The sequence below is a fragment of the Corapipo altera genome, unplaced genomic scaffold (genome assembly GCF_003945725.1).
Source record: "Corapipo altera isolate COAL_440 unplaced genomic scaffold, ASM394572v1 73, whole genome shotgun sequence".
NCBI classification, from domain to species: Eukaryota; Metazoa; Chordata; class Aves; order Passeriformes; family Pipridae; genus Corapipo; species Corapipo altera.
In genome coordinates this window covers 474,342-762,699 of record NW_020884957.1, presented here as the reverse complement: position 1 = coordinate 762,699, position 288,358 = coordinate 474,342, and the positions used below count along the sequence as shown (strand labels likewise).

Below are 288,358 nucleotides of genomic sequence, written 5' to 3'. Positions count from 1 at the left end.
TTCAACTTTTTGGACAGAAGGTCCATAAACAGAAAGGGAACAGGAGGGAATGCACCCCAAAACATCTCTAATCCAACTGTGGTGGATCCAGTGCAATGCAATGGGAATAAACCAGAGGAAATGACGAAGGTTGCACAGTCTCACTAAATAGCAAACACAGCAATCCATGCTGCTGGATAGGAAGTGTACTGGGCAACATATCTGGTCTGAATTTATAGAGCATTTAGAGAATTAACGTCCTTCTTCTTAGGCAGTGAAAATCTGTCCTGCTTGCAACTGCATCAGAAGCCTGTGTGAAATTCAGCAGACATGCCGCAAAACTAATGAAGTATGCAATTGTGTTTTCTGTACTGGATAGAGCTGCGTTAACATTGATACGATGGGCAGCTCTACAATTATTTCATTATTTAAAAAGTCTGAAGAAAAACAGCAATGTAGTTTTGTGTTCTTTTATCCGCACTCCTGTCTGCAATGATGGTGGAGTCAGGCACCAGTCTCCTGCTTAAATCTAGTGTCTCAGCCCTGTCCACCCCCACATTGCTGTTCCCTAATGTGTATTTGTGACAAACTTGGAACAACATCTGACCTTTGAGGCCTCAATCCACTTCCCTGCTGCCTGCCAACAAATTCTGGCTAACACTTAAAGAAGATATCCCACCACTGACCTGGCACCATGAGTTATCAGCCTACAGTGAGGCCCCTGCAGTTTAGTAAAACAGTGCCCCAAATACCCCAGGACTCCTAACCCTGCACAGTCACACCCCATGTTTGTCTGAACAGTGCAACTGAGCTTTATTATTGCATCATTATTAATTTGAAGTATGTGTGCTCTTTTGCCTTGAAAAAGAAAAGAAAAAATCTGAATTCAAACAGTCAGAAAAGGGCAAGGGAATATAAAAAATCAGGCATAACAGCCAAGAGCTTTCTGTAAGCACTTCATTATTTCAGATGAGTTGGTGGAGGCAAAGTAACTGGCCTTACCAGTTATCTTAGGACTTCCTACAACTACACCTAGAGACATATTTTTCATATTCAGGATGGCTGTCCCTGCTACAAGCCTTTCTGAAGATGTTGCTAAAAGTTTGGCAATTGTATATCTTTAGATATTTATAAAGTTCTTGTAAAATTTAGAAGCTCTCACAAGAAAACAACCTGGTGTTGTTAACAAATTACAGAAAGACTGGGTGCTTAAGTAGATATCACTGCTTATAAGCTGTGTCACTGCAAGATTTGGAAAAAAACATTCAGGTATAGGAAAGAGGAAACTTAGGTCATTTTCCTACAGAAATCTCAAGGCTGGTAAGAGTTTCAGAAGGTCACCTGGAAAAGGTAGGGACTATGTAAACTGTTCCAGGCTGGTGTTTGTCTGATCCATTTGCAGAGACTTTTGCAATGAAGACAATTTCTCCAGTATTTCCATATGCTTGCTATGAGAAACTTTTTCCTAATATCAAGCTTGACCTTGTTGCACCTGACCAGATTTTGTTCTACCCTGTGTGTACATGAAGTGCTCACACATATGAGCACGGGTATCATACCTCCCCCCTCAGTCTTCCTGTCTCTGAGATGAAAGAAACCGCTTCATTATGCCCTTCCATGAGAGAAATGTTGTTAGGAACCCTGATCATCCTCACGAGTGGTCTTAGACTTTCTCTCCTTAATCTGCAAGTGTCTCTAAGTGCAGCACCCAGAACTGGGCACAATATCTGAGTTAAGACCTTATCAGAACGTGACCATCCCATGCAGTGCTGAGGGCTACTTCACAGGCAGCCACTGCTTCATTTCTCCCTTGGATTGTGAGCTTTGCCTTTTAGGCAGCAGCTCTATATTGTTGATTTATGTTCAGCTTTTGACCCATCTATAGGCTCTGCATACAGGCACAGGCAGCTGTATTCTCTTGCCCGTTTCTGTTGCTGTTGCCTTGGTGGAAGTAATAAATAGACTGCTGTAGATTTATAGTCAGTTAGCAGATGACTCAAAATTGCACGGACTTTGCTTTTATTTCTTCTCTACTTTATCAACAGACTCAAACTCCATGGGGTGTTTAAATTCCACAAACTTTTCTTTCTGTCTTGGACTTCAGAAAAGTGCAGGTCAGGCAGTGGGGGTTCTTTGTACAGGACAGTGCTTATCCCTATTTGTGTTCATACTCAAAAATACCAGTATGCATTCCCTCAGGAATATACAGTTTATACATAAATACCTCTTTCTTATTTGGAAATACTCATTGATTTTGGATTTCATGAGGATTTCAGCTACTCAAGACCAAATGGGAATCTCAGTTATGAAGATAATCGGCCACACCAAGCAATGCACAGTAGAAGGAGACTCAAGACTAGAAAAAAAAGTTCTGTCCCATACTAAGTGACTTTAGATTTACACATCTGAACCTTAAATTCCCAAACCCAGCAACTGACACAGCAAAGGCGTTGGGACAGTGTTTCTAGGAAGTTATTGACAATTATTCAGTGGGTAGGAGCAAGAATGGAAGAAATGGTTTTTAAGAAGCTCAAAAAACCTCTCAGAGTAAAAAACTACTAAAAAAGTAAAGAAAAAAAAGGAAAAGAAAATTAAACAATATTAATATATCCGCAAAAGTGATACTATAAAAAACATAAGGCCTGTTTTTTAATTTATTCTTTGAATAATTAAGATAATATTTCTTGAAATATATAAACAGGGAAAAAAATGAACTGTTCACAATATTCTACAGTCTTTGAGAACAGGAAAAAGTAAAAATATTCTTCAGCTGGAAGAGCAAAGCTGCAACAATCTTTACCAAAATACAAAATAGGTACTTTAAAATTACAGTGGTTGTTCACTGCCAATTTTAAAGTTACAGAAAAAAGATTTCTTGAATATTTTAATATTAAACTTTTTCACTATGGTAAACCTGTAAAAAGCAAGATATTAACGGGATTCCTTATAGAAAAAAGAAAAAAGTTAGTTGTTAGAAGTCACTTTTCTTTTTTCAAAGTATGTAATTCAGAAACTTGCCTAAAGTCAAATTTAAGAAGTAGAAAAACTTACGGAGCAGCTCAATTTTACCCACTTGCCAGTTTAATTTCTTATTGATGAGTACTATAGTAAAAAAACTAGCCATAAAATGCACCTCTAAAAAAGCCAAATAAAATTAGAATTTATTTTAACTAACGCTAGTGTCACATTTAATCACCTCCATTAGCCTCAACACCCATGAGGTTTGTGACATGCAAGCAAGCACAGCTTAGGCTGGCCCTGCAAGAGCAGTTGCTGACACTCGCCATCCATGCAGGTTGAGTTACTCATGAAGTCATTCTCATACCATTAAAATATTACTCTGCTATGAGCTGTAGTAATGCAGGACTTGCTACACAAAAAGGTAAACCATTCATATAGTGGACTTGGGCAGAAAACAGAGCAGGAAGAGCATTGAACTTCAGCTGGAGTCACTCCTCTTCAGGAGCTGGTGACTCCAACCAAACCCTGCAAAGAGGGAATCCATCGTGCCCAGAAGAAAGCAGAGCATGGTGAGACAAAAAGACAGGGTTGCAGTGAGGTCATGGCTACAGGGAAAACCCACCGGCTGTCAGTGCAGCAGAGAAAGCAGACCATGGTGAGTGACAGTAACTCAGCAAATCTGAGTAAGAATAGGCATGTGCTGCAACAGCTGCAGGGCTGAGAACAGTCAGAAGGGAAAAGGTACTTGGTCTTGTGGAAGGGATGCAATTTGATATCACTGAAGGAAGAATGGGCCATTTACTTGCATTTTGATGAAGCTAAACTTCACTCTTCAGTGATGTCTTCTTGAATTATTTTAGACCTAGCTGCCTGCTCTCCACTTTCAGTCTTTTCTTATTGCTCACTTTTTTTCACAGAAGTAAATGGTGAAGAGCATATGAACAGAAGAGAAGGAAAAAGGCAGAACCAAGGATGCATTAACCAAGTGAGAAGTGCCTGTTTGCTTTTATTATTTTAAACAAGCTTGTCAAAAAATACATACCCCCAAAATACCCACATTAATGTAAATGATTTACAGGAAGCCTCTAACTACTAGACCAACAGCCCACAGAAATAAATAGTCATTACAAAAGAATGTTCCAGTATTCCTTGCACAGCTATTATTATTATTCTAACATCAAGCAAGAAAAGGATTGACTTTTTTATTCAAGGAAATTGGCTATTATTTTTTTTCCTGAGAAAACTGTTTTGCTGAAGGTATCAAATCCTTTCATTGATTGGAAATTACCTCAGTATTATCTTTCTTAAAAGCTTATGATTTAAAACCACTCTGGACAACTGGCCTAGCAAAAGGCTGTGTCTGCGCTTACCATTTAGTTCAACATTAGCTTCTCTAATTATGGAAAGCAGGTTTCACGGACAAAATCAAGTTATGTCAGTAAGTGTACTCCAAGCGTTAGGTGAAGAGGATCTCAGGGTAGAACTAGCTCAGCCAAACTTTAATCTTCATTCATCTTAGTGCCACAGAATTAAATACAACCACATATATCATCAGAAACCTTCCCCTCTATTAAAAACTAGACATCAGACATTGATTCATTGGGTTACAGCAACTCAATGATGGAAGTGTCAGCAATACATCTCAGAAAGGGAGCCAAAAGCATAAGAAATAGCTCAGTTTACAGGGTGTTGCTGTTAGAAATCTAAGAATTTATGTAAATCAACCCCAGACATCACTGTGTGGGGAGAAAGAGGAACTTGAACATCACCATGCAAAATGATGTGGTCCTACCACATACTCAAGCTTGTTCAGTTTACTGTAATACCCAATCTGCCAATATTAATTTCTTAATGAAAAACTTACATCTGGGAAACTACATCACCATCAAAGCGACAAAACCCACATCCTACTTAAATTTCATTCACTTGAATGACATATCGATGGAAAATCACTGTAAAAGGAACCAGAGATACAACAGAAGCAGACAAGAAAAAAGCACTGTGTTTATTAAAACTAAAAGCATGGGGTTTTTTCAAAGAAACCAGGCCAGTATCTTTATTCAATATACTCAGTTAAAAACAAAACAAAACAAAACCAAAACCAAAAACCAACCAACCAACCAACCACCAAAAACAACTCACCAAAAAACCACCAAAAACCCACATTGAACAAAATCTCCCCAGAAATCCCCACATAACAGAATCACTGATGGTTTTTGTTGAAAATAGAAATCACATTTCTATTGAATACCTCTGATAAAGAAACAGGTCGTTCTGTTGTAGGATTGAAGGAGTTAAATTCTAGATATCCTAAATACTCCCACCTTTCCCTGCAGCTGAAGCTGTCTGCACATAATTTGAGACAGTTGAATAAAAGGAAAAGAATACTGTTTACATAACACGTTAAACTATGAGTATGAAAAGAATGTATGTGAAAATCCTACATATTTTCTGTTTGCCTTTAATTAGAGATGGATTCCTGATCTTGATTATCTAAAGCAGAAAATCAAGACCAGTCCCTGAAACCAGTCTTCCCTTTGTGGGCCTCCTCTTGATTTATGTAGGGCTTTAAACAACACAAAAAAAACCCCCAGAGCTGGGGTTACTGTTCTTTCATATTAGTTGCTTTTTTGGGTCTGTAGATGGGCTTGTGTTTTAGGATATTTATTTCTTGTTACACCTTACACTGCAAGAAAATAGAGAGCTGCAAAACCCCACTACTGAATGTGATACACTTTCAAAATCATATTTTCCTGAGAATTTTATTTTCACTAATAGTCCTCCCATTTTAAGATGCTCCTCCTGACAACCCCTCTTGGGTTTGGATACTACTATATCACTTTTAAGCAAGTCAAATGTGGTGCAGAGTATTTTGTGATAACTGCTCTTGACTCATTCAAGAGTATGAGCGGGAGTAACTATGACTCTCTTAGTAGTAAGAGGGCTCTATGTTACTGACTGGGCGCATGCTACAGAGGTCGCACCTCCACGCGGTCCCTCCGGATGCCCGTAAAGGGTAACAAAGACGACCTCTGCCCCAGATTGGAGGGTTGGCGTCCGTCTCCCTCTGCCTGTCGCTGGCCTCACCAACCAGTGGCAGTATAAAAACCGGTGAAACCCACTTTTGTGGTGACAGCTTGCTGTTGCCCAGCCCCTGCCCACGGGGTAACTAGTTGGGCAAGGCCGGCAGTTATACTTGAGGGGGTATGCTGTCGGCTTCTTTTTCCCTCTACCGGACGGTGTAAGCCCTATCGCGCGAGCTGACCGAACGCACGATAGTACCAGGTCAAAGGTGGTCTTTGAAGATCACGACCGCCTTCAGATGTGGTAGGCACACCATGCCGATCGGGGGCGTCCCTGAATCTGGTAGCGGTGTGCCTCCCTCCAGGCCCTGACCCACGGGGTGGTTAGCTGGGTAAAAGTCGGCAGACGCTCCGGGGCGTAGCCCTGCCTGACTTACGTGACTCCTCTACCGGCGGGTACCGCCTGATAACAGCAGCCGGGGGCATGTCTCGGGTTGTCCTCTGCATCTGCTGCAGATCGAGGCTACTTGGTTTCAACCCAGGCCACCTGGATCTTGTGGAGAAGTATGGCAATTCCAGATTCATGTCTCTGGTACTGGCGGTACCCAAGACACAGTGGGAACTCGTGATGATTATAAAAACTCATGGCGCGGTCACGGGTGGAAGGTGCTCGGTGGATGGGCCACCGTCACTTAACCCGGAAAAGGGACACACATCGTGTGTGTTCGTATAAATAGCATCCACATACCTTGAGTGGATCATTTGACATAATAAGGTTTCAGTGCCTTTGCCACAGGAAATGAGGCAATGCAATGTTATAGTGGTAAAAGCTACATTTTTAGGTGTGGCACACAAAAATATGGCGAAGTCAAACTTGTGAAGTAGTTGCTTGTGTGGTTCACAGCTGAGAGGGGGAGAGATAGGAGGAGGGTAAAACAAGGAAGGGAAAATTATGATGCTAAGAATAGATGGCACTAACACAGTGAATCACACATTTTAGCTGCATATTCTCTTCTTGCATGTACAGGGAAATATTTGAGGCCTACAGCTCCCCCCTAGAACTTCAAAAGATTTAGAGTCCTCTTTCTGCCCCATGGCTACATAGAGGAAGACAGCGAGGCTGAAACCACTCTCTGTTACTGTCACTCTCTTAGGTAAAGCAACCATTGTCCCTACCCTTAGGAGTGGGGAGAGACTGGCTGATCTCAGATGAGCTGAGGTACAAAACTTCATTGCCATGCAGCTCACTGAAGGGACTGATGCACAGAAAATGTTGACTCAATGGCAGAGGTAACAGGATGTGTCCAAAGCAGGAAACTCAGACCGAGATGGAGCAGGTGCCTGTTTCTGTGCACAGCAGGGACTACATTGCCATGAGGGACACAACAGTCCAACAAGTTGCTAAATTAGATGTATGTGCTGGGTTACAAAGCTGTTATACAAAATATCGAAATCTCAATTGTTTTCCAAAATGAGTGAAAATAACAGGCCAGTAAGATGAAATGAGTATACCCTGGTCAAGCTCTCATTAGCCAAACAGGGAAAACTGGAAAACTCATTTTTGCATTTTTGTTTTCTCCTAAAGCCATAGGCTAACACATCACTGTACAGCACCATCAGTTTCTGAAATTATCATGAGATCAGCCATTATATCTCATCTTTGTTTTACAACTTTTTCATCTGTTTCCCATTTCTCAGCTATTTTACACGGCACTTTTAACAGAAACCTGACCACCGTATCTGTAGTACTATACTATACAACTATCCTGGAGGATAGTGACAGCTCATCAACAAGAGCATGTGAGGAACACAAGTCTTAGCAGACTGACAGAACCTTCGTTATGGCAGATTTCACTCTACACAGCAAGAGCACATGCACAGACATGCTATATGAGAGGTCTGTACCAATGCCAGCAGAGTACACAACTTTCCTTGACTCAGCTGGCCACAGGACCCATATTTGCTGTTCTGAGGGGTCACTATGGGTGGTTTCTTCTGGAGCTCTACACACATCTAGAGCCCAACACTCAAATGCAGTCACTGCACCCCTAAAACTTTTATGAAGTTGTTCCCTTAATTTAATTTCAAAGACCTGTAGGATGAATTACTTAGCCAGTAAATAAACAACCAAATAATTTCGCATACAGATAACCTTTAATAATTTTTTTTTTAATTTGAAAGTTACTTGCAGTTCAAATTGCTTTTATTAAAACTGTATTTCTGTAGATCTTTAACACTGTAACACCAGATTCTCCTTCAATTACCTTTAATGAGGTAACTAGCACCATTAATCACGGCTGGGTAACTTCAATGACCTTGTATAGGCAAGTAACTGAATGATTATAATGTCTGTCACTTCCTGACATTCATACTACCTAGTTACTTTACAATATGGCTGTGTGAAAACGTCTGTGTATGATTAACATTGGTGCATGGGTCCTCAGGGATGGAAGAACAATGTTTACAAAATGACTGATAAAAAAAAAAATTATTTGGAAAGTTGTACTGGGCAAGGGAAAAATAACAAAAGCACATTGAAAAAGGGAAGGTCCCAGTCTTCTTTCGAACTAAAGTTACTATAAACATTATGAAATCTAGGTGTGAAAGCAGTAGACTATACCTTACTCCTCTGATGGGCTGACAGAAGCACACCACATAGCAGAAGGAACAGGACAGTGAAGAAACACTACAGAACTTCATCTCAACTTGTATCACCCTGCAAACACTCAAGGCGAGGTTGGATTGTGCTCCGAGCAACCTGATCTAGCTGAAGATACCCATGCTCATTGCAGCAGGGTTGGACTAGATGTGCTTTAGAAGTCCCTTCCAACCCAAAATAATCTATGATTCTATGATTCTACTGCAGGTCTCAAGGACACAACATGATCTAAGTGATGGACAGATCTGAGTCTTCTAATTGTATTGTAGGTGTTTCCTTTCATGAAAAGAAAAAAAAAATCTCTAAGAAATGCCAATGTCATAGATCCTTATTAAGGCAAAGTTTAAATTACCAAGTGGTGTTTTGCATTCTTGAGGCATTTGTGAGACGAATGGTCTCAAAACTCAAACCACCTTTTTTTGAGTGATTCTTGTAATGCACATACTTGCTTATTTGCTTTTGAAATCACACTGAAATGAACTGCATTCATTGTGCTGTAACAAATGCCAGTAAAAGCTAGATCCTCTAAATTGTATATTCTTAGGGACGTGTTGCTCCATAACATTCTGTTTTCCCTTCCCCAACACTAAACTCCCAAATTCATTTCACTGCTAACAATCTCCACACTGAAATAACCTCATGCAGTACTACTGGCATTGTATAGCCAGTAAAGAGGATCTCAAGAGGCAACATAGAGATCTATCTTTTGATGCACATAGGAGCTGGACATAAAGGTTCCCCCTGAAGAAAGGTATGGTAGACACATAAAAACTTTATACCAAGCTCAGAACAGGTCCAAAGTGTTCAACTTCATCTTTGCATCACCCAGTGCAGGCAGATTTTATATTCCTTTTGTTGCTGGCTCAGATAAGCAGGATGGCAGATAATGGAGAAAAGAAATATGGGTCCACATCATTGCTGTGGTACCTTACTTTCGTTTTTCAAATCCCAAAATTGTGTTTTTACCTTAGACCAGTGTTCCAGATGACAGTAGGGGTTACTAGGAAACACTGTCTCAGTCAGTGGCAAAATCTTTTCTGATGATGAAAAAAAATGTTTAAATCTTGTCTAGAAGAGAAACACTTTTCTATGATTTACTTTGGAGCAAGAGCACTGGTGATCAAAAGGAACATTAAGAGAAATTCTCATCAGAGACTGTTTGGGATCATCTAACTTTTGTTTTTCCTCTAATTACTGAGGAAAAATAGATTATTTTAGTAAGATTTTGTCATGCTGTTTGAAGTAACAGTATGTTGTTAAGATCCCTAACAGTGCAGCAGAGTACACCAAAATCAATACCACACTTTTGTTCAGGGGAGTCTGGTGTGTATTTACATTGCTGTGGATCTAGATGCTGTAAAAGCCTGCTTACCGTAATAACAGCGGAGTTAGCACTCTGATATAGATCTTGGCACTTCACCATTGGGCCCTCGCATATATTCACATTCTTGTGCAACATTCCTTCAAAGGAAGTTTGTCTCTTGATGGAATAATTTTTTTCCTGTAAATAGGAAAGAGAAGAACCTATCTGTTGGTAAGGTTCTTGTAGCCTCCTCACTGACTCTAAAAAACTTCAAAATATTTTCAGCTTGGAAACTGAAAAAAATCCCTTCTCTCTTTGCAGGATGATAGGTCAGAGTTAAGTCAACCGCGTTGAGAAAGTTCTGAGAATATCTACAAGGTAGACAGGGGAGGCAGGGGGATAATTTCTGGATTCTAGGTAGTGACCCTAACGTAGGAGTTGGCCTGACACATAGACTTGTATGCACTGAGGTGCTTATGGTCAGTGCCAAAATCAAAATGGGTGTGAAATACAACACAAACACAGAGATTAGGGACAGTACAAGCAACCAGAACATCATATTAGAAAATTACAAGTCCACATAATTCACTGGGAATATATACAGCGGAGTAGCTGCTTGAGAGGACCTCCAACCATCTGATTGAAGGAAAAAGGTTTTCTCAAATCCTGAATAAGTTTTGAACTAAATTTAAATTTTCTTTATATGAGGGAAAAATATTTCTATTTCATACTGTTCAGCTGCTATTTACAGTTGAGCATCTGACTCTATATAAAATAAACTAGTTGATTATTACCAGAGAAAACCAATGAGCACTCCTGTGAAGATACTCTCAGCTATGAGAAAAATAGGGCTAGATATATTATTAATGATATGTATTTTCATAGGATGAGACAATCTAACAGGCTTGGAAAGTGAAAATAAAGGTCAGGAATCTGACTCAAGCATGCACTGATGACCTGCTGGCAACATACAGAACATGCTGCTTTAATGAATTCCACTGCTGGAACAAAAACTTGGTACAACCAAACAACTGTGTTTGTTTAGCACAGTTGCAGGCTTTTTTTGTAAACTATTAAATGGTGTGAGAGAAAAAGAGGTCAAAGCACACTGTACAGAAATGTCACTTTCATTGGACAAATCCATTCAAATAATTATGTTGTCTGATTGATCTAGCCCTGAATGTGTGAAGGTATTACCTAAGTATATTTTCTATGGGTTTCCTTACATTTTAATTGGCCCTGGAACTCAGGTTTTTTGTAGGATAAAATGTTAAATATGCTGTCATAATTTCCCTTGCATAAAAATCCTTAAACATCAGGAAAACCTTTTCAATAGCCTTGTTTAACCCACTAGTGATGCAAGAGTTATGCAGAGACCTAGCAAATCAGTGTTTAAAAATGGACAGTGTGTTATGCAGTACACCACAGCCTGAGATTCTGGACATGTCATAAACCCGTTCCAGGGTTACTCAGAATTATTGTCACTTGGGTCATGCTGATCTAACTTTGAGATGCACATAATGGCCAGAGCTTGTCTCATGGTGCAATGATAAACCCCACATACACAAGGCGTCTGACATGCTTGTGTTCAATGGCCTGATTAGCTAAGATTTCCCACTGTTGCTACCACTATCCAAAATTAAACATGAAGACTATGTAAACAGGTTCGTACTTAACAGTCATGATCAAACTACTGCATAAAGCAAAAGATTTACATGCACTAGAACTGTCATAGTGATTGGTAGTAGATAGACAGAACAAATCTGATAAACACAGAAACCTGTATTCTCTCAGTTGATTGAGTGATTTGTCATTAAAAAAGCTGATGTCACAGGTGAAAAGTAAAGAACCTGAGTTGTTTTCATAGTCACTTTGAATACTGGGAATGCATTTCCAAAATAGGACGTTTCTCATCTTCAACATGAAAAACAGCCAAATAAAGATAAGGCCATGATGATCGTAATCAGCTATGAGTTTTGGATAGCCAACAATTTTTATTGTATCAAAAGAGAACCTGTTTCAGACATTCTCAGTTCTTGACATACAGATACAGCCATATTGGTCTGCAGGTGCTAAAGCTTGTTTTCATGATAAACATGTTAGAAAGTAATTTCAGCCAGTTCGGCAATTAGAGACCTCTCTTTCATAAGAGATAAATCTAAACCAGCACAACACAGATGATACATATTCTGTATAAAGTACCAGAGAAACACTATGCTCTAGAAAGCATAATGAACTCCCTCCTTTGCTTCCTATTTTAATCATTATGAACTACTACTGTTACAGGTCAAGGAGTCTAGGGAAATTGCTAGTAGCAATTACAGTGCCAATATGCTGGAAATAATGAGAACTTCCAATGATTTGTTAACCTACGATAATAGTATCAGCACACATGGACAGCTGTCAGCAGAAATTCAAGTTGGCATGTTGTTATCTACTGGCTGCTGTATGATAGGGCTGACCTTATGATGCTGGACCCAACAACCTCGACTCATCTCACTACTTCAGAGTTTTCTCACCTCCTATGTTTTCCACCAGTTTTATTTCCTAGTTGCATAACCAAAGCTAAGTTTATCACATGGAGCCTGCCACTGTGGTTCATTTGCTTCTTAAAGGGTTATCTTATGATACTTATTGAAGTAGCTTATGCTAAAGAAGATTTTTAGGCCTATTAAAAGAGCAAAGAATATTAGGTCTGTACAGCCATATGGGAATTTTGATCTTGGCTGATGACTGAGTGTCAAGGTACATGAGAGAGGTAAAAAAAGGAGGAGAGTGCAAAAATAGGGCAGAAAGACAAAGGAAGAAGCAATTGTAAAGGTAGAAAAATTAGGAATTAGATGAGAAAGTAGCAAAAAAAAACTACTGTAAAAGCTTAATTGCTTCTCAAATGTAAGTTTCCTCAGATTCTGAAGAAAATATGAATACTATCTGCAATTACATGGAAAAGCTGAGATCCATGCTACAGGCAGCTTCTCGCAGTCCTGTGCCCTGGGGAGAGTGACTGCTTTTTCTCAGAAGCAGAAAGAAGCAGTGTCTACCCCAAAGAAAAGGGTGACATCAAATATTGAAAAAGGGACCAAAATCAAGAAATGTATCCTGAGACTACCTCAGAAAAACCTTATAGTAACCCAGCAATTAAGGAAGTTACAACAGCACTTGAGATGGAGCTCTGAGGGGGTCAGTGCCCATTAATGGGACCGGACACTTATCAATGGCTGATGGCTGCTGCACTCATCAAAACAGCTGAAGATTTCTGTGAGCATGAGGAGGCATTCCCTCTTCAGCAGTCCATTGAAAATGTACACAACTGTTGCCAACATCCCATGTACCATGAAACTCCTCATCTCTAAGCAAAAAAAGAACTGGATGAACATGCTAAGCAAAAGAAGGAAGAAGGCTGATGGGCAGGACGCTCCAGTACCTATGGTCAGAAGGGGGATCCATAGGCATCCCAATGGACTCAGCATCACCTATGTGTGCAGCAGAGAACTTGGATTTGCTTGGGCAAGCTGGTTTCTCCAGAGCAGCCTTTTCCTTAGGATAGACAGCAGAAGTACTTACTAACAGACAGGCCAATCCTATGGGAAAACCGAAGATGAAGCTAAGTATTACATTTTTCAGGTAGAGAATTAACACAAATGAGTTAACAAAAGCCTGGTTTTTAACTGGGGAAGAGAAGAAATATATTTTTCTATCCTTTTATAACTGTGAGGACAACCAGAAAATGCTTCCAAAATTGATACCATACGTGCAGATTAAAACCAGGCTGCAAGCCAAATCCTCCTCTTCAGTTTCACTGACGGAGCCCAGCAGACTGCCACAGAGCTACACTGGAGCAGCAGGGGAAAGAATTTGACCCTTTGAGTGCTGCATCAGAAGCAGCTAAATTCTTACTGTATTTGGTGGCCTCAATATTAAAAGTTACAAATGGCTTTGTGCTCAGAAACATATAGCTTTTCTGTTTGAATAGTTATGTGCTGATGTCCTCCTGCCCTGCTCTCTCTGAAATGGCATTCTCTCTCCTCTGAGGCAGCGTAACTGGCATTCCTACTATTGCCCCTCTCCAGCTGTGGATATATTGGACAGTATTGGTCCCTGAGGAAGGAAGTTCCTCCATTCTCTAATCATTCTCCCAACATAGATAATCTGTTAAAATAGCAAATGACATTTTTTAAGTTGGCCTATCATTTAACTTCTTCATTATTCCATTGGTCCAGTCTCATACCTATATACTCAAGTAAAAAATATGCTCCTAGTCATTTTCAAAGTCAGGCAATTCATATGCTGGGGTTTATCTCATGATCACAACTGGTTAAGATTTATTTTTATGGAACAGAGACTACATATTGTATATATGAACAAGAATGTAGACTCCAAAAAGATGAATATACAGTACTTTGTGGTAAAGCTAAACCTGGAAATGCAAACCTTAAGTTAGCAATGCCTATTTACACCATGAAATTCTGGATTCTCTCAGTAAGGACTGAAGACTAGAATGTCTTACTCAAATGATATATATAAGAAGTATCCTGAGAGGAAAAAAAAGAAACACAGCATGAAATTTTTTTTCTACCAGATGTATTATGATCTGCACTCAAATACCCTGTAACTGTTAAACCTTCTAAAGTAAAGCAATGAAAAGTTTTCTTATTTATAAAGAAGCTTACACTGAGAGCAACCTTCATATACAAAATTGATTTGTCCCTTAATGCACTAGGATACAGACTTAATTCAGGACATCTGTCCAAGCAGTTTAGGGAAAAGCAGAGATGCCACTTGCCCAGAATCCAAACCAGCTTATGTTGAATTCAGTTTTCAGGTGACTGCTTTAAGAAAATGGAAAAGTGAGCAACAAGAGCAGGAAAGAGCACTTTGGTGCTCAGTTTTCTAATGCTATGTCTCTGCTGCAGCTATGAAACCTTCCTTTAGTTCCTTCTCCCACCTCAGAGCTCCCTACCTTCCAGCCCTTTGCTTCAGCCGTAGCCTATGTTTCTACATGATCCCTTCCACAGGCCTGACTCCCCATGTGCTCTCTGAGTGTACTGAGTTTGCACAGCAAGGTTTTGGTAGCAGGAGGGCTGTTGGGTGGTTTCTGTGAGAAGCTGCCAGAAGCTTCCTGTATGTCCAACAGAGCCAATGTCAACCGTCTTCAAGACCGAGCTGCCACTGGCCAAGGCTGAGACCATCAGCTACCTTGGTAGCACCTCTGGGATGATGTATTTAAGGAGTCAAAAAACCCCACTGCACAACAGCAGCCAGAGAGGAGAGTGAGACTATGTGAGAGGAACAGCCCTGCAGACACCAATATTGGCAAAAAAGGAGGAGGAGGTGCTCCAGGTACCCAAGCAAAGATTCCCCTGCAGCCTGTGGTGCAGCCCATGGTGAGGCAGCTGTCCCCTTGCAGCCCATAGAGGTCCATGGCAGAGCAGAGATCCACCTGCAGCCCATGGAGGACCCCATGCCAGAAGGAGGCTGTGACCATGTGGGAAGCCTGTGCTGGAGTAGACTTCTGGCAGGACCTGTGGCCTTATGGAGAGAGGACCCCACATTGGAGCAGGTTTGCTGGCAGGACTTGTGACCCTGTGTGGGACCCATGGTGGAGCAGTCTGTTCCTGAAGGACTGCACCCCATGGAAGGGACTCATGCTGTTTGTGCAGTTCGTGAAGAGTTGTAGTCTGTGGGAAGGACCCATGTAAGAGAAGTTCATGGAGGACTGTCTCCCATGAGAGGGACCACACACAAGAGCAGGAAAAGATTGTGAGCGTCCTGCTTCTGAGGAGGGGGTGGCACAGACAACAAGTGATAAACTAACTGCAGCCCCCATTCCCTGTGCCCTTGTGCTGCTGGGGCAGAGGAGGAATTGGAAATCAGGAGTGCATTTGAGCCCAGAAAGAAGGGAGAGGTGAGGGGAAGGTGTTTTATGATTTGGGTTTATTTCTCATCATACTCTAATTTGACTGGTAATAAATTAAACTAATATCCCCAAGTCAAGTCTGTTTTGCCCGTGACAATAACTGGAGAAAGATCTCTCCCTGCCCTTATCTTGACACATGAGCCTTTCCTCATATTTTCTCTCTCCTGTCCAGTTGAGGAGAGGAGTAATAGAGTGGCTTTGGTAGGCACCTGGTGTCTAGCCAAGGTCAGCCCACCACATTGAACCAGACCTGGTCCCTTCTCCAGCACCAGGAAACTCTTTGCAGTCCAGCACTGTCAGCATTTGAGGCAGTGCTGCTTGGATGCTTACCAGGAGCAGAGGAAAAATTTGCCATTTGTCACACAGCTTCCCAGAGTCACCTAGTCCAAAAAGGCAACACAGAAAAACTCCAGCATCCACCAAGAGCAAGTAGTCAATTTTCTCTAAAGCTCAAGCCTGGTATATGGTTTTCCAGAGATGGCAGATCCCACCTGAAAAAAAATAAACCACAAAACCAAACTCACCATAATTTTATTGTACTGCAATGTTTATTCTTCATATGTTCTGTTTTAAGATATGATTAAAGTTTTGGCTAGTCCTGATTTTTCTTTTTTTGCCAGGGGCAAAACTACATGTAACATGTCAAAGATGAAACTCAAGCAAACACCAATGATTCTAATGCCTGATCTGCTTAATATGGTACAGGGGATACAAGAGATAGGACATTCTAGTAAAAGTGCATCATCAATAACTTTTAGAATGAATGGTGATATTCATAGTGTTGAGGGAAGCAGTATGCATGGGGCATCTTAAGCAGTCAAGCACTGCTATTGGCACTGCAGCTGATTAGCATTTTTGCTGGTATCTGTTCCCTTAAAGTTCCAGGAGCCTCCTGTCACATGGCAGGCCACTACAAGATGAAGTAGTCTATCTCTAGAGTATTTCTGTACAAGATAAGGTAATACAATCTCATTAGATCCCAATATAGCCAAAATAGTTTTATGAATTTAGTTTTAGCGTGGGTTTCCAAAAAAAGTCATATAGAGAGCATCAATTAAGATGACAGCAAGGCAAAAGGAAGCTTTTGAAGGGTGTATACACAAATATTATTTGTGTATACACAAATAAGGCTCGAATGAAGTGACAGCAATTCTTACAATTGATGATTTACCATTAGCATCTGGTGACCAAGACTTCCACAGAAGGTACTGAAAATATTCAGGTCTTAGAGTACCTTCACAGTCTCTCCTTTTTTTCCTAGTGGTTATACTTCAGCCTCCTTATCAAGTGCTCTTCCATCCTCAGAGAAAAGGCCTGAGCCTGAGCATTGTGCCCCGTTATAGACACTGCAGTTACAGAGTTTTGTTCACTGGTTGGAGGAGTCCAGAGAAAGGCAAAAAGGTCAATCAAACAGTTAGAAAATAGGACCTATGAGGAAAGATCAAGAGCATGAGATTGTTTAGACAGGGAAGAGAGAGACATAACCATTTTCGAAATGTAATGGGTAAATTTAATCAGGACAGGCAGCAATCTTGGATGCTTACATATGATTAAAATGCAAAAAAGGGATTGAAACAGTGAGAAGTGACTTGTCCAAAGCCAAGAACAAAGTTCATAATCAATCCCATACTTTCGCCTGCAACCATTATTTCCTTTATATAGTTATAGGTGACAGGCTCTTTTCTGAATGGAAGATACTGCATGACTTGTCATTTTATACCAAAACAAAGTTTCTGCTGTGGAAGTCTTATCTGAGACTGTTTTATCTTTATCCTTATTAGTTGTTTTCTTATGGGCATCCAGCTAGCTATATAATCTCATTTATTTCCCAAACAAGGGGACCCCTGGTGGTCTAGGGGTTAGGATGCAGCGCTCTCACCGATGCGGCCCGGGTTAAATTCCTGGTCAGGGAAACTCCCCCGGGCAGATGGAGCTCGTCAGCCCTGTAAGGCCATCCATCTAAGAGAAGGTCACTCTAAACAAACCTGCATCCTGAGGACCTCACTGCCACTGTCCAAGCTCTCTCAGCCCCGGCAGATGAACCTTAGGATTAAAGGGTGGGCTCAGCTCAGCGCACACTGTGTCTCACCTAAAAAATCCACTGCGCAGGCTCAAAGGGTAAAGACCCTTCCCAAATCTTCATTCATGAAGACAGGAAATACATTTCCCAAACAAACAACAGTATGAAGAACAGCCAGACAACCTACTTGCGAAAGACCAGGTAGGCAAGGGATAAATATAACAGCCTAACAGTCAGGTTTACCGTAATTTGGTGACAATCATCCTTACAGTTTTCATTTCCTAGGACAAATGAACAATGCTCATAAATCAAGTGGTGCATCTAATGCAAATGGCACTTTGTTCACTGTAGTTTTGTATCAAGTCTGAGCTGATAGTATTGCAGTGCAGAACTACAAAATAAGTTTATGGGAATCTTCACAATATTGATGGTTGCTCTATACTTTTTGAAAGGAAGCTGTCCATATGCCTTGTACCTCCTCCCCAGACACAAATTTGTATTTGCAAGTTTGAGACTGGGCAGTGAGGATGCCTGCAAGCCTGTTCAATTTACTACCAGCTTGGAATCTGCTACAACTTAAGTGAACTCCAGTAACAGTATATTTGAAGAATCATCTCAAATTCTAGAGCCATGGGATGACAGATGCCTGCCTTGTCAAAGCACAGTCCCACTCACAGGCACATCACAGATGCAGCACTTCCTGCCTTCTCTTACTACTCTGGAAATACTCACTGCTCTGTTTGCAGGAATGGCCCTTGGAACAGTTCAGCCACCAGAGCAATACTATGAGCAAAACACTACTATTCAGCTACATCTGGTTTCTACAATGGGTAGTGATTGTTTAAATTAAATCAGCATGCTGAGGATGTGCCAGCTGGCCAAAGTAAAACAAGGTTAGCATTCTGTTAAGCAAAGAAAGAAGAAGAAAGATAGATATTAAATGAAGTACATTTGACCCTCAGTCTGAAGCCTCCCAAATGAAATTAGTTGTTTAGAGGAACATCTCAGAAAGAGAAGGTGCAAAGACCTGAAACTCCAAATTTTCTTGTTGCCCATATGGCCACCTATTGATCTCAAGATGTGGCAGATAATCTGACTGTAGTTAATGCATTCTAAATTACATTGGCTATTTAGGAGGCAAGTTGCTTTTAGTTAGGTGCCAAAAAACACCAAATCTATAGGGAGTTAGGATGCTCAAGCATTTTGAGAAGATACTCAGAAAGGAGAATCATATTATAAACTAGGCAGGACTCCCCATTTTTGTATTTTTTTTCATTTTAGGAACCAAACTCTTATATGAGTTGAAGCAAAAGACTGTGATTTACTAAAATGTTGTTCAGAACATCATTTCTCCAAGTGATCTCTTGCTAGGCACTATGTGTAACAGATCAAAATGCAAATTAATGCATAATAATCACAGTTTTTGTTGGCTTTCTGGAAATTTTCTTAGACTCCACATGATTAGTGTAAGTTAATGATATATGCAGTTACTTTTTTAGTATAAACAAACACCACTGTAGATGGAACATCTTTTAATAGATGAAGCTGCCAATCAGCAGTTTCTCAATTTTTGTTTTGGTAGAGAATAACCTCCTCTTTGGCACTGGGAACAGTATGTAAGTGAAAACCATTATTTCATGTCTTGAAACTTTGCATCTGTCTCTGACAATAACTATATTTCCTTGATCTGCATGCAAAACCATTATCAGTTTGATATTTGATGTCTTTAAACAAATATCAAATTGTAGGCAAAGGTGAGAGTTAGAATGGCCTCTGGTTTTGCGGGTATGTGCATTCCGAATCTTTTAATGCTTTCATGGAATTCACAAAATAGAGAGGTCATCTTTGTTCCAGTACAAAGATTTTTGACAAAAGACTTGAATTCTCAAAATTTGCACACTGGGATGAGAGCTCACTCCTTATGTAGGACACTTAAGGGATCCAACTCCAACACATTGAATCTACTTCAGGCACAGAGACTTTAAAAGAAGCCATCTTTAAGGTCAAACCTACTAATCAGAAAGGACTTGCATATAGCAGCAGGTAACAATGAGATGTGCATGAAACTCAGGTGGAGAAACAAAAATGTATCACAGGAATATCTGAGAGTTTTCTCAGGGATATCGAACCCTGGGGCAAATCTGCCAGCCATCTCACTTCAGTGTGTGCACAGAATGCCACATGCTACAGAGATTAGTACTCTGTCAAAGGTATAACAAAGAATGAATAGAAAAAAGACCAGAAAATTTTGCATTATTTTTTCCTAGTAAGAGTCACATATTAGACAATGTAAATATCTCAAAGTTCAAGTTCTGTAGAAACAAAACAAAGTAACTCCCCCTCCCCATAACATCATATTTTGTTTTTTCTTTCCAAAAATTCTGATATAAACACTTTTTTCATCAAGTAAGCAACAAGCCAACCAAGCACTGGAAAAGTTTTGAACCATGACAGTGTACTGATGTCAGCCGGAAAGCAGAATTCATAATGAATTAATAAAGAAAGAGGGAGAGGAGATATTGTCAGTTGGTTTTAATCATTTACAATGAAGCAAAAGGGGGTAAAAACCATCAAGAGAATAGGAACTCTAGATTTTTTCATTTGATACTGCAAGTAGTGTAGATGCGTTCTATAGGTCTATGCGCTCTGCGCTCTATAGGTCTGAAGCTCAGGAAGATTTAGCATCCAAAATGTAAGTGTACCAGGAATTCTCTGGGAAACACAGCACTCTTAAAACCAGGCCATTTCTCTTCTTTCACTGTCCACAGACATTCACCTCCTGTAATATCCTAAAGATGAATAGCTGAGATTGACATATCCCATGCTCTATCTGCTTTTTTTTTTTTTTTTTTCTGTGTTGTGGAAGCCACTTTTGAGGGATAGAAAGTTAAATGTGGGTCCAGATTAAATTTAATCGATCTTAGCATTAATCTCAAATTTAACACAATCACTTGTCATGAAAAAAACAAAACAAAACAAAACTCTAATACTGGGTCCCAATTAAAATAACTTTTCTGGCTTGAATGCCAACATTAGAGATGAGAGACCAAACTAATACGCTTTGCTTGGCTGATTATCTAAGTCTTTCCATTGGCACCTTCTCAAACTTACGGCAGTGAAGGAAGGCAGGGGCAGCAACTGTATTGTGGGGTTTGCTGTCAGGATGGGAGACAACAAAGCAGCATGCAGTGCAATGAAAAAGGTTGAATGTGGTTGAGAATCACTGGTGTGTAACTTGTCCTGACTGAAATGTTTCATAAACATACTTAACTCAAGAAATATTTTGTAATTTCCTCCAATACGCCCCCCACTCTGCACACACACGTCTCTCATTATGGACTTAACGTGCAGTACAAGCGTCTCTCTTTCACTTGTGTGGTGAGAGGGTTTTGACATGTAAAATCTTTGGACACTATTGCAAAGTTACATGTGTGTGTGTCCCTCCTGCCAGCAACAAGATATGGTTTACATTTAAAGAAGTTTTTAAAAGAATACTGGCTTGACCCTCCTCTGAGGAAGGAGGAAATCCCTGAAGTATAACTGTAATGACAATTTACTTCTTTTTTTTCTGCTGAAGAGAAACGTTAAAGCCACCTCGTTGCCATTTTGGACAAGGAGCAAGGCCCAGTGTCACTTCAGAGGATCTGTAGCCATGACATTTTCCTGTAGTGGGCCCTATTACCTGCCTCCCTCAGCCAATCAACCATCAATCCACCCGTCTTTCTAAAAACAGCAACAACTTCCCTGCTACTCTGCTCGATTTGTTATTTCAGCTTTTTAGAAAGTGTGGATAACACAGAGAGCTAAATACATTCCATCAGGAATCTCCCTTAAAGGTGATTCTTCAGCAGCTGCTTTTGTTTCTCGGCTCCCAGGAAACTCATAAGAAGCCTTTTCCGTGCTAGACCTTGCAGAAAATCTTCTCTCCCTCTCCCTCTCCTCCCCTCCTCTCCCCTCCTCTCCTGTCCCTTCTCTTATTTAGGTTTCTCTGCCCTCTGCTATTTGGGCAAACTGAGGAAGTGCAATGCAAATGGTTAATTTTCATTTTAGGCCTCAGCCAACAAGCTTATACATATATTTTACAACTTGCAGGTTTTCCCAATGAGAATAAGCTGATGTAAATAACATTTTCTGCAGTCATCTGGGTCCTCTAGAGCAGTGTTCTTGACTGCTCAGTCTGAGAAAAGAGGGAAAATGTCTCCACAGCAGAATAGAGAGAGGGATGATATTCACAGATCTGTGTCTTTGACCAGAGCTACAAAAGAAAACAGGAGAGAAAGTGGGCAGGGGGGATACATAATGTGCATGACTCCAGGCAGCAGGATGCTGGGCAGTAGAAACAATGAGAAGAGAACATTTACATTTTCTGGTGCTAGGAAAAGTAAGGAATTTCAGTCAAGCCAAGTGCTGAGAAAGCCCATTCACAATGCAGTAGCAAGGAGGATTGAAGAAATTTGGATAATGGAGTGGGAGGAAACAAAGCTATAGTGAAGTTTGGCAGAGAGCTGAGCACTCAGCTGTTTTTCCCAGGAAAGTGATGCAGTCATATTGCATGTGATTCTTGCACAACTGCCCTCATTATGGGTCTCTAAGAGCATGGTACCTGCTTGGGGCAACTATCCCAAAACATCCAATATCTGGAGCTGTAGAGTCATGGTACCAACCCCAGCCCGTTCCAATATGCAGAGCTGGACCTCCTGCCACCCTTGCTCCTCTTCTCCTGCCTGAGCTTCTCCACCATTCCTTCCCCCAGTGCCTCTCCTTCCCATTTGTAATGAAATCTTCTCAACCTCTTTTACAAAGGCTAGTAGAGGAGGTGATGGTGAATGGATCTGTGGCTCCTCATTTGCAAGGAAAAGCACCACAAGCATAAAAATGTCAGGGAAGAGGCAGGAATGTGGGGGCAAGTGATGCCACATCTGCTGGTCTCAGCTCCATTGGCTTAATCCCTGATGTCCTGAGCAGAAGCAACAGAATGGGGCTGTGCAGGTGTGCACAGACACAGAAGCTCTCACTTTTTGTGCATTAAAAAAGGACAAGGAGAGAGACTAGTAAACTCCACATTTTCTCTGGCACTTTGTGAATCCCAGGGCTGGCAAAAATGAGTGCTTTTGACTTATAAGCAGAAAAAAGTAGAACACCATCCCAGATTAATTACTGCTAAATAGGAGAGGGGAAGGAAGGAGGAGGGAGGGAAAAGGAGAGAGGTAAGGGGAGAGGGAGAATACATAACAGTGGCAAGCTCTTTCTTCCTGGGTAAATTTATGCCAATCAGAATACTTTCTGCACCTCCAGAGCTTTTGAGGTGGTCAACCAGAGTTGCTGTTTTCATCTTAAGATGCCTATCTATAGTGAATGCTAGAAGTTATGTTTTACAGCACTGTTGCTGAAGATAGCATTTAATTTTCTAGCTTTTTTAATTTATTTACCCCTATAAGAGAATCGTGCACCCTGTACACAGATCACAATCTGATACTTCATAAGTAGATCTACAATTTCAAGTGAATATGACACACTGTTCTGTACCTCACCTTAGGTCAACATGAAGGGGGAATCAACAAGACCATGTTACAGAAAGGTTCAGAAATCAGGACTATTTCTTCTCCCTCAACACCCTCTGTATTACTTAAATTTAAAACCTTCTAAAGAAGGGGAGGTTTAGCATCTTTTTGGAGTAACTATTCCCAGCTTGGTAACAGTAGATACCAAAATAGTTTTCCTCCATCATCTCTTCTTCCCTACATCACTTTCATCCCTCAAAAAAAGAATGTCAGATCTTGCCTAATTTCTGAGAAAGTATTATATGGATATATAATGTGGCTAGAAACTGACACTTTGAAACCCAGGTTGAAGACTTGGAAGATCTATCATATATTGCCAGATAAGTAAACTGAATCAGTCACCTCAGAAAGCCTACAGAGTTTATGGCAACTCTAACATACTACAGTGAATTTCCAAACAAGAAACCTGAATCCACATCACTCACAAGCTGAGAATGAGAAAAAACCCTTTAGAAATTGACACATATCTGGATTATTTCTTATATTCTTAATAATAAGATATTATTTCTTAATAATATTCTTAATAATATTATTTCTTAATAATATCTTATTATTAAACAAGCATAAAGCAAACTAAGTCTGCCTTCAGGTCCAGCTGACACCCAAGTGAAAATGCTGGCAGGAGAGTCTGTCATGACATCCAGGTAACCCAGCTCCAAATTCCAGTGCTGCCTGGGCTAGTTTTTGGGATTCATTTTGTTTCTAAAAAAGTTATTTTCTTTACTGAGACTCCTACTTTAGAGGTCAGTGTGATCCCTCTCGTCACAGCCTTTCCCAAGACTGGGAGGAGAGGAAGCAATAGCATGACAATGTAGGAAATAAATGCAGCTGCACTCTCAACTCCATGCATCTCATAAAGGGGACAGCTAAGTGTTGCTGGCTGCTTCTGCCTCTTTCAGTAATCAGAGGAAGGAGAAGGAGGGCAACACCAAGGAGGAAGGCTCTAGGGCTGGCAGCAGGAGCATGGACAGAAGTGTCTTGGGAATGGTATATGCTTGCTCTGCACATGGCAGTGGCTGTGCTGCTCAGACCCCAGGATGACAATTCTCCCCCTCTGCCACTGCAAAATAAAATTACTGTCTGATTCCTCTTCTGTCTGATTTATACACAGGTAACATTATAGCTGTCAGACTCCATCACAAAGAATGAGATCCTGACAGATAAGAACATTTCCCCATGTCCCTTTCCAAGAGTGCAGCTGCCAATCAGTGGAACTCCAAGCCTCCCAGCTTCATCATTAGTAATACTGGAGGCACTACCAAAATCTTAGGCAATATGTTTTGGATAAATTTCAATCATCTCTGCTGCTGACTCATTGCTTATTGCTCCGCTTCTACCGTGGTCTCTCTCCCACCCACTTGAACACACACAGCCCTGACATATGGCCTGAGTTATACCTTCCTTTCAATGCAAGATTTAAATCATCTCACCTGCCCAGCAGCCCGTCATGGATCAGATACTAGAATGAATCACCTGCTGGGGACTAAGATCACACTTGAGCATGCCAGTTTATGCCACAGGGATGGCAGGGCCAAGCAGGCTGAAGATCTGTGGTAAGCACAAAAAGAAGACAGAAATTAAATGATGACTTTATCCACTGCCCCAGCAGATTCAAACTGCTTGAAAGGGACACCTAGCTTTGTTCCCCCACCTTTTATGGTGGTTTTTGTTGCTTTTTTTTTTTAGTTCAAAAGATTTCTTTTCAAAGATTTGCAATCAAAATAAAGTAGTGGCCAGGCTGTTCCTTTTGTAAATGGACATCACAGAAGATTAGCCTTGATAAAGAGGAAGTGAACAGTTATTTAGGCCACACTAATACCTTTTCCTCTCTTTTCTCTCCTTTTACTCATCTCTTCTCTGGTAAAGGAGGCAGAAAGAAGAAGATGCAGGTACCAAATTGCAGAACTGGGACATAAGCGGAACACCAGCACAGGGACAAAAGAATGTTTTGGGCAGGAAAGAAAGGAAAAAATCTATGACCTTCCGTTGAATGAGGTGATGTTGTTGATCTTTGTAGAAATACATTGCAGAAGCACAAATGAGGATTGCTTTCAACCATTGATGGGGCTACATTTGTTACTGTGGGACACCAAGCACATATGTGTTCTCTCTAATATTCCTAAACAATTAATTGAGAAGAAGACAGAGTACCAAATTCAGTGAAATTGTTTAGAAGTAAATTAGGGTTAAAATACCTCAGTGCTGCTGCTTGCCTTGTATGAGGATTCTTAGGCATTTAAATAATCATATGTACAGGTCCAGTTGCTTGTTCCAGTGTTGTGTGCAGTGATCACATGGAACACTGACATTCACCTTCTCATCCCAGCCACCACAGTACCAACAGCACAACACATGTTGAACACAGCAGACAAACAAGGAAATGTTTCCTAGGTTATCAACTCACTCAGCAGAAATTCATAAACTATTCCAATATTGGGTTTTTTTCCTTATGTAGGAAACAGGAATCTGTCTTAGGATGGTTGAGACTTCTCAGAAATAGTTCATCTGGGCTGGGTTATTAGATATAAGCATCCTATGGGAAGTCTCAGAGTGGAGCTCAGACGGTCGCTGCTGGTGGCTCCTAACGAAGCAAACAAAGTATTTGACAATAGAAACCTATTCTAGAAGCTGGTGGCTCCTAATAGTGGCATAACCTCCTGCAGGCAGACTTCTGCTTCTTCCTGATTTCCTCTTGGAGGTCACAACCTCCAGGCAGGGTAACTGATGTTGATGAGGTTGCATTCATCTGATATTTGAGAGGGTTGATCCTTAAGAGTAGGTCCCAGCATAAGACTTGGAAGATTCTATTAAAAAAAAAAAGGGACTCTTCAGAAGTAATCTAGAATTGCAGAGATTTAAAGGGATCAATAAATTCATCCCACATTCAGAAAAAAATAATTTAAAAATTACTTTAGTTCAAGTTATTTAATTTTTCTTACTCAGCTTTTGTTTCTGTGGCTGAGGGAGGCAAACAGAGCAATCAGAAGCATAGGCACAAGCTAGAACAGTATGCAAAATCTCAAGGAACAAAGCATCCCTCTAGAAAGCCACTACTGGGCACAAAGAATAATTGCTTAAAAGTGGAACAGTCTGGTTCCCTATTTGAGGTGATCAGTCATAGACATTTTAGACATGCATTGAGTTTTAAGGAAACTAACATATTGACCAGAAAAATGAGGGTTGCTGGCTTTACCAATGGCTCTAATATCCTGCAAACTTTGTTTACTTGCAACCTGTGTTTTATGTCACCAGGCTTCCTATAAGCCTTGTGGATGTAATACAGTCCAAAATCTACTTTAAGGCTTTAAGATTTGCTACACCAGACTCAGATTCGGTCAGCTATTTATAAATTCTGAAATGTTTGTGGCTAGTCTCATTTCAACAGCCACTTAATTAGGCTTGTTCAGTTTTTTATAGAGCTTAGTGATCCAGGCTCCTAAGACCCCTTTTGAGAAGACTGGAATAGTCTCATGTGTGCAAAGATAAGAAGATGGCAGTCCAATCAAGTGACTCAAGTATTATGTAAACAGATAACTGTTTGGACTCATTTTCAAGAGTCTCTGTCCCTTATCCTTAGCAATATACAAATTAAAGCAAAACACTTACAATGCTCTTGCATTTGTCTCAGACTAAATAGATTTCAGTCATTGCTATACCGGGAATGAAACTAAACATTAAACAAGTTAATCTTCATCTAAATGGGTTGTAAAGCAGCTTTTCGCCATAAAAAATGTAAGCTACTTAAGAAACAATGTGTTCAGGTTAATACCATGTCTACATGTCCATGTACTTCTCCCACCACAATCTATACATTTGTTTGTGGCTTTATAAGACTTGTCAATGATATATTAAATATGTAATTAGAGCAAAATATCATCACATGTCATCATTTCTGTAATGTAAATTCTTATGTGTGGCAACAGGAAATTCTGCTTACAGTTTGAGGGTACCAGTGAATCCAGTTATCTCTGAATCACAGCCACCTTCTCTGGCCTTAAAAATTGACTGAGAGATCGAGTGTGCTTGATATCATATAACAAAGAGAAGATTTCATGACAGGGTAACTAGACAGATGTGACATAAAAATAGCTATTTTATGCTCTTGAGGAATAAAGCAAGACAGCTTGGCTCAGCTAGAGTTTATCAGCTCCTCAGGATGGAAAAGATGTCTCCAAGAGGGACACAACAAATGGGATGATTTCGTATTTGTGATCTCCACCTGTCCTGCATTAAGTCACCATAGTAACTCGACTTCTTTTGCTCCAGGGATTGCCTACAAAAAACCAGATGGAAACCCTGGCCTAAAGATCGTGCTGCCATCTGGGAGCATACTGTGGGGCAGCAGTCTGCTACTTCAATTATATTGGTTTTTTTTTAAAAAAGATGCTGCTGCTCATTAAACAGATCAAATCCCTCCTGTTTATCCATAATGTAGGCTACTTACATGGCTAAGACTAGTCCAGACCTGGAATGTAAGTTAATGCTGCCCTAATTTTCTGCTGACTTAAGGTTGTCTTACCTCCCACTATCCTGAGAGCGCCAATACTTTTTACTGTCCTCAGTCCCTCAGCTGCACAGCTCCCAACTGTAAACAGGCTGTAAGAACCCAGCTGGCTCAGCAGAACTGAGATCCAGGAATTGCTGTCTACTGTGCAAAAGCCAAAAATAGCTTTGGGGAACACAGCAGAAATGACCAGAGTGGCTGTCAGACTGTACCACTAGTCTATTGCACTACTGAAATCCAGAGATCCCAGTGAGGGAATGCTTCTAAGAAAAACTAAGGGGGGGAAAAATAATCCCATGTTTGTAGGCACACATGCCTTCAGGGTTTTTTTTCCAGACTGAAAGAAAATCTGCTGTTTTGATTTCTGAATGTCAGGTACTGAAGTAACAACAGAGCATGCTGGTGCCAACACAATGCTCTTTTCATGCACTCACTAGCAGCACCCTTCTGTGCAACTTTCTTTTTTTATGTAACCTGTGCAAGAGTTGCGGTTCAAATAGTCTGAGGAAAAGTGTGATATTAGATAAGGTGTGGTTATATCCTTTTACAAACAACTAAAGGCCATAAGCACTAATAATTCAATAGACACCTAAAGTTTTCTTTCTTGACTCGGTAGTGCAGTTGATTCATCTCACAGAGAGTTTGTTTTGCCTTACACTAACTCTATGACCTACTTCAAATGGGTTTTTGTTTTGGTACAGGTTTTACAGACACATAAAACCTCACCAAATCAATCCTGCCCATTCTTAATTAAAACAACAACAGCAACAAAAAAACCCAAACCAAAACAAAATAAACTTATTTAGGGCTGCCTGTAATCCTCCCAGAGGCAGAACTTTCACTGCGCCTCTACTGCCTGTCAGTGTTTGCATCTCATTCTAGAACTAGTTTAAGACACAACAGCACCATCTATCGAGACGAGCCTCTGTTAAATCCTAGCATGCCTTACCAAGTGTGTTAGATAAAAGGTATAATTACCATGTTGTTAGAGACAACTGGGAAACTTATTTTATCTTGCCATGAAAACTGTTTAACTTTATCTATGATTGTTGCTTTTGGCCTGTTCAATCTAGGGAAGAGAAGACTGAGAGGGAATCTCATCAATATATACAAATATCTCAAAGGTGCGTGTCAAGAGGATGGTGCCAGGCTCTTTTCACTGGTGCTTACCAACAGGATGAGGAGCAATAGACATAAACTAAAACACAACAATTTTTACCTCAACATGAGAAAGGACTTCTTTACATTGAGGGTGGCAGAGCACCGGAATAGGCTGCTCAGGGAGGTCGTGGAGTCTCCCTCTCTGGAGATATTTAAATCACACTTGGATACGCTCCTGTGTAACCTGCTCTAGGTGACCCTGCCTTGTCAGGGGGGTTGGACTAGATGATCTCCAGAGGTCCCTTCCAACCCTAAAAATGTAATGTAAGACAATCTCCTACTGAGATATACAAGCGTTTAAGCAAGTTTTCCACATAACTAAATAATTAAGAAACTTCCCTTTTTTTTTTTTTCTGGGAAAGTGTTGGTTTGAACCAGCTTCTTTGTTGACTATATTCAGGTGTCTCAGAAGTAGCAATCAGATGGCATTTACCCTTAGATAATGTATTAGCTTAATATTTTAAAGCATTTTTCATCACCATTTTATGACTTACAAAGCAATTTCTCTCTGACTTGTATCAAATAATCAGCCACAACTGTGGCAAGATGATCTTTCAGTATTCTTTTTTTAAAATCTCATATATATTATTTCTAGGCATCCAGATTAATATGACTTGACATTGCCTTTGAGTCAGTGCCTAAAAATGCACTGCCTGGCTGGCTGCCCAGATGATTTGCTTAAATCTGCTTTTAAGAAACATTGAAGACATTGAGATTCTGTCTCACTTAAACAAATAAATACAGTCTGCTTTGTAGAAAGCAGATACTGTGTACTTCCTCTTCCTCTTTTTGTTCCTGTTTAATAGGGCCTGGAGACTGATTAAAGGGGGAAACAAATAAAGAAAAAAGCTCTGTAAGAGGTTTTCAAGGAGAAAAAGCTAGATTAATGTCTACAGCAGGTTCCATGGAACTTCACCATCTGTGTTCATTGCTTTCCTGTGAATTGACACACATTAGGCTACCATATTAAACTGATACATACTGATATATGATGTTCAGAGACACCCTTTTTAATGAAACAACTGAAAATACATGAGCAAAAAGAGAACCTGGACCAAGAAAGTAATCCCAGCTATTTTTCCATTTCCAGATGCGTTGGGCCTTGGATATGGTCAGCTGCAAATATGATTCTGCATTTTAACATTCAATCTCACCTTACTATCTCACTTTCCTGCCTCCTACTTCGGTATTTTAGCTTTTGAATCTGAATTTTAAGAATTGATCAATGTTAATCAAGTAGCACAATATAGGTAGAATGACACTTAACATCTCTGTAGTTTCACATATAGCCCTGATTGCAGGGACAGCCAACAGTGCCCTGGGCTGTGTCAACAGGGCATAGAGCCAGAACATGGAAGGGAGGGATTCTATCTTTCCACTCAGAACTTGTGAGATTCCATTTTCAATTATCTGTCTAATTTTGGACCCCTGATACAGGATGGACATCAATGAACTGAAGTGAGTTCAGTATTTGGGGGCTAGAACATTGTCCTCTGAGGAGGACAGGGGCTTTTTCAGCCTGGAGAACAGGAGGGACCTCATAATGTTTTTCCAGTATGTACAAGGAGGTCATTGAGAAGATGTCAAGTTCTTCCCAGTGATGCACAGTGAGAGGATGGAAAGCAGTGAGCATAAACTGAAACACGAGAGCTCTGAACTGCATATGGCAACGCTGAAGGAGTGGGACAGATTACTTATAAAGGTTGTGAAGATAACAATCTCACTGCTTTAGAGCAGTAAGTTACTGTCCCTGTATGCACCTTCCTTCTTTCCTTAACTCAGGTAGTCCACAGATTGCCATCAGTGCGTCTTCACTCTTCAGCTTTACTATATAGCAAATATGAGCACTGACACTTTATAGCTATCCATATGCTTACCTATGACAGTTTTAAGCTTTGTGAACACATCAAGTTTAAGCTCTAACAATCTTAATCACAACAGGAAAACAAATTCGCTCTGTACTTCATTCAACACTATCGCACCTACTGACAGAAACGACAGCAATGCCACTTAGCTGTTTTACACACCTGGAATTTTCCTGCAAGTTTTCTTAAGGATGGAAATTAAAATATTATTAAAGACTTTTATTAATCAGATGAAGGTTTGGGTTGACAATACAAAAAAGCCCTCTAAAACGCTGTATTGTCATCAGTGTAAAATGAAAACATTATACTTCGCTGATGTTTCAGAAAAACCTTCCCAAATCTGAGGTGTAGCTGAGAGAAAAAAATCCTATCAGGCATCCAAACAGGTTGTGGAGGGTTGCTCTTGAGAGCAGGGAATACCTATTTGTCCTCCATTTGTGCAGAGCTTAACACAACACACTCCTCATCCATGACAAGGTCTCTCAAGCACTGCGGCAACATAAATCCAAGAGTAGGCATCATAGACTTACTCTAGTGTGCATTACAAATAATGGAATGTGTCCCTTGGCAATAAAACCTGTGTCAGATAACCATCAGACCATGTATGTATATAATTATGCATACAAAACTGGATCCAAGTTGAATAGCTGCTTTAAAAATATCCTTCAAGGCCACATTTTTAAAGTTCTTCAGTTTCACATGGTAAAGGCACATAAGAAAGAATAAGCTTTGCAACTGTATGGTTATCCAAGTCATTCCTACATACAACTGGGGTTTTTTTCCTAGCAGCATCTTGTCTGCACTATGGGCTCATCAAGGCACTAAAAGATAACCATCAGGAAGGTGAACATGAACATTGTATGCAGGAGTGGGTTGAAGACCCTTTCAAAGTTTGGCTCAAGAAATTTTGACAAATCCCTTCGTGTATGCTGGTTAATGTTAAGGTATGTTTTCCATTCCTGAAGGATCCTGCCAAATCTAAGGGAAGGGAGAAGGGGGGGGGAGATATAAAGTTCTTATTGTTCCTGCTAAGTTTCCTTCTTTGTTTTTTTCATTTTATCATTTACAAGGAGTATTGTTTTACTTCAAAACTATTATACAATAGGGAAGAGAACTTCGACCCTTAATTTAAAAAGTGAACTTTATCCAAGTTTTGTGCATATGAACGGTTCCTGTAACTTTAGTGTAACTTATTACAGGTGTAAATTGAGACATGATAAGACATTTTGTTAACTCAGATGTGTGTAATAATTGTCTTTGATTTTTTTTTTAAATCACTTCTGCAAAGCGTTTGCCACACTCACTCAAGCATACTGGAAGAGAGGTGCCAGCATTACTCAGACATTTATTCTGTTTGGATCGTAGTTATTATTATTACTATTTCTTCTTCTCCTTCCTTCCTGTGTGCTTGGCATTCTGCACAGGAAAAGGAGGGGGAAGAAAAAAATGTAGAAACAGCAGTATCTTTGTGGTGGGCGAGCAATGGAAGTAATGGAAACAGCAAGAGAAAGAAGTAGTCTGGTCTGAGAGCAGGCATTTTTTTCTACCTTTTTTTATTATTATTATGTTAGTAAAAAGAAACATGCCTTTGTTTTTTCTAAAAAGGATGAGAGTTAATCCATTTGACATATGTGAGGCTCATGGTTAGGAGCTGAAAGGGAACTGGAGGAAGTTCTGACATTGGAGTTAGGGCTATGGAAAAGGACAATACCTGAGTCTGAACAATGGGACAACAATGCCAAAATGAACTGGCAGGAGGAAAGAGGCAAGAAGGTGGAAGCACAGGCAAAAGCATCAATGTTATAATGGAGTGAAGGAAAGGGCAAAACAAATACAAAAGATTCAGCAGAGCCACAAAGTCAGGTTATGCAGTTATAAGATACTTCTGTCCGAGTGGCAGGATCAGTGCTCTGTCTCTACAACACCAAAAATAAGACACCTCAATGTAGATCACTAGATTCCACAAGATACAAACCAGGTACTGGAAAGAAATTGTCTTGTTTGTAATCACACATCATTACATTTGAATAAACATAATGGTCAGCAAAAATTAATGCTAGTGAGACAAGTATAAAATTGCATCTCTCACACATCCAAGGTCACAAAACAGAAAATGACAAAAAGCAATCTACAAAGATATTTGCTGAGGGAAAATAAAGAACACATTCTTCCCAAGGAGAGAAAAAAAACCCAAAACAATTGTAGGGATCAACTTCTCATTTAATCTTCTTTGACTTTCACTATGAAGTACATTTACTTTTACTTCACTCAGATACTGATTTTTTTTACTGTAGCAGCTGGATTGGACACGGACCAACTGGAGGACTAGAAAGGTTCCTTGCCTCGAGCAACCAGCAATGTAGGACATGAATTTTAGCACGCAGTTTTTCTCAGACTTCAAAACAAGGGCATGAGTGTAGTGGAGTGAAATCAACCTCTGCTACTAGATTACACCTATTTAACTGTTTGAGAGAGGCTATTAAGTTGTGTGAGACATGGCAGACAAAATTACCAACCCTGTACCAAGGACTTCACATGTCGACTTCACCTCAAGCAGAGGAGGTTGGAAATACATTGTTTTGAAAGTTTTTGTTGCCTTCAGCATTGTATGCAGATTTTTATTTTTGAAACTAAGCGTTTTCTATCAGCTGTACATCTGAGTTTACTAAGGCCGTGTGGGTGGGGAGCAGATGGTAGCTATTACAGTTCACAATGCAGGGTAGAAGTCTTGTGAGGCTTTAGATAGACTTCCAATCATGAATCCTGCACTGATGCACACAGGCTGGACCTGCAGGAACTACACTAAGTTGATCTCAAGCTAGGAGGAGTTTGTTTGTTCAGATACATTTATATTGTGCCAGGACTGAGGTGACTATGACCTCAACCACTTAATGTAAAAGTCGTATACAGAAGTATACAAATGCCCAAAACCAGAAAAAGAATCTAAATAATTGTGGCAGTAAATCTGCAGTATATGAGAAAACTGTGGTTTAAACATGTTTCAAAATGGCTTTTTGTAGTCTCTTTGCTAACTCAGCTTTCTTCTTCCCAAGACCCCCCACAACAAGTGTTATCCCATGCAGGAATGTCCTGGGAAGATGTCCTGAGGTGTTCTCATTGGCCCCTTTTAACCCCTTCCTATTGGTTGTTAACCCCTTCCTGCGACCTGTAATTGATTACTCTGTGAGTCCTCCTAACCCTATAAATGTAACCCCCCCCCAACAATAAACTCTCTCTTGCCTCCTCTCCACACCGGTGTACTGTCTCTGTGCCTGCCATGGAGCCACGTGGGTGGAGAGAGGGGAGAGCACCTCTCCCCTCCAGGCTCAGGACCTGAAGAAACCCCTGGCCTGGAGTCCCCCCCCCCATCCACTTAAGCCGTCGGAAATGGTTCCTCAGATGGAAATGGAACTAGAACTGGGCCACCCCACGCCATGGGGGGAAAGAGATCTCAACCACTTAATGTAAAAGTCGTATACAGAAGTATACAAATGCCCAAAAACAGAAAAAGAAACTAAATAATTTTGTAGAAATTATTCTTCACCTGTTATATTTTGTCCCAAAAAAATATGTGCACACATTCTCTTCAGCTCCTCAAAGACACAGGCTGAATGCAGCTGATCAGTCCACCAACCAACTACATCTCTGAGCCTTGCAGCGGGAGAAAACATGGCACATTGCTCAGGAGCCAACCAGTGTGCTTCCCCTGACTGCAGCTCCCTACCACAGCCAGCTGGAGGAAGGGAGCTGCTCCCACATCACAGTCATGCCTGCACAGCTGGGCAGCCTCAGCTCAGTTTGCATGGGGCTTTCATCGCTCAAAGTTCAGAAGATGGGAGGGTGGTGAGGAAAACATAGTTGTCACAATGATTTAAGTGCAAAATGCCAAATTAAATTATGGAAATATAGCCCTGTGAAACCAGTTATTTGCTTCACAGAACTTTAGCAGTTATCAGCTATCTTCTTTCTTAAATCTGTAATAATTAAATATGACATGGGAATCATACACATATAACACATATTAAAAAAAATAAATTCCTGTTTATGTCTCTTTTCCCCTTGCAGACCACAATTTATACTGATGGTTTCTTCACAGTTGTGCCTGCTCCAGAGTTTGCCCAAAGTGTTCTCTAAAATTAACACCGTTATTCAAAAAAATAAAATGTTTGAAACATTTCCATGTTCATTAGGCTTCTTCCAGATATTGCTTGACAGTATGAAGGACAGAATTAAGATGTCTAGGTACTCCTACTAAATTAAAACAAAACCGCATTTGAGCTAATCTACTCTGCCAGAAACATACCTTGGGATCACAATTAACATTTACATTCTCTATTTGTAAACAAAAAGCTCTTTGTCCTTCACAGGTTAGTTGTTACCATGGTTTCCAGTTTTCAACTATTTTCTTAGAAAAGGCAAAGAATTACACAGCATGCTAAAAATGTAAACAAATATCATTTTAAACCAGTGAGAAACAATGTGGTTGGCCTGATGCAACACAGATAACACTGACATTGGTACTTCTGCATTTCTGCATACGAATGTAGGTCACAAGGTAAGACTGAGAATTAGTGCCCATGGCTATTCAAGTGGCATAGCTTACTCCTTAGCTGTTATATTTAGGCCAAATGTTTCATTTTCTTGACAGAATACCCCCTGAAGAGAGAAAAGGATCTGTGGAGTTCACATCCGAGGAGAACCTGGGCCTTATACAGAACTTAAAAAAAGTTAATTATTTACAATATTTTACCAAATACAGACAGGAACTTGTGGTGAGGAGGGGCAATTTCTCCTGGGGCTGCAGGGCTATCCGTGCCAGAGCCCTCGTCCCACTCTGCCCTTGGGGCTCGCAGGGGTGTTTCTCACCCGGTTCCCCTCCCTCAGCCCTGGCTGCCGGGCAGCGTTTTGCCCTCCCTTGCCCAGGCTTTCCCCAGGGCTGTCGCCCTCCCACCCATGGCTGAGGGGCTCAGCCGTGCCCTGCACTGGGGCCACTGGAGCCGCTGGAACCAGCAGTGTCTGCCTCCATCCAGAGGCCGTCCCAGCACTCCCGGGGGCTGCTCTCTCCCAACACACCAAAGGCTGGCCATGACACTGGCACACTTGCTCATATGAAGTCACTTCACTGCAGGAGTCGCTGTCCTCAAAAATCCTCCATTCCAAACTGGACATGGTCCTGCCGAGCCTTGCTGGCGCTGCTTTGAGCAGCAGGTTGGGCTCTTTGATGTAGTTGGTCCCTCCCAACCTCAACTATTTTGCAATTCTGTGGCAAATGCCGTTTGTCTTTAAAGTTTGTACTCCTCCATCACTGCTGTTAAAAGCTGCAATACAACTGTAACAATGTAAAACCATGTCTCCTGAGTCTGGGATGAAATACTAAACTGGAAGCTTTGTATTTTACCAGCCGAGCACCACCATTGCAGGACTTTAAATCTGAAGGCTATGTGCTTAATCTGGATGCTTGTGGATACACAGATGCCTTTCCTCTCTAAAAACAGTCTATGGCATTTTGGATGGGGGTGTGGGAAATAAATAAGGTGGTTTTATTATAAGCAGGGATTTCCATGGTTACCTCATGTTGAGATATCTGGAGGTCATTTTGTTTGAAGGACTGAGGAGCCAATTTGTGGTCGAGGACTGGTGGACTGCTTGTGGTTCTGCTTGAAGTTGCTTATTGCTGTTGCTTGAAGTCGCTTATTGCTGTTGCTTGAAGTTGCATATTGCTGCTGCCTACCTGCTGCTACATACAGTTCTGCTTGGGGTTGCCTATTGCTGCTCATTGTTGTCTACTGCTGCTTATAGTTCTGCCTGCTTACTGCTACTTACTGTTCTGTTTGCTTACTGTTACAGTGGGAAGGCGAGCAGGGAAGAATGTAAGGTGGTGAGACCAGCCTGGGCTCACTGCCAAGGAACCATGCGGCCGGGAGTAGGGAAACAACCTGACAGACAGATGAGGACAACCAATGGACTGCACCAGAAAGCAAAGATCGCCTTTTGAGGAAGAAAAGGGCGAGGGCTGGCATGGGAGGAGTGAGGGAGTGGTTATGCTAATAGAAGGGTCTTAAAAGGACTCGTCCCTCCCATTCAGATGTGCTCGAACTGAGTCACGAGTTCGGTTAACCCAGCGCACTGTTAATAAAGTTCTTTGTTTCACTTTATTTGGCTGTCACCGAAATTTTAATTAGAGATATTTCTCACAGAGGGAGGGGAGAGGAGGGAGAGGAAATGGGCACTATGAGAAGACTAACTAGTTTTAAGTGGGAAAGTGTCCAGATACTTAGTACAAAGCAATGCATTAACCCTGCAAAGCTATTTATGCATACAAGTCAATCACAAATTGAAAAAATGAGCAACAGAAAAGATTATCATATTTGTCTTATAATCATGACATTAATTTAACTCCAGTCCCAGGTTCAAAATACACTGTTATTTTGGGTTGGTAGCTCACATTTCATCAACAGTTTTTCCCCAAAAGGATACTAGTAGGGCTTTAAATTTATCATTACAATTTTGAAAGATACCAAAAGCTTGGCAACAGCAGTACAGCCCTCATTCAGCATTTAGGATAACCTGGAAAAGGCAGTCTTTTTCCAGTTTTTGTCTTAAGCTATTGCTCTAACCAACCTTACCTCATCAGTTTAACTGATTTTTTCCTTTCTCTGAATGATTTTACAAAACTATTTGTACAGCAAGCATCCTGTATGTGAAGCAATTCACCCAAGAAGAAAGAAAAATTAAGCATGCTCTAGAAATCTAGCATCTTAAGTTACTCATTTCCAGTTTGCCAGGAGCACCATAAAGGCTGCTGCAACAGGAAGAAGGCAGAAGGGAAATAAGTGAGCAAACAGCAGCAAACAGCACAGATCAGCTTTTGGATCAAGATTAACCTTCATCTTAGAACATGACGAGATCTGAAAACACTCTCAGGAAATTATCATGGTTTCTAATTCAAGTAGAATGAACAGAAATAATGAAGCATTCTGAAATCTCCATTTTGCTAGTCCTAAATTACAGTAGATTAGGGGGAAACTTGAAAAGCTTCAAAGCTAAGGGAGCAAGTTTTTCCCATTGAACAGCATATGACTTTTCAATGTGGGGAAAAAATTTGCTTGAGGCAAACATCAGAAAAAAATAGTTTTTTAAGAGCCCTAAAATAAATGGAAACCTGAAAGTTATCTTTTCTTGAGTCCAAAATTCAATAGTGAAGGAGACTGGAGAGCACTGTGTTAATTTTAAGCCTAAGAAATTTCTGTTTTAAGGAACACATAATAGTCACAGCTGAGGAAAAACCTCTCTGCAGCTGCATGCTCATTTATCCATTAGCTTTCAGACTACTGTTTCAGATTAGTGTCTCAAAATTTCATATTGTAACTCTGTAACTATGTATTTTACAAGGTCAAAGCCTCTACCAGTCTGAGAAACTATTATTTAGTGTCCAAATGTGAACACACATGCCACTAGAAAAAGGATCTATAAAAGTGGTTATGGTCCATTTACTTTTTAAATGTTCATTTGAAGAAGTACCTATACCATGAATGTAATAAAAATTGCATATAATTTTAAAATAGACATCACCTAGAAAAATGACTTACAGATTGCAGGACATTAGTGAAAATATATGATACCATATGGAGAATATTTATGGACTATATTCACAGGAATGGTAGTGTAGGAGAGAAGCAATCATAGTGAATTATTTTCCCTTTCACAGGTACAGATAACGAAATAATGAAGCTTGATTCCATTTACAGACTGACAAGTGTTAACTTTTATGAGATGCTGTTGTTTCCACTGTTAAAGGAAACTGAAAGTTCACTTTGAACAGAAATGTCATTTTTTAAAATAAAATGGCACACAGCAAGCAATTTTGGTACCTTAGTTGTAAGATGCAAGTTAGCTTTCCTATATAATGGAACAGACATTATGAAGAAAAATAAATCATACTTCAATAATATAACCGTGGTTCAGCTTTGAGAAGTAATTAACTAAGTTAAGGGGCTAACATGAATCTCATTGATAGGGTTATGTAGTGAGTGTTTTCTTCTCAAACACCAGCAGTGCAAATTCATCTCAGGACCAGAGGATCATATTTGGTTCCTTTCAGACCTCATAACTGCATCATCAAAACCACAATTGTTTCCCAAATTCTGAAGTATTGTTTAAAATAGTGTGTGCTTAAATTCATTTTATATGTATACTTTTGCACCAAAAGTTTACCACAAAACTTTTAAATGTAGAAGTACCCATTAGGGCAGTCCATATATCCCATCATTTTGCTCAGTATCCAGTTCCCAGACATTTTAGAGATTAGAGGGAAGAAGCAGAAGGGCGTATTGCAAACATGCACAAAGAAAGCATTTCCCAAGCATACTGTTATTCACAAGGAAATCTTCTTGTTCTAATTCTTAATATGTACATTTGTACTGTGGTAACACTGAATATCTTCTAAGAATAAAATCCAAGACAATCTCTGGAGGCACACTGTCTTCTAAACTAAAAATTTGCTGGGCTGAATGTAGCCCATTCTACCCAGGTTCAGATAGCAGGATGAATGCCAGAGAGGAAAAGAAAAGGTGAAGAGACTCAGTAATCACAAGTGGTGAGATTAAAGAAATGCCTTTGAAGAAAGATGGAGAAAATTTGGAAGAATGCTTGAAGAGGTAAATAGTGAAAATTACCAAGAAGAGTCTCAATTCCTTTACCTAGAGGCTAAGTGCGTATGTCAACAGACACCAATCGATGGCAATACAGGCATTGTATGGGACATAGGGAGAAAATATTTTAGAAATGGATGACACTTCTCAAAATGAATTTAAATCTTCCTAGTGATTAGAATTGAAATTAAAATTCTTTAAAAGCCTATTAGGGCTTAAGACTTCCCTCAGAAAATATACTCATCAGCAGACATAACTGAAAAAGGCATGTGAAACACTGGCGGGTGAGGGCTCCAAATTGCCTGTGTGAAGTGTTGGCTTTACAGGACACGTAGGCAGTCACAAGCCACCTGCTGATGTGATTTGACAAGACACGGGTTGTTGACAGGTGAGTGAAGAAACAGATTTGAACTGATTCAGCTTGTGAGGAAGGGTAGAGAGGCCATGCAGCCTTATACTCACACCATGAATCAATTAAAATACTGGGTACGTCATAGTGTCTGCTCAGAGAATAAATGAGGCCAGGATGAACACATATGTTCTCCTGCATGAGCTCTCATGGCCAGTGGTACGCAAACAAACCAGGCTGGCAACTCCTAGGTGTAAATCAAAAATCTGTAATCATGTTTGAGAATAAAAGGAGCAAGTGCTCAACAGTGTAAAATGGTCCTGACCTTCCCATAGTAACAAACCCCTCATCTCTATTGCAAGTACTAGCAAAACAAAACAAGGGCTCAGAACAAGAACAAGTTATCTTTTCCTCAGGTTCTCCTCTAAAGGCAGTGTCTAAATACTAACCTTTTATATTACAAATGTACCAACAACCCAGTAACACAGCAGGATATCAGAGTTAGCTTTCTGCAGTCAATTTATGAGATATAGTTTGCGACTTCTGTTGCATAAAATGCTTATGCCAAAAAATCCAAAAGAATCCAGAGGAAGTAAAGAAAGGCAAATAAAAGCTTTTTCAGACTTTTTACCATATTGCTGTACACATCTTGCACTTATTTACATTAGCTCACACTAAATATTCTGGTCATACAATTCAATTAGTAAATCACAATTCAAGAAAGCTATCTGCTCTGTGACAATTTAAATATTTAAAGCAACCAGCCTCCATAGACATAAACATCAAAAGCTATGTAAATATATGGGGAACCTAAAACGTGAAAAATTGCAGACAAAGCTTATTTATCAAAGCAAAGAAACTCTCAAGTATCCTCAAGCTGTAACCCGAGCAAAAGTGTATCTTGGAGACTGTTCACATAATTCCACTCCATATCTCCTTCCTTGCTTCCCCAAAACACTGGGGATGATGGGAAAGATGATATCATACATTTTGCTTGTTGAAGAGTCCCATAGGCAGCTAAAATGTACGTGGTAGTTTTTTTTAACTATTGTTAAAGCCACAACAACACATTCCAAAACAGTCCCGACCACTTTTCCAACTGGAAAAGATTCTTCTTACTCTGAGGTCATTTAAAAAGGATTTTTGTCTTCCCTTAGCACTCTGTGCAATCAAGCCAACATAAGAAGCCTAAACAGTAAGTTTTCATCTACCGACACAGGGACATGAGAGAAAATGGACATTTAACACTAATAGCAGATAATAGGGCTGTTATATAAAATTCAATAAGCTCAGCAGGGAGTTTTTCATGTACGGTTCCTTCAAACCACTAATTAGTAGAAGAACCGTGCAGAATGTGCATGCCCCCTGTGTTCTTTCTTTTACTGGAAGGAAGCAACAGAGTTGATTTCTCTTTTAATATACTGAGATCAGCATCATTTAAGACAAGCACCAAAACCCATTTGTTGACAACCTCCTGAACCCCTGTGCTCGTTCTTGTGCCTGTCTTTGATGTTTGTGGAGAACTGCAGAACACAGAATAAAGAAAATCATAATGATCTTGCCAGTATCTGAGTACCTCTGAATAATTTTTATGGATTCTCAGAAGACATTCAAGTGGGAAACCTATGCTTTTTATACCCTTCCATGAGCCAGTCAATCCTGATGGCTGAGGGGCTGCATGGAGCACAGCTGAAGTCAGTATGCCCTGCAAAGAGCAGTAGCTGCACTTTCATGCAACAGTATTGAACCCATGTTGTATTTTTTATAGCTATGTCATGAGATACAAGATGCCATTCAACAGTACTGTAGAAATGTAATAAAATCCCATTTCAGCTATGTTAAGCATTTCTTTCCTCAGAAGTTACTGCTGGCATGCTGCTGATACCCCCAATTGCACCTTGGACAGGCTCATCAGAAGTGACCATCAACCTTCTCTTAGCTTCAACAAACCTGATAAACCTACCCAGCCATCAGGTTTACTGCTTCTCAGATAGCACAGATGGATACTAGAAAAAAAAATAAATTCTATTTATTTTCAAATGTAAAAGTTCAACCATCACATGACAAGAAACTACATATAAAAATTGAAAGAAAATTGAAAGAAAACAACTTGTAAACCAATACTATTAAATATTTGATTCCTTTGAAGCTCTCAAATTCACTTAATTCTATCTCCTCTTTCCCAAATTTTCCCTTTCCAAATATCACTATGAATATTTATGATTCAATAATTTTGTTTTGTTTTGGTTTTTTTTATTTTGATAATGTAATTTTGATTGAGTTTATCAGCCAAAAGTGACTATCATGGTCTATCAGCCCACTGCAAATACTGCATAAGGCACTACAAGATGAACGCTAAGCAGAGAACATAGACCCTTTCACTCTCATTACCTATGTTAAAGAAAGACAAAAAGCCTAGATATATATTAAACAACAGAACATATTAAATTGGAAGGTATTTTCCCTAAAAAAGTAAGCATCATGTTGTTAACCCATACTTACTTTTTTCAGAAGTGCCTGTCCTTCCCTCCATCCCTTAAGACAGTATGGGATAGGAATATGTTAATACACATAATATTGACTATGTGTTTTGGTGCAGACAAGGAATTAACTCTTGATCTAAATATAGTGGATTTAGTTCAATCAAAACTGATCTCAGAAAGAAACAATCAAATATTCAACAAAAGCAGGAAACCTATCATTGAAGTCAAGTATGTACTATGTCCTCAGCCCATAGCTACTTATTTGGTCTTCAGTGTATCTTATAGTCAGTCTAGCTTTTCACTTTTGAATATCAAATTATTTATAACAGGACAGTGGCAGAAGACTGCCTTCAAGGTAGATAATAGTCTTCTATTTGAAACTTTTCTCAATTTTCCCTTCTTCCTTCAGATACTGACCACATTCCCAGAAGATACCAAACAATATTAGCCTCTAGTCACATTTATAAGGTTTGTAAGAAGTTGAAAGAGATCTGTCAAAGTATATTAAAAATGCAATGTTTCCAAAAAGCCCCAAGTGAGTAACAGGAAGCAAGGCATTAACAACCTACTGAACTTTTAACTCTTAACATGTCATTTTTCCTGGACTATTAGACTCCAAAAAAATCAGAAGCAAAAGGAAAGGATGGGATTAGGCATAAATCTAAGTCTAGTGTAGACTATTATCTGTGATGTGCATTTTGTAACTTGACTAATTTTTTGTGAGCTTTCAGAGCAATGAAGGTCTATGGACATCCCAAATCAGAACTACAGCTTTGCGAAATTTCATGGCAGGGTTATAGTACAGCATGGGAATCTCAGATCCTCAGCAGTGAAATGGAGGAGAAAAAAATTGTTCCTGACAGCTAGGACATAAAGACATGCCAATTCCAGCCAGCTGCTGTGGAGAACAAAACATCCCTTTTGTGATTAACCAATTCTGTGTGGCTTTTGCCAGAATCTTGGACATGCATCTCCTCAAATCTCTGTTTTCCAGCCAATCCCAGCAAGTCCCAGGCAAACAACCCAATGGAAAATTCCATGTTCTTACCCAGTTAGTTGGTAGTGTTCTGCTACCTTGAAATATCCCACATTTCACACTGACCTGTAACACCTGTCTTCGAAGGTATCTGCACTACTGCTGTTGATGGCAGATCTTCATTAGTTTTAGACACACCACATCCTGGTGCTTTTAAAGATATGTATTCAACATCAAGAGTGCCACCTAAAAGTGAATTCAGGAACTAGGAAATTCCAACAGAAACCTAATTCTGAGCAGAGGCAGCAGAGCAGACAAAGGTAGCATTTATTTTGTTTGTATTCATGGGAAGGGACTAGACAAACTATTTTTGCCATGACTTTACAAAAAATGCACTGGCTGTTCAAACAATGAACAAGGAAGCACACTTAGAATCCTTCCATTTAATCATACAAATCAAAGCCGACCAGGCACTTACTGACAAGGATTTCAAATTTAAGTAAGCAGTAAAAGTCATGCTTCCTTACTCATCACAGGCCCTGAAAAGGACTAATGCTCTGTGTTTCATGTAACTGTATTTCCTTAGGCCAAGAAAAGCACCAGAGCAGTATCTTAACTGTGCATATCAAGAGTCATCTGAACAAGGGTTATAAAGGATAACCTGGCTGGAAAATCAGTCCTCTTGTCAAGATATACACAGCTGCGTAACAGCAATTATTAATATAATTTAAAGATTTTTATGTGTAACTCCTTCACGTGGTAACAAAGAAATAGATCCTATAGACTACGGTACACAAAAATTCACTTTTAATTTCTTTTTGAAGGGACTATAATGGAGCACATTCTGCATTAGAGAAAGACAGAGATGATGAAGAGTTAAGCAAGTGGCTATGACCACTGGATGTGAAGCAAGAGAACAAAAGAAGTGAAAGAAGAAGAGTAGGGAGATAAACAGAAACAGGAATTGGAAGAGTAGTTTGAAGAAACAAACAAACATACATATGCAATTAGAACTGCATTAAAAAAAGTGAAAAAAAATGCTTTGAACTTAAGTAATGTAAATCCGTCTCTTATTCTGTTTGGGGTTTTATCCTCCTTTCATGGGTTATTCAAAAGCTGTGAGTAAGTAAAGGAACTGGTAGTTGCAGCCACAATAGCAAATGGTTTTTTGAGATTTTCGGTATCTCTATCTCTTATTCTGCTCTACCAAAGCCGGCCTCAAATGATTTGTCTGAAGTGCAATTATCCTGTAAAATATTTTGATATGGACAAAAATCTATAAAAGAAACTACCTGCTTAGTTTCCAAGTTGCAGAATAGGCTTTCCTTATGTTCTTCAACTCTTCTTTACATAGAAATTGTAAACCCCTGATATGTTATCCAAAACCTTACCAGACATGCAGGTGTTTCAAATACGGCCAGGTGGGAGACAAGATACATGACACTTAGTATGCTATATTTGAAAAGTTTGGTTTAGAAAGTGGAGTAGCATTTAAACATTTTTAAGATGTTGACAACTAGGACCTGAACCTGTCAGTTTTTCCACTACAGCAAAGTTTCATACAGTGAGACATACAACTTGTCCCTGTCCTAGACTTAGATCCCCACTGGTACATTCCATGCTTTATCCTGTGTTTATCAGGACTGTTGGACTGCCTACGGAGAATTCCAATTTTCAAGTCTTTAGAAAATATAAATAAAAGTTCTGCTATATTTAGCATGCATACTTAAGTAGGTAAACAATAAAATCAGTACATTAGAGCTTTTATCACTTCTGTTCTGGCTGTGTCTGCTGTTACACTGTTTTACTAAAACAATGAATGTTGAGCAGTATTGCAAGACATACAAAATAATAAGAAAAATAAATATTAATTAGAAAAACATGCACTGTTGCATCTAGGTTATAATAACATTTTACAATTTCTTTCACTTACTAAAAATAACTCCCCCAAAAGATCAAAGCAACATTAACAAATGTTTCTTAATTTAACTTGAAACTACAAGATAAAACTAAAATTTCTAAATTAGTTACTAGCAGTGTACATAAAGAAACTTTTCAATCTAAAAATGCTTCTTTCTCAAAAACTGAAAGGACTCAGGTGTTCCCAAATGTTACCATATAATGAACTTTATGTTCCAGACACAAGAGAAAAACAAATGTCAGTAATGCATAAATCAGACTAACAGAAGCTTGATTCCAGCACAAATGTAGTCAAAACTCCAGCTCTAAAATCAGACTTAGTGTTATCAGTTTGGATGTTAAACTAAAATGAAGTGGTTTTGGTTTTTTTAAAGAGAAAGAAACATTAAATTTAGGCTTAGAATAATTCTTGAGCCTAAGAGAAATTACAGGAATAAGCAGTTCAGATCTCTTACAGCCAAAGCAGAACCCTACTTCTAATATAGACTGCTAATGAACGTTGGCAATCAGCATGCTTATATGACAAGGTAAAGCAGTGGGAATGTTTTGAACACAGCTTGTCTACTAAGGGCACAAGTGTGTGTTTTAATTAATGTAGCATCACTTCGCCACTATTAGAAGTATCTGTCCTAGGACCAGTTGGCAACTGATGGAAATTCAGACCCTACCAGCAGTTATACAATTTGTTCATGTTTTATTTCCACAAGAAAGTAAACCTGCAGTTGAATGTTGTTCCAAGTTTAACACTGTTAGTCATTTTATAGACAAATTTAAAAAACATTAACATCTCTTTAAAAAAAATATATTCTCCCTGGAATTTTTTCCCTTTGAAACGATATGTCTACATTTCTGCAGTATATATATATAGGCATATGCAAAAATATTTTCATTTGGCAAAGTGGTTGAAAAATTGATCTTAATTAGCTTTTTCCTATGTTTTTCTACACATATATATGTAGGTATGTATGGTACTGCATTGCATTACATCCACTGACTGTGTTTTCTACAGGATGCTCACCAGACCAGCCATGAGTGAACAGTATTCCTTTACAGAGCAGTTATTCAACATTTTGCCTCTTTCTTACTGTTTAATGTACTGCCTTGGGCATATATACTGCAGAGCATGATTATTGAATTTTTTTTCTATAACAGGGCAGAATACTGCTACTAGAACAATAGAAGCAGAACTAGAACTAATACTATTACTAGAACACAAGTGGCTCATGAAAATCAGTTTGTATCCATACCCTGCAACAGAATTATCCTCACCTTCCAGAGGAAAAGACAAGGTACAACCATATCAACACCGTAAGCACCAGCTAACTCTCAGTGCTCTTATTCTCATTGTACTTCATATAGTATAGTAATTCAAAGTCTAGTGCGCTATTTTGTGGACATATGAAACATTACCACTTACATTTTGTAAGTCTCCACTCTTGATTCAGTTGCAAAGTTCATAGTACTCTTGAAGGTCTTATATCTTAACCAAATTGGGATTTTTTTACCCTCCCTAGATGAGCAGTAGAATACTTAATATGAAGGTAGCCTCCTATTTCTTCAAAGTATGAAGCTGCTAAACTTTAGCAGCTGTATGAAGCTGCTAAACTTTAAGAAAGGAGAAGGTATAATCTCCTTTATTCTTTGACATTGTTTAGTCTTCATCTTAGGTGTTTTAGCTCATTTCCCCACCCCCAGATCCACTTGAGACAGATATCCAAAATGGAAAATTTCAGTTCAAATTGTTTAAGATTAGCAAAAAATGCTCATAAAAGAGAAAAAATTTACGATGGGAAATACTGAGCACTATGTTATCACCTAAGCTAATGGCATGTCTATAACATAACCTTTCAAATATTCAAAGTTACATATGTAAATGTTTTAACAAGCTTGCCAATGAATTACATACCTTTTTCATGGTTTTGATAAGCAGAGTACACAGCTGCCAGAAGGCTGGAAAATAACCTGAAAAAAAGGAGTTTCCTGCCAAATTGTTTCAGCTGTACTGATGAGATCCAGTTTTGGGTGATGGGCTGGGGATTCTCACTATCTCATCTTAGGCCATTTGAGTGCAACACCACAACCTTTTTAGATCATTGCAGATTTGTAGCCTCTTTTTCTATTACCATACAACAGAATTTCTAGCTAAATGAATTCAGTAACTACAAACTCTGAATGTACCGGCTTATAGAAGAGCCCATTCTGATGGGGATGATACTCATATGAAACAGAAAACCACCTAATTTAAACCACATTTTAACTGTTCAGCATTTCTTCACCAAAATATTCATTACTCTCCATGTGTGTATGTGTATGTGCATATAAAAAAACCAGTCGTTGGCCCAATTCCTGTAGCTGAGCTCCCTAAACATACATATGGGTGGGCATGGCAGACAAGGGGGTGACTTTGCAGTGAAAGGTAAAAGAATCAATTCCAGGACAATTTACAATTACTGTAGGTATTACCTGGTGTTTACCTGTAACCAAAGGCTGGTACTACACATCTACTTGAAAGGGAGTAAGTTTAAATGTTTTATAGCAGCAGTAAATTAATGGTTAGTAAAATCATCTTTAAGAGGTGTACATAAAATAGCAGGTGCTTTCCAGATAAAGAAAAATTGTCCAAATTTAGTGAGTTTCCAACTGAGTGATATTTGCTTTAGTCTTTCATAGCATGATTGGGAATATACATATAATATCTCCAAACAAATAACACATATTTCTGTGAAAGTTATATTTCTGGATATGAGGCAAAGTATACGCTAGAAAAGTGTGCCAGTATAGTCAGTTCTAAGATCTAAAATAGAGGAAGATGAGGGCCTGAACATTAACTATACTATCATCAAGTCTCTGAAGCAATTGAATCCCAGAGCAGAAAAACAGTCATGCCTCTCATGCCTTGGAAAGAAATTCATAGCAAAAAAAGCATGGGGCAAGGGAAGTCAAAGGATTGCTCAGCCTGTTTCACATTTTTAATGGACTCCTTTACATGCAAAATCTCTTATAACCCCAAGTCATCTGCTCACATATGCCATATGTTCACACATCCAAAACCATTTCTGTGCCAAAGACTTGCAACAACGTCTTACAAAAATGATGAAGGGGATAGGGCACCCACCATCAGATGAAGGCCTTGAGCCCAGTGTGCTCAAAGTAGGGAACTTCAACACCTGTTTTCACAAAAAGAAAGCTCAGACCGCCAGGTCGTAGATAAAATTTCATATGTGGTCTTGTGACTGTTCCACCATACATTAGAAAATCCAAGATACTCAGAATCAGGGTGCCTGGAAGAGAGAGGGAGCCTGAATATGAAAACACAATGTTGGATTTAGGCTGGGGACATAGTCAGGAGGAAGCATCATTCAGACATCTTTGTAGAGAGTGGACAACACCACTGTTTTGTGCTTACCCAGAGGAGTTTGCACCCTGTCCACACCCAATCTTCTTTTGGGATGTAGGTGTTTTTAAAGGTTGAGACAAAAGCCGCTGCTGCTCTTGGATGGGACTTTTGTTGCATGCATCCCATTGTGTTAAGCTGAGAACGCAACACTGTCTATCTGCCAAGTGCAGGCTCATCATGATGGCCTGTTGCCAAGGATGAGCTGTTACAGAATCACAAGAGGGCTTTAACAAGAATGAAATAATAAAAAAAGAAGACAGATGGAAACTTAGCAATCTTAATCTTTACATTGCTGGGGTAGTAGCCTCTCAAAACACAGACATAAGCAGGTATGTCACTCCCAATCTGTTTTCTTTTGGAGGTAGCTGGATTTAGTGAGACCTGCTGCAGGCTTGAAAGACTCTTCTCACCCTGTCTGTGAAGCTGCTTTATGCAGCTACTGAAATAATCAGGGTTCATTTCATCAAGCAAGTTTAGACTATTTTTAAAAGCGTACTCGTATTTCAGTGCAGGAGCACAAAACAATTAAATGGAGCTTCATGATAAAGAAAAGCAATTTGCAACTTTAAATCTAGACTGACGACTAATATCTATAATATAAGGCATTCTAAAATCATTAAAAAACATCGTAATGCATTAAAGCTTTTCTTTGAGATGTGGCAAGCCACTGTACCTAAGATGTCATATGCCAAATTCTGTTGAAGGAAATAAAATCCATTATTTCACATCTTTGTTACAGAAAACTGTATTTTGGGTATAGTACAAGGCAACAGACCCCCCACCCCTCAGGCCTATGGAAGAAGCATGAAACCCTACCTTTAGACTTCATTACCAATGAATTATCTTTCCAGGGGATACAGATATAGATAAGTCACCAGTACCAGACTTAATATTCAAAACCATAAGAGTGAACACAAAAACATTTGGTATTGGTGACATAGCCCCTACCCTCAGAGTCACACAATGAGGCATCACCAGAGAGCAGTGAGTCTTCTTACCTCCCATAATGTAGCTGCATCAGGTTGTAGGTATCTTAACCTACTGGCATGCATTAACTATCAGGAAACTTTAAAAAATATTAATAATGCCTTCTGTCAAATGTCATTTAATCAAAACTGGGGCCTTCCTCATGAGCACACTGGTCCCCGGTAACTGCCAAGCAGGGAGCTTTCTGCAGGGTGTCACATACTGAGGATATCTAATGCAAAAAGGTGGAATTGTGGACCTGAATCATTTACAATGGCTAAGCTGAGCCTTTTTATGGAGTAGGGGATGTAAGCACACATAAAACAAAGTCCATATGTTTAAACTAAAAAATCCCTTCCATTCTTCATTTTACAATCAGGTTGTATTTTACAGCCTTATTTAGATTTATGAATAGTCAATTCTATATTTATAACTATTGTAAAAACTGAGCAGCTTATTGTTTTTGTAAACCTAACCTCTAATCTAAGCCAAGAAAAATAAAACTGAAAGCTTTCTAAAAAAGGAACATTTTTCTTACAGTGACAGAAAAGATAGAAAAATAAATGTCTAAAATGAAATGGGCTTTCCTGGTCAAGGGAAAGTACTGTCATGCGAAGAGAAAACATGGTTCTTAGTCAAGTTTGCCACCTGACCTTCTGTGAGGCTTCTAAGCCCTCAGGTCCTTCCTTCTACTTAGCCTGTTCTAATAACCACAGGGCACAAGAAATTATGCTGACTTCCTTCCCTCTGTGTCTTTATGGGAAAGATAATTTATCACTAGTAGCTATGACAAAGTCAAGAACTTACACCCTTGGAAAACAGTCTGTTCTGTAGCTGACCTGAAAGGCTTGGAAAAAGGGAAAGTGGATACTCTTGGTAATGCAAGTGCTAGACTGAACAGAAGGCTTGACTGAAAGATAAAAAACCACTCAATACACGTACAGTTCATTTAGTACAGCACATACCTCTTGTTCAAGACAGGAAGAAAATTCTCTTCCATGAGCTAGTACAGTGACACCATCACAATAGACACCTCCTATATTTAAATTGACAAAAGCTACATCAACTATCCTCTCTAGTATTCCAAAAGTTAAGAAAAAAAATAGGAATCTGGAAGGTATGTCAGTTCTGCAATTAATATAGGATACTGTTATGCTGGAAAAAGCACTAGAAACTTGTCATATAGATCATAAATTTACTGCTCTGAAGCCTACTCAGAATCCTTCGAAAGTCATGAGAAAAAACAGCAGAGAAGTCTGGTATAGACAGCAATTATTTGCAGCACCGCAAGGATGGAAAAGTTCCCTGAAAAGGCAGCACAACAGTTTTTCAGTAAAATTCAGCTACCAAAACTTAATATATACTAGGTAAACTGAAACTACAATGTTAAATATCTGAACCTCAGGAAAGGAATTTATAAACTTTTCTAAATCCCTGAAATTCAAAACTTAGCTTCAAAGATTTCCAAGAGCTCTGTCCATTTAGACTATCTCTCTCTACTAAAACCATACATCATATGTTCTAAACACCGCTGTTGCATTGCAATGAAAGTACAGGACACTAGTGGCTTGGAAGGACATCACGACATCTCAGTCATTCTACTTTTCCCAGGAGAAATGAGGCTTGCCTCCATTATGATCATACCACTTCCTATATCCCAGTGCTAATAACAGCACGAAAAAAAAAAAAAGGCATCAAAGCAGTGGGTACAGGCAAAAGAGAAGGGAAGGGAAAAGCAAGGAAGAAATTAAAATGCTGTAATATTTGAACTACTGGTGACCATTTTAGTCGGGGAGAGCAATAATGCAACATCCCTTTCTTCTAAAATTCATACTCTACTTACAGGTTCTCCTCAGTGTGTGGGCTGAAGAAAATGGTTAGGAAAATACAAAGAAGGTTGCAATGCACACACTACTCCCAGAACTTTTTAAAACCCAAATCTAACTAAATTTGGAACTGCAGGTCATCAGTCTAGACCTTTCCAAGGGTCAGAAGTCACTCAGGCTTTTTCTTTACAACTGTATTAGTTTCCTTAACAGCAACAGAGAAGGATTTACAACATGCAGAGGCCTCATAACTACAGTATCCAGACAACTCACCAGGGTGTTTCTGTCTCCCACTGTAGTTCATGTCAGAACCCTGCAATATCCCTAGCTGCAAACTGTAATAGTGATGGATGAGTTATGCAGCTGATACAGAAAATCAGAGTGCAGTTTGTGTTACTTCATCGTTCCTCAGATATTTAGCATAGCTTTCCCTCCCTTCCAATTCACAGAAAGGCAGATGGATATGTTTTCTTTGCTTTGATGTAAGAAAAGGACTGTCAGCTGTTTGCCTTTATTTAATAGTTGTTTCAAGAGCTTTTCAACAAAGAGAGAAACAAAAAAAGACAAAAAAGCAAAAGGAAACAATCTCTCCAAAAAGCGAACCACTGCAATATTTCCAAGCCAGAAGACACAATCTGATCAGGTCACTTATGATGGCATGGATTTCACTCTTGCCAGTGGGTCTTTTGACATATAGGTCAATGTTTCAGTAATGAGGTGACTGATAAAAGTATTTTTGTATCAAAAGTTTGGACACTAACCTCTCAACACCAGTAGGTTTTCTTGTGTTTTCGCTATGTAAGGAAGATCACTTCGTTGCTTCTTCTGGCATTACTAAATGTGGTTTTGGAATGAGGAATGCAAAATGGACATTTTTTTAATCAGAAACATACTCAGTAGCTGCATTACTGTTTGGTATTTTTAAGCAGTCTGCTTAGTGACAAAGAAATAACGCATCATTTACCCATCTGCATTGGACCTCAGTGGAGCTCTGGTGTGAGTGTTGTCCCATACTGCAGAAAGCAATATGAAGCAGGAGTGGAAATGCCAGAGGCCTCATATCTTTAGTAAGCCAAGTCCCCAGTGGATTAAGACCTATTCTTCTCCTTAAAGGATGAATGTACATATAAATCCCAATGTTTCCATAAAACATTTATAGTTTGAAATCAGCAGAGCAAACATAGGCCAATTGCAGGGATTTTATTGTGTTTGCCTTCTGTAGAAATGTGAAATCTCAATAATTTTTCTTTTACAAGAGCTTTTGCAACATGCACGTGTGCCTTGCTGAATTAGCAGTAGTACTGTCTGGAAAACATATGTAATTAAATTGACGTAGGGAAAGAAGAAAGACAGACCATTGTCTATTTTTTCTAAAAAAATTAATATCAATATATCCAAGAAATAGGAGCTAATGGATGCAGCTCTTATTAAACCATAGGCACAGAAAAAGGAGTGTCCTCCCATGTTGTGCTGCCAGAGCAGGACAGGGGGCAGTGTGAAAACATTTGAGAGGAAGTCCATGAAAAGCTAGTGGAATTACTTGGTGGGGGCTGAGCGAGGAACACTGGAGTCTGGAGGAGGCCACTGGAAGTTCTCCGCTGCAAGGCCAGCTCCTGGTGGGGCCATGTCCGAAGCCCATTTGATGGATGGAAATCGTGCTTCAAGCTTAGGGAACAGATGCAAGCCCCTCAGGAGATGAGAAGAACCACCAACCTCTGGATGTGCCTGGGGTTATCAGTCCTTTTCAGCTGGATAGCTGCAGCAAGACCAAGGGAATGCTTTCTTGAATGTTCTTTCTTGAATACTCTTTCTTGAGGAGCACTGCAGAGCTTGCTGTTCTTCTCTGTGGAGCCATGAGCAGCAGCCATAAGAAATGGGGTACAGAAAGATTGCCAGGGGTCTTAGTGCTTTGTAGCACCCACTGTTTTCCCACTGTGCATGGGAAGGATTCTTGCCCCCAGCATTGATCAGGCCAGGGGCATTTGGCAACTCTCAGAAGACCTTGAGATGGCTTCAGGTTGAGGGCTTGGCCATCTCCTGGGAGGCATGATCAACAGGCTGTGGGATGAGAAGTCAGGTCTTCCTCACACACTTAGGGAATAGCTGATTGTCACCCCTGGGGTCAGGAAGGAATTTTCCCCTGAGGCACATTGACACTAGACTCTGGGGGTTTTTTTGCCTTCTTCTGCAGCACGACCACTTATCAGGGCTCCTCTGGTCCATTTTGGCTACATTACTGCCCGTACCACAATGACAGGCTCTTCTGCCTTACAGCTACAGGGATGGAGGCTTTTTTTTCCCCATGGTGGACTAGCAAGTGTCTCCAGGATTTTTTCGCCATCCTCTGCAGCACTGAGCATGGCCCCTTGACAGGGCTCATTGGGACCATTTTGACTAAGTGCTTGCTGCTCATGCTCCATGAAGGAGGCCCTCCTGGCCCATATCAGGGGAGAAGAAGATTTCTAGACTTCTAGGGTGACTCCCGGGGCTTGCTGCTTCTCCACTGTGACACTGAACACAGAGAAGGTGCACTATGTTATGCCTAGAATTCTGCATGAAGAGCTATGATCCAGGTTTGAAGGCTCCATCCAGGAAAACATCTCTCTGCAGTGTGGGTCCCAGACCCATCCAGGAGATGGATCACATTTTTCTTGCAAGAAATAGAATAAATAGCCATAGGGTAGGCATTTAAAATTACACTTAGAAACCTCCATTCTTTAGTGGACATGGGGGGGAACATAGTTATGAAAGATGAGGAAAAGGCTGAGGTATTTAACACCTTCTTTACCTCAGTCTTCAACGGTAGGACAGGTCTCTCTGAGGACAGCTGGCTTCTGGAGCATGTAGATAGGAATATGAAGCTGAATAGTCCCCCCGTAATCAAGGAGGAAACAATCAGCAACCTGCTGAACCACTTGGATCCTCACAAGTCCATGCAATCAGATGGGATCCACCCAAGGGTGATGAGGGAGCTGGCGGAAGAGCTCGCCAAGCCGCTCTCCATCATTTACCAACAGTCCTGGCTCACTGGGGAGGTCCCAGATGATTGGAAGTTGGCAAATGTCACACCAATCCACAAAAAGGGCCGGAAGGAGAACTCAGAAAACTACAGGCCTGTCAGTCTGACCTCAGTGCCTGGCAAGGTTATGGAGCAGATCATCCTGGGTGCAATTACACAGCACCAACAGGATGGACAAGGGATCAGACCCAGCCAGCACGGGTTTAGGAAGGGCAGGTTCTGTCTGACCAATCTGATCTCCTTCTACGACCAGGTGACCCGCCTGGTGGATGAGCGGAAGGCTGTAGATGTGTCCATCTGGACTTCAGCAAAGCTTTTGACACTGTCTCCCATAATATACTCCTGAAAAAACTGGCAGCCCATGGCTTGCACAGGGGCACTCTGTGCTGGGTTAGGAACTGGCTTGAGGGCCGGGCCCAGAGAGTGGTGGTGAACGGAGCTGCATCCAGCTGGCAGCCGGTCACCAGTGCTGTCCCCCAGGGATCAGTGTTGGGCCCAGTTCTGTTTAATATCTTTATCGATGATTTAGATGAGGGGATTGAGTCCATCATCAGCAAATTCGCAGACGACACCAAGTTGGGAGGGAGTGTAGACCTGCTGGAAGGCAGGAGGGCTCTGCAGAGGGACCTGGATAGCCTGGAGAGTTGGACTGGTTCCAACGGGATGAGGTTCAACAAGGCCAAGTGCCGGGTCCTGCACTTTGGCCACAACAACCCCCTGCAGCGCTACAGGCTGGGGACAGAGTGGCTGAAGAGCAGCCAGACAGAGAGGAACTAGGGAGTTTGGATTGACAGGAAGCTGAACATGAGCCAGCAGTGTGCCCAGGTGGCCAAGAAGGCCAATGGCATCCTGGCCTGGATCAGGAACAGTGTGGCCAGCAGGACCAGGGAAGTGATTCTACCCCTGCACTCAGTGCTGGTGAGGCCTCACCTGGAGTACTGTGTCCAGTTCTGGGCCCCTCAGTTCAGGAAGGATATTGAGGTGCTGGAGCAGGTCCAGAGAAGACCAACAAGGCTGGTGAAGGGACTTGAACACAAGTCCTATGAGGAGAGGCTGAGGGAGCTGGAGTTGTTTAGCCTTGAGAAGAGAAGGCTCAGGGGAGACCTCATCGGTCTCTACAACTACCTGAGAGGAGGTTGTAGCCAGGTGGGGGTTGGTCTCTTCTCCCAGGCAATCAGCAGTAGGACAAGAGGACATGGCCTTAAGCTGCGCCAGGGGAGGTTTAGGTTAGATATTAGAAAGAAATTCTTTACAGAGAGGGTAATCAGCCATTGGAATGGGCTGCCCAGGGAAGTGGTGGATTCTCCGTCCCTGGAGGTTTTTAAGATGAGGCTGGACGTGGCACTTAGTGCCATGGTTTAGCAACTGTGGTGGTAGTGGATCAAGGGTTGGACTTGATGATCTCAGAGGTCCTTTCCAACCCGTCTGATTCTATGATTCTATGATATTCTTCATGTCATAAATATGGAAACAAAAAGAGTTGTCTTCTATTCAAGATTGAATTTCACATTAAAGAAAAAAATCCTCTACAAAGAAACTTCTCTTTTTGAGCAATATGACATTTTATGTATTTTTAGCTTGTATATTTTTACAGAAGCATATAGAGTGATTAGTGGTCTAAAGTTTGGATCAGCAGATTGATGAGAAGAGGGCAAAACATCCTTCAGCCATATCACCTCTTTCTTCAACTTTGAATTTATATTTAAAATTCTCCAAACTCTGTATCTTCTGTATTTATCCAAACAGAAAAAAATGTTGAGGCCAGAAAGTTCAGAAAAGAAGAAAGAATTATTTCTTGGACAAACATTTTTTCCCCCCTCCCACTGGGATTGTTATCATGGTATACCTCTTGTCAATTGCTACTCTGAAGACACATCAAGGGCTGAAATGGTATTCTGAGAAAAAAAGGAGGAATGAGGTACATTCTTATAAACACATTCCAGGTTTTCTAGTATATATGTGCAATATGTTCATGTTATCTGAGAATTAATCATAAAACAATTTATCAACATATCTGTTCATCTGTTTTCTCCCAAATATACAGCCCACTTAATTTTCTTAAGCTTGAAAGAACAAAACATTTAGCATTTAAGTGTAAAGGAAGCTAAGTGTTCCAACTGAAATGCAATATAAGTTAGCTGTAATTTCTGAAAGCGACAGTAATTTGAACAAAAAGAAGGAAGCTACTCAAATCTCTAAAGAAAAACCATGCATTTCAGCTGATTGCAGGGAAAATTTAAACTAACTTCCCAAGAAAACTGTTTTATTTTATTGCACAGGTGAAACAAAACCTAGATCTTTTGTTAGGAAAGGATGAACAACAGTATTGAAAGTTGTGTTGGCTGAGATTTAATCACTACAGACGGACAATAAAAGAATAGTTACATAAAGTGGTTCTACAGAAACATGGGAAAGGGAAATTTACTGAAAAAAAGTTTCCTTTCTTCGTATTTTCTTTGCTTAACTGGAGGCCACTGAACATCCTTCTCTGAGCATTATGAGATGTATATTTCTAGAAACTTTAAAGCCAGACTTACTGTCCTTCTCGTTTTGCCAGTCAGCATCCCAGGTGCATTGGTCTGTTTTCTATGCAGAGTTTTTCCTCTCCTGCCTTTTTTGTGTACTTCATTGCTCTTCCAAATGCTTACTGCAGCTTTTACCAGAACTTCTCTGTGACATCAGGACCCACCAGCCACAAGAATGGGGTACCCACCTGCTGACAGGTTCTGTGGATTCCCTGCAGAAGCTTCAAGGAAAGGAAAGAGAGCAGCACTTTGTTTTCATTTCCTCTTCAGTGGAACACGAGATGTGGGCCCAGCTCTCCTTGTTCTTTTTCACCACAGACAAATGTAGTACCATGTTCGTACATTTCTTTACGCCAAGCACCATGACCAGGAAATCGGCACTGCTGGCCACTGCTGAGGCTTTTACTGGTGGTCAGACATTGAACATGACAACTGTTCACTAACTCAGCCCAGTCCTCCTGTCCCTCCACAGAGCGACTTGGACTTTCTCCCTTTGCTCACAAGCGCACCACTGAGAGTCCTGTTCCATACCACGTTTCCCATCCCTCCCTTTCACATGGTCCATCTTGCCAGGCAGCTGTGGGCAACAGCTGCAGATGTGCTTCCCAGCTGTAGCACATGCACGTCCCACTGACAGACCTTCACCCTGATCTACCAAAGGAAGTGGGATGAAGACATTAGTGGTGTTTGTGGATTTGTGTGTGCTGAGTGTGTCTGCCTGTGCTGATCTGTGCAGTCAGGCATGTGCACATGCATATATGAGTGCCATATGGGTGTCTGTGTGTGTGTGTGTGTGTGTACCTATTGGGAACACACACTAAGCCTCACTACTGACAGGATGTGGCAGCCTGGAGCTGCAGCAGCCTCCCCTCTATCAAGCTGCCACATTCAGACTCCCCAAAACAGTCCCCTCTTGTTTGCTTTTCAGAAAGCATCAAAAGCCTTTCCTGGGTTTCTTCCTTTTGGGAATTTGTATATGACCAATAGCAACAGTGCTCTGCAGAGTAGCTCTTACTGACTTGTCCTGATGGGTTTCACAGCAGGACTCTGGGACAGCACTAGGAATGGCCTTGACAGAGTGTGTCACCTTCTCTGAAGGGAAGTCCCACGTTTCCGTTATTCCTCTGTGCTCTTCTGTGTGTGAGGATGAGCTTTGTTTCACAAAACCTAACAATGATATCTACAATACCACAATACCTTCTGGTCCCTGAAGACATTTTATCCATGAGTCCAGCACCTCCAAGTTCTTTGAAGTGTTGCAGAATTTCTTGAATTCTCTCATGCTTAGAGGATCATATATGGCAGTCTTTGCATCCTGCATTTCAAAAGATTAAATTTGACCCTTTATTATACAAGAAAAGTTTTCGTTGCTTGTTTTCTTACTATTTGGGTTTTGACTGATGCCAGAACAAGTTTTTAGTTAAAGTGGTGATCAGCACAGCCAAAGAATCCTGATGCCGAACAACAATGTCTGCTTAGAGCCTCAGTTCTCTGGGTAGATGGTTTGTGGAGAGAAAAAAAAAGTCTGGTACATGGTCAAACAGGGCCTTTAGTTTCTGTGAGCTAACTGCAGGGACTTGGGGCATATGTGAAGGGTTTCTAGTTTTTGGGAGTTTTAGCAGAGATGGATGGATTAACTCTTGATTGCTACTTCAGAAATGTATATTTTTGTCTATTGCCAGACAAGAATAGAATTATTTGAACAGAAATTGTTTGAAAAAGAAAGAAACATATCATGAAGTAAAAGACTGCATTTTATTTAAAGTAATATTTCCTTCTGTTGTTTAGTTTTGTCTAAATCTTAAATGACAGTGAGAAAAAATAAACAAGAATATATATTCTCCAGTACATTTTGTGCACTTTTGAGACTTTTTAAACTGTTCTGCTCTCTAAAAATAAAAAAAATAAATCACACACAGCAAGGAAAACTTCTAAAACTTTTAATTAAAATTTATTTTGAAAGTAAATCTGTAAAAATACCACAAATTTTTGACACACGTATTGGTTAGAATATTCTCCTTGCCCCAAATTCATGCAGGTTAGGAATCAGTCTCAATTTTAAATGGCTTCAGAAAATCATTATGTTGCTTTTACAGAAGCAATGTATGCTTCTGAACATCAGCAGTTTGACATTTATCTTGTATATGTCAGGCCCATGTTCTATGCTCCATAGGGTAAAGCACCCCCCTTTTATAGCTCCATTCTATTCAGTGTATATCCTATCTATAGGATAGGTCATCCAGAGTCTCCAGACAAAAGTCAGTGAGTGCTGGAATCCGCTCAGCTGAACCCCTTCACTTTAGGTAGACAGTGGGACTGGGCAAGGCCTCCTAGGCTTGTCCCATCTGGATCACCAGAAAAGTGCTGCCCTAAAACCAGGACTTGTTACCCTGTGTGCAGTAAATGGGTTATGGTTTCTTTCATATTTGTGCATAGATGGGTGCTAGTTGGTAAATCCACAAAGCCAGAACCCCAAGCAGAGAAGACAATCATTATTTACAAGCTGTTAATCTAATATATTCCACCTATCTAATAAACATTCAATGTTTGCTGCTCTACTACTGGTTACTTATAAAAAGGCTGATTGTGCAAAATATTATGTAATTCATTATCAGTTACAATGCATTATCAGGGGTCTTTCATTTGAGTCAGAGGTCCTTTGGTGGTCATGATCTTCCCCTGCCAGAATAATGTTTTACCCAGTTGGAACTGATTTCAACACAGTTGCTGAGTTAGTTTACTTAGCTTTTCTTATCTCAGGTATTTTTACCAAACATCCTTGTGGTCTGTACGTTCTGCATTCTTTGTGTCCAACTGACAGTAGCACTCTTCTTCCTAAGCTTTGTTAACCTCCCTCTGGGTCTGGCATCTTTGAAGCATATCAAGCCCTAAACCTTAACAAGCCAATTCTACTGACAAGCAATTTATCTTAGGATAATCAATGTTGCTCCTCAAATCCTGTCCCCAGACCTCTGCTACTGCTTTGCCCCAAGCAGGACTCTGCCTGTACCACTCCTGGCTCCTGCAAACTCTGGGCTCAGATCTCAGCCTCTTGCTGTGAGCAGGAGCCAGTCACCACAGCCCATCTGATGGGAACTTGTGGCTCCTACTGCCAGGGCTGCAGTTAAGAAGAAGATGGGATCACATCCAGGCTGTCTTCAGCCTCACCATCCCTAATCTGGCCGTGAACCTCGGCAGCCATACCTTCCAGAGGGGGAAGGTCCTTAAGACCCGTCAGGCTGAGTTATAATGAGCACTACACTTTTAGACTAACAAGAACAGAAGTCAGAGTACCTGGCTAATGAACAGGACAATGTTTGAGACATCCAGCTCATATAATATATAATATATTATTATTTTAGGACAAAAAATAATGGGTATAAATTGAAAGAGGGGAAGTTTAGATTAGATATTAGGAAGAAATTTTTTTCTCTGAGGGTGGTTAGACACTGGAACAGGTTGCCCTGGGTGTTTGTGGATGCCCCAACCTTGGCAGTGTTCAAAGCCAGGTAGGATAAAGCCTTGAGCAACTTGATCTAGAGAGAAGTGTCCCTGCCAATGGCAGGAAGTGTTGGGATTGAATGATCTTTATGGTCAGTTCCAACCCCTTACGATTCTATGATTCAACCTCCAAATCCCTGCCAGCCTCCTGTGATCTAAAGATGGACAGCTAAGCAGCATTGTAACCCTGATTAAAGTCAGGCTAGTGCCTCACAGGCCTCTTTTTATAAACCTTCCTTTAAAATACAACAAACGGACCCTGCTATTGAAAAACCTCTCACTTTCGCTACAGCAGCAGGATCTTACAGAAAGTCCTGTTCATTTCTCCATATCAGCTAATAAAATTTTGAAGAAGTTGTTTTCCTCTCTCATAGTACTAAACCCAGCTCCTTCCAGGTTAATATTTTCTTTAAGGCACAGTTAAAGAAACTTTTTCTAGGAACAAAGTAAAACATGGCAAGGCTAAGGCTGAATAATGCAGTCACCACTGTTATCACTTATCACTTCATCCATTGATTACTTACTCAGAGGCTGCATCTCTGGGATGTAATGATTTTCCATGCTAGCTCCAGCACATGAGATGGTATGTTGGACTGACATGAAACAGAGAAAGTATACTTTCCTACTCAAGTGTTTCAACATGGCAGTTAGATTTGCCAAATCCAGTGTCTCTTTCTTGAATGAACCTATAGCATAAGGTGAAGACGAGTGTGCTTCTTCGAATATTCTGCATGCTAATCTTTGTGGTAATAGTGACCAAGTTGGCAACTTCATAATCTCTGAGCCTTCAATAGAACAAGACACCTCTTAAAAACAAACAAACAAACAACAAAACAATAAACAATCCAAATCCTCAATTAAGCCTATGATTGCCATTCAAAGATCAGAAGCACCTCCTTGACAAACAGCTTAACAATGAATAAACTTGTCTCTCCACTGTGTCTTCAAGTATGAACTCCTAGACTTAAGGACAGAAGCCACTGTCTTCAAATTCAGAATCCTACACAACCTAGGATTCTTCCCACAACTACAGGACTTTTAAAATTGCCACAGATGTTATGGATTTATTTGGTCAGTGTCAGAATTTTCAGTCCTGATTTTGAGTATTTTGAGTTAGCAAAGAAAATTCCTTTGTGCAAGCTATTTCAAAGCATCAAAGACCAGCTCCAGAAAAGATTAATGAAATTTTAAAAGGGCCAACTGCAAAGATGGTATTATTATCATTACAAAGTATTCTGCTATGGATGATTCTAAAACTCATGTGCTTTAATACAGGTCGAATATAAATCAACAACCCCTCTATTTATCCTCTCAAGGAAGTAAAATGAAGTGTATGTTTCATTCTAGTACTTTACCCACCCTTTATCCTAGTTTAGAAAACAAGTGATAAAATGCTTCTGATACTGGAGCAGTCACAAAAATAAACCTCCCATAGCCAGTTTCTGCAGAGCAATACTGGCATCCAGTGGCCAATTAAGTAAATCCTTAGTGGCTGCAATCTGCAGAGATTGCTTGTCTTTACATATGACATGAGAAGACATATCTACAGTCTCAAATCAAACACAGTAGGACCATTCAGTTTCTCATAACTGCATATTGACTCCATTCATTGATGATCAAAGCAAGCTGTCAACAAGTTCAAAGAAAATCATTAAGTCGAGCCATATATTTTGTGCATTTGGTACAATCACAGGAGAACATTTCTAATCTTTTGAACACCAGAGGGGTTAGTTTGTGCTTTGGGGCCTTTCTGGTTTTATATCTTCACCTTTATCACTCCATCCAACAGTGACTCTTTCAACAGTTGTGATGACTAGCATTACACTTTCAATACTTTTTGTAGCCTCTAACTGAAACAAAGTTCAGATGCATCCCAACAGCATTGTATGGTGTGGTACCTACACCACCTCAATTAGCAATCATGAGACTGTAAGAAGCAACAGTTCTAGTTGTTCTAGTTGTGTGATTTAAGTACTCCATATTTAGAAACACAAATTAGCCAAGCATCAACTGTTTCCTGAGGGAACACCATGGAAACAGAGAGGCTCAGTGACCAGACATCCCTTGTCAACTCTCCCTATAAGCTGCCCAGTCAAAACTGGTGCTCTACAAAGCCAAGTTGAGTGCGTACAGATTCATCAGCTGAATAACAGGTCTGTATGTGAGCAACTACCCTCATCAGGTCATAACTAATCTTTAGATATGAAACAATACAACTGACTTTGGTCCCACCAGACCTCAGGTTGCTTTCTAGGATGGCAACTTTAACTTCCCTGCCATGAGAGCATGAAGGAATGCAACACAAGGATAATCCAAGTGGAGCTGGGCCTTAGCTAAAGCTGATGATCCCAGATGGCCCAGCCCCCCCAAAACCAGGGAGATGGCATTATCCCATTCTAGTGCTCTGAGAGCACTATTAGGTGCTGTTCAGTGTTGGTACCCACACTGACCTTCTAGCTAACTCTGCATTCAACCTGTGAGACAACTCAGCATCCGCTGGACTGAGAGGCCATCGCCTTTGGCTTGTTCTGCAGACCTCAGAAAAGATGCAACCAGGCCCACCAGCCCCCTGCCAACATGTACACTTCTGTACCACAACACCTGTGCTTTTCCTTACTGGGGGATTTTTCAGCATCACAGAATCTTCAGCAACAAAGAGTCAATGACAATTTTTAAAAAAAGCTTGACTGTATTAAATAAGTATCAAATTCAGAAGTAAACACAGACAGGCCAACTATTATGGGGCTACATAAGGAGTCAAACACAAGGAAAAATTCTTGACAAACTCTAGGCTAGGGCATGTCCAGTGAGCACAAATTTCTGTATTTAACAAATTTCTGTATTTAACAAAGGTGACAGAAATGCCTACAGAGCATCGGGATGGCAAGCTACGCCTCCATTACATGGACAGCCTCCCGTGGCAGCCCCCACCTGTCAGCTCTATAGAAGTTTTTTGAAACAAAAACCTGCAAAAGCTGAAAAATATTCATTTTCTGTTTTTTTAAAACTAGGAGAAATTCACTTTTCCCCCGTGTCCCACCAAAACTTAAAGATAGACACCCAACACAGAAAGAGTTTCAAAATATGTTAAGGGAATATTGATACAAGAAGTTTTGCAATGTTTTTTCACATACAATTGCTATATAGAGCACAGTGCATACAAGGACATATTTACTTTTCTGACCAGTCAGAATTATGTATATCTCTACAAAAGATGTAAGCACAAAAACACTGGTGACAGCAAAATTAAGTATCCTTAGTGAATTCAATAGAATTGTAGAACCATATAGAGTATTGCGAGTTGAAAGGCACCTATAGGGATTATGGTAGTCCAACCCCCTGCTCCTCACCAGACTGCCTAAAAATAAACCATATGACTAATAGCACTGTCCATCATACTTAACGATACCAAAGCAAGTCAAGAGGACCCACAAGAGAAGCCATGCTTTCTCAAACACAAGAGTGGGAGCTCAGCCAACAAGGCTGATTAGTTTCTCAAAGAGCAGAGAACATGTATGTCACAGGAGTCAAACAGTCCAGTAACTGAAGTATTCCTGACATGTCTGAAAGCAAAATACAAATGCCTTAAGCCTTCCCTAGGCTTAAGGCAAATAAAAATATTAGAAATATATTCTATACCTAATGGTTAGACAAGTGGCTTTGACTCTTAGAGTCTTAGGCCAGCTCCTCATGTCTTTGAATAGATATTTAATATAGCTCTGTGTTATTTGTATTGACTGCCTGACCCACAACTTCTACTGTTAATTAAGCACAGGAAACACAACACCAGAAGAACAATAAACAGAGGCAGAAGATTGTATGCATTGCTGTTACCTGTGTTAAAAAGGAATAGAGGCACAGGCTCAGTTAGTTTTTCTAACGGCAGTGACAAGTACCATGCCAGATCCCACTACGAATGCGCAGCCAGTTGGCTCTATTCAAGATAAGTACAGTTCCTGCTTTTTGCCCTCGTCCTGAAGAGTATAAGCACGTCGTTACATACTTAATCCTTACAGAGAGCCTTCCCAGTATCTGCTTTGGAAGCAGCAGTTTTGTAGCTTTGCTTCTCTGTAAATTTTGCTTTTGGCACAAAATACCTAGGTCCCATGCTGTAACATGATATATGCCTTGGCTAAACGATCTTATTATTTGTCAATAAACCATGCACAGCTCCTGCCGACCTGAATTTACAAGCAGACTGACATCAGATTTTCAAGTCATTATAATGTCACGGTATGTTGATTCAATCTCTTCCATGCCACATCTTTAGCTTATCTTTTCTCACAGAAGTTAGAAATTGAAGAGATGGACCGGATCCCTTGTCGCAGTTCAGGATAGAATCATTCCCCACATTCACATATTCAAGGACAGGTTATTTTGGTTGTTCCTTAAAAAAACAACCAAACAAAACAAACTGAATATTTTAAGCTGATTAGGAAAATGCCTATAAACTTGCTATTTGTCCTAAATCAGTGCATCTTCTTGACAAATACCAGCATAACGGCCAGCTAGCGTAATTCAGCCACTTCCTTTCAGAGGAAGGACTTTAGTAAGCCACAGTGACGTAGTCTGCAATAACAAGTTGCTTGTGTTTTTCCTTGTTGTGTTGGATGCCTCACATTTTCCTAGTATCTTGCAGAACCAAATCCATCTGGAAGCCTTTCCAGTTCTCAAATTTCAATGTGAACATGATATGGCATCCTCTGTCATAAAATCAACTTGAGTAAAATTCAATTAGACATTAATAAGTAATGGTTAACCATGCAAGCATGGTTCAAGCATCATTTCCAAAATAACTAGTTTAAAACTTAACATTACAACATCTACAGAGTTATGTCTCTTTGTACATGTTCTGAATCAAAAGGCAAAGAGAAATATAGCTAGCATATCCTACTGAAATTTTATGGAATATCAAATTGCATCAGACACCCTTCTAAGCGAAACCAAGCTAAATCACACTAACACATTGGGATTGTGTTGCTCATACTGCAGCTGAAAAGCTCCACATTTCCCAGACAAGACAGGGCATGACATTTTCCCAATGCACATTCTCCAAAAACCACCCAGAACACCTCTGTTTTGTCACTCAAGACATGCAGAGGAACACAGAGAAGTGTCTTACACATACTTTGTCTGCACACTTGCAATTGCAAAGGACTAAAACAGCATTTAAGTGCTCAGTCATTTATTTAAACACTCCCTTGCAACTACTGAAACATTTATAAACATAATAAAAATAATAAAAAACCCAACCAACCAAAAACCTCATCAGCATGAAATGTTTTTCTTATTTTTGTTTACAAGCATACCCACAAAGTGTATGCTTGTAAATACCCATGATGCCAGAGTTACGCTTTTCTGCTTTAACATTTTCACCCAGAAACCCCTTCAGAGTCTCCTTTTCCACTTCTGCCAGGCATCTTCTCCTGATAGAAATGGCAACCCAGTTGCTCCATCTGTTGCTGCCCTTTAGCAGCGTAATAGCGGCAGAAGCTGACACAAATTTCTACAAAGAGGACCATAAAACCTTTGTATTGATGTAATTATAGAGACTCAAAGAAAGGTCATGGTGACTGGAGGAGATTCCCAATACTGTAAAAGTCAAATGTTGTTCTCATCTTAGAGAAGGGTATCAAAAGATTCTTGAGAGCCACAGGCCAGTCAATCAAACTTCAGTCGATGACAGGGCTATTGAACAAAATCCAACTGGCAGTCATGTAGCAGGGACATCCCTCAAAGAATGATGACATGGTCAATAACACTTGATGTCATTGCTAAAAACCAGGATGGAGGCAGAGTGCACTCTCAGCATTCTCAGTAGGTATATCATACCAAATTGGAAGCAACCAATACATTGGAGAAGGCTGCTACTCACAGGAGCCTGTACAAGCTTGAAAAATGAGCTGGCAAGGAAGTTTGAGAAGTTTAACAAACACAAGTGTCAAGCCCTGCACATGGGATGGAATAACCCCACACAACAGTACAGGTCAGGGGCTGATAAGCCAGAAAGTATCTATGCAGAGAAAATCTAGGTGTGTTGATAGACAGCAAGTTAAAAATGGTCAGCAGTGTGCCCTTCCTTGCAGCAAAGAAAAGCAACTATATACCATAATGGCTAATGGAATAATTTCTTCCCTTTAATTTGCTATTTGCAAGAGCACACGTAAAATAGTGTGTCCAGTTTTGTGGTAGAAAAAAAACCCAAATCAAAATACAAAAAACTAAGAACTTGCACATCCAGTTACAAAGAATTTATACTGATACTCTGTTCATTTCTCCTTTTCAGATTTCATTTTCTTACTTTATCATATTTTAAGACATTAATCAAAGGGAAAGGAAATGCTTTCTGTTTCCTAAAGTATACAAAAAATGAGGGGGAAAAATAAGCTTTATTTTCCCTGAAGTCTCATGCCTGCCATGGTAGTTGAGGATGTCTCAAGCACCTGTGATGAATTAGGAGCTTCCATTCCCCAGATACATCAGCACAGAGCTGTTACAAGTGTAGATAAAATAAAATATATGTTTAAAATCTGATAAATTTATGAAGTGATAAATAAATCTTTCCATTCTGTTTCCATTCCAATATATACAGGGCTGTGTATATTACCCTCTGTTTTCCAGCTATGCTTCTACAGTTGCATTTTACCACAGGAAAATCATTCCTTATACAGGAACATTCAAATAAGATAGTTTGAGCTTTTACCCCATACAAGGATTGGTAGCTTTGAGGCTTTTTTCTTCATGTCACTGCTTTTAGTTGGTCTAGTGTTTTACCTTTTCTAAAGTGTATTTTTCAATAATCATTGACAGCCCAACTCATCTCAGTTTTGCAGAAGGAAGCCATTTGTTTGTTTAACTATTTATGATGAAAGTGAATGGCAATAAGTCCTTTAAAAATAAAAATATGAAGGACTGAAAAACCCTTTTTAACAAAACAATAGAATTTCAGTTTCCCCTCCACACTTGCCTCAATAATTTTAAAGCAACTGCACTAGAGAACAATCAATAAACAACTTTTTAATTAGCTTCTCATGTTACTGTCTTTTACTCTATCCAAGAACATTGTCCAATATTCACAATAAAGATATACAGTAAATACAGAGCTTGCTATATCTTTCTGCCCAGTCTCCCAGTTTGTGAAATGAACACTATGGAGTTGTATTAGGTTCTTGGGTTTCTTTCAGCCTCCTTGCTCAAATCACGTGAGCTGGTTTGGTGATACAGATGTTAAAACTCTGGGAATAATTTCATCAGTTCTACACTGAAACGTCAAACTTCTTTAACAGAAAAGAGGGAGGAAGTGCGGAGAGGAAAATAAACATTCCTGTGCTGGCCTCCATCTTCTCCTCTTTTCTGCTCAATGATCTCTATCCCAACAGATGAATGGATTCAGTCAAGCACAGTAACTATTCTCTCTGGATGCCATAACTAGCAATTTTGGTTCCTTGTGCTTTTCCAAAAAATGTGAATTAACATTTTAATTTCATGCAAGTCAGGTGACAGAATATGATCTCACTCCTAAAAGGTATGTTCCAATTTCTGTCACTGCACTATCATAAACACTCTGAGCAAATTGCTATCGAAACAATCACACCTCTGAGCTGCTAAGTCAGAACCTCTTCATATATCCTCCAAAATGACACAACAGATAAAAACTGAATCTTATTACTGTGAGCAACTTCTCTGTTACAGAATAAAAGATGAGAAACTTAAAAGCAAGCCTGAAATACATAGCAACATTACATCACATCCCTAAATGCTTATTTAAGGCCTACTATTTAAGTGATATCCTACTTGCAGGATCCTTCTTTTCTTTTTCATCTTCAGTAAAGATTTTGTGATAGTCCAAATCCACTAACACTTTTACAAAGCCACAAACATCTATTCTTAACTGTGAGCTCATTGATGAAAGGAAGCTGTGACAGTGGGCAGGATACTACTGCCCTGTTCTTGTCCTTCCATGGACTTTCCCTAAAGAGTCCTGACAGTTCTGTGGCTCCAGGAATTGAAATCACAGTAACAAACATGATTGCTGTAGGTAGTACTTGCAGTTCAAATTTTATGGTCTACAATCCTGACACATTCATCTTTCCGGTACAAACGGTAAGTTTGAAGTAGTTCCTTCCTTCAGGAATTCTCAAACCAGCAATTTTCATTATATTCCAAAAGCTTTGCACCAGTTTACTTAAACTGATAGTGCTGTCTAAGCTTTATAGTTACAGAACATGCAAGCAAAAATAAATGGTCTGCCTGAGACAAGCCGCTTCCTTTATGAAAGGTCACTGTTACTATGGCTCTTTGCTTCATCTGTGTTGCAATTCAACCCAAGACTGAGAGACCGAAATAAGAAAAGATGGCAAAGACCATTAGCTCACAGGTAAAGGCAGGTTCACTCTTTACTTGCTGTCATTACAGGAGGAATTTGCCCGTGTTGCACAAAAATAAGAGCAGCTCAACATTCTGTCTGTACCATTCCACAAGTCATGGCACTTTGAGCAAACCATGTTTTGTTCTGCCTTTCACATTATTAGACCAAACCAGGAACCCATATGCAACACCCACATTATTGAACTGAACAGCTTTCAAAATGCCACCAGGATGTACAGCAGCAAAAGAAATCAGACTACTTGCTTTCAGTGTAGAGCGCCACCACCTCCCACAAGAGAATTTTACGTCTTTGGAGTATGGTCTCCTTTTAAGATCATAATAAATATCACAGTCAAGTCTAGCTATGTAAAGCATACCCAACCATATAAATTATGAAGCACCAAAGCACAGTTTCCCTTTAAATAAATGACCTCAACTTGTGACTGGGACTGTAATTAATTTTTTCTCTTCCAACAGTTTGAAAAATGTATCCAGTGTCAGGCTCCCTCTGTATAGCCTCAAATATAATTAGTGGAGCTCTTACTTTGATTAAACTATTTCCTAAGCCTTTTTTAATAATATTTACCACACCCTGCCATCTACTTGGCATTGCGAAAAGGAGCTTTACACAGACTCTACACCGAGGTCTCCCCTCTTTCAGACCAGCAGTCAGAGTCAGATGCATGCCTTTCTAAACTCACAATCATATCCCATACTCAAGAAGGGAAAGAAAAAAAGCTTTTCAACATAAGACTTGCAATTTTTTCCGTATGCTGGCTCCAGAAAGAGCTTGCAAATAATTCAACACATTTGATAGGGGCATAGTTTTTGCTTAAGAAGGCTCTGCCAGTAAGGTGCTGCCATATTCTGCTCTATTACACAGCATTACTTGTACTCTATCAACCCTCACCTCAGGAAGTCTTCCATCATCCCCATATCACCATGGGCCAATCAGAGCTCAAATCAGTCCGACAGTTTAATTACCGAGGTAGCCTCATCTCCTCAGATGGTAAGATTGACAGAGAGATAGACAACAGGTTAGCAAAGGCATAGAGTGCTTTTGGAAAACTCCATAAAAGAGTATGGCATAATAAGCACTTGAAGAAAAGCACCAAGATCAGTGTTTACAGAGCCACAGTGCTGTCTACTCTCTTATATGGTTCCGAATCATGGGTCATCTACCACCACCACCTGCATCTCCTAGAACGGTCATATTGATCAACATAACTGGTCTACTCTGGCCTCAAATCGGGAGGCCTCCATCTATAATGGGAGACCTCCATTATAGATGGAGACACCATCTATAACGCTGCTGCTTCCTTTGAGAACACATGGAGGATCACTCTTGAGGAGAAAAGACAACGCAGAAAGAATCGTGTCTTGCGGAATATACCACCTAAGGAGTCTTTCTGCTGTGCCTTTTGCAATCGGACATGTCTATCTCATATTTGCCTCATTAGCCACCAGTGTGCTTGTAACAAATGTGGATAGATCCTTTCCCAAATCTTCGTTCGCGAAGACTAGCCATGATCATGATGATGACTTGTACTCATCTATTGTGTCACCTCAGGGAAAGCCTGTACTCATAGAACCAGAGCTGAGGTCTCTTTCAGGGCCGTTGTTTGATTTTTTTTTTAAAAAAAATCAGCTACAACTTTATAAATTAACTAAACTAACAACTACTAAAGCAGCTACTTGCCACTCAGTGACTAATTTAGTATGCTGTCCCTAAAGCAGCTCAGGACTGGTAAGTCAGCAATTATTATGGGTTCAGTAGGCAAGATTACACATTTCTGTTCACAGAGAAGTAGTTAAATAATAGCTTTTCAGTAATGAAAAGCTATCAAGATCTCAAAAGCCTGCTTTTTAATTAATTAAACTATAATAGGGAAAATAAGAAGTTTCTTGTTCATTGTTTCGTGACCGTGACAAGAGGACTTTCTGTGCTGCTGCTCATTAGTCCTGAAGCATCTTCCGCAGCTGCCTCACAGGCTAAGAAATACTTCTTGAAAGCCTTCATCTGGGGAGGTGTCCTGCCAGACATCCTATCAGCAGAGGCTCTTCCTGCAGCAATTCAAGAGCCCTAGAGGTAGGACCCATTTGAGGATAATTAAAAGCAGGAACCTCTCCATTGTTCTATCTATATTTCTTCTCTAGTTATGTTTTTAAGGTTAATTTACCCTAGGTGGTAACCCACCTCCTACTGTCCTCCCACAACTTACACTTATGTCATAGCACTAACACAACTCCATTTGCAGCAGTATTGACTTTAATTCCTACTTAAAAGAAAATACATTTTCTTAAAGACAATACTGATAAAATGGACTGAAATGGACCTATTTGCCACCACAGTTCCCACATTTGGAAATACACTGCAGCATATAGAGAGTTACCTTCTACCTGGAAATCTCAGGTTTCAATGCGGGCTACCTACTGTGGTGGTTTGACCCACCACAAAAATTGAAAATCCAATTTTCAGGCTTCCCCCACCCCTTCCCACAATTTTATCTCAACACCAAAGAGAAACTTTCAGGCAAGAGGCTTCTATAGGGGAAAGGGAAAGTATATATACATTTATTCAACACAATAAATACTGTGCGAGCTAAAAGCAACTATATATATAATATTATGCGCTTCTATCAGTCCTTTTAAGCTTCTCCTTCAATTCAGTCCAGGAAAAGCCCTTCAGGGCTGATAGGTATGCAGTCTCTCTCTCCCCCACCAACCTCCAGCTGTTTGCTGAAGTATTTTTTTCCTCACAGAGTCCAAGAAGAGAGCTCTGAATCCTTTGTCCTTGGTTCCGTGCCATCTCTGCTGTGTGATTCTCTCTCTCTCATACCTCAGTTCTGTGCTGCTGTAGTTTAGTCAGCTTATCATACATATGCGTCCTGGAATCTTCATTCCTCCTCCGAGTTTTTGGTTGCCCTCCATTTAAATCACTGCAAGGACATCCTCCGGGCCTTTCTCTTGGTCTGTCTCCAGTTTTGCCTGGGGTTATCTCCCTGGCACCGGGCTGCATTCACCCCATCCACTTTGGCTCTGCTCCAATGCCGAGCCTCCCCTCCCTTTACAGTGAGAGGGAAAAAAAAGAAGCCCCGATCCGCAGTCTAGCTGCAAAAGGGGGTGGGGGGAAAGAGGGCTTGGCTGCAAGGCCTACCTCTCTCTCTCCCGCTTACCTTATGTTGTGAGTCTCTTTCCTCACAACAAACACACTCACTCCAATGCTGCCTTCAACCCTGGCTTAGGCAGAGTTGTGGGCCGCAGGGCCCCCCTTCCTCCTGGAGGGGAAAGAAAGGGGCCCTGCCACCCCTGGCCTTCTTTCACACACACACACACACACACAGTATCAGACACAACAGCAACCAGACAGACTGACTGCCAACAACTTCCGCCGGTTGTGTATATATGATTTTTCACCAGGAGCGAACAAGATGAGCAGTGATTGGCCCTCCAGGGAAAACTGTCCTGACACCCAATCACCTCTAGGACCCCTGGCTTCCAGGGGGGGCAATCTCAAACCATGACACCTACATTGTCTTACAGTACAAGTTTTACTGCTATTGCACCTGAGCCAGCACAACTATGCTAAGATATGATGTCAAACGTTGTACTCAGAGAGCTTCAACCCCTCTAATCCCATTAGTTCTTCATTCTCTACTGATGGAAGTCCAATGGGGAGTGCAAGTATGAAGAGAAAGTGGGCAAAGTTGCAAACAATCACTATCCTCAAGCTTTACAAATCATAACAGACCAAGATAAATAATCTTTTCTATATCATCTCCTTGCAGCTGGCCAGCTGCTCCACAGCTGATTTTTTTATTTCTCAGAACAGGTGGAACGTCTTGTTGATGGAATTGTTATAGCAGGTTGACTGGTCCACTTGGTATTGCAAGTCAACAAATTAGGAACTTTTGTTTAATTCATATCCCATTTGGTTGCTTAACAAGAGACTCCTCTAATTCAGCATTATGGCAGTGATAAGAACAGGTCACTGACTATCTGGCTATCTTGCCAAGCCCTCAAACCAACACCCTTGATACAGCAAAAATTACTTCAGAAATTCAAATAAGATACAAAAATTTGTCCTGAGAGCAGAAATTCAGTTTAGACCATCTAACAAACTTTAATCCAGGAAGTTTATTTCTATGAATATTTTTTTTTGCCTTTAAACACAAGGTTTTCAGAAATAGGTACGATGACAGCCCTATGACTCATCAAATATAGTACTGTTTTAAAAAATTAGGAAATATTGCCCTCCTAAGAGCTGAAAATACGGTAAAATTTACTAAAAGACCAAAGCAAATGTGATTCCCAAAGTACACGAGCATTTCAGATTCTTCTATTGGAAAAGTTGACATAGTATATAGGAGTATAGTAAATACAAAATGTGTATGAGGAACATTTAGATACTATAAAAGTAGCATATCAACATGTGAACAAAGAAATACAGAAAGGAGGAGAATCACATTTAAGGAGACAAAGCTAAATTTCAGACATGTTTAGGCATTGTCTGTTGGGATGTCTCAAGTACCCACAGAACGCTGCAATGGAACTAGGAGATTTAATTAGCTCTCTAGTTCTAAAGAAATAGAAAAAGTATAGAAATTACAATACTGGAAGAAACATAAGTTACAGATAGATTTTTCAACTCTGAGGTTTCCATTTCAAACTTCACTCAGTTCAGTCACTAAGCACTGCAGAAGAAGATGTCCTGAATCCATTCTTTAGGTTTGTGTCCATCCAAGGCACTTATTACAGTATTAATCCCACTCAGATATGTGCTTATTAATCAGACGGCCTAGGTAAACAGCACCTGATCAGATACAGTGTTTGAACCACCCACAGCGAGCCTTCCACAGGAGACTTGCTCACAAAAAAATGATATAAGCAGAACAAAAGCTTCTTTGGAAGAAAAGCAAAGAGCTGAACAAGACATCAGTCTTACCACACCAATATCGAGCTTATGTTACATTAGCAAGACTAGCATGAAGGCAAAGCAGAGGAAAAAAATTGAACATTTCTACATGATAGGAAAACACTTGTCTAACATCAAATACAGCAAAAGCAAGTTCATCAGCCAATTTCAGTTGTCAATAATATAAAACTATACTGTGTGGTCCAAAACCACAAACAGAGAATGAAAAAAATCCAGGGAACTGGAGTTTGTTTTGTTTTGTTTTTTTTTTCAAGAAAAATTACCTTTCCCTAAAGGTTTTGTGTAAGAGTTGCACTTCCCAAACTCCCTCTACAGTCAGAAATCAGATTATATATTTAGAAACATATATACACTTGAATAATTAAAAAGTATCATATCACCATGGAAGAGATTTTGCTAGTCATACAGGGCTGAGATTATTAGGGCAATTAATTACATGATACTCTTGACAGCAAAGAGATAAGACCCCAAACTGCTAACCCATACATTTATTGTGTAGAGTCATTTGTCAACATCAGAACACACCCCATGTGCAATACAACTCTACAAGTAAAATTATTTTAGAACAATTAATTGACTGATATGTTTGATGGTGCTTTAGTCTGAACAAGAGCCTTAGCTCCTTATTTGTCCTTAGATTCTGTTTTGTTATCTCAAAAATATTTTCTCATGATCAAATTTACTCTTTAATGCCCATGTTTTTGTTTTTTTTAAGTAATTCCTTGGACAGCAGTAGTCTTTAATCATTGGCAAGGAAAAAAAAAATTGTTAACTATGTTCAGAGGTATGCATCTGCAGCATAAAACAATCTATGAATTATGGCCAGGAACCCTTGGCAGCAAAACTGCTGAGACTATTAATTATAACTTTTGTTTTCATTGGCAGAAGCTACTAAAAAGTTAAAATATGTGGTGCACTTTGATATCAGGGGGAGCACAGGGAATGATGCCAACTTCAACTCAGCCCAATCTAAAATAATGTTTCAGAAGAAAGAAAAGCACTTATCCACAGATAATGCAGGGGCTCTATTTAGTTTAAGATTGATCATTTAAAAATTCACTAGTATTACAAATTTAGGCTAGCAAAACTGGAAGGTTAATATTGATTTCCATCAGTTCTGCTTTCAACTTTTATTATTTTTCAAGGTTAAAGCACTTCTAGATTTTCAGCCAAAAGTATCAAAACGCAGTAGTTTCAAGAAGACTGCTTCTACTTTTCTACTGCATAATTTTTGAGAAATGCTGGAGGCCAGAGAAGACAATTAATGTCACTTGTACATAAAAAATACCTATTTTTAAAACGTAATTTCTTAGCTATTGCCATCTATCATTAACATAACAGGGATGTGTGCTGTAATAGAGAAAGACTGAAAACAGAGACTTCAATAATGCACATGACACCAGGCACGCATTCAGCTACCTTCTGCAAGAAGTGCTTGTGTACGATATTACACACACTGGCTACTGGATAAATGCCAGTAAAACTAAGAAAAGGTGTGTGTGAGCTGGAAGAGTGGGAGGGAAATGGAAAAGAAGGTGAGATCTCCAACAGGGACAAAGAAACCATCCTGTCAGCTGCAAAAACCCATGCTAGCCCCTCGTATAAGTTTTTTTTCCAGGGATAGTTTGATTTAAAGCACTGGCCTTGCTAAAAAAAAAATTCTTTTACCGTCCAAACTTTCTCTTTTTAGACCATTTTTACCATTTTACTCATTAGAGGTCTTTAAAAAACATATGATATCCTGACCCCAACCGCTATGACTGTCATCATTTTCTTCATCAAAAAACCAAGAAAGCATTGGCTTCACTAATTTGCCTCCTGTTAAGTTTGAAGCCAACAAATATAGAACCTATGTTGCAGAAAAAAAGCACATCTTTCCACATTTCACTTTTGGAATGTCAAATGTCAGTTCAAAATTCAACCAGTACCATAAATTTTAGAAATTGCAGGCCAATTTTCTCCATCTGCACTGTGCTTAGGGGCCATGAGCAACATTAAGAGAATCAAAAGCATAACTGAAGCTGATGTACTGAACAGACACTTGAGACATTAGTGTTCATGCATTAAGCCCAGAAAAGGCTGCTCCAACAAAATGTCTAAGTATGGCACATAAAGCTTATTCTAGAAAATCAGGAAAATCCTGTCTGAAAGACAGGCATCCAGTCTTGAATGAGCAGTTCTGTTGGTACAAAAGTCACCAGTACCCTTTCATCACTTTTTCCAAAGGTTAATTTCTTCCACTGTTAAAAGAGTCTTTTCAGTCTGCAGTAGTATGGCTTTATTTTCCAGTCGCTGCAACGTATCGTATCTTTTCCTACTATGTACATATACTTTGTTTTTAACTAGTAAGTCACCCTTAATTGCTTTTAGGAGCAAAAGCAACTGAAGCTCCTCAGGACTTCCACAGAATCGCCATGTCTGTTTAGACTGACTCCACAGCACAGTAGGATGCAGCATCCCACTAGGCATTGTACAAGTCATCAAAGAACATCATGTAATCGCTTGTTCTCCATTCCCTTCAGGGGCTTTTAGTAGATCCTCAGCATTCACCAGCTAATGATTTTCAGGATCAGACTAATTTCCTCCTCTCTAAAGATCTAGCAAAGTCTTGTTAAAGGTCACTGCCAGCCATTTTGCTGCTTTGAATACAGCTGGTTATAAGCTGGTAATTACTTGGTGTGCTCTACTTAGGAAGACTCAGGAGGTTCAGAGGTTGTTTCCTAAATCCAGGAGCTGTATATGAGAATTTTATTGTCCAATTCTCTTGGTCAAGGGAAGTTTTCAGACTGCTAGGGAAGGGGGTATTTGGGAGAAGGGAAGCAGAAGGTGGGACTTCCCCAGAGGAGCCTGTGGTTCAATTAAAAAGCAAGGAATACATGAGGGCCATCTGAGAGTTAGCAAGAAACTTCCACGGGCCTGGTCAGGGTTATGAAAAGTTTACTGTAGCTCAGAAAGCCACAGCATTGCTACCCCAAAACCAACAAGCAGAGTCTAAGCAAGGAGTTATGTGGTTATGCTCACAGCACTACCTCATTGCACTAATGTGTTGGGTTTTTGCTAGTTTTTTTGGGGGGGGTAGGTTGAGGTATTTGGGGCAGGGGGTGGGAATTCTTTCTCCCCAGTGAAGAGGACATCACATACTTGGCAAGAACTTCAGCATAGCACCCATTATCCCCCTTTCTCCTGCTTCTGCAAAGACACTTCCACACCACATTGGAGAAAGAATAGCTGAAAACGGTACAAGAACAGAATCTGCAAATGGCATCACTCAAACTCGTCTGCAAACACAGTTTTTAAGCTAACCACTGCTGTCATAGCAGTTTTTCTCTTATTTTCCAGGATAAATGGGAAAGACTTAAAGAGAACAAGAAGAATTGAGAAAATTGTACAGTCCAAGGGAAGAGTTTCCTATATCCACACTTTCATCCCAAGATTCAATAGTAATGCTCTGATTGAGCAAAAAATTGCTGTATTTAGTTGCATGTACAGTACTGGAACACCTCAGAGAGAGTATATTGAGAAAACTGCACTTGCTAAGGGCAGAGTATACTACAGAAATACATACTACAAGTACAAAAAAAATTAAAATGCTATTTTATCTAAAAGCATATATTCAAACATTTATCCTATACCTTTTAGAGCATTCCTTGAGGAAGGTGCAAGGACAACTGCAAATATGCTTGATCTTCTCCAATCTGGTGAAAAAAACTAGTACTTCGGAATAGTCGTAGGTGGTAGATTAAGAGATGAGGCAGAAATACCAAAATCCAATCTGAAATTGGGTGGGAATTGTGGGGGTCTTAAGGGGGGAGAGGGGGAGATGTCTGTGCATGCACTTCTTGGTACTCTCTAGGACAAGACAGTAAACATCTGCTGGCTACCGTAAGACATCCAATCTTAAAGATGATTCTTTAAGAGTCTACTTCTTGGGAGGAATGCTGCATTTACGATGTAGATACAGGTAGAGTTTCACAGGTTCTTCTGAGCCTTGTAGCACATACAAAAAACCCCACTTATCAATAATTTGGTCCTTTTTCTGCTTTCATATGCAACACTGACATTTAGTGCCAGTAGCTACAGATGAACAACATGGAAGCTTTGAACAACCAGGAATAAACCAGCTATTCTTAAATGAGAAAATAATTAAGTCAATTATAAAGTGTTCATCCATTTGACCAAGGATGTAGTGCACTTGCACTAAGAGTTGAAAATCCACTTAGCCAAGGCAATCCTTCACACATTTTTGTTCTGACTTCAAATTTTTGACACTGCAGCTTTAAAGAGAGGCCTTGACAAAGAAACCATGCAGCAAAACTGGCTTAAGTGGGGATTTATGTGGTGATGAGACCACACTTGCTGGTTTTCCTTGAGTGGTTGACAATAATTCTCCTCCCTCTCTGGGTTTGGCACTCATGGGGTCCCTGTGGTGGGTCCAAAGAAATGGTCTCACACTGAGACCTCTAGTAGTTTACAATGAAAAAACGTCTTCATCCTGGAGACTGTCCAAAGATAACTGCATAGCCAGTAATATTTTATTTCCTTTATTCACTCTTGGAACTTCTGCATTAGACTTTGGCAAGGTGACATCATATTTAATTTTGCAACATGCAGTCAAAAACTGCACTATTAAAAATTATGAACAGTTAACAGGTTATGACTCTTGCACCTTGAAGGCATCAAAATTCTTAGAAGTCATACCCCAGCATCAAACGCCAACCCGGACAACCAGACAAACACTTAGACTGAGAGTAAACAAAATGGACGTTTAATTAAAAAATGAAGTCTAGTTACACTTGTGAAATATGGACTGAACTGTGGAGAGCTGTTTGATTTTTCATTTATTGGGCATGTCCCTCATATTATGCCATTATAAATGTAAAATGCTATTTCTGTAGAAAGGATACCAAATGAACCCAAACTTGGCATAGTATCACCTGATACCATGTATTTGATTTCAACATCAAAATCAGTTACAACATAATTTCAGTGTTTGGAGGTTTTTTTAATTTAATTGCTCTAAAAAGATATGTGAGCCTAAGACATACCAGGCTTTATCAAGAAAGAAGTCATGTCCATTAGCCTTTCTGTTTAATGCAGGACTGATACTTTGCTAGACGTTAACACCTGCCTCACTAAGCACAGAAGCAACACTGCCATCTGATGGTAGTCTCTGGGCAATACAAAATTTGGCAGCTTTCCACCACTTAACGTTTCATAAGTAGCATTTCAGCGAAGAATAAAACAAACAAAACAAAACAAACAAAAAAATCCCAACAACAAACCCCCCACCCCCCAATTCAAACAGGAACCCACAACAACCCCCCACAAACCAAAACCCAAAGATGTTTGGACAGCAGTTTTACTTCAGGGAGACACTGAGGCAGACTTCAGTAGTTATCCTAGGTTTTCCTGGACATCAGAGAATTCAGATTTATTGAACACAGTAGAAGATACTTGAAAAGCATCTAAATTCTCCATCCATGAGGTTTCTCTCTCTCTCATCCCCCCTAGAAAGAAGACTAGGAAGGCCATTAAATCTGACTCTGCCTTAATCATTGCTGTTATCCACTTTAACTGCTTGCTACTTAAGTCTGTGGCCTTAAAAGCAACATCTTGAATTTCCTCTAAGTGTTCCTTCCTGGGAAAATAGTTGGCTGCACTGGTCACCATTCCCTGAGGGGGTGTTCAATAGCCTCTTTTCACAGTTCACATTACAAAAATAAATCAGCTTCCTCACTTGACTGTTCACCACCTCCAGAAAGAATCTGTTGTCATAATTACGAAGGTACAAAATGAAACAGTGAATGTTTGGATTCCTAAGCCTCTCGGTGTCTCAGTAAGCAAGTCCACCTCTAAACAAGCATTCAGGAAAACATACTGAATGGTAGATCACATTACTGAGTGATCTGGTTTATCAACTACACTCAGATATAATAATAATAGATATGCTTAAAATTAAAATCATACATATAAAATTAACTATACATATTTACCACCAATATTGATGTCCTCTAAAATAAAAGGTAAACTCCAGTTGTGGTGATTATGGAAGTTATAAAAATATGTAATGTATAATGTAAATTACAGAGTTGCCAAGTATGCATGCAAACAATGGTGAAGATTTGCTTATAGTTTGCTAAAGTTCTGTTTAAGGCAAGTAATAAATGGCAGTCATATGGCAACAACTGAGGTCTGTAATTTTAAATTACTTCATCATTACTGTAAGAAAACAGTCTTCAGTTTTACAATGCTTTTACCTCTTCACTGTTAGACCAGTAAAACTTTGGCATAATTTCTTAGCAGTCTTTCTCACATATTTTGTAGGAAAACTGGTTTAGGATATACTTGGAACCATACATGTAATACGATATGATAACAACAGAGTAACACAACTATTAACACGACAGTTTTGATTCTAGCACAAATGTGCAAAGTAAACCGTCCTTCCACCTTTCAGTTTTCAAGAGACTGCAGTTCTTACTCCTCAAGAAGCAATATTAGAGATACAAAAGAAAAATTGCTGGTTTGCATACTTTGGAAAAAATAGATTTAATTAGTAGGGCAAATTCTTATCAATCAACTAGACTTCCAAGCTCTCATTAACTTGTAAAATTCTTACCAGTTCCTTTCATTTAGAAAGTGATTCAGAATGTTTTTTATTTTTACAATGTATTTTGGTGATAGGATATGAAACTTGAGTGCAATTCCAAAGTTAAATAGGCATAAACAGGTTGGAAGTACACATCAGCAAGCTGGGAAGCAAAGAGATCTTCAAAACTCTTAGCCACAGTGGCTGTAGAAGCCAATTTATGTTGTATAATACTAAAGTTTTGTGTTACTGAAGATTTGTTTTCTTTGCGTACAAAGTACTCCAAAGGCAAGACAAACATACACAGTAATCTTAAAAGCAGAAAAGCCTGCAACTAAATAGCATAGTAAAAGCTGATGCTTTTCTCATGTTTTATTGTTTATAAAACTTACTAATTTTCCAGTCTAGCAGATCATGCAAATAACTGAAATTATTCAGAGATATTTTCACCTCAACCTCTATGGCAGAACTATAACGAATTTCAAAAAAAATTCCTTGGAAAAGTCTTCAGCATCCTGCATCAGAATCTTCTATGACTGGTTTTTCCCAGAAGAATTTATACTAGTGCTTTACTTTTCCTATCTATAGTAGTAAGCTGCTGTCCTTCAAAAGCAAGTGAGATTGAAATTAGACTGAATAGTTGATCCCATTTCTACAACAAACCTCAGCTGAGACAGACATGAAAATTACATCTTGTCCTAATAGGCATTCTGATTTCAGCTGTCAGAGATTTGAGCAGGTGTTAAGTAAACTGAAGTACGTATTTACTAGTTACTAGAGATTTTCTTTACATTTTTGCCTTTTGATTTAATGTCTGCACCTGCTAGACACATTTGTTATAATATTCCAGAAAGGAAGGTATAGAATAAACTACAAAACATTCTGCAAATATTCTCTTTGCTTGGAAGTTTTCTCTTTTTTCCAGAAAGAGTGGGGGAAAAAAACCTAATGTGAAGCAGGATGGCTTTTTGGCACTATGACTTCTATTCATTAAGAGCCAGCTCTACTTAACCAGTACCAAGTCACAAAGCAGATTCACCTATACTAACTCTGCAGGAATGAAAAGAGGGGAATTAAAGACTTTTGATCCCATTTCAATTTCTACATTGCCTTGGCAAGAGAACTCTGCTGAGTTAACACTTTTCTGCTTCACAAAAAGACATAACCAAACAGGTGTGAAATCAGAATGTCTCTATTTTAGATAACCCACAAGAAGTGTTGCTGTTGACAGCACTTCAATCCCAAATCTATGGCTGGATTCTCCTCACAACATCACAGACAGCCAGACGTGGGCAAGATGTAAATGGAAAGTACAACACAGTTAAGGACCTGAATGTGGCACCTGAGGCACATGAGACTCTGTGTTTTCATAAGGAACTATGTTATTGCTGTGGTCTACAAGTCTTATTGCCATTATTGCATTTGGCAGTGAAAGCATGTAGTTATTAGCAAAGGACAAAAACTTGTCTGGTTTTCGTTCTGAAGGCTCAGTACTCAGTGTCAGCTAGATACAAGTCTGTGTCCCAAACTGCCACATCTTTCACATCAGAGTCTCACGCATGTTTTTTGGAGCACTCCATTGAAAGGAACTGCCACTCTTTTTCCCAACCACTCCTACAAAATAGCCTGTATGCAGTCATGCAATCCGTTCCACAGTGTCTTAATCACTCTAAAGTCATCACAGCCCTGCACCAGCATACCGAGTCCTGCGTCTTGTTTGTTCCCCAATGTTGCTTACACTTGTGCAAGTGCTTCGAGTTGGTCTCTTGTGACCAGTTTTATCTTACCTGAGAGCTCTCTTCCCTCACCTTGCTCCATGTATTTGACACCCCTAACTTCTGTTCCTTTTCTGTTGGAGAGCTGTTGTCACCCCATATCTGCTTGAAAGCCCTTCACGCCATGTTGTCAAGTCCATAGGTAAAGGCAGTTTTATCTCATTTTGTCAGATGGATCCCATCTGTCATTCCTTCAAAAGGGACATAGAGTCACAAAAGCCAAAGCGCCTTGTGCAAATCCAGCCACACCGCTACTTGTTAATTTGCAAGGCATCCATTCCTACACAGCATGCGCGGAACTGGGCCCACCCTTTAATCCTAAGGTTCATCTGCTTGCAATCAGACATGTCTATCTCATATTGGCCTCATTAGCCACCAGCATGCTTGTAACAAATGTGGATAGAGCCTTTCCCAAATCTTTGTTCGCGAAGCCCAGCCATGATGATTCCTACACAAGTCTTCCCCTTCACCCATGGAACTGAGGACAACTTGAGCTGTCACATCTTCCACCTTTTCCCCGCAGAGTTTCACAGTCCCTCTTAATTAGTTCTAGGTGTCACTTGATGGTGTCATTAGTGCCCTGCAGGCAATCAGTAAAGCGTAACAATCTGAAGGTCTAATGAATTTTAGCAGGCCTCTGTAACACCCTGGACCTGGGCCCCAGCAGGCTACAAACCTCTTGTAACAGCATGTCTGAATGGCAGTCGTGTGTTTCTATCCAGTGTGAAAATGAATCTCCAGCCACTAATGCCTATTACTTCCTCTTGGTACCAGTGCTCTGCTCAGGCCCAGCTGGATCTGATATCTGCCTTAATGAAGTTTGTTCTCATGCATTGGCTATTAGGGCACAATACCCAGATCAAAGAGAAGAAAGAACCTTCTCCTGCTGCTGAGCCAGAAGCTTCCAGCCTCTCACTTCTTGGAAGTGGCTACCCACCACTCCTTCAAGTTAGTTGTGGACTGCACCCCCAGGTTCTTTTCCACTGGGCTGCTTTCCAGCCACTCTTCCCCAAGCCTGTAGTGCTGCACGGCATTGTTGTGACCCAAGTGCTGAACCCAGCACCCTTCCTACCCTCCAGCATGTCAACACTCATGTCCAACTTAGTGCCATCTGTGAACTTACTGAGGGTGCACTTGATCCCATCATCCAGGTCATTGATGAATATATTAAACAGGATTGGCCCCAGTAGTAAGCCTTAGGGAACACCACTAGTGACCAGCCAGTGGTACCACTCACCACTGCTCTCTGAGCTCAGTCATCCAGCCAGTTTTTAATCCAGCAAAGAGTGTACCTGTACAAACTGTGGGCTGTCAGCTTCTCCAGGAGAATGACAGTATTGAAGGCCTTACTGAAGTCCAGGTAGACAACATCCACAGCCTTTCTCTCATCCACTGGGCGGGTCACCTGATCATAGAAGGTTAGTCTAGCAAGACACGCCTTTCTTAAAGCCATTCTGTCTGGGCCTGATCCCCTGGTGATATGTACTATACTACGGACTGATTTACATTATCCAAATTGAGTGATATTATCACGGCTCTTTGCCCAAATGCAGAAACCTATAAGAGGCTAATAATACTTTTTTCTTCTAAATATATTCTCTAGGAAAAATTACCATGTATCTCAGTGGGAATCTTGGAGTTTGCAAGAGAGCAATTTTATACCCTTTGGATTTGATTCCTTTGCCATTGTAAGATGTGCCCACATTGATTGCTACTGCATCAATAAATTCTGCTCTACAACTACAAAGATAAATGTTTCTTTATCTATCTCTTTTTATACACACACACAGAGACACATATACACATTGTCCAAGATCATAGAATCATAGAATCAGCTGGGTTGGAAGGGACCTCAGAGATCATCAAGTCCAACCCTTGATCCACTACTGCTGCGGTTACTAGACTACGGCGCTAAGTGCCACATCCAGTTTCATCTTAAAAATCTCCAGGGACGGAGAATCCACCACTTCCCTGGGCCATTCCAATGTCTGACCACCCTCTCTGTAAAGAAATTCTTTCTAATATCTAACCTAAATCTCCCCTGGCACAACTTGAGACCATGCCCTGTTGTCTTGCTGATAGTTGCCTGGGAAAAGAGACCAACCCCCACCTGGCTACAACCTCCTTTCAGGGAGTTGTAGAGAGTGATGAGGTCTCCCCTGAGCCTCCTCTTCTCCAGGCTGAACAGCCCCAGCTCCCTCAGCCTCTCCTTTGTTTGCTTAACAAATGTTGACAAATGTCTTTCCCTTATTTCGTCTGTGTGAAAAGAAGCATCTCACAGTTCACTCATCTGATCCTAATGTCACCTCAGAGTAAAGTTCATGCCAAACAAAGAGTAATCGCAGAATAATAAGTATACACAAGCTTAGACATTAGAAATCATTTGGAACTGTAAGAAGAGCAAAGCAATAGATTCATTTGGCTGGGGAGGTTTTAGAGCCTATATCACATGGGATTTTTAGAGCTCATTTGAAAAAGATCCGTCAGGAACGTACCTGGTAATTTGTTTTGGTTTGGTGGACTGGGCAGAGGAAAACAGGATGACTGCTCAAAATCTCTGCCAGCCCTGCTTTCTAATGCCCCTGTAGAAGTCAACACTGAACACTATGATTTTTTAACAAAAATATGTCATATGTCAAGCTATTTACTACTTTAAATATGCTTCATGAACCCCCTGTGCATAGTGATTCCAAAGGTCTGAACCATATAGAGAGCACTTAAAATAGGACACAGGGGCAGCTTCTAAATTGATGTCACTAGAAAAGCAGCTCCATAACTGCCCTGGTCAACCCTTGTGGACCTTTTCCCCCCACACCCAGTAAAGGCCTGCTCATAGTCCTCAGCGCTAATTATATGCAGCCACTGAGGAGACAGATGTTGCCCATCCCTGGGAGCAGCAGAGCTTCACAGACCGTATTATTCTGCCATTTCCTTAAATGTACAGTTCTTGTAAGAGTTCAAAGGGCACCTGGGGACACAACATGCAGGTACAGGTACAGCACATTGATACAGGAGGCCAATCCCAAAGGTTTGGCATAGGCTGATACCCTCAGCACCACACAGCTCTGGAGCATGCTGCAGAGTAAGCACACATGGCTCTGGGCATTAGAGCCTCTTACACAACTGAGGAGCAAGGATTGCCTAGAGCTCCTTTTTCTCCCAGCTCTTCTGTTCTGTGCCCACGCCCATCCCTCTGCCCCACTGCATTACCCTTTAAGATGCAAAACACCCTTGGATACATAACAAGCTTTTTTCCTTCTTCTACAACAGCAGCAATGATGAGGGCAGGGCCTTAAATTCCCAAAAGCCTTCTACTGCACTAGGAAGACAGAAGCAACATAAAAGTAACACCTTAGTATGCCACAAACCCCATCAGTAGTTGCCATTCCCCAAGAGATTAATATTCCAAGAACCAGTGAACAGGAGGCTGCATGAAAGTATGCACAGAGGGACTACAAAACTGGAAAGCAGAGTAGGCCCACCTTTCTTCAGGCACCTATCATGGTATTGAGCTCTGGCTTATGCAATTTCTACATTATCAGTCTATGTGCCTGACAATTTGTCCTCAACTGTCAAGAGAGGTTCTTGACAGAGCACAGCAGAAACCCCCTTGCTCGTGCCGTTCATCAGTCAATGATCAATTTCACAGAACTGCCCAAACTTGTCCCATCACAAAAAGAGAAACTTCATATTCCAGATTTTTTTCCCTGCTCTGTAAAATCCAGTGACCTGGAATGTATAACTGGATAGCTAATAATGCCTCTTAGTGAAAACCAAAGTCTATTCCAAACACTTAAAGGGTACATGTGAGAATGAAGTAAATTCAGAATGATTTATCACAGGAAAAAAACATTAAGCTGCTTGTAAAACATAACGTGGATAAAATTTAGGCAGGCAGGCTCCAGCCTTTGCAGGAGCAGGCTCAGCCCACAGAGGCTACAGCACCAGCCGCATCTCGACAGCCTGTGCAGCGGAGGTGTCTGTCCCTCACTGCCCCAGTGAGGACCTCTGGAGGATCCACCACCACACTGCTGTCATTGCTTGGCAGCACCAAACCCCATCCTCACACAGAAAATGAATCAGTGCTGGGATCACTGTGGATCAGCCCTGAAAGCAGCAACAGGAAGCAAGGAAAGCCTGGGATGAAAGCCCACTGGACCAGCAGCAGTGAAGTCTCTCCTCCATGCTGAGAGGGAAAATCGCTCACGCTTCTTATCTGAGGAGATCTCTTGGGCACTGGCATGTGTAAACAACTGCTTCTGATAAGTTAATGCAACATACAATCATCGAACATGAAAACATGTACGTTCACGTAGAAGTATCTTCCCGAGATTTTTTCCATTTTGACCAAGATTTTAAATAAACACCCTAATCTTGTTCAGTCAAATAACTCAACAGTGACATCGGTATGAGTCTGAGCAGTATCATTGCTAGTGGGAGAGTCGTGAAACCTATGTGTATGAAAGCAAAAGCCGTGCTTTGCAGACCATGTGATACAGTCTCAGATAAGTACATTGCACAATTTCCTACTGTGCTCCCCTCAGGTTCTTCTAAAATATTTTTCCCCAAATTCAACTGACATATAAAATATAAATGGTATTAAATACACAGATTTCAAATAATATTATTATCTGAACATCCTAGTTTAATGTTATTAAATTACATAATACCGCATACTATTCAGCAGGGTAAGCCCTGTGCTGCTACACTTAGATTCTCTGTTATGAAATACCTAGGCAGCCACTCTGCTCCAGGGCTGCAACAACACATGTAAATTCACAATTTAATTTTAACAGTCTTTCAGGACAGCAGTTGCTTAAGCTCTGGTAACAGGCAACTTGCCTACCGAACTGGAAAATTCCAGTGTTGGTTGAAATGTTTCAAAACATGCTTGATATATTTTCTATGCTGATGATCAATTGTGCTTCTTGATGCTCATCACTTTAGAGTGGCAGTGGGGAGGGAAGCATTACAGTTTTGATCCATATCCCCACCACGTGTGTAAAGCCATACCATGATGGTAGTTCTGGTCTGGTCACCTCTATTTCCCTCAGTGACAGCACGATGTGCTATCCTGAGTAGGAGTCAGGCATCATTCAGGGTCCATTCCTAACACAATTCCCTCCTCTGGGACTATAAGGAAGGCTTTGTCTGTCTGTCGGCTAAGTGACTGGTCAGCACTAAACATGGTCAGTCTTCCATGCCTAAATCTTTGTTCCATCACTGAGTATAGCTTAAGGTCTGAAGCTTGATTTAGAGAAGAGGCAGAAGACGTATGGTACGAGAGCATGGACCTGCCGTTCTGCTTCTGTGGCCGGCCTGCAGAAGAAGGTGGGACTGGAAATGTGTCAGTCCAATTCACTGCCTCTATTCCCCCTAAACACAGGGTGCCTACCTTAGCTATGGCACAATAGCGGTGAGAAAGTGGAACTTGATTACCTATAACATGTTATTACCACAGCATCTGCAATAGCTTTAGTCTGTGCCAGTAGCACTCCCCCAAGTCACTCTCATGTGTAGTTCAAGAGTTAGGAAGGAACAGGGATCACTCCTGATAATAAGTCTGCACAGAGCCATCCTGTTTGGGAGGGTGAGACAGCCATTGCATGGAAGTAAGCCTCAAGTCCAGGAGCAGTATAAGGCATGTTTTTCCTAATGTTTAGCCTAAACCTCCCCAGACATAGCTTCTTACCATTCCCCAAGCTGCAGGAATTTCCCTCCCATAGGCACAGCCCAGAAATTGTGCCAGTCCTTGTTACATTTCACTGTAAGTTTTCTGCAGAAGTCAAAAAGGAAAACTGCATGGATAATAACAAAACCAGACTCAAAACACAACTGTATAAAAGCAAAGTGTCCAGCCTCCCTCAAAAGCATATCTGTGCATGTGTGTGTAAGCACAGGTGTATGCAGATTGTGTATGCTTTGGAATAAAGCTTCAACGTGCTGCCTCCACTGGAAGTGCTTGTCTGGGATAACTGCACTGTGAGAGGCAGAGGCAGGGCTATCTGTCTCGAAAATGATATCATCAGTCTTGTTGTCACTGCAAAAGCTAGGTAAGGCCACACTGGGAGATTCCTCAGAGGGTTGTCTAGACATAAGCTGTGCAGTTCTTGGAGATGCATGCAGCTGGAAAATGGAGTAGTGCAGCAATTATAGCTGGAAGACTGCTGCTTGGCAACTAAATCACAACAGAATCAGAAGGGAGAAAATTGTTTCAGTCAATCAGTGTAAAGAGGAATGCTGTGAACATGCTCTTGGTTAGTTATTTTTACCTAGCACTGATTCAGTTACTTCTACCTACTGTGAAAAAGAGAAGCATGCAAGTTTTCCTGAAGCCAAGTCTTGATATGATTTCAAATGTGGCCAGATGGCAGCAGCCAGCACACACCCAGGGCCGGGAAAGAACCTCCTCAGTTACATCAGTACTGCCACTCGCTTATGTGGATCTTCCACACTTCAGAAGGGGAAAAGGCTTTAAAATAAATAAACTAACAAGTGTGTACAAATACTTGGGCCTCAAATGAGCGAGGAACCTCACCGACCTTGCTTTGGGCCTCATGCACAACCCTTTTTGGATTTTTTGCAGGCACAGCAGCTCAGAGCTAGGCAGGAGAGGTTTCACATATGCACTCACTCCAGAAGAGCGATGTGGAAGAACACACCTGAGCTGCACAGTCCACTAACCAGCTCGTGGCTCTGGAACAGTGGCCACATGTTACTCTTGTCACATGTAAATCACTTGAAAAGACTCATGTTCCACTCGTGGCACCCAAAACATCATTTGGGATCCCCCAAGGCTTCTCATGCTTGGGACCTGCGAGACAAGGGTGCTGTTATAAACCTATCTGAAACCACTGTCTTCCACACCCAAGACAATACAGTGAATGAATTATTCATTACAATGTTACCTTCTTCTTCTTACGGGCAACCACAGAACCTGACACCCAGGGTTTTAATTAAATGGGATGTAAAGCAGGTTGTTCATTTTTTTGATTGATTGGTTGGTTTGTTTTTTAATTAAGAAACAAAATTTCTTCTTGGTTTGACTTTGGTCTGCTTCAGTTGAAAACAGCTGCAATGATAGGAGGTAGAGTGCTCGGGACTTAAATTTATCCGTGTTTCACACAGTCCTGGTAACATCTCATTGTTTATTCCTATAAGCTTAAATGAATAATGCAAACTTCTGAAACTCATTTTCTTCTGTATTTTTCAAGTTTGTTCTGAAAACCCTTCTACAGTCAACTGTATGTGAAGGCATCAATATCAAAGAGCAAATCCCACAGCACCTCATGCCTCTTCAACCACTCATCTACCCTGTGGAGCTTTCACCTGAACTCCCTGCCTCCCAAACAAAGTAAGGACAAAATTTGATGCTAGTGCCTAAAAATCTGTGGCATCCAAATAATTTCTCTGAAGTTGTGTAATCTCTTAAATATTACCTCATCTACTCAACATCATTTAGCTTCTCTTGACAGGAATAACACATTCTCATTTGACATAAAGAAGGAAAGATTCAGGTATATAAGCTGCACATCTTAGCACGGCTACAGGCACTTCTATAGGCCAAACACTTGTGGAAATGTTTAAGATGCATAAATTCTGTCACAAAAGAAAATTAAGTACCAAGGTCACTTTTGGTATGACCATGATGCCTGACTAGGAAGCAGGGATGTACCAATTCCTGTGGTGGGACCACTCCGGGTGAGCACATTGTCAGTTGTTTCAACAAAACTTCATTGGTGTGATGTAAGACGGGGAGAGCAGAGGGGCATGGACATGGTAACACTTTGCCCATGTGCAAAAGGCTGTTGCAGGCAGGATAGGGGCAATCTGTCTTTCATGTCCACTTGAAGAAACAGGAAGAGCATATGAATAGGATAGAGACACGTTAGGATAGCTGCTGCTGGAAGTCTGCTAGTGCATATTACACGGCTTGCTTCAAGAATAACTGTGCTGGCCATGGGGAGGAAAAAGGGACCGGAAAACCCCTTGAGATGAGCCCTTATGACCCTACATCCCCTACTGTGACCAAATAAAAGAGCCCCTCTCTTCAGGTGCAGCACTAGGCTAACGTGGCTACGCTGGCTTTGGCCGCTGGGCTACGTGCATCCAACTGCTGAGGGTAAACCCAAACCAGAGGGCTGGATGTTCTCACTGATTTTTGCCTTCAAAAATCTCCCACAACATTTGAAGGTACCCCACAAAATTGCCACAACCAATGTCTATGCAAAAACATTAAACCAGATCAATTTATTGCTATGATCTCTCTTTGACTTCACTTCCTTCCTCAATATTAATTCTTAAAGGAAACCAGTGACTGTGATGTTTATAAAGAGTGAACCGCACTGTGTTCCCTGGCTGGGCCACACTGAAGTTTCTAAGATGCAATCCCACAGGGACACATCCTCTTCTTTGTCTCACACTGTGCTCTCTGAAGGCAGGAGGAAGACCCATTCACCCAGTCCCTGCCCTACCCCTTCCTGTGGCTACCTTGCTCAGCCTCAGACCAGCAGCTCTGAGGAAGAGCCCCTCTCCCAGTTGCTTTCCTCCAGCAGAGCTGGAGGCTAAGGAGTACATATGCCATGGAGGAGCTCTAGGAATGTATTTGTGGGTGAAGGCAGGAGGCAACAGGGTGATGGGGAGGCACATCAACCTGTTCTGGGAAGCCAAAAGGTCTTCTCATGGCTCTGGTTATCCCCATTTTGTAGCCACTCAGTCCTATATTCCTCACATACTCACCATTCCCAGAGAAACTGTAGCAAAGCCCGCTGGTATTTCTAAAAATTGAATGGTTAGAAATGCACAAAAAATAGAATTCCTGTTTTTAAAATAAAAGCTGACTCATCTCTAATATGAAGCATGCAGCTAAGTGCCTCCAGAACACTTCACAAAGGAAGATGAGGACTTCAAAAGAATTTCACCTTCAGTGCTAGTCTAAAGTTTATATCCACACTAATCAGATCCTGTAATCCTCATTATCAATCATGGAGATCATGATTGATCATTACTGCTCCATATGACCAGTAGCAATAGTCTGGAGGTCTATATCTTTCAAAGGGAGATGCATTTGATGATTTATACCCTGACTTAAAGTTGACTGCAGTTCATAGGAACTAGCACCATTTTCATTGTTACAGATCAAGCAGTTATTGAGTAAGGATTGCAAGACTAAGCATGTGATAAATTCACTCCCCTGGGAATCAAATACCAGGCCTCATATTTAATCAAGTTATCAGAGAAACTGAGACACATGAAGATCTGTTTTAATGAATATCTGTTCAGTGACTATCTGCATCCAAAATGTAGAAATCTTAAAGAATATTTTTAACCCACTCAGTGCCTAGGATGAAATTCTTTGAGATAGAGCATTAGTCTTATAGCCTTCTGGTCTTATCATAAAAAAATCCAAACCAAACCAAAACAGAAATAGGGGGAGAATAAGCTATTTCTTATGGAGGAAAATAGATCAACATTTAAAGATATGCAACTAAAACATACCTGTAGGTATATCACTATATGAACTTTGGACAGAAAAGTATTTATTCCTTAAGTCATAAAGCAGCTACTTATTTTCTAGAGACTTAGCACATTTGCATTACAGAGATACACAGCAATGCATATACTATTGCCTTTTCATGATGTCTCTTCATCTTTTTCCACTCTCCAGACCATATTCCAGAAAAATTTACTCACTCCTTCTGCAGAGCCATCTGCCCAACTGTAAAATGGACCATTTTGTTGTTGTTTTGTGGCTTCCAGAATTTTACTTCCCTCCCTCACAAGACTTAAAGGCACCATAATCTACAATCTAACACATTTAGATTCAGTGAAACTCTATGTTACTGCACACTAAAGTAATAATGAGAAATGTAATTAAAGTCACTACTATAATAACACCTTATCGGAATGCACAATAAAGATAAACTTGCTTATTCCAGAGACAAAGGGCTTACTGCATAGGAAGCAGTTTGTTCTGATGGATTTTTTGATGTGCAACTGGTATCTTTGTTAAGTGGAGAGGTGAGGAAGGGCATGGTACATACTGTCACATTTTCTTTCAGCTGCCAAGGGCAGAACAATTAAAAATAAAGGGGGCTTCAGGATCGAAGAAATGGAAAAAGTTACACTGCCTAGTGAACAGGCTGAGGGAAAAAGTTTTTTAAAAGATCTTAATTAGTAAATATTTAGAAAGCACAGATGCTGAATAAACACCTCATTTAGCTATAGACTTCAGCAGAACAATTACTGTATGAAAAAAAGCAAAAGACTCAAAAGAAAAATAAAACTAGGTTGGTGGCGTATAAACCCACTTCAGATCTTGAACTCAGATCTGATAGCACATAGGATCCCTGCATCCTCACTTTGGATCTGTTATAAATTCAATAGAAACCAAACTTATAAGCTATAGCAGCACTGGTAAAAGTCTGTTGAGTAGTCTCTTGGAGACAGAATAACCTTCATGGTCAGGTAAGGCAGTCCATTCTCACACTTACCATTTTCTTCACTATTTCAAAAAGGTCATCACACACTTAGTAAAAATCTACTCAGCTGCCCAAGACCTACCTCCTGTCAGCAGCTACTGCTAAATATCCTTGAGGTCACCACTGAATGTGACTGCTACGGGTGCTGCTGCTTCCTCATCAGCACAGTCACTGACACAGCAATAGCTCAGGGACTGTCTAGACTGACTGTCACAGATTCCCATCACATCTCTTTGATGAACACATTTTCTCTAAGGCACAAGAATCCTTGACATCTGAATGTCTTTTGAAGACAGTTTAACATCCATTTGGAGAAATCAAAAGACTTATATTGAACACTATAAATAGTAACTCTGGTTCACAAGTAGGATTTTAGCTTTTTTTAACTCTCCTCTTCAACAGAAAGAATAGCTCAGGAGGATGGTATATATCAATACCATAATTTAAAAATACACAAGAGAAGTGATAATTCAAGGGACCAATTCCATTTTCTTTTCCTATGTGAAATTTGATCAAAACCAGGAAGTATCTGAATTTGATGCACTTGTCTTTTTAACTTCCAGCTTGTATTAAACTGGAACTTCAGACATATCTTAATGATCCCCACCCACGGTCCTCAACTACAAGACAAAAGAAGTTTTTCTTTGATCATACACAAAATTTGATCTGCAACGAGGTAACTCAGTGTTTAGAGTCAAAACACGTCTCAACAAATAAATACTGCTTGGCCAGCTGTACACACCTCAGGTCCCCCTGTAAATGGTTACTATTGCATGACTGGGGTAGAGAAGAAACAGGACTTGCTTGAATAAGACATCCCCTGAGTGCAGCACAGCATCTTAAGTGAAAGGTCACCAAAAATACACTTCCTGCATACACATGCACATGGGGATTTTTGAATGAATAAGATTTGTTAAAGGGATACTTGACTGTGGGTGGAACAAAAGCACATGATTTACACTACAATAGGATTTCTGCTAACACCAGAAAAACATTTTCAGTTCTCAGCTGTGACCTGGGCCTAACCTCATCATCTCCTTCAGTAGCTCAGATCTATTCCAATTTCTGTGCATAGGGGACATTTCAGAGTTTGTGTATTGGTATTTCAGCCCTGTAAGAAGTTTTTGCAAATCTATTTCCATATAGTATCCTCTCTTTGATGGGAGGACATGGAAGCTAAAGAAAATGGCGAAGAAATCACTGAACTTCAGCATCCTGAAAAACTTCAGTTCAAGCGTCTTGAACAGAACAAGCCCTGCAGAATGAAAGGCTTTGTAAACCCCCTGCCACAGACACACTTTCCAGTCACAAAAAAGTTTCAGGGAAATGAACCCATTGTCTGGTTTACCTTGGCTTCTGATGCCAGCTAGAAGCCAAATTCAATCAGGCATACATTTAGTAAACTTTCCCACATGGTTTTGCTCTGCATTTCCAGTACATACTCAGCTGTTGCTGTAAAAAGGATTTATTATATTTAAGAGTTCACACTCACTTAGCTGCAATAAATTATGTAAGCTAGTATTTATGCTGTTTCTTACAGAAAGCATGGCACACTTTGCATTTCTCTTTATGCTGTTTCTGTTTGCACAATCACATCCATGATAATATATTCTCCCAGGTAACCAACAATAGGACAAGGGGACATGGGCTCAAGCTCTGCCAGGGGAGGTTTAGGTTAGATGTTAGGAAGAAATTCTTTACAGAGAGGGTAATCAGGCATTGGAACGGCCTACCCAGAGAGTTGGTGGATTCACCATCCCTGGAGGTTTTTGAGAAGAGATTGGAGGTGGCCCTTAGTGCCATGATACAGTAATTGGAGTTGGATCAGGGGTTGGACTTGATGATCTTGGAGGTCTTTTCCAACCCAATCTATTCTATGATTCTATGATTCTATATGAAGAAGAGTAATGCAAACAAGTTACTTTCTCTGTCCCTTGTACACCTGATGCCACCGAATACTCCAGCTACGGCCACACAGGGATATATTCCCCCTTTACCTCTGACCAGGCACACTGCACTCCCCAGCGGCAGTAGCCGTGCAGGGAGAAACACTAGAGGGCAACAAATCCCCTTCAATAAGCTTAAGGGAGCCCGAAGGCGTGTGTAACACTTGCTTTTGCCAGCAATATTATCCTTCCTTGATTGCACGTCGTAGTTCAGATCTCATGCAAACCAAGATGCATATCATACCATGTTGGCCACGCCAGAGGAGTATATGTGTGCTCATTGAATGACAACTGCTTTCCTTCCCATCAACCCTTATCCCATTACCATTCCTTCTTCTCATTAAAGGGTCAACTACGTCTTTCAAAGATTTTCAAAATTTAATCTTTTCCATGTGGTGCACTTGTTTATCACCTTTGCAATAGTAAAGTACCCATCCATAACTGGAAATAATTGCTTTAACGGTAGAGAGGATTAAGTCTTGACAATGGAGAGGGGAGTTCGGCTGATTCCTTACAGGATTCTGCTAATACTAGTGATTAATCTTACAGATTTATTATTTTTGATAGACAAATTCACCCTTATCTCTAATATGTTCTTCCCACAAACTGTTTGACTGCTTCCCAATAATAATCCTGCACAGAACAAACGTAATAGCCTCCTGCTTATATATGAACATACTGTTTTCCAAAAACAGTGGGAAAAAAGGAGAGCACTTAAGCATGTCACTTACCTATAAATTTGCATGTGAAATTAGATAAAGAAGAAAAATAATTAGAAAAACAAGTTGTATGCAAGCCTTCCCTTTTACTGTTTGCTAAATTTGTCCAAGGTTATTAGGGAGAATAGTTTTGCCGCTTGAAAATTTTCATATCAGTTGAACAGGATAAATCACATTCTACTGGCAAGACCATCCCTTGGATGTTTGATAATTTAAGTTTAGCAGGTTCTATCAGTGCTTAAGAAGCGTAACAGTTCCCAGATGGGGCAGAGGGAGATGTAGCAGGACCTTTCAGGGTTCATAATCATAGGTAAGCATAGTAGCATCAGTTCAGAACTGCCTGAATTAAGAACCAAAGTTATAGACGAAGGAAGAAGATGTGAAGCAGAATGAACTATGCCTGGGTTTAGTACAAAAAAATCCCCCTGAAACAAATATCCTATTCTAACAAAGTACAAAGGGGTGAGCACAGGCCTGAAGTAGAAGGCTTTGAGCCTGACCAGAAGTGGAGTCTCTACTCCCTGAGAAAATACAGGTAAAATGACTTTTGAAATACAAAGCTGCGGTGACTTCTACCAACTTGAAAACAATACACAGCTGCTTGTATCAACTTGGACCAATGCTCTTCTGGCTGAGTCTTAAGATACCCTTCTGACTAACACCTTACAATGGGAAGTCAACATGCCCATGTCTTGCTATCAGACAACCACTGATATAGTGGCCCTGATCACAGAAGACTTCTGTTACCATGTCAATCACTTCATTAGTTCCAGCAGCAGAGATATTTTTCTGGGGAGATACTGCAGTTTAGAAAGTGGCTCCATATGGATATCAGAGCACTACTCTATGGCAACATTTACTTTTCCTTTAAGGCTTCAGAAAATTTGTCCATAAATTCTACAATAATGATTTCAAGATGCAAAAAGGAAGGAGAAGCAGGGAAAGGAAAACAACCATGTTCGATTACCCAATAGCACCCTTCTTGTGTCTTCCCCCTGCTAATCCAGAATACTTCTGTTTTGTCAAAGCACAGGTAGACTTGCAGTTGAGACTAATATGAGCTATGTAACTGAAGGCAGCTGTTTTCTACAGGTCCCCTTCCCTTTCTGGTGAAGTAAGATGAAGAAGGTGATGAAAAAGCAGCCTGCTGGTTCAAAGCAGTTAAGCAGCTAAGTTTGGTGAGACAAAACCAAACCCTCTGTTTCTGTGACTCATAGAATGCGGCCAAGTAACAAGTCAAGCTTTTCAAAGGCAATTGCTGATTGAATACATCAGATTTTCTAAAGTGCCTGGTGTTATTGAGGTTGGAGTCATTAAAAAGCCAAATGCCTACAATTGTGATGAGAGACAACAGATGCTCTTTAGCATGGATATTTATAGCACTCCATGGATTCTTGAAAAAAAACCAAACCAAAACAAAAACCTCAAAAACCAAAACACAAACCCACAATCAACCAACCAAAAAAGCCCTAGATCCCCATCCCCTCCAAGAAACCTCAAAACACACCCTATAGAAAAACAACAACAACCACCAACCCCCCCCCCAAAAAAACCAAACAAAAACCAAAACCAAAAAACACAAACAAAAACCAAACACCAAACCAAACCCAATCAGGTTCTCCCTGGTTTTTCCCTACCAGAAAAATATTAAATTGTGAGTACCTGTTTTGCCTATCTTCTTTTCTTCTTGGCCTCTCTGCTCACCTCCATTTCCCACCGACCTTGTCTAACTCAGAAGTACTGCCTAAAGCAATTATTTAAGAAACATGCATCTGCTAACCTTCTAAAAATCCATGGTAAAATTAACTTGGTCCAGACTCTGCTGTGAAGTTGGGTTGTTTCAATAAAATACAAAATATTAGTAGCTGTTCATTTAACATTTCCTCTTCAACAAAGTGATGGAAGCAAGCATCTCAAGTAGGATGGGGGAGCCACGCTGTGATCTCATCTGCAAAGACTGCACGTGACAGTGAGCAAAATTTTAAATCTGGTTTGTCTCCAATGTCTTATTATTTTGCCTTACAAATTCATTAAAGGTTTTTAATGGAATATTTGTGCAATATGTATTTGCCACTAAACATTATAGGAATGGATGAAATGTTGATGAGGATCTTAATATTTCTAACATAAGGTGTGCTTCATTATATAGCCAGGCTTGATACTAGTTCAGAAAAACACTTACAAGAGAAAATATATTTCTGTATTTTGGTGTGACATGCTCACGCAAAGGCAATGACAGTCTTCTTCTTGATGGGATTCAGTCCCTACACAAAGAGCAGAGAGAAGCATGGACTGTGAGGAATATGCAAAAGCAGCTACCTAGCATAAGAGCTCTGGGATGTGGACAGGCTTGATTTTTGCATAGGTCTCCTGGAGTCGGAGATCAGCCCAGGTTGTGGTGCTTATGTTCTATTTCTTGTGTACAGGTTCTGGTAATATTTACAAAAAAAAAAAAAGATAATATCATTAAGACAGTTGTGTGTCCATCCTCCCGTCTCCCCCACCCTCCAACCCTTTTTTTTTTCCTACCTTTTTTTAACTTCTCCTCTCAGGCTTATCTAAGCCCTCTCACCCTTGTGGATCTTGAATACAAAAGCTATTCTTAATTAACCTAATCTCATTATAAGCCTCAAGACAGAAGCAAAGAGAACACATCTTTGCATACAAAGCTCTTGTCCTGGCCCACCAGACTAGGAGCTGTGCATATTCTATATCCAGCTTTGTGATAAAGCTTATCCACACACACAGAGGGACAATGTCAGTGGGGGACCCCAAAAAATTCCCTGCCCAGCTACTCCCAGGCTCATCCCAGGAGCCATCAGCCCGTCTCTATAAGTTGCAGAAGAGCCTCACCCCCACTGTCCAGGTATTGACTTATCACGAAGGGTCAACAGGAGCATGTCTTCAGGAGTATCAGACACATTATGGGATGCAAGGGAAGAGCATTTTGAGATTGCACAAGACTGAGTGTGGGTTTTTGTGAGGGATGGAGGGAAGCATGGAAAAACGGATAAGGGAATCAAAAGGGCTGATCACATGTCAGCAAGTGGCTTGTCAGGATACTTGTCTGGCCCTGTCCTGCACCTGTCTAGCAGAGTCTGTCCCATCTTCCCAATAAACTCTGTTTTTATGAGGAGAGGGAACCTCTCTGTTCTGAGTGTATGTGTGTGTGTATGTGTATGTATGTGCACAGGGCTCCAGCTACCAGCAACTGGAGAGCGGGTCTGTAAGTGAGCATGCAATTGCCAGCAAATACCAAGGATGGCTTCCTTGTAGGTAGGTAGGTGAAGCACACTGGGAGCCAACAGACTGCCTATTTCCAAGAGTGAGACCACTGGAGGAGCTGGCTATGGAAGGGTCAGTGGAATCCTAGCCAGTTGCTAGGGCTTGGAGGTCGATCAGAGACCCCCATCTTGTTCTGTGTCTGTCTAATGGCAAGACCATGGGCACTTCCCTGAAACTGGGAAGACTGGGGTCCAGGGGCAGCTACCTGGTAGGCTGCATGCCTAAACCCTGCTGCTGGAAAGGTCCATGTGGTACATATGTGTTTGTACACATAATTATATAATTGTAATAATTAATGGTAATTATTTGCAGTAATTCTATAATTAATAGTAGTTAATATACATTAATGACACAACATATAATTAATATATTGATAATATATAATAAATGAGATGTGTGTGTGTATACATGTAGATTGATAGAGAGAGACATATTATTATGCATTATTGTTTCACACTAGGAGACCTTCATCTTGTTCAGCCAACGAAGAGAACAAGATGAGGCCACTGATGCCATTTGTGTGCCTGCCTGTGTTGATCCGCATGGTCAGCCAGGTACATGTGTGTTGTATATGTGCAGGTTGGTGCATGCATGTGTGTATGTGCATGCACATTCACTTGCTGAGAATACACACTCAGCCCCACCATTGGTTGGAACCAGGGGTACAGAGCTGCAGCAACCTCTCCTCTGTTGGGCTACTGGACCCAGCCCCCCCTCCTCCCCTCAACATACAGAATATATTTAGAATTCTCTATGTATTCTAGATATTCTTATAACTCTGTAAAAAAAAACCAACTAGCCATAACATCACATTCAAGAAGAGCTTCTATTCCCAGGGTCACCGACCACTTAGAAAAATTTTGGCTTTTTCAATGGCTATGCAGGACTAGACACTCTTCTCTGTACCAACACCCACTGTAGCTCATATGCCCCATGAGGCTTGCAGGAAGACAACAACTACAACGTAAGCTAATGGTATCTGTCAAAAAAAATCCATTGATATCTGAAACTTTCGAAGCAACAAACTTCAAATTGGCAACTACCCATATGGATTACTATGAAGGGTTTGGTCTCAAACACAAAGCACTGAAAAGTGAAAAAAAAAGCCATACATTTTGTTACATAGGAGAGGAAAAAGCAGAAACAATACTTTGCCCAAAAAGGTTTGGATTTTGATTAACTATATTTCAGGCAAACCAATCAGATAAGGTAAATTATTAGAGAAACACACCAACAATTCCCAGAGAGCCTAACACACCTGGATGACCACTATCAATAGCCTTATCAAGAAGGCTGATAGAAAGTACTGACCTTGCTTTCAGCCAAGTGACCAACTACTGCTTCTTTAATCAACTACAGTTCTGCCACTCACAGCAGTGCTATGCCTGGGCTTTCCAGGAAGGGTTAAGGTTCTGTACATGACCATATTTTTTCCTCACCCTTGCCAAGACAGTGAAGACAGACCTCAAAAAAAACCAACCAAAAGCAGAAAAACGTCCCATAAAGTTTTCAGACAAATTTTCACATACTACATAAATTTTTCTTCGCCATCACTGCAGGAAAAAGAATTTCCAACCTGCACACCAGGAAACTAATTAAACTCCTCAGTTCTTTACCAATAATCAAAGTAGTACAAAACAAGACACTAGCTAACCTAAAGACAGAATTAATTACTAAAATGCTTCTCAGTTAGAACTCAAGAAAGAAAAAAATATTCCCTGCTGGTAAATTCTTACTTCCTAGGTAGCACATTGTGATCATGGTAAGTAAGAAAATCCACCAGCAAGACAGGAAGGAACCTCAAACCCAGTTTTCTTTCTTCACACAATGTGGAAGAAAATAAATAGTGGCAACTCTGCTCATGCTTTGCTATTATCACCTCCTCTCCAAGTGATGTAACTAGTATATATTTTCCAAATCACATACAACCATATTGGTCACAGTCCTGATAAATTAAAATAGTTCCTAGCTTCTCAGAAATCCAATAGCAAAATTAAGATATTTGATTTCCATTTTTCCATTCAGTGACATATGGTGAGAATGTGTGCAGTGTAGCCACCTGATGTGTACCAGCCACTCATTTGCATTAAATGCTTTCTCTTTGAAGAAACCTTTTGGCCTGAACACAGAGTCCCTCATTGCCTGAGATAAACTCCTTCCTTACAAACTACAGACAGTAGACACTTTTTAAACCTCACTACTTGCCTTCTCTGGTAAGAAATATTTTTCTCCTGCCTCTTTCATCCACTGGTCAGATTTCCTCCTATCTTTCATCAGGCTCAAGAAACAGAGATTAGGGAAAACTTTCCATAGCTGCTGAAAGGCTTAAAGAGAAGCAATGGAATGGAAAATTCTGTCACAGGAGAAAAAAAAAACTCCAACAGAAAAAAACACCATTAAAACCAAAACCCACCTGACATATTGTTTTTGTAGCAAAGAGATTTGGTTCCACTACAGACACTGCCAACATTAGCTAGAGTTAGATCTCCTAGATACACCTCCAAAATTAAAAAAAAAAAAAAGCCCCAAACCCATGCTCTGATACTGCTCCAGCCCAACAGATTCTCCCCAGCTGCAGGAAAACAGTGCTAATGGGCTGATCTTGGTCTTTGTATTTTACCTGTTAAATATTAGAGTTTTACTGTGTTCCTTTGCCTGTCTGTTCTCCTCTTGCCAGTTCTCCAAGCAAACAGATTTAAAGCCTGTATGGATCAGATCTCAGAATATTAAGCTATGGGGCATTCAGAGTCAGCCCTTTTCTTCCCAGGAGAGAGAGAAAGCAGTTGCAAGTCTGTTGTCTCGGGATGAAATGCTATATAGGATGACAAAGTCAAACATCACAATCTAAACCTGTGGGAAGAATCCAGCTGAAGCAAAATTAGGTTGAAGGAATCCACTTCTTTTTCAGGAATTTAAGACTATGGTATTGATCTGTCTCAATAAGAGTCATATGCCAAGGCCAGACTGTGTTTTGATTTGAAGGATAAAACAACAGAAAAAGCAGAAGACTGGTATGCCATGGAAGGAACCGATCAGCACAGAGATCGCTGCATCTCAGGACAATGCAGCCACAGCATAGGCATGAAGTTGCCTCAGAAATACTTATTTTAAGCCTCAGGATTTGCAATAGAGACCACTAAAAATGTAGCCAATGCTTTAGGCTTGGTAAAGTTTTGAGCCACTGGAAGAGCAGGTTTTAGCTGCTCCTGGGAACAAGCCAGGAAAAATATGGTATCATACATTCCAAGAAGCATCATATGCGACTGAGCAGCTGCATTTTCCACAAGGCACAGGCAGGATGTATCCTTATCAAAAACCACAGGACCTGAGTAGATGAGGTTTAGATCTCCCACATTTGAAATTGGCACATCCTAAAGGATTTAAAGTGTCATAGGAAGTAGATCAGCTCTGGTGTGCCTAGGACTGTCTACGTTGCTTAAGATCTGTCCCTTGGGTTTCACTCCCAGAATGATTGTTTCAGTGCAAAGGCCTGCCTGCCTCATCTTCTTACCTCCTTTTTCTTGCTTAGCTGAAAATCACAATTACCTAGCCAGAAGAACATTTGTTTTGAGCCCAGAAAGACCCATTTCCTCCAAACACATCCAGAATTTCAAACAGTGCCTCTCTGTAGAGCAACACACTCACACAGATGCAGGGGTAATTTGAGTACAGCATACAGTTGATGCAGACTGATTATTTTAGGTAACTTTTCCCTTCTCCCTCATTTCATGATCCATCACAAGGGTATCATTGTGCCTCAACATGACCAGGGACAATATCTCAGGGAGCTTTTGGTTAAAAGGGAAATCAATCCATGCTGATAGAAGGACTTAGGCTCAAAGGAACCAGACCAGTCGAATTTAGCCACTAGGCTGCTACCAAAGTCACAATATTTTCATAGAAGAAAAGTGCAAAAAACTTGTGAAGAGGAATGAGGAAGAACTAGCAGACACTTTTTGCAGTCATCTTCCTTCAGTTTTGGCAGGCTCTAAGAACTGCAGAACTACCTTACCAGGAAGAGCAGGCTACTCATGTGCTGACCAGCATGATCAAGTGGAAGGTGTCTCTGCCCACTCCAAGGGTGTTGGATTTAGATCATCTTTAAGGTCCCTTCCAATGAAAACCGTTCTATGACTCTGTGATCCTTGTTCTAGTTGACTAAAGGGGCAGAGCTCTGAATTTAACATAATCTAAAACAACAGCGGAAAAACTGAGCCAGGCCTTGGGCCTGGTAACTTCTTATCTCTTTCTTGAACAGCTTAAACTAAAGTTATTTATTAAAAATAAAAAGCAACAAACAACAAACCACACCAAACCAAAACACAGGCCTGCCCCCTCCCCCCTTGCTATCACTTGCTTATTAATTCCTATGGGAAATAAAATATCAGTTTGTAGGACTAGAATTTTCCTGGTATGTGTTTGAGTCTTAAAGAGCAGGGTCTAAGCCCTCAAATCCTAGAAAGGTATCCTGAGTCTGAACGGAGATCCAGCCCAATGCCAAACCCTCCAGGGCCCATACCAAACCTAGCAAGCATGTATCAGGCAACAACAGACATACCTGCACTAGTGACAATTACATTATTTGTACACTACTCTAGTACCCTACATCAATCTTTAAAGAAATTAATCCTTAATTTCTATTAAAGATTATAGTATTGAGTCAGACTATTGGCTTGCCAAAACCTCTCCAAGAAGTCAGTCATTTCATAGCTGCAGTTTTGTATGGTCTCTAGTTTTTCAAAGATTTCACAGCCCTCAGAGGAATATCAGGGTGTTTACATTGTAGCTTAATTAAGTTAATTCCATAAATAACATGGAAGGATGCTTTTATCTTAGAATAAAAATGCTCATTTCTAAATGTTCATTACAGATAGAAAAAATGAAGTACAACACATGCCTAGGTGGCCATATCATGCATTTTCATGGCAGAAATAAGTTTTAACTTGTATTACATGTTTTGAAGCATCTGAAATGCAAAGTGCCAACAGTGTGGGACTTGTTTTGAAATTTCACATTTTTAAAAGGTTGGTTATGACAGCAAAACTTTTTACCACTAACTCTGTCATTCATTATGTGCGGTCACCACAATCATAATTGCAAGGAGTTGTTTTTCAGGACTAGTGAGCAAGCATATTTATTGGTGTATCAGAAATAGCTTATTTTTCACAGTTGTAATCAGAAGGACTCCAAATGGAAGATGAGCATTACCATGTGGGAGGCTGGGGATACAGAATAGAAACGTGAAAACCAGCATTAAATTTATTCTTTTTGTTAGCTACCATACAAACTGTTTACAAGAAAACCTCATCATCTTTCTATGTCTTTCATCACTGTCACTGAATGTTGACCTGCATGTGCCCTCTCTTTCTTTCTCCATTCAGCTCCTACGCTTCCAGCTATGTGTTAAGCTAGCCAAGTGGCAGTATCAACAAATAAAATAGAGCAGCAGGGGTATTTTTCCACAAGAAGGACACAGGTAGTACCAAGAATGTATTGGTATTTAAAACTCACATGGAATAAGGCTGTTTTTAGCCAAGCTCTCCTGAGGCATGAAGGTTGACACTAGCATAATCTAAAACATATTTAACATCACAATTATTACTAGGATTTGGTAGACAGACTGGGACTGAATTTCTGAGTCACTGTGGTGGCTCACATCATCGTCTAAGTTCTTCCAGTGCACTGGGTTCAAAACAGTTTGAAAATGATGATGCCTTCAGTGCACAGATCTCCTTTATGGCAGATGAACCGTACATTTGCTCCCACACATGTATACAGACAGGAAACTAAATATGTAATTACCCCATTTGCAAGTGTGACATATGTGCACACATCTTTGAGGACACACCCTTTCAAGCTCCATTCTGTATTCCCCCAAATTTAAGCCAGTTTCTTTCCTCCCACAGACACCCGTCCTGCTTGCCAAATAAAATTCTGGAAAAAAACAAGAAATGAGTAGCAGTGGTCATTCTGGCTGTTTATGATTCAAAATGTTTTTTGCTCAATTAGTGCTTTATGTAGGTTCAAAAAAAAAAAAGGCACCAAAAAAGATGATAACAGGAAGAGAAAAGCAAAAGTCAACCTTTTTTTCTGGAAGTCAGTTACTCAAAGAGGAAAAAAAATGCAAACCAGTATTTAAGAGGAAAAAAAATCCAGGGAAGCAGCCCATTCAGTGATGATGTTTTACTGTTACAGCTTATTTTAGGACAAGTCTGCTGGAAAGTAGCAGAGATGAATAACTTGTTTCTTAAGTTGTATGAATGGTAGATGATTAAAAATAAAAAAAAACCAAACCTAACAACAAAACCAACAAGCACCTCTTGATTATCTTCCAAGCAAGATCGTATACAGCAAGATTGAGGAATGAGAGAAACTACTTGCACACTAAAATTACAATATTACCTGCTATAGCAGCCCATCAGGCATTTTAGTTTTAAGCTACTCCAGCGACAGCCAGAGATAACAACTCATAGAAATACCAGTATCAGGCATAAAGAATAAACCAACAATTGGTGAAGTAACACTAAACTGAAACAACTGTTTTTCGACAAACCGGAAAAAAGGCAGAGGACTAAAAAAAAGGTATGAAAAAAGCTGACATTAAAGATAAACCAGTTAAGTTTTATAAGAGGATTAGTAAAATGCTAGAAAAAAAATAATTAAAAAAAAATCACAAATGTAAGAAAATGAGAATTTAGGCTCTTTTCCCCCGTCCCTAAACAGAGATCATTACAAAGAGTAACATTTTTTTTCCTACCACACCTTGGCTAATGTTGAGAGTTAAGAGACTTGTGCAGGACACCTCTGGGTGACCATCCACTCCCCTCCCCTCCCCTCTGAAGGCAGCAGCATAGCCAAGCTCTGAGTGCCCTCAGGCCAAGGTCACACAGGGCTGGCTGGAGCAGAGTCTACTGCCACCTCCTTGGCCTATGGCCTACAGATCAGGATGCCCAGGACCAACTTCTGAAGTGCCCAGCTCTTACAAACCCTGGGCCTTGGTGACACTCATGTGCTGGTTCCAGCAAGTGTAAACAGATGAAGCTGGAGTCTCTGCCCCTGCCCCGAGGCAGGAGATTATGCCCTGCCTGGCTCCCCACCATGTGCCACAAGCACCTCCAGCAAGCAGACAGGCACCAGTTATCCCCTTACATGAAACTCAGTGGCACTCAAGTGTTTTGTTTCATTTTTGTTTGGGAAGAGTGTGGTAGGACACTTCAGTTGAACAAGATAGCGGAAATATTTAAAGTATACAGTAAGAAAATTAACCCTAACTTTACCTACAGGAGAGTCATGCCGAGGCAAAATGCTACTGAGGGAAAAGTCAATCAGAGAGCCCAAGCAAGCCTACGCTAGCGTGCAAGTGAGCACAGATACTAACCTGGGAACCATTCTCAATGCAAGAGCTGTAGATTCACATAGGCAGAGATTTGAACCATGCATCGAAACACAGAGCTTCTGCCGCAGGGCATCGGCTCACATCTTGAGGTGATCCTTCTAACATCCAGCCCCAAACGCTACCTTCAGTCATGAACTGACACATGGTCTTTCAAATTATTATTATTGCTGTTGTTTTTATTACGATTATGATTATTCAGTTTATGATCCAGTATTGGGAGAGAGGCTGTAAAGTTGAAGACTGCCTTCTAGATGTAGACTGGACCACAGTGCAACATTAGACTCTCCTCCAAGATGAAGGATCCCAGGCACGAGCATACCTTTAACAAAGCAGTGACAACGCAACACTGGATTCTGACCTGTACTCTGAATATTCCTGTGATCTTTACAGATCAGATATCAAACCAACAATTTAAAGAAGCCTAAGTCCCAAATAGCTATAATCACCTGTTAGAGCATGATAACCTTCTCTCCAGCTTTTCTATCTTCATGCACACATACGTAAGTAAACACAGTGAACCTGAAGCATGTAATTAACTTGTATTCTGTGCAGCTCTATTTTTTTTTAATTTTACTGCTCATTATTCACCATGCACACATTATTACAAATGAAGCAACAACTAGACCTGTTCAAGAGGAAGTGGGTTGTGATTTGCTACCAAAAAACATCCCTCAGAGTGCTAATTGGCTCAAACAAACATTTTTTTCCTTACCCACAAAGAACCTTTTTGAAGCACATTGAGGACTGGCTGCTGCCTTGGGACCAGAACACGAGAGCCAGCCCATAGCTCCAGCCAGGCAGCAGGGCAGGCTGGTGGGTAGCCCTAGCTCTAGGCTTCAGGCATCTCCCTGGGGGTGGGCTAAGGCTAGGCTAGGCCACCAGTCCACAGGTCAGGAACTGTCCATGACCAGGCAGGGGCGTAACAGACTCTTGTGGAGCAGCTCAGGCAGGAGTAAGGCCCTGGAGTTGAACTGAAATGGAGCTCATGGGCCATAGGCAAATGGTGGCCCCAGATGAGGTTGCTTAAGGCCACTGGGGACTATTAGTACCCCCAAGGTCCCAGAGAAAGAACTGTTTGTAGAGTCAAAACAAGTCTCGTGAATAAAGGAACCATCCTCCTGCAGCCTCTTTCAGAGGTTAAAGGCACATAACATAAATGCCATTTTCAAAGCTCCTCTTGAGATTCTGGGAAAAAAGTTAGTAAGAGCCTTTTCTTCTCCCTCCTCATGTGTCCTTATTTCACAAAAAGGCCAAAGAGGTAACATCAAACTTACACTGAAGTTTCTGTAGGAGAAGTATGTAATTAAATAGGTCTCTGGATGGATCAATTTCAAACACATGGTTTTCCACTGGATGGCATGAAGACTGGACAAGCACCTGCTCTTCTTACAGTGCTCATTAGCAAACTGTCTGACCCTTAGAATTAATACCTTCATGATGAGTTTTGGGGCTTTACCACAGAGGTTACAGGAGCCTCACCCCAATTTCATCAGTCTACGTGTACATAGTAGTTACCTTTCATCAAGATACTAAACCAAATTACTGGTTCTCCTTTTTGTCTATCAAATATATATTTAGCACTATTTTTTTTCAGCTGTATGAAGTTGACCAGCCTATACTTATCTTTCCAAAGAAAAACGTCCTCCAGGCAGCTCAAAATCTGGAAGTTTATGATATGCCAGAGGAAGACAGAAATCATAGCTTCTAAGTATTATGCCACATTAGCTGTAAGGAAAAGAGAATCATTATGGCTATTTTATACAGACGAGATGGAAAGGCAGCAGCCACAGCACTTGCTACCACATGGCTATTTCAGGACTGCAGATGCTTGGCCTTACCAGCCCCAGGAACCAGCTGTAAAAAAAGGATCCCCAGGAAAGCATTTACTTCTCTTCCCAATGAGAAACCCTGTAACACAGAGACTTAGAAGCAGCAAGAAAGTTATCTGTGGTGTTCTGCAGAAAGATACTACTTCCTTTAAACTTCAAAGGACTCTGGGTTTGTACACCAGAAGCTGGAGAGTACTCTTATAGAGTCTGACATTTTAAACAGAAAGTAGTGGGGCAGATTTTCCATAAGAAAGGGTTAAAGAGCACTGACCCAGTCTAAACACAGTGCACTAAATGGCCCAGGCGATGTGATGGCTGAGGCTATAAAAAGCTGCAGCCATGTGGTAGAAGGAAAAATACTTAAAAGGTAATTTTTCTTTTCCTGCCGGCTAGAGAGGATGGGAAGGGCAGTAAAGAAATCTCCCCTAGGCTGTAAAAGACTGCACTGTTATGCAGAAAACAAAGGTATGAAGATAACTGTGAAAGCACTTGAAGCCAACTTTCTTACTGAAAGTTAGGTATTTGGTAAGTGATGGGGGTTCCAATGCTCTATTTGGAGCAGGAAAATGCGAAAGTAAGAGTGGAAGAAAGGTGATGATGTGTGTTTACTTAAACTGCCTATAAAATGGGGAAGAGAGAATGGGAGAGAAACCTCTGACAGGTTAACTAGAAGGTAATTACCACCATACACCTCTCTCCTTGAAGGATGGTGCCACCACCCTAGTTGTATTAACTCAATGATTCTTTAACCTTCTCTTTGTCCTGTGGTAACTCGTACTGAGACCAATGAAGAACTTGCCCTTCAAGGCTTCTGCATGGCACTGTTTGTGAAGCCCATTACCAAAAAATGCAACCTCTACACCAATTACTTCATTCATTGATCGCAGGAGGTAAAAAGATGTTACTTACTGGGTTTGAAAATGACAATCCAAAAGCACTATAAACTTAAAGAAAAATGGCTCACAACTGTTCTACCTGTACTGGAATTTAGGTACTTTTGAGTAATAATGCAAAACTTGGCTTTGCAAATTAAAAGTCCTCCTTCATACTCAGAACTCATGAAAAAGAGCTTTTGTTTATACGACAGAGGGTTTTTCAACTTGCTCAAAATCCCAATGAAAAATGAGTTAAGCATTTTTAAAGGGAAAAATAATAAAATACTAGCTATATATTTATGGTACTTAGGTGTGAGACCCAAATTAATTTCAACAACAATTTATTTAATCTGAACTCTCTCATCCCACATGTTACTTAAGTGCAGTGCATCCTCTCTATGACAGGGCTGAACTGTCTAATATCTCATTCCCTACTGAGAATGTGAAAACCTTCACAGGGTGCATTTGTAAAATATCTCCTTTATAAATATAACATTTCTCTGGAAACAAAAATAATCTGTCAGATTCCTTGACCATCTGATGAATCCTGAGGCACTTTTTATGTGCACTGTTTTTAACTTAGAAGATTAGTTTGCCCCTGTGTGGCTGAGCCAGCGGACTGTAGACTACAACTACTGCTGCAGCCTCTTGGGAAGAGTGCTTACAGCAGTGAGCTCAGCTTTAAAGCTAAATACCCATCATTCAGGCAATGGACAGTCTGATATTCAAAATCACAGTTATTATTAATAATATAGTATATACCTCTCTCTATATATATATACACATATACACACACGTATATCTATCTATCTATATACACACCTATATATATATATACACACACCTACATCTATCTATATATACACCTATACATATAGAATATACCTAAGGTGCTGGGTAGAAGACCAATCCTGACATAGGGATGCCCATGTATAGCAGGTTGCATAAATTTAACTTAGAACCTCACCAAAAGCTTTTATGTCTTGGTGAGCCTGACTATTGCTTGCAAGACAAACAGGCTGAATTAAAATATTTGAAGGTATTTTCTTGGCACATGAGAAACTGTGAGGTTTAAGAAGGACTTCTTAAGTGAGATTCTTTGACTATGAGGTTCTATGGCCTTCTGGTAAATAAGTTGTGTGTATATATATGTATGCATGTATATGTACACACACTCATATACATAAAGGGGTAGACAGAAAAAGCAGAAACAGCCTATCCTAGGGACACACTTGCATACCTTGTCTACTGCAAATCAGTGGGCATTGCTTGAATTACTGAAAGAACAAAACAATGATTTGTACATCTGCTGTAATGATTTGTTTTGAAGGCTGCATTCTAGCTAAAAGGGGAACTGGGGACAAAGAACAGTAGATTATATCACTTGTTACTTCTCCAGCAGGAACCAACTCACAATGCTACATACATCTGCCAACCCAATAGCAGATGCGCCAAATCATCAGTTAGGGTTATTAGAGGTTTGTCTTACCTAGGCTCTCTAATACATGCCACCTGCTTTTGGAAAGACCACCTGATAACACAAGGTTAAGGTGCAGAGGCCTCTCAGAAGACAGGGGCAGTCACTGGCTAAACCTGGACCTGCCCCAGTACTTACCACTGACAATGGCACCAAAGTGAGCAGGGAGCAATCCTTACCTGTAACATGCCTGCAGTCTCCAACGACTCTCAGCTCAGACACACTTCCTGAACAATACTTAATAACAGAGGATAGTGTTCTCTTCCACAAATTTGTCCAGTTTCCCCTTGAATGTACTTGAAACACAAGATCAATAACATCCTGTGGTAGGGTCTTCTACTGCTTAACAAGTAGTTTTGAATCTGACAACTGCCAGTTTTATTGAATATTCCCTATTTCTGCATCAGAAGGGTCACTAAGCGATCAAAAGTCACTCACATTGTCTGTGACATTTGAAGTATTACATATGAGATCTGCTTCTCTCCCTTCCAGCCTGACGAGATCTATTGAGATGGTTTCTCATACAAAAGTCATTGCATAACTCTAACCTTTTTTTCTTCAGTTTCATTATTGCTTTTGGAGGTAGACTTGGGGGAGGATTAAGTGGAAAAGAGGAGTACAGTATCATAACAATGTGTCAGATGCATGTGTCAGATATAGGTGTACTATGAATTTATGCAGTACTCCGGTGCTGTCTGTTCTGGACTCCGACCACTACAGTGTATTGAGCTGATAGTAAGACAGGTGACTACAACAAAATCATAGAATCATGGAATGGCTTGGGTTGGAAGGGACTTTAAAGCTGATATAGTTCCAACACCCCTGCCATGGTCAAGGACACTTTTCACTAGACCAGGTTGCTCAAAGCCCTGTTCAGCCTGTCCTTGTCTATATACCATTCCTCAGAAACACGCAAGGACAAACAATGCTGTATGTGCAAGGTGGGACTTGTTCCCTTCACCTACTCCTTGAACGTCATTTCATATCTGTCTACAAAGAATTTCAACAACTTTTCAGTACCACAAAGTTCTTCAACAACTATTTACAGCCTGTTTCAGTTATTACACTCTGAATACCATAGTATCTGCAGCAAACAGCTAAAAGGGTAGCTTTTTATAATACTGGTACTGGTCAACAGTCTGGGTGTCAAACTACTTACCTTCAAGTATGCTCACTCCTGGCCATATACAAGAAACCTAATTAAACAGCTCTGGTCTCCTGACCACTTCTAAATATTTAAGTGTACTGAAGGATAAGAAATGCTGTGCCCACTTCTGTTCATGCTGAAAGTTGAGAGTTTCTACACAAATAGAGCAACAAAGAGGCTTTGACTCAAAGAGTTTGTTCCCCTTTCTTTTGGAGTGACATAGACAGCACTTTGGATGCTGACTAATTTTGTTTTTCCAATCAAAACGTCCCCTCTTGTATATATCACTGAGGTATAAATAGAGCCATACAAACAGTGATTGTTAACACATTAACTACTCCAAGATGAATTTCTAAGCTGACTAGTTTATGGTTATCAGATCACTGCACATTGACTTGCCTTAGAAAGCAACAGAGACAAGAAAACTGGGTTTTTAAATATGTGTTTTTAACCAGTAATAAGGAAGATGATTAGTTTAAGATCCTAGTGAATGTATGGCCCCCCTGCAAATGCAAAGCTATCACCGTATACAGTGGAGTCCTTCTGGGACAAAACCAGCCTTGGAAAGCACTTGAAATATGTGTTGTGATAACTTAAAAATCTTCTTTAGATACACACTGTGAATTAGTGAACTGATTTAAGCTATCTAATGCTCACATAGGAAACATTCAGTTCTTGTATCTCAGTCCAGCATGGTTAGCCTTCACTGTTACGCGGTAAGCCTAAAATCTGCAGGCAGTTTTTTGACCACTAGACAGTGCTACCCCAATGACAAATGGTTTAATTTTCACACACTGATTGCTTTGAAAAGGTTTTCTTAAGCAGCTTAATAGCAGTTGTCTCATGGACACTTCTTCAGGTGTAAGACAGATGTGTATGAACATCTCTACATACACACTACAGGGAATGACCACTTCTTTACCTAATCTGTTGCAGCTAAATAACAACAAATATTAAAACAATGATGATGTCTCCTAACGTATTTTCTGAAAAGCAGAGTATCATAGAGTATCAAAGGCATCTTCATGCATACTCTGACTCTACTTTTGACTCCAGCAAGAGTGAAATTGAAGTTGAGCCCAATATTAATGCTCTGGCATGGTCCATATTAAAAGGTGTTCATAAAAATGGGGCATAATCCATTGGAAACTCAACAATCACATTGTTGTTGCATCACTTATTAGCAGTACCCTGCAGTTCTTACTCCCATGGTGTTTTTTCAGTCTACTGTTAGATTTGGTCTTGTTTCATTGCATCATTGCAGAAACAAGGCTCCAGCAGAGTTCCGTGCAGAAGATCTTGCTGAACAAATAAAACTGTTCCTTGTATGCAGAAAACAGGAGAAACCAATGCTATCTACTTGAATCAAGACAATTGTAGCTATAGGTGACTTAGGTGACGTTATTGCCTTGTGGTACTCACTAGAGATGTCTACAAACGACTGCTAAATAAATTAATGTTGTGTCCTGGGGGCTTCAAACAGCAAATTTTTCACCCCAAGGAAACAAAAGACTGTCTCAATGCATGTGGACACCATTAGGAAACACCAAGGAGCATGGGAAAAAATTTACCTCATCTTCATACCTCTTTTTTAAGAGACCAGACATAAGGGAGTCAAAGTTAGTCCCTTTGTCAGGCATAAGGCAATAACCCATAATCAAATTGAAAGCAATAGCTTTTAAATGTATAACTGCATGAGTTAAGTGGCAGCTCAGAAACCTGTGTTTATTAGAATGTAGCTGCCCTGTCAGTTTCAGATACATTGAACTGAAGCAATTTTTTAGCATCATTATTTTGGCCAACTTAGGGAAGATCTTGCAATAGAAATACTGACAGTAGTAACTGCTGTATAGGGATGACTGCCAGCCTCACAAGATGAATCATCTCTGTCTTCTCAAGAAACAGCAGCAGAGACAAAACTCAGAATTTGATTCCACAATACACATTACTTCTAATATGCAGGTCAGAGATCAACTTGCCTAAGGAAATATGGTGCAAATATGCACTCTCCTCTCTGCAACAGAACTTGTCCACATCATTTATCCTCCAAATCAAAAGACAGATAAGCGAAGTGCTGCCTTTCCCATTGCAGTCACCTTCAGAGATTTCTCCTGTCATGTCAGAGTTATGTGGGCATTTGCTTAAAGGATAAATCACTGCAGTCCATGCAAGGAGGAAGGGCAAAAGCACTGCTTCCTTATTTGCCTCAGTCTCAGCAACAAAAGACTTTATCAATTATTTATGCAGCTGCCATTACTTCTGCTCTTTATTCCCTAGATTGAAATACCTCTCTGGAACAGCAGCAATTTGTAGATTAGATAAGACTGAGCTTGAAAGTTAGCCAAGAGCCATAGGTTGACCTGAGAAGTAAATCGTTCAGACTTGGCAAGGAGGATGGAGCAAAGAATATGGCAATGACTGCCACTGGCTTTGCATCACATCATAAACGTGCTAGCCTGATCCATGTGAATAGTGACACTCACAATTAGACAACTAGCACAACAGAAGTACCTATGCAGTTTGCAGATTCATAAGTTACAAAGAAATGTGCCAGTCAGCTCCCAGTGCTAAGAATCCAGGCAATATATTTGGCTTGAGTTTGCTCTTTCATCTTCAGAAGAAATTTCTTATTTTCATAAGAAATATAATTAAAACAAAATCAGGTTTTTTTAAAACTAGTTCTACAAGCATGGCCTCATTTCCAACCTGTGTTACTTATGCAAGATTTTCTAAATTACCTCAGAAGCAAAGAAAAGGAGGAAGAGGGATTTTAGACTCATTTTAATAATACCCACATCTCTGGAAATCTCTCTCTTTGAGTCTCTGAATTTTATACTGAACCTGTTATGCTTTTAAGGCCTCAGAAACATCATTTGCCCATATTTTTAGAGGTTTTGCATGCTGTCTTTAATATAGTGAAAACATGATATTTTTAAAAAATACCCAGGAAATAATTTCTCACTCTTCCTTTCCTATTCTTTACAGTTTGAAAAATCTTGTTAATCATATAGGACCATTTTATCTCCTTTTTCCACTAAATAAGACATTAAGACAACTAAATTTAGAGCCTGAAAGTTCTGAAATGAGAGGGAAAACACCAAGAAGGCTAATTACTCTCATGACACAGACAGCTGTTGTGCAGTGGTTAATTATGGAGAAAACAGTGATGGCACCATGCCTAAGACTGAATCAAGTATTTGGCTTCAAAAGTGGGGATTTTTTACATGAAGTTCCTGAAATTTTAATATTTATGTAATATACAAGCAAGCTTTGCTTTCATGATAAACCAAAAGGATCTGTGTGGAAGTCTCACCATCTTAGAGATTTTTTTTAATGGTAACTTCTCTCCATGTTGGACAGCGGAAAAAGCACATTTTTTCTGTCTTCTGGTCCACTCTGCATCATTATACTCTACTAAGAAGTTGTTTTCCTATCAAACAGGCAACATGGAAGCATACCAGAGATGAATTGTATCTCTGCCTTAGATCCACTGCATCCTGCAAACATGCATTTTCCAATGCTAAACACTTAGATAAATTGGCCAGATAACATATATTTACTAGAAACACTCAGATGACGCACAGCTTTTTGTTGACAGAGCATTACTACTACACCCAATGATTTAGTATTTGCAGAAGACCAATTACAAGATGAGGGAAGGCCGGTTGAAACTGAAGCTGAGGTAGGAGAAGTAATAATCACACCACAGCAGCTATATTTTAAAAGGCCATCTGCAGTTTCTGGCTTACAGCTGGAGTAGATCACTCTTCCTTTCTGACTGCATGAGTATCTCTCAGGGAGAAGGAAGGAGGGGGCCAGGGAGGAGGAAGTTCTGGGTGCATAGTAGACAAAGTCTCACATTCAGTCCGTTAAATAAATATCTGACACAAACCTCATCCCCACTTCTTTGCTCTCTCTCTTCTAGAAAACTGCATATAATACTTAAATTAAAAAAAAAAAAAAAAAAAAACCGCAAGGCAATCCATTGCATTTCTGCCTCCACAAGGGGGCAGAAAAAAAATCATGGCAGATATTAGGTGGCCTGATAGAAGGTAATGAACAGATATGCAGGGCAACATGCAAAGGAAAAGAACACAGAAGAAGACAAATAAATTGGAATGCTCACTAAGTGGTCTGCATTCATATAAAATTATTTCAATCATTAATTCTACTACAAAACATTAGGCAGAAATTAAACACAGAAGGACTTTTAGCTAAGTATCAATCTGTTGCAGAGAATAAGTAAAGCCAAAACAGACATGTATTTTAAATTCGTATCTGTTGAATTGCTTTTACTTCACTCAGGTTTGGTCCAAATAGATCTGTCTTTAGCTTATATCCCAGAGATTTTTTTATATTTATTCAAATGGATCTGTCTTTAGCTTGTATCCCAGAGAGTTTTTTATAAATTTCAAGGTGTTAATATGGCTACTACTTTAAAGTTACTTTTATTATTAACATCCCATGTAACTAAAACTAGAAAAGGCCTATACTTCTCCAAAAGATTCATCTGAAGCATCAAGTACCACAGACTAAGTGTACAACTATTAGCCTTCACCCCCATATAACTTAGAGAAATATTAAAAAAACACCAAACGAAAGCAGACTCATTTCAAACACCAAAGCACAAGCACTGGACATCTTGACTTGTCACTCTTTGGTTACAGCTTAAACACTGAATTAGTCACTATCACTTCAAAATTATTTTGTTAAAGAGCTTTAATCACGATCTTGTAACCAGTAGCTTTCACTGGGACTTTACCCAGTAGCATAAGTAAAACATCAGCAAAATAGAGTCCAACCTCATTTGGTTATAGCAGCATTCAGCCTTAAGAAATAAGGAGAGAGAAAAGACAGAAATAATTCTCTTTAAACCCTCAGTAGAACAGTGGGTATTCCTGGAACTGCCAGCAAAGGTGAAGGGCTGCGACTGCAGTGCATCTATTTAGTTTCACATCGTTTGCGAGTCTGCACTTTCTTCTTGCATAGAGAAAGCAGGAGCTCATAGACTAATTTCTTGGAGTTGCAGAGCCCAAGACCAGCAAGAATAACAGCTCTGGGTTCTCAGTGTCTTGAGGAAATGCTCCATTTAATGTTGAGAATTCCTCCAGTGCCAAAGCTTGTTATACAACTGTTAGTACATCTCCCCCTCCCCAAAGAGTCAGAGCTTGTATCTATCCTACTAGAGCTCAAGAGTAGCTACTTATTTCAAGCTGCCACTTATGACAACTTTACAAGACCATGGTGACGTGAATTAGGAAGGTTCTCCCTCTTCTCTACTTTCCTGCTGGTAGTTATTTCTTCCTACAGAGAGGGAAGGGTTTGGGATGGATCGAAAATGCCCATGAAGTATTACTGCAGGCAGCACTTTGTTTAACTTTTGCACGCCCTGAGGATTACCGATGGACATTTTGCATTCCACTTTGAGGAGAGAACACTCTGTATTAATGATGTTGCTGTAAATTAACCATTGTTATGACTTCAGTGGATTTAAATTCAGGACCTATTCATCTGTGAGGACTTCGGTGCTGTGGTTTCAGCTGCCCATTAGAATAGCAGTCCCTTCAGAAAACCTTAAAAGACAGCTTTTTCTTCCCTTTTTCATTTAATTCCAGTTATTATGTGCATTGACAATAGCCTTTCTATGCTGTTTGTTTATAGAAAGTGATATTACTGCCTTTGAAAAAACAGGAGGAGGAATCTGTGGAAATAAATGTGCCATGGCAGGGGACCACTTTGGAGTAAGGCTCCTTCACACAGGACGAGCAGCTGTACAGGGAGCTCGCTAAGGGACAGAGTCCTTCACAACTGCAAACCACTGGCAGGAAGCAGCCTCTGTGTAAGGAAGTGATTAGGTATTTATATCCTCCATTGTGGCCAGTAAACAGAATTAGTGTGACTTGGACCAAGTTTTAATTATACAGGAGCTTAATGATCTAAGCTGTTGTGGGAGGAGAGCGTGGGGTAAGAAAATGAAGGGTCAACGAAGTGCATCTGTCTGTTTTCTCTCCTTCCCTCTTCAGAAATGGCATTTACAAAGCTGCTTTTCTGGGTTTTTCAAGGTGGGGTTTTTTCCTCCTTTAAGTTCAAGAAATATTAGATTCATGACTGGCAGCAGATGCTTGGTCATATTTCAAAGTACAACTCCTTACCAGTCTGTAAATCACTAGGCTTAAAACATCAGCAACCTCATTTCTCAACACACATCCTCAAACCTGCTAGGCAGGTGAGAAAATCCTCTCTGAATGGCACCTGCCCACACTTTGTGAGCTGACAAAGTTACTCTGCTGCCTTTACCAACAGCACAGTTTGACTGTCTTAGTAAAGATCCAGCAGCACTGATTCTATTACTGGCTGCTCTAATTAGAATTCTCAGGGAGAGTGGATTGGTTCCTACCTGCCTGAAAGGAAACTAATCTCCTGTATACCTAACTTCAGGAACTGTAATAGGATTGCATTTGACTCCTTATTTTTCCTAATTTCTCACAAATTAGAATAAAACCATAGCAAATTGTATTGAATATTGCTGTTTCATTCCAGATAGCAAAAAAAGCTCTGAAAAACATGCAGGTTCAGTCTGTTCATTTGAATGTTTTGATCCTTTCTGATTTTGTTTTGCATAGAGGGAACACTGCGTGAAAATACCCAACACTTATCTTGCCTAGGGATTCCCCTCAGCTCAGCTGTTGCAGCCAGCATGAGAGTGAAATAAGAACAATTGCACTATAAAACTCATGTTTTGCATTCCTAAATGCAGTTAAAGTCTCAGCTAAGGCCTTGGCTGGTCTTCCTAGGCAAACAGATGGCCTATACATGTTCAAATCTTGCAAAAGTTAATTTACAGGGATTTCATTAGCCCCTGCCATTCATTTTTAGTCTGGAAATAAGTAAAGAGAATTGGAATACATGCTAAAATAGATAAACTCAGAGACTTCCGTTTTCAATCACAAATACTGATATTTCCCTTTTTCATCATTCAAGTGCTGATTGCTACACCAGCCAACTTCAAGTGCTGATTGCTACACCAACTTTACTTCAAACTGACTCCATCACTGTCATAAACAAAAATAGGGCCATCACATTAAAAAAATAGGGACGTGGCATGCACTAATTCCACAAAAATAAAATGGTTTTATGCAAGTATTTTGCAATCCCCTGGAAAAAAAGCAAAGGTTATCAACACCATTATCCTCCTAGTGATGCTGAAAAGCACCTAACAGTCAAGGTAGTCTAAGACGTAGCTTTAATACAAAGAATCTATTTTATTTGTGAACTGAGTATTCAGATGTCTCTAAACAGAAAAGTACAGCACAAGAAATTGTGATTTACTGCCATCCTCTTCTATCAGTGGAGCTCATTATGATTCTGACTAATAAGCCTCCCTGTCAGCAGGGGTAAACCACTGCTTTGTCAGCTCAATTGCCACTCACCTGACCAGAGCACAGTCCCGCAATCAATCATCTCTGTCAGGTCAGAGGCACCATGTTAACAGATTGAGGGGGATGAGTTGTATCAATTTGCCCCATGAATGCTCAATTAAAGAAATTTCAAAATAGAACTGAATTACTGGTCACCTGTGTTTGTGCTGAGAGGACACACACTTAAGTACTTGCAAGCAGCATGCAGAGCACAGATGTGTAGGAAAGGCATTGATGCATAGCTTAGGTAAAGGTTACACAGATTTAACAGCTGCAATTACAAAGCAGCTTTTCAAGCAGTTAAGTGCTCCTCACCCTGTGCTGAGACTGCAGAACACTGCTTTATGTTTCCTACACTTCTATTGAAATCAATTTATCAAAGGTGTGATTTTCTTTTCAAAACGGCTTGCTACTAGTTTACAGCCTAAACAGTAGTATCAGCCTATATGGTTAAAGCAACCTCTGAACTGAAGTAGCATTTTTTTAGTGTAAAGAGGTTGATAAGAAAGCAAAATAAAACAGTTATACTATCAAGCAGGTAGTATTAAGTGGATTATTCTGTAGTCGCATTTAAGGGATGATGGCTGGGTTCAAGTACGAAGTGAAGAAAAATCAGGTTACCACACTTGAAATCACAGTCCCATACTTCATTGTCTGTGAGTCAGCTACCACAGAAACTCATGTCTTGTTCAGTGCAATGAAGTTTGACACAGCAAAAACCTGTTTCTCTATGCCCAAAGATAAGAAAAGATGAAATATCGAAAATTAATCAGAGAGAGAGTTTTGTTCTGCAAGAAGCTACCTACCATTTTGAGCCAAACTTCTGCAGTTTATAATTTTGAACTAGACATCTATTGCAATTAAAATGGCTTTCCTTTAGGCTATACTGTTGATAAACATAATTTGTGAATGTGCTAAGGATTGTTTGTGCGGATTCCAATTTCTTCACAAGCTAAAGCAACTGAAGGGATCATCACTTATTCACCTGGAATAAATGCTACACTGGGAAGTCATCCTTCAGTTTTTCGAGGAAAAGAAATTCTTTAGAAAACACACAATTTACAGATTACCTCCTTTCATAATGGACAGAGACGTACCTTCTTAAAGAAGAGAGAAGTTGTTATATGTATTTACACAGAAATCATACAACAAAAAGTGATGTTTCCCATTCCAAATGTCAATTATTCTCTTAATGGCACAGTAAAAATATGGTCTATAACTGATGTTCTTTACTCCCTGACAATCTCATGTAAGGCCATGCATTGGCATATCTTATATACTAAGTCTACTGTGCCTACTGATCACGTGCACCAAGAACAGGGTTTTTCATTCTTGCATGTAACACTGATAGTTCAAATCTGGAGGGCAGTGCTTCAACACAAAGCAGCCAGCAATGTGTACATCTGGGATTTACTATATTTCATTATTCCCATTCAACTTTAGTGAACAACAGTTTAAAAGGTTTCACTCACATGGAAAAAACACCAGTATGAAAGAGCTAGAGAGCTACAAAATGGATTGCTTCCTAACATGGAAAGAGTTTTTACAAACAGACAACCCCAGAGTGAGTTATTTAACTCTGCAATAGTAAGCAATGGTTGACCAATATTTCCAAACTATCAATATGGAGTCAAAATGAAGGCTTTAATTAACACATTTATAAGGTTCTAGTCCTTCATACAAATGCAAACAACATGCATTGAACTTGTATAAAAGAAAACATACTTGTGTGTTCTGTGGCTTCTGGCTAGAATACTTCTACATGTACTCACTTCACAGTCCAGCAAGTGTGACTGGAACACAGACAGCTTATTTTAAATTAAGTTGAACTAATAGTTAGGAGGGAAGGAGAAAGAACTTAGCAGAAAACAGCATTTGCCTACAAATAACTTTTTAAACATGCAAAGCTGTTCAAGAAGCTTAAAAAATAGCAAAGAGTCACTCAACTTTCAATGTTGAATAAGGAAGAAAAACCAAAGGCCATTTGAAGAGAGTTCCTCTGCCATTTTCCGGTACAATTATGCTATTTGCAATGAAGTGGAAAACTCTGTAGTACATAATGAGACAGGAGACTTAAAAAATGTGACTATGTTTTCAAAATCCCAATCAGAATTATTTTAGGCAGTATTTTTAATGCAAGAAATAGAGATTAAAAGTAGGCTAGTGTAAAGATTACAAAGGATGAGAAGTCAAAAAAATTGGTATGTTTTTCAGAATGAAGCAATTTCTCTAGTTTCAAGAGTTTTATTGTGACACTTCAAAAAAAACTATTACTGCTTTTCAGGAGAACAGATGCGAGAATATTAAGTATTTGAATTTCTTTCACAGAAACTCTTCATCAAGCTGACACTTCACTCTCCTAAACTGTTTACTCCAAACAACACACAAAAGTTACTTTATCTCTCTGGTAAGGCCACCTGACCTGCAGGGCCAGACACCTAGAGCCAACAGGAAAAATGGGCATGGCATAGATTAAAACACAAAACAGCAAAAGAGGGTAGCATGAGAAACAGGACATCGCTGCAAGCATGGCTTACTTCTGGAGAAGAAGCACCCACTCAGATCATTCCAAGCCAGTGAAACATAAAGACATAAGCTAGCATTAAACTATGCACTGTCAATGGCACTGCACATTCATCACGTTGCACAGGATTCACAGAATCAGGGAGGCTGCCCTGCCCATCAAGTGTTTACACTGCAGGTTTTTTTCCATGAAGCTGAGGGAGTTCTAGAAACTCCTAGAGTCGAGTCAGGAGGACCAAAATCACCATGAGTACTACCCATATAGTGTGAGTCTATTCATATCAGCAGAACAGTATTTTCCAGGGAAGGAGTTTCAGACAGTTAGTCATTGCCGATAGTGCGGGGTTAACAGGCTAATTACCACACTATTTCTGGACAGCAATTTTCCATCTCCTTGCAGAACCCTGTAATGAGACAGCTGGCATTATTTTTAAGGTACCCAAGGTGCAAGGAGATAGCAGTTATGTGCTGTCCCTACAAGCACAACAAATATCACAGGGGCCTTAAAAATGGTGATTAAGCAAGAACAGAGTAAAGTTCCATAAAGTTTCCTGTTCAGAGGATAAATGGCAATCTTATAATATTTTAAAGAGAGTTTCTTGATTGGCAATCTGTGTTCTCAGAATGAATCCCTGCTTTTGACAATCATGGTTTGAGAATTTCATAATATAAGGGAAAAAAATGACAAGTTGGAAAAAAAATGAACATGATATGTTAAACAACTCATTGTCAATCAGATACCAATCCAACTGTAGAGTCAACTTGATAAAAGTAACAAACCAGCAAAACTTCACAGATGAAAAAATGAATCATTGTATTTTAACACTTGGCAGCATGGAAAAGAGGCCATTTGACTTTCGTTTGGTTAAATAATCCAGACATTTGTGTAGTTTCTCCTTTATTTTAAAGGATATGAACTATCATACAAGATATACAGTGAAATACCTCACTGAATTGGATACCCAACTTCTGACAAGTTGGTAAGATTCATTTCTCTTCCCTGAGAGCTGTTCAGTGCTTCTTGCCACCATCTTTTTCCAACTCCACCAGTTCTCTGCTGAGTGCTTACTCACAAGTATCTATCAGGTTCATAACTGTACAGCATCCTAAATGTAGCATGTGAATTGAAGTATGTGTGCATCAGTCAAATACTAACATTATTTTAAACTCCTTGTCCAGCTGTTACCACACAAGGATAAGGAGGCCAGCCAGCAAAAAGATAAGAAAATGTCACATGGGCTTTCTTATAAAGCTGCAATTTTAAGAACAAAAAAATCCACAAAACTGCTTGGCTCACATCTACAGGAATGTGAACCCATTTACAGAAGGCTTTGACCTGACTCATGGAGAGCATTTATCCACCAATGAGGCCAGGTTTTTCCACTTCAGCTGCTTGCAACTCAACCAACAGCTTCTTACCAAGGGAAATAGGAGTTTCTTCCATCCCCTCTGTGACACGTTGCAGCAGCAGCTCAAGGTCACATTTAGTGTCTTAGCTTTATAGGATAAAACACTCTCCCCTTCAGTCATACCAGGATATCTTCAGATACAGGAATCCAGGTTCTTCCTTTCCTTCCTTCCACCAGCCTACTGTAAGATGGCAATTCTACTTTTTCCTCTACACACACACCTCCCTCATGAATTTTAAAAGGTTCTTAAGAAATAAGAAATATCCAAACTAAACAAGAAGTTTGATCTTTGCTCAGCTAGGGTTCTGCAAATTGTAGAAATTTGCTTTCATAAGTCATCTTCAACTCATAATGAAACACCCTGCATTTTTTTTCTACTTGTGACGTTTAAGGAGAATGTTAGCAGCATGATGAAAGGAGACTTTAATGAAAAGGCATCAAAAAGATCTCTGAAATTTAGCAATTACTTGACTATGGCAAGAAGAGGCTTTGTTAAGAATTCAGTATATTAAAATAAGAAGCATATCTTACATGTGCTGTTTTCATGTACTGGTGGTTCCATTATGGAGGAAGGGACAACCAGGATAACAAAGGAACAACGAGAATCCATTACCTTTAAACATTCTGGAGCACATTACAGGATAGCCCCAGTCTTTCAGGGCCCTGAGTGCACTAATACATCCTAAATAGCCTCAGGTGAGGCTGCTCCCACACCGTTGAGCCCAGAAGTCTATTCAAGCTCAGCCCTGGGCCTCCACTCCTTGCCTGGGTTATGACAGATGAGTGCTGTTCTCCACAGCCATGGCTGGCCATGAAAGACCCTTGACTTAGGCCCTGACCTACAGGTTGGCTTCCTGGCCTAGCCTTATTGCTACAGACCTGCTGGCTGATCACTGGACCTAATCTTAATCCTGACTTCCTGGTTTGACCTTCAATCTGCCTATGGCTTGATATTGTCTTGTGATCTGAACTCTTGGTAGGACTTCATAACCATCTACAGATCTGTCCTGCTTTTAGCTGCTTCTGGGAACTGAGGGATGGGTCAGGACTAGAGAGGCCCTGTCCTGGTAGTCCATGGATCACACCTGACTTTCATCTCCCCACCCTTTAGGGAGCAACATGATCTGTGCATAGTCTGTGTGCACAACACAGGATGATCAGTAGATGCAAAGCCTACTTTTAGAAAGGCAAGCAAAAGATGATTTCCTGCCAGAATACTCTCTTTTGGGAGAGCAAAAAAACCCCAAAGACTGAGAGTCCTTTGCCTGCACGTTTCTGTTGTTTCAATTCAAGTTCAGCATTCCCCTAGTTCATCACGTCTAATCTTTGTGTGTATTATATAGGTTTAGCTTAATTTTTTCAAGACAGCAACCATCTGAAATACTAAATAACCTGAAGCTCATGACACCCAAAATCACACTCATTCATGTTCAGTTCAACGCTCAAACCCTGGTTTAGTCCAAGACCATATTATCTATAGTGCAATAAAGGTAACTTGCTGTAACTTACATAGCATAATTTTGGCTGACCCATTCCTGGGATTAGACCTTCCTGCCCTACACCAGAATTAAAACAAATTATTTTACCAACCACTCCACTGGAAAAGAAAGTCAGTGGATGAGAATTACTAGAATTTAACCTTATTTGGAGAAGCCAAAGAAAAGTAATGTGTGCAGCTGATTTTAGATGAAGCTGTGGTACTAGCTGCTTTTCACTTCTGTTGTTGAAAAAGTGCACAAAAAACCTGGGGATAGACATTTCCCCCGCAAGTGAAGAGAAGAGAATCATGAGAATGGAAATAAATAGAACTCATATGCAGTTAACAGCTTTATCACTCTAAAGGAGAATTAGTGAACAACTTCTTTCAAAACACTGAAGGGAGAGTTTCTTCTACATCATTTCACAAAGATCATTTGTTATAACCAGAAATAAGATTTTCATAATATGTCAGATCATAAGTCACTGTCTTACTAGTACAACTAGTACAACTGCCAAAAGACCTTGACTTGTACAAAATGACCATATGGGAGTTTTATATAAGGGACATAAATCTGAAAACTATATTATTTTCCTAAAACAAGGAAAACTTATTTGTACAGTTAGAACTACAATGGATTCCAGATAAAGAAAACAATTGTAATTTTTGGAAGTACATTTCAGGTTATATTCAAGAAGGAGGACAACTTGCAGTGCAATCATGTAAAAGTAACTCAAAATAATTTTTTTAATCAGTTTACCCTTTCCTAAGGGGAGATTGTAATGCCTAACTGCTTAGGGACTTTGTAGTGGGCCTTGTTAGACAGTTTAAGAAAGTATTACTAATACTTGCATGATAGTTGGACAAATGCAATTTATTGCTCACTACAACTTTAAAACAAAGGCCCTCTTTTTATGGGAAACAAACAACAACAACAACAACAACAACAACAAAACCTAACAAAAACTATTTCTACCCAGATGAAACATGCAAACTAGATATTTTCACAACATACTTTGAACTATAGTACAAGATAAAAAACATTAATTTACAAAAAAAAAAAAAAAAGCTATATGCAGCAAAGCTACATACCAAACTATTAATTTTAAGGTAAAAATACAAAATTTCTAAAAACTTATTATGTAGATTGTTTTGTAAATAGACTGCTTTTTAGATCAATGACCTCTATTCTTTTTACCCTCAGGTTATGAAGCTTATTGCAGAAATAAAAAATATTATTTTGTACAATCTTTTCCTGCACTAATTTAAACTTGATTACACAATATGATGAAGTCACACTCGTGTTTTCCAAAAGAAGGCAGGAAAGACCTGACTACAACAGAAAGACTCTTGGGATGTAAGGGGCACAGGGGCAACATAATTACCTATCACTTAAATACTGCAAGAAAAACAGGGGTAGTGAAGAGAAAAAACAGGGGTAGTGAAGAGGAAAAACAGGGGTAGTGAAGAGGAAAAATAGGGGTAGAGAAGAGGAAAAACAGGGGTAGAGAAGAGAATGTAGAGTGAAAGAAACAAGGCTTCTGTTCACCAGTGAAGGAGAGAGCAATCTTTTGTTTCTTGTGTAATCTGTCAAGTAAGAAATGTTTGATTTGGGCAAGAACCAGCAGTAGTGCTACTGATCGGTGTCAAATCACCTTGTAGACCTAGAGTAAGCTTAGAATGAGACTTCTTGTAAACTTAAAAACAAAGGACCATATGTCTCTAAACATCAAAACACTGAGGTTCATCACACTACCAAAGGAACTTACAGTAATTAAACTGCAAGAAGCACATCTTTAGGACACACTTCTTAATCCACCTTATCTCTACTATAAACCTGGAGCTCTTGTTCAAATTCTATTTTGATCCCTGTAAGTTTTCTGCCTTCTTCTGTCTGCTATTACTTAATTCTGCTTTATCATACTACTTCTGGTACAGTATGAGAAATATCCTTTGATGTTCTTGACTTTACTCCACCATTTTCTAGATTCTAAACAGAGACAAGTTTCATCTTGTACTGTAAGGCAAATAGCCATGCTATGTAGGTAGTCATATAGCCAGCACCTCTCTTTTTTAACACTTTTCTCAGTTGCCAAAAGAATTAAGCTACATCTTCAATATTGAGTTCTTCCTTGACCTGCATACCTTTACAGTTTATATTGACTCAAAATCAATTCTATAATTTCTAAAAAGCAGGAGGAGTCTTTCTTCCTGATTTAACAGAAAAAGAAAACTATTTTTTAAAATCATAGTTGGTGCTTTCCAGCAAGATTTGAGGTCTGCTGCAATGGGAGTACAGTCACAGGGGTAAAAGGAATGCACAGTCACTGTGAAATCCAGGCAGAATACCTTTATTCTAGTCATAATCCATGCATTCAGAGCAGATTACTTAACTGTAAACCTCATATCTCCCCAAAGATATTATCTGCACTATGTACAGTGAACCTTTCATAGACATATCTAGTGATTCTACTTGTTCCCTGGAAATAAGAATGATGAGCAGTCAGAAGACGCAGTTTCAGGGAAAATCACGCTGAGGTTGAGTGATCTTGCTTCAGGCAACTGAATACTGGTGCTGGAAAAGGAATTGATGTGCCCATCTCTGACACAGCCCCCATGGGAAGTGGGACATTCTTGTAAGATAGAAATTTCAAAAGTGTTAATTCCAGACACTCACAGGACACCCTTCAGTCTGGCTTAAAATTCTCAACATACCGATCTACAAATGAATTTGTAGAGAAAGAGCCATGCTTTGAACATATCACATAGTATATATGGGCTCTTTAACATTCAGATTTTAAAGGCATCTCAGATCAGATATTCCAAGTATCAAAGAGCTTAGTTCAAGTTACCAAAGACCTTTGACTTTAATTTCTCTGTGTTTGGATCACCTTTAAAGTTACAACAATGCCCTTCACACAGCTCATACAAGTATCTATAAGAATTAATTTTCATAGAACACTGTTCAAAGTACTTGTAAGAAATGTTCACAAAGATCCTGCCAGCAGATGTTGCACACTAGGCTGTAAATGGGGTCTAGCATTATGAAGGGAATGGGAATAAGAGAACCTCCGGCAGCTATGCAACATCTTCATATGAGTCCTGAATTTCCCAAACACACCTCAACATCTTGCTGTATGCCCAAGATTCTCCTATCTGCTCGTGGCTACTGGGAGACAGAGCTATCTCCCTTTGCCCCACCATGCCAGCTCCTCACTCAGGCCTCACAGGAGCATGAGGAGAAGAGCTTGCAAAGTCTGTCAAGACACTTAGATACCTTGCAGTGTTATTTCCCATAATTTATCTGGCTACTGGAGCTTCTTTTCTCAAAGAGGGATATTTTTTTTCTTTTCTTTTCTTTTTTTCTTCTTTTTTTTTTTTTTTTTTTTGTGACTTACTGGCATTTTTCTGGGTGAAAGTGTTTTATTGTGGACATTATGTGTCAATGTACATGAACAAAATACATGATTTGGTCAATAATACAAGATAAATAAATGCAGTTTTCATTACTGTGTCAGACACAACAGTATTTAGCCACTTTGGGATTATAGCAGTCTTGGGAGGGCTGATTTTGCCTCAGAATGAAAAATAGAATGTGGTGATCTAAATAAAGATTGCATCGATGAACACAATCAAGGAACCAAACTAAAACTGTTGACAGGAATGGAAAAAGACTGCCCTACACCTCTATTCCTACCCCAATGACTTCACTTACTGTAACGTTTCAGACAGTTTGACTGCCATAAACTTTTACACACACACAGAAAAGTTATCACAGGAGTCAAAGGAAGCAAAAGTTACAAATAATGGATTACACTAGATGTTTTCACTTGGTCCTCGCAGAGGCTCAGGACTATGAAGCTTCTTTTATAGATAAATTCCTCCTTTAATCCATTTAATTGTTTTTATATAAAATACTGCATTTTCAAAAAGATTTAAACTCATGGTAGGCTGCCTTAACTTGCCCTGCCAGTGCTTTCATCAGATGGGAAATCCAGAAGAAGCAGGACCTTGTCATTTCTCCTTTACAGAGCTGGTGTACCATTAAGACTAACCAGACAGCCACTCCTCAGTATCAGACCTATGGCCAGGGTTTGCCACAGAAAGAGTTCAGTCACTGCAAACAGGCTCTGGGTGAATATCTTCTCATAGAATGAAAGTCTGGCCTGTAAAAGATAATGGGGGGGGAATTTATGTAGTGAAGCTTCAGATTCAATCATCTCAGTCTCCCCTTCAAGTAAGGAATTATTTTCCTTTTGACAGATGTCTCCAGCTTTGAGGACTCTCATCAAGTAAAAAGCTAAACATAAACCCCATTCAGGTGGAATTACAAGCAAAAACTTTTCCCAGACAGTGAACAACTTTCTCTAGTGAATATTTTGCTGCCCTTTCAGATAGAGTTAATATAAATTCTTCAGTGCAGTTGCAAATGCAACACACCAAAATTCTCAGAGTAAAAAAAAAAAAAAGTTGCATGTTTCTAAAGCACAAAGAGCCCATTGTATTATGTTTTCACAGACTTTATGTGTATTACTGTTAAAATTTTCCCTTCATACAGGAGATTCCAGTCCCACAGTCTTACCACTGCTGTTTGAACGGAAGCCCCAGTCTTACTCAGCGTGAGCTGTTTGGTTGTGTTCAGAGGAATAAATCTAACAGGATAACATTGCTCCTTGTAGATTTACTTTATATTTTCAATAAAATAACACATCTTATTTCTGATTCATTAGACAGTAAAATACAATGAAAACAGAGCTTCAGATTTAAGTACCTTTTGCTGTATTTTTAAAATTATTATTCTATTATGAAATATATCTTATCTGTCTTCCTTCCCTACCAAATACTTTTTCGTATTTATCGTTTCTACAACAAACATAGGCAAAATCAAATAATTTTTTTTTCATTATAAAGGAATATCAGATTGACAGGTTTTAAGCCTGAGGCCTTTGTTTTTAAGCCACTACAAGGGTTCTGTTCATTAAGGTATATTAGTCACATGCCTCAAATCAGCAGTGTAGGGGGGTGTCTGTAACTCTCTTCCTGCTCCATACACAAATAGGGTTTCAGTGCAGCCTAATATAAAGCAGGGAGATTATACTGTTGAGGGCTTAAGTCACTTTATACCATATAACTTAGGTTTTGATGGGAACTAGACAGATAACAATACAGAAGAAAGAAACTAGAGAACTGTAGAATTATAGACCAGTTTTGGAAGCAAATTATAAATGGTAGTACTGTCTACTGTTCAGCCTTTCTGCCGTGCCAGGTGAAATGTTAGGTTTATATGTAAGCCACCTATCCACCTGCAAGGAAACTAAGAACAGCAGCCTAAAAACCAGCCTAGAATCAATCCTACTTTTAATGTTACTCGTAAAGATGGCTATTTCATGAAATTCTGCACCCACAGGTACTCTGCTGTCTAGAAATCTTCACAGGGCCTAAGAGTAATGTCTCTGGTCAATGTTTGCAGAGCACTCAAGCACACTGTTCCCTATGTCTTGGGTAACATGAGCCTTTCAATTTGATCGAATTAGTTCTCTTACAGATGGAGACATTTATAATTTGTTATTGTTATTGTTAAAACAAGTGAGGTTTTGAAGGCAGGAAAAACTCTTACGAGTGAGGTTTCTGAAACATGACCAAGCCAAAGCCACCAAAAATAAGTCTGGCCTGTCTGCAAAACAAAACTCTTAATCTGTCCATTCCTTGTGTTGCAGCTATGCTTCTGGCAGTACAAACTCACCTTGCCACTTAATCACAAGAGGAAAAACAACCTAGACACCCTCAGGTCAGTAGTTGAACTAAGTTGTTCACCCAACAGACTGGAAAACGTAAGGAGAATAAGATTTTATTCTTATTATCTTCCTATTCAACACATACACATGGAATGTAGGGTTTAGATAAAGACTCTAGACAGCACAGATTGCACAAACATGCAGTGACTTCAGTGACAGGACTCCAGGTTTATGTCAGCAGAAGGAGAGAATGACATATGACCAGCTGACACTCTCCAGACATCCTCTGGGAGCCAGAATCTGAGACATTGCTGAGATGGCCATGCAAAACATAGTGAAAGTTCAGACTATTGTAGTTTCCTTCAAAGTTAACAGCAACCTTTCTTGTAAAACTTCTCTTTCCTCAGTAACTACTAGCTAGAATTTCATCAACTAATCAGCCTGTGTAACATAAAAGTAGTTATGTCAGGAGACTCAGAGTGGCACCTGAAAGGCACTCTAAAAACAAAGTACTGTCCCCTTTTTCTCTTACCTCAAACCCACACAAAACAACAATTATAGGGAAACCGTGATAAAGATAAAAGGAAGAGATCTTTGAGTTTTTCTCTGAAGGATCCCACATAGGATATTTACTCGGCCAGTTTATGACTATGGAGAGAGAATTCCAGATGTGTGGCTCTCAGCTAGGAAAGCCTTCCTCTCCCCTACACACCCACACATATCCACTTTATGCTACTCTTAAGCAAGCTTCAGAATGAAAAATAAGAATTGTGGGTGAAATATTTGACATGAACATACTCTCTTGGCTTACATAGGCCTCTTGATGGATTGTCTTGAGAGTAAATGTGTACCATGCAATTTTCCTTGAATAGAAGGAAATGCCAGACATTTACACAATGATCAAGTTACCACCGAACTTCGCTGCCTCTACTAAAGAGAGCTGTATATTTCATTCTTTTCTAGAAGAGGTTTGGCTATCAAACATATCACAGGTTTTGAGCTTAAGTAGACTGTATGCTAGTAACCATTAGGAACTCCACATTTATCTAGCAGATCTTATCAGATATGCTGCCTTTATTTCTTATTCCAAATGTTGGGAGCTACTGAAGTAATCATATATGAAAACTTCTTGATGGCTGTTTCATACTGGTATACCAGTGTTGACCATGAGTCTCATACAGTGTGTGGATACTAAATCATTGCCTCAGGCTTCCGCCATTTTATTTCAAGATAGAAACTTTGTTTGAACCTAAAAAATTAACCAGAACATAAGTAGAAGGACTAAATCATTACAATGTCTATATAATAGTAAGAGAAAATGAAATATCGTCATGCTATTCAAAGCTGATAAAATCTATCTGCATTCAAAGTATTAAGAGACCATGTGAGACATAAAGTTGTGCAAAGAGACATGACATGACTGCAGCAGTTTTTACTCTATTGAGCTTAACTATCTTGTGAACCCAATGGCCTTTCAGTGGAAAACACTCTGTTTATTCTTTTTGGTCCGAGAAGCCAACATTCATAGCAATTCTCAAGTCGTATGACCTTCGGGAGAATAAAGAGCTGATATTTGCACTTCATCATCATAAGTCAGGAAGGATGACTCTACTTCCCAATTACTAAATTTACCATAAATCCCAAAAAGTGACTGTGGAAAAAGAAGTTTCAGTAGCCCAGGTCTTCCCGAAAATTTATCACAACGGAAAAACAAAGTAGTTTACCCTTCTTCCACATCCACACCCCTAAGGAAAATAATATTGTACCTACTGATCACAGAACTCTGCCAGCTGCTCCAGCCTTTCTATTGTTCTAGTCTGGATTGCTTTCCTTGCTGGTTTTTAGTCTTGGAGAAAATTTGTCACTGAAAAAAAAAACCATGAAAAAATTCTTTTTAACTGATGTTCAGAGAACATATATGCTTAGGCCAATAGTAAGTTTAGGCCCATGATTATGATTTTTAAAAAAACCTTCTCAGATGCCAAGGTCAGGAAAGACTAATCTGTCCCACCTGGTCCCCTGGTTAGTCCCCTTATAGAATTTTTCTTTTATTACTATGGCAAGTTGTGGAGCAATTTGGTATGGAGCATGCATCCACATCCACAGTAGCTGAATATCATACAGAATTGATAGGATGGATAGCATTCCTAAGTATTTTTAATTTAAAATAATCCCTATTGAATGTACAACAAGAAAAAAAATCACTTCCTCTGTTAGAAAAGAATCCATTTAAAACATATGTTTTTCTTTTTCAGCTTAAATAGTCCAATACTTGAAGGTCAGTGTCTTTGGGAATTCCTGTTTCTAACCACCGTGGGACAGAAAGTGAAGCATGCATGTTTTGTGCTTGTATGTTTAATCTACCATAAGATTTCTACAAATGTATGCATCTTGTAATAGTCACATATCAATCCAGGTTCTGTCCCTAGTTACAAGGTTGAAGATTCCTGAAGCTTGACTGAAGCCACCCATCAATTCCAACTACATAAACGCTAATTATAGCCATATGTTGATGAGTGACAGATCTGTAAAGGAAGGCTTTTGTAAAAAAAAAAAAATAGTGAAGAAATAAACACTATTGAGAAAGCATTGACTTTTGCTGGAAGCTATTGACTCAGTATTTTAGTGCTGAACATCAACGGCATGTGTAGATAGCAATCATAATCAATGAAATTGACGTAGAAATGCTTTTTATTTCTTTTGAATACTGAAACTACAAAACAAAATTTGCACCTTGTTTTGGGAGAGCTGATTGTTGACCTTCATGACAGTTACCTCACTGTCTCAGGAAAAGCAAGAGGATGCAGTTGTACCACATTTTAAAATTTACTGGCAGAGAAACCAAGCTTGTCAAGATGGTATCATCAGTCACCTAGATTTTAACCCCTGCCTGTTTGTTTCTTCCCTAAGGAATGTAGTTAGGCAACAACACAAGGACTTCCTGTGTTTTAAAATGAGTATTTGCACAGTCTGATGGAAACATAATGATGGGTCTTTGCTTCTGGTAATTGTGGGTTACCCTGTCAAAGCAGTTTTGCAAGAGGTGAAGGCAGCAGGGGGTAAATGGGGAGGATGTGGCCACCCCATTCAAAAACAAAACAGTGGAAAACTGTCCACTTGACTGAGGATGCTTCCCAGAACAAACAACAAACTGCTGAGATTCACCGTAGAGCCCAGTTTATTTCCCTCATGGAACTTCTAGGTATTCAGTGTCATCCTCATCCTCTTCACAACTAATTTTTTTCCCATGGTACAGTAAGAACTTGCTGATTAAAAATAGAAATAAAAAGAAACTCCAGATTTTGAATGTAAGTGTAATAAGCTACTACAAACAGAAAGGTGTGACTGCACCCTTGATAATTAAGACGGCAAGACTCTCTTATCTCTAGATAATAATCAGGGTGAAGCATGAACCTCAAAAAGGTGATTCAGTCCCTACCTGAACTGCTTATATCTCCTTCTACCATCTGAGGAGAAGGGTAGAATAATTTTCATCTGAACACATGCCTCTCAGTTTGGAGAATGGAAATTGATCTATCATACTGACACCACAGCCAGGCCCTGTCTAGATTCTTGTCCCAATTGCTTTTGAATGTGAGTGCCAGGGATACATGAGATACTTTGGCAGAGATGCCTCCCAGAGCAATGCTGTTTCAAAAAAAAAAAAACAAAACCTCAATAATGATGAAGTTTTTTGCCTAGAATATTTAAATAATCCTGAGAGAACTCAGAACCCAACTTTCAATGATTCCTCTTATTCTGTTAGTAAGGTATTTATTAGCCTAGGTGTTTCCTGTCACCAGAATAAAGGAAAAGAAACTAAAATATACAAGACTACAAGACACCATAAAAGTTATCATCATTTGACATGACCTGCATCAATGTGATATTGTTTTGCCAAGGAATAACCTCTCAGGCTTCCACTATCAGAGCCTTTGTTGGCAGCACACATAAAATACAGATTTTGCAACTGTAAAATGGCACATCTGATTTTAGCTGCAGATAAAAGCACAACACAATTCTTCAACAATTCAGCTGATGATGATTATTAGTATAAGCTACTTTTCAGACTTCTGAAGAAAATGAAGCAATTATACTGTCTCAGTAAATTTGTACTACATCCTCCATCTAAAAAGAAGGCCTTTCTACACTTCTATGTTACTGAAAGATAAGCAATATAAGTGCAATCCTTATAATGCTATAATTCTTCTTATAATTGCTGCCATATAGTTGCATTGTTGTTAAATGTTTCAATGAATGCAGTCTATAGTATTTCAGGCAAAAAGTGAAAAATCACCACATTTCAGTGGTGGGAATTTTTCTCTAGACATTATCTATCTCATTCCTTGAGCTGACAGGGTCTCCATCTCTAGAAAGATGGCCCAAAGTGTTGTGAATATGCAGATGTTTCTAATGAAGCCCTTGCCAAGCATTTTGGCAGCTATGAAATAAATGCTCAGTGTGGGTTTTTTTGATAGAAATGGTATCTAACAGACAGATGAGCACCTTAACTTCATTTGCTGACATTGCTTCAGCCCAAATTTTTTATATAATTTCACAGAATAAGAGATAAGCACTCTGAAGAATAGAACATAAAGGAATATCACAAGCAATACATGACACAATGGTCATTCTTGTAATGATCACAGTTCAGAGGTTTCCATGCATTCATGTCTTAACTACAAGAGCAGGAGACGTTATCAAGTGAAGACAGCTGACAGACTCCTGAAAGTTGCCAGCTTGGTCAAAATCTCCAAAAAATTTAAATAGCATTTATATTGTCAGCACCAACCAATGAAGTAAAATCAAACATATAGCCTTCATATTCTTTTTCACGTTTTCATAAAATCCACCAGCTAAAGCACAAGTGATCTTCTTTTGGAGCCCTTTTCATTAGCAGCAGGATGTCATCATGGAGGCAAATTGCAAAACAAAAATGTAACTAATTAACTTTGACAGTGCATTTATTTGATGAAGTATCATCTTGCAAAGCACAGAATCAGTTACATGCAATTGCTGTCAGACTGAAGAAATCACTGTTAATCTGCTTAACGGCAAGGCTCCTTCAGCTCCCAGTCTCCCTCTGATGCAGACTCATGGGATCCCAGCAGTGGTATCCCTATGCATAAAGCACGCAGGCAGCAAATCCTTCCTTCCTGCCATAGTAAAACAGCAAATGGGTGTATTGATTAAAAAGAATTGTTCCTGCTTAGAGCATGGAAGTGTAAACAGGATGGATTAATAGTGATTTGTAAAAGATTAAAAATCTTTTACATTTAAATCTCTATTCAATTAATTAATAGTCACAAAGTATGTTCAGCAGTTAGCAAATCTCAGCTTATTTACCTTTGATAAAGTGGTATCAAGGGGAGAGCCCTGTGCTGGGGCCCCTCCCAGAGCTTTGGCTCCCCAGGCTGAGGGCCATTCTGGCAGTCCCTCACTAATGAGTGTATTTACATTTCACACTGCATCTGGAAAAACTAGTCTTTTCACTTATTCTGAGATGTGAAATAAATAAGTTACTCTTGGCAAATGCTACCTTGCAACAAGGGATCTGCCAAACTAGAATCAGGTGCTGGAAGAGGGCACAGGCAGCCTAATATCCTCTGAAAACAAGTAAGAAACCTAAAGTTCTTGCTGCACAAAGTGCAACCAGTGGATGAACACTATGACTGACCAGCTGAAGTTCCCTGCATCCAGGATGGCCTTGGGCTGAAATAAACCATCAATTCAGTACACAGTTGGTTTCACCCACCTACCCTGAATTTAGCTGCTTCAGTCCCTTCACTGTGTTTCTGAGGTTGCATTGCTCATATCTGCATTAAACCCCAGATTAGTATTGTATATTCTTCCCCAAGTCCCATATCTTTTCTCTCTGGAAGGAAGACAGGCTTGCTCTGGGAAATGGTGAGTAACAGAACCAGTGGATCCTTTCTGTTCAGTACAAAACATTTACAGACCTCACTGGGAACAAGTTTCCACTAACTCATAAGTTTTGGGGATCACTTTTGTGACTGTGAAGAAGAACCTGCATTTTCAGAAAATGGAGAGAACCCCACCTTGGGGGAGCACCTCTGTATTTTATCCCCTGGACTCCACTACCTTTAAACAAAAGGTATCGTCTGCTTTACTGCAAAAGTAGCCAAAAAATGCAGTGCTTTCTGACATTTTGCCAGAAACAACTAGATGGAAGAAAAGTTTGGAACAGCTTCAGCATTCGAAGGACAACTCTAGGTCAAATGTCCTCATGGCAGTTTTAACAGCTCATGGTGTTTCCTGCACAAGCAAACAATTTCATGGACTAGAGACACCAAACCTCTTGTTTTCACCCATATCCTGGGAAGATTACAGTCTCTGGTCCAGACAGCCACAAGAGGTCAAGCCTCCAGTGATAGCCATGGCTGCAACCAAAATTGGAAGATTACTACCAAGAACGGCTATCACAAAATTTCAAAATTTCCCATATGCTACATTAGCAAGCTGAACTAAAAAGGCATCTATCCTTCAACAAATGAAGTTTTTCCTAGACATAAGACAAATTTGATAATGAAAAGAGAAGTTCATTTTAAAATTCATTGTACCTCATTATGCTGTAAAAACAGACACAATCAAGGTAACTGCTGATCACAGCAGAATAAAACCTTTATGTTGACAAAGCAAAAGCATCCCCTGGGGGTAAAATTGCAAACATCTTCATTTATATTTTGTCATTTAAAAATTAAACAGAAACTACAGTTTATGTGTGCTATTGCTTAAATACCAGAAGTACCCAAAGAAATTCAGTTCAATACATATGTACAAATAAAAATAAAATATTGTGGGGTTTGTGTGTTTATGTCTGCATTTCAGAGATGTCCAGATGTGCATGAGGGATAATGAGATGTTAGAAAGAAATATCAAGATTTGTTCTATGAATTTTGATAGGACTGGAAGTGCCAGATCTACTGAAAAATATACAAAAAAGTTTAGTCAGGTGTCATCACTTAGGGGCATCAGTAAAGATTCTTTCATGAAGTCTGGCACCCCTGAATGACCTAACCAGTTCTGTATCCACACATGGAAGATGTTGGAATCAGATGGAGGTGTTTGGTATACATTAGTAAATATTTCTGAACTCAAAACAAAACAAAGATTTTGTAGTTAGTTAATAAAGAACTGGTTATCAGCTACAACTGATTTGCTGTTGAAAAGGAAATCTTAAACATGTTTTTTTTTTACAAAAGTGCTGCTTGATAGAATAGCAAAATAAAGATCCATTTCTGAAGAACAAGTTATTTAGTGTGGTAAGGGGGACTGTAAGAAGAAAAAACTAGGAAATATATATCAACTCGGTCTCCTTCAGGCACAGGCACACCTGCATCTCCAGGGTACCTCAGTGATAATGTGTTCTGTATATAGAGAGTTCAGGTTCAATCATTTAAAGAACTAAATTAAATTATAAAAGTTAAAGTCAAATTCTGCAATCAAGCAGCAAGTCTGTCTGAAAATTACATACACACACACAAATATCAAAACTTGATAATTGTGGATTTCCCTCACAATAGCTAAAGTAGACTCCATAGAACAATGTCATCAGCCAGAATCTAAAAGCAGATTTTGGGAACCTGATCACTATTAGCAAGTGATCAGTCCCAAACTTAATGTTGCATATAACTACTTCTCATCAGCCTACAAGCTCAGCACAAAGCTACTAGAGGGATTTTTCTGTCACATTAGTTATCAAACATAGTAAGGAACTGCCGTTCCATAGTGGTCAACATTCCTAGCCCAGTTTAGTGCTTATTTTCATGCCCAGGAGAAAAACTGAAAGCCCAGCAAAACTATACAAAAAAAGCACCAGAAGGAACAATCACTCTGCTCATCCTCATTTCCACTGATGCCATAGAACCCACCAGCAGTGGAACATGAAAACACAGTGACAGAGAAATCCCACAGCAGTGAATTCCCTTCCTCCACTCATGCAAATTCTCACACACAGAGATGACTGTAGTACAGTGACTATTAAGAGAATAATTGAAATGTTGCATACATTACATGATAAAATAAGATAAAAAGCATTATTTTTCTATACTAAAATTTGTAAGTATAAAAACTAAGATACCCCCCAGTGGGAACAAGCAGCAATTGCTGGCTCATTGGTGACATGTCTTAATTTGTCACAGACTTGAAGGCAGCACTATGATGTGTTTGCTCTCACACTACAGAAGCAATTATTTTTGCAGAAATGAATCACTTTACATTCTGAAGCTATATAAATAATTAAGATTCAACTAAATTTGTCAAAATATATAAGTATAAAACTCTACGACATTAAAGACTGGGCACTATGCAAAAAGTTTCACCTCAGGGCACATATTGGAACCTCATCACTTTGTCCAAAGGATGTCTGAACCCCCAGGAGCTCAACTCAGAGCTGGAAGATCAAATGGCAGGAACCTGAGCCTGTAAAATTTCCTCAAGGTACTTGTAACATCTCCACTACAAAGCCCTGAATTAAAAGAAATTATTTAGGCAGTTTACATGCTGTGAATCAAAGAATGCTTAAACTTAACAGGGAGATTAATCTTTAGGCACATAGCACTGATTCTAACTTTGTATTCCCAGGGCCTCATGTCAGCTAAACAATGTTCATGGGGGTTTTTTTTGTAAGCCTTTTATCTGCACTAAAAGCTCATAGAGATCCATTACACACTTGTAAAAACCTAACTTGAATTTTTCCATGGATTTTGCATTAAGTTAGTAATCAGACATAAAATACCTGATAAAAATGGGGGGAAAAGACACTTTTTTTTTTTCCATTTTATTGACCAATAAAATTTTCAGGCTGAAGGCGCAATTGTTACAAGTCATATATACATGATTAATTGTTTCCTAGGCACATGAGGCAGCCTGAGACTCTGCTGTTTGCCAGTCCATCTATTTGTCCTTGCCTGACATTCTTCAGGCTACTCAATCAGCTTCAACTAATTTTTGCCAGAGGAGAAAAAGTCTCAGAAAATCTTCCAAATTCTCCAGGGATTAGCAGTTAGGCATTTGGGAATTGTAAATGAAATTTTATTGTCCAGACATTCAAAAATGACAAATAGCTTCTTGCTTGAAAGAAAACCAGACTTTACTGAGAAAACACAAACTTGGCAAAACCTGAAAAAATAACAGCAGATGAGACTGACATCCTTCAGAGTATACTGGCAAAAGTCCTAGCTTAGTCTGCCACTGTTCACACTGAGTAGATAGAAAGGGATTTCTTTTTCTGGTGGGACCATGCTGATGAACATCAGACTCAGCAGATTTCAGGTGAATGGGAAATAAATCTGTTTCCTTAGATGGATATTTGGTTTTGAGGATTGCACTGTCTAATCCATCTGGGAAGAGAGGCCTCCATACAATTCAGGCACTAAACCTAAGTGTCTGGGACATCTGCTGCCTGTATGGATCAGCAGCAGTCCTTGCTTACTGCTGGCTGTTTGTTACAGCAATGGCTTCAGTGTCCTACAGCTCCTTCATCAAGAGACTGAGGGCAGATACCCTCCTCAGAGAATCTGTATTTCAAAACAGGTAACCTTTTACATGAAGTCTCTTCCTGTCCTTTAACAAACAAGGAAAAAACCTTCTTGCCACCATCAAAACTCTAACATTTTAAACTGCAGACTACAGTGAGCACCACAGCATCCTTCAGCAAATTTACGTCTGTTCTTCTCAGCAGGGCTGATCTTAAACAGTAAGGTACCAAGGCACTACCCACCATCAAAGCAATCCTGACTCCCTGCAGATGCTTTCACATATTCTTGGACAGATGTCCACAAATTGCTGTTTTCCCCTATATCCCCATGAGATGATGTTGCTCCCCTGCCCTGCCAAGTTTCAGACCTTTAGCCTTATCACCTACTCAGGTTCTGATTCCAGACTCTAAGAGGTAATGCTGTTATATTCAGTAAAGGAAAGAGCCTTTGGTAAAAATCAAATATTTACCCTGATGCCATGCTGTAAATTCACAGTAGAAGCAATAAAGCACAGCACAGGCTGTTCTCACCGCCGAACTCCACCCACAGAGGCCGAAGGTAAGGTTATTGGTGTCATTGCCACTAGCCCAACAAGCCCTGCTCCAAGTGCAAGACTCGCTTAGACTCCCTTGTGCTCTCCCACTACCGCTTCCAGCAAATCCTCATTCCCCTTACCCAGAGCACAGCAATTGCTCTCTGTACAGTTCTTTGGCATCTCAGGATGGGATGCATCTGGCCAGCTTGATCCAGCTGCCAAGCTGTAAGGGAGGAGCACTTGCAGCTCCTTCCATAACTACAAAGGTTTCTCAAATACACCAAGCCCACCCTGTCATATGTGGTTTCTCTATTACCTCCTCTCACCTTCTTTTTCCACCAATTCATAGCATAGCTGCTGGATGGAGGATGGAGAAAAATCTGTGTTTCACTTCCACAGGTTACAGCCCTGTTCAGTCTGCTAAAAGATGCTGAGATATTAGAAAGAACAGATAATGACCAAAATGGGACAACAGGTCTCCCCCTCATTCTTCCTCATACCTTTGGCTTTAGGGAAACTTGAACCACCCTCTTTCTGTTTAGGCCTTGGCAGCCCAAACTTGCTACTTCTGATGGGAGGAGCTCTGACTCACAGAATTTATGTCTTATTGTTGTACTTTAAATAGTGACTGCAACATGTTTTAGATGAGAGAGAGGCTGATTATTGCCATGGGATTTTACTCATCAAATCAGTTTTTGTTCCAGACTGACCCACGTCTAATGCTGTTCTTCTCAAAGTATTTATTTAATTCCAGAAGGCTTTTTTTCTAGAAAGGAAAGGAAAATATGGTCATCAACTGCTGAATACATTGGCAGGTCTGGAGCTTGTCTACATCAAATTCCTTGTGGTTTATGATCAACTGAGACAACACACTTGTTAGACAGTTTTAGTAAGAAATCCATTTGGCACACACAATTTTTACTTTCAGTAGTAACTGAGTAAATCAGTTCTGTTTTATTCCATTGTATATGACAGATCTTTTTTGCAATTTAAGATAATAACATGTTAATCTGAATTCTTATAGGCAGAAAAGAGTATATCACAGTGCTCTTTTTTTAGGCTTATCTTAGCACTATGTGTGGTTCAGCTAATAAGAATCTTGTTCCACCCACATGCAAGAAATAGTTCTTTGACTATATTCGGATACAAATGCACCTCGTTTAGATTATAAGTATAGACTTGGAGTCTGACGGAATTAAAAAACTCATTGCACTGCACCCAAAGAAATAAGAAAACAATGAAAAAGTTTGATAACATAATTAAAAACATTTAGTTTTCCATATCCTAGGAAGAATGGGAATTCTGTTAACAAAATATCCAGACGGGAAGGCAGGGGGCTTTTGAGAGAATCCTGCCTCAGATATTTCATGTTCGCATGGAAATGACAGCCAGCACTGTGCCTTGTTTCTTTTGCCTCTTCATAATACTGGTTTGAAACTAGAGAAAAAATTGACAGAAAAAATGTTGGGAGAAGGAATAATGCCAATAGTTATGTCATTCATCATCCTTCATGAAAAAGAAGATTTCTACACTCCTTTAGCAAGTTTATTGGTGCTCTCATAGCAGACTTTAAAGTAAGTGCCAGAAAGTACTTGAATATTATCTAAATCTCAAGCTCATCTTTAAATCATAGATTCATAGAATCTCAGAATCGCTTGGGTTGGAAGAAACGTTTAAAGATCATCTAGTCCAGTCCCCCTGAAATGAGCAGGGACATCTCCAACTAGATTAGGTTCCTCAGAGCCCCATCCAGCCTGACCAGGAGTGTTTCCAGGGGGAGGGTGAGGCATCCACCACCTCTCTTGGCAACCTGCTCCAGTGTTTCATCATCCTCATTGTAAAAAAATTTCTTTCTTATATCTAGTCCAAATTGACCCTCTTTTAGTTTAAAACTCTTACCCTATTGCACTTACTCCTATTGCTCTTACTCCTATTACTTTTACTCCTATTGCACTTGGTAAATACAAAATTTATCACTGAGAGATCTTCTGCTGAAATTTACACTTGAGAAATATTGGATTTAGGTATGCATATACTATAGCATTTTCAGCCATACAAGCACTAATAAATGTATGGCCAGTCTTTGTGAACGAAGATTTGGGAAAGGTCTTTACCCTTTGAGCCTGCGCAGTGGATTTTTTAGGTGAGACACAGTGTGCGCTGAGCTGAGCCCACCCTTTAATCCTGAGGTTCATCTGCCGGGGCCGAGCGAGCTTGGACAGTGGCAGTGAGGTCCTCAGGACGTAGGTTTGTTTAGAGTGACCTTCTCTTAGATGGATGGCCTTACAGGGCTGACGAGCTCCATCTGCCCGGGGGAGTTTCCCTGACCAGGAATCGAACTCGGGCCGCAGTGGTGAGAGTGCTGCATCCTAACCACTAGACCACCAGGGGTCCCCTACTAATAAGTAATACTTATGCATTTGCATATTACAGTATTTTCACAAATAGATTGATTATTCATTAGTTTACTGTAGATTCTATACAGAGGCTATTTTGTCATTTGCTGTGACAACACAGAAGCCATATATGGCAAGATATATATTTGGCAAGACATATTTAGGATGGAGTGAGCCCCTTCTAAATAAAACTGGAGAGGGTGAAGTATTGCAAGCTTATAAATGTGTACTTCTGAAGCATTTAAACAATCTAACTATGAGCTTATCACAAAAGAACATAGAATATTAGTTTAGAATGCAAATTCACCACCACTTCCTACAAGTTTTAGTTAAATGGCGTTCAACTACTTCAGTAATCTCCACAGACAACTGAAGTCTAGTATTGATTGTTTTAATGATACACAAAGCCATAAAGATTGACCTTTACAATCATTGGTGACTTTGTGTGCTATTAAATTTCATATACAGCACAGCAAGTGATATTACATGTAGGTGTTTTAGTGAGAATCAAACAGACTGCAGAAAGTCCTGGTATATCCTAATGCCTGAAGCAAATATGTCAAATGTAAATTTAAAAATGAGTTCTGAATTCCAGGCAAATCCACATAACAAGATTTTAATTTATTTTATAGAAATAAGTTCTGGAAAATATTTTAAATTATTACTTGCATTTTTTTCCAGATGTTTGAATGCCTAAGTTATAATCATTAAATAAAGTGTAATTTAGAATTAGGCAAGGTAAAAACCTACACAAAACACACAAAAGTGCCCTGCGTTTAAAAACTTAATTTCTCCCGTGCTGAGGAAATGCAATATATGTATATGTTTGCTTTGATGATGTGAAAGTTTCTCTTCCTCTGATCATGAAACAATGCTGAAGCCTCAGGCCTGGTGCTAGGACAATGCAATTCCCTCTGTAGCATGCAAGGTTCATCAGTACTGTGGTCCCTAAGGATCCCAGATGCCATGCTACAAGCGCTTGAGAGAGAAATCTTTAAACCAGGAAGCGCCTGGTCCAGCTAGCCTTCTGCAATGCAATATTTACATTAACATCACTGCAACACTGAAGAAGGAGCTGTTTGGATTAACCTGCTAAGAAATGGCACAGCATTGCCTCAGTGAGTAGGGCTGCAACTGGGCATCCCTGTGTATCCCCCGCCAACAGCTTGAGACCAGCTGCTCACACCAGCTCTCTCATTTTGGAGCTCCTGCAGAGTCATATGCCCCAGGCTGCCTCAGAAGAAGATACAGTTTTGGACTCAGAACACAAGCCCAAAGAAAAAATAACACTATTAAGGCCAGCGCCACAAGTCATGGATACAGCTGGGATTACCCCAGGCCATGAGCCCAATTGAGCCATGGAGCAGACACCATTGTGAAGATGGGGAATATGGAGCCAACACTCCTGGGTGACCTGTGGCAGAAGGCATGTTCTGAACATGCCTTCTGCTGCAGGAGACCAGAGACAGGCCTTTGATTCTCACCTGAAAAATGTCAGGCACTTCTGAGCAACACAGGTCTCCTTGTGCCACTGAAACCCAACATTATTTTTATCTTGGTCTTTTAAGCATTAATAGAAGAGTTCTTCTGTTTCATCAGCTGGGAAACAATTTTGCATGAAGGTGCCAGTGCACTTGTACCAGCCAAAGAAAGAAAGACATGGGTTTACTGCAGGGGCACCATCCCTATCATCTAACTTGACAAGCCAGCTGCGTATGGAGCAGACTGGCCTTAGGGAGGGGACATAGGTTGTAAAGACCATTTTTATTCTTCACACAGAGCTGCAGCTAAATCAGAACTGTACTAGCTGGACACTTGTCTGACTGACAACCTGATTCTATTGGCTGTTTTCTGATCTTTCAATTCAACTCTATCCATTCACAGAATAAAATGTTATATAAATATTCAGACTTCTCTTGCAGCATTTCTGTAGTCCTTCCAGTCATGAACTGCAAGAGCCTAGAAGTCATGGCCAGGCACACAGCCCAAGAACATAGTGCCCCTTAATCCTATGGCCAATGCATGAGGAGTGAGACAAAGAGAGTTCCACTAACCCTCTGAGATGAAGGCTTTCTGCACAACTCACAGTGATTGTAGTGATTCGGGCTTAGTTTACACGTGGTAAGAGAAAGTGTTGTGCATCCAGCTCTTCTTTGCCCTCTCCTTTGCAGGAAAAGAAGAGGCTGAGCATACATTTTTCCTAGAAACAGGCTTTCTGCAGAACTTGGGTCCCAGGAAAAAGGGGATCTTCAGTTGTTGGGTCATGAAAATTCCTTAAAACTGAGCTTTGTGTCTGGCCAGTCTCCTAAAAAAATGAATGCGTAGAAGATTTTTTTTATTTTTATTCCTCAGCACTAAATAGGAGAGTATTTTTCCACTTCGTACACAAGACTCACATTCTGAGCATTCCTTCAGTAACATTCAGTCATAATTTGACAACATTTTTAAATGACAATCTTATTGTTTCAATTACTGTTGTGTAAAGAGATGGAAATATGCATCAGACTCAGTTCCAGCTTAAAAGTTAAGTCTGCAAGAGGCAGCTGTTGCTAGGGGAGGAATAACTCAAGATAGAAGCAGAACATGATTGCGGAGATGTCCTTCCACTTTATCTGATAGGAATAGGTAGGAAAAGACAGTCATCATTTGCTCTTTCCCAGGCCAGGGTCATTCAGAGACCAGAATCATTGGCCATTCTTCAGGCTGGGAAATCCAGTTCATCTGTCCTCTTATGGAACAACTGGGTCACAAATTTTGTTATCTGCTAGTTTGAATTTCTTACACAATGAGTGATTCGGAATCACTAGACTATAAGAAAAAAAATTCCTTTGTAGAAGAAAAGGTTTGGAAGAGACCCAGTAGCTGCAAAAAACAGGGGTGACAGCTAAATAGCTAACTAGTGATGGAAAGCCCAAGCTTAGTAATTTAAGAAAACAAACCCAAGACCCATTTTCTCTAGCAGGTAATTAGTAGTAGCCTCGACAAGGTAAAAAGAGGCATCTTTCTGAAGCAAGGCAATACCACAGCAGGGTTCTCTCAAGATTCCCTTATGGAGTTGTGATGAGGGGCCCCCCTTAAGCTCAAGGAAGGACTGGGACTCTAACATGTTAAAGCTCATGTGTTGAGCTGCATGTTGGATTTCCAACTGTGTGAGTAAAAGTAACATGCACTACCCTGATTTGATCTGCTACTGGGAACACCTTTAGACTTTGTCCCTGTTGCTTAAGTAGCAATTACTAACGCATTTCCTTACCAGGCACATGGGAGTTTTCTAATATGTTTCGTCACTTATACACTATAACACGTTACAGCACTGTACTCTAGTCATAAGACTTCTCCAGTGAGATGGCTACATTTGAGATACTCCTGGACCAGATAATTTTTCTATAAAAAGCAGGGAGATTATGGGTAATTATTTCCTGTTGTCCTCTCTGTGTCTTTTTTACTCCATTAAACAAACAGACAGTGTTTGGTATATGAGTAAGAAATGTAGTGTAACAGAAAATATGCTAGAAAGGAAATGATTACTAATCACTGTTTTTTGCCCAATACAGCTAAAATGACCTATTTACTCAGCTCATCAGCTGAGCAAACTACTGACTTCAAGATGTGTGAAACCATCCTTGTTTTTTGGTTCCAAACACAATTTTGTTTTGGTAATGAATTCAAGGAGCAAATACAACCCGGGCTGAAAGAGAAGCACACAAGAACTAGAGTCATCCCACAAAGACATGAATGGGAGGCAGACAGACAAGCCTAAACCATTGCCTAACAGTTAATGATTTTAATATATGGAACTCAAGAAACCATCAGCTAGGTTAACATTTGCCCAGGACATTCCAGTACATGTTAGGAATTAAAATGTAAAACTACTCTTAAAATAAAACTGTACTATTGCTTTGGGCAGCAGGAAGATAAAAAGCTAGCCCGAGCTCTCAAGTGACCAATCAGACGGAAATTAATTACAGACGTAAGGGACATGATTCATTATCTGCTGGAGTTAAAAAGTATCAACTACCTTATGAACACATAACAAACCCCCAGATGGATAAACCTCTCTTATACTCCATTAAACTACTTGAGCGTCTCAGTATATCCAGGACTGAACATAATTTTTGGACAAATAATCACTATGTGTGCTTTATAGTTAGCACTTGGAGACACACATTCGGTGTTCAAACATTTTGATTCAGCTTTAAATTTTGGTGTGGCTTGTTTTTGCCAGGAACAAGAGGAGGTACTCCTCAAATATCAGCTCATCTGGAATTTTCAAATGGCAAGTTAAAATCATATCTTTACAAGTGGCTTTGGGGATTTCCTTTTACTTTTGTCTGAGTCAAGAACAGTGCAAACATTTCTTTCCCTTAAAAAAAAGAATCCCTTTAAACTGAAACAAAATAAGAACACTTTGCCAAGAAAATATTTAAAAATATGGACCTATAAAAAATATTCTTCCATAATTTCATGTACAAGTGAAATTATGGCATGGCAAGGAAGAATGGCAAGGAAGAATGACCTCACTCCCAGTAAAAAACTAGTCCTAACAGGAAGAAATTAGTTACTGGCAATACAGTTATCTGAAACCAAACATATTCTCAGGAAGACAGAATTTAATATTGAATTAATGCTTCAAAATATATCCAGCCTTGACTTAAAAAGTCACAAGACTTGCTTCAAAGAAAAAGACCCACTATGCAGATCTGCAACTTACACCTAAGTGTGCACACAGGTTATGTCTAATTTGGCAGGTAATTCAGCTCAGCACAAGCAAACAAATAAAACAAGGCAGCTGGCGTAAGGCCCCTGCAACTACAAGAGTTTCTGCTTCAGTCCAAGTTTAGTCTGGGTGGCTGGAACTTGAATGTTCCCCATCGTGCATATGGTTAGAAGCTGTCCAATGGACCAACCACTGGTGCATCTGCAGATGATTAGCTCTCCCTTAGGATGATGAAGATTTGGTGCTGTTAATCCAAAGACAGGCTTAGGCAATCACAAACCATTCCTGCTTCCTTCTTCTCAGTTTATTGTCCTCTCCTGCTTTGCCCTGCTCTGCTCCAGGACATCATGCCTGTGGCATTTTAAGTGACCAATGGGATGAATAAAGGTCTGCTCTCTTATAAGCGTTTGAGTTTGCTCTTGTGTGCTCACAACAATGGCTGTACCAGCTCAAGGACTGCTAGGTGAAACAAACTCCAGCTGTAGGAGGGAAAAAACCTCCAACACCAACTGGGGCTGACTTTGCCAAGTCACCTCAGGACTCAGGGGCTTTTCCACTCCAGCCCCACTCCACAGCCTGTCATCTGCCTCCCAGGGATTTTCAGAGCTCACCTCCTACTTACTCTCCAAATGTGTGGAATGGTACTTGGTCACGGGAACATTCTAGTACAGGAGTCTTTGGGAGAGGGAGGCTTTGCAGCACTCTTCTGCTGGCCACTGCTCCCCTGAAGATCAGATGCTTGTATACAGGTATCTGATTCATCACAGAGTTCCCACCTTTCCAAAATATTTGCCAGCTGACCTCAAAGGGGGCAAGGGAAGGTAACAACACAAACCTAAATGCTCCAGAGGAACTCAATCACAATGAAACCTTGAAACCCCCCTGCAAGTTTGAAAATGCTGAGAAACTTCTGCAAGGCATTCAGAAGGCAGCTTGCTTTCTCATCTTTCCCCCACCCTTATGAGTGGGTGTAAGGGCTGAGTAAGGTTTGTCAAAGGCCCTGATTCTGAAGGCAGCCAGTGCCCCTGCCAGCGAGGAAGTGAGGACCCTTCTGCGAGCTCCCCTGGCCCACAAGTGCATTCTCTTGCCCAGAGACCTTGGAAGATGAAGATGTTGCACTGGCAAACGTTCACCATTTATTTATTTATTTATTTCAGGTGTTTGACCAGAAGAAGAGCTATGGGTCAGACATCCTCGTTAACGCCACGTTCAGGAAACCCACCTTTCCTGCAGCCCCACGAGTGCCCCTGCCCCAAGGCCCGAAGCCCACGGCCAGAAAACGCCTTCTCCTCCCTCCGGCTGCGAAGGGCGCGCAGATGGGTGGGACCCCATGGCGCCCAGCGGGACCCAGCGGGGCAAAGGATGCGGGACAGGTGCCGTGCCTGGCCCGGCGCAGAGGGCTCAGCGCGGCCGCTCTGGCGTCAGGAGGAGCCGCTCGGTGCCGCTCTTTCCCCCGCCGGCCCGTCTGCCGACCGTGTGTCAAACCCACGTGCTCCGGCAGCCCGCGCACACGGGGAGCGGTCCCCGCGGCCGAGCCCCACCGCACCGCCTGCCCCGCTCCTCCGCCGGCCCCGCACCGCACCGCACCGCGCCGGCCCGCACGGGCACCTCCGGCGGCGGCCGCACCGCACCGCGGCCTGCGCCGTCCCCGCGGCGACGGCGGCGGGGAGGAGAAGGAGGAGGAGAAGTAGGAGGAGGGCGGTGTTTTCCTGCGCGGCGCCGCGGCCGTCGCCCCGCCGCCGGCGAGCGTCAGGCGAGGGGGGGGCCCGGCCCGGCCCTTCCCCTGGCCCCCGCGCCCCGAGGATGGCAGCGCTGCCCGCACGAGTGGCTGGCGGCGGTGTCCCTCCTCTTTTTTTTTCCGGCAGCGGCGGCGGCGGCGGCAGCGGCGGCGGATCATTGTTGTGTGGGAGGAGGGTGGCGGGGATGGACTTGATCTCTCGGGTCTCCTGCTGAGGCGGCAGCACAGCGCGCCCCGCCGCCCAGCCAGCGCCGCGCCGGGCAGGGAGGGACCGGACCGGCCCCCCGCCCGCTCCCTGGCTCTTTATTTTTAGGGGGCTCTGCTGCTCTTTTCCCTCGCCCTTATCTCTTCCCCCCCCCCCTTCTCCCCGCCCGCACACACGCACAGGGACACGCTTGCACCCTCCTCCGGTGCCCTTTCATCCTTCCCCCCCGCCGTCCTCCCGCGCCGGCTCCTGCCGCGGCAGATGCGCCGCGGGTCACCGCGCAGCTGGGACTATGGTGAAATTTCCAGCGCTCACTAACTACTGGCCCCTGATCCGGTTCCTGGTCCCTCTCGGCATCACCAACATCGCCATCGACTTCGGGGAGCAGGTAAGGCAGCGCCTCTCCCGGGAGCGACCCTCTCCCTCCCGCCCGCCCTTCCGCAGCGCCGGTCCGGCGGGGCTCGGCGCCTCCGCCGGGAAGGGAAGGGGAGCCGAACCGGGCAGAGCCGAGCCGTGCCCCGCCGTCCTGGCCTGGCTCATCGCGGCGGGCGGGGACTGCGGCCCCATCGCCGGTGGGGGCAGCGGGCGGCCGGTGCCGCCGTGCCTGCCCCGGCGGCGGCCCGAGAGCATGGACTGCCCCGCACCCCCGCGAGATGCACGGGGAAGGACGGCGGGTTTTGGGTTGTTTTGGGGATTTTTTTTTTTTCCCCCCTCGTATTTCAGGATTATATAATCTCAAATTACATAATGCATTCGCCGGGGGCTGGTTGTGGTTTATGCCCCCGCTGACACAGCCGCTCAGGTGCAGCAGCCCCTAGCGCAGTGCAGCCCGGTGGCGGCGGCGGCTGGAGCGGGGCGCGGGGAGGGCGGCCCGGCTGCCGCCGCCCGCTGCCGAAGGGCGCCGCGGACCCCCCTCGCCCCGCCGCGCTGCTGCTGCTGCCGCAGCGGTTCGGCCCCCGGCGCCGGCAGCCCCCGCCGTGGCATCGCGGGAGGAGGGCGGCATCCCGCAGGGAACCGCTCCGCACCCCCTCGGTGAGGGGGCGACTTGCTGGCGAGTCTCCGAGCAGGTGAAGCTCCGGCTGCACCCCTGCCTCCGCCGGTGTTCGGTGCGCCTCAGCCGTGCTGCAGTTCCGTAGCGGTGTTGGTGACCTAAGGCTGTGTTGGTGACCTAAGGCTGTCCCCTGTTATAGCCACCGAGAAGATACCCCTGGTACCCGAACCTATCTCCCTGACGTGCAGCCTTCCCGCTTCGTCCTCCCAGTCCCCGCTTGCAGCGTTTGCACTGAGAACATGTTCAATGCTTGACGTACCCAGTCCTCCTCTGCCCGAGCTTTCCCCGCAGGGTGCTCGTTTGCCACTGCGCTGTGGTGTGGGAAATCTCTGCACTCGTGTTTCGGTATTTATGACAGTCCAGGCCCCGATCTTGTGTTAGGCTGCACTATATAGGGCATATCACTAATTACATTTTTAGTAGGATGGTATACACTACCACTTATTCATAAGTGTTAAGCTGGGCAGCCACACTAGATATTGCATCTCAAATAGATTTATCCTTGTCCTAAGTCACTGGGTTTTACTAAGAAGCTCTTGTTTTCTAAGAAGAATAGGCACTTGCTCCCGTGTTCCTTGAGCAAAGATATCAGAAAATTTGCGGGTACTTTCAGGCATTTGTAAAGAGGAAGTGAAAAGAAAAATATTACAGTGGGGAAAAAAATAACTAACATTAATCATATGTTTGTCATGGCTGTGTCAGTTGCATTTTGATTCCTAGTCCCTTAAATAAACTGTGATACTAAAAAATACAATTCCATCCTTGTCTGACAACGACATGCTTTCCTACTAAGTCAGTCTTCTATAAATCATACTCAGTGGGGAAAAACGGAAATGTAAAGATAGAAGTGACAAGAGACAAGGTGATTTAAATGCTAATAACTGTGCCACGTTAATAACATACAGCAGAAGTTAAATTGAAAGCAGTTCACTCAGCAAACTGAGTATGACAGGTGCATAGCTACAGTTTGCTTCATACAAGGTCAGCGTGATTCAAGATCCATGTCAGTCTATAAAAAACATCCCCTTGGCTTCAGTGTGCTCTGGACCAGGATTTAAAAAATCTTACAATTGAGGGGCTTTGTGTCTGCTTGAGTAATGGTGACATGGGAGGCATGTTAAAATGTGGATGATAGGTGTAAACACTTATTTAAGCAAGTTTGACAGCATTAGGAACAAGAATATCTTAGAAAATATGTTTTATTTCATAGCCAAATAATAGAATTGGCCCTCCAGGAGAATTGGAGTTATCCCTTGTCTCAGATGGCAGCCTGGGGAGGTGATTAATTGAAAAGGGAGAAATCTAGGCTGCTAGACATCTAGCTCCTTTCAGGAGCAGAAACTGGAAAGATAATTTTTGTACCAGCATTACTTACATGGAAATCAGGAAACCTAAGCAGGGAAAAAGTTACTCCAGGTCTGAAGGGTTCCTTTTACAGACAAAAGCATAGTGATATTATTTTCTGGTATATAAGACCTGAAGTTGTTTTTTACACTTGTAGGACATTACTGTTGGATTTGTGAGGTTGAAAATACGTTGACTTGCTGAGCCAGTCCCCTTTCTACTTTACAAATTTGTAATAATTTTAATGCCAGGTCTGAATGGAAGCAACACAGAAGAACGTGTGTGCCAATAGATAGCTCTGAAAAGGCTACCGTACCTCCTCCTGTGAATGTGTGCTGCAGATAACAGACTTCTAAGAATGATAAGGGAAGAAAAGTTTGCCTGAAGTAATATTACCTGCTCTGGACAATACTGTGAAGGAGACAGAAGAACTATAGGTCAGAAGTAAGAGATCACCGTAAAAAATTAGGGAGAGAATAGACTTTGCCTGACCAGGGAAGAGGTGTGTAAGAAATGCTATAAGTCATAAACCCTTTTGATGTGTGGTATTCATACATTGCTTCCTCAAGTAGGGATGATATTTGGAAGCAAAGTGTTCAAAGCAGAGCCTTTTGAACAAACCATTATACTTAGATACCTGAGTTTGAAAAGTGAGAAACAAACATAATCTCACCTTTTTTAAAATTACCTTTAGAGGCTTTTCTGGATGTTGGTAGTTGTAGTCAATAGCAAACAACACTAGGAAATTACCAGACCCTTGGTATGCAGCTGTCTCTAATGGACTTCTTGCTACTTTAAGACAAATTTACAGTAAGGCTAAAGAATATTTGCAGAACACAGGTTGAGGCTGTCATCATCGCCCCGTATAAGATGTTTGCAATGGCAAGTGTGTTTAGTTTACAGGAAGTAAAAAATGCTGGCAGAATGCTTAAGAACTAATAAGCTCGGCTCCTGCAACGACTTCCAGAACCGCTGTAGCCAGTGAAGAGCCTCCTGTTGACCTCTGGACTCTAATCCAATAATGCCTTAGGACAAGGCTATATTACTGCAATCTAGTGAGGTGACCTCATTTGTTCATCTCATAAAATCTCTTAGACAAGTACCTGTTTTTTGCCCCTACTAAAAAAGGTCATCCTGATGCATGAGCAGGTAAATTACCAGCATATTAGAGAGATAAACCATTTCTAACTTATTTTCATTATTTCCTTCTGCAGCCCGTTTCCAATTTATTTACAGTGCTACATGCTTTTATGAAATGAACTACTACATAGCTCTCTTCTTAGAGAAAGGCCTTCAGGAAAATAGTCCCAAGTGTTTTGGCTAAATGTTCTTTCTCCACACAAATATGTGTCTCCACACAAATATGTGTCTTGAACTTAACACCATCAGAAGAGAGATGCTCACTTTTATTCTGCTGTTGAGAGCATTCAACTCTCAGTACGTTACCCTGAGATTCACAATAATTACTGTTGTATTTAGAGCTCAGTTGTTGGAAACCAGGGTTTACATTAAAAATTCTGGCTCCCTTGAAAAATGTTGTTGGATGCTCTTGCTTGGAAATAAATAAATAAATGGCTCCAATGTGATGAGGCTCAACACAACCTCAAACAACTCACCCAGCAAATAATAGCACCGCTACCCTGTGGGCTCCAAAATCCGTCACCACCCACACAGTTTCAGAGCTGCTCACAAATATAGTGGTGGCCTGACTTGTAATGTCTGTGTGCATTTGCATCAGCGTTATTATAGAGGGGGAAAGCTGAGGTGTGCATTAGTTCACTAATGTTCCTGGAAGCACAGAATCGACCTTAGGCAGCATTTAATACAATTAGCAAGTGTGGCTGGTAACTGGTAACATCAGAGGATGCTCATGGGGTGGCAAAGGCCAGGCAGAGAGCAATATTTTGATCTCAAGGCCTGTCTGCAGTAGGCCCTTAATTATCAGTGGGAAGCACTAGGTTTGTTTTTTTTTTGGTTGTCTTTTACCTTTCTAGCTAGCCCCTGGATCATTAGTTGCCGTTGCTGTCACTAGCTGTTGGTTGGGCAGTTTAACTTGCCAACATAACTGTTACGTATGCAGACATAACCTTGCTCAGCGGTTTGCACGTCCTTGGAAACTAAAACCGAGTAAGGAGAGCCTTGCTGCTGCTGTCTCCTGGGGTCATTCGGGTGCTTTGGTTCTGCAGAGAAGTTGCCATACCTTGTGCGTGGTGTAGTCATTGGTATCAAACAGGCGAGTCATAAAGGAAATACTAAACGTTTTGGATTCCAAATTGTTTTGCAGTAATTGCTTTGAAACAAACTGTTATTTTCTTGTATTTGATTGGGGTTTTTTGGTTAGGTTTTTTTTTTTTTTTACTTAAAAAAAGAAAGTGTTGCCAGAAAAAGAGAACAAGTCATGAATAATGTATCAAAAAGAATTAGCGAGCTTATTGTCTGCCCATGCCATTTGCAAACTTAGTAGGGGGTTAAACATTTTGATTAATGCCTTATGAAGCTTGTTTTGGGGGTAAGTATTATTGTCTGGACGTTCAAAACAAGTAAGGGAGAGTTCACATTCCCAGCTGTTCACCAGGGATTTGGGCCAAGTTGTGTAACCTTTCCGTGGCACAGTTTCCCTGCCTTTGAAGTGTGCATAGACACCTACCTGTATGTAGATGTAATGAAAATTCATGTGTCAGAAGAGCTCTAAGATGAAAGGTGCTGTATGAGTGCAAAGTATTGATGTTGTGAGAGGTCAGGGACTTGTTTAAATTGTGTAGGACTTTAGTGCCATATAAATAAGAAAGCTAACGAAATCTTGTAATTTGTGTAGAACATGACTGTATGCTATTACCACAACCACATTACTAATAGGGTATGCTGATGAAAATGCCCTGATTGTTTTAAATGAATGTGAACTATGCAGCCTTTTAAATTAAATTTAGATGAAATTGTGGTGAAGAAGCAAACATAAACAGAGTATATTATCAACAAAAATTTTTTTTGTTGTTATCATTTTCCTGCAGAATTCACAAGACAAATAGTCAGGGAAATAGTTGAAATACATCTAACTTTCCAGTTTAGAATTAGCAAATCCAAGTGAGACCTATGAAGGACTGAAAAAGAAACCACACACACCCAAAGTAGTAATTTTCAGAATTTATACCTTAGTGCTGGCTCCAGAGACTTTCTTCTAAGCAAAGCAGCTTTATGTCCTTTTGCATGCCGGCCTGAATCCTACAGCCTTAGTTCCTAAATGGTCATCTGCCAAGCACTGTGGGTTTTCACACCAGTGCTAAGTGGGCTCTAGACCACTCAGTGCTTGAAACTACACAAGTGATTAATTAGGCTTCTATGTCTACGTTAGTTGCAGTGAGTATTAGATACCAGGCATTGCATTCACCCCTCATGCAGAGCATTTGCTGGTGTTTCACAGCAAGCAATGCATGCTGAGATCTGGGAAAGAAGTCTGAGATCTCATAAAACATTTGCAGATAAAAGCCAAATTTCTGCAAAGTGCTAGTGTTCTTAAAGGTGTCAAAGACTCCCGTCAGCTAAACCAACATATATTTGTATTTTATAGCACTTAAGGTACAAAATAAACAGGTTATGAAGAGCAGTGGAGCTATCACCACTGGAGATTTCAGATGATACTAGAAATTGTGAGAATGAACCTGCTAATGAGGTGTCCATTCCCTGCAGTGCTCCATGTTGCCATAGTGTAAAATACATAATCTAAAGCCAGGACTTGCGTTATGCCTTGTTTGTCAGTATCTTCTTTTTTTTCATCATATTCTCTCCTTCCTTCCCAAAACCTTCCAGTGTCCTGCCTCCCACTTCCCATGGCTGTGTCACCTCTGCTCTAGAGGCTTCTCCACCTAGCCACTTCTTTATGAAGAAATTTAATTAATCTCAAAACTGTAAATTCAGATGATATTTGCCCACCAGGTTGCTGGAAAATGAAACTTTGAGTTCTGTGGAGCGGAAGCGATTTTCCCTGCCAGAAGACTAACCAATGCAGTGGGAGACAAGGAGCACTTACAGTTTTGCTGAGCAGTCCCAATTCCCAGTCTCTAGGCTGGAGGGCCCTCTCTGGAGATACTACAGTCATAATATCACTGAATTTTCACTGAAAAAGGTTCAGGGGGTAAGCAAATACTTCTGATGCTTATTTCAGAGGTAGGGAGATTTGTTTCTCCTGCCTTTGCCAGTGAAAATCTAGAACACTAAGACAGCATCAGGAAGGAGAGATGAAAATACCCCAAGGCTTATTTTAAAACATGGCTTCAAAACTGAAATTTTGAAATGTGTTTGAACCACTATATTCTGCATCATAGAGAGAAATCCTGAAATACAGCTTTTGGTTTTGAGGTGAACTATTTTGGGGGTTTTCTTGTTCAGTTCTTTTGATTGCCTGTTCCCAAAACTGAGAAAGCTGATTTCTCTTCACATTTGTTTTGGTCTGAACTGATTTATTTGTAATCTTTGCTCATTTTGCTCTTATATGACATGACCAATCTTATGACTGAAGATGTGTCTTCTTATATACAAGGGAGGTATATACTCAAGGATACAGCTTCGGAAGCAGAGATTCTATCTGTTCCTGTCTTGATCCTAGACAAGATATTTATCTCTCTTTGTGTGAATTTTGTCAGTTCTAAAATTGTGATTTGTTTCACAAGGCAGCTACAAAGTTTACTTCTTCATGTTTGTAAAACATGGATGTAAGTTGCTGTATAAATAGAAAATTTAAATATATCTGCCAGCTCATGCAGAAAACTCTGTGCATAAAACTGAGCAATTCCAAACAGATTTTGCGTTGCAGATACTTTCAGAAATCTGTGATGTTTTTATATATTACTGCTGAGCTCAATTCCAGTTTAAATGGCATATCAGAACATGTGTTTCTTAAAAAAGATTATGGAAAATTTGTAAGTGCCTTAGATTTTAACAAGCTAATCTAATCAGCTGTTGATACCTTATCCTTTTTGTACTTGGGAACCTGTGGATTTTGGGGTGAGGGAAGCAGGAGTGTTAGTTACTATGCAATTAGATGATCAGATTACACTTCTTTCTGCCTGCTTGATTTTCTACTGGCACGATGTTGCTGTAGCTACAGTTTTAGGCACCACCACTACCTTTTCAGATAACCATTTGCTGGAGAATCAAAAAAAGGACTGCTTCAAGAATAAGAGACCTAAATGACTCATGAACTTTATTGTCTGAAGCAGCAAAGGTCTGCAGTTCTCCCATCTTCTGTCTCCTCTGTGGTATCACCTCTTTCAGATTGTCCATGGAACTTCACTACCTTGCTTTAGGGTTTTCCTACATATGTTTTCCTTGATGCAATCCAGAATAAAAGAGCCTACATAAAACATTAACTAAGAATGACTCCAGGTGTAAATATGCATTTGTTTCCAAAGAGGCATGAAGTACAGCACTGTTATTTGCAAAGCCACAGTTGATTTCCATGGCCCTTTCAAGAGCATTCTAGAAAAGGACAAAGGAAAAATACTGGAGAGTAAAGAGCAGTTTATTGAAAAATAAGTGGCACAAGGGCATGAAAATCAAGTGCCAATTTAATTATTTTCCCTAAGATGATGCAAAAAATTCAGTGTTCTTGACTTAGCAGGAGTGTTACAGTTGCAGAAAGGGTGGTCACTGTTGCCCAGCATGCCCAGTTTGCTTTACTTATGTAGTGGTTCAGCAAGAGTTCAGCTTTTAGCATGGGAAGTGAATAAACTGCAAGACACTACTTATTTTCAAATGTTCTCTTCATAAAGCATTTTTAATTGCTAAGGCAATTTTTTCCAACCTTTCTCAATTTTCAGAGGCCTGAAAACCTTAAGTGGAGGTGCAGAGGAAATTCACATCCATAGAAGCCTGAGACCATATTTGTTTTTATTTTTATTTTTTAGTAACCTGTTTCCAACTCCTTGTAAACGTTCCCTAAGTACAGGGTTCTGTGGGACTGAAAGCTCAATGCACCAAAGCATGTGCTAGTGCGTTTGCCAACAGATACATTTGAAAGGCTTTTGGCTGGGAGATGGTCTGTCTTCTGGCCTTCTTACCTGTGTTTTGTACCTAAATTAGTGAATTAAGTCAGATGCAGGCTGTACGTGAGCTTTCATGACTGGCATGGTTTTCACCTCTGCTGGCTGAAGAATGCACTGGTGCCTAGCAGCTGGGACTGATTGTTTTCCTTCATCAAGTCAGATGTGCAACATGAGTAGGTATAAGGGATGGAACCACATGGCACCCACTGTTCTTCCCCTGTTTTTCTAATCATGGTGTTTGACATCTATGCCCCTGAAAATATAAGCTTTATGTCTAAATTTCATTGGGCTCATTTTCTTGTTCACTTCTTGCTCACCCATCCTTCAATCTGCTGCATATCAGTGGCCAGTATCTTATTTTTGTAACCTCTGTGTTAGTGTATCGTAGCTGCTGTTCCTGTAGCCATGGGCAGCTAAGGTGAGGTAGCTCTGATCTACCTCTGGCAGCTTCCCTCTTCATGGCAAAGGCTTTCCTTACCACAGCATACTAATGTACTCCAAGAACTTGACAGCCTTTGATCTCAAATATGCTGTCCTACAGATGAAAGACTGATTCTTGCACAAGTTCATCATTGCCATTTCCTCTGTCAGCATCTTACCAATTAAAAAGCCTCTAGCCCGTTTGAAAAGAAAACAAATTGTTAGCAGCATCACAGGGTGGGAAGACACTTACATTTTTGGTACTGGTGAGAGGGGAAAAAATGTCAGTTATGTAAGAGGAAAGTCTATAGAAATGAAGCATTTATAGCTCCGACGGAAAAGGGAATTTGATAACCATCTGCAGTTGTATGAACTGTGGTGTGGTCATAAAGGAGAGGAAACGGGGAAACGAGGTTAGCTAGGTCACTGCTGAGGAGGAGAATGTGGCCAGGAGCAGTGAGAAAGACTGAGGCAGTTAAACACAATTTAGACTGAAAAGGTTTCCAGATGATTTTCCGATTAAAAAGCAGAAGTTGTTCCCTCTCACACATTACTTCCATCTAAAACGTGACACAAAGAGTGCTGTGCTTTAAACAGTGACAGAGTAGTAGTGGTGATTGTTTTATATAGGTTCAGATTCAGTGAGTCACCAAAAGCAAAGACTGCTGTGATCACTGTAAAGTGCTGTACATGATGGGTCAAGCCTGAAGACCACATTTCCTGGTGAAGGAGACAAGCAGCTTGAGAACCACATCCTCTTCGAAGCATTCAGTGCACTCTAGAAGGGCGGTGTGGTTTCGGGCTTTTACTAATGCAAAATAAACAAAAACTGCAATTCAGAGGTGTGGAATTTCTATTATTAATGATTAGCAGTCACAATACTGTTTTCTTGCAGCACTCTGTTTTTCCCATGCTGCCTTCAAGATTATGTGATACGGATACAGAGAGCACTTCTTAGGGAGAGAAACCAGAGCTACCTAGCTAGTAGAAGTATTAACTGTGAGTCCCTGTCTTGTTCCTTTTAGAAGCGTGTACTGGAAGCAGTGTGCCCTTTGCTACCCGGGTGAGCAATACACAGCATTGGGGTCTCCCTGGCAGAACTGAGTGGAAAAAATCCAAACAAAATGAGCTTATCAAAATAGGGGGACTTTTCCAGTATGAGAGAATTGAAGTGTTGAGATTTCCCCAGCGCAGAAGTAAGGGCGATCTTAACTCTGCTTCTTAGCTGGAGGCTTGCTGAGTTTTTTGAAGGGCTTAAAGGCATAGCTACAGTGAGACAAAACTTGGCTAGCATCAAGGCAAGCATCGAGGATATTTCAGGTCTTCTGGTCTCATATGGTGCCTGCCCAGCCCTGTACCCTTTCTTGACCCTTACTGTCTTTCCAGTTCAGTTCTGAGGGTCCTTTTCTTGGTTCTCCTGTGAGTGCTGGAGTGTGTTAGTTACACAGGCACCTGTGTGGCTTTGTCACCCAACTGGAGCTGCAGCGCAGCTCCTTTCCTTGATTGCTGCCAGGGAGCCCATGCATTTTGCCCTCACCCTGTTACTGGCTTTGGTAACTTACTCCATCAGTCCATCCCCCTTCCTCCCCCTCTGTGGCATTTTGGAGATGACTTTGAGTGTTAGAATTATTTACAACCCACTGAGCCCAAGAGGCCAGCTAAGGAGATGAGTTAAACCAGACACGAACTCTGCCTGGCAGAAGTGAAAATACTGGGTGATGTACTTGGAAAGGAGCTGGTTTTCTCCATTTGCATGGGCTGTGGTGGTGTTGAATAAATGTTCTGATCTGAGTGTTTGGATCATCCTCTTCATTAAATTTTAATTTTTGCCCTCTCTTGCTCATAGGTTTTTGAAGCTCATCAAAATAACTCCAGTTGTCCTTGGTTTTGTACAGTCATGGGGACATCTCTGGTCATTTTCCTCTGCACTTCAGTAGCACATAAAAACTGGTAATGTGGGGCTCCAGACTTAGCTTGACAGCACTGTCAGCTTTGCCTGTGGTTGTGTTGGGATGTAATGATTTTGCAATCTTAAGCATTTCCTTGAAAAGAGAAAGAAAGTCCAAACCACACAACATTTTTCAGCTCCTTAAAACACCAAAGATAGTCATCCACTGAAAGCTTTCTCTTTGTCACAGGTAAATACATTTTTCATACCCTTCTTTAATACACACATGCACATGTACATAGTTTGTTGTGAGCAGGAGACTGACTTTATAGGAGAATTATACACCGATTGGTGCTAAAGTACTGTCTTGATTACTTACTGACTTATATGCAAGGCAAAATGGTTAAGGAAATGAGAGGGGGTGTAACTGCACATGTACCTGATGTGTTGTTTATAGCTCGAGCTGCCTCTGTTACATGTTGTATGTGCAAATGCTGAGGTTTTTTTCTGAATCTATGGTTTTCTACATGGATTTCATCTTTTCAAAAATGTGACCTTGAGAACACTCCTGATCACTGCACCACTGTTCTTTATATACTTGTGGGCAGTCGTTTTGCTTCAGAGTGTTTTATTTCAAAGCATGAAAGCATGACGACCTTTCAGCATTTACAGTCTTGGTCTTATATGAGCTTTCTGAGATGCAGTCAACGGTCTACTGGTTAGGACATGCTCCAGCACTGTAATAGTCTTGGGAAGAGCTTTTGTCAGCAGTGCCTTCTGAATCTGATAGGTAAGTAGTGTATTTCCCTTCAGCTAATACTGTGCAAAGGCCAGCGTTTCTGTCTTTAATAAGTTTATGACAAATCGCAGCAGGTAGCCTGCTTGACATTTTCTTATTCTAGGCTTGACCTGTTGGTGAGCTTTGAATTACTGTCCAGAAGAGGCTAGTATCATTGTGGGCTAGCTTTTTCAAATCACAGCACGCCTTTTTTTGTCAGCTGCAAGCTCTTACCGCATTGTGGGTGGTTGCATCACTGAGGAGAAAATAGCTAGTGAAGGTACAATCACTGCCTCAGGACTTCATCAAGGAAACCTCATGTGAAGTTAGATGTTCGTGACTTGAGCTTCAAGGGTTTGGTCATGCTTTGCAGTACTCTGCAGATATGGGGTCTGTTGTATTCTGTGTGTATCCACTGATTTGAAAGGGGAAATGAGTGCTAAGAGAGAGGAGTTTAGACGAAGAGGGAAGCTGTCTGAAAGGGAAAAGCCTGCATCTTTGGCTTCAAAAATATCAGCACATCCCAGAAGTCCCAGTGTCCAGCAAATGCCTGTCTTGGGTCATGTAAGCTTTTCACCACACTAGAAGGGCTGAAATGCTTACAGTCAAAGTGACTGCAGGGTCATAATTTCATCACTAATATCCTTCTGAATAATGAACTAGATACTTTTTCCTCTCTCATTCTGCTGGAAGTCTAAAGTAGACAAAGGAGGCATGCCAGTGCAAATTTAGCTTAACAAGAAGGCCATCAGGTTCTCTGTGCCCAGCACCACTAAGAATGTTAAAGCAATACTTGTCCAGTTGTTGATAAGGGATAACCTGTGCATAACTGTAAAAAGAAATGGAGGAAAAAATATGACTCACTAATATCCTTGACCTTTTTCCAAGAATAGGTAAGAATAGTATCAGCACCTGAAACCATTAGATATGAATACAGGGATTTCTAGATGAGTTTGCTCTGTCTTTTGAGAACTCTAAGTAGGGAGCACCATGACAAGAAAGAAGATAATTGGCTGACAGGGAAGTGGTTCTGTCTGCAGCCAGAAGAACAAAGGATATTTGAGTTTATTGTTTTGGTTTTTTTCACTCTTAACATGCTTATAGCATTAGGTACCCTAAGCACTGTTTCACTTTGCTGTTGACACAGAGAGGGGGTGAGGGATGCACAGACAAGCTTGGAACCATTACAAGAAAGGATTAGTAGCTGTTTTGCAAGAGGTTACCATTGCAACTTCTGGGAGTTGGTTTCAAAGGCAACTACAAGCATGAGTGTCTCTCATTTGCTCTGCATAAAGAATAATGCCTCTATAGTCTCATGACATTTAGAATCAAATACCTCTACACTTTCCTTCTTTCTGTTTTGACCAGATAAGATTCTATAACCTCAAATCTTCTGTGTATATCCCTTTGTTTTGTGATTCCTTTGTGAAAGAAAGAAAACAACTATTGAGAAAGAGAGAAACAGGATATAAAAATAAGGAGCTATGCACAATTCAATCCTTTTTTTTCCTCTTCCACTGAATCCCTGCATGGCAGCGCACTGACGCAGCACCATAACCAACAGTCTGGCGTCTGCAGCCTGACAAGCTGAAAAGCTTGGATCAAGCATCATGAGTCTCATATTTTATTGTCTGTTTTTGGTCTTTGTTTATACATATTTATCTAAAACTGGGGATTTTTTTTTCAGCCCTGTGCTGAGGCTTCCCACATGCTACCATGTTTGGTGGCCCTGGACAGCTCCTGTCCCTCCTCCTTGTCATCCTGCCTCTCATTTGCTACCCTTTTTTTGTCCACAGTAGTCTGTAATCTTCAGACATCTTTCCTTCTGTCCTCTCTGCTTCTCCTTTTCTGTGCCTGTCCCACAGGCTGCCTCCAAAAGCACATCCCATTGCTCTTTACAGACAAGCAGTCCACTGTAAGTATGGCAGCAAGGTGCTTGCTGCCTGCCCCCAACAGATTCCTTTCTTGCAAACGAGAGGCCTGGTTCAGCAAAACAAATGATTAATTAAAAATCTTTCTTATGTTTGTGGCCCTTAAATGTAAGCCTGAGTTAAGCTCACGTACAGGTATTTATCTCGTATGAGATAACCAGGCTTCAAATGAACAATGTGAGCTTTGTAAAGCTGCAAGACTTTATCTAGCAAAGGGTCTGTGCTTGCCTCTTCTTCCTTCAGACATGCAGTTGCAGTACCAGGCAATGTGCTACCCAGCTATCTGTATTCCTCCTTTCACTTCCCACCATGTCAGAGCTGGGTTGGGTCGGTCTGGTTCAGATTCTTGTTCTCTAGGATCAGGCAAGTCACAGTACTGGCAAGGCACAGCTGTGGCTGCTTTTCCACTGCCAATGACCTGCGGCTCCCTCTCATCACGCAGGTGGCTTGCTTTGAATTCCTGCTCAGCGCAGTGCTGTGTAGGAGAAGCAGTGAAATTTTTGTCCCTGCATGCTGATGTCTGATGGCACGTGGTAAATGCCTGCTGTCCTCATTGGCGGCTTTTTTTAAAGAAGTTGCAAACAAAAGTCAGTGATGTCAGTTAGTGATTATTCTCACTAAGTCTTAAAGCCAATTTCTGGATCACAGACGAGAATAACATTGCCTGTATTCCCCACATGCCTGTTCGTCCTGCCATTATGTCTCATTGCTATAGCTGAGCAGGAAGGTTTTCTTACCTTTGTGACCAGAGATAAAGATGTTGGAGTGCTGAGAGAATCTAATCTCAACAAAGCCCCTTTTGGATTAGAGAGTACTTGCTCCTTGGTGTGTTTTTTCAAAGACAATCCTTGGAGGAAACCTGGGAGAAGCATGTCAAACTCAGTCAGTTGTACATGGGCATGAATATATTCTGCAGAGAGGTCCAGGTGCTGTGAAAGTGTTCACTGTAGGCCTCAGACAAATGTGTCCGTTGTGAACCTGTGCATCGCTTGAGGGACTTCGGAGATGTTCATAACATTTTTTAACATTATAAATATTTTTAAATGCTATATATAGTTTGTCTTCAGACATTTCCAGGTCATAACTAAACTACTAGGTTTCCAGATTAGAGATGGATGGCATGAATAGCATAGTGTGAGTCAGACCCATCACATGCTCTAAATTAAACTTGTGCTGAGCCAACACTGATCCTAAGACTCTTTCGAAAATCCCCCCACCTTACAGAAATTGCTGATAGTGTTTCTGCAGAGGTTGATAATGAAGAAAAAAATAACGCAGAAGCATGGAGGACAGTAAGGAAGCAACAAGCCAGCTGGGAGGAATCAAAACATGTAACTAGGAGAAAGTATTCTAAATAAACAAGTCAGTGAATTAACAGCTTCAGTAGCACATAGGTTTTGGCTTGCCTAGCATTCTTAAGAGTTCAAATTGCAAACCTCCAACTTTGCAGAAGCAAGACTGTCTCCTAATCAATGGCTGTTTCCCTACCTAGGCACTGCAAGCTGCCTGAAGTATCATTGCAAAGGGCTTCTGTTTTCTGGGAGGAAAAAAGAACACCGTGAAATGTGTGAGGATAACATAAAGATCAGAAGATAGGAGATCTTGGAGGGTTTATCTAATGACCTATCCCCCAGTAGAGATAATAATGGTTTGAGTGAGATTTCACCTGGGATACTTTGCAAAGTTGTGGCCATACACACTCAAAGCAGCTCAGTTCAAGCTTGTTCAAAAGATTAGGAAAAAGAAAACCCAGCTGTTAATGTCTCAATTTTTTTTCATCATCCTATCTGAGGAGGCAAAACTGAAAGGTTTTGGTTTCTGTAGTCCAGCAAAGATAGGTAGAGCATGATTAAGGTGGTTCTGTGTGAGGGAGATGGGATCATATTCTCTGATGAGAAGATGTTAGCCTACCTGTAAACAAGAGGAAATTGAGTAGCAACATGACTGTGAAAAGACAGTGAGTGCTTTTAAGCTGGAAATAAGGAAGGCTCCCAGCTACCAGAACAATGAGACTGTGGAAAGAGCAGGGTCAGCAAAGCTGAACTACTTGTTTTTAAGATTGCATTAATGAATGTCACACTATTGCATGTGTGCCTGGAGAACCAAAAAGGACAATAAGTGTACACCCCTGCAAGTTGTTTCCGTTCCCTGTGTGAAAGGAAGATAGCAAACTTCTCAATCTCTCTGAATATGCTGTGGTTCTAAAATACATGTTTTTGAATCTTTCTTCCTTGCTTACTTGAGACCTCCACAAACCCTGTTCTGTCAGAGGAACGATCCCCAAAAATGCAAGGTGTCTCTTCCCCTGGGGACACTTAGGCAGGGGGCTGCCTCTGCAAGGCTGACATTGCTGCTGCTGCTGCTGCTGGCACCAGCGAACAAACGAAGCTCTGTTCATTTTCAACTCCAGCAGAATGAGTGGGGGGTGGGGAACAGGACAGAAGAAGGATGAGCTTGGGGATGGAGGTTGCTCAATCAAATGAGAAAAATATAATGAGAGAAGACAATGTATATTCAGTTTCATAAAGAAGTTCTTTCAATGATAACATGTTAAACAAAATCTGGAAGGGTTTGGTAATTCCCTTTTATCCCTGTTCACAGGACAGCTTATCTTTTATTTTTTTCTGTTTTGAATGCTAATGATAAATCAAATCTGATCATTTTCTTGTTGCCATTAACCCTGATTTAGAACAATCTCAAAACATAAAATACTTTCCCATTTTCTGACTGCTTTTGTCTTCTCCCAGCATTCCAAATAGCAGGCTGCTGTTGTGATATGAAAATCCTTTTACAGAGGGAAGCATCCAGACTGTACTGAGAACACTGGAAGAGACATCTTCCATTGGCCACTTCGAAAATCTCAGTGTGTGTATTTCCATCCGTTTGAATTATGCTGCTTTTGTCCTTCTGAAAGCAAAGCAACCATTATTACCATAATGAGAAAAAAATCTATTACAAGTTTTACAAGACAGTACTTTCAGAAATGTGGCATTTTAGAAGTGCGGGCATTAAATTTGTTGCCCTCTGCATAACTGTGGCTACTAAGAAGCCATACTGGTGTTGTTCTAGTAAATTAAAAATATGATTTTAAAATGTTTTCATGATGTGACTAGAACAATGCATCCTCTAAGGAGAGCACATGCTGAAACATGAGAGTCTTACTTCTGTGTCTGAGGGATTAGGCATTTTCCTTTAGGTGAGTTGTGGTTGAGGGAAGAGGGCCTTTTATTTGACTTGGGGGCTTCTGGATTCTTTTTAGTTACACCACATACATACAAGTGTTTGAGTGCTGATGAAGCACAGTCCAATTACTCTGCTGACAGTAGATGGAAGCAAAGGGCCAGACCATGAGGTGTGTGCTACCTGCTCTGCCCTGTGGCCATCATCTGGCCCCACTCCTTCTTCTACCCTGCTGAAGAGGGGTGGCCAGGGAGAGGGGTAGGCAAAAGGTTTGTCTCACTCTGTTACTGTTGTATGTGCAAACAGGTGAATCCTCTAGCATTTATGAATGCTGTTGACCTTTTTTTGTTTTTTTAATCAGGGCAGTGTTCATTCCTCCACAAATAAAGTGGCTGATCTGTTTACTTTATACTTGCATCCTAGAGTTGGAAAGGTTGAAGTCTCTCTGCAGCATAGCTATTGCCTTTTCATCGCTAATGATCACTCCTCATTGCTAGACTAATGCATGGGAAAATGGGTTTAGATTTGGTATTTCCCTCCATATCTTCACTCCTTGAATAGTCATTATGATCCCTGCAGCCACAGATAGGTAGCAATGCCCTTAGAAAGTAGAAAACTGATTTTTTTTTTGCCCCAGTCTTTTTCATTCACTCTTGGTAGTGAGTTAGAAATTTGCTGTATCATTGTTAACTAAGCAGAATGAAGACAGTCTGGAAATAGAAATTGCTGCAGCCTGTGCAGATAGAAGTCAGCTGTTGCTCAATGTCATTATGAAACTGTGGAGTCATCAGAAAGGGTCCTCGCTGGGGATGTGAATATCTGGCACAATGCTGGGTTTCCAAACTGAAAATAGAGAGACAGAAGTCTGAGTAAAAGAAAGAAGACTAATATCACATGACATAAAAGTGGCTCCAATTCTTTTTGGCTCACTGGAAGTTTTTGGCCGTCTGTAATATGTGATACCCACAGAAAAGATATCTGAAGACCCATGACCCATAAGTGCACTCCTAATCCAAGACAGTCTGTAGAGTTTCCCTATGCTCAGTGGGAACGTTCTCCACATTAACATTGAAGCCATGCAAAAACACGACCCTTGCAAGTGAGTAGGAGGAGGAGATTTAGGAAAGGATAACTTACCTTGTTGATGGCATTGAGGAATAAGACACTCAGGAGAAATCCAATAGCATCAGCGGTAGAGGTCCTGTTAGCACTGTCAAGGAGAAAAAGGAAAGCCTTTAAGAAAAAGAGGCAATAAATTTACTTTCCAACTCCTTTATCACCCATTACATAAAAAAGCCTGAAGGAACAAGATCTTACAATTGGAAAGTGTCTTAATGGCACAAAACTCAGCCCAGACGTTGGAACAAAAGTTATAGTCATCACATTTCTTTGCTTTCTGGACAAAGAACTTATTATGTAAAAAGCAGAATAAAAGTCAAGGGCCTTGGATATGCCAATAAGCAAACCTCCCTTTACTCAGACAATTAAAGAACAGATCAGGAGAGAGGACCAAATGCAAGGCTTCAAGCAGCAGCCTGTTAACCCACGAGATCAACGTGGATTTGAGATGAAGGTCCACCAGTTTTTCACCTACAGGGAATCACACCGTCTGTACCCTTGAAGTTTCTCTTGTAACATCAAAGCCCATGACTTTAAAGAGCCCCCAGCTTCTGTCAGAAGTTAGTGCTGTTGTAAAAGTGAGGGGCATCTGTTTGTTCATATATTTCTGTTTCCAGTAATGATGAAATCAACTGCTGAGTCCTTATTGCATAGTAGTGATATCTCAAAAGAGAAAGAAAGAAAAGAATGGAGAAGGTAGTAGTCTAATAGTTGTAATACGATGTTATTGTATTACTGCCTCAACAGTACCTCTGTTCTGTATCACCAGGACTTGTTTGCCATAGACTGAGAAGTCAGCAATTAAGGAGAAGGTAGCTGGCACTCATTGTTGACAGAAAAAGAGACAGGAACAATGTGTGAAAAAGCATCTTTACTTATGAACTAATATCAGATAATCCTAATGAGGCTGCAGGATGTCAATTTTTGAAAGCAGTAGCCAAATCTCGCAGATTTTCATGAAACTAACAAAATGAGGCAAGGAATTTTCTTTTAATGCTCCAATAGCCTGGTCTTTATTTGTAACTGAAGGGTACTTCTGTGAAGAAATCACTAGCATTGTTATAGTAAGATGCAGAGCTCCCAGGAGAGATGAGGAAACCACCGTGTCTGCCTTCACTGGATACCCAAAGAGTGCTGTCTTCGATGACTCCATTGGACATAATTTTTACCCATTGGCAGAGCTGGACAGCTACTGCTGAGAAGAATAAGCTCAGACCTGAACAAGCAAAAAGCTGATTTTCACTATACAGAAGTGTGAGATGTTTTCTGGGAATAAAGCTCAGATAAAGCTGATCCCTCATAACGTTAATTCCATGAAAATAAAATTTAAGGCAGTGATTCAGGTAAGTGCGTGGTTTCTTTTGAAGCTCTAAACTGAGAACTACTCTACATGAATAGTTCTGTTTTCCACAATTTTCTATGCTGATAAATGTTTTTGTGACCTACAGAAAAACAACAAAACATGCAGCTGACTATACCCATTCTTAACACTGTTAAATAAAGAAAGAAGGCTAGTTAGGGCCACGAAATAGGCTGCTCTGAAGCTACGACTACATTTCACTTTTCTATTTTGAAGATAAAGGACCAATGTTTCAATATTGTGTTGTCTCAGTTGTATTTATAAACTAACAGCAGGAAAACAGCTGTAATCTAGCCAAATTCACAGTCAGGTAGTGAACAAGCCTCAGACAGCTAAAAATTGTGAAGGCTATACAACAGCTGTGGAGAGCAAGGAGTATCATTTGTAGTATTATGTTTCAGAAAAAAAATATTAGAGGAAAAAAGTTGCAGATGATAAGGTGATATAAACCTGCACAAATGTACAGTTATACTCAAAAAAAAAAGAAAGGGAAAAATCTCCCACAAACAGTTTACTTGATTTATCTACATTTTAGGAATCTGTGCTTCAGCCTTTTAGTATAGAATTTCAGTATCTCATAAGTGGAATACATGCAGACTTTATGGATACCAGAGAAAGCTTAAGACAAAAATTAAGTGTGCTTATGCAGTGAAAGGGATTTTTTAATTATGATATTTTGGCTGATTTACTGTGTCTGTGACCAGAGAATTAGATTTGGAAGAAAGGACAGTTTCTGTGTTTCAAATAACAATTGCTATAGTTCAGTTACAGCACTCTGTGTTTTAATGCCATGTTTCATTCCAGTTCACCAGCACTGTAGTTTCTTAGTATTCTGAACACCCAGCATGTTCCCTTTAAAAAAAAAAAACAACACAGAAAGTTCTGTTTTCTTCTAATGTTCTTTCTAGTTTGCATGACAAAGCAACTTTAACTCCTTATTTGCTGTTACAGTGGTAGCCAAAAAAGATTATTTCCTCCAGAAACCCAAAGACCCATCTTTTCAATGGAGCTCATTGCTTCTAAAGTTTGCACTTTGCCTGTCAGCAAACATCTGTCTCCAATTTCTATGCAAATGTTCTTGATCACATGTATCTGAGTCATGGTTCTTCTGGAAACATAGGCAATGAATTCTCTAAATATCAAGCTGACCTGATGTTGTACTGAATGGCCACTTATTCGCTGCTTCCTGTGCTGGGATATCTCCGATAGCAGCAATGCTGCTGTGTTCACAGCTTAGATGTCAGCAGTGGGGTAATTCATAGCCCAGTGGGCAATATCCTATAAGATGCAACGTGATAAAAATACACTCTTCAGAGAACCTCACAATCCTAAGGAAATTCCCTTCGTTCCACAAAAAAACCTCCTTAACTTGTCAGATCTCAACACTTCTTATTCGAAGAGCACCTGGTTTCTTCCCTTCTACAGCCATCACCAGGAACCAGTGAGGATTGCTTACAGTGCTGACAGTCTTGCTCTCACCTGGGTCCCAAAGCTATGTCTGGCAACTTCAGCATAAGTGTGCAGAACTGCAATGGTGGACTGGGGAGCAGTGACAGATGAGGACTTAGTGACACCACAGTCTCTTGCAGCTACTTCCTTTTAGAAAAAAACCCCTCATTATTTTTGCTTAAATAACTGATTTACTTTCTAGGTCATCAGCTGAAGAAATAAAAATTAGGGACAGGAGTGCTGTAAACAAATAATATGATAATTATAATTCACTACTGAACACTTGTCACAATTAAGAATGCTGCATTCAGATTTATTTTCAAATGTCACCATTTTGCCTGTCCTATCTAATAGGTGGAGTTGTGTGATGCAAGTTGCTTGCTGCTTCGCTCAGTTTCCTCCCCCTGTACTTACCCAATCCATAAATAAATGCAAAGTAGTTTGTGAATACTATGCTTGGGCTGCAGACTGTTAGAAGCAAATTCAGCCAACCATTGTGTATTTATGGTAAAATAAAATTTCTGCACTGATTTTTCCTGCTTTGAACTCTAGGCCATTTTGTATTTCTGACTGCTGCTAGCAGAATGATGCTGTATCTGACAACAGAAGAGGGCTTTAAAAGGCAGAATATAAATATTTGGAATATACCCAAGGAGACCAATCTTGCTTCCTTTTTCCCCTCGAGTTTCACTTTTTAGTTTGTGACAGTCAGCCTCCTGCTCTTTACTGAAAATTTTCCAAAATTCAAGTTGTTGTTTTTGAACTCAAGAAACAAAGCAAATGAGAAAATGTGCCACCTTGAAAACAGATTTCCTCCTGTGAATGCAGCAGGGACTTGGTCCTGACTGTCCTACAGTGTCAGGGGTAGTGGAGTCTCCTGTGGAGCCTGGAATCTGCACATCTGAGCTGTGGAGATCCCTACAGATCTGTTATGCTAAACCGGGTACAGCAAGGTAGCTCTGAAGCTGTCATCCTGCACCTGTGCATACTGTTTGAGGGGCTCATTCAGACTAAAGAGAAAACTCATAAATTGATACATGAAATTAAAATACCTCTGTTCCCTACCACACCCAAAGGAGAGATCAGCTTTTGCACTGACTGTAGCTGGTGAGCATGGTGTTGCACCGTTGCTGTTTCTGTGCTCTCCTCATGGCAAATGTGAGTGCTGGCTGCTGCAGGCTGGAGAAAGCATGTCTCACTTGTGGCTCTTTGGGGACAGTGCAACTTGTGAGCTGCATTGAGGAGATTATGAGCTCTGTGTAAGCACCTTTATCCTACACCAAGTTCCCATTTTGTTTGTAAGCCCAGTCTCTCCTTCTGCTATCTTAATTGCCTCCACAGTCCACATTTGGCTGCATTTGCAAGCAGTGATGTTGCAAGGGTGTCCATAGAGGGTCACTAAACTTTAATGACCCTTGGTTATCGGGAAGAACTTATCTTGCCAGCAGTTTTCAAGAGAAGAGATGCAGAAGGTGAAGTTATGTCAGTGAAGGTCCCTGAATACTTTAAAGAGCCCAGATTCCCTGGCAAACAGTGATCAAAGGGAAAAATTTCCAAAGCTGGGAAAGGCAAACAGCATTTTTTGTTTTATTGAATTCTGTTTATTTCTTGTGCAACTGTAACAGAAACACTTGCAAAATCTCTGTGCTATATATCAGCCATATCTGCTGCTGCACTTACAAACCACCAAATGTACAGAAAATGGAAAGTATAGTGGTTCAACAAACAAGGATGGTTGTGTAGGTGTGTATGTGTGTGTATGTAAAGCAGGCATGTAGGATAGGACAGGGATTGCTCTGACTGGACACTTGGACCATGTTTAATTATTTTTTTTTCTCTTTCACATGTTGGTGTTATCAGTGATGACTGATACTTCAGAGTCAGATTTCAGGTTAATATTTATTAATATGTAAACCTACATGTTTGTATAAGAAGGCATTCTCAACACTTAACAAACCAATTATTAGCATGGCATAATTTATGCAATGTTAACATCACTTAAGGATGATCTACTCTGCTTTGTCTTGTGAAGTTTTGTTTCAGGAGATAGAGACATTATCTACAGTATTTCTTTCATTTTACCTAAGTTCTTATTCCATCTTGGCTTAGGTTGATTTTCATAAGACCCTGGTTTGTCTCTTTGGACAACCTACAGCTAAATTAGTGTCTGTCAGGCAAGGTTATGCAATCTTACATATTGCCTTAGGACTATGAAAACTCAGTCATTCAGTATAAACCTAAGAGTTTCAGCTCCAAGAATCTGGAAGCTTTGTCATTTTTGAGGTGTTTTGATTCCTACCTCAAAGCCAACAGCATATTTGATACCATTGGGCATCTCCATTCAAGTGAGGAAAACCACTTGAAATTGTAGGAATATAACAATATTAAGCTAGAACTTTGCCAGTAAAGTCTAATACAATAAATTATGTGGAATTTCTGCCTTTAACTCCCAAGTATCATAAATGCTTCCAAAGGGAGAATCAAGTCCATCAAGTCCATGATTTTTTTCACAAAATACAATAACCATAACCTTCAGAAATAGTTTAAATTTGTCATATGTTAATTTAAAAACAGAAAGCAAAAATGCATCATGTGTTGAGCAGTGTTTTACAAGTAGTCTACAGAGTATTCCATGGTCAGTGTCAGTCTGGTCCTGGTACAATGCATATGAGCAGATGCTTGTAGTGCTCTGCTGACTTCAAAAGAACTTTGTGCATGCCTCAAGAAATTATTTCATGGTGAGGGTTGAAGAAATTTGGTATCTATCAAGTGTTAAATGTGGCTCAGAGATGCAATAGCAAAAATCACTGAGCTTGGTTTAGGGATCCTGTCTCAGCTGAGCACTTTCTTGTGTCACAGCCTGATATACCAAAATGCATGTTTTGTCCAACATGATCTGGAATGATTTTTTACTGAAGTCATCTTTCTTTTTTAGTGTGCAGCCCTTTTCACAGTATTTCCTACTCGTCTGTGCTTCTGTTCTCCTTCCTTCAGCACCTTCATCTGATTCTCTTCTGTTTTCCTGATGACTGTTGTATATCAACTATTTAACGAGCTGCTGGCCTATCAGTGCTCTGAACTGCTCATTTGCAAGAGCTGACTTGTCTATGTCTTCGGTTCATGAATAATCTCTTGAGTTCACTATGGATATCAGTTTGCTTTAAGTGCAATTAATTTCATCATATACCGTAAATACTCCCTGGCAAAGGTTAAAGCCTTGGCTTTCCTCTTGCCTTCTTTTTTCCTTAAGTGTATGTCGCACTTCACCACTCCTTACTGCATACCCTGTCCCTTGTTAGTCTCCATCACATCTTCTTTTTATTCATTTTCTACTTTATCAGAACCATCTGTTGTCTTGGACTCCTCTTTTAACATTTTCCTTTGTAATCATACCTGTTTTCATAAGCTTTCTTATTGGTACTGCCTGGTGACTGTGCATCTGACCTCTCAGCCTGCTACACAAGAATTCCAGCATCTGTTCATGCAAATCTGTGCTGATGCTGTATTTATTACTCCCTCCAAACCACAAAATTTTTCCTCGAAACAAATACTGTCAAAAGAGAAACAAGGCTGAGTGGGACAGTCAGTAAAAACAACACATCCAAATGAACATATGATATTTTGCAGTGTATCCCATATATCACTCAAATACTTCTTGGCATATGCAAAAGCTGCCCAGGGTACATGGCTCTGCTACCTTGTCTTCTGTCCAGCCGCCTGCCTCCATAGCCCTGCTGGCTGTTCTCCTTCCCCTAGCGACAGTATTTCTGTTGACATTGCAATGGCAGTGCCTGGTAACAGGATACCCTATTTACATGTACCCAAGGACATGACTCCTGCCCTGGCCCTGCTCTTGGAGTAGAGTCTCTTGCTCAATATGCTGAACCTCTGCAATTATTTATATGAATGATACAGAGAGTCAAAAACCTTGTTGGAAACAGAGTAGGCCACTGTTGATTTGAATTTTTGTAAGTTAATACTATTCCCAAGTTTCTTTTTGTCAGTAAAAAAACATTCACTTTACTAGTCTGGGTAGAATTCATGGGGATAATCAGCAATTACAAGCAGATCACGATTACTAATTCACTGCAACATTCCTGGAACACGCTGTTTCCATTCCTGGATTGTTACACTGCCATTTAAATTATTAAAACTGCATATAATAACAAGTCATAAATTTCCTTTGAAACATTCTGACATTTCTATTAATGAAAATTATTCAAAAAGATTTTTTTTTAAAAAAAGTTTTCATGAAGTGCCATAGGAATATGCAACCATGTTAATAGGCCAACTACATGTCCGCTCAATTTAGGAAAAGATTAGCAAATTTAAAATAAAGAAAGCTTGCTGGGATGCCTTTGAGAGCATTTTTCATTTCTTCTTTCAGATATTTTTATGCCGACCTTTCAAGCCAAAATCAGTCCTCTTGAGTTAATATTTTTAAGGCGTGCTTAAGTTTGGTGCTTGATTTAGTACTAATTCTTTACAGCATTGCTCTGCAATGTGTTTTTCCAGTCTTGCTCTTTAACTTCCCTACACGTGACTTGGTTTGGATGAAAACCGATGGTGTTTCGTCCCAGACTGCTTCCTTCCCTCCTCTGCACAGGCAGGGATGTTGTGCTTGGCTGCCTCTTGCAGGGGCTTGAGAGGTGCAGAGGGCCAATGTTTCCCCCCAGGTCCGTGCCTGTGGTGCTGAGGGAGGCAGCTCAGCTCCCTGTAGCCACAACATCACAGGGCATGAGTGCCCTGCATGTTGCTTCTTATTTTTTTCCACCTGAATTTAGATTTATGGGATAACTTTTTCTGCAAATGTGGAAGCCACTCCAGAAGAAACCAAACAAGTTCACTCAGTGATAGAGGACCTGATCCAGTACTGATTGAAGCCAAAAAAATGTTTCCGTTGGCTTAAGTGGAGGCTGGGTGCAGGGAAGAGGAGGAGGAGAAGGGGGAGTACCAGGAGGGCTGACATGACGAAGGCTGTGTCAGGTAGCTGCTGTGCCTTTGGCCATGTGGCCAGTGAGGCCAGCCTTCTGGCGGACAGCTTCCAGCATCTCTGCAACCAGCACTGGTATTTTTCATCTCTGTTTTTAAGAAAAGAGCAGTGGTCGTTCATGTACAGTATGGCATTTTGCAGAAAAAGCTGTTGTGCAAGACATGACATATATTTCACTGTGAGATTTCTTGTTACACACTGTCCTGATAGGGTACACAGCAAAATATAATCCTTGGTAAAAGCCTCACTGTTGGGATACAGGGACTGTGCAATGTCTCTTCTTCTCTCAGGACCTGGCTTATTTTTAAGCTTACTCCTATCAGATAGGTTCTTGCCCGAACTTTGAGGACTACTTGTCCATATAGTATTTTTAGCATGTGTGCCTTCTCTTCTTCTCATGGGAAATCACTTAAGATTCACACTGAGAGCTCAAGGAGGAGATGAGAAAGGTAGTGGAGAACAACTGTGGGATGGTTCCTGCTCTTGAATGACTAAACGCACCTGAGGTGAGAAGCTAACTCTGTAGAAAGGACCAAAACAAGCTTGATGCTCCTACTTGCTGATGCAGAACAACCCACCACGCCTGGGTTCAGCAGTGTGGTGATAAGGAGAAGGTTGGGAAGGTAATAAATACCCTGACCCAGTGTCAGCTGAGGAATTTAGGCTGCCTGCTGTTGGCTGCTGTGAGTTAATAGCAGCTGGGTGCATCATTTGTGGGAGAGTTTTTGGAAAAAAATCTCTCTCCTAATTGCACTGGGGAAAACCAGTGCAGAGTGTCAGCCAGAGTGTCAGCGTGAGTATACATTTTAAAAACACATCAGTTAGGTCAATGTCAATTTATTAATTTCTATATGCATATAGCAGAAATTGTTTGCCACCTCAGAAAGTATATGTAGACTTTCAGATGTAAGGTGTGACTTAATGTCATTTTTAGCAAAAAAATTAACCCTGCAAATGCTGAATGATATGGACTTGCCATTTTTCTTGCCAGCATTGTTTTCAAGCAGACCAGCAGTTTTCTTTTAAATACCTTCCCAGAAGACAGATTGCTTCCCATAGATTTAGGTACGTATTTTGTGCATAGACTCTTATCTCAAAGCACACCTCAGATATCACTACATACCCTCTGAAGTAGGTTAGTAATATTTCAAATTATATGAATAAGAAGTAAATTTATGTTATTAACACCAGATCAGCCAGTGCCCCTCTAGTTGTCCATCAGTGTCAACTCAGATGTCCATCTAATCTAGCAGCTCCTTCTGACAGTTAGTAACATTTGCTAGAAGCTGTTGCTGAGGGACTGTTGTGGAATGACTTGGCCACTGGGGAAGTTTTGTTTGTCTTCAGAAGTGAAACTGCAGTGGACATGGGGGATCATAAGCTCCCATAGTGGCAGAGAGATCATCCTATTTGTTTAAAAGCTCTCATAGTGCTTGGCATAAGTTTCCTTTTATTCAGTAAAATTAAAAAAAAATATTTATATTTGATGAACTCCAGTTTTGTTAAACTTGTATTATACAGAGGCATGCACAGACCTCTTTTTTTTGTAGACTGCTCTCAGTTGTCTTTTCTTGTGATGGTGCCGTATCCCTCCTACCAGGGTGAAAAACCTCAAATCATTCTCTGAAAATATATATAGAAATCAGATATCTAAATCTACACAGTGAAGGTCAGCATGGGTTGTTCTTTATTCCTGTACTACTACTGGATTTTCCACTATGTGGCTTCTACAAACTTAAATTCTCAATGCACATTGCAAAGACACTATTATAATGAAGGTCATGTAAGTCGACAACCAGACAAGAAACAGGACCTACTTTCTTCACTTCAGACCACAAACTTTAAAAACTCCAGGCCATGTTTTCTCTTTGTTAAACAGCACATCCTTTAGAAAGGTACTCTCACTTTCTTTTTAATAGTCTTTGCTTCTTCCCACTGACAACTGAATGTGCACATCCCTACAAATAGGCATGTCTCTGTCTATTACACCTATATTAGCTGTGGCCTCTGATTGAGACTTGGGTTTTTCTCAGCAGTGAAAGAGCCAGAGAGTCCTTTACTTATCAAAAATAGTATTTAAATTAAAGAGAAGCAGATGTCTCTTTTGGGTGGAAATCAGTCCTTCCATACAGAGCTTTTCTTCTGCACATGGGGACTAATTGGTTTATATGATGCTTCCCCTTGGGGTATTTGGGATTTGGATCATTAACCTGGGGCCGAATCATGATAAATCTTTTAGTTGTGACAGCCACCACTAGCATTTTATTATCTTTCATATAACATTATGTTTGTAAGCCATTACAGTGTACACAGAAGTGGTTCAGCTTGGCTGAAAGGTGCAGCTCTTTCCTCCAACTGTGTCATGGCTGTTGTCATTTATTTTCTCTTCTTTGTCATGTACCCAGTAATGAGGCTTAGATGGTCAACAGCCATGATCTGTCTGCACAGAAATGCTGGACCAAGGAAAATTGATTCTTACCTCCACACTCATCAAAGGTTGTTCCTGCTAAACTAAGCTGTAACATAATAAGTTGCATCAGTCACTATTTATAGGTGGAGCTACCTTTACATATAAACTCTACAGTGTGAGAAGCTTGCATGGAAGTTGCTGTTGTTTTTTTCCATTATAATTCTTATTTGAGCTGCTGGTAGAGGCAGATCAATTTTGGCTCCTGATTTTCTTTTTTTTTTTTTTTTATTTTTTGTTTTGCTGTGTCACTACACTGCTCTCTGTTTTTCAGACATCGTGCCAAACTCATAAGTCAGGAAAGTAGTAAGAATTACCAACAAGGAAGACTAAAACAAGGTACAGTTTGTAAATACTGGTAGAAAATTAAGGAAATTCACTTTTTCTCCCACTTCAATCTAGCAAGTCTCTTGGGTGAATTATTCATACTTTTTCCAACCCTGGCTATATTAAAAAAAGGTGCAGCAACAGCACAGTCTTGCCTGAGAGTCATTTTCTTCCCGTAGCCTTTCATGCACACTCCAAGGGGTGGCTTCTTAGGAAAGACCTTTTTTTAATTCTCTGACCTCCTTTCATGGAGCTCAGTCCCTTCAACTGCAACACAAATCTGATAGAATAACCACCATAATGGATGTAGCTCAATTTCTGATGTTACTGGCGTGTATAGTATTCGCTCCTTTTGCTTTTTTTCCCCCCTCGGAAGGAAAGCAAAGAATAAAGACCAGCTGGGAATACTAACATCACTTCATGTCATTTTTCTAATTAGCCCTTAGGATTCTTGCAGGAGTCTCCAGGGACTGAACCTAATCAAAGGCTGGAGATGCTGTCAGGAAGCAGGGCGTTCATTCAGAGAGCATGCTTTCCTCCTGACACTGCTTGTACTTCCTTTCAAGTCGTTTTAAGAATCCTTTTAATTCCCTTATTGCTCTTTTAACCTCCCTGTTTTCCTGCTACTTTCAAGCAGCAAAGGAATAGGAAGTCTCAGCAGTTTCTTCTGATATCATAGTACCAAGGGGCAAAAACTGAGAACTAACAGGACTTAGAAAGAATATCCTTCTTCAGCCCAAGGATGAAACATCTGATTATTCTGCCTTTTGAGCACACTGCAAAATGACAAACGAAGTCACCGTCAGGTTCCATATATTTAGATTTAAGCTATATCTTTTGAAGCATATATGTTCAGTGTAATGCCAGTGGTATGTTGTAATGGGTCATTTTTTATGACTTCAGATATTTTTGAACAGCCACACACTGGTAGACAACAGCAATAAAGGGAGAAAACTCTTATTCGAACAAAATACAGTATGGTTAGGGCTCAGGAATGGCTAACAGAGTTATTTCGTGCACATATTTTGTGTGTAGGACTCATCTCAAGTCATATTTCAGATTATCAGTAAATATCCTCTGATATATAAGCTCTTGTAAGTCATTCTCATCCCAGTGTAGTAACTTGGTGAGACTTTTTAATTGTGAAACAAAAAAGAGAGATTTAATGACAATTTTGAAAAATATTTTATTTAAGAAAAGCATTAATAAAATACATTTTTGTCCTCCTTCAAAACCAATCTGGGTTATTTCTCAGCATGCACTGGAAGCAAAAAATGATGGACCTTCAGTCAAGGAGCACAACCTCTTTGAAAGCAGACACCACTTACCAGACTTCATCAGGAAAGAGTGATGTTCCTAAGTGTCCAATCAAGAAGTACTCAGTTTGTTCAAGAACAACACAGAGATGGCCCTCATGCCAGTTCAGTCATTAATTCAGAAAGAAATCTATCCGTTCTTTAAAATGAAAGTAAAAACTTTAAGTTTTCGAATTTAAAAAAAAAAAAAGTTAAGCTAAGAATCATTTTGGCTGGGTGTCCATTTCCTTATCTGGTCTCTTCTTTACAAGCAATTTTCCTATTTTGGTTTCCATCCTGCATGCTCTGTTTGTACTTCGTGACTTGGCAGGGACAAGGTATAGGAGCAGAAGACTTTTTAACAACAGTCCTCTCTGACTTCCCATTTTTGTAGTATTCTGTTTTCTGAATTTAGGAGGACTAATGAGAATGTCAAAAGAAAGGAAGTGGCAGCATGCGCTACAACTCTTTGGAGAAAATTGAGTTGATTTTGCAACAGAAGAGTAGTGTGTGCTTAGCTAATCTTTACCTAGGGGCTTTCATGTTTTTATCATCATAATCCTTATTAAATCGCTGGAATTATTATTTATTAAATTAATTTTGCTGTTTCACGTTCTCTGAAAGTCTACAACCCATGGGAAGGACATGACATGTGTCTTTCCTCTTCCAGAGCTTTCATCTTCCTAAGACAGTCACAGGCTCTTCTGCAACAGGAGCCAATTTTCCTTCAGTAACAGTAGCAATCAGTTCCACATTTTCCTCCAGTTTGCTGCATCAGAGATTTGCATGCTGATACTTAATTTCTTTCTCACTGCCGTCTCCACTGGCCCTTTCTGTTAGTGTCTAGGAGGCTTTGGTGTTTAGTTAGTGCCAGTTCCCGGTTTTGTACTGTTAACTTGCTGCAGGAGCCCAGTTTAGGGTATCAGCTTGCATAACATGCAGTTTGTACGCTGGTGAAAGACTGATTTGGTATTACTACAGTTACTGTTTTAAACACAAGCATTCCCAAGAAATTATGACTTTATTCTAATATAGCCCTGCTGTGCTTTTTCACATATGCTATATGCTTTCATACTTTTTCTAGGTAAACATGAGTCAGCAAAGCCACACATGCTTTCAATACAAGAGAAGGTTGTTGACTATATTATTCTCTTTTTAATGAAAAAAAGGCCAAAACCCAAGTTTTGGCAGGCTTAGCAAGACAGTTTTTTAAATCACCATTTTGAGGCATCCTGCCATCCTTTTCAGTGTACAATGCCTTCCTGTTTATGCCCTTCGCTCCCCCAGAACCGGGGGGGAGGGGGGGGGGGAGGCGGGGAAATTACGCCTAGTTTGAAGCCAGCCTACGGAGAAAGGTGGGAGATTAAAAGTAGTTCTGTGGTAAATACAACCATTCTCTTTAAAAATAAATAATTTCTCTTAGCAATGCCTTTTCGGCTTGCTGAGCTTCCAGAGAACGTTAAGGGCTGTGATAAGTTGGCATTGCTGCTGCGGTATCGTAGCAACTCCAACAAATCAAGACTGCACCCTCAAACAATGAATCATTCATTTAGAAACCATATCTTCTCTTTCCCTTACTTGTGAAAGGTTTATTCCTTTCAGGAGGAAAATTTATATCCGCCATACAGACGTAGGCTGCATAATACCTTGTGGAGCACGTACAATAGCTTTGGAGGCATTGCTCAGGGCACTGCCTTCTGCTAAGGCAGTAGTTTTAAAGAAGTCTGAAAAAGGCAGCAGTGGTAGCTGTTTGGGTAGCTGCCACTTCCCAAAGCTGCTTCCCTTCAACCTCTGCATTTTACCTGTCTTGCTGAAGGGAATTAGCATTACATCATTATAGCCTTTGGTTTAGCTTGTTCTAGTAAGATGGGTGAATCACCTAGTGAGCCAGCAGCTGAAAGTATTTATACTGCCAAATTAGTTATTAATGATCTGCCTCTAACAAGCATCTAAACTATAAGCAGGAAGAAAAAAAAAAAAGTAATTATTTTCTTACTAAGAAATCCCAGATGAACACATTGCTAAGAAACATGTCAAAAGAGTCAGCTTAAAACACACTAAATCAGATTTCCTAAACACTGCTAGACACCTCTGAAATCAATTAGACATCCGAGAACCACTGTAAGAAGCCATCTGAATGAGAAGGCTGTGAAAAAGAAAAGTGCCTTTCCAGGTCTATGTCCAGTTGCTGAACTTAATGACAGGATCGGAGCACACGCTTTCTTTTTCCTTTGATGTGCAGATTGAAAGAGAAGACTTGGCTTAGAACAAGTAAGCCAGTTCAATTAAATACTGAAGTGAAATGTCTTTGCACGGTAAAGAAGGTATACGGTTATTCTAGCTCTGGAGTTCAGCCCTTCAGAGAAGTAATATAGTGAAGTAATTTGATTAAATTAATAAAAACAGGCATGTCTTACTTAGGCTCATTGACAAGCAAGTAAATAATAAAAAATTGCTTGGGCATTCAGTCTAATCAAATTTTATTATATTTGTCATGCTAATTCCTGAATTTTGATTCAAGTTTTTCAAAGTTGACAAACCTCTGGATGCGAAATTGAAAACATACACTTTGAAGGGTTAAAAAATACAAACTTTAATTTTTTAAGTTAATAAACATATTTTTCTATCAGATGTAGACTTTTTTCTTTTTGCTTTAGTACTTCTAAAGCACTAGGGCTGCTGAGTTGTCTTGTTTACTTTAACTTGGGTATGACAAGTTTTTCAGTAATGCTTATTGAAGAATTTGAAAGATAAAGTGAAAGAAAACTTGAGGAAACCATTTCTTCTATGGATGGCTGAGCTGGTCAATAAAGAAATCCTCATTTTCCTTTTCTATACCTTCAGTTTTCTTACCAGAGCTGTGCAGGAGAACAATGATAAGTGAATAAAGGGGTAATTTCACTGACAAGTACCTTGCCTTCTTCACTGGGCACAGGGCACCTGATAATTCAGTTAAGGTACTTTGCATGGCAGGTCTTGATATCTGCATCTGCTGGTTTTGGTTGGGATAGAGTTATTACTTTATAGTAACTACTATGAGGCCACATTTTGGATTTGTGCTGAAAACAGTGTTGATAATTCAGGGGAGTTTTTAATTATTGCTGAACAGCGCTTACACAGAGTCAAGGGCTTTTCTGCTCCTTACCCCACCAGTCAGGGGGCTGGAGGTGCACAAGAAGTTGGGAGGGGACTCATCTGGAACAGCTGACCCCAGCTGACCCAAAGGATGTTCCAGACCATATGGCATCATGCTCAGCATGCAAAACTCTGAAGAAAGAGGAAGGAAAGGGGGACGTTTGGAGTGCTGGTATCTGTCTTCCCAAGTCACCTTTATGCGTGACAGAGCCCTGCTTTCCTGGGAATGACTGAACATCCCCCTGCCCATGGGCAGTGGTGAATGAATTCCTTGTTCTGCTTTGCTAGGATGTGTGTCTTTTGCTTTCCCTGTTAAACTGTCTTTATCTCAGCCCACGAGTTTTCTCACTTTTACCCTCCTGATTCTCTCCCCCATCACAGTGAAGAGGGGGAGTGAATGAGCAGCTGTGTGGGGCTTAGCTGATGGCTGAGGTCAAACCATAAGCACTGCTTCATCACAGTGTGTTAAACTTTAAACACAGTCACTATTTGTTCTTTGTTTTAACCATGCAGTAGTGGAGAAATAAAATGACCTCAATCGTTCACTGCTGTCTTAAGGAACCATCAGGTTATCTGTTACACACTGTAGAGGAGGATAATAGACAAGTGACAGATAAGCTCTTTTGAAAAAGCTCATGGTGATACCTTTCAAAGCTATAGTGTCCCAGTTTTTTTTACGTGAGGGCTTTTTGTTCCTATTTCAAGGTGAGGGAAATAATAAAGGCTGAAAAAGTCATGATTGGGGTTGAACCTACTTTAAATCTAGCACTTGAAAAGGACTTCTGATGCACACAAAATTATTCGGATATATCTCTGGTTCTAGGATCATCACTGGCATACATCCAAATTTCAGTCAGTGAATTATGGCCCTTAGTTTATTTTCACTCCTTTCCATCATCAGAAAAGACTGGGAATAGTATTTTCAGTTACCATAATGTCTTAATTGAAACTAAATATGTGCGCGGTGCTAAGCAAATATAGAGGAGGCACTCTATCCTGAGAGGTCTGGTCCTTGAGGAGCAAGGAGATTAGAAGAAAATGTTGCTGCAGTATTTGCAAATAAGGTGGTGGTCTGACTTCCAGTTCCTTAGAGTTACATGGTGTATATGCATTATCTTCTGTTCACCATCTGGAAAAAAGTTACTAGCTTTCTAAGGAATTGCTTGTGTCCTCACTCTGGCAAATAAGGAAGAGAGGTTTGAGAGGTTAACCTCTAGCAGAAAAATCTGTAAATGTAGGACTTGTTCACTTCAGGAGGAGGCAAACCACCTCATTTTCCATTTCAGATTGGCTCAAATTGTTCAGTTGAGTTTCAGCCTTAGTAAACAAAACTTCAGAGTAGTGGTTTTAATCCCCACTGTCTGATTTGACTCCCAGATTAGGACTTTGATAGTGTTGTTAAAATCCATAACAGAATTCTGAGTTTTTACTTACATGTGAATTGATTTTATTTTTTTTTTTCAATTAATGTCATCCTTTGTCTCTTGGCATTAGTACACTACAGTGCCACCTCTGAACAGAAGACAAGAAACGTTGAAGGTCTCTAGCCAAAGGGGAAAGCAATTTGTTTCTGTAGAACCCATGTGACTGCTTAGAACGTTATATTGTCTTCACTTAGAAGAAGTGAATACTCTTTTCTCTCTATCAGATATCTTCTAAAGCTGTTTATGCTTTGCATCTCTGGGGAGAAGAATGGTTGGTTTTCATTCATCCTCTGCCAAATTGGCTGTATCAGGATTTCAGGTCTGGCATTTGAAGTCATGACTGCCCTTGTGCCCATGAAAAACTGAAGATACTTTCATAGGTTAAATGAAAGCTTAGTCTTGATGACCTTTTCCTTGTTAGAGGAGATTGTTTTTTTGGATTATGGCCTCTGGCCTCCAAGTGTAGTATCAGATTTTTCCACTCATGTGCTGTGAGTGCTTAGTCATTAGGAAGTTCACCGCCAGACAAATCATAGCTCTGCCTTTCCTGTTGTCACTTTTTAGTACTATTCTTTGAACTATTCATGTGCTGATGAGTTTTTCAGCAACGAATGCAGGGGAATAAAGTTCATGATTCCTCCGTGAACTGCTCACCACATATCATATACTTCTTCAAATGACTGAAAAAATGGAGGAGATACACTCCGATTTTAATTACTCAGGAGAGGTCCGATTCGCTTCTCCTTCCTCCAGATATTTTACAGGATGTTTATCCTCACTTTAGCAGTCATTCACTCTCAGACGTGCAGATGAACACCACTCCCAAAGGGGCAAAGTGAATAAACTTTGGTTCATTGACTGGCCTGTGGTAGGAAGAAGAGACAACTGTAAGAAACCTTTCCATCTAGTTCTATTTGGTAAGAGAAAGGAAAAAAATACATGAGTTGCTATCTTCAGGAATTCAAACCTTCTGCCCTACAGTATATTAAATTTAGAAAACATATTAACGTACCACAAAACCCACAGGACAGATTTCAGTTGACTCCACCTAGATTTTGGTGGCAAAACATCCTGGCCACATAAACCAATGGAGCATTTTGTGTGGAAATATTGGCTTCAGCAGTTATTACTCACAAGTCAAAACAGAAAGATTTATTCCATTTTCCATTTCAGTTCTCCTCCATCTTATAACCTCAGGAGGAAAGCTTCCTTATTTTCAGTTTATCCAGACGCAAATACCTATAGGAAGTAGAAGGACATGAAGAATCCTCCCTGAAGCTTCTTCCTGCTGTATTCTTCAAACAGAAGCTTCTTGGGAGGGATTTCTAAAGTCAGAGAGGTTGCTTGGGAATCACCTCTGAAGCATCTGCAGCTGCTGCGGAAAACAAATGCAGCCACTTTTATGATTGAATATTTTGGCTAAGTTTTTCCTAGTACATACATTTTCCAGAAGTTATACTTTACAGCAGGTAAATGTATTGGAAAGCACTGTGATTTAATGTGGGAAGGCTCTGTAGCCCTTGAAGATCAAAAAGTGTAATGCAAACAAAAGAAAGTCAAGCAAAATTGAGTAATGAAAAAGTCAAAGGGGTTGTGTTAAAGAAAAAAAGTCTTTCTTTTCAGTGGACTGAGGTACCAAACTAACCAGGGTTGTTCCTAGCCTAGATTTCGAGAAAGCCTCAAATCATTTGAAGGCACGGCACTTGACTCCTGTACCTACCTAACGTAGGAGGTCTCATGCCTTTCCCTGTCTTGGACACAATTAAAATATTTCTGAGGTTTAAGCAGGTGAAGAAAAACACAGATTCTGTCACACACTTTTACTACAGTAAACTTCAGGCCCTGCACCCTTCCAAGCCTGAGCACCTCATTGAATGTAGAGTCCACAAAATATTTCACTTTAAAAAATACAACAAAAAGTACTTAATCAAATTTCTCATTATCTTGGCTTGCCGTGCACCTACAGTTATCTCCGTTGTATCTTTTAATATATATTCATCTGTTCTCTTTGCACATGTAGTCAAGTAAAAACAGTGACACTGATAAAATATTGGTTTAACTGATGCTAAAGGAGATAACTTGGGGCATGGCTAATAAAAGCTGATGCATGCATGATTAAAAGAAAAAAAAGGAGGCAATATCTGTAAGTATTATATAACAATATTGAATGGTTCTGGCAGGCTGCAATGCAAATACAGTGTACAGAGAAAGAGGAGCTGAGTGCTGTAGTGGTCAAGAGCACAGGAAATTAGGGATGATGTGGTTGTGACCCATCCCTCCCTTACAGGCTTTTTTTGAAAGGCAATACATTTGCCCTGTTACTTGTTAAAGAAAAAGAGGAAATGGGGAGGCAAAGGCATAGCTGTAACCATAGTGTGGGGCGAAAAAATCAAGACTATAAAAAAAAAACCCAACAACCAAAAGCAGAACCTCCTGCTATGTAACAGAGCTGTTGCACACACATAACAGGATCTCAGCAGCACTGAAACATGCTGCCTCAGAGGCTGGCTGAGCTGTCTGGTGTTAGAAAACAGCTGGAGAACCAGGGGGAAACACCTCTGAGATGTGACCTTGAGGACTTAAGCCAGAGCCCTCTGCTGAAGTTGTCCTTCAGAGCATCTTCTGCAAAAGGAGGTGAGGCCTCCTTGTTTGAAATCTGGTTTTTGGGGCTGTTTTCTCATCCTCATGCTGCATCTTGTCCTGAAAGAAGGGGTGAAATGGGACAAGAGATCCAAGTGACATTAGTGCCCATGATAATAATTTAAAAATAAGATGTAGGCACTCCTTTGGTTTTCCAGGTTATATTTCCCTACCTTGGAATGCACAAGGAATATATTGCTGAGAAGGATTATGCCACACATCTTTTTGCCCTTGTTACCTGTGGAAGAAAAACAGTTTTCTGTTTCAGGGATTAGAGAGCTAACCCCTGAAGTCTTCTGAACTCGAGCCAAATTGTATACAAGTCCTGTGTATACCAATTTGTTCTAGTACCAGCACCATCTTCTGAATGAAATTACTCTTCTTCCCTGTTTTTTCCGTCATGGTTGTGTTGAAACAGAGAAGCTTCTTAGCCTTCTGTTTGGTATGGAAAACAACCTCTTTGGTTTCCACTCACTTGATCAGGTTTCTCTGTACCCCTGGATCAGCTTAGTAACCTTCCACTGAATTGGGGATGCTCTGAAAGCCTCCTTGATCCATTGCAGAAGAGACGGGAAAAATATTTCTCAGTGTCTACCAGAAATGCCTCACCAGACCAGTTCTCCAATTGCATTTGCCTTTTTTCATGGCTGCATCACCCTGCCGGTCAGTCATTTGGCAGTGTGTTAGTGCACTCAGTCTAACTGAAGTTCCTGGCGTGTGCCAAAAATTCTTGTTGTTAGTCTCCAGTATTTGGCTTGGCATTTTCAACTTTTTTCATCCCAGTTTTATTGCACAAGTCTCAATGTGATCTGTGCCTGTGGTGTTTAGTAGATTTGCATCCCTAGCATGTGTAATCTGCATATTCACAGTGTTTGTGATGTGGTGAATAAAAATTAATGAAAATACTCAAGAATATCAGCTTGATCTTCAGGAGCCCCACCAGTAAATTCCTTTGAGGCCTGTGCATCTCCTTTCAGCATTGCTGATTGCATTTCTCTTTGAGCCAGCCCTGTAAGCATTTCAGAGGTCCTCTTCTAATCCATGTAATTATTCAGTCTGATGAATCCTCTCCTATGTGCTACCATATCAGATACTGTTACCTAATCAGATTGTACAAACACAAGCATGACAAATTAATTAAAGCCCCTGCAATTTCATGCACTGCTTCTTTGAAGGTTTGCAGTGTGGACTGTCTAGCTGTTGCTGTCTGGACCCTATGTAAAGCTTGCTGAGTATGGCTTCAGTCCTCAGTTTTGCCTGTGTTCCATAACATTATATTTGCTGAAAATACAGTGGGATTTGGGGATGACGTTTACTCTAGTTTGAACCATTTCAAATAGTCACAAGGAGAATATTCTAATTCGTTGGCCATTTTCTGAAGTTTTCATCGTTACTTTTTCTCCCATGTAAGCATTGCTTGAGGATTTCCTCCATTCTTTTTTTTTTGTTTTGGTTTGTTTTGTTTTTACCGCTGCAGTATGCAGCGTTGGTTGTTTACTTGATGTGGGCAAAGTATGTAACGTGATCAGAATGCACTGGAGTGCCAGTGCCAGCAGTACTCCCACAGACCTGTGCAAAGGCATCTGCAGCAGACTGGGATTTTTTGTGAGCTGAAACCAGCAGTCCTGCTTCCCACTGACTTGGTAACATTCCACCATGAGATCCACCATTGCCTTGAAAATAAAATGGGTGTGTACAGCCAAACAGCCTTTTCAAAAGAGCACTTGCAATAGGCGTGCAGCTTTGTTTCCACCAGCTGACTTCATGGTCTCCTCTGTCATTACTACTGTTGGTGGAGATGCACAAGTGGAGACGTGTGCCAGAGTGGAAAAGGGAAAGATAATGACCCTCTGAGCTGTACCTTGCAACTTTTTTTTGGTCTGAGGTCTTCAAGTCACTTCCTCTCTAAGCCTAATAAGCCTTTTCTCATGGCATCTTCCAAATCTGGCCTCTCCCTCCATTCCACATCTATCACTGCAGGCATGACTGCCTGTATGTTTCTATATGGATTACTGCCTTCCTGCTAGCAACAAATTGCTTTTCTCTAGTACAGGCAAGTTCAGTAAGCATGCCAAATTCACACTGCTGAGTATCCTAAAGAATTCACTGACCTGTTACCAAATCAATACACCTTAGAGTCCAAAAATGTTTTAATTGTTGTGAAACATAAGAATTTAGACTGTACACAAAGGCTTCAAAACAGAATATCTGTTCTGGCACTGACCTGGATTTCACTTTCCTCTCTCAAAATCTATTTATTCCAAACTACTTTGTCTGGATGGAAAACCATAATCTGTGGCATGACAGAATGCTGGCACTGAAGCAACTAACAAATGTATAATATTAACATCAGGTTCTTTAGGAGCAGGAAAAAGAAAAGCCTTCGGCTTAAAAGTAGATTATTGAAATACCCTCTAGTACCGATAAGGTTTTGGTATTTTGGTCAAGGTCCACTGTAGGCTTGCTTTGTAGTTTATTAGTTTGCTGTAGGCAGACAACCCAACCTGGAATCAGAAAGCTGGAAAGGCCCTTGGCAAGGGCTTCCAGTGTCACAGGGACAGTGGGTTGCTCACCAGCCTCTGTGCAGCCCCTCACTGTAGCTGTGGCACTTTAGCTTGCTTCATATGTTGCACAGTCATATGGTACAAAACCTTTTTGTATGGGTGCTTTAAGCTACTTTAGATCTTCTAATCCCTAGAGAAGAACAGTAATCCTAATCTGAACCAATATTTTCAAAATGAAATAAACTAGCAAATAAATAAATGTAATGTATACAATTCTTTCATCATAGCACAGTGTAAACTGTGCAATACTGTAAATAAGTATTGCTCTGAAATGTAAACTTGCCTGGAAAATTACAGCACTTTTGTGCCCTCCAATATCCAACATAGGAATTTAGGATGGAAAGCAGAGTATTACTTGACTGAAACTTCAAGACTGTTTCACCTAACAGCTGTAAGAGAAACATGTTCAAATTGTACAAAACAAGATGTGACTTTTTTCATGACCATAGGTAGCAGAGTTGAGAGTTGATAGCACCTTTTAACAGATATTACCTTTGGAATATTAAAAGCAATATTAAATTCAACAAAGCCAAGATTAGTTTTGCCACTGCATGTAGAACTGTACCATTCCTTCTTTCCATTACTAATATAATTTCACCTGCTTAAATTTGTGTGGCTGGATGAGATGAGTGGGGGAGGTCTTGACACTTACTGCATCCTTCAGTGCCTCCTGGTAATATGCCTGGGAAAGCAGAAGCACTCAAAGAAAGTTATTCCTCAAGGAAAAAACACTTTTTGATTTGCACTGATTTTAGAAGCTACTGGATCAGGTCCTACTACTTGCATAAAATAGCATTTTAAGTACATTTACTTGCCATTCATAAAACATGATTTTGAAAAAAGGCTTATATTTCAGGCTATTATCATAGTACTGGTTGAAGTCCCATCTTAAAAAGGTCCATGTTTTTTTGAAATTCTAACAAGAAGAATACAATGTCCTTTTTCAGAGACCTTTAAGTTTTTCACATTATTTTGTACTTTAAAGCCCTTCTTTCTTTCTCAAAGGCACTGGTACCTGTTCTGATGACAGCTGCAAGGGTGGATGCTTTCCCACTGCAGGCAGCAAGGATGGTCCTGGATGAGTAACCGCTCTATTGCTTCCCTTTCCGGAGAAATTAATTATGACAGCTGCAGTAAATCAGCAAACTGGGGTGTACCTTCCTGCACCCTCAGCTTCACTGCTAGTTCAAATTAAAGGCTGTCACTCCACGTGGTCTGCTAGGAGGGGTCCTCTGTTACTGGAGGGCTGAGACATGGTCTAGCTTGAGTGTTTGCATTGTGAGTTTTGTGACACAAACATGAAGAGTGTGCCACTTTGTCCTGCCACAGCCGTCTGGGGGTTAGCAGAAAACTTCGTTTTTAGCTGCTGTTGATGGTGCATCCATTAGTGCTGTAGGTCTTTCTCCAGGGTGTGAAAGCAGAGGGGGAACACAGTTGTACGTGCGTGAACTGGAGCTCAAGAGTTGATCCCCAAATTAGGGGTGAAATAAATACCATGACTGAAAGAGGTTCAAACTATTCTTTGTCCTACACTATTTGAGTTTCAAGATAAGCTTGCAACAGAGCTTCAGAACAGAATTGCCTTTAATTTTACAATGCCTATAATTCAAGGCTCTTCGGTTATAAATCCCCCCAGTTCCAAGGAGAAAAGGCTTAATCCACTGGATACCACTGTGACAAGCATCTGCTTCCTCAAAGGCATCCTTATTAAAATGAATCAAGATAGTCTCCTGGGGGAAAGGCATCATAAAAACTCTGTTATAAAAAGAAGTACCTTATTTTCCTTAAAGTCTTTTGATCAACAGCAGCAGATGTATTTCTGACTGCAAAAAAAAAAATTACATTATTTGAATATGTAGTTGAGTGGACCTGTCTTTTGTTCAGGGTGAAATAACTCATATAGCTAACAAAAGAAATTAAATTCTTCCCCCAGATTTGAGCTGTATGTGTTTGAGATATTGTTAATTGAGTTAGAGAATTATTGCATCTCAGTTCCTGCTATAAAATAAGGTTTTGGCACTCTTGCCTAGAGTTGACAGATCAGTCACACCGTTAGCTTAAATTTGCAGTGGCAGCAACAATTCTGCTTCAGTGTAACCTCAACAAAGGATTTCCTCCAGTATCAAACACTAAAATGAAGTTGAAACATAAAGTCAGGTCTTCCAAAAAGAAGATACGATGAGACCCAAGACATAAGGACAATTGGATTCCAGCAGGTTCTGGTGCGGATGGCAGATGGGGAGTGTGTACATACCTGCCCTGTGCTTGAGCAAGAGATACCAGGGATGCATCTGAGGATGGAGAGGGTGAGCAGAGAAAAGTGTGAAGGTCTAAATCACCTGAGAGTGGGCAGCACTGAGAAGCTGTTTTCTGTGATGCCATCTACTGCTCTTTGATAAAGTGCACGATGACTTAAAGAAGGTTGAATCTGTTGCTATTAGATCAAACCACAAGGGACAAACCCATTGGGGTTTGCAAGTTACCCACCAGCAACGGGCACTGAGGTGTATGTTCCTTGGGATTGGGTTCCAGAGCTCACTGGGGTTTGAGTCCTGCCCTACGCTGTCATCACAGTAGCATAACCAATTTCAGCAAATTCACTGCCTGCAGTAAATCTGGGGTGACCTGAGAGAAGGGATCTTTTTGGATCATCCAACCTTGAAGTTAGACTATTTAAGAGAGGTGTCATGACACCTTCATTCACTTTACTCTTATCACAGTAATATTTTTGACTCTTTGGAAAAAAGAGTTTCAAATAGAGAGTTTAGAAAAGATATGTGCTGTGCAGCATCAAGTCTATAAATGCATGGAGTAGAAAACTATGCTTTACAGTTCTAATAAGCTGTTTTTGAACATCTGCCCCTTCAGGATCACAATTGCCAAATGACAGTGCTTTGGAGGACCATCCCACAATACTTCTACAACTCTTAAACTGCAGTTCCTAAGCTAGATCATTACTTGAATTCTATCAGAATGTAGTCTCATTTTAGCTTCAGTTATAAATTTTACTTTGAGAGCTGTGATTAGTAAGAACAAGTTTCTTCTAGGCTACTTAGAACAAATGTAATAGGTTATCAGCAGGAGCATGACAAGAGGGAGTAGCAATTAAAACCATCATGTGGCATTATCTCAAAGAAATCTTCATTTCCTTTGCAAACATACCTTCCAGCTTTTGTTGCAAGACATCAACCAGCAATGACTGCTTCAAAATATTTCACGTTTGCTCCCACTACCACTCTACAAGGTCTGTTCCAGGACCTCATTTCCCTGATGTCAGAAACAATTTATCTGTCAAGACTTGCATAGACTAGTTTGTTCCTGACCTGCACCTGGAGATTCAGTAGTTTTAGTGCCTTCCTGGCACTTATTTCCCAGAAATGTTCTACCAGTGGCTGTGCACATTCCCATTTCATTGCATTTCTGCCATACCAGTAGAAAAACTGTCGTGATCCCTGTGTGCTGTTGGCTTCATGCATGTTTCTGCAGTGGTTGTATTCTGGTATTACATACCACCCCTACAAGAGCTTCAGCATTATATTTACCCCAAGGTGGTATGCCATTGCAGTCCAAGTTGGTGGCCTTAGCATCATCACATTTCAGAAACTGTTTTGGGAGCACTTAATGCTTTTGCCTGACTGCCCTGCAAACCTTGACAAAGCAAGCCCAATAGCCTCTAAGGGCTAGAGTATCACAAGCACAGAATCTGGAGTCCATGATGATAAGCAGAGTATTCACTGCTTTCTCTAAGTCCATCTTATTATGTTTGAAGAAGAAAGCATCCCCTGTGCATATTATTATTGGTAGAAAAACTGTACTTCTAGATAAACAGGATAGAGGACAGAATATGTGTGCAAGAAGGGTTTTCAGTCCTGTTGTTTAGCCCCAAGGATGATGGCATTGAAGTTTCTTGTGCCACACTTTTTGAGAACCTGACAACACAACATTGTCTGTTTACAGGTTCAGAAACTGAAACTGAGCTGAAACATGTGCTTTGTTTCCTTCTTTATTGCTAAACCCTACTGGAGTTTTCAGTACAGGCAGACAAAGTGCAGGCAATTCGAGTAGATTATCGTAGAAAAATAGTGTGTTTGGGTTTGTGTGCCCCCTGCAAGTTTTGAAGTTTTGTTAAGGCAAAGTACACTTAGTGACAGAGACCATCAACTTGTCCGTAGTAATGTTAGTCCTTTTATTACCTGTGCATTCAGGATTTTGCAAATGAGAGTTGTTTTTCTTTTTGGGTGGTGGTTTGTTAGATTTTTTTTGGTGGTTTTTTGGTTGGTTGGTTGGGTTTTGTGCCTTGTATTTTATTTTGTCCTTTGGCATCGAAGATTCAGCAAAGGATAAATTGTAATTTATTGTTCTTATAGACAGAAAAATGTAGTGAAGAGTTCACTGGGTAAGAATAGCTTATAGGCCATGCTACGCTATTGAAGCAAGCTAGCTAAATTTTTCAATCCCCACAGCAGCAGTAGTGTGACACTCGACTCTCTCTCCCTTCATAAGAATCTTGGCAGGATGCCCATCCGAAGCCAATTTTGTCTTTCATATTAAAGAGATAAATTATAGCTGTTCTGAATTAATGTTTTACATCCTCTGTACTTCCCTGCTCATCAGCAAGAGGACAAAAAAATTCCATGTATAGAGAAGATAGGAGATTGCATCTCCTCTGACTTTGTGGAAATAGGATAGTAAATGACTCAGAAGGCAGAACAAGACTGGTGTAGGGGTGAGGGGGTCTATAATGAGAGGCTGTTCTCCCAATGAAACCCCGGCACAATGTGGACTACTGCTATAAAAGTGTGGTAGATAGTCTGTCTTCTCTGCATTTCATACCACTTTTGAAATCCATGAGTAAGGAGACCCATTATTTAAAACCAGTGACTCAGACAGAGAACCTACTAGGCAAAATTGCCTGTTGCACTATGGTGTTTCAGCTTCAGTTTTGCTTAAGCTTCTGAGAATCCCTCAGTGTTTTTCCTGAACTTCAGAAGTCAGCCTTATGAAAATGAGTTAGTAAGTTTTGAAAGTTTATGAAAAGGTCAAGCAATTAGAGGGAGTAGAATGGTAGAAAAATGTTCATTGCTATTGCAAGAATCACTTTTAATAAGAAGGGATCATTGCATCAGGAATAGAAGAATGAGAAAGGATGCAGTAAGATAGCTTTAAGCTTGGAGTTAGGTTTGATGTAGTCACAAGGCTAAGAGAGCATTAAGTTTATCAGATGTCTCATGGGTGACAGATACTCTGTTGCTGAAGACCTCTGTAGAAATGCTGTTATTCAGCAAAACCCATTTAAGAATTACTGGGACAGTATTTACAGTTCCTCAGTTAGTGGCGGAACCCATCCATAGTGTGTCTGATCACCTCTTTAGCTGGAAGAGATTTAATTTTTTTTTATTTTATTTTGTGAACTTGGAGCTAGACACTTTTAAAATCAGATTAAGCATCAAATTATACTACATATTTGGCATAATCAAGAACACTCAAAAATGCACTCATGACTGTGCTTCTGGTGAAGACTCACATCTGGCAGACACATAGAAATAAAAGTTACAAGGCTTTCTACAAGCCTATGGGTGCTTCCAAGTCTCTCCTTCCCTTAGGGGAAGGCTGCCTAGGTACTACTTAAGGAATTCTGAGTAGAAGCACTAGCTACCGATTTGCTGAAGATGTAACAAAATTAGTTATTGTCAGGCATTTAAAGGTTACTGCAGTGAACCCCTGGCTCTAGAGTTTGTTTGTCCCAGTATATTCAGAAAGTATGCTTTTTTGTCTTCCTCTAATTTATGTGTTACCAAGAGGTACAGAGGAGGAGCTTGCAGCATTGATGCATTTTCCAGTTCTTCCCTTTTTGATTGAATCCAGTAAGGATAGGGCATATCTATCCTGATTGCATTTCAAATTAGCTAATATTTCACCTGTGTTTCCATTGTCACAGAAAGCCATTTATTATAATGGCACCAAATGGGCTCCCAGCTGCCATGAGATGATAACATAAGCAGCAGTAATCAGGTTCTCCCATGGCATCCCACTCTTCTAGGTCAGAAGGGTATTTTCAGCCTTGCTTGTGTAGAAATATTACTGTACTTCCCCTTGTGAAAGACAGGGCGTTTAAAAAAGAGTGCACAGTTTCAAAAGAAACTTCTTGATTACCTGTGTTCCATATACCCAATGTCTGGAAAAAACCCTTGTGCAATAATTTCATTGTGAGTTGGCTTGTTGACTTCATGTCATTGGATACTGAAAGAACCAGTCGAGCTATTTTTAAAAGGAAGTGTTAGCCAATCCTGTCAACAACACCTGCAAAAACCAGAAGAGAAGTTCAAGGTTCTCAAAACTTAGGCTGAAGACATAGAAGGTTAGATTTTCTGAGAAAAAAATTTACTTTGGAAAAAGGCTACCTGTTCTCCTTTTTATCTTCCTCTGCACGCACGTCTTTACCACCCACTTCTCATTTATTTGAAACAGATGCATTAGGTCAGATTCTAGAGGTAGAATTACTGGTTTAGTGAGACTGTCTCTTTCTGCAGATATTGAAGTATTGGAAAGTTGTGTAATAACTGGAAATACTTCAAAGTGTCTTTTGCACGAGCTTCAGAGAAATGAAACTACTGCCACTATCCACAGTTTGTTTTCAGGTCCACTGAGTAACTTTAATCTCATCCCAATAAAGTTGGTACAAAGAATAAGAATGGAAGAGAAAGAAAACCAGATACAAACAGAGTTTTCTTACTCCTGTTGAGGACTTTATTTACATGGGTGTTTCCAGCAGCGGAAACATCAAGTTTGTGTTTAGGCTGGTGATCTGGGTGCCCTCTATTTGTCACTTCTAAGCAACTAAGACATGAGCTATTCTGGCAGCTCTACACTTGCAGTCGCAGGCACTCACACCTAACAAACTCAGCTTTGTGTAGCCCAAACTGTGCTTTGGCTAGCCGGCAGCATGCTGGAGGGAACAGCTGCTTAATGACAGACCTTAACCAGCCGTGCTCCCCGCTCCCGACACAACAGCTGATGAAAATATCAGACCTCAAATATGTTCTGCTCTGCTGAAGCTGGGCAAAGCCCTGGAACATAAGTAACAAGTCTGTGCTGGGCCACATGGGGAGATAAATGCTTTAAGAGTAAGCTAATGGACAGCAGATAATTGCATAGTGCACTAAGTACACATAAAGGTAGGGCTGTCCTACATGTTCATGGACAGCTGGTCAAGCTCCCACTTCTAAAATCAGGCACAGAAGCCTTTTTTGATGGTTATGTGTATTTTTTTGTAATCATAGTTGCTTTGACGTATTTTTTAGATTGTTTGGGGTTTTTTTGACATAGTGCAGTACTGAGGAGGATGAAAGACCAACCTACAATTATTTGCCTTTTTTCTTCCTATGCCCAGTCATTGGACAAGTCAAGAATTCTTTGCATTTACTCAGCAGGCTCCTTACTTCTCCGGTCTGCAGTGAGAGAGAGAACATTTACCGAAGCTGAATGAGCAAAACCTGCTGACACTTGCTTTGGTTTGCTTTAGTATTTCATTATGTACAAGAAATGTTCGTTAAATTTTCTCTAGTAGACTTGCATGATGACACTTTGAGGGAGCTCTGAATGACTAGGGAAGTTCCACTGAAAACAGACGGATCGCAGTTTGTGAACTACATTTACTTTGGTCTCCTGCTGGCTACTGATAAATTTGAACTATACCGGTGGAGGGAAGGAGCAAGAACCAGATAACAAAGAATAGTGTCCCCTAATTCTCACATATACAACTTTTGAGTAATGAATTTGTGCTTTAGTCATGTCTGAGAGTGATTTGAGGAAAGAATTCTATTTCTACACAGTCTTCCCTTAGAGCCCATTATCTGAAATCATTTTGGTCCCATCCTGCACAATGTCAGTGAACTTTGCCATCTTTTGCAATGAAGACAGGCTGAACATCTACCACTGAACTATGTGTCTCAGGGATTTATTTTCCAAAAGGATCAGCTGCTGATATAACAAAAAGTTCCCTCATAGGACATCCATCTTGGAGGCTTCTACTTCTTTGTTACACCAAACCCCAAAATACGTGTTTGCATGCCCATACTCCAGTGAAGTAACCTGTCTCTCCCAGCTGACTACTAGTGCTGGCTGTAGCAAAATCAGTAATTCTAGCAATAGCAGCAGTAGGATAATCTCTAGAGCAGCCATGAAGTGGTAGGATAGTACATGTGATGATACTAAAAGACTTTGCTGCAGTATTGATGGCCTTGAATTTGATTGTTGGCTTTCACAGAGTTGGTGAGTGTAATTATTGCATCACTTAAAATCCATGTGGAAAGGGAATTGATAGGAAATGTCAACTATTTGTCTTCCAAGTAGTAGGACATGGGCTCTTAATCACTAACAAAGAATGGAAAGTGTACAGAAATAAGAGAACTGAAGCAATAAAAGTAAATTTTACAGATCTGGCCTCCAAGGTTCTTTCCACAAGAGCCAAAATTGGAGAATAAATGACCTCACAATTCTCGAGAGAAAGAATTCTTAGCAGGGTACTGCAACTTTAGTCTGTGGAAAGAGAAATACTTTCCCTTTTGCTTTGAGCAAATACAAGTAGTGTTCCTGTCTCCTGGTTCCTTAAGGATTTGTACCTATATGGTCTCTGCTGTGTGGTGCTTGACCTTCACTTCTCTAAGCTTGATACCCAGAAGCACACTTGGCACAACTGAAATACAGGCAAGATGTGTGTGCAGTTAAGGTAGTTCAACAAGTTTCACTGAGCCTGTGCAACACATACTTTGCAGGTGCTTGGCCAAATGTTGGTCTGGTTTAAAGGGATTTTTGATAGCCTCTGCCAAATTTCAGAAATTCTCACCAAATGCTGCATGCATTAGGATCTTTTTGAACTCAAAAAATATAAGGAGAATGGTTAAAAAATCTACAAAACCAGGGACAAACCTCATTAATTTCCTGTATTCCTGCAGCTGGCAAAAGTAGTTTTGCAGATATGTTAAACTATTTGCTTGGATTTTTTTTTCTTCAATTTGAGTATTTGCCTATTTTTTTAAGGGGAAAAATGGATTTACACTACATGCAGGATCTTGTAATTGTGAGTGTCAGGTGACCTTATGTGAAAAAATACCACTTAAGAGAATTACTTATAATATGCAAAAACATGAGAAAGCAGAAGCTTCATATGCAGTGCATGAACTTGGAAATACAAAAGAAACAAACGCAACATCTGAAAAATGCTGAACAGGAAGGTTGAAAATTGGAAGACAAATGGAGCTAACTAATTTCTCGCTATGAGGTAAAAACATAGGTGAGTTATTGTGAAGGACAAGATCTTTGGTCAAAGTGAGGAGAAGTGGTACTGAGCGATGAAACAAAAGATCTTCCAGGAAAGGAAAGGAAAACGTGGGAAGTTGAGTTAGGCTGATGCTAGCAGTGCAGTCTTCCCTGGCAGGAGAGTCTGCTTTAATGTGCAAGAGAAGCAGATGTGGATCTTAAGATGCCAGTTCTGGTGACATGTTAAGGTTGAGGGTGAGGGTGGCCTCTCAGGGTGGTTGTCTAGAAGACGTGTGGGGTATCCTTGACAACATATCCCAGGTGTTCAGCCTGGGCCAGTGCTCTAAGCTAGTTCCCAACGGCCCCTTCCAACCTGAACCTGTCCTTGCGCTTTGGAGTCTAGTGAGGTGTGATCATGGATAAAGTGGCACTCTCCATTTCAGGATGAGAGAGCCATTAGCAATATTTCAGCAAAGACTGAGTTAATGCTAATGAAAAGGCAATATGCCAGAGTTGTGAGAGACTGACAGCTGTGGGAGCTGTGTAGATTAGATTTGCCGTGTGCATACAAACAAGTCTTATAGCAACCCTTGCAGAGATTTAATTTATAAACATGAGAAAATGTGATTTTATGAAATGTGCAACTGATAGTAAATCAGCTTACTTTTTACACTGGGGGTATGATGTGAGGAAGAGAACAAAGCCTATTTCTGTGGGAAATTAAAAACAAAAGAAGGAGTACTGCCGTATCACTTGTGATTAAGGCAAATATTCTTTGTGGGTAGATACATATAATATGCATTTGTATCCTCCCCAGTGTTTTATAGCACTTAAAGTAATCAAAATGGAATTTGGTGAAGAAATAATAGCTATTCCACTGGGCATTTTTCAGAGACAGGGAACCGACCTTCTCCTAGTTTTATGCATCTCAATTTATGTCTTGATTTTTTTTGTCTGTACTCATAGACTTAGAAACAGAAATAGCTTTTGAGAGGAGAATGAGTCTTTGGCCTCTGCATGAAGAAGATCTGAAGACAACCTCAGCCCGGAGTTTGCCATGCTTATGTAACATAATCACAAATGGTTCTCAGCTTTGTAGATGAGCTCCGGGGAAACCTGAATGAAAAGCTTGCACACTGCTTTGGGAGCAAAGCATTCCCTTGCATGTTTCATCCTAAGTACGTTTTGGACAGTTGATTATCACCAGTCAGAGGATACCAGAAAAGTCATAATGCAGAAGAATATCTCATACACGTTGATTTTGCTTTTGTCCTGTTCCCCTAGAAGCACTGCTTGCCTAAAAAGGGTCAGGAAAATTTAATGCTTGTTATCTCATCTCAGGGGTCATGTTTCTCCACAGACATCAGTGGAAACGGCAGTGGTTTAAGTTGTCTTCATACAGGTGTTGGGCATCCCTGTTCCATATACACTACACAGGGGATGTGTCCTGAAGAGCTTCCCACTGTCATGGCTAATAGCTCTCTTGGCTTCAAGATCTATGTTCTCCACATCCCACAGGGAGGCAACCATCTGCAGCAACTGATTCACCTCTCCACCATTTCTCCCTGTCATAAATATTCTGAAACTGTCAAATCTAGCTTGAAAAGGAGACGTTTTGGCTTCATTTAGTCTGGTTTCTTTCCTGTAGTTCTGCACCAATATCTTCTGCAGTCTCCTGTGGCTTTTGTATTATTCTCTATCTCCTTGTGCTGTTTGTTGTCCTTGAATCTACACAAAGGCAGTGGGTGCTCTAGGGGCAGTGTGCCATAGCTGCTCCTCCAGCTCCAAAACATGTCCTCTTCTGCCTCAGTTCTTGCCATGGGAAGGATTTCCCATTTTCACTGATGTGATTGTTACCGCTGCTGCCCTAGTTATTCCTACACCTCCTGGCTATGCCTATTTGAAAGTGCTGTTCCCCAGTGCATCCCAGGTCAAGTGAAAGCTGCAAGTGCTCTAGAATTATGTTATTTTGGATTTAGAGAATTTATTTAAACTTCTCTCAAGACATACTTTGATACAGCCTGGACATTGGATAGTGAGTGGATAGTGTCAACAAGTAAAACTGAGATCCTGATCATGGTCACAGGGTAACAGGCATTTCTGTTAGAGTAAGAACCTTGCAAAATATTAATTCTTGCTTTTCATTGCTGCTCAGGAATGTGAATGGGGAAAAAATTGCCACTGATTGCATTTTGTGGCTTTTGTCTTTTTTTTATTATTATTTTTTGTTTTGTATATGGGCTTTCTTCTAGGCTATATTCTCATTACTTAAGCAAACAGAGTAAATTGGATTGAAATTTTTTGTTGACTAACTTTTTTTAAAGATAAAATGTGACAGTTGCCCTGCACTTTGAATTACAAAGAAACAAGTAGGAGAAGAACTTGAGCTCTCGTTTTTGGGGCAGTCCTGATGCTCAAGGACAGCCTCTCCATAGATAGGCCACATGCCCTAGGGATGTCTAGGTGTTCCTCTCTCAAGACAGGCATCTTGTGTTCCTTCGGATGGGGGTTCAGAGCTCTGGTCTCTTGCTGGAGACTGGGATTATTTCTGTGGGTTGAACCAGTGTTAGCATTTGCAGTGCTGTGGGCAGGGGTGACTGGCTGTTATGTCACAGCCAGCTTTAGTAACAGAACAGGGGGAAGTAAAGTTTTTTTTAGTAGTGGGCTAATAGCAATTGATGGGAGCTTCACCTGTGTGGACAGTGCCATCATGGGAGATGAGAGGGGAGCCCCGGAACACACAGAAGAGAAGGACAACTCTAAACCCAGGCAGATGGAGTTCATCAGCCCTGTAAGGCCATGCATCTAAGAGAAGGTCACTCTAAACAAACCTACGTCCTGAGGACCTCGCTGCCACCATCCAAGCTTGCTCGGCCCCGGCAGATGAACCTTAGGATTAAAGGGTGGGCTCAGTTCAGCACACACTGTGTCTCACCTAAAAAATCCATTGCGCAGGCTTGAAGGCCTTACCCGCATTTTGCAAAGCCCTGTATCACCAGCGTGCTTGTAAGGAATGTGGGTGGAGACCTTTCCCGGATCTTCGTTCGCGAAGACTGGCCATGATGAATAGCAATTGATCTCAGATGGCATTTCAGTCATCTGATGCATGAGCTACAACAGATGTTGACCCAAAATTAGATATACTGAATTGGGGTGAAAGCCTTGCAGAATGAAACAAAACAAACCCCAAAACAAAAGACCTAAAACAATGAACACTCCTCAGTCATAATTTTCAAGATACAAGGTCTGAGTCCCTCTACCCTTACAGGGCTCTCTTTGTATGGTATGTTTGGGCAGTCTGCTTGAGCCAGAATAAATGTGTGCATGTTATTTTTGCCCAGTTTTCTCCCACTTCTATGCCCATGTCTGTGGAAGTCTTACAGAAACCTGTGTCAGAGCACTAGCTGTTTATGTCAAATTGCCTATCAAGGGTTTCTGCCTTCATGCTTTCACCAGAAGCAGAGATGCAGATGTGATAATGCTCAGGTTGTCACCTACACAGTGGTCTGATTATGCCGGCCTTACAGAGCATTGGATGTGTCAGGTGTCCTTCTGGCAGTGGTGACAGCAGGAGGCAGAACAACCCGAACCAGCTGGTACATTTGATGCTGAAGACTATAGCATGACAGGACTTAGTAAATGAAAACTCAGCCAACAATCATCAGGAGAGATTATTTGACACAGGGGAAAGACTGTCCTCTACATCAGCCTGCTCTTTACCTAGATGTGTTGGCACTCTTCCATTTTTCTTGGGAGAGAGCAGGTAGGAAGAAGGGTAATCATTAAAAACGTTTGCTGAACTGAACATACATTTGGCCGAGATACTGCCAAATTGAGCAGATTTTTGATGTCACTCTTGGGTAGATAAATAGCCTGAGCAGACTTGAAAACATCTCAGCCAAGATCCCAGCTTTGAACTGCACAGTCAATAGTTAACTTCAAATGAAATAGAAAATATGCCCTTCTAGTCGGATATAGACTATTGAAATTCTATGCAGTATGTAGAACAGTTTTAAAATCAGAAGAAAACCTATACAGTAGGTATTGCTTTCTCAGTGTATTTTTAAAATATTTTTATATGTCTAAACCAATACAAAATAAAACATCAGTCATCCAGTAGTCTCTGGGAGGAGAGGATCATGTGAGTAATGGTTAAACTCTATAGAGCCAGTTCAAGAGATGGACTTTGAATTTTTGGCTACAGAGGTGTGTAGCCGTAGATTGAAAGCAAACCTTTTCTACCAACATTAGTGAATAGTGCTAAAAGCTCATGCAAAATAGGACAAATTAGACCTGTGACATTTTTCTCACAACTGTTGCTTTTTAAATCACTGCCTTTGCCTGTAAAAGTTTGTTGGATTCATCCATTGTGCATGTCCTAGAAATTTGATAGAGGTTTCATATGTTCCTTGTGAGAGGATAAAGCCAGCTGCAGTACCCAATTGTTAAGATGTGGTTACTCACTTGAAATGTCATTAAGTGTATTATTCGGTATTCCTCTGACTTGAATCTTTTGGATAGGAATTTAAAACTGCTAGTCCTCTCTGGTTTTAGTGAACATTAAAGACCGCACACAATTATTCATTAAAAAAAGGAAGGGTTGTTACCATGTCCTCTAGTAAAGATTTCATCTTTCTAGTGTTAATGTAATGTGTTATAGAAAGACATTGTATAGAAGTAGCTGTAGATCTTGGTGTCTGCCTTTTTGTGAAGTATTTTAGGAATATGACTTATTTCAACTAACTTGTCCATGTGCTTACCAGACTGTGCTGTGCCTGAAAGTGTTTTGTGGTTTTTTTCCTGTTATTTCTAAAAGAAGGGTCACCAGTATCTGTGGCTTTGTTTTAATGACATTTGAAGAATTACACTTTACTATGACACTTTCACCTAGTACTGTATTATGTTCAGTGGTTCATTAAGAACTCAGAAGAAGGTGATGTCAACAATAGTTTGTCTTCCAGTATCTGGATTTCCTAGTTATCCCATCAATTTTGGTGTGAATAAGCCATCTCAAAATAGGATGACATCTGAAATATGTATGATCAAGCTACATGGTTGTATTAAATATTGTCATTAGTATTATTACTGCTTAGTTCTGTGTGATTTCATTGACAAGCTACACAGATCTTTGTAAAGTTATGCTCTCTTGTGAATACAGATGCGGTGATGAACCTTAGTTATTGATTTTTTGTTCACACAAAAAGCATACAAAATAGATTAAAAAGTGAAGACCTTGCCCTCGTTTATATTGTCTTCCTTTATGACAGATTTAATTGGAAATCTAACAGGAAATTAGACTGGAAGATTACCAACTGCATGGATGGCATGCCATGAAAGATCAAGTGCCTGCATCTTTCATATTGCACCCCAAAGCAGCTTTATCTATTATCTGGGATTTCTTCTGGGTTTAAGGATATTAAATATGACATCAGCAGCTTCAGCAGCAAAAATATTCAAAGGTACATGGGGTAGAAAAGCTACACAAGTTTTCTTATAGTGTTTGAAAGTTGAGGATGAAGAGCCTTTTACATTGTCATCTAAAAGTGAAAAAGGAAAAGGCTACAGAAGCTAAACCATCTGTACACAGGCCTATTGACTGTTCATTTCCTAAGGATCTTTCCATAGAAGCACTTAGGAAGATTGCTTTTTCAGCACTAGCCTCTAGAGTATTTCGTCATGTCAGCCATGCATTCCACGAGAGTATAAATTAATGGCAACATTCCTCTTAGAGTAGTCCCTTTTGTGTTTTGCCAGTTTACCTTACCTGGTACATAGGGTGTCTCCAGGGAAGATTACTCAGGAAGTTACCTACTTGGCTGTCATTTGTTCATACAAAAAAGACCAGTAAAACCAGAGAGGGAGAGAAAAAGGAATGCTCAAGTCTTTCTGTCTGTCCTGCTTATGTGGAAAAACTTAGTTACCCCGGGGCCAAATTCACATGGAACTGTTTTCACTGGCATGAGGTCTGTGCTAGGCAAAGATTTGTCTCTCTGCACAGGCATCATAGTGCCATGCCTCTTGACAGAATGTTATTTCTTAAAGCCATGTTTATCCCATGGCCTTGTCAGAAGTGGATTACCATCCTCCGCAGACTCTGGTATTCTGTAGTTGTACAAAGCAGGAAGGAAGCACTTGTGCTTTTGAAACTGTGCTGGAAATAATTCAGCTGTTTACATGTGACAAGAAGCTTTTAAATTAGACTGCCTGAAATTGGTTAGCTGTTTCTCTTTAAGTTGAAGCTGCCAGAAAGATTTCACTTTTGACAGAAGAAAAGAGAAGGGAAGAGCCATGATGAAGGAACCCTTTATGTCATAATCTATTTGCCTGTTACTGGCAACAACAACTGGGAGATTCAGCATCTCTAGGAAGTTTAAATTAAAAAATTGTAACTCTGTATACACCTTGATACCAATTATGACATCATCCAGCTAAACTTGACTATTCACTTCAGAGGCCACAGTCTTCCACAAATTGTTTGAATGCAGTTCTGTGAACCCACTAGTGGTTTTGGCGTCTGCAGATTAAATGTAATTTGAATTGATACCAGTGCAGTAGATGGAATTATCTATATCCCAGGAGAGGTTACATATAGGAGCTGCAGTTATTCCATATCTAACACGTGGTGTTTTCAGGAAGGAACAAACTGAAGCAAGACAGATGAAAACATTTGGAGCCTCAGGCATTCAGGTCAGAGCATATTACAGGAGGGAGATTTGGCAGGCATCAAGGATGGAGAAGGTGGTATTTTCTATGGTTTTTTTGCTATTTTTGACAGTGCAGCTTTAGTGTCAAATATTAATCATGTTTCACAGGAAGAGTGGAAAAGAGCAGTAGGAAAAATGCTCATTTCTGCTTCGCGGATGGAGTTTCTTTTGAAGTCAGTAGGAGTTGCTTGCTTGTATGGTCTTTGGAAGGGAAAAACAGTCAAAAGACTGCAATAAAAAGGCTATGCTTACATTTGAAATGGAAGGACTTTACCACAGTTAAGTGATGATACTCACATAAATGGTTTGTTCATTCAGATAAAGTGGTAATAGGATGGCTGTGTAAGTGGATAGACTGAGGTGGGTTGGCAAGATGTTCCTGATTGGCCTCATTGTCATGGCCCTATCAGCATGTATCAGCTGTAACCCATAGGAGCTAAATACTTGTTAAAACAAGTCATATTTCATCCTTCATGCTTTTTGAATCTAATCTTGTTTTAACAGTTTGCTGGGTGTACCAGATGATTGATGCTGTCACGCTGCAGATAAAATCTATCATTCTGTCATTTTTATTCAATATTTGAGAAGCATTTTGGTTCAAGATGGAATCTGAAGGAATGTTACACATTTTTAATATGGTTCACCTTAGTTATAAAAATAATCCATCTAATTCTCTCAGATTCATTGGCAGACATTTCCTAAATACAGACCTAGAATGAATTAGTATGTTAGTTGTACCTGAATATGTCTTAAAAGATATGTGCTGTATTTCTTTCTAAATATGCTACAAGGAGATGTAAATGAATATAGTATCAGAACCTTGCAAAATAGATGAAAGGATATCAGTTATGTTTAATCATGGGCATATTTGGCCTCATTTCATAATAAAAATCATAGACTAATATTAGCTTTTAAGAACAACTACATGTGCTGTTGTGAAAAGCTTGTTACACTGAAAAAAACTTTTGAGCTCCTGAACTTTGAGCAGTTAATAATGTCAGAGTTTTTACCTTTAAAGATGACCTGCAAGGACTGTGCTTTGTTCAAATCAGGGCTGAGGCCTCAAAGAGGTATTTCAGTGATCTTGTATCATCCGTGATTATTAGTAGGTCATAGTATTATTCTAAAAAGGGAAGAGACTAACTTCTGGTGTGGCAGGAGTTTCGTTATATACTTTAGAGACAGATACTTACCTTATCTTCAACTCTACTTGACTTGAATTTAGTCTATATTAAATTATTTTGCCTGTGTAACAGGTCACAAGCTACTCCTGCTGAATCCAGAGAAAGAAAGTCCAGCTTGTGGTGAAAACAATGACAGCTGTACTTGCTTGTTACTTCAGAAACCAGATGCAGAAAATTGTGTTTGGTATACTTCCACATGTGCTGCATTATTTGCTCTTTCTGTGTTTCCACAGGCCTTGAATAGGGGCATCGCTGCTGTCAAGGAAGATGCTGTGGAAATGTTGGCCAGCTATGGGCTGGCATACTCCCTGATGAAGTTCTTCACGGGTCCAATGAGTGACTTCAAAAATGTAGGTCTGGTGTTTGTGAACAGCAAGCGAGACAGGACCAAAGCAGTTTTGTGCATGGTTGTGGCTGGCGCTGTAGCTGCTATATTTCATACCTTAATAGGTAAGGTCACTTCACATGTAGTTGTGTCATTTCATTTGCTTCCCTTGCCTGTTCTTCAAACTGATTAATGTGTAGGCTTAATATTTCATTTGTAAGTGCAACAGGAGATGTAAAAGAGATGAAATCTCTTGGGCTGGTATCATGCCCATCCACATGATTTTTATTACCTTTTAAACAAATTGTTAAGGATCAGATTCCACCCACAGGGCTCTCCTGCCTGGCAGCTGAACATGCTGCTGATCTCTTTCAGTCAGGTGTGTGAGCAAATCTTTGGCTAGGTTGACAGGTTGCCTGAAGCTGATAGCTCAATATTACTGTTAGGTAATGATGATCAACTAGCAGTATCTGCTGGAATGGGTTTGGCAGGGTTTTAAGGTGTACTTGGTAGGGCTGTCTTGTCAGTTCTTGGTAGCATTGTCAGTGTACTCCCTCTGTACCTATCCCTTTGCTACTTACAGTACAAAACTCGAAGCAAGTAAGTGCCAGCATGCTCATTAAAATATCAGGTATTACTCTCTACTACTGCTAGTCATCGTCCACTTCTGCTGAATATTTAATCTGTAAGGGAGGAAGTAGTTACTAAGAGCACTTTACACCAAACTGAGGCCAGCTTCCTGAGTGTACTCTGACTCTGAAACAAAGACAATACACAAGCAGACATGAACTGTACGTAAAAAGTAAGGCAGCCACAGGATTTGCCAGTTTCTGAGAGCCTGGAGAAATGGGATATCAGCTCAAGCATCAGCCACAGCAATAAAAAGTCACATGACTTGGAAGACTTTTAACTTCATCCTCTCCAAAAACTGCACCGGATTCTCTGCACCTTCTGGCTCAGTCTACGAGCCGAAATCTCTGGACCTCAGCAAGGAGGAGCAGGAGATGCTGGAGGAAGAAGCAGAAAGGGCATTGCATTGAGCAGGTAAAATCCCAAAAGCTGAGAGTTCTAAGGGATGGGAGGGAGGAAGTAATGTGACAGCCTGTGGAGCCTCGTATCGGTTGACAGGCAGTAGTGTTGAATTGGATGACCAGCAGTAGGGGGGCATTCCATCACAGAAAAATGGGAAATGCAAGTGTAATGGCAATATCCTGAGTTGCTATGAAATCACAGAGTGGCCTGGAAGTGAGGCAGCATTCATTATCGGTCTGTTAGTATCTCAAGAGCAACATGTGGTTGCTGTTCAGCCTATAGTGTTAAAGAGACTAGACTAGAGTAGACTAGAATAGAATAGGACAATTTCAGTTCCTTCCTGAGTAGGTAAATCTGGTAAATTCAAATGCCCCCTGCTCTTATCCTTTAACAGGCTGTCAGCTATACTCACCAGCTTTATGTGCCTCCCAAGCACTACAGTTTGTTGACTGTCACATCGCTTATTCCACCACTGATACGAGAGCCCTGTGCTATTTACCTTTGCTCCATGTTATGGTCACAATAAATGCTTACAATAATGGCTCACTAGGCATGGCAACTCTGTACCAGGGATAAGCTTATGCTAATTTTATAAGCTGAATACCTGCATTCAAGTTAATTTAATTCACTGATAGCGATTGGTCACTTCCTCAATATGTTGATATTTGAGACTGCTTTATTGAGTCAGTATTATAAACTTTGGGCCATTTGTACATTTGGCTCTCATGTTTCTTTGCTTGGAATGTTTCTTCAGCCCCCAGAGCTGCTCTTCTAGTTGCTCACTTGCTTTCCTGCCAGTGCTGGTCAAAATTTTTGGCTTTGCCAGCTGGATAAAAAATTATTTTCTAGTCATTCAGTATTTTATTTTAAGCTAGGATAGATTTTAACAAAATTTAAAGTATAACTGTCAAATTTCCAGGTGAAAGACATAACTGGATTTTCCATGTGGGACTTCTTATTGAAAAGAGATGTTTGGAACAACGGTTGGAAAATCTGCCAGATAAGTTTCTTGCCTTTGCCTGGAAGTTTAGAACTTCTGAAATGCCCTCTGTAGATACTGGGGGAAAAAAAGGAGGCTGTGTTAGCCATGCTTTAAAGTCCTGAATTAAAGGGCTGCACACAATCTTTCAGCTGCTTATGGTGACAGACTACAAAATATTTTTTAGTATTTTAACTTGCCTATGCCTGAAAATATGCAAAGGCCACAGCAGAGACTGGCAGAGCGCCCGAGAGAATGGAGTTAGTCAGATTCTAGCACCAATTGCCTGGGCGACGTTGCCAAGTTTTATGTTCCAAGTTTCCTTTGAACCTGTTTCAAATCCTGATTATTCTGCTCTGACCCACAGATGCACAACCTGCCTAGCAGGAGGAAGAGAAGGAGTTCAGTGACAGGCAGCCTCCTAGGACCTGCAACTACTCCCCAGCAGCTACAAACCTATCACAGGCTAATCTACAGGAGACACAAATACAGGGTACTGATGCTCGGTGGATGAAAAAGGGAAACAAACAACACTCAGGGGACTGAATTTCTTCTACATGCCATGAATATAGGGCTAAGGAAGATGACATGATATCTACCGTGGACTGTCAAAGCCCAGGAAGAAACAGGAAACAAAAAGCCTGATGAAATACAGAGTACCAAAAGTCAGAAGGAAGAAAACAAGTGGTGGTAGAAACACATTGACCACAATGAATCACCACATTTCCAACTGCGATAGAGAGTATTTGCAGTCTACACACACAGCTCCTCACAAACAGCAACCTCTACTCATTTTAAAATATCAAAACAGACTGTCTCACCCACCTGACTCATGCTTCATTGCTTCAGCACGAGCTCCCCACTACTGCTTCCCCTCTGGGCCTCACACAATCCTCTGTGGGAGTGACTGGCTGAGCTAAACCACTCGAACTCACAGTTGCAAGCTCTGGGTCCCCTCCACATTCCTATGAACATCTGCAAAGTCCTCACCAACAGTTCCTATCACTTCCCTGTACAGGTATCAGTAAGAACCAAGAACCAAGTTGACTGAAGGGATTTGAAACTATATTCTCATCCCACTTATAATGCTGCTGCAAACCTTGGTCGGTACAGTATTCCTGGATTTGCTGTTTCAGGTGTGATCTGGAAATAGAAGATAGTATGCTGCCTTCCTTCCATTGAGCTATTTTGGGGGTAGATACTGCTGCCATTTAGGGTTTCCTGGTGGGAAGTTCACTCTGTAGCCAGAGTCTAAAGTGTCTCATTATTTCAGAGATTGGCATTTTGGTGGCTGTAAGAGAAGGGATTCAAGATGCTAAGCCTGTCTTTGCATATTTTTGATATCTTACTAAATTGCCAGCTTGACAGAGGAGAAAAGTAATTTATATAACATTATGCTAACATAATGCATTTCTTAGTGTTGCTGGCAAGCCCTTCAAACTAAGTGAGTCCTTTTAACACCAGTGTCATGAAGGACATGCACATTTTCTTTGGCAATAAAACAGCATTGTTCAACTTTTCACTAGTTTACTGAGAAATAGTATACTGAGAAATTTTATTTCCTCTTGAATAACTCTCTGAGGTTCTGGAAACGACAAGGCAGAAGTTATTTAGAGCAAACATCCTCTTTGCTTAAGCAGACATCCTTAATTGGTGCCCACTACACCTCATTGAAAACTACATGAGAGATCATGGTCATCACCAGGAGAAAATGGTTGGAACTTCAGTAACCAGTAAACTGTAGTATAAGTTAACTGTAGTAATCTGTAGCAGATTGGATGGACAAGACATATGAGTGATTTCTTTCGTGCCCATTTATTACTAATAGGCTAGTGGGCATGGGCCATTCCAGCATAGATTGCACAGGGGAAAATCTAACAGTTTCTAGTAATCCCACTGATCCTTTTGAACTTCCCACATGCATAGTCACTGTATGTACATGAAAGATCTGCATAAGAAGTGAGACATAGGTGTAATCCCACCAATTCCTGTGTAACACTACTAGAATTTTCTAGAGACTAGGAGTTATAGAGTGGGTTATGACAAGCTGAGGGTTTTTTTCCGATCAACCTTGTTCAAATGTGCCCACTGTACTGGCTCATACTGAACATTTTGCCCTGGAAAAAAATGACAGGAACACAAATCAGAATATAATCCAGATTTGCCTTCCTCCCCCTCCCCAAATGAAATTAAAATGTTATTCATTAAAAATTTGTCCTGCTTCAGCATCTTCACATGGTCATTGTTAAAGCAGTAACATGCTTCCCTGGCTGCCCCAACCCTTCTTCCACAACAGGGGCAGTTTCTTCTCGGGAAGGTACTCAGGGCAAAGGAAGAAAGCCTAAGACCAAAGCACTTTTGGATACAATGTTTTATTTAAAACAGCCAAATTTTGACACTCATGAGATGTTGGCTTATCTGAAGATATTTCAGATACCAACTGTCATTGATAGATTTGGGAAAATCAACTAATTCAATTTTGGAACTGGAGCTGAGCATGGAAAAAGGTGATTGCAGTAATCAGTCTGCATTGAAATGCTCCTAAACTGTTTTGGTTTTTTTCTAATTCATGTAAAAATAAGCAAAAAAAACCCCAACCAAACACAAAGCCTTAGACGCTCTGATCGTCTGGGCTTTCACAAGGGGGACACAGGCTTTTTCTTCTGTTTTAGATCAGGGTAATCAAAGACATAAAGGAATCTATATACCCTGTATGCCATCTCCAGATGAAGATTTGCTATTTAGTTTTATTTTTTCATGTTGATATTTTCTTATCTGCCCAAATCACTTAGCTGAACAAATTAGCTCAGGTTAGAGTGTGGTGCTAATACCACCAAGGTCATGGGCTTGATCCCCCTATGGGCCATTCTCTTAAGAGCTGAACTCAGTGGTGCCTGTGGGTCCCTTACAACTCAGAATAGTCTGTGATTATGATTGAGAAACTCCTGATCAGCACCAGTTTTGGCCATGTGAGCCATCTTTCTGACAAGTAGCAGAATAGATTTTTTACTTCTAAAGTCTCCAACTTAATTTTTAAAACTGGCAGCAAAGTATGAAAATGGAATGTGTCTAGAACATGCTTTAACCCAAAAACATTTTTTTGATTCTTTTTTTCCTGTGGTAAAGCTAGTACTGACATGTAGCTCCATGCCTGGAAGAAAATGGTATCACTTCCTATGAGAGTTTCTTTTTTTTTCCTTATGATTGAAGTATAACATGTTCAATTGTAGTCAGCTCCAAAATAACTATAGTACAGCTATTTGTCTGAGACTACTGGCATCATTAAGAGTGTGTTCAGTTGTTTTAAGAATATCTGAAGTTTATGTGGTAGTGATTGGCTTCTTAGAGAAATTGGTGTAGGAAAGAGGAGATCCAATTAGGTATACAGTTTTCAATGTCATTTCTTAAGCTTCTGGGTCTTAAAGCTCAACTGGAAAAACCAAAAGCAAGAATTCCTGCTTAACTTCTGTAGCAAAATTGATCCACATAGCAAAATAAATTAGGTATTAGAGGAGAGCAAACAGGCAGCTTGTCTTGGAGTTGGACTTCTCTGTTTTGGTTGAAATTCTGTAAGAAATGGGAAGCGCCATCTGCTTCAGATTCATGTAATACTCTTTGGCTCTGTGGTCTATGTTATTAATTTTGCACTGTTCTACATAATAAGTTTGTAAGGTTGGCCAAGGTTAAGTTCTAATTGCATCAGCAATTGCCTGATTCACAGCTCAGTGACACATGCTTGTATATTTGTTAGTAAAACTCAGCTTGCTGAGTCCTTCTTTCTGAGGAGGGAAACATTCATGGACACCAGCAAAAGTAACTGTTTGCTTTCACTGACATATGAAATAGTTGGCCATTTTGAAAATAACATTTTAAGCTTAACTATTACGGTTTTGAAACCAAATTCACATTAAAAAGTGCAGTTAGACTTTTTTTTGATGGAGGGAGAAAAAAAATACTAAAGCTTACAGAGCTCAGTGCTGATATCCCTAGAAATTTTAAAAATGTGGTGCTGTGGGCTGTGATGGTATAGGTCCCATTGAGAGTGCCTTGTCAATAAACTACAACCCTATGGTGAATTGTTTGTTCCTAGAAGTGAGAGTAGTTTTCTGTGATAGTAAACTTAAAAAAAAAAAATTTGAACATCACAATGGCTTTTAGAGCAAAAAAAGTTACTTATTGCTCACTTTCTAAACATTTTTAAAGTCTCATGTAAAACAGACAGAGTTCATGGAGAGGATGGAGGATGACTTCTGCAGCATGCTGTGCTTCTAGAATGGCACTGCTGGAGGAGGCTTCTCCACAGAAACAGGTTCCTTAGCACCTGGACTCTGATTCTGTCAGTCCCTATGTGGAGGAGAAGATGGTGTGTTTCCTACAGCAGTTTTTAAGGTTTTGTGCAGAAGTGTAAAGCAACTTTAATGGAACCTAAGAGACAGCTCAATGAATCTGACCCTCACATATGGCTTGTCTCACACACCTTCCAGATTCTTCTCCTTCACTGAAATAAGTCGATTCAGAAATGGCCATGTACTGCCCTGCCATAAAAGCAGCTTTCAACAAGGACTTACCACACAAAAATCCATGCATAGCAGAGAGTTTTCCAAACACTGAGCAAAGATTGGTGCATGGGTACTCATGTGGAAATAAAAAGAGACTGTGCTTGATGTTTGACTGAAGTGCAATAAGCACCTGAACACTTTAAGGAGCTAAACTGGCCTCCCTGAACTGAGGAAAGGTTGGAGTTTTGGTTTAAAGTTCTTCTTCAACCTCCTTCAAAAGGAAACAAGGCTGGGAGTGCCCCAGAAAGATGGCTAAGCAACCTGGGATTTACTGTGTGAACTCGGAAACTGTGGGTGTAACAGTGATAGATCAGGCAGAAGACATATAGGCCTTGTTGTCTGGAATGAGGCTTGTGCCAGTTCCCAATGCTATCATACCACCTCCTTCTATTCTACTATGTTGTTTACACTGTCTTATTTGGACTTAAGTAGTCCTTTCAGTTCTATTAATCATTTAACTACCGTATCCCTAAGCCATTGGAAAACAATGATGACTGAAACTGCTCAATTGCTTCCAAATACTGTTTATGAGTTATGAGAGACAGGCTAAGAAAATTGAATTGGATGACTAGTGCTAGCATTTGTCAATCTAAATATGAGACCTGATGCATGAAAAGGGTAACTTTCCTGAAATACCCTATATGAAGATCTGTACGAAGATAATAGAATTGTTATAGATGAAAAACTAGATAGTGTTCACATTAGAAATAGTTATCTTAGAAAAGACACAAGTGGGAGAGAACTGAGGTAAGGTTCCTCAGGCACAAGTAATTCTGCCATTACTTGTCTTGGGAGGTTGACTTTACAGCCAAATCATTAACAGCTATTACGAGTGTATAGGGAAATTAAGTAAGGATATGCAGGCCTAGAACATAGTCTATAAAAGGTTAAAAACTGTTTGGATTATTTAACTGTGCATATTAGGTATGTCTGTATAGTTGAGAGACTCCAGTCACAGCTAGCTCTTCATTATTCCTTGCTATGGGGAGGACTTGGAGATCATTAAAACAGCTGGATAACATGGATGCTAACGGAACCATAAACAGTTCTTTAGAGAGGTGTGTGGCAAGTCCCTGCATCTGTGCTATCTTCAACCCAACACTTCTTGGAAAGAAAGACCTTAAAAGAGGTGTATTGCCCAACACTAAAAGTTTTTGTTTTGGGTTGAAATAGGACAGCGAAAGAATATACTGGCAATCAGAAGTGGGAACTCCCCGATTTCCAGAGATGCTCTTTTCTGGCTCGTGGCTCCTGAGGTGTTAGCTGTAGATAAGGAAAGAAACTAAGGCTGGTCAAGGCTGCCCAGGGACTGGACAGCAAAGCACACAGTGCCCTGACAGGTCCCAGCAGAGGTGGTCATTAGACAGAGTAAAGGAGAGGCATAATGAGTGTGATTTGTTGCATGCCTTCACAAATCATAGTATCCTTTTACAGCTTTGAGCAGGTTTACAGGTAATGTCAAGAGAGTGCAGTGATAATAGATGGTTTCAGCATTTATAAGGCACTATATCCCTTGAAATACACAATGCCTGGTGAAAACAGCTTTTCTAACAAAGAGCCTTGATTTAATGAAGGAGCAGTAGATTTTCTGGAGTACCAGTGTGTTCATTTAGCAAACAGATGTGGCACTTACTATACCCATCTTCCCAACCAGCCATTTGTTATCACTCCTCTGCCAAAGGTTACTTTAAAAAGAACCATGAGGGCACTTCTTAGTCATAAAGAGCAGCTGGTGAGGCTGTAATACCCTGAAGCCCTTGCAGCTGTTTGCTACGTGAATGGGTGTCTGAGCTCCAAGGCATCACAGTCCTTGAGGTACTTCTGTATATCTCACCCAGAGCTCATATGTAATCTTTATTTTTCATTCATATTCTTGTGTCTCTACAGCATATAGCGATTTGGGGTATTACATTATTAATAAGCTGCACCATGTGGATGAATCAGTGGGAAGTAAAACTCGGAGGGCCTTCCTTTATCTTGCTGCCTTCCCTTTTATGGATGCCATGGTGAGTGCCTGATTCAGAACTGAATTTTAATATTAATGTAACATTTTTTATGGCCTTAGTTCACAAAGTTCACATCAGTTACCTGATGGGAAACTGAAGGTATGCAGAAGCAAGGTATGTCCTTTGCAAGCTGTAACTCTGTATATACCTGAACTCATCATCTCCTGCGAACTCATCATCTCCTGCTACACGGAAAAAACATTTGTGTGGACTTTAAACATCCAGAGGTCATGACAGATGTCAAAAACCTCAGCTGCCTTGTCAGAGCTACTGTACGTGCATGTTGGAAAGCATTGGTTATCTTGTGATGAGCTACACTGGTTTTCTGTATGAGACTTCTCGTTCCCATTTGTAGTGGAAGGTTTAGATTTGCCCTGCATTCCCAGATCACTTGCAGAGCTTGTAATGAATAAGGTCAATATTTTCTCAAAACAAATTTGTTGGAAAGATATTTCTTACTGTCCGTTTTTGCAAGCACAGCTAAGTTCAGTATTTCTCAAATAATTGGGCAAGAGAGCCACATGGGGTGCACTGCTGCTTCCCAGATCACCAGGCTTACTGCTCATGGCCTGCCAACATAAAAACATGGCACCTCGCTTCAGTGCTTCTACTGTGTGAAACTGGTAAAGGAGAACCTCATGGCGATGCCTCCACCGCTTTCTCTACCACTTTATCCGCTTGAAACAGTAGCTGACAATAAAAATAAGTTGGATCATTAAATTTTCTCTTCCTGACAGGACACAGTATAACTCAGTGGACCAATGAATATTACACTTAAGAGGTGCATCCAGCTGGTGAATGAGAATACATTGCATTATTTATTATGATAATCCATCCTATGCAGCATCTCATTTATGAAGGGGTGGTTTCTTATTAGATCACTCAGAAGTTTCTATACAGTCTATAAAATTTTTCCCATTCTCCCTGTCAGCCCTGGCAATGAGGAACCGAAGGCAACAGTGCTTTCTCTGCATTAATGGCTTAGCGTTTGCACAGGTTCAGGCCAGGTACTGCTGGTGGAAAAGAGCTTTGCAGGTTGGTTGTGTACAATGTAACAACCAGAAAATAGTATTCTGGGACTTGAAATCATTCACAACATTATAATCAGTTCCCAAACTTTTCTCTGGCTTTTTTCAGGCATGGACCCATGCTGGGATTCTGCTGAAACACAAGTACAGTTTCCTGGTGGGATGTGCCTCCATCTCAGATGTCATAGCTCAGGTAAAGGCTCCTCCTAGAAGTCACTGTTCCCATTGTATTATGGACCAGATGCTTTCCTAACCAGGAACTCTGTTGTACAGATAGTCTCTCTGTGACTTCTCTCTCCTCTGTGAGCAAGATACCAGAAGAAGTAATCTTTTATACTATTCTGTGGCTGTTTCTCCATCACATAAAGGCTGTTTGCTGACAGTTGGGATTTAGGACAGTCTCATTTGACTCAATCAAGTCAGTCCCAAACCAACATCAGGAGAAGGGAACCAAGATTGTTTGGGCGAGGGTTATGTCCTCCAGCACTTCCACAACCCTGTTTCATAATGGCTGAGAAACAAGTTGTATATATATACATGTGTACCTCTGGGAAAAAGAAAGATCAGGCAAAGAGACCGTTGGCTGCTGCCAGTCCAGAGGCTGATGGAGTGCTTTAAAAGAGACATTTCTCCCCCTGTATGTTCTCCCTCACCCTTCACACAGTTGCAGTGAAATCCTGAGTTGGGAGGTGAAGGCTTGATTCTCCAGTTCACACATTGGTTTTGCAAATACTCTCTAATCTAGTGAAATGCAATAGTGTAAACCATCTTCTGGTTGCCAGTACAGCACTGTTCTTGTTACTGTTCCAAAAAGTGAAGGCTCAGAACGGCAGCAGAAAGGGTCTGTGGTGATAACCTCTGAGGGATGCAGAGAAGACCAAATGTTTTTTGAGCTTTCATTTGTGAGGGAGGTTAACTATCCTGTTGCTTCATACTAGGCACACTGAAGAAACAACATTCATACACACTGCTGATGGCCAGTATTGTAGCATTTGAGAACCAATATACAGCCCTCTTTCGAAAGCATATAGGAAAATATTAAAAAATGAAGAGTCCCAGCACCTGTACAGTTGCTGTACTGCCCCATTACCAGCTGAATTGTGTAATGACTGGATTAGAAAGACTATGAAACAGTACAACATCAGAGGAAATATAAAGTCAACAGCACTTAGTTCAATTTTCCATAGCATTTTCCTCCCACTAAATATGAGAAAACCATAAATGAGATTGAACTATTCAGTCAGTGTCTAGTGCAGGTTTGGCAGGTCTGCCGCTCTACGATACTGCACTAAATCCCTGAAGATAATACCAATTACTTTAAATTACCTTAACCCTCATGGTTTGCTCTTGTTCTGATGTGATCTACAAAGTTTGTTGGCCCTAGGTGCATGTCAGGTCATACACAGCTAAATATGGAAACAAATTCTTATTTTGACCATGCCCTTTCCACAGCAATTGGTGAGTGGGTTGCCCAGGGTTGCGAAGAGTAAGACACCTGTCATCTTCTCTCAGCAAAATATTGCACAGAGCAGGAGCAAGTCCAGAAGACAAAAAGTTGAGACTCTCCCTACCCCAGAACTCTCTACAGCTACATCAGTTCTCTACACAGGCAATAGGTGCACAGGCAGTAGCCAGTTCTCCTTGGATAGCTTCATATGCACAGTCTTTGTGACTGACTTTGCTTCTGTTTTCTGAAAAACGATGTTTTTATCGGTTTTAAAGGTTTTTTATGAAGGTTTTTTTTGCAAACCTTCATAAGCCCTGCGGCCTGCCTCAGAAATATTTGCAGAGTGTGTTTTTATTTAACTACTTCTTGAGCTCAAGCCATGAAGGAGAGAACCTGCACCTGAACAATGTGTGTTGTATTTCTTGTGATTCAATTGAATGCCGGCATGTCCTAGCAGGTATTCTGCTCTTCACAGCACCAAACACAGTTGGCTTTCCAGTTGTGCTCCCCATCCAGAGTCATGTGGAATTTAACAGGCATGTAAGCACTCTGTACTTAACAAAGAGAATAATATCATATTAATCAATTTCTTTGGATTTTATGGATTGAGCACTTAGTCTTAAGACGCTGTCTTATGAGCTCTTCATTAGCCCAAAAGTTTCCGTTGCATTTACATCAATGTGGCACTCAGCTGAAGAGCAAATAATGAAATACTGAAATTTAATTCAAAAAAGTAGAAAATTAGGTTGACATAAGACTTCCTGCTCCTAAATGTTGAAGTGAATACGTTAAAACATCTGGCTTTTTAATTACCACTAGCCTCCCCCCAGCAAAAAAAAAAATAGTAGGGCTTAAAAACTGGCTGTAGAAGCATGTCTTCAGCCTCAGTGTCTATCAGAATAGCACATTCTCCTGGAAAGGGTGACACTCAGCCACATACTTGGTGCCAGATCTTGCCAGACTTTCATGCTACCCTTCTCCTATTTATGGCTCGTGGTTTGACACCTGCCCAACCTTCAAGTACTGTTCAATAGAGTAAGAAGTTAACTCTTGTTCTTCTCATGTGTATGACCAAATGCTGGGGGATCATCATTAAAGTTTTTAATACCATAAACTCGAAATCAGATAGATACTGTAGTCATGCATGGTTGTTGGTTCAGGTGGACTAGCTAGGAATCAAGACAGGAGATATGTTGGCCCTAAAGAAACACACAGACAAATTATTAATAATTTATTTATTTACTGTGCAGGTTGTTTTTGTAGCCATTTTGCTTCACAGTCACTTGGAGTGCAGGGAGCCTCTCTTGATCCCAATCTTGTCGTTATACATGGGAGCACTTGTGCGATGTACCACGTTATGCCTCGGATACTACAGGAACATACATGATGCTATTCCTGACAGGAGTGGGCCTGAAATGGGGGTATGTCTTAATACTTGTGCTTTTTCAAACTCAATAATTTTGACCTTGGAAGGTTTTGTGTTATAATACTTTATTAAACTTCTGTACGTGAAGGGCCTTCTCTCTGTCCTGCAGGAAAAAGCATTCTCACTTAAAGAGGCATGGTAGAAACTATTCTGACAACAGTGCACATTAGACAGTGCCTTCCACAGTATGGGTGTACTGTCTACTGACTACCTCTGTACTGAGCTGTAAGACACCACACCATGAACTAAGTGATCACCTTAGTTCACATGGAAGAAGATCTCAAAATTTCTCTTTTTCCTCAAATGTCATATTGGTTTTCATGTAGCTTTGTCTGGTAGTCAGAACAAATTATGCAGATAGATACCTTATGCATTATTTATTGGGATCCATGACACATCTTCTTTGGAATTGGTATTAATAACATGAGTGATAATACTTTAGGCTCTTCATGTTGAAAATTAATGAAATGAATGTACCAAACTGACAATGGGTGGGAAAAGCAAAAAACCTTTCTCTGTGCTTTTGGTCCTGTGCTGTGTATTTTTTTCCAAACACACTATATTTTTTTTTACTCTGTCTTGCAGGGAGAAGCTACGATAAGGAAGATGCTGAGTTTCTGGTGGCCTTTGGCATTAATTTTGGCAACTCAGCGAATAAGTAGGCCCATTGTCAACCTTTTTGTCTCCCGCGACCTAGGTGGCAGTTCTGCAGCCACAGAGGTAAGAAAGTCAGTGCTCTGCATACTGCAAATGATCATTAACATGGTGTTAGATCTGTGTTTCTCTTCTCAGCCATGCTGATGAGAGAAGATTGTCTCAAGTACATTTCTGTTTAGTGCTCTTTTTATGCTTGAGAAGAAAACTACTTGGACTCTTACCTTGAGCCTTTCTGCCAGGTCTAGTGGGACCTCAGCCTCAACAAGACCTGTAGAATTTTGTCACTGAACAGTGCCTGTGTCCCAAGTTTCATACTCTACAGATAAGGTACATATGCCCTGGAGCATTCATATCCCAAGGTTTTAGGACAGTCATCAGTAGTCCCATGTTCTGCTCTTTCCTGTCTTGTATATTTTATGGCTATGCAAACTGATGTGAAACTACTGTTAGAAGTCAGTGCATCACACAGAGCAGTGTAGAGGCATAAGAAAACATTTTAAAAACATCTGTCTCCTGGTTTGGATATGGAATTCACCCTGTTTGGTTTTTTTTCTTGAGGAATTTCAGGTTATTCCAATAAGTCTCATACACCTCTTGGGAGCCAGACTTCTGATTGTAATGTAGAGCCTTCACCAATGCTCACCATGAGCTGACCTATTCTCTTAAGGAGTCTAGGGGACCTTTGCTGCCAGTTGCAGTGGGAGGATGTCTAGATGCACGTAGTCATTAACAAATCTCTCATGTTGTTTTTTCTACAGGAAAAGCAAAGCTCTAAGATACTAAATGGAAAGGAAAATTCAGAGAGCTGTTGCTAATTTGTCATATGTGATGCTGTGTATTTCACTCTAAGGAGTTGCCAGACTGCAAATGAACAGCTGTGGAGAGAAAACTTAGGAAACGTCACGCTTTTACATATGTAAATCAGGGATCATTCTATGCATTAATATCAGCCTTGGTACAAGGGGAGCCAGAGTGGGTTAGCATTTCTTGGTAACTTTTGATTTCAGGTGCATCACATTTCATGGCTAGTCGGTTGCATTTTGTTGCTATTAGTATGACTCCAAATATGTGTCACAGCTGGTGGTTTGCTGGCAGTTTTACACTAACAGTAATGGTCACATTTCAACTTTCTCTGAATAATTGCCTCTGAAAAGGGTGGTTCTGGAAATACAGATAACATCAGTGTCTGGAGCATCAGTATCCACAGTTTTATAGGTCCCCTGTTCAATAATATCAGCAACTTTCAGTGTGGGCAGGATGTCCCCAGGAAGGACCAGGCTGTAACACATTCATGAGGACCGCAATCCTCTTGCATTGTCCAACTCCCACTGCTTTTGTTTGGACTGCCAGCACAGTTATGGTTATTGGGCTACTTATTTGGTGTTGGATTTGATGGGGGTCTTTTTCACCTGTCAAACACAGATTCTAGGCATTTTGAAAAGCTTACATGCGTATGTTTTGGGATCACACCAAGGAAAAATACTGGGAAAAAAATCACTGCTAAAAACTTCAATTTTTTAATCCAAGTGGAATCTAGCATACAAAATGTGGTAGTGAAATACTGTTTTCTTTACAGGTACCGTGTCTTTGCAGTCTTTTAGGACTTCATGATGAAAATAAGCAAAATATCTTTTATATTCCTTGTTTGATTTAACCTAGTTAGGTTTCATTTCAGATGGAAATTCTGCTAAAAATACATTAATGGGAAGGTGTGCAATTAAAAAGAGTACGATCTTAAAATTCCAGTTTGTTTTATTTGAACCAATTACTTTTTCAAGGTACATTAAACATTATTAAAGCTATTATTAGCAGGGAAGGATCTATCCCACTTTCTTTCTCTCTGTGGATATCACTGTGTTTCCCCTTCTTTTTAAACAGCACAGGGAACAAATTAGCTCTCTACATGGTCATTTGTTGGCATAGGTCTTTTAACCAAGCAAAGACAGAAGTTACATTTATAATGGGAAATTGGGCTCAGATAACCAAGAAAATGTACATCAAAAGTTTAGCACTGAAACAGAGACAGCAGTAGTTAACAAAGGTCTTTCCTGAAGCTACCATTACCAGATGTAAAATGAATAAGAATTTAGGTGGATGGTAGCAGACCTGAACCTGCAGTCAAAAGGCAGTCAAGCACTTTGATTTCTAAGAATTAAGAGCGTCATGCAGTTCTTAGTACAGATGCATCCTTTAGCAGTGAGGACTAGAAAACTTGGAGTGACAGTAGATTTACAGGCAGCCTCACGAAGAGCTCTGAAGCACCCTTTCTACATGAAAGACATGAAGTACATATATTTAGACTTTTTCTTCAGCAATCAGAAACATTACCAAAATCTTTCATACATTAGTATGTAGGGGAGCTTGTCTTTTATGTACCTCTTGGACTGTACTTGTGAAAGTGTAAAAGGTTGTAGTTTTAAATTTCAGGCAGACAATTGTTTCTCAAGATAAAAATATTCATCTGGAATTATTTTTATTTGTTGTTCACTGGGAGAGGTGGAATTTTTTGTCTTGTAAGTGCCTCCTGCCCCAGTGTAGTCAGATTGATGTCAGTCAGCCACTGAGACCCACTGATTTGTCACCTCTCTGTTTTGCTTAAAGCTCTTTTATACATAAGAATACCAAATAGAATGTATATAAATTAAAATTATGCAATATGATCCAAACCTACCATGAACTGTAAGGCATTCTGCTACTCAGCTATCTGTAAATAAAATCACTCAGGAGCTGTTTGGCTGGCTGAGGGGTGCACCACAGCTCAAGTTAACTATTATCCCAAAGCACCAGAGTGATGGTGAAATGACAAAACTGAGATAGATAGCTTCGTGGCACAAAAGATTTCATAAGCTTAAAATGCCAGGCCAAATGGTGGCCATTCTGATGGCCTTCCTGAAACAAAGAGCTTTCAGTCGCTTGTCTGGTTTCTCATTGTGTCAAGGTCAATGTGGTGATATTGGTGGACAGTGTCATTGTATGTTAGTTTAACTGCTGTGTTTGAAGATTTGAAGTTCATGCCTCTCTGTCTCCATTTGTAGGCAGTGGCAATTCTGACAGCTACATATCCTGTGGGACACATGCCGTATGGCTGGCTGACAGAGATCAGAGCAGTGTACCCTGCTTTTGACAAGGTGAGTGTCCCTGTTGGGGTGTGATAAATACCTTTTGTGTGGTTTTGCATGTGTGGTCCTCCTTGTTCTCTCTGTTTGTTGTTCCACTGATGGGTTTTTTTTAAATCCTAGTTAAAATTAATTGGGTTTGGGTGGCTTCAAGCTGTTGTCTGATTTATGATTTTAACCTTAGCTCTGTGTTACAAAGTATTAAACTGCCTTTTGAACAGATAGGTGCTGTATTTTTAAGGATTAAAAAAAGTCCTCACTATGATGTAGCTACTTAGGTAGTGAAGTTATTTCTCCCAAAGTGACACCACTGACTGAGCAAGCTCACGTCGCTGCTCCAGATTTTGTGGTATCTGTCAAGTGGGTTTGGGTTCATTTGCTTATGTTAATGTTTAGCAAAGGGTGTTTCATAGACTGACAGTAACAGAGATAACATACATTCTTTTAGTTGCACTGGTTTAGCTGACCAAGGCTATGAAGATTTTTATTGGTATATCATGTAATTATGTAAGAATGCAAGGACTGCTCCTGAAACTGAGCGCAGAGTAAATATATAACAAAAATTGATTTTATTTAGTCTCTTTTTTTTTTAACTCTGATTAAGGACTGGTACTCACCAGTCCATATGTTGCGTGAAGAATAGTCCTGTCCTGTGACTCTAGAATTCAAATGCCAGATCCTCTTCTTTCCTTTATTTACCAATTAGTAACTGAACTTTCTGGTTCCAAATACTCATGAAAAATATGTTTGCTCGCTCTGATGTGTTTAACTGGAGCAAGACCTGTTTGATATCATCCACTGTATTTCCAAGGAGAATTTAGGACCAAAACAAAGTCAAATCAGTCATAACTTCCTAACCTGCCTGTGTACAGCTAAATTGACCTATCAGATAAAATACCTCATGCAGGCTTTCTCAGAGGTCATGCTGCTGAAAAGGAACTGCAGATGCAAACCCAATAAACTTCAAGATAAAAATAGTTTGGGACAGGAAACTCAGGGGCTGCTAACCTCATTTGATCTGAGCCACAATCAAATGCACTATTACCAAGCTATAGTAACAGCAATTAAGACTCCTAAATTCAGTTCTCATTTAGCTGGTGGAAGATGTGCTGACAACTGTAGTGGTGACAGGATTAGACCATGATTTGTCGATTCATTTATTTCAGTTTAAAGGTTGCTCATAGGGCTCCTGTGGAACAATGTGAGGAAGAAAATGCTAGGGTAGGGTGCAGATGGCTGTAATCTAATTGCTGAAAAACTACATAATGGGAATTTTAGTTCCATGTTTTAAGAGCAATTTGGAATAAAATGTGCAAAGTGAGGTAGCAGCATATATCCTTGCAACCACGTGTGTAAATACCTCCACCATACATTTCAGATAATAAATACGAAACCTGAAACCCACAGTGGTTTGGGGTTTTGTTTAGATTGCTGTGAGAATTGCTTTTCCCTCAGTCACACGTATTCTGTGTGTCACTGTGCTTTTTAAAAGCTTTTTTTCCTTAAGCTAAGGCTTTCTCAGAAGAGTCTGGATAGAAACATTTTTTATTTCTGGACCCTGGAAAGCCTTCATTGTGATTTTCAGATGCCAAAACAGTGTGTATGCATTCAAACTCCCATTTTCTTTTGTCAGTTACTCAGAAAGCTGGCAATTCTGATGGCCATCAGAAGCACACTGACTGATGGGATTTGGATTTTGGGTCTTAATAGTATGCCCCTCTTCAGTGGCTCTACTTGAGAAGCCAGATGATTGTCTTCACAGGGAAATCATTACCTCTCTTCACATTTGTAAGAGAGGTGCAGTCCTAGTTCAGTCTTTTGTGAGTCTGTGTCCAGAGCAACCTCATGGCCTAGTAGTTAGATTCAGACTAAGGGTTACTACTGATATTTTTAAAGAAAACAGGCATATCCTAGTTCTGTACTCTGTATGCTGGTTTATGTGGTGATAATGCCATTACCCTTAATGGACTATGCAACCTGATTCAGAGCAACTGTGAGAAGACTTGTGAGTGCTATTTATCTGATTACTAGATGGGAATGGATATTCTTTTTGCTCTGGGATGTGCACAGTGTTTTGTTCTGAGAACGAAGTAGGATGCAAGAGTTAGGAAGAAAGAGTATGTGGTCAAGAGTTAGAGCAAAGGGTGGAGTAGGTCAAAGGCAGAGATAGCAGCGATGAGGTAGGAATGAATGACAACTTTTGGATGGTTTGATTTGGGTGTGTTTTCCTTCTTCTTTGTCATTTTAGCCTCGTTAGAAAGTTAAGCCATTCAGCAAAAAGTTCCTTTAAACACTAGTGAGTGATGTAAGCAAGGCCTATCTTCACATATATAAAAACTAACCGTAGCAAAGTATTTCTTCAGAAACACAATTAATAGGAATAGATGCGTGAAAAAGTGTTTACAGAGAGTTTTCCTAACCTATTCTCAAAAAAGGTCACCTGTGGGAGTGGCTTCCTACTTTAGGGTCTGGGCTGCCTATGTGCATTTTCATGCACCCAGACTTCCAAGAAGGTATTTAGGCAGGAGTGTGGGGCTGTCTAGGTGCGGTTGCTGCACTGATCAGAACAAAAGCCTTAAATTGCAAAATTCCATCACCGACTTGAATATGTGTGAAATCACAGAGCTTACATTTGGTTTGTCACCTCCCAAGATGTGTTTGCAACAGTTCTATTTCTCTTGCGAATAACTTCAGTAAAGGAGGCTGACCATGTGACAGATACTGCTGTTCTACCTGAGTTACATCAAGGATGTATAAATGTAGTACTATTCTCGTGGTACAGGTTTTATCAGTGTATCTCAACTTGTGTATCTCAAACAGCCCCGGGGTAAATGCAGTAGATGACCCAACAGCCTCTTGCTACAGGGCTCCTAGTAGTGCCCCGCTTTGATATCCCATCCTCTTCTTTCACAAACCATTTAGATTGTTTTTATGTGTTCCCCAAGGGCAATTTTAAATCTTCAGCTTCATTTGCTATATTAGATATTTGGAAGAAGGTTGTTGTTGTTTTAAATAAAACTTCGCTGCCATGTGATTACAGAGCCCATGTTCAAGGTGGAACATCTAATAGTCCTAATTATGTTCTGTTCATTAAACTGCATTAAGGGAGCTGACTGTTCCAGGAGCTTTGTTTATATTACCTACTTGTCTAATTGGATCAGTAAGGATGCTTGCTTTGGTGATTTGGTACCAATTTGTGGTGAAAGGGAATGAAATCTTGTTTTTCCTGAGAAAACATGCTACAAACTTCACACTCAGGTTAAAAAAAAGCACGTGGAGTTTCCTTAGAAATAGCTATCATCCCTTTTCAAAGCTGAATTTATTGAATAGGACTTATTCTTTAGAAAAGTACAGAGATTACAGCCCTTCAGTGACCATAACAGCAGTTGGTGTCAGTTTAAGCGGAAAATGTTCTGTAGTGGTACAAAGTACTCAGAAAGCTCTAGGTTATAAAGCAAACAAGCAAAGTCAGACATGGACAGGCACAGACAGTCAGGTCCAGCACATGACCCTGGTGCTGTCAGCCTCCCGGTAGTCTGGAGCCAAGCTAATGCTCACTATCTCTTTCTCTTACCCTAGAATAACCCCAGCAATAAATTGGTGAACACGAACAGCATCGTCACAGCAACACATATCAAGAAGTTCACTTTTGTTTGCATGGCTTTGTCCTTAACGGTAAGAAACCTTTGTTCAACTCTCTGATTTTCATCTCAACCAGAAAACTGTCTCCTCTACCTAATGCTAAAAGCACAAGCAGTTCAAGAAAGGTGAGGTGTCTTTTCTTGTGAGAATCTGTTACTTTTATCTGGAGAAGTGAATGTGGTCATAGTACTGCAGTACTGAGAAAATCAGCTGTCATTAATTCACACCAGATATCTAAAAGGCTGGACTTACTTTATTTTCACTGCTTTTCATTTCAAATCAACCTCCACATGCAAGAAGATATCAGAGATCTGCTTTTCTTTTCATCTTTTTTGGGTTTATTTCTTTAAATGAACAAAAGTTCTGGTAACTAGCATGTCAGGAAAACAAAAGAATGCATTTGTGTCACATGCAGTGGGATGGCAGCCTATCCCTGGGTGTCCTTCATTTACTGTGAATGGTAGGAAGGGCAGCACAGGTTGAACCTGCAGAAGCTTTTCCGTGCTGCCTCTCATGGCACTGTTTTTTCATGTAGGGGTACTTCCATGTGTGTTGATTCTGTATGCTCTCAAAATTAAGTAAAAAGGGCAGTCTCAGAGATGATGCTGACACTGATGGAAGGATCTAAAGCCTTGTCCACACTGGGAAGCAGTGCATGGGGATGACATTCAGGGAGAAATTTTGCTGAACCTACAGTGTTTCAAAACTACCAGCTTGCAGACATACATATAGTGCATCTTCTCCAAGAACACTGTTTCTGGACAAGTCTTCTTAGCAACAAACAGGCAGTTTTAGAAGAAAACTCTTAGAAGGGTTGGGCATCATAGCAAATAATGGAGCAGATGACCAGGGTAAATCCAATGTCTGTTTCTCTAGATAGGATGGATTTATATTAGCGCTTGGGGCCATGACATTGTCTCTCTTCAGTACCTGCAGTAGCAGAAGAAAAACAAAGGAGAACCTAGAAGACAGATTTTTCACAGAAAAAGTACTTTGTAACACTAGAAAAGTAATTGGGAAATGCAGCAATTGTTTTAGAATCCAATGCTTAGAGTCTTACAATTGAATTTGTTCATATCCCAAACAGGTTTTCTCTTTATCCCCAGAGTTCCATACTTCCCATGGGGTAGTTGGCTGCTTTGTAACTCCCTTCTCCCTACATTCATATATTTACTGTTGAGTAACGGAATGGTGACAGAATTTCTCTCTCCTTTTCATTTTAGTGTAGAACCTTTTTGACTGAGTTGCACACGGCTTATGTGTGAACAGAAACTAATTTATGTCAAAGGCAACATTACAGTACACAAGCCTGAAGTATTTGCAACCCACTCCCTTGCCACAACCTGGGAATGTGGAATATAGTACCCTGTGTCTTATTTCACAGTTGAAAATGAAATGACTCAATTCATCCGTAGCTGAATTGTATTTCTTCTGCTCTTTGTATCTTGTACTTTTTCCCTAAACAACTACAACTGACCACCATCAAAGACAGAACTGCATGAGCCAATGTGACATCTCTTCTGTCTCTTAATTTCCTTAAGCTTGAACTCATCATGTGGCTGAGAGACCAACAGCTCTTGCTCTAACTTGTATTTCCTATGCCATGAAACAAAGACAGATGTTTGTTGCCACTGAATTGGCCATTCTCTGAAGACAAGTTTTTCTCTTGTGTCCTGTGCCAGGCCAAGTTTATGTTCTCTACAGTTGGAGCCTCCCTTGAAGTCTGTCGGTGCTGTTACAGACCCGCAAAGGGCAGAGCTTTCCTCGTTATAAATTGTTCTGAGAATACTGTTTAAATCTCTGAGATTTCTCTGAACTGACAATATTCTTTTTGCTCGTGCTGATAAATACCTCGTGGTATTTATCAGTTTGCTTGAGTTCTGATAGATCCTGAGCTTTTCACATTAACATCACCATCCTCTGCAGAGTAATTTTTAATTACTGCAGTAAACTTTTGGTTTGTGTCTTTATGGGATTTTTTTTCCCGAAAGTTCTCCACAATACTTTCAAGGGCAGTTCTTTCATAAGCTCATCATGAGAGATTTATCCACACTGAAATTCCAGAAACACTTTTGAGGTCCATAGCTTTTCCTGTCCTGTTTCTATTTTTACCTGCTAGTGACAGATTCTTAGAATTACTTGTCAACAGACAGAAGGGAAAAATAGACACATGATCTCTAAAGATTCAGTTTGATTCAAAGGCCTGAGCCTGCAAATGCTTCAGCACACAAACTCAGTAGGTGTTGGTATGACTGGTTAGTATGTGCCACAGGTTCTAAGGAACTAGACTTCAAATTTGCCTCTGTTGCTTCCAGGTGAGCTCCCATGGCCATCAGTGATAGCTGTGTTTTTATTCAGGGGCTCTACTTCAAACAATGGCAGTCAGACTAGTGGCTTGACATCTTGTTCTTTCAGATCAGAGAGAAAGTGGGGAACAAGCTCCCAGACTGATAAGACAAACCAAATCAAGTACTTAGACATGTCATGTGAATGCATTTTCCAGTGGATGATCTATAGAAGGATTCCAGAAGATGTAAAGGAAGTCCATTAACCACTGGAAAAAAGTGACAGTGAAGCTTTATGTACAAGCAGCAAACATGCAGGGAAGTATCTTCCCAATGTAAAACCCTCAGAAACCTTCTGATCATGAAAGACATACTTTTTTGATAGAATTGGCAGAGAAATGTTCTACCTCCTTCCACAGACCAGTCACGCCTGCAAACCTACTGCTGCAACAGAAAGCACTTTTTCACCGTTGTTGATGGTGACACTGTTGGGTCAGAGTAGAAGAAAATATATATTTTTGTTAAGAAACATAACTTTGTGGTTTGTTTCAATCTCCGTGGGATCTGAAAGGCTACACTTGTGCCTTCACACAGTAACTGGGCAGCATGCACATGTGTTCTGTGAAGTATGATCATAAGTATTGTCTCGTGGATTTTAAGCATCAGGGGGGTATTAAAGCTGCTTCTTCAAAAAATGGGAATTAGTGGTATTGCTGAGCGAAAATTATGTAGACAAGCTGTTTTATTTAAAGGCTATAAGTAGAAGCCATTAGACCCCTGACATGTAAGAGAGATGATCTGATTAGTCATATTGATGTGGTTTTGGTTGTAGGTAAGCAGTGATTCCTTCCAACAGCTCTGTTTTGTGACTGTGTAACTGAATGTAAAATCTGTGTAGCAGAGGGAAGGGAGTCAGCTGTAGAATTTTGCCCTATCTAGTTAATGGAGTGTTCTGATTTTAGAAAATAAGGCATGCTTGGTAATTTACTTGCAGCTTAAAGAGTGTGCATAGTGCTGTTTGCCGTTATTTGTTACTTCACTGATATTGGCACTATGGGAAAAATGCTTCTTTCCATGTGTAAGTAGAGATACTGCTCCAAATCCAGTGTTGCTGCCGTTGTGGATCAGGCTTGTTGAAGAATGTTTAGTTGAAGAACTGAAGATTTTGGTTCAATGCTAGACCTGTTTAGATGACCCGACAGATCAGCCCTGATATTGTTGCACAGTTGTAAACTATGTGAAGACACAGACTCGTGAGAGAAAAGTGGTGCATTTATAGCACACATCCCTTTGGTTGTGGGATGTGTCAGCCTCAGTCCAGTGCAGAAATCCCAAAATAGTTTGTCTGGGTGCTAAACTACTGCATTTCTCCATTGCAGCAAAGGTTTGCTCTGTCAGGGGGAGCACTCTCTTACTCATGAACTGTGTGTAGAGGGTCAGGCTGTGCAAGAAGCAAGCTACTTAAAGGAACCCTGCCATATTCAGCAGGAGTAATAGCAAATAGGCTGTGCCTTAGCAAGGGTTTTTCTTAGAATAGTGATAGTGTCTCCGAGCTTGGACACCATGGTGCAGAATTCAGGGGTTTTCCAAGGCAGCCTGTCTTGATGATTTTTGCAGCACAGATACTGCAAAATTACCTTTCTCTCTCCATTTTCCAGCTGAGCTCTTATTTAAGTCTTATGTGATGACATGGAAGTTGCAGTCAGTTCAGATCCTCTTCTTCCGCTAATGTTAGCTGCTGGCAGCCACAGGATTAGCATTTGGTCACCTGCCTCTAAACCACAAGGCTTTTCAGGCTGATTTCATGTCCCTTGTTAGTGCCTGCTATATGAAAGTAATAGAGATCTCCTCTTTGAAGGCTCAAGCTTCTTCTCTGCACCCACTGCAGCCTACTCTCTGTGGTCACAGCCGTCCCCTCATGTATACGTCTGTGTGCAAACCCTGTGCAGGTTGATGAAGTTGTGTGCCCTGAGTTGAAAGCCAGCCATCAATTGTGCAGGCAGCACTAGGGAAAGTGGGGAAAGTGGGACATTTAACTCCCTGAGGGGACTGGCAGTATATACATCTCTTTATGTCTCAGAGTCATGTTAGAAGGCAAGACATGTCTTCCTTAACATGAGGTGCAAACACGGGTAAACACATGGCTGGCTCAGTGCAGCTGACACAAGGTCACTGCATGAGGAACATACAGGATGCAGTATATAGAGAACACAGATTTCTGAGAGAGCACTGTGAAAGCTCCCTAGCTGACCTTCGCTAAAAATGAACCAGAATAATCTGTACTTACTTGTTTTTTTTTTATACCAGGAAAGGAGCAATCAGTTCTTACAGCAGTAGTTAGAGAGCTGTGCAAATTGGTTCAGCTTTCTCTTCAAGCAGCCTCAGCTGGGACAGACCACAATGGTTTTGGAATGCGTTTCCAAACACCAGGTCGTGTTAGCTGCATTTTTCCTCTTAGCTAAAATGTCATCAAGACACATGGCCAGTTATATCTTCATATTCTTAAGTGTTCTGTTTATTACAACAGGTTTTCCCTTACCAATAAGACAGGCTTAAGGTGCCAGGGTGACATGCTGAGCACACCACACCATGTTCATCTGTCTGTCACCAAGTTAGTGTACAGCAGGAGACCTCCACAGTACTTCTCACTTTTAATATGTGTTCTATTAGAAACAGCTCAAAGCTCTTTCCAGCTTTAAGTACAACAGCACAAGTGCTATTTAGAAGGAATTTCAATGCTGCTTTGGGATTTTTTTTAAATTAATACATGGTTAGGGACAAATGGGGAAGGTAGTAGTTTTCACTAATAAACAGATCGATTAAGGGGAGAAGCCAATTGTGTAGAATGCAGTCTTTTATTTAATTAGTGGACACCACTTAAGAAACTAAATCCAGATGTTCAGATTTGCCCTGTCATTTTTCATTCCTTTCTGTTCCAAAAGACTGAACGATAGAGTGGAGAGAAAGCTTTCACATTTACACTCATATACGTGTATGTGATTTCTGCAAGATTTACAAATTTCAGATTTACTTGTTACAAACAAAGTAGTAAAAGCTTTAAATCCCTCTAAAAAAACCCAACATTGCCATGAAGTTTCAACTAAAGTGAAGCTTCAGGCCCTTAAAGTAAACAGATTGATATGCACTGTGCTGTGGTAAACAAATTCAAATGCCAGGTCGCCTGCATTAGATTTAAATCTTAGTGAAAGTTTAAATTTAGTTTACTTAGGAGCAGACAGCTGGTCAGTTTACTGGCTTATGCGCTTAACCCTGAGAGCTGAATTTATGTATGTCAATACATGTCCAAATGTCACCTACTTACAGTCAGGTTTTGTTTATTGACTCCTCAATTATATTGCTTATAATTGAGGAATCTAATTATAACTGTAAAATGTTTTTAATACTTTCAATATTATTTTCTATATTATTTGTTAGGTAATCTCTTACATGCTATAAATAAAATACTACATATTTTTGTCAATGGAATGTAATATTTAGATTCATAGCTTACTCTTTTGATGGAGGAAAAAAAGTGCTGATTTCCAAGGGCTCCTGCTGATGAGCATCTGCAGTTAAAGGTACTATTGGCAAGTGTTGTTTCTTTCATTTGCTGTAAGTTATCAGTCCTTTAGGAGGAGCAGCTGGAACATTTTGTCAGCTGACATTTTGTCAGCTCTCCAGTGATTTTACCTTGTAGCACAGTAGCATAAACTCCCATCACTTGGCAGTTATATTCATCTCATATATTAATGTATGATATATGTATCTGATAAGCATATAATCATATTCAGAGTGCCGTTCCAAGTGAGGGGTTTTATACTGTATTATAACAATCAGAAGTATTAAGATGCAGCATTTATCATGTTCATTTCTGCATCTTTTATTTACCCCCACCCATGGGCAAAAAAGGGACAGATGCTGGGAACTATAGACTTGCAAGATTCAACAGATGGATCCCATCTCAGTGTGAAAACAGCAGGGAGAGCTCCAGAGTCACAGGGTTTCTCTTGCTAGGTCTTTGTCATGGGATCAGTTTCAGTATGAAGAGAGGAGGAGGAAAGTCTTTGTTCCATTTCTCCACAGTTTACTGCAAGCCATCCCATCATCTTTTTAATTCTCAGTCATCGACTGCTTGGTTATGTTCTATAATTAATCATTGAGCACCTAGGAGATAAGAAGAAAACCCTGATCAAGAACAAGGTAGCCAGTGTAACAGGGAAAATTCCCTTTATGAAAAAATTAGAAGTACAGAAGACAGTGCTCAGTAGTTGCTGCTTCCTACTTAATTCTGTAAGAGAGAGAGTCAGCCACTCTGGTAGAGAAGCAGCTGTGTTTCATTCAGGCTGAGAAGCCCTGTCTGTTTAAAAGGCAGCTCCAGATGCCCAAGCTTTTGCTCTCTGATTTGGATTTGGTTATGCCAAATGGATTTGGAATTGCCAAGCGTATACCAGCTGCTGACCCTCCTGTCCAGGTGATCAGCGAGGCTCCACCAGCCAGTAAAATGAATGTAGCACTGGCAGATCAAAGTGGAGTTTGCATGAGTGAAGACAGAATATTCATGTCAACTCAGTGTATTATTGCAATAGTGTTGCCTTATTGACTTACTCCCTCATGCTGTGCAAACATTTTATACTCAATAGTTGTTTAATTTCCAGTTGAACTCAGCAAATCATATTTCCCAGCCTTCAGTCTGGCAGCTGATTTTTCCCATGAGGGACACCAAAGACTGTACAGTTTTCACAGGCCCATTTCCTCTCAAATATTCAGTCCCTAGTCTAAAAAATATACCATTTCATATTCCTCTCTGCACTTACAAATAAGTTCATTTTCCACATGATAAACTATCCAGTGTAAAGCTCTTACGTGCAGAAGACACTGATGTATTTGATGTTTTCAGCTACGCTGTCTGCTAAACAATGAGGCAAAAAGCAACTGTTGAGAGAGGTTAAAGGAGAGAAGTTAAAGAATTCTTTGCATCTCTGCAGCAGGACTGACTGCTGGCTTAGTAGGTATCCTTAGCTTGTATTCAGGCTAATATTGAATTAGGCTTGAAAAATGCCAAGGAATATGTTCTGGTTTCACTGAAACCTCTGGAAGGCAGAAAAGGGGTGTCCATAGCGTGAAGTAACTGTATGGCAGATCCCTGGGTGTCAGTTGATTGGTGTCAGGAGTCCCATGCAGACTGCCATTTAGTCACCATGAATGCACTTACTGAGTTGCAATAGCTACAGAAGTATCATACACTTCAGTTTGTTTCCAACTTTGGAGATGAAATACCTGAAGGGTCTTATTTCAAGGCCAAGAGACAGTACGTTGCATTCAGGGCCTGAGATTAATTTTTAGATATCTTAGGTAGCTTTGCTGTAGCCAGAGGATGTACAAAGGGATATTCTAAAACAGGGTTTGCCACAAGCAGTACGAACATAGTTTCACAAAAATGTGGTTAGTGTTTTTCTTGTTTCCTAAAGAAAATAAGGTCAGTTACCACTACTACTGTGAAATCAGTATTAGACTGTCAGGTAGCAAGAAAACATAGAAATACTAGAATTTATCCCTTCACCTTCACACATTTGAGCAAACAGAAGAGTTCTGTGTGTTCATTTGATTAAGTTTGGTAAAGATCATCAGAGTGGAGCAAAGCAATTTGCAATTCTGATCACTACAAGAAACTGTCGGGGCTTTTATTTCGTTATTTCTCTTCCACTCTCACTTACAAGGCTTTTAGCCAAATATCTGCTCCCTTATCTCCATGTTTTCAAGTGATTCAGATGCTGGAAAGGTGAACAATTAAAAATAAAAAATGCCACAGTTTTCCTCAGTGTATTGAGAGGGTTGCTACCAAAGAAAATTACCCAGTTATTGCAAATTGTATAACTTTGATAGCTATATATGTTCTGGGCTGCTAAAGCTGATTCTTAGCTCACAAGCTGAAATCAGAACAAAGTGGTGATTTCTGAGATGCTTTTAGGCCTTCTTCTCTGTGCTTTACATCTAACCTGCATGCAATGATGAAACCTTCCCACTTGCCCATCTCAACTCTTACACAGAAGACAGATAGCAGACATTCTGAAGATGGCCCATTAGGGCCAAATTGTGAATTAGGAAAAGGAACGGTATTGGAGGGAGTTGTGGTGAAATATAAGAGTATTTAATGCTAAAGAGAGAGCCAAAGATGTAGTCTTTGTGCAGTGATGGTGCAGAAGAGCACAGCAGCTGAACAAGTAGGTACAAATGGACTGAAGTTAACAAAGCCTCATTTTTTCACAAATTTTTGACTCATGGTCGAGGGAATAGCATCAGGGTCTGAAAAGGACAAGCCATACTTTAACTTCCTTGGCATTTCAGGTACTCGACATCTTTCCTGCAAAAGGGGAATGCAATATGACATCCAGTTATAAACCTCATTAATCTGTTCTGTCGTGAGGATTTGGATACTGTAGCATTTCTGCCTTACTAGAAGAAACAGCTGTGCCAGACTATGGAAAACAGGATTCATCATGATGATTTCTTTCATGTAAATGAGGAAATCTGTGAGTTTATCAGTGTTCAAACTGTAACACTGAGCAGACTGAGTTACTGTGTAGAAATCACAAATTTGAATTCTGGATCAGAAAGGTAACATGACTTCTGATGGTAATAATGCTTTTCAGTTTTTGACACACTTGTGTTTTAACAAACATGGTCTGGAACATGAGCTAGAGTTTCACAGCATTGTAGATCCAGTAGTTCAGTTACCAGCCACTGCACTAGAATTTATAAATGGAAGATTACTCAAGAGCCAACTTTCTTAAAGTGGCTTGTGTTACTGCATTAACTATGTTGAGCCTTTGCTGTTTTCTAAAGTTGACCAAGGTTATATGATTTTTTTTGGGGGGAGGAAGTTGTTAGTTTTATAAGGAAGTTAGTCTGACTGTGGAACTTTAGAGTTTGAATAATAATTGAATTTTTTCAAGGCATCACACAGTATCAAATTGCAGATTAATACTGCCTATCCTCATTCCCTTTCACATAATTTAAAGCAATCATACTTCATATAGTATATTGTCCATTTCATCCAAGTTAAAGCAGTAGTAGATCCTCCCCTGTCCAAGTTCATGCTTACGGCTCTCCTCAACAGGAAGTTTTCCTGAATGTCTCCTTTTCTGCTTGTGAGAATAATTAATTCCCTCAGAAGATCTTCCGGCTGAGAGTAGCTACTGCAGTGTGTCTTCATTCCTGATATTTGTTGCTTACTTTCAGGAATACCTTTTTATAACAAAGAAGAGCTTAGTTATGGCTAGCAATTGGCTTTAAGAAACAGTACAAACTGCATTTTTTTAAGAACTGAAGTACTGTATAGCATTATTTAGCCTTCTGTGTAGTTTTTCCACCCAAGTTTAAAGACAAATGAAAGGAAATGTGTACAGGAACTATGTTTTGCTGCCACCATATATACCTGTGACATTCAGTGTCAGAAGTCACTGAATGCTCAAACCCTTGAAGAGGCTGCTAGATTTGTGTTCAAGGTTAATTCATTTTTTTCCAGTCTTTTATTGGCTGTTTTTATTATGCATCTCTGCGTTGCTTTATTATCAAAGGTTACAACTGGGCTTGACTAAAGACAGTAAAATCCACAGCAATAAAGACCACAACAGGAAACTAGTCCCTCTCAGAGGACACAACCCCAGCTGCTGACCATGCATTCCCTGTGTGACATGAAATTCCCTATGTGACAGAGTTCAGTGTCCTTATCTCTTATGAGTATACAAAGAGAGAACATAAAAAAGAGGTGCAGATTTTCCCCACACTCTCAAATCTTATTTCACCAATGGTTTCATTACAGCCTCATTGTATTAAAGAGATTTCACAAGTCCTATCTTGGATATTTGTATTTTAAAAAAGCAATGTTAACTTTTAAGACTAAATCCACTTTATTTTGATTTTACTGTCATACACTATATGGATGCCAAGGACAGCTTTTAGAATAATACTATTCATCTGATGGATGAATTTGTTTTCGCTGCTTTGATTTTTCCCACCACTGAACTCCTAGATTGTTTTTTTTTATCTTCAGGCTGCTGGCACAGGAATAACAATTCAAAACCAGTATATTGGTAGACATTAGCTCAAGCAGCTCTTTACCTTTTCAAGATTGGGTTTAGTTCCCACTTCAGTAAAAATTATTTCAGACGTGAGTGGAACCATTCCTGCCTGCTCAGGAAGACGCTGGACCACCAGAGGCAGACTTTATGAAATCCTCATCAGGACCTTGTCCCATCCATGGTACTGCACTGAGCCTTTGTCCCTGGAACAAGGGTTTCCTGTTTGCTCCAGTGAGGTGGAGACTGATGTCTCCTTCGTGATTGTTCAGGTTTCACACAAAGGGTCTATTCTGTGTAAGTGGCTGGAGAAAGCACAAAAGGAAGCGTCAAAAATTGTCACTGCAGCACGTTTCTGCTCATACTCCATAATCGCAATAAGAAGCAGCAAGGGCTGCAGAAAACTCAGGACAGAAGAAAATTACTAAGTTGTTACATCAACAATTTTCAGAGAGGGCTCAGGAATCTGCCAGCTTTGGTTTATTTGAGCTTTTTAGAAGTGAAGCTGTACCCAGTAAAATATCCTGCTTTCTGTAAAACACTTAAGCAGCAAAATTCAGTGGGGAGATAAAATGACTACCTTAAACAATTTAGTGACCCAACCCAGCCTGAAAAATACCACCTAATTACTTTCAGCAGCAGCTGGGGGAAAGCAGATGTGGCATCATGTTAATACTGTTAGAGTGTCAGTGAATTGTGCAGCTGCTTGCTGTAGCTTTATTTCTGAAAACATAGTGCTCCATCATTCCAAACTATAAGGAAAGTTAGGGAAGGCAGGGAGAGATTTAGATATGTGTAAACCAGTTGTTTCAGGAGGAGATAAGAAGTTAGGGAGTGTTTCCACAGGCAGGTTCTGGTTCCTTTTGTTCCCCCTCTGCTTGATAAATTTTATGATATCTTATTTCAGCTTTACACCCCTTTCACAGAACACAAAGTTCACAGAAATCTGTGCTGACTTGCATGTGCCTGAGGGATGATCATTATAAGAGAATGTCCTTGTGATTCAATTCATCAGTATTATGCTAAATCACTTTCAAATACGTCTGTGGTCTGACATTTTTACTGCTCTCAGATCCAGGGCTTTTTGCTTCATGGGATCACAGAATTGTTCAGGTTGGAAAGGCCTCAGGAGTTTATGAGGTCCAGCTTTTGGCTCAAAGCACTGTTCATTGTGGGATCAGGACATGTTCCCTGGGGCTTTGGACAGTCTGTTCCTGAAAACCTTACATTTCCCATACAAAAAAAGACCTTCTTCTGAGTTACAGGGAACATGAGCACACCTCATAATGTATCTCAACAGAGCTTCACACTGCAACAACCTTTAACGCCTCAAAGCCTCCAACAATTTGGGATGATGAATTTAGGTTTTTTGCTGTGTATCAAAAATTCCTCAAAAGTGCCAAAACTGAGATGGCTTTGCAAAGACTGCTCTCTGACTTGATTTACAGTAAAGATACCGTATGATTCTACATGAGTCTTCCTTGAGTCTTTAAAGGCAAGAAGTTTTTTAATTGATTATTTTCGTGGTAAACTGATTTCCTGTCAACGGGGAATAATGCCTTTATGATAAAACCTAGACTTTTTGATTTCTTGGTCCACAATAACACACTAATCCTTTATTTGTGTAAATTGATGAGTAGCTGCATTACCTTCCTTCATAAGAACCCTGCTGAACACTTTACGTGTTGTTCAACTACCTGAGAGACTCCATAGTGGCACGCTTGCTTCAGGAGGTATTAGGACTTTGTGTTCTGTTGCACACCTAAATTCAACACAGAAACACGTCTCAACCGTAGTCTGAAAAGGGGCTTAACTATTAACTATTTCTGTTGTTTCAGTACTAGTAAGTAGTTAACAGGTAAAAATCATCGTTACGTTACTTCTATTCTTCGTAAACATGGAAAGTGCAGTTTCCTCCAACAGTAAGTTGCTGGAGAAAGTTTTGGAGTGACAAGCCCCAGTACTATATAGTCATTTAAAGAACTAAATTCTTAAGGTCTATGAGGGTATGGATTTGAAATAGCAATAAAACAGCACTAACTATGAAACAATTTTTTCCAGTATCTTGCAAAATAAAATGTTGTACAGAGGAGGTAAATTCATCATTTTACACTGATGCAAGTTAGAACAAGCTGTTCTCTTGACTTCAGATATGTATCTTTGAGATCAGTTTATATTGTGTGATACAAGGTCTGAAAGGAGACAGAATTATGGAAGTTCTGTCTGTGTGAGAAAGAAGGAGGCCATGGAGATATCTGGCAAATCGAGAGATCTGACTGTATGAGACTCAGGCTACTTTTTGATTTGTTTATTGCACAGTTCAAAAGACAAAATCATATGACTTATATTCATATTAATAGGAGTGATAAACTTAACTGATACTATCCCAAAGATATGAGGTGCAATTCAAACCTGAGATGTGTGATAAGATGTAAAGTAGATTTCCTCTGGCCTCACTGGGCACGATGTAGCATAAATGAGAATAGAGAGGTCATGAACAAGGCATACATTAAATTAGTTAAAATACAACCCTCAGAACATACATAGAACAATGTTTCGAAGGTAAAACACCTCTCTTGGACAGCCGTACTTCTGCAAATATAATAAATTCAACAAATTATATGAAATATCTGCTGAGAATTTTTTTTGCAGGAGCAAAATATGAACTGCATTTCATCACAGAATAACTTTAAACAGGTTAACCATTTTCCATGGCAAAATCTATTATTTGAGACTCATTCCATGAGTCCATGTCTAACCTGTTTTTAAAAACATCCATTTTGGATTCCATAGCTTCTTTCTGAGGAACAATTTTTCTTCTAACTGAAGACTGCACTGAAGTCTAGAAAATCTGTACTATTGTTCATAGCTCACTGGAATACTCTTTTGTGCCTTATATTTATCAATGAATGTCCCAAAAGACAAGCAACTTTCCAAAAGTGCCAAAAAGCAAATCAGTCTAGCACGCTGCAGGTTACTATACACATGACAATAGCCTTTATTAGCATAATGTGTTATAATACATTATATAGTGAGTCTCTGAGGTTTAGTAATCCTTGTCAGCAACCAGAATAAATGGAAATAGCTTCCAGGAGATGCAAGGCCTATGAAAAGACTTAGTTTTCAAAAACTAGAAGCATTCAAACTCGTACATGCAACCTCTGAAACAAAAATCTCATGAACAATCTTTCATCACAATCATTTGTGGAAGTCAAATGCCTCAAGTGTACTTAAGAGATTAAAGAGAAGTTAAACTGAGCACTAGCAGTTCCATACTTTCCATACTGAAACAAAGGTTTGGTTCATTCTCTCAGGCTTGGCGACAGCAGAAGTTTTTAATTTTGGCTTTTTAATACGCTTAGATACTGAACTTGTTAGCTGAGAATAGCCAGGTTCCACATAAAAGTAAGCACAGCTCCTTGAGGATAATATCTAAGGCACAAGTGAAAGGGTTTTTTACTTACTTTAATGCGCAGCTGGATGGAAAAAACCACTAATATTAGATATGTTGCATGTACAACATAATGCTGCATGGGATGAAGGTGCATCACAATTACTGAAATCCTGAAGGCATAACTGCCAGAAGCTCAATCCACGCAGACAGGGAAAAGGCGTCTCATGCTACACTTTTTGTGCCCTTCCCTTCAGCAATTCCCAATGACATTTAGCAGGGAGACAGTACTAATCTAGCTGGAGCTTTGATCTGCTCTAGTACAGCTGTACTGGTTTTCTTACGGTGCTGTGAGTTATTGACATATTTAGTAAATTTTTTCAAATTTTACTAGTGTAGAACAATTACCAATATCATAACACTTAAGTCAGTTCAAATTATTAAAATACCTTCAGAAATTCTTAGCTTATTGTTGTTGACACAGAGATAACATCACTATAATAAATACTACTGTCTTTTTACATACCTGCTTATTCTCAGTAGCATTCCGCTCTCCAGTTTATACCCTCATTATTTCCTGTATTTTTAAAGTACTCATCACTGTTCAGTTGAAGTTCTGGTTAAACGATCAAAGGCTTTAACAAAACTATCCTTTTTAATATCATGCTGCACTCATACCATAAAACAGGAATTCAATCAACTCTGTTGCCAAAACTCCACAAGAAAATTTCTTACTCCCAAAGCATCAACATGCTTCAGCCTCAGCAGCGTTGCCAGGTACAATACTCAACAGCTAACTGCAGTTGCAGCCTGGAGCTGCAGTGCCACTATGCATGCACGTTGCTGGCTTCTGCAGAAGCTTTCACTGCTCAGGCTTTGTCTCTTGATTATTTTAAATGAAAGTACAGCTGTAACCCTACCCAAGCCATTTATTCTATTTTTAACCTTGCAGACATGCAGAGAAACACAAGGGGGAGGAGAAAACAGTGTTAAATTAAAAGATAGAAAGCATACCATAGGTAAATCTATTTCTTTAAATCTTTCCTGATCTGAGTCACAGGAAGTTAGCAGAACGTATCTCTAATTGTCTGTGCCACAGTCCCAGTTTTCCTGGACTGCTTGCATTATTTCATCTGTTACCATCTTCTCTGGTCTCGTATCAGGCTTCACCTTTTACCAAGGTAATGCCAAACATCATATAGACCACTCAGAATCAGAAAAAAGCTGACTTCATCCTATTTTCAATAAATCTCATCTGTGATAAAATCAGGAGCTGAAATACCTTCCTTCCTTTACATGTTTAGTGTTACTCTTTTCCTGAAGTAGAGCCTGGGTTTTTTCCACTACATTTTAAATTTGTCTTTGAAATAGTATAGAAGCTTCCCAAGTTGCAAGCATCTAGGATTTAAATTGCAGAGGGCTTGTATGATGCAAAACTTTACTTTGTTTTCCTGAGGCTTTGTGTCCTGTGAGTAGCTGCTCATAAGAGGACATGGAGGAATCTCTGAACAAAATGAAACCAGTTATCAATTTTGCAACTAAAAGGTGGGAGCATGCTGAGACAGAAATAGAAGGTCCTTATGCTGCTATGCCTCACCTCCCCAAACTGCTTATTCTTGAGCTTAGCAGTCACTGCTGTCTTTTCCTACCAGCTGCTATGTAAGAAGTGCTCTTTGAAGTCATTTATCAGCACCAACTCCCTGCTGGCTGGGGGGGTGGGTGGGGAATACTGCAGCAACAGCTGAGGAGGAATGACCACGTACCACCTAGGTATAAGTCATTACCTCTCACTGGCTAACTGACCTTCCTCCCAGGGGAGCTGGGTGGAGATTAACTCTGTTCTTATTAAGGCCAGAAGCAAACCTGAACTTCAGAGAGAGCAGGATTGAGGACAGTTCCTTTGGTCACTTATTTGCTTGCCTGTCTAACCATGTTCAACACTCTTTCAAGCAGCCGTTGAAGAAGGAAAGGCTGCTTTATTTGCCTTTTGCTAGCAGTGGGCAGACTGCTGTTAGCATACACGTATGGAATCTTGCAGTACCAGTAACTATATTGCTCAGTAGTACACTAATGGCATTGCGCAGTACGATTAAGCAGTATAAAGGTCTTTGCTTTCATGAAAAGAGCAAATTATAGTTGAAGAGTGGACATCTTTGTATTTTTTTTTGTTTATTGGACTTTGAAGAAAGATTTGACAAAATATTCCCTGTACTACTGCTTTACAGGTCATTTGCAGTCTGCCTAATGGTGCCTCCAACAAGAAAGAATTCACTCTGTTGTTGTACAGTTACTTTTTAATAACTGAATTCTCAAGCACACAACCTCCTCTGCTCTAGATTGTCCCTTCTCCTTCAATTGTACCCTATACAAGTAGGTTGGTAGGGAGAGAGCAGTGCTCAGTTCGTCTTCTGCTCTTACCTTCCTCCACTTAATGTTCTCTGTATAGGTAATGAAGATAGACAGCAAGACAGCATCAGATTAGTCAAGTAAAACATTCAATTTTGAAAAATAAATAGTGGTTCATACCCTAAGAAGTGGAAAAACTGAAGATGAGCCTTTTTGCGGGAAGGTGAAATGTTTTGTTCACCACACAAGTGGTCAGAACACAGGACCTCCCACAGGCCACTCGGTGACAGGCCTCGGGAAACTAATACGGTCTAGGTGCTTGTAGGCTAAAGAAAGGACAATTTCTGGCACATAACCAAAGAATGAGAGTAAAATCCCCACTGTCTTGGAGGTGGTAGGACTTCAAAGACTAGGTTTAAAAGCCATCTGAACACATAGGCGTTTGACAACTGGATAAAAAGAGAAGAGCTATATACTAGGATACTAGGTTGTAGGCTGAATTATAACAGAGTGGTTACTGAGTTTTACAGACTGTATTGTACAGCCACTGTGTGTATTTTACCTGGTACACTGGTTTGTAACTTGACAAGAGGAGTACCAGAGCATTTAAGGTCCCAAGTTTTGCACCATTCAGTCAGCTCGCTTCCTTAACATCCACTTTACTACAAGAATAACAGGAAGAAATAATTTTAAAATCAGAAAACCAAATTGAATAACAAAGTAGTTATACTTGAAGGGATGCCAGGTACCCCTTCTTATGGGGAAAGTCTTGTAAGGGCTGTCAGCACTGTTCTTCAGTGAGTGAACTGAAGCCAGACATGCCAGCCGCCAACAGCCCCCTCAGCTCAGAAGTCCTGCCTCAGTACTGACGAAAAAATTAAACAGTGTGTGCTACTGCTGTAGTGGGTTTTTCATGGAAGTTTTCCTTTCATGTGTGGACTAAACAGCACACTCTTCAATGAAAATAACAAGACTTCGTGGATTTGTGGCCTGAGGGCACTGTGTCTGCAGGACTGTGGTAACACCTTTGCCTTGCTATCAGCTATATTGCATATTGAGAGTGCAGGCATCAGCAGCACATTTAAATCCCTAGTCCTAGATTTAGATCAGATTTCTGGGTCTTTCAGGACTTCAAATCTTTAGTTACTAAAACATTTGATAATCTGTTTAGGAATATGAGTGTCTTAACCAGACCAAATGCTGTGAAAATCAAGTTTCTTACTGTTTATATAACAATTAGACCATTCAAGTACAACTGTTTGCAGGAATCATAAAAATTCTTTCTATATGCATTAGTCTCATGTGAGGAACATGAAGGGTAGAAATTGCTTCTGAAGTTAACATGTCTCTCTCTTACATATACCTCTATTTGAATGCAAGCTAAATATAAATATACAGTATCTATATTTATCATTAGTAGAGTTATCTACTCATCAGTAAGTTAGTCCAGGAGGAACTATCTTTTGCTGTGCTTCCCTTCTGAAACATAAACATTTCTTAATTTAATTTTTCCTAGCTCTGTTTTGTGATGTTTTGGACGCCAAATGTGTCAGAGAAGATTTTAGTTGACATAATTGGAGTAGACTTCGCTTTTGCAGAGCTGTGTGTCGTTCCTTTGCGCATCTTCTCCTTCTTTCCAGTTCCAGGTAAAAAAAAACAAGAAAAAAGAATTTTGTAACCTCGAAACCAAACCAACAGTGAGGTATGGTTGGTTATAGGATCTGGCATGGCTATACATACAAGTGTGGCTAAATGCATGCCTAGCATAAGTATTGAAGCTGTTTGTATTGAAGGTGGTGGAGACCTAACCTATTTACATTAGTAGTGAAGATACAAATCTTGCAGTAAGAGCATCAGTCATTGGGCAGATTTCTGACTGTCAAAAGTAAAGCTTGAATTCTTTCTATTGTAGTTGACCAGGAACAAACACGTGAATGGCAGTAGCGATACATGAGAGCCAAGACTGAGAGTAACTGTTTGGAATAGCATCTAGGACCACCTCCACATTAACATCATCTCCATTAGTCTCCACTTCTGCTGCCAGACCCAGTGGCTTTTTCAGATACAGAGCATAAACAATATATAATAAAAGTTAGTACTCTTATCAAAGAGCAAAACAAGCTTGACAGCAATAATTGAAATGTTTCTCCTCAAAAAATTTCTAGCTCTTTAATTAAATGTGACATTATGCATTGTTTTCTGCTTATATGACAAGACCGTTTTGTAATAAAGGTAAGCTACAAATATAAGAATAGTTACATGTAGATATATTTTTTTGTGCCTGACTGTTACACCATGTACCTCAACAAATGGAAAATTTTCCTTGGTGTGACTTCTCTTTAGGGAAGGGGATAGGTTTTTTTAAATGAAGAAAACAGAATGGACCATCTATTAAATAGATTGTAAGAGAGCAGCTCTTAGGAAGGATTGCTGTCCATAAGTGCCTTTATTGTTTGTTTCTTTGTTTTCCCCAAATCAGTATATTAAAGCAATTTGAATACAAGATCTACTTCCTTTCTAATAGGGTTTCCCAGTGTGCAAAGTTACCAGCAACAAATTTCACAGTGGTTATTTCTGATTTGAATTTTCATGCTCTCTGCATGAAAGAGGTGCATATGAGATGATTGACTTTTTTTTTTTACAACTCTTGCCTCCTTTTCTCCTCACCTCCTCCCCTTCCCGTTTCTGAACAGTGACTGTCAGAGCGCACTTGACTGGTTGGCTGATGACTCTGAAGAAGACATTTGTGTTGGCACCCAGCTCAGTGCTGCGGATTATTGTCCTCATCACTAGTCTCATCGTGCTGCCTTACTTAGGGTAAATCATTATTTTTCACAAAACTGATGAGTTTGTGTTCCTCTTCATTCCTGTTCCCTGTCACTTTAAAGCTGAATTTGCATAGCTCAGACTTTTTTCCCCAAGTACTAACCATGATATAAAGGCTAAAGTGTCAATTTCTGAAAAAAGAAGCTTTACAAATTTACAAATGTGACTGCTCTGGGCAGGCACAGTACTTATGTCCCATTTGAAAAAAATACGCAAATATCAGAGGCAAAAACATATCCTAAGGGGAATTTATTTCCATATTGTTAAATGCATTGTTAAGAAAACTAATGGAGGAATATCTTGTTTATAAGTTAAATAATCTATTCTGCAGCACTCTGTACAAGACTTTAAATTCTTAGTCCATAATTAGATTCAGCGTGCTTCTAGTACTAAACAGTGTAGCCATTAAGAAACAAATAAGTCCTTTAAAATACCACTTATTCTCTTTGCCAATGTATTATGTCTTTGAAGAAAATATTTCTAACAACAGACTGGTTCTATGTGCCAGTGAAAATACAATTACAAATCATGTATTCTAACACTACCATGACTGCTTTCTTTTTATGCCACCTACAGAGTTCATGGAGCCACTCTTGGAGTAGGATCCCTTCTAGCTGGTTTTGTAGGAGAATCCACCATGGTTGCAATAGCAGCCTGTTATGTCTATCGGAAACAGGTAAGAATTTGGCTCTACAGGATCTGGTGAAAGCAGTTGATGAATATAGTGGATTTTAGTTCAGATTAGTTGAAATGTAACTCACTGGCATCACCACTTACTGAACTCGGTTTGCTTCCCTGTTTGGTCTCAGGAGTGTGCAACTTGGAAATTCTTTGGGTTGAAATAAAACCAAAAGGTGCCCTCCAGCTGCTAGTGAGCATTCAGGCTATGGGACATGCTGGTCTGATGTGATCCTCTTGTTCCTCAAAACACATGTATCATGGGTAGCACGTCCTTACCACCACCTGTGTTGCACTGTATATCTACTACTACAGTACAACATAGCATTTTTATGTAGACATGGAAACTACTCATCCAAGCTTCTTATTATATTTGTGTATATATATATATATATATATAATCATAGAATCACAGAATCACAGAATGATAGAATGCTTTGGGTTGGAAGGGACCCCAAAGTTCCAACTAGTTCTTACTCCCCTGCCATGGGATGTGTTATGTGGTGTATACATATATATCTCTATGTGTACTTCTATTTCATTAGAAAAACAGCTCTGCTGAAAATGGACAAAAAGTACAGTTGCTTATGTATTTTTACCATCTAGAGAAGTGGCTTAAAACAAGATATACTCCTGCAGCAGTTGATAATAACAACTTACAAATAATTAAACTGGGGAGGTTTTCTCCCTGGCATATTTTTATATTTTTCACACACTACAACACTGCATGTAAAGAGTAGTAGTGATACGTGGATTTCAAAGAATTCCACTAAATTACGTTCAAACACAGGATAAATATTTTCTGGGTGACTGGGTACATCACAGTGCCTGCATGTTGTGTCCTTCCAGTTACATATTCAAGGCACTGTATAGGGCACCAGGTCTGACTCTGGGTAAAAACAGCATGGTTGTGTACGTCATTCCATAGTACACCTCTGTGGGTGGAAGCAGAAAATGTAATCTATGCAGTGACTGTTTCTTTTTTAATTAGACATCTTACAAAGTACCAAATGGAGATATCCACCACTCCTGTTTTTGTAAAAAAGTACAGAAGATGGAATATCTAAAAGCCTTATGTTGGAACAACGTAGAATGAGTTTTGATATATATTAACAGTGCAGGCCATGGCAGCAGATCAAAATGTCAAGGTTCATAAGACAGTAGAAGAATCATGATCTCTGTCATGATTAGTCTGTCATGTTTTTCTTGAGAACCAAGGAGTAAAACCTGTAGACTCTGAAATGGCCTGTTCTTGGCGTGTGGTTCCACAAAATTGGACTAATGTCCTCATTGCTTGTTTGTTACAGTCATAGCTCATAGAGTGTTTCTGACCAGGTGCTTCATTTTTTGCAGTGGTGAGTGCAGGTAGTAATAACTGTGCCAACCTAATTTATTCTTTATTCAGTGTGACAGTGGCAGAGCCAACCAGTAGCTCTGTGCACCAAGTTGCTTTCACCTACAGTTTGAGAGCTGCAAATCAAGTGTTTCGTAGGCACCTCTGAAATTTTGAAACTCTGATATGCCCAGCTCAGCTGAATCAATAATACCTGTGGGGGGGATATTTTGTCAGCTGTCCAATTGTTTTCTGTAAAACTAGTCAGCCTGCTGAGAAATGGGTAATAAGGAACAGATGCTTCAACTTGTTTTGTAGAGGGTTGAACGCTTCTTAGCTTTACTAATCCAGGACATCCTGGATGAATCATAGGACTCTTGAATGACCTCCTGCTCCTGCTAGCCAAAAATACTCAGTATTGCTTGGCGTTGGTTGGGTGGGGGATCACAGTGGACTGGCAGTATCAAGAAAAGCCAGAATGTTCGCATCTTGTAAAATGCCTGAAGTTTGACATTTGAGAAATTATGTTGCCACCTCTGTTTCATTCCCTAGAGCAGCTTTTGTTCTCCCATATTTTGTTGGTTTGGGGGGTTTTTTTTGTTGTTTTTGTTGTTGTTGTTGTTGTTTGTTGTTTTTTTTAATAAAAAGTCTGTGATGTAAAAGATTCCAGATGCTCTCTTCCCTCCAGTCATGGCTGAAGCCTGTCTTGGATGTTGCTTAGCATAAGAAAGCCTCTATGATTGCATTTATGTTAGAAAGGAGAAAGCTGAGCCCCAGAAAGGTTATGAAAATCTTCCGAGTTAATCCAAGTTATTAGTGACAAGCCACAAATATGACACAAATATTCTAGTTTTTACTAAAATACTCTAAACAAACCAGGTTCCCACCTCACTACTCCCAGGTGCAGAAAGTTCATTGGAGTGTGTTCATGCACAACTTACTGATAGGTGTCTGAATGCTTGTTTCAATCTAGAAAAAGAAGAGGAATGAGAATGAGACAGCTGTAGAAGGCGAAGACTCTGCAATGACCGACATGCCTCACACAGAGGAAATGACAGACATCGTAGAAATGAGAGAAGAGAATGAATAATAAATGGGATGCAATTGTTCTCTGCAGGGACGATTGGAGTGACACTTCAGCATCTTGTCGTCTCTCATACTTTTTCGTTTGTTCATTTTATTTTTGTAATAAAGAGGCCTTGATTTAAAAGGTTTCAGATAAATTCTCTAGCATACTGAGTATGCTCTCACTGATGAGGGACCTAAAAAGAGGTCTTTGCTTCTTTATTTTTTTTTCCAATTGAATTTGTTTTCTCACTCCATGCAAACATAAAAGATACAATTGCATCTCTGTAGAGTCTTCCTTACTTATGCATCTACCTTCTCTGGACAATCTGCATTTGTCAACCAAAGCCCTGCTCTCTGTGCATGTGTGTGTGTGCGTGTGTGTGGGCATGCACTTGCACGCTCACACGTGCACACTGGCACGTGCCACTGGCTCAACGCTACTGCCATAATCCTTCTCCCTCCCCTCTTTCCTTTTCCTTCCTTTTCTTCATGAGAAATGTAAAGGAAAAGAAGTTGGAATACAGAGCTTTATTTTACTTGCTTGAAAATGACTTTGCTACATAAACTAATATACTATGGTGAACTATATCTTTTTGTTTGGCCTCGTCACTAGAGCTTATACTGCACAGGGTAAAAGACAGGGAGGAACATGTAAGTCTCCACATACAAAGTGGAGAAAAACAGGTTCCTCTCTCATATTAAAAGTGTGTGGATATATATATATACACACACAGGTACATAAACAGAGACATACATACATATATATTTATATATGTATGTATGTATATGATAAATAAAGTACACACAGGACAAGAACTCTATTTAGCTTTCATTCCAGCAGAAAGATAGTAATCTTTTGAAAAATGTAAACATTTAATTCAGAATTTTCTTGAATCATTAAACCCCACCTTACAAATAATTTTCTTTAGGGAAAAAAAACAGGCACTATCCTCTTCTGAAGAGGGTGATGGCAACTGATAACTACAACTGTATTTAAATTAAACAAAAATAAATATTGATAAGCTTTACCAAAGTTCTTGTCCACTGATCTAACTTTAATTTTTAAAGGTTGATTTGCTCTATATACTTATTTCTGGTGCCTCTATATTAAAAAAAAAAACAAACATAACATATGCAGGATACCATGGTATATCACGTTACTACACATAGCTCGATGAAATTTTTTATATAGAGATACACATAATCACGTGTGTGTATATGTATATATACTTATATACACATGGCACACACACTCATATGTATGTTTTGCTATAATATATTTACCTATGCAGTAGGTCAAAATCCGTATGGTGAATCTCAAATACTGGTGGTCCTCCAAGTTGATAATTAGGGGCTTTGTTTATATGTTTGCTCTCAAGGCAAGCATTACGTGGGAACTGGGAGCTGCTCACACCAGTCCTCCAGTGCTGTGCACGGAGCAGGCGGCGGGCGCTGTGTGGCTGTGGCTGAAGTGGGTTAAACAACAGAGCGTGAGGTCGGGTGGGTGACTCAAGTTGGGTGGAAATGAAGCCTGTGTAAGAGATGACCAGGGAGGTTTTGGGTGCCACTGATGATGGCTGCAGCAGCAGCTTGTATTTCTGTGCTCTTCTGTGTTTGGCTGCAGGGCAGCGTTCATTACCGGTCTGTAGTACCTTGGGTTCTTTCAGATTTAATCACGTCAGAGTCTGGAAACCATTATCCTCCATCCTATATCCATAAGCCAGTTAATTTAAACCTTATTTAGTAAAAGTATATTTTTCTAAGTTGTGGAAATTATTATTTAATTGTGGACAAATTCCTAGATTTATTTGCCAGGTAGTCCCAGCACTCAGAGAACTGATCAAAACTAAACATTACATTAAATGTTTTATCAATATATGTGTATGTAGACATACACATGTATATAAATATATATATACTGTATATTATGTACATTTATTTTAAACTACAATATGTTTCCTATTTTTCCAAGTTCAGCTAAAAATGTCTCTACCAAACTACAGAGTTGACTAGTAACCAGTTATGGCCATCATGAAAGGCATTGTATCAATGAACTTTACATTTTATCGGAAACATTTGTACCAATTTGTTACATGTGCAAATGCAATAAGAAAAAAAGGTAGAAATTACTGTGTTAACTAACAGATTTGCAACATCACTTCTCAGTTAATGAGCAGTGGCACTAGGATGGTAAGACTAAATCCATTTGCCACGTTTTTCTGTGCCACCATGGGGTAAATCCTGGTTTTGACAGTAGTTTAAAACAAAATTTAAAAAAAACCTTCAGACAAAGTAATGTGTGCATATGTAGTCTGTGCACATTCATGAATACAGGTTCTCAAACAATCATATGTATATAATGTGTATATAGACTGTTACAGATCACAGTGGCCATTTGAGGTCTCCTCTATTCACATAGTTTTGGTTTCTCCAGTACATTTGTATTCAAGTCCACAAGATACAGTTTTTCAGGAACTGTAGAGATGAAGCAAGAAAATATTTTTGTGTAATATTTCTTTGGTACATGACTAAAATTCAAACAGCAGTATTTTTGAAAAATGTTGAGCATTACCAATGTAGGTTTCAAGGTAGTAATTGCACCAAAAGGTAAAAATTTGAAAACAAATTAAAGGAAAACATGGAGGTTTGTGCTTTACATAAAAGTTGAACAAATACAAAAGTTGAATTATTGGTCATACAGAGATAAACTAATGGTATTGTAAAAGATAAATTTTCAATTGTGTGGGTAATACTAGTCCTTTATTTTGCAAGATACTGAATGAGCACAGGAGTGGTGGGATTTGTGTGAGAATTCAAGCAGTGACATTAAGACACGTGCATTGCATCGCTTTTTGCTTCCTGCAGGTCATGCATTTCTTTTCGTTGCTCTGCTGGATTAACAAAATGTGATGACATTTCTGCAGCAAGTGATTCCAAGCCAGCCCCTCATGCTGGTTCAGGTGCTCGCTGGGGGACAGGCAGGGTTCTCAGCAGGAAGGGGTATGTCCAGGTTGCTATTCCTCTGTCTCTTGCAGGCACTGGTTATGCTTCTGGGTACTGTTGGTAGGAGCTTCAGTGACCACTTGAAATGTTGCTGCTCCAGCTCTCAGTCAGTGGCAAATTGGCTGGACTGGTGAAACAGCCAGTCTGATGAGTTACAGGCTGGGAGTGGGCAGCCATCCTCTATGGCCAAAGCCCCAGTCAGAGCATTACTGATTCTAGTATCTCAGGCAGATGCTGGTACATACCCTGTTCTGCACCTTTTCCTTTCCAAAAGGACTTCCCTGAGTTCTAGTAAAATGGCTTAGCTGTCTCTCTCTTGTGCTGTTGCTTATGAAATGGCTGTCTATCTCTGTGGTAATTATTTTACAATAGAAACATGTTATGTTCCTGTGTCAGAGAGCTGGAGCGCAGTCATCTCAATGAATTCATGTGGAGACTTGGCCTTTCCAGTCTGAATTATACAATCAAAATTACAATAAAAAGAGGAAAAATGTTGATCTTCATCCTACATCTCATGTTGCAGAACAATTTGCACAGTGGGAAATAAGAGTAGAACACTGATAAGCTGTGGATTAATGTTCCTTGGCTTTTAATACATTTGCAAAATTGTGTTAACTTGTCTTGAGCTTTCCCTTTTCAGAATTAACAGGAAACACTCCAGGTTTTTCTCTCACTGCCTTAAGCAGGCTCTCACGCTTAGCAAGCCACGGACTTGATGGACAAAGCTCTGCATTTCTCAGTCAGTGCCTGAGGCCATTTGGGTGCATCAGCGGGTTCCCAAGGCATGGGGCAGTTCTGCTCCCCATCCCCCTGGCGCAGCCATTCCAGGCAGGAGGGCTCAGTTCCCTGCTTGTTAGATAGAGCCACCCTGAGTGAGAGGATTGGGTAAGTAACAGAGAAGTCTTTTGTTTTCTACTCATTTTGCTGCTAAATATTTCTTTTGAGCAGGAGATTTATATCTGGCTCTTGCTCAGTGTTTCGCCAAATCTGCAGCCAGAGAGGAGCAGCCTGAGACAGAGGGTTAGCTGATGAATGCAGCTGATTCAGGGCAGGCCACGGCACATGAACAGAAACCTTTTGAAGGCAGGAGTGCCTGCTTTTGTGGGATGGCGCCTCATGCTTAAAAAGAAGGGAGAAAGGATGCTTTCAGGCCCAGGCACCAGAGTTGTCAGGCATACTTTCGTGTTGGGCTGCAAGGTGGCAACGGGAATCGAGCATCCTGCAGCTCGAGCATCCCGACCCCACTGCCAGCATCCTCAGTGAAGTGTGGGACAGTGTAGAGAATGGTGTGGCAGGAGTATTGGCTCTGTCTCTCACTGAGGTTTTGTCGTTGTGGCATGGTTGGCACAGGGTTGAGTGCAGCTGGTTGTTACCTGAGCATAATTGCAGGATTAGTCTACTGGAAGGCCATGCATATGTATATAAGTGTGTATACGAGAGTGTTGCACAGGCATTTTTATTACAACCTCTGTATAGTTCATTGGAACAAGGAAGTCTAAACACAAGTCTAAACATGATTTTAATGTGGGAGCAGTACTAAGCCATTTTTAAAAATTGCAGTTTAAAGCTACATAAAAGAGTAAATAAAACAGCAGACCTATACCAGTAAGCTAAAGCATGATTTAGGTCAGTAAGCTGGAATGGGAGAGAAAGAGGACATGTTGAAAATCTCATGGGTAATGTATACCCATCCAGAATACAACAGCATGGTGTGGATATGAGGGAATCAAAGGGCAGAAAACACCAGAGCTGTGGCTGCTGCCATTTCCCTTTCAGCTGCCCTATAGAGGGACTGAAGGATGAGGAACCGTGTGTCCATAAAACACCACTTTTAAGTATTTTGGTTTCCAAGTGAAAGACTCTTCAGAGAGAAGAGTATGAAACATCTTAGAAGATGATTCAAGCAGAAATAAACCAGCATGCAGGTTTTATAATGTGTAGCGAGGAGGCACTACATAGTTTCCTGTTTCTGAGTAACTGGCAGGTTTGAATTAAGGAAACATCACATAAATATTAATTAAACACAAGACAAAATTATCCCAATTTTGGTATCAAATTGGCATTTCTCAAATAGCAGCTAAACCATAATATGTTAGGATTCCCTTTCCCCATTCCATGTTTGTTTTTTTACTAGAATTCAAGTGCAGCAAGCCATCTTGTTTTGAGGGAGCAAGCTCCTGTGGAGAGGATACAGTGCAGAGCAGGCTGTGGGGGCTTGTGGCAGAGTACCACGTGGAATGAAGAGCTCCAGATTTATTCTGTGCTCTGCAACACACTGTATAGCAGCCTGACAGCATCATGAAACAAGGCAGAATTGTCAGCTTAGCAGCAAACTTGGTCCAAGCGTTGTCACAAGCTGTGGCAGCCCTGCAGAGCAGCAGAAGGGCATGGGATGCAGGGTAGCCCTGGCTCCGAGCTCAGGCTCAGACAGCCTGTGTGGATTTTCTTTGGAGAGCCAAGTTCAATTGTCAGTGCATAGATGCAATCCTCAGCAAAACCATTGCCAGACTTCTCAGTAATTGGCACCTTCTAAACAAAAAGGCTAAAGACAAATATGGGGGCAGAGCTTTAAGCTCAGCTTGGAGCGTGGACTTGCACAGAAGGGCATTTTGGCCACAGATTGTGGAAATTAATTGTACAGTTAGTGGGCTTCAGTCTCAGCATTTCATAGTCACAGTATACACTCTATCTTAGTAAAACAAAGAATGGCAGTATATTTCTGGGTTGCCTTTTGCCTGTAATCCTGAGGGGATAGTTTTCCTTAGTATTAGCAAGCCTTGTCACTGCTCAAATCAATTTATTGGTTTTATCTCATTATTTTCTGTTATTCCTAGTTCAGTGTCTTCAGACATTTCCTTATTTTCTTCTGAAGGCTCCTGCTAGGCTCATTTTGTCTGTTGGCATTTTGAGAAGGAAAATGTAATTGTCATGCTGACTGAACGTCAAGTAATGCTGTGATTAAAAAGTAGCTTACAACAAAACTCTTCTTTGATGGAGTGTTTTTTACTTCTCATTTGCTAAGCTGAAAAGGAGAGTCAAAAAGTAGAAGGAATTGGGGAGTGTCTTTATTTAAAATCAAGAATTAATTGAGTTAATTTAAGTTCATTTCTTAACTCCAGCCACTTTGTTACTTTCTAGCGATCTGTGAGACCATGACTCAGACTTTTACAGCAAAGTTAGCACTGCATCCCCAGAGCAGCACAGAATAGTTTGAAGTATGTAGGCTTCATATATTTCACAACTGAATGTATAACAGTGGATTCGAGAGCCTGATCAACAGGGGCAGGCCATTAAGTTTAAAATCCATCTGGACAAGAGCAGCCTGGTCCAATGTCAAAGGTGGCCCTGCTTTGAGTGGAGGGGGACTTAACAAGATAACTGGCTGCAATCCCCTTCCTGCCTAAATTGTTCTCTGATTCAACCAGGAATGTAGAGGGGTCCCTTCATCTTAAAGGACTTGAGATTGCTTGCCTGTTTTTTAGGTTTTCGGTTCAGGGTTGGGAGATAGTGCCTAATAGGGGTCTACAATGTAGACATGTGATCAAACATCTGAGCTGCACAGATTCTTTTGCTGATGACAAAATGTTCATATTGCAGAACCAGCTGTACAGTACCCTCCCACCCTCTGGGAGCCCACAACAAGGACAAAGCAAAAATAAGTTATTGTATCTGCAGATGAAGTATTTGAGTACTGTTGTGCACTTTTCCCATTAACTCTCTAAGTAAAACCACCTGAAAACAGCAAGCAATTGCACCTATTACCTGCTTCCTCTCATCTCTCTTCCTGTGCATCATTCAGTGCTTAAAAAAAAGGCTACCCTTTCTCATAACTCCTCTCTGTAATCAAGGTAATGCAAAGTCAATACTTATATTTATGTAATAAAATGGCTTGGCCTATCTGCAAATAAGAGCATATAAATCCTCTCTTAGGAAAGGATGTATTTCAAAATTGGAACAGCAGCTTTATCCATAATTCAGCAAAAAACCCCACAACAGAAATGCAAAAAAAAATTGCAGAACTGAAAAAAAGAAAATTAATTGCATTAAATTTTAATGAGAATACTGCCTGGATGGAAAGTAAGGTGTATGTACACATGCAGAAAACAGCAGAGCCTGGAACTCTGCTGTTCATTACTCAACGTTGTAGTTTGCTCTCCAAAGCAGCACTAGTGTTACTCTGCTTTTGTGTGCTATTATGATGAACAAAAAAATCCCTCCTGAGCTATAACAAAACAACTGGAAGGCTACAGGCAGCAAATTTACTGGTTGCTTAGACCAACTGATTTTATCTTCAGACTTTGCAAGCACCACAAAATTGCAAAAGCAAAAACTCCAAAAAAGTTAAAGGGACCTATTTTTGTAGATGACATACCCTTACTTATTGCCATCGACAAGTTTTTAACTTCACTTACTTAAGGTTTAATAAAAATACCTGCAGTGTCTAGTATATTTTTAAAAAGCAAACGCACAAGATGCGAAATTCAACCTGTGTTTTCAAACTGGGCAGAAATGGCCCCAACCATCACAAAGGCAAGCAAGCTCAAATCCTGGTGCTTTGGCAGCACAGCCTAGCAGCATTCCCAAGCTTGAGAAAGCCCTGCTTGATCTATATGGGACAGAAAGCTTCTGGGAGTGCCTGAGGAGGAGCACATGTGAGTGTAGAGGAGTGTGTGTGTGTATGGGAGAGAGACAGACAGACGGCTGCAAATGAATTGAGTTGAAGCATCTTTTGCAAGCACCCTGCATTATGTTACCCTGCAAGGACCACACTGGTGGGCAGAGAGAACCATAAGCCCATTCTATTATCATCTTTAGTGAAAGGTTCACTTTAGTGAGAGGTTATCAGGCTGTCTTACTAGATACTAGTTACTAGATAAAGACAAACTTTACCGTGCAAACTGTCTCAGCTTTTGCAGTGGAGAAGCCAGTATCACACACTCTGCTCTCTCCGTCTTTGCATACTTGAGGAGGGCCTGACACAAGGTCACTCCAGAAGGAAACTACAAAGGTTGAGCAAAACCTAAAGTGCAGAGCAGCAGATGAGGACTATTTTGTCTTCACAGCAGGAAATTATCATGGAGGAGAACCAAACTGTGTAGATATAACTCCTAGGAAGTTATATCTCTTGAAAGAGACGGAGTTTCTGAACAAAGATAGCTTTGACCACATCATGCAAGGTCAGACTCCACCATTAATAACATAACACTACAAAGATAGAAGGTTCTCCAATCTCAGAGGGGTGCTATAAGGATAACATTCACTAATGCTGGTGATAGATGCTTGGATAATACAGGGAACAGTGTCACAGAAATGCCTAAAAATTAGAATATTTGCATGTTCTAATTGTGCCTTTGGGTTCTCTAAAATTGACTTGTTTTTAGTTTTATGGAAATACTTTTATAATTGGGAGTGAGGAGTAGTGTCTGGAAGCAAGATCCTAAAAAAAAGCAGCCCAAAATCTGAAGTCTCTTGCTTCGTAAAGAGGGGAAAGGAAGTTTGGGAGCCTTATCTTTTCCTGACCTGGCCCTCTCACCATGGATTATTCTGCAGGACAACATCTTATTCTCAGCAGGCTTACAATGCTGAAAGAGACAAGAGCAGTAACTGGCCACACTTTGCTGAAGTTGCATTGGGATTAAGGTCAATTCTCTATAGAAAAATTTCTAGAGAAAAGGCCCCATTTTTCAGTTTGCTTCTGTAATTTGAAGGTAATCTGAGAACTAGGGAAATGCATATTTCACCTGAGAGGTATCACTTGGTTTTCATGTCTTTCAGAATATCTTTCAGCATCAGATTCAAATTCTTTCCATAGGATAAAGCTGTTTTTATGCAAAGCAGTGTGCCTAATAGCCATCCTCAACTACTTAAACAAGTCAATTTTGCAAGGACTGTAGGTGTCAAGCCAGAGCACCGTTTGGAACTACAGTACAGGGATCCTAGATTTTAAATGAAATGTTACCTCATGCATCATTTTCTGTCATACTTGTAGAATTCCAGTTGATTTCTGTCAAAATAAATGTTGCTTTCTGTAATTTGTACACATGCTATAGTTACTGGTTTGGGGGGTTTTTTTACTGACCATTTTGCTTTGCTTTAAACATGTGGGTTTTCTTTAAACTCTGAAGAAACCAATGAAGGTTACAACTTTGTACATTTTTTAAATCACTGCTAAGGTCAGAAGTATAAAAGTATGTGTCACATTAAAATTGAGTGCTCTTTATGTATTTAGCAGAGATGTATGTTTTTGCATTGTTAAAAAGAATGATCTATGCTTTCTTTGAGGGGGATCTGTGCTCCAATATTGTCCAATAGCTTTCATATTCTAATTACTTTAATTAAAGTTCTAACAGTTTGCATATGATTAATGATTCTGATTGCTTCGTTTTATTAATTCTGATAATCTGACATGGTCTAAAATGCTCTTCTCATTTGGAACAAGCAAAATATACTTCCTGGTGAGAAATTAATCCAACACGCAAATTGTTTTTGAACTATGAGCATGATGCTGCCAACTGCAAGGTCTTAACTTGAAGTTAATGAAATCCAAAAGTATCCATAAAATGATGCAAGACAAGCTCTTTATTTCTACAAAACCTCCAAGTGTCGTTGATATGGAAATACCATGGTCAGAATACTTTTTCCATACTAAATCAAATACTTTTATAATTCCTGTTAAATAAATATTTAGTATTAAAAGGAGACATTATTCTCATCAGGCCAAAGCAATGTCATGAGAAGATGCTTTATCCATCCATCTGGCAAGTCACCAAAGCTGTTCTTATGAAGCTGCAAAAACATTCCTAATCAAAAACGTTTTATTTTGAACATGTTCTCCCAAATGACCAAATCTGAGCCACCCAGGGCTAGCCAGAAGACTGGCTATGGGATCACAGCTTTTAATGTCTCTCCTGATTTGACACTTGAGCAGCCACTGTTTTTAAAATGGCCTTGGAGAGGTACGATGGTTGGGCTTTGCTCATATTTTCCTCATGACCCCCCCGGGACCCTGCTGCCTCAGCTCTCCTCATGCTGACCCACAGCAGAGACGCAGACTATGCTCTCGGAGAGAAGCCCAACTTCTCCAGCCCACAAAATTACCTCCTCTCATACTGCTTTCAGTTTCAGGCAGCCTTAGTATTCCCCACCTCTTGTCAGCCCATCAGTTCCTTCCTGTTTCCTCTTGTCTCCTCTCCTTGCGGCCTCATGACCACCTTCCCATCCCACTGGCATCTGTGGCCACATCCCCAGTACAGTGCAGGGGTTGGCAGTTTCCTGGCCTCTGCAGGGTGTGTCCTGTCTTCCCTGTGACAGCGCTGGGAACAGGAGCTCTGTTTCTCCTGGACTTTGGTGCAGGGCTGTCCAGGGGACCTTTCGGAGAACTTGAACTGGCTGTGGCTCTTGCCATGTCCAGTTCCCCCTTCTCGATCTCCAGCCATGGCTAGAGAAAGGATCAGCTTATGTCTGGTCACATTCCTGCCCGAGACTGGGAATGCTGAGTGGGGCAGGGAATATAATTAGGTCATCTACACCAGCAGAGGATAACTCCCTTCACCGCCCACAGGCACACACTCATTAGCTGCTGGCACCCGCCACTGCTGTCCCATGGCCGCTTGCACAGAGCGTGCCCTGACCTTGTCCAAGCTCTCCATGCCCAGAGCACTGGCCTGGCAGGAGGCCATGCTAAAAAAAAAAATGGAAAAAAAAAAAAAAGGCTCTGTTAGGGCTCAGAAAAAGATACTGCCCTTGTGCCTGACAGCTCTCCATGCCCGCTTATGAGGGCAGGGCCAAGGAAGCCAACATCCCCATGGTTTGGAAAGCCAGAGCCTGTTTGGAAATAGGTTTGAGAATTTCTGCTGCACTACTTTGTTTTGAGCAGATTGAGCAAGGCCAAACAATGCAAACAGTCATGTGGCAGTGATTTTGACTTCTCTTAAACTACCTTGTACTCTTTACTTTGCTCTTCCTAAGCAAGAAAGGGTCTGATCCAAAGCAGGTAAGAAGTAATACATGCAGTATGATGTCAAATAGCATTACTAATTCACCTTCTTAACCTGTAGTCTTGAAAGTCTCCCTCCCTCCCTCCCATCAGCAGCCCCTCCTCTGACTTTTCCTCCATCAGTAATGATGACAATTAGCTCTTCCATCAACAACATATACTGAAATATAATCCAGTTTATTTCCCCAAAGGGCATGCAAAAACCTTAGACGAGAGAGTGCCCAATCCCACACAGAAACTCTCCTGTTTGTAGGTGGTGCTGCATAGCATTTGCTTTTGTGTCCAATAATCATTGACAAAGTGGGGGACCATGGCTATGCTGGAGGTTTATAGCATCCGTACTGATGGGGGAAGATCTGTTCCATGCCAAGGAACGGAAAAGGGCTCTTTGTCACAGACAGGTAGAAAAATACTGACACTAACAGAGGTACGGCACTAAGAGAGCAGAAGCCCTGCTGTTGCCTTTTGGCTGGGCTTGTCTGTAAATGACACTTCTGAGCAAGGTGTTGGATGATCGCAGTGAATACTCTCCCAGTCCTTGTGACATACAGGGAGGAAAACCAAGGCCTAGGAGTGTCTGCTGAGGAAGATACAACCCAGGAGAAAGTCAAGCAGTAATTATTAATTCTCTACACAGGTTGTTCTGTAGCTGTGAAAAATGGGCCTCCTCTAGGTGACATAAAAGGTGAAGAATCTTCCTGTGTCTCATGAGCAGAGAAACATTTTCCTGGCAGCTGGAGCCAAAAACTACAGCCAAAATAGATTGCTCTGTGCTCAGCTCACCTACCATGAATAAGTACTTAATTCATACATCATCCAGTGCGGTATCTCTTTGAAGAATCAGGTGTTTTGGTGGCAAGCCCCACCAAGGTTAACACAGTCCCTGCAGTGCAACAGAACTGCCTTCACAACTGCAGATCTTACACCTTCTATCCTGGCTCCTCAAAGGAAATTTCACATCGTTATTTCCTTCACATTTTCCATGTTGTTATTTTACATCTTCTCTTTGGGAAGTCAGACACATCAGAATGAGCATCCATGGGATGGGGTGATGGGGGGACCTGGATCTTTCATCTGGGAGTCTTACAAACTGGTTGATTGTGGGAGCAATCATAGATTTGCTTTAAACAGCCCTAAGCATTTTTTTTTTCACCTACTACCTCTAAAAATATTTTTTGTAATTGAAAGACGTTTTATGTTTGTAACATGGTTTGATGAGACAAAACCCAGAACATCTGAGTGAAGAGAGCTCTAAAGAGGGCTCATCAGTAAATGAACACCATGGAACCACTTGATTGTCTAAAAGTAGCAATAAGATTAGATACTAAAAGCTAGTACATAAGTACCATGTGCCGGTCCCCTGTGGTAATACCTGCAGGAGGTGCAGGAGGCCACTGATGCTCCAGCTAGGTGTTTGCTGGGGATGATCTTAGAGGCCTGAATGGAAGAGGCTCACAGAAGGAGGCAGCTTGGCTTGCCACTGTGTACGTGCTATTTAACACAAGGGAAATAAACTGTTAACTCCCTGAAGTTTGGTAGGTTTCCTGCTGGTTTAGTTGTAAACCCCCCCCTTCCCTCTTTGTTTTCAAGCCTATTAACCAAGAAGCATAACAAGAGCCCAGAGAAGAAATTGTATTGATTTTTCTGCCCACCTCCACCGCTCAACACCATAAATTCAAAAGAGATCCTCAAGTGATAGAAACTTCTCTTAACTGTTGCTTGCTGGCTTCCTGAAGGGAATACAATCCTCCAAAATGCAAGTGCACTCACGATGCAGTTCATTACACCCTGACACAGCAGTTGAACCTTGGCAGCAAGAGAGAAACCTGCCTAGAAGGAGCAAGAACCAGGCTCTCACTCAGGTTCTTAATTTCAGTTCTTTAAGCAAAACACCCAGATCTTCTGCTTTAAAACAAAGGCCAAAATGTTTGCAATACTGAAACACCCCCCCCCAGTTCGTTCAAAGAAGGGGGCTCTGGAAAGAGTTTGAGTGAAATGGCCACGCTTCGCAGGTTTATGGCCCATTCTGTACATGCTTCTTGCTCAACATAATTTATCATTTCTCTTACATTTCATGCAAAACCAAAAAAATCTTATGATGCAGAAAACATTCAGAAACATGAAACAGTAACAGTCCAGCAAGTGGTCCATCTCTAAATACATAGCCTATTATAATTACATCCTGTAGTCTACCGATGCACTTTTACACTGAATACATCTTTCAGCTAGAAATAATTTTTGTCATCTCAGCAATTCAGTAACAATAGTACAGGCAGCAATAGAAGGTTATTATCACGTTTATTCTGGTTTTTTTAGGCACATTAAATCTTTATAAACAATTAAATCTTTATAAACAATTCTATGGCTGGAATTGTTTTTTTCCACTCTATAATAAGGACAGTAAAAATAGAACATGCTTTGTGCACCTGCAAATGTCTGGAAACCAACAGGTTTTTAAATTTTGAAAGTTATTTACTCTTGGACAATCTGACAATCCAACCTCACCACTTCTCACCATACATCATTTTTGACACGATATAGCCCTGTGTTTTCGAAGAGAGAGTAAATTATCCTAGAAACACTGTTCAGAATTCATGAGCATCTCTCAGATTCTAACTTTCACAGAATTATTCTGGCTGTGAAGACTCAAATGCTTCAATCCATCACCTGAAGATTTGGATGCATACAAACCAAGACCAGATACTTCAGCAACCAAAGAGAGGACTTGCTACAAATCTCAATCCCTACCAGCAGATTCTTATTCAAGGTATAAAACAGATGAACTTCTTGATATTCAAAAAGATGAAAATGTAAAGGAATGAAAATTCTAAAATTTCTTACCACTTAATTTCACAGTGTTCCACGCATTTTTAAAACGTCTTTCATCTACCTATGCATTAATAATTTTAACTAATATATTGTGTCATTGCAGGTCTATAAAGGTAAAGCTGATGCTGCTAAACCATGGTCTTCTGAGATGACTAGATCACAAGGCAAAAAGCATTTTAGTCACACCGTACTTCCTAAGCACGACCGGTTTTTATGTACCGTCACTGCGCCTTGCGTTTGCTGGAGCACCAAGGTGAAGCGGCAAGTCAGCAGATGCCCTCGCTATGCCCTGGGAAGGGAGGGAAGGAAAGGCTCCGGATGGCACCAGCTGGGCAGCAGGGAGTCTGAGCTGTCCCCTGGCCTGCAGTGACACCTGGCGGCACACAGGGAGAAGAGGGGAGGGCGAGCTCCCCCCGCGGGGGTCAGAGGGCCTCCAGGGCTCCTCTGCAGAGCCACTCAGAGACCGGGGCCAGTTGTAGGCTACAAGGGAACATTTCCAGCGAATGGTCTGTGAAATGCCACAAGACTGTTTCAGAAGGACAGTACTAGTTTCATCATTAATGTAGTCCTTTTTTTTTTTTTTTAATTTGTGTGGGCGCACAACAGATCTAACAAGGGCAGTGTCTGAATTCTGTCCCATCCTGGCAAGCCAGAAACACTTGAAGAATCATCTGATTCTAGAAAGGTAAAAGAGAGGGGGGGAGGAAGTACCTACTCTGTTCAGCCTATGTAATAACATAATTTCAATAAAATGATTTTTTTTCAGTTAAAAAAAATTGTCAGACTGAAAACTTGACACTGAAGAGCATGTGCAGAGAGGCCAGCTACTCCAACACCTGCAGCAGCCACTGCTGCAATAGCCCAAAAGCAATATACCATGTCAAAGACCTGGTGCACAGGTGTCTAAAATCACCACCCCAAACCCCACAATTCCAAAAAGGGGAAAACTGGACAAAGAATCCTCTGCAGGAGTCAGCTGGTGATCACATTCAGTACGCCTCTCCTTCCCAGTATGCCACAGCATTCTCCCAAGACCCCTGACAAAACAATTTTTAGTCAGTACTGACTAGTTCTTTGATGGTTCGGTACATTTTGGGGTAGTTTTTTGCCATCCCATTGACTTAACTAGAAGCTATTAATAGAAGTAAAAGAACCCATCAGCACCTACCCAGAAATGAGTGCTCTGGGGAAAAAGGACTAGAGAGCCACCTTCCTTGAGAGGCCTGTACCATGCTGAACCTTCCCTGTTTCACTTTCAGCTCTGTGGAATTAAAAACATTTCTTTTCCATTTCTGAGAGCTTAAAGTTCTCCTCAAAAAATTTATAAATGGACGTAGTCTTTGGCTTGAAGCACATTAGTCAATGTCACAGGAAAAATATTCATCGCAGGAAGCTTCCAGAACATGCCACCCGTCATCTTCCACCATTACCAAAAAAGGGAGCATTCATGAAGTACATTTCGCCCTCTTCAGACATTCTTGGGCCTATCCTGCCAGCTAGTGTACTGGGAAAACAAATGGCAATTATGTCCAGAAGAAAACAAGATGCAGGGGCTACACAACCCACACTATTATATACAAGGGATGTGAGATGACAAATTGAGCCCTGCACTTGATGTGCAAAGCAAGAGTTCCTTATCACCCCTTCACTTAACACCTACAAAGGGATGTATGACCACGTCCACTATTCATATGAGATAAAAGTTCTCACTTTGCTCTCGACTCTCGTTCACTAGTTTTTGATGAGAGGGCTGTTGCTGTCACACAAAAAGAAACTTGGTCAAGCTTTGACTCAACTATCTGAATAAAGTCACAGTCCTGAACAGAATACACCAGGTCCTGGAGTGAGCTCCCACAAAACACCATATCAGGCTTCTCAGAGCCATACTCAGTCTGAGCTTTGCTAAATTTCTGCTGCAGCACCACTTCAGCACATCTCTCTGCCAACAGCCACATATTCCCACATGGTACAGCAATGCAACTTCTCTTTTCCTTCACACAAAGAACTTCTGCTGTACTCTTCCACCAAAGGAAAGGAAGCTGAAGAATAACTATCCATTAACTTGATAACATGTTTCTTACTAAGAAACAGAATAAAGACAAAATAAAAGCTCTGTGTAGACAGCAACAGTTTTTAGTGAAAAATACACACTATATGTGACTTAAGTATCCTGTACCCCATCCTGCCTTCCGAGTTCAAGATACAAGTCAATTATATGAATTGTTTTCATACCTAATGGCTGCAAACTCGGCCTCTAAAAAGCCTCTGCTTTGGAGCTTTTGTCATGCTTTCAGAGCCACTGCCCTAAATGTGTGAAAATGTGGCCTTTTTCAAAGAGGTGTTAAATTTTAATCTCAAGAATATATCACAATTAGATAATTTCAGTTATTTAAATGATAACTTCAACTTTTTTATCAGGGTTAAGTGAGTTGCAAAAGCTGATTTATTTTTCTTTCCTCTTCAGTTTTTCTTGGACAACAGCAATTTAGGAATTATTTGCTTTTGCTGCCCATGTACAAGCAGCAAAGCCAATAATTACTTCTTTTACATAGGTTAGTATGCTTTGCAGTGTTCAAGAACAAACTAACTTTAACATGGATTTCAAAATGAAAACATTGAAAATATAAAGCAAGACAGAGAACAGGCCATAAAACAAGAAAGAAAATACTGCCAGATTAATTTATTAAGTTTATTTCTATTCCCTTGTAGCTCCCAGAAATGTTCAGTAACAAACTAGTTGTTTTAAAAGGCAAAGACAACATGACAAATATAACACTGAGTACATGACAAACCTCGTTAACTTGTGTATAAAACACATTTTAGAACATAGTGAATACATCTTCTCATTGTGTAATTACCTTTCACAATAATAGTTAAATTAATTTCACGTAGAACAAAGCAGAAAACTTTTGCACACCATCTCCTCCAGAATATTCAAATTAATACTTTTTATCATCTTATCCTGTTTGTATAAGGCGGCCTTCTAAGAGAAGCCAAGTGAGCTGTCTATGACCAGCATTTCAATTAAATCAGCTTTCACTCTCTTGTTTCAAGAGTCCTCTGTAGGGCATATTTCCACTTTAACCTAAAAGCTGAATGCTTCATTACTTAATGATTTTTAAAGGGTTTTTAGCACTCCCAGCATCTGATACATGCTGTATTCTTTCAGTTTAAAGCATAATGAATAATTGTAAGCAGAAACAGAATCTCCCACATCTCCATTCTTGGGAGGAGTAAACTGTACCAGAAGTCTATTTCCATCTACTGAAGTCCCTGGACAAATTAAAATCCTCATGATCTCCACAGCAGCTGCCAGTGAGGTTTAACATTACTGGAACAATAATGTGAACAGACATGGAAGTTGACAGGCATGTGGTTATCTCTTATCAGCTATCACAACTTGAGCAGGAATTCTGTGACCCACTATTAAACAACTTTTATACTCCTTTATTACATTTGCCATGTTCCTCTCCAGGGGTTGTCTCTTACACTGAAAATGAGTGTAACAGACAACTGGTTTCTAAATATGAGATGCTCATGTAGAAAAAATAAACCCAAAGCATTAGAAAACTTTAAGTAACATCTCTCTTATAGCATAAATAGTGGCAGGCATTAAATTCCAACTGCAAAAGAATTATATTCCTTCCCAAGATCCAAGATTTCTATAATTGCTTCTAAGCACCATTAAAAATACCAGCCAGGACATTACCCCCTTACTTTCTTACCCCAGAGCCTCACTATCCTTCTTAAAACAAATAAATCTATATTTTTTTCAGAGTAAGCCCTTCAAAAAAAAAAAAAAAAAAAAGACTACAGAAGTTTCTTTTCCTTTTTCCTTTCTAAATGGACAACAAAAGCCATGCTTGCGAAACATTTAGTATTTAAGATAATACCTATTTGATATTTCTTTTCAGATGTCAACTTCCGAAACACAGATTTCAAGTTGTTGTAGATTTAACAGTGTGGATTTTGTCACTGTCCCATTTCAAGACAGCCCTGGAAACCTCAATAAGCAGCACATATTTGTCTGCCAAAAATCACTTGTTTATAGCATTGTCTCTTGGCACATTCTGACTGGAATATTATAATGTCTGTCATCTTCAGTTATGAGAGTCACCACAGGCCAATCCTCCTCCGGGTCATTGGGATAAAGTGTGATGAATTCATCAGTGCTATATTTATAGAGCCGATACACTTGGATGGTATACTGCAGAGCATAAGCAAGAAGAAACATTTCCACCTACATTGCAAAAAAAAAAATATATGTGTAAAATTAAACATACTTTTTACAAGATTTTTGTCATAAAACTACAAAAGTAATACCTATCAGATGTAATTTTTCAAAGAAAAAATTATGAAGTGAGAATGCATATACATGAACATCTCTACTTCAGTATCTCAATCATATATCTCTATGATAACATGCACTTAACATGAAGCTCTTCAGACCCACAGTGGCATAGTAGGATATTAATCCTAAAGAAAGCTACTTTACACAGAGAATCCAAACTTCCCTTCCACCACAAACAAGCAGGAAAGACATTCTCTTGTATCAGTATTCATCCTGTTAATTCACTAAACCAGGGAAGAGCAGGTTTCAAGCAATGATCATTTCACTCTTAGAGGATACTCTGAACTCTCCAGCCAAATAAAAAGTAAATGAAAAGCCCTTACAACCTGTTGACAGGAGAAGGAATTCAGAGAAAGAAGCTGAAAAAAATCTTCTATCTTGTCTACTACAGTGGCAAGCATACCCTGTTCTAAATAACAATTTACAAAGAATATTGCTGAAATAAATCTAATCAGCACAAAAATAGGTGCTATAACTTCTTGAATAAACTGAGCAGCAAAAAAGTCACCAATGAATCACTTAATTTAAGAGTAGCAGCAAAGTGTCTCATCTATACTATAGTTGTCAGATTTTTAAGACAATAAACAGAAACAAAACATAATACTTCCATGCTTCTACTGTCTATAATTAAGTAGTGAATTTAAGTGCAGTATCCCACTTGCAAAGTATTCAATGGGATTTTTTTAAAATGGATGTTTCTAAAATCTTTCAGACTATTCAGCTTATTAACTTTGGTTTGGGGTTTTTTTCATGATATGTGTACCATTTATGCCACGTATAACACTAATTGTCATTAGCTTATCAGAATTCACCACATATATGTGCTACATGTGATCTTCTCTTCTTAATTTGAGTATCAGCTTTTATTATGATATTTTTTAAAAAGCCAACAGTTAAGAGATTCATACAAGTGTTCTATTAACAGAAACCCCTATTTCCAAAGAATGGTGTCTGTCACCTGCCAGACAAAATCCAGCATTTAAAAGGAGGGTCTTTACCAACCCTCACTACAAGCAAGTAGTTCTAATATACTGTCAACAAAAGCTGGGTGATTTCTTAAACCACTTGAAACTAAAATGTTCAAAACAGGAAAATAACACTGAGAACAATCTCTCCTTACTTGTTCAAGGCCTCCAGTGTGACCAATATGATTCAAGTGATTATGCATTAGCTGACAAGGGTTGCTAGATGTATCCCGTGCAAACAGTAACCAGGAGAAGACAGGCACTCTCCTTCCATTTTTATCATCGTTGTATAATTCAATTGCAGTATTAAGCATCAAAAACTTCAGTGCTTCATAGAGACTGTATTCCTCCTCTTCATTTTTAAACAATTTATCACAAGCTTCTTGTTTTTCAATGGGATCCTTGATTTCACTTATATTCTTCCACTAAAAAAAACAAACCATCACACAACAAATTAATAGCCATCGCCGTGCAAGAGCTGCAAAAAGCACTTGTGATTTGTCAGATGCTCAATACAGGCACTCAGAATTTAATTTACAAAGGGCTTTGTGCCTTTTTAGAAACAAACAAGAATATTTCCAAAATTGTAGCCTTATCAAGGTCAGGCTCAGTTAGTCTGATTTTGTTTTAATTGGTCCTTAAGCAAAGTAAAAGGAGGGTATGCTAGAAATTGTTGCAAGATGGCTGAAAAAATACTGTCATGGGACAATAAGCAGTAAGAGAATAGCCTTTTTGTTTCTGTACCATAAATCGTACATAATTAATATTCTTTAAATTTCTGTTTCTCAGAGTACGTATTTCAGTCCAGCCCTCAAACTGTTTGAATGCAGCCTTTAAAATACTCTTAAAAACCTTCATAAAAAGAGAATATGCATCCACAGTAAGACAGGAACAGCTGGAGTTTTTTCAATAGGTTCCAGAGTTCCTACAGGGAGAAGGCATGGGGTTAGGTAATACAGAATCAACACTGAAAGGGCACAACCATGTTCCTGTGACGCTAACCTAGAATGAAAGCGTATAAAAATGGAACAAAACCTACTCCTTTGATATTATTTCAGTTTTGTTCTGTATTTTTCTTTCCTTGACCTGTTCTAGATAGCAAGAGGATTTATCCATAGTACATATCATTCCTTCAGATAAATACAAGAAATAATAGAGGTAAAAAGTTATACTCTGATACATTGATTTATTCATTGAAACCTGCCTAGCAGTTTTCTGCAGAGCTGCTTGCACATTATTTCCAACATTGGGCTATCGTAAGCACTGAAAGATCACACATCTCTCACATATCTGAACAGACATTCTTTACTTGACTTTTTTGCAGTATACATACAGAAAAGTGGCTTTCACTCCTGAAAACATCCTTATGCTAAATTCACCACATTCAAAAATCTTTGACTTTTTTTTATTTGTAAATGACCAAGAATAAAAAAATACTTTTCCAACCTTTTTCCTTAGAAGTATTAAATATTCTTTAATTTCATCACTTATTTCTCCCATCCTCTTGCCCAGTTTCTGTTTTAGCTGCCACTGCTTGATCCAGTCATACTTGTTCAGCAAGTTTTCAGGAAGCTGGAAGTTGAGGGAAGAAAAGGGAGCTTAAGTCAAAAGTCGGGAAAGCCACTAACTTGCATATTTTACTTTTTTTCTAACATTTTGCACCTTAAAACAATCCCTCATATGTTCTTTTGAACAGATGTCACAGTAAGATGATCATAACCGAACACAACTGTCTCTTTATATTTTTTGGGTAACAGTCAGAATATTGGTCTATTACTATTTACAGATCAACAAAACACCTAAGCACTGGAAAAATTAATCACCAAGTTACTTGTGCCTTTTTTTTTTTTTATTAAAACAGCCTCCCACCAGGAGATAGATGACAGCAACTGTGTTTCAAAGTGTCCCTAAACCAGCAGATGAGAAGACCACGTCCACCACATAATCCAGAAGTCTTGGTGGACTGCAAACTACTTTGTCCAGGACACACAAATTACATTTCCTTTTCAGAGAGCATAATTCAAGCACTCTATGATAGGTTTTTTATTAAAGAAGAAAACAACCTGGGAATTAGTTGATGCATCAGATCATATTTTAGCCTCAGAACTACCTCTTTTACTGCTCATGAGCTACACCTGTTAAGAGCTTTTACATTTCTCTTTAAGGACATCCTAGCAATTGCACATCCAGTTTTTTATCCTCATCTATTAACCCCTTTTACCACTAGAACTGGAAGACCACCTTGCATCTCACAATGAATTAAATACTTGGCTAGAGCAACACACATGCCATCAGCCATTACCAGCCAGTTTTCATTTTATCAGGATTCCAAATCAGTAATATGTTCTCTTTAATGGCAACCAAATATGTGTCAGATACACACAGATCTTCCCTCTCCAGCCTGGAGTCCTATGCTAACAGGACACATAGAACTAAGTAATCAAAAATTACGTGCCAGTAACTTCTAACTAGAAATGTGCGTGTAAACACCATTTAAAATTAAAAACAACAAAACACCAAAAACCTGACAAATTTGTACTACCAGCTATATGCTGGCAATACTGTACCTGTCACTACACGCATTTCTCCTACATGCCTTCTGCTTTGATGCACAGTACTTTACCATTTCAGTCAGTTGGGTTTGTAGTTGTGCCTTTTTTAAAAAAATGTTAATTATCATATGACACATTTTCCTCTATGAACCAGCAGGAAGAAAAAAAGATGAATATCATTAAAAACTGTAAAATACGCCATTTTTAAAAAAAGTTTGTGCACTCTTTAAGAAAGCACTGGGAAACTATGTTCTTTAACGTGATAATGTGGAAATGGTTGTCAGCTGAGAAATGTGGTTTTTTATAAAAAAGAAACCATTTTGCAATGTACTTACTGCTACAGTAAAACGTTCATAGAACTATTTTTATCAGTAATTACAAAAACATATCAGGAGATGTTTAATTAACAATAATAGAGACCACAATGAGAAATTTTAAAATGGCCTCTAAAGTTATACAGAAAAATAGCAAGAGCAGTGTCATTCTACCTGGACTGCTACACACAGAGTCTGCATCAGGCATTCACCATTTACACTCCCAGCAGCATCCTGACAAGTGGAACCTTACTCTTCTGAGGTGGATCACTCTTGTGTAGGCAGCTTCTCACATGTTTCTTCCATGTTCACCAATACCACCAAATGGACTTTGTTGACACAAGACAAATTCTGCAATATTCTTCTTCTGCTCTTAGGAAGACACCTTTCTTTGCTTGCACATCAGTGCTCCATAAGAACTGTTCTTCATGTCAGGGTGGAGTTGCTCTTAAGCTTATTTTAAGTCACATTTAAGACACAGGTAATTACACGCACTCTGAAAAGCCTACAGCATCCAATTTGCTATTCCACTTCCTAGAAAAACCATGTATGGAACATATGATAATTTTGAAAAGCTGGGGATTTCTCAAATGTTAGAATAATTGTCTATATTTTTTGTTATTACCAGCTATCTTATGGAAAATCTCTTACTGCCATATTACATGCAGTAAGAAGAAACCAAGAGAGCAAGATGAAGACAGACAAGTTACATTACAGTCAGCACTACAGTAACATTTATATACTTTATAAATTGGAAACTAAGGGCAGCTGGACTCAATTCCAAGGTGAAAGAATCACTGTGCACAAACAATATTGAACACTACCACTTCTCTGTTCAAAGGATATTGAAAAGTGAGCATATATAGCATAACAGAGAAACGAGATCATAAAATTACCAAATAGGTTAGAACAAATATTCCTCTACTGGAAGAAGATAAGAGTTTGAGACATACCATAGTCAAATCCTCACTCTGCAGCCAGTCTGGTAACTGGGTAGCTTGGCTTAATGCCTGGAAAAGAGTTGCTCTAAAAGCACAATAGTTGTCACCTCGTATTCTTCGTATAGATGCAAACTTCTGAGCAACTGCTTCATATCCCTAAAAAGCACAAAACCCAAATAATGTGAAAGCATTAATAAAACACTTTAAGGTCACACATTGTAGCGTAAAAAATATTGGAATATTAGCATCCAAATAACTAATGCTATTTTCAAAAAAAACAAAAAACAAAACATTTGACCCACTACCCATTTTTGAAGTTCAAATGCTTTTACGTCACAAATTATGCTTCGGAAAAAAACCCACTTCCCTAGTTCTGCTGAAAAACAAACAAGAAACCAAAGAAATCTAAGTAGATAATTGGTTGAGATATTTGTTTGATGACAGAATATGAACATCATTGAAATATGAGTAGCTAACTCATCTAGATTTCAAAAAAACCCAAACATATAAACACACACACAAGGCTACCTATGATGTTTACAAGAAGTATCAGAAATAGTTAATGCTACTTACCCAATACATGTCACATGTAGCTTGCTTCTGCCTCAGGGAACATTTGTGTTTACACTGAAATATCCTGACACTTGCCTCAGCCCATTTGTTCCCTCCCTGCTGTTCCCATACACACAGTTTTAGCAGAAGCCACAATGTTGAAATGAAACTTCCAAAGCTCAACATGTCTCCCCAGCTAACCTAGCGAGAGCCAATACCCTGTGTTGTCTGTATTTCTCAGTAATCTCTTGAAGGTGGCATCTTTTTATGTATTTATTTTTTATGCTTACTCATACATATAACTAAATTTTCAAACAACAACAAAACAACTTTGCTTTATTTTCTACTATTCTAGCTCAAGATTAATATAAGAACACTAGTTCAAATACTGGAAAAAAAAAATTCAGGAAAAATTTAAGAAAACCCATGACTACTCATTAAAGCTCCCCACCTTAAAAATCATGCAATTCATCAACTTTGGTTATTTGCTTTCTGTCCAAAAATTTGGTAATTTGCTCTGCATTTCAACAGTCCACAAAATTAGCATTTCATGACATTAAACAAAATATAAAACTTCAATTGAAAACAGTAAAGAAGAACAGTATTAATCAAATCCCTACACTACCAGCAAGTAGCCTTACTAAAAACACATTTGAAATGAGTACAAAAAGCATCTTCCAGTTATCAGCCACTTCTAAGACCTGACAATGTAAACCACTGCTACTGCATTTCCTGTCTTAAAGATTGATCCCATAGGAAATCACCTACCAAACATAAAAATGAAAAAAAAGTCTAATGAAATTCAACAAAAACAGAACTGCTACCTTTCTCATCCTTTTTGCTACTGGTGTGTTTCCTCTCCATTCTTTTCTGCAATACTCCATGATATCCATTTCAGGTGAAACACTTAGTTTATATTCTGTCAAAATAGAATATGTAACATTATACAAAAAACAGAACAAGGTAGAAACTGTGTCAAATTTCTAAATACACTATCACTTTAAAATAACCTTAGTGCCAAACAAAACTGGCAGAACAACCTACAGCTACTAATTATTAGCATGGGAGGGGAAAAAACCAGCTTGTTCTGAAAATTACACGTGAAGAAAAACAATTTTTTTGCCTCCAACAAAACAGAACACTCTGGTCCTCTCTTCTGCAAATACTGTAGAAATTAGCAAAGTACTCTTCATTTTCTTAGCAAGCAGAAAAATATTTCACAAAACTTTCTCTCTTCAGAAAGCAGCCAAACTATCAGGGAGAAAGATGTCAGATCGTTCTGAATAAGTCAGTGACAACAGTAGAAAGAAGAAATACAGTTTTGTCTTGGAATCCCAACAGCTTTCATTCTAAAACAGATAGCACTAAGGTTAACAAGGCATCCCTGCAACAGATGCTGCTATGATAACAATTGAACCGGTAATTTTCAAGCACAACATTTACTTTAATATAGGCTGAGACTGCTTTTCAAAGGATTAACATTCTCTTGTCAAGTAACTACATAAACACAGGAATAATACACTAAAAGAGCAACTAATTTTACATTAAATCGATCTTTTTGTGTATTAAACTGTACGATGTACTCAGTCATGATAAGTAACTTCTATTGCACACAGACATCTGTGCACAGAAGTCCTTGGAAATGAGGGTGTCAAAACATCACAAATTAGTGCTACAGTGAATTGTAGCACTTCACACAAAGTTCAATTGTACCTGAAGAGTTTGCCTCACGAAGTAGTATTTTCTCTCTCTCTATTTCTTCTGCATCACGATACATGTCCTCCTCACTGCAATAAAAATTAACACATACCTCATGTAACAGCACAAATCTTACACTCTTTTTCAACCTTTTTACAACTCAGGCAAGTACTGCAGTCTTACTACAATTATTTTTTAACTCAATTTGCTTTCCATCTTACACATTTTCATAGAACCAACATTAGCTCCCAAATGAATTTGCAAAAGACATAAGCCAGCATGCCTTTTTTGCATATATGAGTAACACCACCCAGGCATGCAACTAAGAACCCATTACTCAACAGAGCTTTGTATCTACGCACCACTGGGACTGAGCAACCCGCCCAGTAGTGAGCAGAACATGAGAGAATATGATGAAAAGTAACAAACTATCTTGCAGCTGGTTTGAATGTTACTAAGTCAAAGAAGTTCTAACATGATCCAAACTGCAGCATACAGGCTAGCTGAAATCCAGACAAACATTTGAAGGTACGTTGTCTTAAGAGTCAAATATCTCCATTTGAGCCTACAGACATTCTAAAGCCAAGTTATGACCATAAGGGAGGAAATGGTGGCCTACAAGACTATTGTTTCTATGTATAGCTTAGCATTAACACAAAGAGATCTCACAGCTTGGATGTGAATGTTACTGAGAAAAAATGAGGCCCATGCAATGTTCAAAAAACTGACTGTAAACTGCACATTCAAAACCATGAATCTTTAAACATGATTCTAAGTGTCATTTATCATATAATTACATCTAGCAAATAAACTTTCAAAAAATAATCAGTCTCGCACCTAAAATACTTCAAAAAAACATACACCAAACTTATTAGTATCATTTAGGTTTATCACTAAAAAAACCTTACACTTAAAGTCTGTATTTTGAAGAAAGTACATGTGCAGAAAAAGCTATCAGGTTTTTATTTATTGCCCACCACTATTAGTAGCTTCTACTCTAGTACTCAAAAACCCCCAATACAGTGTGCTTGTAAAAGATCAGGAAGAAATTAAGGCAGTGACCCTGCCCCATCACCTTACACCACTAAGAGAGGAAGACTGCAAGAATGGGTTTAATGTAGAAAGCTGGTAATTAGATTACTTCCATTAAACTTGAAAGGATACACTACTAAATGATGGCATTGTATTTCTGTTTCTTTATATCCAAACCACCTTACTCAAATCATTTGCATGGGAGATCATTTGCATATATTTCCCATGAGAAGAAAAAAACCACTTAGTATAAAGACCAATATAGGTTAATAGCAGGAAACTCATCTACTATGCTGTCATATCAAACCACTGTTTAGTTTTTATTCAAGTGCTCTAGTAACTGCTTGAAATCTCTTCTGTAACAATACTAAATAATTATTAATTAAAAGAGAAACAATAGATATAGGAGATACTAAACACACTACTCCACAGTTATTCCATTAGATGGAGAAAGAAGTCACTAATAAACTACAAAAATAAACAAAAATTTATCTAAAGGGTGAAGGTGGCCTTCAAACTTTAAGATATGACATTTAGACCTATCTCACTAAACCATTAACTAATTTTCCCAAGAAATTTACCTTCATGAACTGAGAGTACCCCTCCCTTTCTACAGAAAAACTGTTAATATATTAAAAAAAAAATCCTCACCTTTCCTCAGGTGACTCCACTGCTGAACAGTTGCTAGATGCAGGTAGATACAGTTCACAGTTTCTAGCTTCATCCTGATCTGTCACAAGTGATTTAATCATTTCTGTCTTCTCAGGTCTCCCACTACTTCTGTATACATAGTCTTTACTTATTTCTGATGTATTTTGCTCTTTCTGGTCTGTAGCCGCATTTGCTGAACCAAGTTCCTCAGAAGCAACACCAACTTCCTTTTTATGCTTCATCAGCTGTGTGGGAACACTCTGCTCTGCAGCTGCAGAAAGGCTGGTTGGTTCCGTCATCCACCCTTGAAAATTATCCTGTCTTTGAAGAATGGAGAAATATATGAAGAGCAGCTCTCACAGAAGAACAAAAGCACATGTTTTAAGAAAACTACAATATTTTAATAGTAATTCTAAGGAGTAATTCTAAGGATTCAGAGCCTACACAAATTTTTCAAAACCAACAACTAAATTCAGAACGGTTCAGTAAAATAGGACAGCTCCCAAGCTATTTTCAAACTCATCCTACTGGCAAGTCAATTCTGCTTATTACCAAGGCTAAGCTGTGCCAGCTTCTCAAACACAACCTGCACTAGAATTAGTACACTGACTGAACACCTGCTGCTCTCAAGGTGCATTATCATCTAAAAACCTGAGGATTAAAAGAAATCCCAATGAAACAAGTTTCAGTCCTGCAAGAAAAGGATTTTTACAAATGCACCTGGTGCAATGTGAAACTTCCATTGCATCAGGATTATGCTTAGTGCAAAAGTTTCCAATCTTTATGCCTTCCAACATGATGCCCAAGGTATCAAGACAGGATTTCTACGACCCATTCTAGCAAGCTCTCCATTCTGCTACCTCAGCTGGTCACCTTCGAACTCAGAATCTTAATATCCACTCTGTACACCTTAAAACTGAACAACATATTTCCATCTCCAGGTTAAAGCCGCCCATCTGCAACAAACCTTTGTTGCAACATCTGTAAACAACAGATGTTACTGCCCTTTGGCACGCAAGCCCTGCTGTGTACCAAGCAGTCCCATAGCACAGCTCAGGACTAGAGTTCATGGAACAACAGAATGGCCTGGGTTGGAAGGGACTTTAAATATCACCTAGTTGCAAACCCCCTTCTGTGGGCAGGGACACCTTCCACTAGACCAAGTTGCTCAGAGCTCCTTCCAATCTGGCCTTGAACACTTCCAAGGATGGGGCATCTACCGCTTCTCTGGACAACGCCTTTTAGTGCCTCACCTCCCCTCTTTCAGTTTGAAATCACTCCCCCTTGGCCTGTCACTACATGCCTTAAAAAGTCTCTCTCCATCTTTTTTGTAGGCTCCCTTCAGCTACTGGAAGGTCGCAATTAGATCACCCCAAACTCTCCTCCAGGCTGAACAAACCCAATTCTCTTAGTCTTTCCTTATAGAAGAGGTGCTCCAACCCTCTAATCAACTTGTTGGCTCTCCTCTGGACTCGCTCCAACAAGTCCACGTCCTTCCTGCGCTGGGGACCCCACAGCTGGATGCAGCAGAGCAGAAAGGGGCAGCATCACCGCAGCTCGACCCGCTGGCCACGCTGCTTTACACGCAGAGTCGCACCCCGCGTTCCGACTTTTCCCATCCCTGCTCCTCAGGGAAGGACGACCCAGGCTTAGCGCAGCACACGGTTACCTGTGCCCGCGCCCGCACAGCCGATGGGGAGGCCTCACCTTTCCGCCGCGCTCTGTCCCGCCCGGCACCGCTCGGGCCCGACGTGGGAGCGCAGCGCTCCGCCCGCCGCCGCCCGGCCCGCCCGCCGCCGCTGGCCGCTCATGCCGGAGGGGCCCCAGGCAGGGCCTGGCAGCGCCAGCCCTGGCCCCCAGCCACCCAGCGAGCGCCCGCCCGGCTCCTGAGCGGCTTCGCAGGCGCTTCCGGGGCGCCGGCCGCCGGCATCCTGAGCTCGCGTCATCCCGCCGGAAAGGGCGGCCGCACCAGCCCACTGCTCCCCCCTGCCGGCTCCGCCGTGCAGCGGCGGTGAGCCGCGGGTGCCGAGCTCCAGCGCGGTGCGCAGGGGCGGCGGCAGAGGGAAGGTTATTGCTCCTCGGGCTGCCAGGGGAGTGCACACGCACCGACCTGAACTCGCGTGAAATCATATCATGTATCATATCATCATATCATCATGGCTGGGCTTCGCGAACGAAGATTTGGGAGGGGCTCTACCCACGTTTGTTGCAGGCGCGTTGGTGGCTAAAAAGGCCAATACGAGATAGGCGTGACCGGTTGCAAAAGGCACACCAGAAAGACTCCTTAGATGGTATATTCTGCAAGGCACGATTCTTTCTGCGTTGTCTTTTCTCCTCGAGAGTGATCCTGCGTGTGTTCTCAAAAGCATCAGCAGTGTTATAGATGGTCTGTCTCCAGACCTCCCGGCTGGAGGCCAGAGTAGACCAGTTATGTTGATCAATATGGCCAAGCTGAGATGTTGTTTCAGGGAGTCCTTGTATCTCCTCTTTGGGGCTCCTCTCTTGCGGCAGCTGGTGGCAAGTTCACCATAGAGCAGGATCTTAGGGAGGCGGTGGTCCTTCATCCTTGAGACGTGCCCTGCCCAACGCATGTTCTGAGCAACATGGCCTCAATACTTGTGACTGCTGCTCATTCTAGAACCTGTGTGAAATAAAAGGAGTTAAAGGACAACCCCCAAGGTTGAAGGCAATAAATACAAGAGGGCAGAAATGAGTTGCCTTCCGTCTGTCAGATGCTCCGTAGGAAATTACTAGCCAGGAAGCCCAGGTGCTGTTAAGAATGCAGGTGCATGTGGCAGCCATCGTAGGGGACTTGTCAGAGGCTGGAAGTCTCGCGTCTGGGACCAAAAAATGCATCACCAAGTTCTCATACGCCTTTTGTTAAACTCCAGGCAGAAAAGAAACCTACACAGAGAGTATATAAACCTTTCAAAATTACCTGTCACTCAAACATGCCCGATAGTACCAAAAGAAAAAAAAAAAAAGAATACTCAGAACAGTAAAAAGTCGGAAAGCTGTGCTGTGGTAGAAAAAGTCCACTGCACTTTGAGCGTTTTGGAGGATCCTCCTTCCGGCCCTTTTTGTGAATTGACATGACATTTGCCAACTTCCAGTCATCTGGGACCTCCCCCAGTGAGCCAGGACTCTTGACAGATGATGGAGAGAGGCTTGGCGAGCTCTTCCGCCAGCTCCCTCATCACCCTTGGGTGGATCCCATCTGGTCCCATAGACTTGTGGGGATCCAAGCAGCTCAGTAGGTCACTAACTGTTTCCTTCTGGATTACAGGTTCTTGTCTCTTTCTACAAGCTCCAGAAGCCAGTTGTCCTCAGGACAACCTGTCTTACTGTTGAAAACTGAGACAAAGAAGGTGTTAAATACCTCAGCCTTTTCCTCATCTTTGATAACTATATTCCCGCCCATGTCCAGTAAAGAATGGAGGTTTTCCTTGCCCCTCCTTTTGCTACTGATGTATCTGTAGAAGGACTTTTTGTTATCCTTCACAGAGGTGGTGAGATTCAGTTCAAGTTGTGCCTTCGTCCCTCTAATATTCTTTCTACAAGACCTAATTATATTCCTAAATTCTACCAGAGTAGTCAGCCCTTTTTTCCATAATCGGTAGGCTCTCTTCTTTACCCTAATTTCTTTCAAAATCTCCCTGTTCAGCCAGACCAGTTGTCTTCCCCGCCGGCTCGCCTTTCAGCACACTGGGACAGCCTGCTCCTGTGCTTTCAAAACTTGCTTCTTGAAGTACGTTGATCCCTCCCAGACCCCTTTGTTTTCAAGAGATGTTTCCCAGGGTACACTCTGAACATGAGTATCATGAATGTTTGAAGAAAAGAAAAAAACCCATTACTTAGGGTATTTTTTTAATCACTGCTCTTTTTTTTTATCAAATTTGTGTTGGATTGCTTTTGACAATATCTCCTTTAGAACAACTGTCTGACAGGTTTGTCTCAAAATGCATTCTTGTTTCACGTTGGTCGTTTCAGAATTACTCGTGCTCAAACAGCTAGTCCACTTGAAATATACCCCAAACTATCTCCTGTATTCCCATCATTTAAATAATTTAGATTGTGTAGCATTTAAGAATCATTACAGTTGCCTCCTTTTTAAGATTCTGTACTTCGTTTGTTAGTTACCCGCTTTTGCTATTCTCTCAGCAACTTCATGAGAGAGATGTTTTGGCTGACCATTTCACAACCCCTCAGAAGAGTACAGAGCAGAAAAATTCCATAGGTGAAATAGCAACCTAGACCTATTTCATCATGATGGGCAAAATAGCGTGTTATAAAATGACACTGAAAAATAGATAAACTCTACCCAGTTATGAAATTAAATTTGTAAATTCTATGCAGGCTCTATTTGGCAGTAACAGAAAGTTCCTGAACAGCAAATTGTATTTCATTTCTCGAGAATTATGAGATGAAAACCATGGTATGGTGCCATATTTCAGGCTGCATTACAGTAGTGTGAGCCATGCCATGTGAGCTTGCCAGAATGGGTGCAGTCTCTGTCATCTGGTATTTAGCTGCTTACAGACAGGGCTTATGTCAATCACATGATTAAATGTTTTTTTCTCTTCACCACAAAAAGACCAAAACTAAATACCCAAAGGAGAGATTTTCCTGATAAAACTTTGTGTTTGCATTACTTGAAATAAGGTTTCTCTCTGCCTCCTGTAAACAATACGTTGCAAGCATATGTGACACTTATTTTCTTAGCAAGGGGTATTTTTATGTTTAGTGTTGATGTGTATATTCCAGATATATAGTATCTGGAAATAATTGATAAGTTCCATGACGCATTTCACAAGATCAAGTGTGGCAAAAGAGTTGTGTATTAGTCATTGCCTTCCAGGTTGCAGAAATTCCAAGAAGAGTTTTACGTTGCAAATAAAAACGCAGTGTCTTAAGGACAGAAGGCAGTAGCTGTCAATTAACATGCAACAATGCTAGCTAATTTAATATTAAAGAAAAAAGAAACAAGGATAACAAAAGTTCAGTAAGAATGTATACAAATACGTCTAGAATAATGCAGTGTAAATAAAGAAAAATGTCTTTTTTTTTTTTTACAAGTACTACCAAGTTGAAAAGACAAAGGGACTTGAGCATAGCGTCTTGAAGTTTGCTTTCTAAAGACTGTGAAAGTGATGAGCTCTTCATTTTTTTTAAGATGATCTATTTTTAAACAAATAGACCCCTCAAAACAAAGAGACCCCTTTGTGATTTGTATACTCAATTCCATATTGAAATAGGTATGTGTAATTTAAAAAAAAGTCTCATTTGCTCAAATTATGTAACATTTCTGAGCAACAGGTTAACATAAACTATTAAGTGCACTCAATAATCAACAGCCATTCAGTGTTTACTTTTTTTTTTCACACTACTGCTACAGATATTTTGCATGGATGATGGAAGAATAAAATGTTAGTCATATGTACTTCATTTAGAGCCATACAAGATCACTGATATCCAGTAATAAATGCTGTATTTTCCAACAGAGGCCAGTTGCCCTTTTCAAAGTCTTCAGGGCAGAGGTAGCATCTTGCTTTTCAGTATTGGTAAATAATATAGGTGTGTGAACAAATTACAAAAATACTGAAAGAAGAATGTATATAGGATTCTGTTGAATTACTGCAGTCAGTTTGAAAGAAAAATATTGACATATTCATAGAAAAGTTACTGTGTATGAAGATCAAGCAAGGTAGATGTATCTATACAGAAAAAAAAAGGGAACAGCTGTTTGCTGTTGTGGAAGATATTAAAATAGTCATGTTACTCTTTAAGACTATTTTTTGAGAATGTGGCTTAAGCAGAATTTAGACATGTAAACCCAAGATCTTTGTTTTACTTCCAAAACACTTAAAACTTGTATTTTCAAACTTCCATCTGCAAAGGAGGCAGACAACTAAGTATCACTAAAGTCTACAGTAAAAACCGAAAGTCATGCCAGTTGTCCTGTATGTGACCTATTAATAGATCAGACTATTTCACTTAGAATTCTAGTTCTCCTATTGTCATAATTTCCAGTGGGAAGCCTGGGTAGCTCCTATACCAATGGAAGAAGTGAGATTCAGCCTCCTAGCTGAAAATAAAATTGATATTTCAGTTCTCAACCCTGAGGTACCAAAGTCAGTGTCACAATCAAGTGAACGTGAGTGAAGAAAATCAGCAAGCACTACTTCCAGAGTAATGCAGTTCTGTGTTATAACTCATAGTTTTCCAAGAATGCATCTCTGGCTTACTGATTCCACCAGAATGAGTTCATCAGAGTTTACTTATTACTGTAAGTTCTTCATATCCTTTGATAAGTGTAAGGTACAACTATTGCACTTTGCCAGTACAAATAAGAGTATATATCCCAATAAAGATTATTAAAAAAAATAACACAAAAAAACACAACAAAAATGTATTAGTATATACCAAAACTGAAGAAAATATTGCAGCTTAATATACTTTTGCCCAAACTGCTTAGAATTCCTTAAATATTTTTTCCCCAGGCTGACATAGTGAAAGTATTACAAAGCACTCAGAGAAGCAGCAGCACCACACGGTATTTTGGGTTTCTGACTTTCTCAACTCAGGAGAGTTAAGGACCTTTGCAAAGCAAAACCTTTTTACCTGGAAGACTCTGACAGCCCTACAGACGTACAGAGTCATAAAATGCATCAGTGTTCATTGCTTACAGCTTTGTATAGGAAACTAAACCTTGATTCCTGGCTGATATACACATTATTCTCTTCCAAAAGACTTTACTCTTTTTTATTGTTACTGTTTATAAGGAGGAGGCGGAGTGTTCAGGATTTCTTAGAATGTTGTCTTTTTAAATATAAGTTTACAAGAAAGAACTGTTTCTTACATACAGTCAAAGTGAACTAAATTTTTACTCAGTTTTAGCTGAAGCAACTTTAGCATCCTTTAAAAAGTTAATGAATATACACAACAAAGACATTCAGTGCAAAACAAGATATCATATTTTGTAGGTCTGAAATATTTCTGTACTTGTTACTTTCTGGTAAAGGACACTGGCAGCTGAGGTTTTAATACAAAAAGAACCCATCAAACACCATGAAAAACTATTTTGATTCTTTTTACCTTATTTAATGCATCTTGGTGCCTGCCAACAGTTGTTATCTTCTTTGCTATACTAATTAGAGTGCACTACTTGAAAATGGCTCTGAAGTTTTGAAGAGTATGATTAGAAACCTCTGGGTGATCAGTTCTTCAGGTGACTATTGGAGAATATAGTTCAGAAGAAAACCAGATGTGAAAAAACCACCAGTAAAAGTCGAATGGGCAATACAGTATCTGTTATATACTTCTGTAATTACATATTACCCATGAGTGCTTTTTTCCTCCAGCATCCCTGAATTCATCTGAGTATTTGGAAAAGTATTCTTAAAAAGATATGTCTCCTCCCTGGTACATAAAGAATGGCTTTCCACTTGTACAATTTTTAGGTTTGTATTTTCCTAGAGTGAGCTCTAAATTGGCATGCTGCTGTCCATCAAGCAAAAAGGCAGTTCCAGCACCCTGTGTTCCTTTTTTAAACAACTGAGAAAAATATGTAGGTTGTGGCTTTGGTGCAGTGGGTGGGGTTTTTTTCAGTCCCCTGAACAGAAAATGGAGAATGTGTGAGTCATATCAGTATAACCTATACATCACTGGCAAAAATTATGGCTGTTTGCAAATTTAAAAACTGTCATTATTTTTTCATTGTGCACCAGTCTATACAATTTAAGTCACAAGTCTTCACAAAAGAAAAAAAAAGGCACCTTTAAAAACCTACTTCACATTTTTTTGAACAAGCTTGAAAATGCATTTTTTAAATGAATAAATATATTGTCTATTAATTTGATAAAATATTTATTAAAAGAAGTTACAGTATGATGTAGCTAATTTTTTTCATTATTAAACAAAGAGCACATCATGTCCCCTCTATAGAAAATTTTTTTTAGAGTACTGTCAGTAAACCAACATTCTCATCAATTAATATGTCAGAATAAACGAGCAATATGTCCTGCTGACTGTTGGCCAGACCAAGAACATACTTAGTGGCTCAATTAATTAACTAAACCTGCCATAACATTTTGTATATTTCATGCCTTTTTGGACTTTCCAGTTTCCACATTAAAACAAAACAAAGCAAAACAGAACAAAACAAAAAAAAAAAAAAAAAAAGAGAGAGAGAGGATAGATAGGTCTATAGGTCTATAGAAGCCAAGTAGTGATACTAAATGCAAAATTCTAGCAGTTTCATGAGACACAAATTTAAGAAACATACATGTGTGAGTTGGCCCATCTTCTCCACCCGTAGTATCAAGCATGTATTTCCTTTATTGATTGGTTGAATATTCATTTTATTTTCAGCATAAAGAGGAAGATTAGAACGAGAGTTACTGCTCCTGTTTTTACATTAAATCTGCAAAAGGTGTTTGCATTTTTATTATACTGTAATGAAGAAAACAAGTGGGTCGTGTTTTCATAAGATACCAGAAAAAAGTAGCATTTTGCATGTGTAAAACAGCATGGTTGCTGCTGCTGCTAAAACTGACTCTGACCTGCAACATCAGGCTGTTTTTTTCAGGGAAAAAATTCTACTAGTAGTAATAGCAGACACATGTCTCTGTTGAGAACCATGCAGTTGGTGACAGGGCCACTAGCTTCTCCTTTGAAATGCTGTGATTTCCTCTTTAGTGAGCACGGTCATGAATCTGCACAACCTCCTGAGAGTAATAAAGCAGATAAAAGACCAACAGTAAAATCAAAACCACCATATGGCGTTGTCTTGGAGAAGTGATCAAGATGAAATCAAGTGATGAGTTGTAACGTTCTGCCTGGGGAGTCTGACATGTCTGCATCCATCACATTTGCTGGGTGATGTGATAAAAGCTCATCTGCGCAATCACCAAGGAGAACAGAGAGACCACCCTTGTCAGCTATGCAGATGGCAAGACTAGCTTAAAATCTAGTGAGAGGTGTCTTTTGTAGTCAGATGTACTTTGTGAGGTTGTGTGTAAGGTCAAGACAGTGAGAGAAGCAACGTTAAGTTGGGTTACTGAAATAATAAAACATCCCAAAGAATATCCCAGAGTATGCAAGAGTATGATAAAACATATATTTAAGTATAAAAAAATCAAGAAGCTAAGGGGATTTTATTACAGCACTCAAATTCAATCGTCCCCTTTACTGTTTTCCAAAAGGAAAAAAAAGGCCATATTTTCTCTAATGAGTTAACAAATCAGCCTCAGGATCTTTTCAGTTCATTGATCAAGTGAACTCAGTCCGTTCATTTGGAACAAATCCCTCTCAGCTGATGATCATAAGTCTACCTAATGAACAAGCCTTTGGAGTTGCTTAGATGTGGCTGCCCTTGCACATACTTGATTGAACCAAGGAATGTATTTATACCTGCTGTGCAACTGCTCTCCAGCTGACCAGCTCCTCAGACTCCCACTTGTTGATGCTAGCTCCTGTCATCTGCCTTTTGTCCATGCTCCCTGCCAAGAAGGAGCTCTCTATTTCTGGCTTGACCTAGCATTAGCCTCCCTCAACAAGGAAGATCATGGCTACTGAAGCTCACATCCATTCCCCCTCTGCCAGCTGTGGTACTAGAATTGGTTTTGTGGATGGTATAAGCATTCTTCTCAGTGCAGCTGGCGACATACACTGGCTTCCATCAAGAAGTAGATCTTAAGTCTCAGTGACAGCATAAACTCTTTACTGTGGTACTGTTCTTAAATCTTCTCAAGACATATGGAAAATTTTCAGTTAATAAAAAAAATATCTCAATAGGAGGGTTGAACTGATCCATAATATATATTGAAATAGAACAGAGCAGAGAGACCCCTGAAGTAGAGATCCTTTGGAAGGTTGTAACAGTAGGATTAAGTCTCTGTGCAGCAGCTCAATTCCTTAGGGGGGGGGAAAAAAAAAGAAAAATAGCAAAACAAGAGCTATACCAGAAACATGAAAAAGCCCGTTTTACAGTAAGCAACAGTGATATCCACAACTAAATTAAACAAATAAACCAGATTAACCTATGTTAGAGCAGCAGGAAAAAACAAACAACTTCCCCCTAAAAAAACCCTCCGGTCAGAACAGGAACCTCTTATTGCTGGATGGTTTTCAAACCATTTCCACAAGCAGTGTAGAAAAGAGAAAGTGAGTGAGATAAGACTAGTTAATGTTTAGCATTGCTGACACAAGAGACCTAGCAAGAACATTCTTAAAGAAAAGCAATTGCATATTTTACCTCACATACATGTAATTAGCATAACATCTTTTATAGCTAACAAATAGTTAATCCAAAATTCTGACAGGTTAACTTTGTTTATTCTTATTTAATTAGTTTTTTTGAGTTATGGATTTCTTTACTGCATATCTCACATTGAAAATTATATGCATTTAGATTATTTAGATTTATATAGTCTTATGTATTATTTATAATTTATACATGTGTATTTAGACTTGCTACCACCATTGTTAAATAGTATTTACCTATATTTAATGTTTCCCAAATACCTTCCTTTATTAGGACATGTAACTGTACCTGCTGTTTCAAATAAAAAACAAACAAACAAACAAAACCCACCTAAAAAAACCCCCACCCAAACCTCAAAAATGTCTCCAGTGAATTTCTTACTTGATGCTGGAATAGTTTGCTTTAAAAAAACTTCTGAACAAATCTTACAGCTAGACTGTAGCAAAGAAACAGCTAGTTGATGACTGTGGTTTATTTGCGTCTGTCTCCTCCCTCAAGTAACACCATCTACTTTTGCGTTTTCTGGTCAAGTCAAGTCAGCTGAATACAATTTGCCATGCCATTCAAAAAAAAATAAGGTACATATAGCTCACATTACTGAGTATAAAAAAAGACCATGACAGTACTGAAAATGCTGTCTTGTTTTTTGAGATTGATTCACCAGAATGAGCCTGAGCAGTGTAGCTGTCCAGGAGCCTGCAAAGTGTAGGGAGTGCAAAGACATAAAAAATGCTAGTAATTCTGTAGCACTGGAGCAAATCCTTTCCATCCCTCTTCACTGCACATTTTTTATGCCTAGGATGATTGGCACAGTAATACTGGACTTCACTTTGCCTTTGAGAAAACTAGTCCTCTGTGTTGATTCTCCATTCTAGAAATAAGTCATCTTTTGCTGTTGTTTTTGCATTCTTTGTCTTTGTTGCTGTTGGTTGTTGGGTTTTTTTCCTCTGGATTCTTGATTTGTCTCTCTGACTTTTAGAGTATTTGTTTTTTTGACCACCAGTGCCAGATAATTTTTCTATATGAGGCTTATTTTTATCTTTATTTGAATCAGTCAATCAAAAAAACCCAAACCCAAACCTACAGTGTGATTCCCTTTCTCAGATTATAGAATAAGCTAAATAACATTTATGGTCCTGATTTGCATTATCACTCCAAGGACATAGTTCTGTTTAGCTGACTTTAATTTACCCAGTTCAGACTTCTGTAGATTTACATGAAAGGTCCTGTGGTAACACACATCATCTGGAGACACAAACCACACCAAGTACATAAGCTGTATATGTACTGCTGTCAGGCTTAAAAACAGCCATAGTCCCAGCCTTAGGATGCAGTAAATTCTCTCAATCCCCAACGGTTTGCAGCTGAACATGTGCATAGAGAACTGGCCATAGTCTTTGTGGTATCCCAGACCTAAAATACTGTCAGTTTTCAGTGTTCCCCAGCCATCTTACCAGCCTGCCAACACTGGCTGGCAAGTCTGTCTTCCGTATCTCAGACCGACCTTGCACTTAGGGATAGATTCTGCCTCAGTATGGAAAATGTTCATTTACATTTCAGCTAAAAACGAGGACTTTGGGGAATAAACAGATAGATCTTGTTACAGTTGGTGGGTGTAGAGACAGAGAAATCCCAGACACAAATCAAGTTTTTTCTATTATTTTCTCTTTACACACTGCTCTTGCAAGACTGATTCAAGTGCTAACCCCTGTGCTAATATTTGGAATACATGAAGGAGGAATTCCTAATTGCATTAAGGGAGAGATTAGAAGATAGATGATGAATCTTAGAATGAGTGGTATCTGTTAAGTTTAACCAGGAAAAAGGTTAAGGTGGATTTGATCACATTCTGTTAGGAAAATCAATACTTGCTATTTGGTGTTTTAGTGAAACGGAGAAAGGCGTATCAGAATTCACTGACAGGATGATGTAGCCAGACAGCTGAAAAAAGGCATATGCTTTTAAAAGTACAGGTAATTCATTGGTGGATTAGCTCACTGAATGATTTAAAGATTAAATGTAATACCTTTCCTGAAAAATATGCTCTCCTTTGAACTAGAATAAAATTATACAATGTCCATTCTTCAACTTTAAACCTCACAACTCAAAGACCAGTGAATTTTAACACACTAAGAATGAAATGGGAGGAAGAGAATAGTTTGAATAGGTGGTGAACTCTGAGCTAGGTGCTTTCCTGTCTGACAAAGGAGGCATTTCTGCATGGAAACCCCCTTTATTCACTAATTGTCATAATCCTGTAACATGCACAGGATATTTTCTTAGCTCAAGTCTGTAGAATGAGCATTTGCTCTCTTGATTCAACAGGCCTGAAATGAATGTCACGGATTCCCATTCTGGCCCCAGGTTCTGGGATTACATTTTTCATCCAATCTCAGCTGGAAGAGCTCACCCAGGCAAGCCAAGTGGCATGTTTACCAGTATGTGAAGAGACTAGGCACTGCTAAATCGGGACATGTGTCACCTAGGAGGTGATGACATATATATGGAATGTGTGCTGCAACTGAGGTATGGGACCAAACTCTTTTTCCCTATTCATTTTCTAATGAAAAGTCTCAAAATTACTTTGTACCAATGTTCTAAACAGCCAAAAATAGTAAAATATTCATCTACTAATTTACCTCCGTAATCTAATTAATCCTACTTCTATGAAAGCATCAGTTGCTTAGCTTTGTTTAAGAATGTCAAGCAAGCTGGATAGCCAAGATCCCAATTTCCAGTACCTTGTGGCATCAAGTAAACTTCTGTTAAGACTCAATGCAACTTCCATGCGTGAAAAGATACTGGATGCCAGTTAAATTGTGGTTTAAACTGCAGGTTTAAATCCAAAATATCAAGCAGCCCTAGATGAGAGGCGAGACAGGCAGTGTTGAGTGCTAGCTCTACATAGCTTGTGTTAATCAGTAAGAAAAATATACAAAAATAGGCCCTGCAGATCATATGCCTGGACTGAAATGCAGCACCAGAAATTCTCTGTCTCACAGACAGAAATTAAAGAAATACTTGTGATTCTCCTCCTGTTCATGCCTTTGCTATAGACTGAGACCAGAGGGTAGTTACTGTACTCCCTTTTCCACTCAGCTTCCTCAGAAACTGCAGAGGGAAAAAAATAAAAAAGGGTCAACTCTGTAGTCTTAATGGAATTTAGAAGTGTAGGAGGAGAAGTGACTTCACTCAAAGGCTGCAGGTTTTAATGCTTGGCAAGAAACTGGGTGTTTCTAATTGCTGGCAGCAACCCAGAGGAATCGTTTGCTTTGTTACTAAATTACATGCATTGAGAGCACTAAAATTATCTACAACTATAAATCTTTTTTTTTAACCATCTTCAAAAATATAGCTGTCATGAAACCATTAATATCAATGTGTTTTTCTATTAATAT

General features: G+C 40.1%; 3 protein-coding genes across 6 annotated transcripts in view; 1 reads left to right on the top strand and 2 right to left on the bottom strand.

Annotated features, from left to right (window-relative positions):
* The window catches only part of FBXL7 (F-box and leucine rich repeat protein 7), a 316,213-nt gene extending 192,362 nt beyond the window's left edge, over window positions 1-123,851 (bottom strand). For 2 of the 3 annotated variants that reach the window (XM_027663792.1, XM_027663793.1), the window contains exons 1-2: window positions 123,270-123,320; window positions 9,995-10,123 (exon numbers count right to left, since the gene is read on the bottom strand). Coding sequence is in view for 1 of the 3 variants with exons in the window: in XM_027663789.1 (XP_027519590.1) it covers window positions 123,270-123,348 (79 nt within the window). In the remaining 2 variants the exon portion in view is untranslated. Of the gene's footprint in view, window positions 1-9,994; window positions 10,124-123,269 lie in introns of all 3 variants that reach the window. The other variant, XM_027663789.1, reaches the window with a different exon arrangement.
* Window positions 123,852-149,093: 25,242 nt separating this feature from the next.
* On the top strand, window positions 149,094-253,796 carry ANKH (ANKH inorganic pyrophosphate transport regulator). The gene is made up of 12 exons (XM_027663798.1): window positions 149,094-149,429; window positions 205,824-206,040; window positions 214,373-214,491; window positions 215,629-215,712; window positions 218,217-218,387; window positions 218,978-219,112; window positions 222,085-222,177; window positions 225,745-225,840; window positions 243,424-243,553; window positions 244,601-244,724; window positions 245,310-245,409; window positions 247,718-253,796. The coding sequence occupies exons 1-12, from the start codon at window positions 149,334-149,336 to the stop codon at window positions 247,832-247,834; spliced, it is 1,482 nt and encodes a 493-aa protein (XP_027519599.1). The 5' UTR covers window positions 149,094-149,333; the 3' UTR covers window positions 247,835-253,796.
* A 10,509-nt stretch (window positions 253,797-264,305) lies between these two features.
* On the bottom strand, window positions 264,306-276,487 carry OTULIN (OTU deubiquitinase with linear linkage specificity). Of its 2 annotated transcripts, none has more exons than XM_027663775.1 (8): window positions 276,404-276,487; window positions 274,697-275,017; window positions 273,029-273,102; window positions 272,140-272,234; window positions 270,776-270,919; window positions 268,403-268,528; window positions 267,112-267,381; window positions 264,306-265,880 (listed from the first exon to the last, which is right to left on the bottom strand). In XM_027663775.1, exons 2-8 carry the CDS (start codon window positions 274,993-274,995, stop codon window positions 265,686-265,688), a joined length of 1,203 nt encoding a protein of 400 aa, XP_027519576.1. In that variant the 5' UTR covers window positions 274,996-275,017; window positions 276,404-276,487; the 3' UTR covers window positions 264,306-265,685. The 2 variants fall into 2 exon arrangements, with proteins under 2 accessions (XP_027519576.1, XP_027519578.1); XM_027663777.1 differs by having other exon boundaries at window positions 274,697-275,013.
* Between the last annotated feature and the right edge of the window lie 11,871 nt (window positions 276,488-288,358).

Coding starts and splice junctions, on each gene's coding strand:
- ANKH (XM_027663798.1), top strand. CDS start 149,334: ATGGTGAAATTTCCAGCGCTCACTAACTACTGGCCCCTGATCCGGTTC. Junction 219,113..222,084: donor GCAGTTCTGCAGCCACAGAG/GTAAGAAAGTCA, acceptor CTCCATTTGTAG/GCAGTGGCAATTCTGACAGC. Junction 243,554..244,600: donor CTCCTTCTTTCCAGTTCCAG/GTAAAAAAAAAC, acceptor GTTTCTGAACAG/TGACTGTCAGAGCGCACTTG.
- OTULIN (XM_027663775.1), bottom strand. CDS start 274,995: ATGACGGAACCAACCAGCCTTTCTGCAGCTGCAGAGCAGAGTGTTCCC. Junction 272,235..273,028: donor TCGTGAGGCAAACTCTTCAG/GTACAATTGAAC, acceptor CTATTTTGACAG/AATATAAACTAAGTGTTTCA. Junction 267,382..268,402: donor TAATACTTCTAAGGAAAAAG/GTTGGAAAAGTA, acceptor TGTTTTTTTTAG/TGGAAGAATATAAGTGAAAT.